General features: G+C 36.9%; 1 long non-coding RNA gene and 1 pseudogene across 1 annotated transcript; one reads left to right on the top strand and one right to left on the bottom strand.

Moving 5' to 3' along the window:
• The first annotated feature begins 13,030 nt into the window (after positions 1-13,030).
• Positions 13,031-151,168, top strand: LOC136794331 (uncharacterized). The gene is made up of 3 exons (XR_010840938.1): positions 13,031-13,340; positions 15,481-15,552; positions 150,984-151,168. It is a non-coding gene; the product is annotated as an uncharacterized lncRNA (long non-coding RNA).
• LOC131756892 (ensconsin-like) lies at positions 26,705-78,533 on the bottom strand (annotated as a pseudogene).
• Positions 151,169-288,358: the final 137,190 nt, after the last annotated feature.

Genomic DNA, 288,358 nt, shown 5'->3' on the forward strand with positions numbered 1-288,358 from the left:
CTGAAAGAAAAATTAAAAAAGAAGGAAGAGAGGAAGGAAGGGAGGGAGGGAGGGAGGGAGAGAAAAAGAAAGAAGGGAAAAGTTGACATATACTTCACTGGGCAATATGCAGTAATCTTCTAGGGAAATTCAATATTGCTTTCCTAACTGAACGAACCCCTATCTGTTCTAATAAATATTGTTTCTGCTATATCTGCTTGCATTTTCAAGTTAAAATGCATTCAAATTTAAATCCTTTTTTAGTTAAGTAGTGATTTAATTTAATCAGGACAACAGAATGATTAGCACATGCATTTATATTAATCTCTAACCTCCTGACCAATACAGATGTCATTCTTTTGTAATTGCTCAAAGTCGATTGTCCCTTGTGTGTACCACAAAATTGTTTTGTATGAAGATCAAAACTCCACACTCTGCCATGTTGACTCATATCTATCCCTCACCAAACTTCATACGATCCTCTAGGATGTAGTTCTGGTCCTTGTTTTGTATTTACTAGCTCCCTCCCCTTCTTTTTGGCTTTTAAAATTCTTGTCACATTACTGTATATCAATTATCTAATGTCTGTTTCCCACAATTAAAATGGTAAGCCTTTGGAATTCAGAGATATGTCTTGTTTATCTTCATTTTCATAGCATCATAGTGCTAGTCACATAGTAGGTGCTGATGAATTGTGTCATATCAACAGAAACCTTTTATTATTTTTGTGTAATGAGGAAAACTACCAAGCCCATTAACTTTAAAGCATTCTACATTTACAAACAATATTTTTGTGGTGTAAAAATATTCGTGCCCTGGCCTACTCTCTGGGATTCCAATTTAGTCATCCTATAAAAGAATTTAATGCCCATATTTATATTAAGCCGTAGGCAATTCTGAGGCACCTCAACTTCGGAGTAAAACTTGGCTATGTGTTCTAAAAGTTTCTCACAATATTATGAATATGTTTTTCTTCAGTGACTTTAAACTTGTACGTAGAATAATGAATCCCTTTTTATTTGTCAACCTCTATAATTTGCTAAGACCATTATGATATTTCAGTATTTGGTTCCTCAAAATACTAATTTTCAGTCTGGGAACATTACCAATTTTAATAAGTATGTTCACTTTTCATAATCATTTTAAAGTAGGCTACTGTGCTAATGTTCTATAAAACAATCAAGATTTACAATTGTTCTCTACTGGAGACAGAACTGTCCCCTTGGGTTGTCATACATTTAGTGGGCAAGGGTCAGTGATGATAAAGTCCTGCTATGCTTGGGGCAGTCCTGTATATTCAAGACTTATCCCACTCAAAATACCAAAGGACTGCTTTGAGAAAAAAACATTAGAATGGGTTCCAATTAAAAAGGAGAAATGATGACTCAAGATGCCAACAGAAGTGGATTAAAGGAATCAAGGGTCTAGTAGAAAAGTCATTGGTCATTTTTTATTAAACTGTACATTATTCCCTCAGGAAAGGACATGTTAAAATAATATGAGTGATATGTTCTGCTTTCTGTATTCACACATGTGAATCTTAGAGTAAATTTATTTCTGAAGTGAGCTTTTTTCTGACCATATCTCAAATCCATTGCAAATGCACAGACACTGTGCTAAGTTTTTATGTGCATTACCTCATTTGACCCTCATAAAAATATTCCCAATATACAGATTAATAAATGAAGACCAGAGAGATTATTATCATCTGTAGTATTTTAGGAGGTAAAATAATTTACCTAAGTTCACTCAGCTTGTACATAGCAGAACTAGAGAATTAAATGCCCAAATCTATCTAAGTGCACAGTTAGGATTTGTAGGATTCTGGGTGGCAAACCACAAAAATTCAATCCTGGCTAAATAAGCAGGAAAGATGATAACTTGATGGATATAGGTAACTTGCAGCATCCATGGGAAAGCTATAGAATTGGACTCAGATTTTGGACTTGAACCAAGGGAGAGTAGGCTGATGAGAAAAGAGCCAAGATCAGGTCTTTAGTAATAAAGCCATTATCACTGCACACATAGCCACCACTGCTGCAGGGCAGACAGATACCAGCTCACAGCTGAATTCTCAACACTGCCACCATCGCTGTGAATTTTTTGTCTTTGTGTCTTTGTTTTTTGTTTTAGGATTCAAAACCCCAGATATGAGTACCAAGTTTGCAGATCCAATGTACCCAAGAGCAAGAGGGGAAGGGCCTGAATAACCCCATTCTTCAACTTTTAATTTCTTTAAGTGTGTGACAGAGATTTACTTGCCACTAATATGGCATTTCCCCCAGAGAAATGTTAGCACTTTTCACATCCTAAATAATGCAGTAGTATTAGGTTAGTTGTGGACACGAATTTCATTTATATTTTTCTGCCATTATTTAACATTGTCCCATTAGTTTTTAAGTGTACTAAATGTCAGCAGACTCCTATGTAAGAACAAGTTGTATTACAAACTTTTATATTGAAATAGATTGTTTAGAACACAAACTATGGAAGAGCTAGTAAATTATATAGGTCAATTCACGGATGTCTTCTTAATTCTAACACAACGATTATTTCAATATCTTTTACATATGTGATGATCACAGATAAAAAGTTTCCATATATTCTTTTAGCCATGTGTTTTTCAAACTTCTTTGCCTCACGACCCCTTTACACTCTTAAACAAATATTGAGGACCTCTAAAGGCTTGTGTATATATAGGTTATATTTATCAAAAGTCACTCTATTAGAAATTAAAATTGAGAAATTAAAAAAATTATAACCTCATTCAAAAGAAACAATAATTAACTCAATACATATTAATATAAATAACACATTTTAGGAAATTTTTGAATAATTCTCCGAAACAAAAAATAAGTGCTGAGGAGAAAGGCATTTAAAAAAATATTTTGGAAAGGCTCTTTACTATTCAGAGTGTCATATCTGCTTCTGCATTTAATCTGTTGCGATATCATATGCCATGCAGCTTATAGAAAAATGCACTATACAGTCATGATAGAATGAGCCTGAAAAAAGCAAATAATTCTTTGTAGTAGTATTATCTGTATAGTTTTGATCTCATGGACTCCTTAAATGATGTGGGGAACTACAAAGTGTTCCTGGATCACACTTTGAAAACTGCTGTTTCCACTGAACAATTATGTCAGGAGGATTATAAGAGTTATTATTTCCAGTTTGTAGAATGAAAGCATAGTGATTTTTAAATGCTCTATGTTTGTAGACTATTGTTTGATTTTCAAATTAATTTCACACAGAGTTTATTTTTAAGCCTCATACTAACACTGTTAAGTAGGCAAGAAATAGTATTATCCCCATTTCATAGTTAAGGCCAATGATAGATATTAAATTAATTAAATATTAAAATGACTAATGGTACTTCAAATTTTTCTAAGAATAATGCTTAACTGATTCTATGGGAAAGTGTAGGTTCCAGTGTAATCCACGTTCCATTTTATGAGAGTGGTATAAAACAAGGAATGTCACTCACCATCTACACAGATTAAGTTATTAGCCACTGCAATCACTGACCTACAGTACATTCTGAAAGGAATTCATGACAAAGAACAGCATGAAGCACTCTGTGCTTTGAGAAACAGGCAAAACAGGCCCTTAGATAGTTAGATATATTTCAGGAAATATGTTTACGAATGTGGATTATTGCATATTCTCATACTTGGAAAAGTATTAAAATTATTAACTGAGATATCTATTACTCATGCCTAGCACAACCTTCCACCAAGATGTATTCTGGATTGCATGTTCCCCTTAGCCCAAATCACCATATACACTGGCCTCTCCCCTACCTCTTTGGAGCAGTTCCCCAGAACTAACTTAGAGGCTGTCTCCCAGGCTATTGTCGTCAGTAAGGTTTCCAAATAAAAATTAAACACTCAGCCCTCAAGTTGTGCACTTTTATTTTAGTTGACAGTGGTAATAGGAAGGTGGTGGTGGTGGTTCCTTCATAGGGGAGTGGAAATCTTGGAATTGGTGATGCAGCTGGGGAATGCGGATGTTTTATTGGTGATGTGGGGCTGGACTTAGGAGGAGTCTGTTAATTCTTCTAGCCTGAGTGAATGTATAGCCCTTTCTCCTTCTAGATGTTCAGAATTAGGAAACAAAGCAGCCTAGGCTTTGAAAGTCTTTAGACTTAGAGTTTTCTGACATATCCTACAATAGATTTCTCTCAGTTGTTGTAAATTTGTAAGTGACAGTGTTTTCTCATAAAGAAAGAATATAAGCTTCATGAGACAATGGCTGCCTCTTTTGTTTACTATGGATTCCTGAAGCCTAAATCAGAGAATCAATAGGTATTTGCTTCATAAATGAAGGAAAGGTATACATAATAGTCCATCCATGTTTTTTTTATGGAAGGAGAGTAAATGTGATTTAACCTCTCTAGCCAACCCAACTGCTGAGTATAAAATTTGTCAATTAGAGGGCTGTTTTAACCTTGCTGTGAGCTAAGCCACACCCCCCTTTTATTCTGAAAGGCTTTACAAAAGGTGGTGACCCCAGGATAATTAACAATTCTGTTGACATCTAATTGGTTTCAAGAGGTTTGCATATACCTAGAGAGAGTGAATAGGCTACCCCTTTTCTTTCCTTTTAAAATACAGGCTTCACACACTCACATGATGAATTAAACAAATAAATGTGCAAATGAATGAAAATTAGAATGACACCCTATCTCCTCCCTCATTCCCAACTCTCAGAAATAGGGCTGAAACTGTCAATGGGTGATGAATAGGCTTTGGCATCTGAAATTCTGGATTGTTTCATCTACCAGTAGTGAGTGGTCTGTGTGTGTGTAAAATACACCATACTATTAGGGACTGTATTTTTCTCTCAAACCTATAAGTATGACCAGCAACTAATAAGCAATAGAGATATTAAAAAAAAAATAAAACATTTAAAATCTATAACAAAGCATATTGATATTAAAGAGGGAAAGCTCTACAGGAAAATAAATCATATTCCTATGAAAATCTGTTAGAAAAGTAAAATATCCCTTAGTAAAAAATACTTGCAGTTATTGTATGAAAGTAATAAAAAAAATCCCATGAGAATTGTTCTTAAGAATTAAAGATTCTACCCGCACTTATTACACCTGAAAAACAGAATTTGTATGTGAAGAATCTTGATCATCAGCTAACATAATTTTCATGTTTTAAATTTTTGAATTAAAAAAATTATTTATTAAAATATACTTCATTTACAATATTGTGTTAGTTTCAGGTGTAAAGTGATTCAGTTATATGTGTATATATATATATATATATATATATACTTTTTTCAGATTATTTTCCATTATAGCTTATTACAAGATATTGAGTATAGTTCCCTGTGCCATGCAATACAGTAAATTCTTGGTGCTTATCCATTTTATGTATAGTAGTTTTTCTCTGTTAATCCCATACTCATAATGTATCCCTCCTTCCTCCCTTTCCCCTTTGGTAGCCATAAGTTTGTTTTCTATGTCTACGAATCCGTTTCTGTTTTGTATATAGATTCATTAGTATTATTTTTTAGATTCTACATATAAGTGATATCACATATCAGTATGACATTCCCTAGGTCCATTCATGTTGCTGCAAATGGCAATATTTCATTCTTTTTATGACTAATATTGCATTGTATATATTTGAATATATATACCGCATTTTCTTAACCCAATCATCTGTTGATTCGTACTTTACTGTTTCCATGTCTTGGCTATTGTAAATAGCACTGCTCTGAACATTGGGGTGCAAATATCTTTTCAAATTAGAGTTTTTGTCTATTTAGGATATATGTCCAGGAGTGGGATTTCAGAATCATATGGTAACTCTATTTTTAGTATTCTGAGGAAACTCCATACTGTTTTCCATAACGGCTGTACCAATTTACATTCCCACCAACAGTATAGGAGGGTTTCCTTTTCTCCACACTGTCTCCAGCATTTACTATTTGTAGACTTTTTGATGATAGCTATTTTTATATATTATTTTAACATCTTTATTGGAGTATAATTGCTTTACATTGTTGAGTTAGTTGCTGCTGTATAAAAAAGTGAATCAGCTATACATATACATATATCCCCATAGCCCTTCCGCTTGCATCTCCCTCCCATCCTCCATATCCCACCCCTCTAGGTGGTTACAAAGCAAGGAGCTGATCTCCCTGGGCTATGTGGCTGTTTCCCACTAGCTATCTATTTTACATTTGGTAGTGTATATATGTCCATGCCATTCCCTGACTTCGTCCTAGCTTACCCATCCCCCACCCCATGTCCTCAAGTCCATTCTCTATGTCTGCATCTGTATTCCTGTCCTGTCCCTAGGTTCTTCAGAACTATCTTCTTTTTTCTTTAGATCCCATATATATTTGTTAGAATATGGTATTTGTTTCTCTCTCTCTGACTCACTTCACTCTGTATAACAGACTCTAGGTCCATCCACCTCAATACAAATAACGCAATTTCATTTCTTTTTATGGCTGAGTAATATTCCATTGTATATATGTGCCACATCTTTTTTATCCATTCATCTGTTAATGGACACCTAGGTTGCTTCCATGTCCTGGCTATTGTAAATAGAGCTGCAATGAACATTGTGACACATGACTCCTTTTGAATTATGGTTTTCTCAGGGTATATGCCCAGTAGTGGGATTGCTGGGTCATATGGTAGTTCTATTTGTAGTTTTCTAAGGAACCTCCATACTGTTCTCCATAGTGGCTATATCAATTTACATTCCCACCAACAGTGCAAGGGGGTTCCCTTTTCTCCACACCCTCTCCAGCATTTATTGTTTGTACATTTTTTGATGATGGCCATTCTCACCAGTGTGAGGTAATACCTCATTGTAGTTTTGATTTGCATTTCTCTAATGATTAGTGATGTTGAGCATCCTTTCGTGTGTTTGTTGGCAATCTGTATATCTTCTTTGGAGAGATGTCTGTTTAGGTCTTCTGCCCATTTTTGGATTGGGTTGTTTGTTTTTTTGATATGGAGCTGCATGAGCTGCTTGTAAATTTTGGAGATCAATCCTTTGTCAGTTGCTTCATTTGCAAATATTTTCTCCCATTCTGAGGGTTGTCTTTTCATCTTGTTTATGTTTTCTTCTGTAGTGCAAAAGTCTTTAAGTTTCATTAGGTCCCATTTGTTTCTTTTTGTTTTTATTTCCATTTCTCTAGGAGGTGGGTCAAAAAGGATCTTGCTGTGATTTATACCATAGAGTGTTCTGCCTATGTTTTCCTCTAAGAGTTTGATAGTGTCTGGCCTTATATTTAGGTCTTTAATCCATTTTGAGTTTATTTTTGTGTATGGTGTTAAGGAGTGTTCTAATTTCATTCTTTTACATGTAGCTGTCCAGTTTTCCCAGCACCACTTATTGTATAAGTGGTGTATATTGTATATTTTTTCTTTTTCTCCATTGTATATTTTTTCTCCATTGTATATTCTTGCCTCCTTTATCAAAAATAAGAAGACCTTATGTGCGTGGGTTTATCTCTGGGCTTTCTATCCTCTTCCATTGATCTATATTTCTAGTTTTGTGCCAGTGCCATACTGTTGTGATTACTGTAGCTTTGTAATATAGTCTGAAGTCACGGAGCCTGATTTCTCCAGCTTCATTTTTCTTTCTCAAGATTACTTTGGCTATTCAGGTTCTTTTGTGTTTCCATACAAATTGTGAAATCTTTTGTTCTAGTTCTGTGAAAAATGCCATTGGTCGTTTGATAGGGATTGCATTGAATGTGTAGATTGCTTTGGGTAGTAGAGTGATTTTCACAATGTTGATTCTTCCAGTCCAAGAACATGGTATATCTCTCCATCTGTTTGAATCATCTTTAATTTCTCTCTTCAGTGTTTTATAGTTTCCTTCATACAGATCTTTTGTCACCTTAGGTAAGTTTATTCCTAGGTATTTTATTCTTTTTGTTGCAGTGATAAATGGGAGTGTTTCTTTAATTACACTTTCAGATTTTTCATCATTGGTGTATAGGAATGCAAGAGATTTCTATGCATTAATTCTGTATCCTACTGCTTTACCAAATTCATTGGTTAGCTCTAGTAGTTTTCTGGTAGCATATTTAGGATCCTCTATGTATAGTATCATATAATCTGCAAACAGTGACAGCTTTACTTCTTTCCTGATTCAGATTCATTTTATTTCTTTTTCTTCTCTGACTGCTGTGGCTAAAACTTCCAAAACTATGTTGAATAATAGTGGTGAGAGTGGACAACCTTGTCTTGTTCCTGATCTTAGAGGGAATGGTTTCAGTTTTTCATCATTGAGAATGATGTTGGCTGTGGGTTTGTCATATATGGCCTTTATCATTTTGAGGTAAGTTCCCTCTATGCCTACTTTCTGGAGGGTTTTTATCATCAATTGTTGTTGAATTCTGTCAAAAGCTTTTTCTGCATCTATTGAGTTGATCATATGGTTTTTTCCTTCAATTTGTTAATATGGTGTATCACATTGATTGATTTGCATATTTTGAAGAATCCTTGCATTCCTGGGATAAACCCCACTGATGTAGGTGTATGATCCTTTTAATGTGCTGTTGGATTCTGTTTGCTAGTTTTTTTGGGTTTTTTTGTTTTTGTTTTTGTTTTCGTTTTTGCGGTACACAGGCCTCTCACTGTTGTGGCCTCTCCTGTTGCGGAGCACAGGCTCTGGATGCGCAGGCTCAGTGGCCATGGCTCACCGTGGCTCACGGGCCTAGCCGCTTTGCGGCATGTGGGATCTTCCCAGACCGGGGCACAAACCCGTGTCCCCTGCATCGGCAGGCGGACTCTCAACCACTGCACCAACGGGGAAGCCCTGTTTGCTAGTATTTTGTTGAGGATTTTTGCATCTGTGTTCATCAGTGACATTGGCCTGTAGTTTTCTTTCTTTGTGACATCCTTGTCTGGTTTTGGTATCAGGGTGATGGTGGCCTCGTAGAATGAGTTTGGGAGTGTTCCATGCTCTGCTATATTTTGGAAAAGTTTGAGAAGGATAGGTGTTAACTCTTTTCTAAGTGTTTGATAGAATTCGCCTGTGAAGCCATCTGGTCCTGGGCTTTTGTTTGTTGGAAGATTTTTGATCACAGTCTCAATTTCATTGCTTGTGATTGGTCTGTTTATATTGTCTATTTCTTCCTGGTTCAGTCTCAGAAGGTTCTGCTTTTCTAAGAATTTGTCCATTTCTTCCAGGTTGCCCATTTTATTGGCATATCGTTGCTTGTAGTAATCTCTCATGATCCTTTTTTTTAAAAATTAATTAATTTATTTATTTATTTTTGCTGTGTTGGGTCTTCGTTTCTGTGAGATGGCTTTCTCCAGTTGCGGCGAGCGGCGGCCACTCTTCATCGCGGTGCGTGGGCCTCTCCCATTGCAGAGCACAGGCTCCGGACGTGCGGGCTCAGTAGTTGTGGCTCACGAACCCAGCCACTCCACGGCATGTGGGATCTTCCCAGACCGGGGCTCGAACCCGTGTCCCTTGCATCCTCAGGTGGACTCTCAACCACTGCGCCACTAGGGAAGCCCTCTCATGATCCTTTGTACTTCTGCAGTGTCAGTTGTTACTTCTCCTTTTTCATTTCTAATTCTATTGATTTGAGTCATCTCCCTTTTCTTCTTGATGAGTCTGGCTAATGGTTTATCAATTTTGTATATCTTCTCAAAGAACCAGCTTTTAGTTTTATTAATCTTTGCTAATGTTTCCTTCATTTCTTTTTCTTTTATTTCTGATCTGATCTTTCTGATTTCTTTCCTTCTGCTAACTTTGGGGGTTTTTTTCTTCTTCTTTCTCTAATTGCTTTAGGTTTAAGGTTAGGTTGTTTATTTGAGATGTTTCTTGTTTCTTGAAGTAGGATTGTATTGCTATAAACTCCCTGCTTAGAACTGCTTTTCTGCATCTCATAGGTTTTGGGTCATCGTGTTTTCATTGTCATTTGTTTCTAGGTATTTTTTGATTTCCTCTTTGATATTTTCAGCGATTTCTTCATTATTTAGTAGTGTATTCTTTAGCCTCCATGTGTTCTTATTTTTTACAGTTTTTTTCTTGTCATTGATATCTAGTCTCATAGCATTGTGGTGCAAAAAGATACTTGATATGATTTCAATTTTCTTAAATTTACCAAGGCTTGATTTGTGAACCAAGGTATGATCTATCCTGGAGAATGTTCCATGAGCACTTGAGAAGAAATTTATTCTGTTGCTTTTGGATGGAATGTCCTATAAATATCAATTAAATCCATCTTGTTTAACGTAGAATTTAAAGCTTGTGTTTCCTTATTTATTTTCATTTTGGATGATCTGTCCATTGGTGAAAATGGGGTGTTAAAGTCCCCTACTATGATTGTGTTAGTGTCGATTTCCCCTTTTATGGCTGTTAGCATTTGCGTTATGTATTGAGGTGCTCCTATGTTGGGTGCATAAATATTTACAGTTGTTATATCTTCTTCTTGGATTGATCCCTTGATCATTATTTAGTGTCCTTCTTTGTCTCTTGTAATAGTCTTTATTTTAAAGTCTATTTTGTCTGATATGAGAATTGCTACTCCAGCTTTCTTTTGATTTCCATTTGCATGGAATATCTTTTTCCATCCCCTCACTTTCAGTCTGTATGTGTCCCTAAGTCTGAAGTGGGTCTCTTGTAGACAGTATATAGATGGGTCTTGTTTTTTATCCTTTCAGCCAGTCTATGTCTTTTGGTTACAGCATTTAATCCATTTACATTTAAGGTAATTATCAATATGTATGCTCCTATTACCATTTTCTTAATTGTTTTGCATTTGTTATTGTAGGTCTTTTTCTTCTCTTGTGTTTCCTGCACAGAGAAGGTCCTTTAGCATTTGTTATAAGCTGGTTTGGTGGTGCTGAATTCTTTTAGCTTTTGCATGGCTGTAAATATTTTAATTTCTCTGTTGAATCTGAATGAGATCCTTGCTGGGTAGAGTAATCTTGGTTGTAGGTTTTCCCCTTTCATCACTTTAAATATGTCCTCCCACTCCCTTCTGGCTTGCAGAGTTTCTGCTGAAAGATCAGCCATTAACCTTATGGGGATTCCCTTGTATGTTATTTGCTGGTTTTCCCTTGCTGCTTTTAATACTTTTTCTTTGTATTTACTTTTGATAGTTTGATTAATATGTGTCTTGGCATGTTCTCCTTGGATTTATCCTGTATGGGACTCTGCGCTTCCTGGAGTTGATTGACTATTTCCTTTCACATATTTGGAAGGTTTTCAACTGTAATCTCTTCAAATATTTTCTCAGACCCTTTCTTTTTCTCTTCTTCTTCTGGGACCCCTATAACTCGAATGTTGGTGCACTTAATGTTGTCCCAGAGGTCTCTGAGACTGTCCTCAATTCTTTTCTTTTTTTTTTTTATTTATTCTGCTCTGAGGTAGTTATTTCCACTATTTTATCTTCCAGGTCACTTATCTGTTCTGCTGCCTCAGTTATTCTGCTATTGATTCCTTCTAGAGAATTTTAAATTTCATTTATTGTGTTGTTCCTCATTGTTTGTTTGCTCTTTAGTTCTTCTAGGTCCTTGTTAAACATTTCTTTTATTTTCTCCATTCTATTTCCAACATTTTGATTCATCTTTACTATCATTACTCTGAATTCTTTTTCAGGTAGACTGCCTATTTTGTCTTCATTTGTTTGGTCTGGTGTTTTTACCTTGCTCCTTCATCTGCATTGTGTTTCTCTGTCTTCTCATTTTGCTTAACTTACTGTGTTTGGGGTCTCCTTTTCGCAGGCTGCAGGTTCATAGTTCCCATTGTTTTTGGTGTCTGCCCCCAGTGGCTAAGGTTGGTTCAGTGGGTTGTGTAGGCTTCCTGGTGGAGGGATCTGTTGCCTGTGTTCTGGTGGATGAGGCTTGATCTTGTCTTTCTGGTGGGCAGGACTGCATCTGTTGGTGTGTTTTGGTGTGTCTGTGACCTTATTATGATTTTAGACAGCCTCTCTGCTAATGGGTGGGGTTGTGTTCCTGTCTTGCTAGTTGTTTGGCATAGGGTGTCCAGCACTGTAGCTTGCTGGTCGTTGAGTGAAGCTGGGTCTTAGCATTGAGACAGAGATCTCTGGGTGAGGTTTCGCCATTTGATAATACGTGGAGCCTGGATTTCTCTGGTGGACCAATGTCCTGAACTTTGCTCTCCCACCTCAGAGACACAGGCCTGACACCTGGCTGGAGCACCAAGACCCTGTCAGTCACACAGCTCAGAAGAAAAGGGAGAAAAAAAGAAAGAAAGAAGAGAGCATCCAAACCAAAAAAAAAAAAAAATCCAGCAATGATAACAAGTGCTAAAAACTATACAAAAAAAAGAAAACCCCAAAATGGGCAGACAGCACCCTAGGACAAATGGTTAAAGCAAAGCTATACAGACAAAAATCACACGAAGAAGCATACATATACACACTCACAAAAAGAATAAAAGGAAAAAAAATATATATTTTTTTTAAAAAAGGAAGAGAGCAACCATATCAATTAACAAATCTACCAACAATAAACACTAAATACTAAACTAAGGTAAACATAAAACCAGAAAAAATTAGATGCAGAAAGCAAACCCGAAGTCTACAGTTGCTCCCAAAGTCTACTGCCTCAATTTGGGGATGATTCATTGTCTATTCAGGTATTCCAGCGATGCAGGGTACGTCAAGTTGATTGTGGAGATTTAATCTGCTGCTCCGGAGGCTGCTGGGAGCAATTTCCCTTTCTCGTCTTTGTTTTCACAGCTCCTGAGTTTCAGCTTTGGATTTGGGCCCGTCTCTGCCTCTAGGTCACCTGAGGGCATCTGTTCCCTGCCCAGTCAGGATGGGGTTAAAGTAGCAGCTGATTAGCGGGCTCTGGCTCACCCAGGCTGGGGGGAGGGAGGGGTATGGAATGTGGGGTGAACCTGTGGTGGCAGAGGTCTGTGTGATGTTGCAACAGCCTGAGATGCGCCAGATGTTGTCCTGGGGAAGTTGTCCCTGGATCATGGGACCCTGGCAGTGGCGGGCTGCACAGGCTTCCGGGAGGGGAGGTGTGGATAGTTACCTGTGCTTGCACACAGGCTTCTTGGTGGCTGCAGCAGCAGCCTTAGCATTTCATGCTGTCCCTGGGGTCCACGCTGTTAGCCGCAGCTCACGCCCATCTTTGGAACTTGTTAAGGTGGTGCTCTGAATCCCCTCTCCTCGTGCACCCCTAAACAATGGTCTCTTGCCTCTTCGGCAGCTCCAGACTTTTTCCCAGACTTCCTTCCGGCTAGCTGTGGCACAGTAGCCCCCCTTCAGGCTGTGTTCACGCATACAACCGCAGTCATCTCCCTGGGATCCGACCTATGAAGCCCGAGCCTCAGCTCTCAGCCCCTGTCCGCCCTGGCAGGTGAGCAGACAAGCCTCTTGGGCTGGTGAGTGCCGGTCAGCACCGATCCTCTGTGTGGGAATCTCTCCGCTTAGCCCTCCGCACCCCTGTTGCTGCATTCTCCTCCATGGCTCCGAAGCGTCCCCCTCTCCACCCCCAGTCTCTGCTAGTGAAGGGGCTTCTAGTGTGTGGAAGCCTTTCCTCCTTCACAACTCCCTCACAGAGGTGCAGGTCCTTTCCCTATTCTTTTGGCTCTGTTTTTTCTTTTTTCTTTTGTCCTACCCAGGTACGTGGGGAGTTTCTTGCCTTTGCGAAGTCTGAGGTCTTCTGCCAGCATTTGGTAGGTGTTCTGTAGGAGTTGTTCCACATGTAGATGTATTTCTGATGTATTTGTGGGGAGGAAGGTGATCTCCATGTCTTCCTCCTCCGCCTTCTTGAAGGTCTCTCCCACATGACTCTTTTTGAATTATGGTTTTCTCAGGGTATATGCCCAGTAGTGGGATTGCTGGGTCCTATGGTAGTTCTATTTTTAATTTTTTAAGGAACCTCCATACTGTTCTCCATAGTGGCTTTATCAATTTACATTCCCACCAACAATGTAGGAGGGTTCGCTTTTCTCCACATCCTCTCCAGCATTTATTTTTTGTAGATTTTTGATGATGGCAATTCTGATGGGTGTGAGGTGATACCTCATTGTAGTTTTGATTTGCATTTCTCTAATATTTAGCGATTTTGAGCATCTTTTCATGTGCCTGTTGGCCATTTGTATGTCTTTTTTAGACAGATGTCTATTTAGGTCTTCTGCCCATTTTTTAATTTTTATTTTATTTTATTTTATTTTTATTTGCGGTACGCGGGCCTCTCACTGTTGTGGCCTCTCCTGTGGCAGAGCACAGGCTCCGGACACGCAGGCTCAGCGGCCATGGCTCACGGGCCCAGCCACTCCACAGCACCTGGGATCTTCCCAGACCGGGGCACGAACCCATGTCCCCTGCATCGGCAGGCGGATTCTCAACCACTGGGCCACCAGGGAAGCCCCAGTTTGTTATTTTGATATTGAGTTGTATAAGCTTTTTGTATATTATGGAAATTATGACCTTGTCAGTTGTATTGTTTGCAGATATTTTCTCCCAGTCCGTAGGTTGTCTTTTTTTTGTTGTTAATGGTTTCCTTTGCTGTGCAAAATCTTTTAAGCTTGATTAAGTCCCATTTGTTTATTTTTGCTTTTATTTCTTTTGTCTTGGGAGACATTTAAGAACGTATTGCTACAGTTTATGTCAGAGAATGTTTTGCCTATGTTCTTTTCTAGTTCTATGGTGTCATGTCTTATATTTAGTTATTTAAACCATTTTGAGTTTATTTTGTATATGATGTGAGGAATTGTTCTAATTTCATTGATTAACATTTAGCTGTCTAGCTTTCCCAACACCACTTTTACCATTGTATATTTTTGCCTCCTTTATTGTAGATTAATTGACCATAGGTGTGCAGGTTTATTTCTGGTCTCTGTATTCTGGTCCATTTATCAATATGTCTGTTTTTGTGCCAATACCATGCTGTTTTGACTACTATAACGTTCTGGTATTGTCTGAAGTCTAGAAGGGTTAATACCTCCAGCTTTGTTCTTTTCCCTCAGGATTGCTTTGGCAATTCTGGGTCTTTTATATTTTCATATGAATTTTAGGATTATTTGTTCTAGTACTGTGAAAAATGTCATGGCCATTTGGATAGGGATCACATTAAATCTATAGATTGCTTTGGGTAGTGTGGCTATTTTCACAATATCAATTATTCCAAATCAAGAGCACAAGATATCTTTCCATTTCTTTGAATAATCTTCAATATCCTTTATCAATGTTTTATAGTTTTCAGTGTACAGGTCTTTAACCTTCTTGGTTAAGTTTATCCTTAGTTTTTTTTAATGCAATTTAAACTAGATTGTTTTTTTTTACTTTCTCTTTCTGGTATTTTATTGTTAGTATAAAGAAATGCAGCAGATTTCTGTAATTAATCTTGTATCCTGCTACCTTGCTGAATTAGTTTATCAGTACTAATAGTTTTTGTGTGACGTCTTTAGGATTCTGTATATAGAGTATCATGTCATCAGCAAAGAGTGATTATTTCACCTATTCTTTTCTAATTTGGATAAATTTTATTTATAATTTTTGTCTGATTGCTATGTCTAGGACTTCCAGTACTATGTTGACTAGAAGTGGTGAGAGTGGATGGACATCCTTGTCTTGTTCCTGAATTTCAAGGTAAGACTTTCAGCTTTTCACCATTGAGTATTATGTTGGCTGTGGGCTTGTCATAAATGATTTTTATTTTGTTGTGATATGTTCCCTCTACACCTACTTTGGCAAGAGTTTTTATCATGCATGGATGTTGAATTTTATCAAATGCTTTTTCTGGGTCTATTGAGATGATCCTGTGGTTTTTGTATTTTCTTTTGTTAATGTGGTGTATTACACTGATTGATTTGCATATGTTGAGCTATGCATTGTGATCCTGGAATGAATCCAACTTGATCATGGTGTATGATCCTTTTTATATATTGTTGGATTTGGTTTGCTAGTATTTTGTTGAGGAGTTTTGCATCTATATTCATCAAAGATATTGGTCTGTAATTTTCTTTTTTTGTAGTGTCCTTGTCTGGCTTTGGTATCAGGGTGATTCATTCTTCATAGAATAAATTTGGGAGTATTTCCTCCTTTTCAGTCATTTGGAATAGTTTGATAAGGATATGTATAAATTTTCTTTGTGTGTTTGACACAATTCTGCAGTGAAGCCATCCTACCCTGGACTTTTATTTGCAGGGAATTTTAAAATTACAGATTCTATTTCACTCCTAGTGTTCGGTCTATTCAAATTTTCTGTTTCTTCTTGATTCAGTTTTGGCAGACTGTATGTTTCTGGAAACTTGTCTGTTTCTTCTAGGTTGTCCATTTTGTTGGCATATAACTGTTCATATTTTCTTTTGGTATTTTGTATTTCTGCAGTATCAGTTATTTCTCCTCTTTCATTTCTTATTTTGTTTATTTGTGTCTTCTTTCTTTCCTTCTTGGTAAGCCTGGCTAGAGGTTTGTTAATTTTGTTTATCCTTTCAAAAACATAGCTCTTGGTTTTATTTATCTTTTCTATTGTTTTTGGTTTTCTCTATCTGATCTTTATTATTTCCTTCCTTTGACTTTGGGTTTTGTTTGTTCTTTTTCTAATTCTTTAGGTGGCAGGTTAGATTGTTTATTTGTGGTTTTTCTTGTTTCTTGAGGAAGGCCTGTATCTCTGTAAACTTTCCTCTTAGAACTGTTCCTGCTGCATCATATAGATTTTGTGAGGTTCATTGACATTTGCCTTAAGGTATTCTCTGATTTCCTCTTTGATTTTCTCATTGATCCGTTGGTTTTTTACTCTCATGTTGTTTAGTCTCCATGTGATAGTTTTTTTCCTATTTGATTTCCAAGTTTTTAGATAGTCACCTTCACATTAAGTCATTTTTCATACACACATAAACTCAAAGAACATCAGTGCTGGATAACAGTCCTTGAATCTACATTCTCTCATTTTTCCACGGTGTATTGGTTGAGAGTGCAACCCTGGTAGTAAACTGTCTGGATTTGAATCCAGACTCCAGTACAAAGTAGTTTTGGACTCAGGACATTTAAAAAAATTCCCAGTGCCAAAAGTCCCTAATCTGTAATATGGAATAATATTACTTGGAAGAAGAAATGACTTAATGGTAAGTGCTCAATACATTTTAGACATTACTACTATCTACACAAAGGATCGCAAAGAAATGCGGAGATTTGCTCTCACGGATTTAGCATCAAAAGCAGAATCAGACCCAGTTCCTCTAACATTTTTGCCTGAGACATTCCATTACTCCAGGGCCAAAAACATCTAGAGCCAAACAATTTTATTAATTTTAATGTCAAGATAAAGAAGTTTTCCCAAAACCAAAATTATTAGTTGTTTTTTTTTTTTTTTGCCTATTCTATTCTCTTTTTGTCTCTCTTCCTCTTATATGTATTATTCTTGAATTAGCCTAATTTGGAAAGACACATACACATGTACACTCTATCTTGAAAAGAGAATTATATGCCCATTCAATAAATATTGTTTATTGAATCCAAATAAGATAATCTCAATCTTTCTGGTATTAACATATGAGACAAAAAATGCAAGACTTTAAAAAAAAATGTGCAGAAAAGCCTCTTCTAGATAATAATTTTCTGTTCACTTATTTTCATATAATCTACAAAACAGATTGGATTCATAAGCAGTTTAGTCAATAATAATTATGTTTTCATTAAGCTATGTCTATAATTTCCTGTTAATCATCCATGGTTTTAGTGTTGTAGAAAATGATAATTATTTGATCCAATAAGTATGTATTATATCTTTCTCTAGTAGAATGGGAAAGTTTAAAACCAATATTTTTGATGTGCCAAAAATTTGATAATGCCAATTCATTTAACCTTCATAATGACTCTTTGAAGTGCCAATAATAACACATACTATTGTGTGTGCATATATCATGTCTTGGCACTGTGCTAAGTACCTAACGCTCATAACAATCTTCATAGCAACACTATGAAGGAGATTCCATTGTCATTTCTAGTTTATAAAGGAGGAACCACAACCCTAACAAGTTACATAATCAGTCCATGGTCTTACAGTGGGTGAACTGGAATTTAAATTCAAGTTTGTCTTGTGGCAAATTGCATACCCTTTTGCATACATTCTACCTCCTTAGCTGTTAGCACCTAGCGTAGTGCCTAGCACCTAATATGATTCCTGATTCGTACTAGACAAACCATAAACATTTGTGGAATAAGTAATTGCAAGAAGCAGTATGGTAGGGAAAGAACAGAGGGTTTGGCTTCAGACAACGTTGGTTAAAAATCCCTGCTTTATGGGCTTCCCTGGTGGCGCAGTGGTTGGGAGTCCGCCTGCCGATGCAGGGGACACGGGTTCATGCCCCGGTCTGGGAAGATCCCACGTGCCGCGGAGCGGCTGGGCCCGTGAGCCATGGCCGCTGAGCCTGCGCGTCCGGAGCCTATGCTCCGCAACGGGAGAGGCCACAACAGTGAGAGGCCCACATACAGAAAAAAAAAGTCCCTGCTTTAGGGCTTCCCTGGTGGTGCAGTGGTTGAGAGTCCGCCTGCCGATGCAGGGGACACGGGTTCGTGTCCCGGTCCAGGAATATCCCACATGCTGCGGAGCGGCTGGGCCTGTGAGCCATGGCTGCTGAGCCTGTGCATAGCCTGTGCTCCACAACGGGAGAGGCCACAACAGTGAGAGGCCCACGTACTGCAAAAAAAAAAAAAAAAAAAAAAAAAAAAGAAGAGCTTAACATTAGATGTGTTAAGTTGTGAGGATTAATGTGCATTTACAGTCCTTAGCCTAGTGCCTCTATATTCTTCATTGGATACTATTGTAGTCACCATTACGTCTGGTATAAGACATCAGTGTAAAATGCATTAAATATATTTCGTATATTATCATAATGACGCAAAGAGTCTAGTAAAATTGTTCAGTAAGAATTTCCTATTATCTTTTATTGTAACTTAACTACTGAGTTTTTGTTTTAAAGTTTCATTATTCCATATATAACCTTTCTTTATTTTTATTCAATCAAAAAATTCTCCTTTGAATTCTAAATTTCCTCTCTAAATTATAGGAAAAGCAAAGTTACAGTTACTTCTACATAAATATTGCCAGTTATATCAAGTATATAAAAAGTATTTTAATCGATTTTTTATGGGAAAGGTATGTGAGGTTTCACAGAAATTAGAAGAAAAATGTATGTATACTGCATATATATAAATTAGATTATAAATTAAGTAAATAAGTTAAAATATATTTATAAATTAGAAGATTGACATATGCTGATTATTGATGATGGAAGTATTTCCTAGAAATAAACTGCCCATTTTGTAGTAAATGTGTTCAATAATCACTAAATTAATCCTTATTAGTGATATTTAAATTGTTAATAACTTGCAAATTTGTAGAGCATATCATACAATCACTATATTTCCTTTACTTGTTTAAACTAGTATTGCTGTTTATTGATTTAGCCAGCTAAGTGATTATTTCAGGCCTTAGATATTTATTGTCATAAATGTTGATCTCACATTGAAATCATTTAAAAGTGAGTCTGTTGAAACAACTAGATGTAAAATAGGTGGATATTTTAAGTCAATTCTGATAAAAGTCTCTTTTAGACAAACATCTTGTTATTCTTCCCCATAACATATGGATCAGAGTTTCCCTTTCTCCCTCTGGCAATTCCGGCAAATGTTCTAAGCACCTACATTTATTTCTTATTATTTTCTGCTTCTCATTAGTGAACAGTTCTCAGTATGTCACAGTACATGGAATATTTTATACTGAGTGGCTCTTGTTACCAAGTCCTTTGAGGATTTTTGGACATTCAAAATGATGTTCTACTACAACAGTGAAATCTTTTTCTTTATGTCAAATTCCCAGTGTATAAACTACACAGTTAAAAATAACATCTCCAGTATGTTGGGGCTTCATTCTCTACAAACATTTTGTAATATTAAAAAAAAAAAAAAGGCTTTCAGGATACAATGTACAATGTCTGATACATATTGTCTTTGAAAAAATAAGCTTAGGAGAAAATCATTTTATTCAGCTCTGCTATGATATTTGATATTTTAAAAAGCCTTTACTATAATTAAACTCTCTTTTCCCATGCTAAGCTTAACTTTCGTTCAATTCTTTGTATATTCATTCATTTATTCACTTGATTCATTTGTCCAAAGTTGTGTGATATCATTAAAAAACAACAAAAAAAATCCCTCCTCTATATCATAGCATTATTTTCCTTATCTATGGAGACATCAAACATTTTCATGGCTTCATTAATATAACTTTTGAAATCACTTGGCAAATGTTTCCATATTTGATCTTAATTAATGAAAAAATTATCCTGAAATTCCTAGAAAAGCTTGTCAGATTTCAGTAGACACTTAAGTAAATCCTTTTGTATGTCTGTACTCTTCATTCAGTAACTTATGCCAGGGTTCTCAGGACAAAGGGATTTCTTCTACTTAAGCTGGAAATTAATAGAAAGATAGACACAAATGGTACCATCACCTGCCAATAACAGGCAAAGAGCAGAGTAGGTGAACTATTGCTCTGAGTGAAAATAGTAAAATTAGAATTAAAGTCAAAGACATACACTTGTGTATTTTGTTGTTTAGATTTTGTTGCTCTTGTTGTGACAAATTTGAATTTGCAAGACTGATCCAGCAGGCAAATTCTTAAATAAAACAATGGCTGACTTAAGTTTTCAAAAGCATAGTTCATCTTTTTTAACTCAATTTGATTTTGTAGTGTCTGGGACCTAGATAAGGTGAGCACTTATCCTGCTTAGGGACTTTTGCTCATTTTGCTTATCCACTACCTTTCTTTTAGAAACCATGCAGATACTATGAGCATGTCTTTTATTATTAAGATATTTTTGAGCTACTTTTAAAATGATGAGGCATGCAGAAAGATATAAACTGAAATTTACTTGAATCCCTCACTAACAAACCCATTGAACTCTGCAAGGACATTCTCAACACTCTCAATTAAAATTTTAAAACCTATTTTAGAGACATGTAAAAAGGTAATAAGTATTAGGGAGTTCATTAATATGCAGTGATTATTTGAAGTGAATTATTTGTTTAAATAAATTTAGTCATAACCCACTAGTGCACCCTTTCAAATGGTGGATTAAAGTCTACTAATACAGAAATTTTAGATAATATGGTGGTTTGTGTCACAAGAGAGTTCATTACAATGTTATTATCAGGAAGAGTTTATTCTATAGGATAAAGTATAAACATTAGTCCAAAGCGAGACAAGGCATTTCAATATTCCAAGTTTATTGCAAATCCCATGAAAAGGAGAAGGTGTAAATAACCTTAATGTAGGAGAAGTGACGGTTGTAACATGCAGGCACCAATTTTGACTATGATTTTTGATAGTCTCCCTGTTATTCAGGTAACATTGATCACTTTTTCTCTTCTAAATGTTTAGAAATTTAGACTCTGGCTCCTTTTTTACTAGACTTTGCTTGTGTCCATTGTGTTCCCAAGAAGGCATTTGGGTGATAGTGGGATAATGGATTTAAAACATATAACTTTACTTAGCTGAGAAACTCTGCCTACCCTTTGTACCAAAATCATACACTGTATGTAGAACCAAAATAAATATAAATCAAATTTCTTCACATATTTTCAAGTAAAATACAAGAAGCCCAATTGACATTACATTTGCTTAAGCATGTATATAATTACTTGAACTCGTATGAAAACCTTTACACTCAAAGCAAAGTCATCCACCATTTAAATTCTGTAGTTGCTACCAGTCATCCTCCCAGGCCTCCTTTCATTTCTATGCTCTGTTCTCCATTGCATAATGAAGTCACCAGAGAATTAGTTTCCATTTCCTCATCTTTGAGAAGAGATCACCATATCTTCAACATAAATTTGCTCTGAGGATTAAATTAGACAATGCATATAAAATACTTAGTGTAATGCCTGGCATATAGTAGAATATGATAAATGGTAGATTTTATCCTCTATTCTCTTACTTCATTTTAAGGCATAATCCTACCAATATTTATTAAGAGTAGGGAGAGACTTTCTTTTTGCAGTCTAAGAATTTCATTCTTTGCCTATAAGAATGAAAACATTGTGTTGTTGTAGAGATGTGTCACAGCTTTTAAATAAAAGTGGGCTTGAAGAAGCAGGACGTTCATATATAGGAGTGAGTATTTCAATAAGGCTTGGTGAAGTAGGACGTTAACTTCTGGGGATATGATCAGCTATTTACATTTAAAAAGCAGCATCATAAATAGCAGCTGTCATTCAGAATTAGACTAAAATCGTGCTTCTTGCATTGTCAATTCAGACATGTGCACTATAGTAGCACAGCTTGTGTTATTTTTGAATTTTCTATAAAAAGACTTTTTCAACAGTAGCATTTCGATAATATTTTAAAATTAGATTCTTGTTTCTTATGAAACTGAATTTTGCATTCCTACAGAGATGGTAATACTGGAAAAACTGAAAATTAAATACAAATTCTGGGAAATCTGTTATATCAGTATGACTAATATCTGGATCTAATGTCAGATGAGATATTATACAAGACAAATCAGGGATTGTATTTTTATCTATAATGGTATCAAGGTGGCTAATCATCATTATTAAATTGAGGGCAGATGAGTCATGTGTGTGAAATGAATGTGTGGACTCATTCCAATTCCTCTGAGAAAGACGCTATAATTGGCATCAATTAGTCCTCTTGTTGGCAGTTTTAGTAAACCATCTGAAATTTAATAAACAAAGACTGAAATGCATTCTCAATGAAAGACAGTCATCTTGGACATTTATGAAAGCTGATTAGCAAATTGGCAGTTGATATTCACCCTCCCCCTTCAAATATTGACTCAGTTGACTTAATGCTTTTCACCCCTTTTATCAGCATAAGACTTCATTTTTACCACCTTCAAAAATAAATTCTCCTAAATAAATATTTATGTGATAGTTTTACTTTAACCCTTTTTCATATATTCTGATATAAATGCATGTGCTTCAGAGAAACGGGGAATCCCCAGGGTATCACTCACTGCATTGTTGTTATGTATGTTAAACAAAACTATGATCTTGAAGAGTTGATGCATTATCTCAAATGCTTAGTTTAGTTATGGGGAGTAGAGCTATTCACTGAGAGATTCTGAGCAGTGTTTTCATTTTAAGCTTACAATTTTGTAAAGGAGGAGATGGCGTTTGTTTCCTAATTTATCTGTGAGGTAATATGAGGTATGAACCCTAAGAGAAATTAGATCAAGAAAACACAGCAAATTATTATTTTGTTTTAAAAACTAATTTTATTTGTTTTTAACCTCACAACCACCAAGTCTATGTTTCCAGACTTGACTCAGGCTCTTGACTGAAGATAAATGCATGTGCGTTCTTTCAAAGAGTCATAATTTGCGGGGGGGCGTGGAGGGAGGAGTCTGTAGAAAAATATGAAGGAAAGTAGTAAGCAACTCATCTTCATGTTTGTCATTTTATAAAGTTGGTTAGATAATTTTTAAATCTCCCTTTCTTCACTGTTAAACAAGCTACTTTTAATAAATGTATTAGTTTATTGTTTTGTGTATGTTTTGTTTGAATTACCTAAAAATTTTATTCTCTCTTCTTCTCTAAGAAATACAGATGCCAATACCAAATCTTTTGAAATTCACATTTAATATTCACTTTTAAAATACCTGCTGAACAATGTAATAAACACTGAAAAAAAAAAGTGTAATATGAACTAGTTTGGGATCCATTTATTTCACACACTTCTCACGAGGCATAATGATGTTCATTAGTGGGTAACATTTACCGAAGTCTATATTAGACATAGTATTTAGATATTTGTATTTAAACTAACCACATTCCAGAAAATTCTTCAGTTCACTCACTAGTCATTGCAATGAGATCCAAGATACAGAACATGTGAGCTGAAGCTGAGTTGAGGAGTTACATTCCTTAAGTGGAGATGAGCCACATAAATACTCATTTGCATTTTTAATGTGTAGTATAGTGACTTCCCCCCACGAAAAAACGGGGGCTACTAGAAAGTAGTATAAAATGTGTAACATATGATATCAATAAGGCACTGATATCCCAACTAAGTTAAAAATTTTTTAGTGATTTAAAACTTCATGAAACTTATAACTTAGAGAAGTAACCTAGATATCACTTGAAGTCATCTTGCCCTATGACACTGGAATAAAATGGGCTGGGTCCACTACCCCAGTTCTGTGGGAAGGCCATCCCCCCAATATATGTGATTTTTAGAGGTTTATAGTCACAAGGCCCCCTCTTACTCCATGTTTCAACTTCTAATTCACTCCATTTTACTTCCATCTCATCCTTCAGGCTGCTCTCACTTTTTTGCTCTGCATTAATGCAAATGTGATTGCTTTTGCGTTGATTCTGCCCAAGTACTTGGCCTCATCCTTAAATCTCCCAAGCCTGTTCTCTGGGATGCATCCCAATTTAACTGTGCAAAGTCTTTTAGTTCTCCTGCTGTGTATAGCCATAGACTCACTGTTTTATTTTGCTAAAACAGGAAGTCTGCTCTAGGGTCGTTGTTTCTCAGAGAAGGAATAAAAATGTTAATCTTTCCTTTCTTCATTTCTCCTGGTGACTGGAAATAGTACAAAAGAGAATTATAAGATAGAGTGACCTTCATCAACTTTGATTTTTAATGTTTTTTCTTTTTTTCCCCAAGATATCACATTGATCTTTAGCAGTTTCATTGCTGTAACACAGAGGTCAGATTTCATAATAAATGGCAAGTTATCATTTCTGTTGAGGACATAGTATTCTTTTAGACAACAAAATCAATGTTTCCTGTATTGTAGATTCAGTGAAGAGAAACACACACACACACACACACACACACACACACACACACACACGGATGACACTTAGTAGTGTCTACACAATAGAAGAAATCCAAAGACAAATATATCCATGACTTCACAGAGGTGGATAAGCTCTGGGAAAAATAATTCTGACCTTAAAAAAAAAAAAAATTCTCAGTGTGTTAACTGTTTATCAAATTGTTCTTAGGTAAGAACCTCAGATTTTCACAGAATGTAAAAGATTTGAAAACCAAAGTAGCCCCCATCGAAATACAGTGCTATTTGTCTATTTTTAGGGTCTGTCCCTCCAAATCCTGTATCAAAGCCCACCTAGTTTCTCTCCCTAGGTACGAGCTCTTTGTTGAAGACAGTAGTCTTCCATTACTCCAGGACTTTGTCCTCAGCTAATAATGCTCAAGGTTTTAGGGGAATTTTAGGGGGAAATTATTTGAATTGAAAAGCTTTTCATAACAGATGAGTGAATTATTAATGGAGGAAATTGGGGTAGTAAGAAAGGCATTTTTGGTGTAAAGCCCTAGAGACAGTTTTATCATGTCAAAGAAGTAACCTAGTAGTCTACGTATTTGTATCAAATCCAAGTCAATGCCTTACCAAATATTCTGAAATATATTACCTAATATCTAATAACACAGAGTAATATATATGTATAAATTATGAATTGTTGTATCCAATAATATTTATTAAAACTTTAATACTGCTTGTCATTGTTACTTGTCTTTTGCCATCTCCCTATCTAGTTTCTCTCAGCATGTATTCCCAACATTTCCACCTTTCCTGACTCCCACCCACCCCTCCTTTAGCTGATGACCTTGCCTTCCATCCCACAGAGAAAACTCAGACATAAGCATGCCTTCCATTAAATTCATGTCCATCACCTGCCTCAGATTTTCTAACAGCCCTTTTTGTCCAGAACCATAGAATGATTCATAGAATCATTCACAGAGTGAGTTCTTTTTCTTTCTATTCAAAGACAGTCTCCCCATGTACCCATATTCTACTTTTTCCTGAGTCTTCCTCAATCTGTTATCTCTTGCTTCTCTTGTAGCTTCTATCTTTCCTTCTCTACTGTCTTCTTGCCTTTAACTTATACACATATGCTAAACCTCTTCTTTTTCTAAAAACCAAGCCAAACCAAAGAAACACAACTCTCCTTTGAGTTTACATCCTCAGTCTAGTATCTCTACCTCCTCCTCTCTCCTTCACATTTTTCAAAGTAATAATCTTATCACAGGTTCCCTTACCATTAGATGAACCCCCAACTAGCTCCTATCCTGTTTCTGTCTCTTAGTTCTGCTGAAACTGCTTTTGTCTAAGTTTCCCATTGGATAATTTCCTGCTGATTTGGCTTGATCTTAAATTTGACAATATCTGAAAGATATTTTTTGTCCACCAGGCAAACCTCATGAAAAGTTTTGTATGCATTTCATTATGATTATAGCCTGGGGAGTACCTGGAACACAGTGACTCTAAGATGGCTCCTGTTTCTCCATCCCCTGGAGTTTGTCTCACATGGAAGTGGAGATGTTGTTCCTCCATTGCCAGCTCCCTTGCCTATATGTCCATTTCTTAGATTGACAGCTTTATCTGTAGCTTCCCTCCCTCTAGTCCTTTTCATAACCTGCTCCAGTTGTTTCTTTGTCTTCATACCCTCCTGTTCTCTCTAGAAATGCTTCTGTCATTCCAGTGGGATCTTCTCTTCTTCTGGAACACAAGCTTCTTCTTTCTGTTTCTGAATGTGTTCCATCTCCCTGCTGCTTCTTTCTCTCTCTTCTGCTTGCCTTTGCAGTTGCTCTTCCTTCTCTTGGCTTCCTTAGCTTCTCAATGCCAGGATTCTTCTTCACTGGGAGTCCGCTCTTCAACCATCTTGGAGCCATTTTCTCTCTCTTTTGTCTTGTGAGTTCTTCCCTCCTCCTCCTCCTCTCTCCTTCTTGACTGCTCCTCTCTTAGCTAGGAACTTTGTGTCCTCTTGCAGAGGGCTTAGTAGAAGCAGAGTCAGTCACACTGGATGACCTGGTGGAGGCCAAGGTTGGGGTTGGAGCTGGGGCTGCGGCTAGTGCAATAGGGGTGGCGTCTAACTTGACAGGTGACCACTCTTCAACTCTGGTTTCTTCTGCCTTCACTAAAGCTGCTCTGCCCTTTGGAGAGGGCTCTCTGGCAACTTTCATTTCTTTCTCTCAGTTTTCTTTCTCAGGCAGCACTCTGCTTCTCTCTTGGCAGAGCAGATGCCTGGAGATAGTGCCAGGGAGGAGGGAAAGGAGAGCCAGAAAAAAGCCAGGAGAAAACTGGTCTGCATGTGCCCGGCAAAGTAGGAAAGGACTTGCATGGGAACCAAAGATGAGAGGGAACTGGTGATCCAGCTTTTGGATTAGGTGGGATTCGATGGAGCCTGCCTGATGCCAGATGTAACATAAAGTAGAAGGGTACATTCGTTCTCTCTCTCTCTCTCTTTTTCTCTGAATCCTCCTCCTTACAGAGCCCTCAGTTGTTACAAAGAATTTATTCACTTTGCAGGACATGATGTGATATTAATACTACTGTGAGATGCTGCATCTCCAGACAAGCCTGCTGTGTGTTTACTTCTTGCCAGGAACCAATGTGTGGGGGTCAGGAGTATATTAACAAAACTGAAGGACAAATATGCAGGGTCATGGAGTCAGAAGTGACCCAAGGAAGGATAGCCAGCATTGAATAGAAGCTGGTGATTTTTTTTCCTAATCCATCCTCTTGAAAATTAGCCTGTGGTATGTTAAATGTTCTCATAAGGTTTTTATAAGAACTGAAACTAATGTGTGTGTCTTAGAAGAGTGCCCAGCATGTAGTAAATGCTCAAAAATGTTAACCATTGATACTTATTAAGAGTTTTCTATTGATTACTAGAGAAAACTAAAAATCACAAATAGCATGAAAAAAATATAGAAGTTTAATAATTTCTTACAGGACTATAATTCTTCTTTTTAAAAATTATTTAATTAATTATATTTGTTTGGTTGCACCAGATCTTGGTTGTGGCAGGTGTGCTTCTTAGTTGAGGCACATGGGCTCTTTAGTTGCGGCTCACCAGCTCCTTTGTTGTGGGATGTGAACTCTTAATTGTGGCATGAGAACTCTTAATTGTGGCATGCATGTGGGAACTAGTTTCCTGACCAGGGATCGAACCGGGCCCCCTGCTTTGGGAGCACAGAGTCTTAATCACTGCACCACCAGGGAAGTCCCAGGGACTATAATTCTTTACTTGCTGGTAGACTTGACTTTACAGATGGTAGCTGGAAGCTTATGGGTTTCTGGTCTACGCTTTTATTGCTGAAGATGAGATTTCTGAATCCACACCCATCACTTTTATGACATCTTTTACTGGAGTCAGAACAATGAATGTGGCTTTGTTTCAAGAGGACAATTTGTATTTCTGAAGCCTTCCATCCCAGCAGTGCCCTATTTATTAAACCTGGGATAAGCTCAGGAATGAATTACACTCAATACTAACTTACTTTAACTGAGTGCTGTGCTTTAAAAAAAAGAAATGAAACAGCTTAAAGATATTTAAAATATTTTCAGCAGATTCACTTTTTACTTCATTCTTACTTTTTCTTTTAAAGTGTGTTGTGTGTGTTTACACTACAGCTAATTTGTGTAAATAGAAAGAAGAATGCATTAGAAGTTTGCTCGAGATTAAGAGATCCTTCAGTGACAAGAAATAAATTATCATTCAAAAAATCTTTCTATGTTTAGTGTTCTCAGCCAATCCAATTCAAAATTGTATGTTTAGGTCCTATGAAATGTCATTCTCTGAACCAGATGCTTTTAAGTCTTTTTACTAAGTACTGTATTAAAGAACTGTTTTGGATGTAACGAGTAACTTGGCAAATGTTAGCTTTTCTGCCTTGTATGTAGCTTAAAATGTAGTCATATTGTTACTGGTAAAATATAGTATGAATTGAGTCCATATGATTTATTTACACTGAAAATAAAATTTATTATTTACCCTTTAAAGACACGGGCAGTGGGCACTTTGTTATAAAACAAATAAATAATCCCATATTAAATATTAAACCATCATTTTTACTTTTTTAATGTATCAGAGCTTTTATGGATCGAATACTCCAAATAGTAAAACATCAACAGTAGAAACCCTTGTTATTGAGATAATAGTGAATAAGATTTACGGTGGAAGGAACTGGCATATTCTATTTATTGTTTTAAAAATTTTATTTATTTCTCCAATCCTTAAGGCCTTCCTTTGGGTTAGAGCTGTAAGTTGAATAAATAAAACTCCAGGTAGCCCTTACTCTCAAAGATTTTGCAGTTCATTTTTCATCTTGTTCGGAGCAGCAGAGCAGATCAACGGCTGAAGCCCAGAAAAGTACATTACACAGACTCCAGCTTCAGAGGAATAAGGCAGAACAACAAAAGATAAGCAACTTTCAGAAATGAGATTCACCTAGAAGCTTAGACTCCCCTTAAAGTTTAGTTGTTGATAACTAAAGCTGAATATGTTTTAAAACTGCATCTGGTTAGAGGAGAAAGCAATGGTCATCACATTTTTTATAAGCACTTAAAACAATGTATTTTTTATTTTAAACCTGTACACAGTTAACACATGTATCATACACCTGTTATTACTAAACTGTGAACTCCAGGCAAAGAGAAAAACTCATCATCAAGTCTTTGGATGCTGATGGCAGTTCTATTGTGAAAACTGCTAATGTCCACTAAATTTCTCAATTTCCATCCTGACTGCAAGTAGAATGCTGACCGAGACCTACAAGATAATTTGCCAGTTTTGAAATTCAAGTTCTTGGACTTTTACCATGGGAAGTAATAACTCTAAATAATCAAGTTGATGTTTCCTTTTTTTCTAGCAGGGTAAACATGACCCTAATTAACAAATTGCTAACAACAGTTCTCATTTTATAGGAGATTAGTTAAGTCTATAAAGGAAAATACACACACACAAACACACACCAACTATAAAGTTTCTTGACCATGTGGATTAGGGAAAATTTAAACAAATTATCTGAATAAACTCTCATCTCTTTTCAGGTTCCAAATCAATAAATAGGTTCTTTGGCTAAGGTCATAGGTGAAAGATACTCGTATTTTTTAAACAAAGTGTGTTATATACTCAAAACTTCACTAGTAATAAAATTGTATTTATCAATTTATTTTTTTTTAATTTTATTTATTTATTTTTTAAACATCTTGATTGGAGTATAACTGTTTTACAATAGTGTGTTAGTTTTTCCTTTACAACAAAGTGAATCAGTTATACATATACATATGTTCCCATATCTCTTCCCTCTTGCATCACCCTTTCTCCCACCCTCCCTATCCCACCCCTCTAGGTGGTCACAAAGCACAGAGGTGATCTCCGTGTGCTATGCGGCAGCTTCCCACTAGCTATCTAATTTACATTTGATAGTGTATATAAGTCCCTTCCACTCTCTCACTTCGTCACAGCTTACCCTTCCCCTCCCCATATCCTCAAGTCCATGCTCTAGTAAGTGTGTTTTATTACCGTCCTACCACTAATCTCTTCATGACATTATTTTTTCCTTAGAGTCCATATATATGTGTTAGCATACGGTATTTGTTTTTCTCCTTCTGACTTACTTCACTCTCTATGACAGACTCCAGGTCCATCCACCTCATTATAAATAACTCAGTTTCATTTCTTTTTATGGCTGAGTAATATTCCATTGTATATATGTGCCACATCTTCTTTATCCATTCATCTGTTGATGACACTTAGGTTGCTTCCATGTCCTGGCTATCGTAAATAGAGCTGCAATGAACATTTTGGTACATGACTCTTTGAATTATGGTTTTCTCAGGGTATATGCCCAGTAGTGGGATTGCTGGGTCGTATGGTAGTTCTATCTGTAGTTTTTTAAGGAACCTCCATACTGTTCTCTATAGTGGCTGTATCAATTTACATTCCCACCAGCAGTGCAAGAGGGTTCCCTTTTCTCCACACCCTCTCCAGCATTTATTGTTTCTAAAGTTTTTGATGATGGCCAATCTGACCGGTGTGAGATGATATCTCACTGTAGTTTTGATTTGCATTTCTCTAATGATTAGTGATGTTGAGCATCCTTTCATGTATTTGCTGGCAATCTGTATATCTTCTTTGGAGAAATGTCTATTTAGTTCTTCTGCCCATTTTTGGATTGGGTTGTTTGTTTTTTTGTTATTGAGCTGCATGAGTTGCTTATAAATTTTGGAGATTAATCCTTTGTCAGTTGCTTCATTTGCAACTATTTTCTCCCATTCTGAGGGTTGTCTTTTGGTCTTGTTTATGGTATCCTTTGCTGTGGAAAAGCTTTTAAGTTTCATTAGGTCCCATTTGTTTATTTTTGATTTTATTTCCATTTCTCTAGGAGATGGGTCAAAAAGGATCTTGCTATGATTTATGTCATAGAGTGTTCTGCCTATGTTTTCCTCTAAGAGTTTGATAGTGTCTGGCCTTACATTTAGGTCTTTAACCCATTTTGAGTTTATTTTTGTGTGTGGTGTTAGGGATTGTTCTAATTTCATACTTTTACATGTAGCTGTCCAGTTTTCCCAGCACCACTTATTGAAGAGGCTCTCTTTTCTCCACTGTATATCCTTCCTTCCTTTATCAAAGATAAGGTGACCATATGTGTGTGGGTTTATCTCTGGGCTTTCTATCCTGTTCCATTGATCTATATTTCTGTTTTTGTGCCAGTACCATACTTTCTTGATTACTGTAGCCTTGTAGTATAGTCTGAAGTCAGGGAGCCTGATTCCTCCAGCTCCATTTTTCGTTCTCAAGATTGCTTTGGCTATTCGGGGTCTTTTGTGTTTCCATACAAATTGTGAAATTTTTTGTTCTAGTTCTGTAAAAAATGCCAGTGGTAATTTGATAGGGATTGCATTGAATCTGTAGATTGCTTTGGGTAGTGGAGTCATTTTCACACTGTTGATTCTTCCAATCCAAGAACATGGTATATTTCTCCACCTATTTGTATCATCTTTAATTTCTTTCATCAGTGTCTTATAGTTTTCTGAATACAAGTCTTTTGTAGCCTTAGGTAGGTTTATTCCTAGATATTTTATTCTTTTTGTTGCAATGGTAAATGGGAGTGTTTTCTTAATTTCACTCTCAGATTTTTCATCATTAGTGTATAAGAATGCCAGAGATTTCTGTGCATTAATTTTGTATCCTGCAACTTTACCAAATTCATTGATTAGCTCTAGTAGTTTTCTGGTAGCATCCTTAGTATTCTCTATGTATAGTATCATGTCATCTGCAAACAGTGACAGCTTTACTTCTTCTTTTCCTATTTGGATTCCTTTTATTTCTTTTTCTTCTCTGATTGCTGTGCCTAGAACTTCCAAAACTATGTTGAATAAGAGTGGTGAGAGTGGGCAACCTTGTCTTCTTCCTGATCTTAGTGGAAATGGTTTCAGTTTTTCACCATTGAGAACGATGCTAGCTGTGGGTTTGTCATATATGGCCTTTATTATGTTGAGGAAAGTTCCCTGTATGCCTACTTTCTGCAGGGTTTTTATCATAAATGAGTGTTGAATTTTGTCAAAAGCTTTCTCTGCATCTATTGAGATGATCATATGGTTTTTCTCCTTCAGTTTGTTGATATGGTGTATTACATTGATTGATTTGCGTATATTGAAGAATCCTTGCATTCCTGGAATAAACCCCACTTGATCATGGTGTATGATCCTTTTAATGTGCTGTTGGATTCTGTTTGCTAATATTTTGTTGAGGATTTTTGCATCTATGTTCATCAGTGATATTGGCCTGTAGTTTTCTTTCTTTGTGACGTCTTTGTCTGGTTTTGGTATCAGGGTGATGGTGGCCTCATAGAATGAGTTTGGGAGTGTTCCTCCCTCTGCTATCTTTTGTATTTATCAATTTATTAATCAAGCATATATTTTCAGAGTCTGCAACATAGTGGTTAAGGTACAGACTCTGGAACCATGCTTTTTAGGCTCAGATCCCACCTCTACCAGGTCTAGTTGTATGACCTTGAACAAATTACTTAACCACTCTGTGCCTTAGGTTTCTCATATCTGAAATGGAGAAGCTAGCTAGTACCGATTTCATTCTAAATTAAGTAAATGAATGATGTTGTGAGCACTCTTTGAGTGTTAGTTATTAGTAGTAACATGTGCCAGGCATTATTTAGATGTAGTTCAAAATGGTTAACCCCATGGAGGAAGCATTCTAATGGAGACACAATAAGCAAATAAATAAGTACTAGTGAAATGTAGGTTGTGATAATTGCTCTAAAGAAAAATAAAAAAAGGATTAGTATATGGTGTGTGTATTATTGGCAGGGGTTAGGGAGAAGGTATGACTCTAGGCTATTTAGAGTGGCAACTGAAGGCCTCTCTGGAAAGATGATATTTGAAAGAGACATAAATGGAGAAAGTAAGACTTATAAATGCCCAGGTAAGGCTATTCTTTTACTTGCTCTTCTCCACCACCTAATCCTTGCCCACCTTGCACAATATTTTAAGAAAAGATTGATGATTGATTGATTTCTTAGTTGATTTATATCACAAATTGAATAAATTGGATAGGCTTCAATCAAATATGCATAAATTATGTTTGAAAATTCAAGGGAGAGGGATAAGAACTTTGTCATCTAGTAATAAAGGGAAGGTCAACACTTTCTTGTTGTCACAGACATATAATGGTTAGGAATGTATTGAGTGAGATCTGTTTACACAATCTCTTCAAAAACTTAGAACTATGCAGACTTATTGATGGAAGTAGAGCAAATTAGAGCTGGAATGGTGATTCATTCCCCTAGGAGGGACATGCATAACAGTTTAGTATAGTGAAGTGTACTTGTCATGAGGACTTGGATTCTGTGTGTCAATGTTCCTATGACTTTGAGTTGTTGTAAAAATTAAGTAAAATAAAAGTTGTGAAAGCACTTTACAAATTATAGTATGTTCTGTGTTAGTGTTTTTTTAATTGATCAATTATTCTTACTTGTAAGATGAAGGGAAAACAAGAGCTAGAAACATTTTCATTTCATGCATTGAGCCTAAGATAAATTATCATAATGCTCTGCAGGTGGAGAAAATGTATAGTTTTTCATGAAACGTAAATATCATCTATTTTCTGTTCCTCCTCTTGGCTCCAACAAAAATTACAAATCAAAGGAGTACAATGCACTCTGTAATCATTCTCCTTCCTCTCTTTTTGTTTTACGTCTATATCCTAGATAAAGCTGTAACTGCGACAGGATATATGAGCCACTGCAGTCTGAACAGAAGGGCAATTCCTAATCAAATTGGCACTAATTTCTTTCAGTACAAATTATCATCATTCACAGCAAATTTGCTTTCAGTGAGCTGTGCCAACTTGAGGTATGGTTCTCAGCACTTTTATCTCTACCCATCAATACAACAGATCAAATCATTCTATAGCAGCCATGTCTTTTTCTCTCATTTTTTACCGTGACCGTTAAGGTGAAATGTCAATTTTTTTTCCGTTTATTCCAACCTTGTTCCACTTAAAAGAAAACTACTGTAAATGGGGCTCTATTTCTTCATAATATTTCTTATTGAAATGAATTTAAGTAAAACATGGAAGTTAAAAAAATACATTGCAGGGCTTCCCTGGTGGCACAGTGGTTGAGAATCCGCCTACTGATGCAGGGGACACGGGTTCGTGCCCCGGCCCGGGAAGATCCCACATGCCGTGGAGCGGCTGGGCCCGTGAGCCATGGCCACTGAGGCTGTGCGTCCGGAGCCTGTGCTCCGCGACAGGAAAGGCCACAACAGTGAGAGGCCTGCGTACCACACACACAAAAAAATACATTGCAAGTATTGTAATATTAAGAAATGTTTGATTACTTATCAATCAAATATGTATAATATTACCTAGCCCAACACTTTATATCTAAGAAGATGCGTGTATGTGTGTGTGTGTGTGTATGTCAGACTACAGATTCATGTTCCCAACTGTTATGCTACTTTATATAAATTTTACAGACTTCCAGGCGTCATCATAATATTTATATATAGTTCTCTGATTCCTCATCATATACACTGTTGTAGTTTGCTGCGCCACCTGCTCAAAAAGATGCATTTTTATAGGTTTAGAATAATGCTATCATCTAAATAGTTTGCCAAATTGCATATATTGTTAAAATATACCAGAAAGATAGAAACACTAGGCAGTGCTCTAGGATTCTGCAATCTTATACCCATCTGCGTTTAATTACCTTTTGTTTTTGCTCAGATTTAGAGCAGTCTTATGTACAAACTTGTGGCTAGGAAATTTTCATAATTATAGATTTATTATTTCAGTTTTGTAGTTTTAAACACAACAAGCTAAAAGACTTCATCTGAAAACAACCGTCTTTCTCAGTAAAAATTGTTAATTACAACATAAATGATGTCAGTGAAAATATTGGAAAATTTCAGGTTTAATTAGGTCTACCGCAGAAATAGAACTGTCACAGACTTGGCATTTTGGCAGTTCTAATTCCTGTATAAGTTTTCTCCTTTAAGAGGACCACACAGAGAGAGTGAAAAAAATGAATGTCGTTTGTTTAAAACATATTGTTGAAGTATGTACCCAACCTGAAGTGTAATATCCATTCACAATACGTTATAGTGACAAAATATTTTCAACCAATGTTTCCACAAAGATACATATTCATTCCTCAGGCATTGCTGCTTTTTCTTTTCTTTTCATAAGATATGATGAGAAACTGAGCCTATTTAGATAAAAACAGTTCCTCAGACATATTTTGAAGAATTTGCCCTCTACATATTACTTATCTAGGTTCAGTAATCTTGAGACTTGGAAATAACCATACACAGAAGAGTAGGATATATTCTAAGTGCGGTGGAATCGCAGAAACAAAGCCTTAAGACTGCAAAGCGGTATTCTTCCTGCCAATAAGAAGATCTTAATTGCTATAATTAAAAATAAGAGTCACTTTTATTAAAAACGGAACCCCCCATTGTGCAGATCATTCTAGTAATGCTTTGCATAACACTCAGGAATTTATAATGCCTAAGGATAATACAAAATGTAACTTTCCCTGACTACTTGCAACTGTAAATACATGGTTTGCCAGTGACGGTTTCAAGTCATCAAATTGAGCTATTAAGAAATTAAATAATAAAAGCCCCAAATAAGGATGAAGAAAAAGAGAATTTGAAATATGATTATATATTTAAAAAATATATGATTTGGCTTTCATTCCTGTCAGGAAAACAAAAGAATTCTAACAGAAAAATGTATGACTTATATGACTGTCACCCTCACAGCTCTAGCATTCAGCAGGAGCCATGCCAACAATTAAATGAGTAACCAGCAGGATTCCCAAAACAAAGCCAATGAAGTGATGAAGAAAGTCTCATCTGTGACATGGAAACCGTGTCTTCATGATGCAAAAGGGAATAAATGTTGCATATGGATTTTGATGATACTCCTTAACTCTAAAATGTCTTTGCTATATTGTATACATAATGAATCAGCCTTGGAAAAATTAGTTGTTCACAAGCCCAAATGAGTAAATACAGATTATTAAGGTGGCATGCTCCTGTCTTCCCCTTGGGTTAGTTGTTGTTTATCCTAATTCTGATGTGAGCCATTGCTTTAGGTAAAAAAATTCAACCTACTCCTTTCTGTTCTCTTCCACTGCCCAAATTATAGCTGCTTCTTTATATTTGTTCTGCATACTAGATTATTCCATTTCCAGGTGAAGAAGTAGCTCAATCACTCCAAAAATGACCAGGTGGAAAAGTCCTCCATATTTTCATCAGAACAAGGCAGAACAGGCCCTGCTCTCCTTACCATCTAAGCCTCCTCTATCATATAAGGAGGTACCTGAGGGTGGGGAAGAGGAGAGGGGAATCAGAATCTGGTATCATCTGCTTTGAAGGAAGTGAACTGTTCAGTGAGAAAATATCTACCCTCTCCTAACCCTACACTTTCACTAGTCAGTGGCACTTATGCTCAGGGAGAATCATTAAGAGAGATTAGAGATGCCAGAAAGAAGGGAAGACTGGATTCTTGGCCCTAGGCTGGATGCTTTCTGTGTTGCCGTCTGCAAGCCTACTCAAATGATAACAGGGAGGAACAGGATGAAGAAGCTCTTGAGCAAGCTTGATAGCTTCCCTTTAGGGATGTGTGTGAATTTAGAGTATGGTTCATGCTTCTTACCCAAAGATTTCAAAGCTGGGAGAGTTAGAGGGAAATTTTTCCCCAGTCATTTGTAACTTGGTGTAGAGTGCCTGGGAAGAAAAGAGTGCCTTTCTCACACCAGGTTTCTTAAAAAGACCTTAGGAGCTGACATGTTTCTACAGGAAGGCACACAGTGGATAAAGGGAAAAGCAAAAGTTTTTGAACTTTCTTGGTGACAGCTGAACAAAGCAACACAACATCCATGGAGGACTTGGGGATTGGACCATTGTCAGGCCATATAGAGGTGTAACTGCCATTCTCTGAGGGAATACTCAGTTTTGAATGGGAGTGAAGTGAAAATATATCCGCTCAAAGAAAACCACACACATTCTGAGACTACCGTGAAACTACATGCCAAGTGTAGATAAAAATAGCTAGGGTGAGACCAGAAATGCCATCCCAATCCAGGCAGATGCCCAGGAATGCAAGCAGACAGCTGTCTTCTGTCTTCCCTCCCCTTAACCACCAACCAACAACAGAAGATTTAGAACTTGGAGAGAGAGACATTGTTTTCATTTCAAAATCAGACCAGGATAGACTCTACTGTAACATAATGGAGTGAGAGGAAGAATGAAATCAGATCATGCCTTCTCCCCACTCCAGATCATTTTCGATCATCAATGGTTCATTTTTACACGTAGTATGAACTTCTAAATAAACTGTTGAACTGGATATATTAATATGTGTACAAGCATATTAGGTGTCATATAAATATAAATCATTTATATTCACTTCATTCTTACAATCTATTGAGTGAGTTACTATTTGTTTGCCCATTGAAGAGTTGAGGAAACTGTATGGACTTGAAGCTGTATTTAAACCCAGGTCTGTTTGATTTGCTCATTTCTGATAACTCTTCTGTGATTTCCCTTTTCTCTTAGAAACAGATCTCAAATCCCCATAAGGGCTTAGAGGGTCCTTTATAATCAGTACCCTGTTTTTCTCTATGACCAAACAAGTATCCTTTTCTTATTTTGCTGTTTTTTTATTCTAAAAATGTGATACAAATGTATAAAGTAAGCCCAGGTACATTTTTTTAGACACGTGTAAAAGAAGAATACAAAATTCATGTCAGTGTAGGAAAAATGATTTCTTTTTAATATTGTGATCATGCAAGAGACTTTAGAGGTCAAAGCATGAGCAGGAACATTTGTATGCTTAAAGTCATCTGCATAGTTGAGAAAGGGACAAAGACAAAGTGTCATTGGAAACCATTAATTCTTTTTTGGATGAGATAATGAGATCCTCTTAGGAATCTAAATGAGTATGCATGAAACATTTTAGGTTATGAAGGGAACGTCATCTGTTTTGAAAAAGTTCTTATCCAAAATACAACCAAGATGAGTATAATCTTTTTAATAATAAGATAAGAGGTTTCTAATTTTACATTCTAATTTTTAAGATATAGGCTCGTTCTTTAACAGCAGGTAAAAAGCATATTTCAGTTCCATTCAAGCATTTTGGTTCATGATCAAATTTCTTCTTATATTTCAAAAGGAAAAATGATTTCTGTGTTTCTGTATTAGTGCTTTTAAAAAAATCGGAACCGTATATCCTCATTTTGAGTGAGTTTATAACCAGTTTTCAAAATAACAGGTATATGACTTATCTACGGCCCTTTGATTTTTTTCATTATAGTCCTTTGATTTTTTTCCATTTTTTTACTATTTACATTAATATTGTTTGTTTTTTTAAAATATTCAACCAGGTGGAAATTGTTGAAGCATAGATAATTCACAAATTAGTGAATATGTTTTGAGGTCTAACCTATGCCAGACACTTTGGCATAAGGAGATGACAGTCCAGTGCAGCAGATGGACATTGATCACATAATTAGAGTACAAACTGGTGAGTGCAGTAATGGGTCATGTGCAGAGAGCTATGGACACACAAATCTCAGCTGAATCCACCTGCCAACATGTTTAACAAAACCTCTCCTCCTTCTATGAATATAATAGTAAACCATTCAGGAAATTAAGCGATTAGCCAAATCAGTTTGTTTTATTGAGTTGAAAGTTTTCCTTTTTTAAAACCCTCAATTTGTTGGAAAAAAATGTTCAAGGAACTTGAAGATGAGCAATTGATTCAAGGTACTGCCTTAAATGACCTAGTGCTTCAGTCAGTGTGAATAACTTCCAGCCTATTATTTGGCCTAAAAAAGCCAGAAAGAAGGAGCTGAAGCTTTGATTGCTCTAAATAATGATGCTTTATCCAAAAGATTCGAGATTACATTGTGTGTATGCATGTGTAAAGATGATGATGTCTATATTTAATCCAAATATTTACTTTTATAGGAATGATATGTTATTGCAGCTTTATCTGAGAAATGTTACTTTAAGTCACTATTAGTTTTAACTTTCTGCACATCTGTAAGTGGTTTAATTTGTAAGAGGATTTTTCTTGTGCTATATCCTCCCAGGTTCTTCCTTAATCCATCACATAGGCTTTGTCAACATGATTTTTATTGGTAATTATTTATCATGCATGTGAGGAAATCAACATTTTCTCCTTTTGAAAGTAACAGCCAGTTGCTTTCATATGATTTGAATTACTAGCTTATGAAAGTGACCTTTCTTGGGATTGGAGGCTTTTGAAGGAGCCCTATGAGAGAATCAGAGGAGACTGATGGATGAAATGGAAAGTCTCCCACTAGACTGGTCTCAGCCAGTTTCTCCTCTGTAAATGACCTGAGAATTGCAGTCAGCTCTCACACTGTAAACAGCAATTCTGCAGGAGATTCAAATGGAATAAAACGTGATGAGATGGCATTTGGGCTGCCCTGCAGGAAAGAAATCATACAACTATGTTGGCTTCCGCTATCAGGACCCCATGACCTCTAAGATAGCTTCTGAAGTTAGCTTAGAACAATAAACAAAGAAGACCGTCGTTATCTAAGGACAAAACTACTAGTGATTGTGCTGAGCAATGAACAGGTCAATGAAAATCAGTGAAAGGAAGAAGTTTTTACTTCCAAGGAACCAGCACTGTCAAGTTTTCTAGGACTGATGGAGTTGACTCTAATAATAGTAATAATAATACTAATATCATTTATTGATTACTCACTATGTGCCAATCCAAGCACTGTGCTAAGAATTTTACATACATTATGTCATTTAATTCTCACAACAAACTTTTGTTGTAGTTACTGTCATTACTATTGTTTTTAATTAATGGTCAGAAAACTAGGTTGCAAAGATTAAGTAACTTGCTCACAGTAATACTACTAATCAAGGTCAAACCTAGGTTTCAAATCCAGGCTGGATTCTAGAACCTGTGATTAATATTACTAATAATATTAGTAATAATATTTAGTAATAATATTACTAAACTATTCTTATTATCTAATATTCCTCAATATTAGATAATAAGAATAGTTTGACTTAAAGTTTAGAGCATAGATATCAGCACCTTCATCAAACAGGAAGCTCAAAAGTGAGAATTAAGTTTCCAGAAACCAAACCAGTGATTTTCAACTGGAACAGTTTTACTCTCCTCCCAGGGAGCATTTGGGTTGCCACAACTCAGAAGGGGGTACTATTGGCATTTAGTGGGTAGAGGCTAGGGATACTTCTATATACTCTGCAACTTAGAGGACAGTAACTTTCAACAAATAATTATCTTGTCCAGAATGTCAAAAGTGCTGAAATATTAGGGCAAATTACATAATTTGTGGAGCCTGGTACAAGATGAAAATGCAGGATACCATGTCCAAAAAGCAAGAAAAAAATGGTTTTTCCTTTTTGCTGTCTCTTACTTTACCTGTCATGGTGGTTTTTATTTGCTAAGGAATGTCACCTTTCCTTGGGCAGGATTAGTGGCTGGGCAACTGCAGGTCCTCACTGATGTCCAGGGTTCCACCCTACAACTGGACTCTGATGTCAACTCTCTCTTTGCCCACATCCAGGCTCTCCCAAGGGAGAAGGATGGTACAAGTGACTAGCCAGGGATGGGGGAGCAGGTGGCAGAGAACCCACGCCAGGGAGGTAGAGAAGCGGCAGGAATCAGCATATCAGTGAGCCAAGGCCCTAAGCCATCAGTACATGCTTCAGTTGCACCATCAGACTTTACTAACAAAATATAAATCTAAAATGGAGTTATTAAAAATTGTAAGATGGCGAACAAACAGCTTTATATCCTTAGCATGCAGGCCCCTTCTGAATGTGAGACCCTGTGTGATTGCTTTGGTCCATCACCCATGAAGTTGGCCCAGAAACTGATAATGACAACTGGAAAGGATTAAAGAGTGCATGGCTGGTGAGGAATCTCAAAAGAGAAAGTTTAGAGAGCTAGGTAAGAATTGCTGTTTTTATTCAAGGGTTTAGAAGCCCATCAGGAAACCAAAATTTGAGTGTCAAGGTTTGTCCCCATTAGGGACATAGAGTATATCATCAGAAAGCAGCAGCCACTTAGAGTGACCAGAGATCAAAAGGAGCAGAAACCAATAATGGAAAGCTAATTTGGAATATTGACAAGATGGTACAGAAGAGGCAGTCCTTGGAATATATTTAGCAGCACACTGTGAGTCTGAGCAGGGACAGTAGAGATTCAGGACAGCTCTAGGCAGGAATGGGGATTCTTGGAAGAGCTAATCTGAAAGACAGTGTGGGATGGCTTCAAAAGTGGATACTCCAGACACTGATAGTTTGAGGCTGAGTTGGGTCATTCCAGGATGTCTTCTGAAACAAAAAAAGCAGAAGAGGGAAGAGGTATCTGATTGCTTTGGCTTCATTTGGTGCTACCAGACATAAAATGCTTCTGTTAGCAAGTGACATGCTGTAGTAAGCAGGATAATGGCCCCCCAAGACGCCCACACCCTGTAAATATGTCACCTTACATGGCAAAAGGGGCATTGCAGAGGTGTTTAAGGTTAATGTCTCCTGACATTGAAATCAGGAGATTGTCTTGAATTGTCAAAGTGTGGCCAATCTGGTCCCTTGAATTCTTGAAAGCTACTCCCCTAGGGTCTCCAGGAAGGAGCACAGCCCAGGCAACACCCTGATACTAGTACAATTAGACCATGTTGGATTTCTGCTCTACAGAACCATGAGATAATGAATTTTTGTCTTGTTTTAGCCATTGCATTTGTGGTGATTTGTTACAGCAGCAATTGGAAACAAATTCACATGAACTGAGCTTGCGTGATCGACTGAGCACTGTGAGAACACACAAAATCCCGGTAAATTAGAGCTGGGATGATCTCTGAGGTAACTGAATCTAACATCCTCATTTTAGAGAGAGAAATCTGCTGTTTAAAGGAGCTAATTGGCATGCCAAAGGTCACACAGCTTGATCTTTCAGCCAGATCCCCCTGTCCTTCTACTACACTACACACTTCTTATTAAAGGAGTTCACAGGCAGGAGATGAGGATAGATGAAAATATAGAGGCAGCACTCACATTATCAAGGGGAAAGCTGTAAGAACCAGGGAGAAAATAAACAGAAATGAGAGGAAGAAACAAACCAGGAGAGAAGTAAATCTTCTTGGTTCAAAGACACATTCCAGTTAGAAGTGAAAACACTTAAAGCATAGCCTGTAGGGGGAAAAAAAGATAAATTGGCGCCTAGAAGCAGAGGTAAAGCATGAAAAATGATCAAATGAGACAGGAGGGAGAAGCCCTTGCCTTTGTTTCAGCACCATCTAAATCAGAGTAGCTCCTTTTTTGTAGTTGTAGTTGCTCCCATAGTAAACTTCGCCTTGATAAACTAGGTGGTGAGCCGAAAAGGTGGCTGGCGCCGCAGACCTGTGTATCTCATTACTCTCGGGAAGGGCAAGAGGGCAAGATGCACCTTCCCTCAGAGAAACAGTGCTGCCCTGGGAGAGTAATTCTACCTGAGTGGCTGATCCGAAAACAGACCTTTTCTTCTAATGCCAAGTCTCAGAGGAGAGCTGCCTTTCTCCCAACATTCTTTATGGGCCTTCTGTTGGTTAGAAATTAAAGAGAAATATGTCAGACACAGAGTCTAAGAACAAAGTATAAAACATGACTCTAATCGGTTACTAATAGTGATAGTGCCATTGGAAATACCCAGAAAAGATCAAATTGTCAGGATTTAAAAGGTCAGTGGGGTCTTCAATCATGTAAGTCTTGCTCTGATTTGCTAATTAATTTCTTTTAGAGGGAAGGACACACCTGAAAAGTCCAGGGGTAGATACTTTTTCAGCACAGGTTCAGTTTGTTCAGAGTGGCATTTGTATACATGCAGTTGGTATTCCACCTCTTATGATTAAACAGTCATAAAAATGGTATGAATGAATGTATAGCAAGAAGGAAAAATAATTCCATGTTAGATTATTTTAGTTACACTTATATAATAATTGCACCTGAAACAAAGCCAGGTATGCAAAACTTTTAAAATAATGTTTGTCTTTGCATGTATCTATCTTGTCTGGTCTTCACTTGGCCACTTCATCTGCCATATGCCCCATGCCTTCCTTTTACTCTTTTCCATAGTTTCTCTATAGGATGTTCCCCCAGATTTCACCCATCTCACCCAACTGTAGTATCAGACGATGTAGGCTAAAACCTTTCCTATAATTGCAGTGCAACATTTAGAAAACTCAGTGCCATCTGCTCCAAAAACAAAAGCTTTCTTCTTAAGGGATTTCCCCCCATTCTCCCCAATGCCAAACATTCCTACTCCCAGCCCTGAGCTGACAAATCTTACCATGGTGTTGTCAACTATCAGTCAGATGACAAGTGAATCATTTATTCTCCATTACACTCTGAGAGTCAGATTTGATATATGAGTAAAAACGTTGGCATTTCTTCCCTTTCTTGGCTTCTCTCCAGATTTTCCCTGATCCCTTCACCTTAAGGATATCTATGATGTAGGTAGATATGTCACAAGTCCTTATTCAGAGCTGTCTTTTTGCTCCTTTTGGTAGTTGATTTTTAGGCCTCCTGTATATTGTTGAACTAGATGAAGATATCTTGGATTATTATTACATTTGAATAGAATAGGCTTTTTAAAAATTATGGTTTTGTTTATGTATGCTAACTTACCTCTGAGATTGTTTTAGGATAGTGTATTCAATGAAGGTAGAAAACTTGTTTAACTGTGTTTTTTTTTTTAACCATCTTTATTGGAGTATAATTGCTCTACAATGTTGTGTTAGTTTCTGCTGTGTAACAAAGTGAATCAGCTATATGCGTACATATATCCCCATATCCCCTCCCTCTTGGGTCTACCTCCCATCCTCCCTATCCCTCCCTTCTAGGTGGTCACAAAGCACCAAGCTGATCTCCCTGTGCTACACGGATGCTTCCCACTAGCTATCTATTTTACATTTCGTAATGTGTATATGTCAATGCTACTCTCTCACTTCATCCCAGTTTAACCTTCTGCCTCCCCATGTCCTCAAGTCCATTCTCTATGTTTGTGTCTTTATTCCTGTCCTGCCCCTAGGTTCATCAGAACCATTAAAAAAAAATAGATTCCATATATATGTGTTAGCATACAGTATTTATTTTTCTCTTTCTGACTTACTTCACTCTGTATGACAGGCTCTAGGTCCATCCACCTCACTACAAATAACTTAATTTCGTTTCCTTTTATGGCTGAGTAATATTCCATTGTACATATGTGCCACATCTTCTTTATCCATTCATCTGTCAATGGACACTTAGGTTGCTTCCATGTCCTGGCTACTGTAAACAGAGCTGCAATAAATATTGTGACACATGACTCATTTTGAATTATGGTTTTCTCAGGGTATATGCCCAGTAGTGGGATTGCTGGGTCCTATGGTAGTTCTATTTTTAGTTTTTTAAGGAACCTCCATACTGCTCTCCATAGTGGCTGTATCAATTTACATTCCCACCAGCAGTGCAAGAGGGTTCCCTTTTCTCCACACCCTCTCCAGCATGTGTTGTTTGTAGATTTTTTTGATGATGGCCATTCTCACCAGTGTGAAGTGATACCTCATTGTAGTTTTGATCTGCATTTCTCTAATGATTAGTGATGTTGAGCATCCTTTCATGTATTTGCTGGCAATCTGTATATCTTCTTTGGAGAAATGTCTGTTTAGGTCTTCTGCTCATTTTTGGATTGGGTTGTTTGTTTTTTTGATATGGAGTTGCATGAGCTGCTTGTAAATTTTGGCAATTAATCCTTTGTCAGTTGCTTCATTTGCAAATATTTTCTCCCATTCTGAGGGTTGTCTTTTCGTCTTGTTTATGGTTTCCTTTGCTATGCAAAAGCTGTTAAGTTTCATTAGGTCCCATTTGTTTATTTTTGATTTTATTTCCATTTCTCTAGGAGATGGGTCAAAAAGGATCTTGCTATGATTTATGTCATAGAGTGTTCTGCCTACGTTTTCCTCTAAGAGTTTGATAGTGTCTGGCCTTACATTTAGGTCTTTAACCCATTTTGAGTTTATTTTTGTGTGTGGTGTTAGGGAGTGTTCTAATTTCATACTTTTACATGTAGCTGTCCAGTTTTCCCAGCACCACTTATTGAAGAGGCTCTCTTTTCTCCACTGTATATCCTTCCTTCCTTTATCAAAGATAAGGTGACCATATGTGTGTGGGTTTATCTCTGGGCTTTCTATCCTGTTCCATTGATCTATATTTCTGTTTCTGTGCCAGTACCATACTGTCTTGATTACTGTAGGCTTGTAGTATAGTCTGAAGTCAGGGAGCCTGATTCCTCCAGCTCCATTTTTCTTTCTCAAGATTGCTTTGGCTATTCAGGGTTTTTTGTGTTTCCATATAAATTGTGAAATTTTTTGTTCTAGTTCTGTGAAAAATGACATTGGTAGTTTGATAGGGATTGCATTGAATTTGTAGATTGCTTTGGGTAGTATAGTCATTTTCACAATATTGATTCTTCCAGTCCAAGAACATGGTATATCTCTCCATCTGTTGGTCTCATCTTTAATTTCTTTCATCAGTGTCTTATAGTTTTCTGCATACAGGTTTTTTGTCTCCCTAGGTAGTTTTATTCCTAAGTATTTTATTCTTTTTGTTGCAGTGTAAATAGGAGTATTTCCTTAATTTCTCTTTTAGATTTTTTATCATTAGTGTATAAAAATGCAAGAGATTTCTGTACATTAATTTTGTATCCTGCTACTCTACCAAATTCACTGGTTAGCTCTAGTAGTTTTCTAGTAGCATCTTTAGGATTCTCTATGTATAGTATCATGTCATCTGCAAACAGTGACATTAACTGTGTTTTTATGGATTAAGTGAATTTTGTTCTCTTTCAATCAATCTTATCCCCAAAATTAATAAGTAACTAAATATTATTTAGTTATGGTGTTTATCTGAAGCCCTTTCTTTGTGTTGGTATAATGTAGAAATGAGAGTCTAAGGCATGAAATTTCAAAGGGAGAAAGGCAACTGAAGTTACATAAGTCACTCATCCCCTCTCCCCACCTTCTGAACACTCTACTAGGGGATATATCTCACCCCTCCTACAATCAGAGAATAACTGGTGTGTAGAATGACCCCATCACCTTTTTTTTTTTTTTTTTTTTTTCGGTATGCGGGCCTCACACTGTTGTGGCCTCTCCCGTTGCAGAGCACAGGCTCCGGAAGCACAGGCTCAGTGGCCATGGCCCACGGGCCCAGCTGCTCCGTGGCATGTGGGATCTTCCCAGACCGGGGCACGAACCCGTGTCCCCTGCATTGGCAGGCGGATTCTCAACCACTGCGCCACCAGGGAAGCCCCCCATCACCTTTTATATCATTGAATGTAGTCTTTGCCACAATTCTGAGGTTAGTAATATTTTTATTCCAATCTTAATTTAGAAACCTAAGTATAGGTTTACCTGTAAAAAAAAAGTAGAATTGTCTTTCAAATACATGTTCATTTGACTAGAAAGCCCTTGTACTTCACCACTCTGCTATGCAGACCACAGTCATCCTTTAGAACCTGGAATCTGACTCTTAACACTTTTAGATGTAACACATAAATTGTGTAACAGGTACCAAAACAATTTAAAGAGCCAAGAGTAAAGAAACAAAAACAAGGTTATAAAAGAAATAGGAGAAAATAAAAATCTTTATGGTTTAAAGACAAATTCAGCTTAGTTTTTTCTTTCCCATTTGTTCATGTCTACTGATGAAAAACTTACTAAGTGAAAGTCTTGCTGCCACTGGCCCCTGTGGGAAGGTCATTGTCTATAAGATGCACACATTTTCGCCAGGTAATTGCAGGCATATTCTACAATTGGCAGGTGCCCAGGTCAATTCAGTAGCAAAATCTTGACTCTCCTCCTTTGCTCATATTCATCAACCGGTCTTCAGGGATTCGGTGTCAAGGAGGGTTCTTCCTACGTATTGCGAATTTGGTGAATTCACTTATTACAGTTACTACAATCAAGCAATCAAATGATTGAATAAAAATGAGAGTGAGGAGAGACTAGGTAATAAGTTATTTCAGCCTCCTACGATGGTTAATTTTATGTATCAGCTTGACTGGCTTCAGGGTGTTCAGATTAAACATTATTTCTGGGTATGTTTGTGAAGGTGTTTCCAGATGAGATTTTAGCTCAGTAAAGTAGATTGCCCTTTTCAGTGTAGGTTGGCATCATTAAATATATTGAGGGCCTGAAAGACACCAAAGGCAGGGAATGAAGGAATTCGTGTCCTTTTCCCCTGCCTCACTGTTTGAGCTAAGACATCTCATCTTATATTCTGCCCTTAGACAGGGATTTACACCGTTGGATCCCCTAGTGCTCAGATCTTCAGACTTGGACTGAATTACACCACTGGGGTCTTCAACTGCAAATGGCAGATGGTGTAACTTCTCAGCCTCTATAATTGCATGAGCTATTCCTCATAATAAGTAAATAATAACCTATTGGTTCTGTTTCTCTAGAGAACCCTGATTAATACAGCCTGTGAATGTGGGCACTCTGTCTAATTTCTCTTTATTTTCTACTATAGACCATAATATGTAAGTAAGGAGGGCTCAGTAACTATTTATTAAACTGTAGTTATCAATCTATAATAATTTAGGTAGGGCATAGAATTAATAAATAACCAATAGCTCCAAAAGCTCTTAAGTACATTAGAGCAAAACTCTATGTTTTTCTTGGGTTAATAGTAAAAACTATTTTTGCAACTCCTGAAGACCCTTGAGTTTGATAGGGAAGAGGAAGAAAAACTGATTGAAGTGGGGTGGCAAGAAGAATCCAATCTTTCAATAAATTTCTACATAGAGATAAATAAATAAACTGTAATTTTTTCTAAACTGGAACATTTTTCCCAAATAAAGATCACATTATTGGACAAAAATAGAAATTAATTAAACTCATAGTTGGGAACAAGGAGCTGTTTTATCTCAAGTTATCTGATGAAAGGAAATTCTTCTGTTTTGTAGCCATGTTTACTTAAATGTGTCTATAACTTACTGTATTAGGCTTCTCCAGAGAAAGAGAACCAATAGGCGATATATATATGGAGAAATATATATTGTATAAATATAAATTATAAGGATTATATTATTATTATATTATTTCTTTAAATTATATGAGGAAATAGATATACATTATAAAATAAAAAAATATTATAAGGTAGTTCACATGATTATGGAAGCTGAGAAGTCCCAAGCTCTGCAGTTAGCAAGCTGGAGACCCAAGACAACTGATAGTGTGGTTCCAGTTTGAGTCCAAAATCTTGAGAACCAGGGAAGCTGATGTTCTAGTCTGAAAGCTGACAGGCTCAAGACCCAGGAAGAGGCGACATTTCAGTTCAAATCTGAAGGTAGGAAGAGACCAGTGTCTCAGCTCATGTAGTCTGGCTGGAGGACTTCCCTCACTTGCAGAAGGGTCAACCTTTTTGTTCTATTCAGACCTTCAGCTGATTTGATACGTACCACCCACACTGGAGAAAACAGTCATCTGCTATTCTCAGGCTACTAATTCAGATGTTAATCTCATCCAAAACACCCTCACAGACACACCCAGAATAACGTTTGATCAACTATCTGGGGACCCTGTGACCTGGTCAAATTGACACATAAAATCACTTTAACTAACAGGAATGAAAGGTGGGGAAGGGTGTTTAGAGATTAAATTGATCATTAGGATATTCTGGCAAAAGCTACTTTTCAGAACTACATAGTAGGCATGATTTGTGGGAGAGGAAACAATACTTTTCTGAGGAAAATGCCCCTAAGTAACAATGGCGTCTCTTTATAACTTCAATTATGTATTATTTCGCTTCAGGCTTCACATCCTTCTGGAAATCAGGAAACCTGAACTATACTGATGTATTGATCCAGGGCTCATCTTAGTAACTATATTTAACATTTCCTTCACAAGGAAGAGACTGTTTCTATTTCTGCAGCATTTTGTGAATATATATGTTGTGAAAAACCTGGCTAAACAACTGCTTCCTGTTTAGAGATAGAAAGTACGCTTAAGGGATTCCCTGGTGGCTCAGTGGTTATGTTAGACCTGAACGGTCTCTGAGGGATCCCAGCTCGCCCAAGAACCGCCAAGAGTCGAGAGTCGCTGCAACACGCAAGAGGTTTATTAGGAGCCGGTGCACCGGGGTTCCTTGGTCCTCACGCAGGAGGCCGAAGAGGAACCCCCCCAAGCGGAATCACATACATTTTATAGCTTTCATTTTTCATTATGCAAAGTGTGGATATATCAAGGGTTTTTTTCTCATTGGTTTGTTTGTTCCTGGACCGGAGTGGGGACTTGGCTCTACTTCCTTGATTGGTTGGCTGTCGGATGCCTACTTTACATTTACCGGAGTGGGGTCTTGGCTCTAGTTCCTTGATTGGTTAGCTGTCGGATGCCTACTTTACATTTTCGTGTTTTTGTGGTGGGGGGTTGAGTCACATGAGTTATGGTTGGCTAGGGTGACCTTTAAACTCTGGCTTAATCATTCTTATCACCCGCCATACTGGTTTGCTCGAGGTTTCATCCCCCGCCATACCTGTTTGCTCGGAACGGTTTCTGCCCGGGGGGGGGGGACATTCCAGTATCTTATTGCCAGCCGAAAAAGCTTAAAGCTCAAAAGTATCGATAGGGAAGTAGGGGTGTAAGTATAGTTAAGGCCCTACAGTTAAGAATCTGCCTGTCAATGCAGGGGACACGGGTTCGAGCCCTGGTCGGGGAAGATCCTACATGCCACGGAGCAACTAAGCCCGTGCGCCACAACTACTGAGCCTGCACTCTAGAGCCCATGAGCCACAACTACTGAAGCCCGCACTCCTAGAGCCCATGCTCCACAACAAGAGAAGCCATCGCAATGAGAAGCCCATGCACCACAACAAAGAGTAGCCCCTGCTCGCCACAACTAGAGAAAGCCCGTGTGCAGCAAGAAGACCCAATGAAGCCAAAATTAAATATAAATAAATAAATAAATTTATTTTTAAAAGGAAAGAAAGTACACTTAACATGGATTCAAAACGCCAAAGAGAAATGCTCTCAATAATGATTTTTCAACAAACTTGTACGTTTCACAGATTTATATCATATTATAGTTTTCCTTGTGCTTAAAGAAACAAGCATTCCTCTTGTAAATTCCTTTGTTCAAAAATTAATATCATAGAATCATAATTCTTTAGGGAATAATTTTTCTTTTTATAAGAAAAATGAAAAATATATGTATCAATTCATCCTCAAATTATTAGACATTTGAATATGATAGACTCAGGGTTAATCTTAATTTGGTCCTAGGTCAGCCCTGTTAACACAGAGACTCTTTGAGAAACAGAAGCTGCTGTTTTAATGCCTATCAGATATTGAAACATACGCTTCACTTATGACTGTTGCCAAGGTAGGAAATGTCAAGTTCTTTGAGATCGCAGTTAGAAAGTGGGAAAGTCGTCAATTGCAGCCCAAACACTAGATAGCTCTTCCTACCACGCCTCACATTCTAACTGATTACTCCAAGATGAACTTGGCGTTTCAAAGGAGTCTCTGACCAGTCTCCTATCTGACCAAGGTTATGGTGAAGAAACTCATTTAGAGATGATTTACCGTTCCTCAAAATCCAATATTCCAGAATATTTGCTGCACAAAGACAGGAGCTTAGACATAGGATTTTCAATTAGGAATTTACTAGCAGTTCAGAGAGGCAGAATTCTGACTCTAATGAATTGAGGGCTGAATAATTTGAGCATATAGGATGGCCTAGAGCTTGAACAGTAATTGGTTAAATTTATTCAGGAGGGGCAGCGTCAGAGCATTTACAAGTATGGAACTTGAAGCCATTCTGCATATGCTGGATGTGCCACTTTCTAGCTCTTGCCTAACCTCCCTTGGAACTTAATATTATGTATTACTTAGAAATACAGTGTTTATTTATGTAAAATATAAAATGTGCTCAACTTTGCTAACTGCAAGTATGGATAGTTCAACGTATCCTCCTGTGCACCTTCAAGTTCAACCCACTTATGTGTGATGTTCAGGACAATTGAACCATAGTACAAAGCACAGTACAAAGAATTATATCTATAAAATTTTTTCTTATCATATATTTAAACTGACTCAATTTTTATGTACTCATTTTCCCATGTTTGAGGTATCTCTGTGTTAGATAATTAAGTATAGTTTTGATAGCTGATGACAAATTCTATACACCTACTAGGCTATGTACTGACAGTCTGCTACATCTAATCCATTAGTCATATGGATTAAAAAAATTGTCTCTCCTTAAGAAAATTGTCTCCCTTGGGTGCATACATCATTTAATAATGAGGCATGGTCAGTTTATTGGAAACTATTGAACTGGTTGTTGTCTGTTCAGACATTTCTTAAGTCTAACAATAGTAAGGTCAAATAAAATCAGTAGGTAATATCATGAGGAATGTCACACTTTACGATTTGAAAATCAGATTTACTTGCAACCATTGCTTGTCTCATTAAATAGTCTTTATTCTATATCACAATGTTATATTTATGGGAGAAATACTGAAGGAGAAACTTAGACATATGTTGATATTTTCATCACAGTCATCCATCACCATAATGAGTAACCAAAGCCCCTTTGAAAATAATATATCTAGCACTGCATAGATTCCAAAGAATTGACTTCTTGTGTAACACACTTTGGGAAGCATTAACATGAATGTTATGCTAATTTGTCTGCCTTTTACCTAGAGTTTATTTAAAATCCTAGAGGATTTTCAAGAGGATATCGCTTCATTAAATTAACTCACAAAGCAAAACTAACTTCAGCCTCTTATTTTATTAGGGCAAATTAATCTAAAAAATTAATTGAAGAATGAGTCAACACAAACTCTTTAAGAAGTGTAGTTCAATTTAAGCTTAGTTGCAGTAGTGGTTTAAAACTAGAGTCAAACACTCTTGAATTTAATTCCCAACTCTACTACTTACTAGCTGTATATTCTGAGGTATGTTATTTACAATATTTTAATCCTTAGTATATTCAACAATAAATTTCAGTAAATGGTATTGCGTATCTCACTGGCTATTGTAAGGATTAAATATAATAATTATATAAGGATTTAAAAATAGTCTCTGGCAGGGCTTCCCTGGTGGCGCAGTGGTTGAGAGTCCGCCTGCCGATGCAGGGGACACGGGTTCGTGCCCCGGTCCGGGAAGATCCCACATGCCGTGGAGCGGCTGGGCCTGTGAGCCATGGCCGCTGAGCCTGTGCATCCGGAGCCTGTGCTCCGCAACGGGAGAGGCCACAACAGTGAGAGGCCCGCGTACCACAAAAACCAAAAAAAAAAAAAATAGTCTCTGGCAGTAAATATACAGTTATTATTAACTGTCTCTTAATCATTATTTTCAGAACCTGAATTCATAACAGGAATTGTGTGGAGCAAAATACAAACTATTATTCAACTCAGAAATTTTCCTCTGGGGGCAATCATCATGTTTCAGCAATTTTTGAGGATATGGTTCCTTTTTGAAATCCTTTACGTATGAAATTATTAAATATGAGATTCAAAATACGAGTGTTTTAAGATAAATATTTATGGTAGCCTTTCATTGAATGAGTACTACAATAAGTCCCGTAGATGAGATGGCATTTCTAACGTCATGGTCCAGTTTTGCAGACAGGCAATGTGTAAGATATGACAAGCACCCCAAATCAAGGGGTAGCAAGTGACAAGTGATAAAGAATTTGAGAAGAAAGAAATCATTATGGACTCATGGAGATAATAAATCTTAAGCTTAAGTTTTAGGAAAGGGTAGAATTTAAATTCATTGCTTTCATAGAAATTCATAAAATTTATGTTCATAAATGTTTGGTTAAATATGAGTAAGACACTCAAAGATAAAAATTTCATGATGTATTTGGGAAACAAAGAATGAACTTTTTATTTAGAATGGAATTCTTATAGGAAGGAAGAGGTTGAACATCTTTGGGAATTCTTGGATAGTAGGAAAGGTATATAACCTGACTTACAGGACAATAGTGTGTCAATTAGCTATGTAAACCTAATAAACCAATGGGAGAAGTAAATGCAAAGATACATATTCAAAGTGTCCTTCTTAAGGACTTTTTTTGACTGGTGTGTCATCTATTTGACATCACTTAAATAAATTATACTGGGCTTCCCTGGTGGTGCAGTGGTTGAGAGTCCACCTGCCTATGCAGGGGACACAGGTTCGTGCCCCGGTTCGGGAAGATCCCACATGCAGTGGAGCGGCTAAGCCCGTGAGCCATGGCCGCTGAGCCCGCGCGTCCGCAGCCTGTGCTCTGTAACGGGAGAGGCCACAGCAGTGAGAGGCCCGCGTACCGCAAAAAAAAAATTAAAAAAAAAAATTATACTGTTTCAATTGATTATCCAGATATCAGCTCCCCTCCCCAATATACATATGGCTATCATTTTTCCCACCCCTCACCAATCCCTTTTCCAGTTTCCATAACAAGATAATCATATAAAGCACATTATGCTATTTTTAGTTTTACTTCACAGGGCCTATGAGTTACTGAAACATTCCATTAGACATGTCTCTCCTTTTTTCTCTGCCACATCTCCACATGCTAGGCAGGTCTTCTCTGTGTACTCCCCCCTCCCAACACACACACGCGCGCGCACACACACACACACGCACCCCTTAGCTCTGCTAGCTCCTCCCTCTTTGAATCTGGCCTTTTTCACTCTTCACCTCTCCAGGACATCCATGTTCTCCTCCCTTCTCAGGGAGGGGAGATGCCCTCTTCCTCTGGACTTCCAGTTGCCAGCCTGATGGCCAGGATGCCGCTCTCCGTCTTACAGTGGGGTTATTGTAGCATTTTCTTAGCGAAGGCTGCCTTCTCTTTCTTCCTAGGATTCTTGCGCTGGTTACAAACAAACACAGAAATTCTTCCTGAATTATGTGATAAACACAAATAAGTACTCAATTGCTATTAGAGATGGCTAAGTGACTAGGAAATTTTTCTTACAAATTAAGTGAAAAACAGTTACAGAATAATACATATAACGTGGCTCCCTTTTTAGCAGAAAATGTACTCATAAAAATATCTGACAGCAATTTTAGCAAATTGCTAATAGTGGTTATCATCTTGAGAATGATATAAACAGACTTTCTTTTATTACTCATATTCACTTCTGAATTCTGTGAAAATTTTATAATATGCATATGTTGATTTTATGAGAGAAAGTGACTATGTTTTCATTTGAAGTATACGTCAGATTGCATACATTGATTTTGTAAATGATTTTACAGTACAAATATAGTATGTACTTATATTTTGAACATTATAAAGACTCTGCTATTTTATTTTGTACATAATAAATACCAATCTCTGTATTAGGTACTTAAAATACACATTTGCTTTGTATCCTCCATCCACCCTAAAAATAAGTATTTTTTCCCTATTTTATCCATAAAGAAAGAGACACAGATCATTTAAGTAACTTGTTCAAGGTCACACAGCTAGTAAATAGTAAAGCCAGGGTTCAAATCAAGTTTCTGTTATTTTTGTTCAGCATTATACGCAGTTGTTCTTTAGAAAGAAAATTCACTCAGTGAGAAATGAAAGATGTTTTTATGGATTTGGTAGCTAAGAAGTATTTATTGTTTTCATTGCAGAAAATAGCATAGCTGAGTAAGGTAGTAATCAATTTTTGGAGTTTTAAAGTTTAGAGTAATTTGACTTTTTCAGTTCATTGTGACTATTGATTGTGTCACATGGAAATCCCATCTTGCTATATATGCTATTGAATCAGCCTGGAGGGAATTAATACAACTAAATGTTACAGTAATTTTCTAATTTGCTGATTTCACATAAACCCAGTGGGCTATATTAAGGATCCATGAAGAGTTCATTGGCATCATCAGGGTCTGCTTTGCTACACATTGTGGCCAAATGGTATCCTTATCAACACTGAAAAGGTTGTTGCTGTGGTGGAAATGATGAGTACATTGAGAAAGCAGAACTTTCCATCATACTGTTTGGAAGACATTTGGCTCTATGACCTTTAGGTTTATAAATTTTTAAGTGTTCAGAGGAAAGATCATTAAGGTGCTAAAGCTGAAGAATTTCTGTTGTGTTAATGTCTGCTGTACAGCTAAGTGATTCAGTTATACCTATATATATTCTTTTTCATATTCTTTTCCATTCTGGTTTATCACAGGATATTGAATAGAGTTCCCTGTGCTATACAGTAGGACCTTGTTGTTTATGCATCCTATATATACTAGTTTGCCTCTGCTAATCCCAAACTCCCAATCCATCCCTCCCCCAGCACACTCCCTGTGGCAACCACAAGTCTGTTCTCTATGCCTGTGAGTCTGTCTCTGTTTTGTAGATGTGTTCATTTGTGTCATATTTTGGATTCCACATATAAGTGATATCATCTGGTATTTGTCTTTGTCTTTCTGACCTACTTCACTTAGTATGATAATCTCTAGGTCCATCATGTTGTGGCAAATGGAATCATTTCATTCTTTTTTATGGCTGAGTAATATTCCATTGTATATATGCACCACATCTTTATCCATTCATCTGTTGATGGACACTTAAGCTGTTTCCATGTCTTGGCTATTGTAAAAAGTGCTGCTATGAATTTAGGGGTGTGTGTATCTTTTTGAATTACAGTTTTGTCTAGGTATATGCCCAGGAGTGGGATTGCTGGATCTTATGACAAATCTATTTTTAGTTTTGTGAGGAACCTCCATACTGTTTTCCATAATGGATGCACCAGTCTACATTCCCCCCAACAGTGTAAGAGGGTTCCCTTTTCTCCACCCACCTCTCCAATATTTGTTATTTGTAGACTTTTAAATGATAGCCATTCTCACCAGTGTGAGGTGATACCTCATAGTAGTTTTGATTTGCATTTCTCTAATAATTAGTGAACATCTTTTCATGTGTCCATTGGCCACCTGTAAGTCTCCTTTGGAGAAATGTCTATTTATATCTTCTGCCCATTTTTTGATTGGGTTGGGGTTTTTTTGTTATTGTGTTGTATGAACAGTTTGTATATTTTGGAAATTAATCCCTGTCTATTGCCACAGTTGCAAATATTTTCTCCCATTCTGTGGGTTGTCTTTTCATTTTGTTTGTGGTTTCCTTTGATGTACAGAAGCTTGTAATTTTGATTAGGTCTCATTTGTTTATTTTTGCTTTTATAACATTATTATCTTCTACGAGCTAAGATAAAACTATCCTAATAGCTCTCCATTCCTCTCCAACTTCTGGCCCTGTGGTCTGAGCTTACATTATGAAGGAAAGGAACTAGCAAAGAAAGAGAGAAACACGATAGGAAAGAAGAAAAAGTGAAATGGCAAGATTCCAGTGGAAATAGGAAGAGATGGAATATAGAACAGAGATGAAAAAATTTGTCTGGTACAAAAGAAGAGCCCAGTTCTTGGAAATGGCTGGAAAACAATGAGTTCAGAGATGCAGTCAGGTCAATGTAATCTTTCATATATGTTCCTAAGAGTCACCAGCCATATTAGTCAGGATTCTCCAGAAAAACAGAGCCAATAGTATATATCTATCTATTTGTTTCTCTCTGTCTCTGTCTCTCTCAGAAGACTGGCAAGTCTAAAATGTGCAGGGCAGGATGGCAGTCCAGAGAACCAGGGAAAAGTTGACATCGCAACTCAAGTTCTAGGACAGTCTGGAGGCCAAATTCTCTCTGGCTCGGGAACCTCAGTCTGTTTTCCTTTAAGGCCTTCAATTGATTGGTTGAAGCCCACCCACATTATGGAGGGTAACCTGCTTTACTAAAGGTCTACTGATATAAATGTTAGCTAAAATATACCTCATAGCAATGTCCAGACTTCTGTTTGACCAACTACCGTGGCCTAACCAAGCTGACACATAAAACTGACCATCCCACAAGACACTACAATAAATATGACAGATTTACCTTGAAAAAAAAAAAGAAATTTACTTGTAGAAGTAGATTTTGGAAGGGTGGCAGCTTGAGAGTTATTGTGAAGTGGTGGAAGGAGGTTTAGCTAACTTTTGCCTAAAAGTAGCAATGCCAGATGTGGATGGGTGTGGCTTAGAACACAATGGGGGGACTGAGCTGATAGATGTTCGAGGTGTGTTCATGGGTGCATTTCATTTATTTCAATGCTGCTCTGTTCAACTTAGTGCAGCTTTCTGTGCTTACCTGGTGTTTCTCATGAATGAAATTGTGCATTAGCAAACAAAATTTGCTATGCTTAAATTGTTTCTTAATGTGTCAATTGTGTTGGAACAAATTCTCATTTTAAAAACAGAAATAACTGTATTTAAATTTATGGTGCTAGGTTGGGGGGAATGGATGGAATTAGCAGGATTCACGCTGCCATCAATGTTCTTTGCAAAGGAAGTCTAAGTCATTTGCTGAAAAAGGAAGTGATGGGCAGGAGAATCCGAGAATCTACAGAGGTCTGCCTCAGGCATGTTAGATACTGAGTAGGTAGTCAGTAAAGATTTATTGAATGAGTGTATAAATGAGTAAACAAAGGAATTTTTATGGTGAATATGGTAATTGAAGCGATTTTTGCATGAGGCAGTAGAATTCTAAATTGGCAGTGATTGCTCACCTGAGTTAAAAAGATTGTTGTATTGATTCAAGGTAGGGAATCACGAATATCCTGGTAAGAGAAAGAATTGGTACACTGAATGTGTCCAGTTTAGCTAAGAAAAGAAGTAAACTTAGGAGCAAGAATAACAGAGAGAGAGAGAGAGAGAGAGAGAGCATGAGAGGTATGAAGGCAACAGACATCCTAATGAGGACAAGAAGCTTCAGTGGAGATAAAAAGGATGTGAGCTAAAAGGTTTTGAACCAAGTGGTCTAGGATATCTAGGACTCATCACAGACTTACTGCACTTCACAGCTATAGCTCCAGCAGTAATGTTCGACTGTTTGTTGGGGACTGTGGCTGTTAATATAATTCCTGCCTTGGTCAGCATTGTCTGGAAAATTGGGTGGGAGTGAGCCTGTGGTGGAAATACTCCAGCCGAGAGGTGATGAGGAAATTCGCGTTTTCTATTTGCCACCAGAGTACCATGAAAATCATAAGCAATCAAATTTAGGTTAATATAACAAAGCACTTCCCTAATAATTTGAACTGTAAAACAGTGGAATGGGCTGCATTGTGAAGTATGATACACACTTTTCATGTAAGACCAGGGTACACGTTAGTGTTACTGTTGCAGTTGGTATTAGCTCTTACTACTTGTAAGATGTTGTCAAAAGTATTCTTCAATTCCTGGGGAAATTGCATTGGATGTTCCTTAAGGAAAAAGTGAAATCATCTCTGTTTTTTACATTTTGTGGTCTTATTAAATAGTTGAATCACAAAAAACATTAAATAGTTTACAGAATTTTATTTTTCCTTAATTACCCATACACATATATGTACACCACAGTTTGGCTCCTTGGGGACAATTTGTTACGTATATGAAATCAAAATAAAGAGAACATTTTCAGATTTCTGCAGGAAGCCTGAAGAGCTGCATTTAATGTCTGAAAGAACATCCAGAATTATTAAACCTTTGGCAAGCTCTACTTCACTCCTCCACGGCTTACGTAGCATCAGTAATTTCCACCTGACTGGATACTAGACCCCCAGGTCTTATTATAATGTTACTTTCCCAAAAAGTGAAGTTCAAGAAATACCTTAATTGCACTTTGCTAACAACTATAATTTTCAAACTTTAGCATCTACAAGAATCATCTGGGATACTTGTTTAAAATGCAGAGTCCTGGGCCCTAGCCCTGGAAATCTTTTTTTTTTTTTTTTTTTTTTTTGTGGTACGCAGGCCTCTCGCTACTGTGGCCTCTCCCTCCAGACGCGCAGACTCAGCGGCCATGGCTCATGGGCCCAGCCGCTCAGCGGCATGTGGGATCTTCCCGGACTGGGGCACGAACCCGCGTCCCCTGCATAAGCCGGCGGACTCCCAACCACTGCGCCACCAGGGAAGCCCGGAAATCTTTTTATTAGTAGATTTGTGGTAAGAAGCAGAATCTGTGCTTTAATCAACATTGTAGAGATTTCAATGCAGACAATTTGTGGGCCACACTTTGAGAAATAGCAGCCTGGAATGGTCAATCCTAACAGTTGATCATTTTGGTCATGTCAGTTTGACTGATTAATTTTTCATTCAGTCAACTCTCATTTGAACTGAAATGACACTCTGGTTATAAGCATAAACATAACCTCATTGTATGGCCTTAGATTAATATTTGAACTTTCCAACAGCTCAATTGCTGGATCTATAAAATAGTATTTCCTCACTATGTTGTTTAAAAGAACTATTACAATATTACAAAACAAGTTTTAAATGTGAAAACTTAATGGCAGAATACTCTCAGTGTTTTATGGAAATTAAATAATTAGTATGAGGGAAAGTGATTTCAGTGTTATGTAGAAGTACATGTTTCTGCACGACAAGGAGTAGCTTGAATTCTGATATGATTTGATCTACTATTTTTATACTGAATATGCATTACTGGAAATAGGTCACAGCAGGAAGACAGATTAAGGCAGTTTAAAGGAAAATAGAAACTGTAGAAACTATAAAAAATAAATTTGCAATTACAATAAGAGAGCAGAGCTGTCTCCTTTTCTTTGTTTACTCAGAGGCCAATATAATCATTCTCGATTTCACATACGTGTTAACCTTTGCATCTCCTGACATCTTCTTCCACATTCTCAAAAGGAAGTGGACATATTCTTTCCATTTTTAATATTGGAACAAAGTGCATTTAACACTCTGAGCAAATACACCATAAATATTAAACTTAATAAAGCATAATCCCCTACTAGGGTTAAAGGTTAAGACCAAAGAGGAAAAGTAAAAGAGAAGGAGACAGAGAAGGTAAAACAGGGACGAGTGAGAGGATATGAGTGAATAAATATGAAAAAACATACAACATTATGACTTTCTAATGGATGAATATTGAAGTGTAATCATGAATCATACTTCATGATGATTGATATTTTGATAGTTCATACTTTATTTTTTTTTTGCGGTACGCCGGCCTCTCACTGTCGTGGCCTCTCCCGTTGCGGAGCACAGGCTCCGGACGCGCAGGCTCCGCGGCATGTGGGATCTTCCCGGACCGGGGCACGAACCCGCGTCCCCTGCATCGGCAGGCGGACTCTCAAACACCGCGCCACCAGGGAAGCCCAGTTCATACTTTAGACGTTGTATTGGAATTAACAATTGCCTACCACACAGCTCCCCCTCCACACCATTCCAGTCCCACCTTCTTTGTTGTTCCTCTGATATACCCTGCAAGCTCTTGCCTCAAGATCCTTGAACTTGCTGTTTTCCTTTCTGGATCACACTTCTCCCAAATACCAACATGGTTCATTTTCATACTTTAATCAGATCCTTCAAAAATATCTCCTCACTGAGGCCTTCCTTGAACTCTTTATCTAAAATCACGTCTCAGGGTTTTGGGCAGGGGGTCTTGTGTGCTCTAAGGGAGCTTTGGTCTTCTTAAGGAGATTGTTCTAAGATAAATAATGCTTTGTCCATAAATGACAGTTTGCTTAGTATTCGGAGACTCCTGGGGAGAATTGTATCAATAATACTGATGAAGGTCACCCACTGGAGAATGAGAAATGACCCAAATACATCTAGATAAGTTCTTGTGGTCAGGGCTGCTACCCTGGAAAACCCCTCCAGTCTGTACATTAAAACCAAGTGGTATTTAAGAGACGCTATCATGACGATGGGAAGCAAATGACCTTAGTTAGGTGCACTCCTTGACAAAAAGTGTAAGTCAAACTTGAGTCAACCCAAAAGAGTAAACACCGTAGTTCTAGCCAAAAGCAGTGTGGCTGTAGTCGTTGAGTCAAGGTGTCCTCAAAACTGACATAGATGGTGACAATAATGATGACCTTGCCTCCTGATGTAAGTCTTTGCGTGAACGGACAGTACTGAACATTCATTTTTTTTCTTTAATTGAACCACCAGCAGTCCCAGTTCAGCTCAAAATCACAAGTAAATGTTTTGTGCTGTCTTAGTCCATTCAGGCTGCTATAACAAAATACCACAAACTGGGTGGCTTATAAGAAATAGAAATTTATTTTTCACAGTTCTGGAGGCTGGAAGTCTGAGATCAGAGTACCACCATGGCCAAGGTAGGGCTTCCTTCCAGGTCCCAGACTTCAGATCATGTACTCACATGGTGAAAGGGGCTAGTGAGCTCAAGAGCACTAATCCAATTCATGAGGGCACCACGTTCGTGACTTAAGCACCTCCCTATCCCATTTAATAACTCCTAACACCTTCACATTGGGCATTAAGATTTCAACATATGAATTTTGAGAGGGCACAAATATTTGGCAATAGTACGTGCTTACTGGCATAAAGCCACTTTCTCCCTCCCTTGCTTTCCAAGCCACATTTAGCTGCTTTATGGAGAAAGATGATTGGCAAGAGGCCAAGATCTCTTTGTCCCCAAGAAGGGACAAAGACAGTAATCACCCATCTGAATATACTGGGGAACTTCCAGCAGGGGAGGGACTCAAACTTTTATGATTCTGTTGGATACAGTGCCAAAGTCACCATCCTACCAGGCCCTGTGGAGAGACAACCCTCTTTCAACTGATGGGGAAAGAGTCTGAAGAGACCTGTGCGTGAAGCCTTTTGGCCCTATTTAGTGTGCTAATGTGGCTTCCACTGCTGAATGTATAATGATTCTCCACTCTTGAAGGAAGTGGTAGTTGGACCTAGACATTGCTCCTCAATCCATCTCTTAGTTTTTCCCTGAGTGGTCCAACAGAAATTATATAAAAGCTCAGGAGAAGAAAACAAAATCAGAGTTTTGATTAAGGACATAAATGTAGCAAGCATAATAAGAGATGCAGTATGTTCACATAGCAGCCCTGCATGACCAGTGCAAGGGAGCTGGAGGATTATGGTCAATTCAATGCAGTTGTTTCTCCTATAGACCTGGCTATTCTAGCCACAGTGATTGTACGCATAGTGTGTTGCACAGACTGATAACACTTGATACTACTTCCTGTCTTGGATGTTGCCAGTGCCTTCTTTTCTGTTTCACTGGCACTAAGGATCAAGATCAGTTGACAGTTATTAGAATGGCTTTCATGCTGAGAGTGGCCATTAGAAAACCACTTAATGGTCTTAAATAGGAGAGAAATATGAACAGATAACTGAGGGGCGAGACTCTCAGTAATGTGGAAAATTCAGTGGAGGTGGGGGGATTGAAACCAAGGTCCTGCAGATCCACCTTATCCAAGACACTAATGAATGTGGCTCAATTATGCACGTGCATATGGGTCCCCATAGTTAATGCCACAAGCCTCAGAATTAATCTAGATCACCTCATATTTACATTCTTCAGAGAATAACTACTGCTTGTTTTCTTCTTTCTTATATCTTTATTTTTTTAACATGTTTATTGGAGTATAATTGTTTTACAATGGTGTGTTAGTTTCTGCTGTATAACAAAGTGAATCAGCTATACATATACATATATCCCCATATCTCCTCCCTCTTGTGTTTCCCTCCCACCCTTCCTATCCCACCCCTCTAGGTGGTCACAAAGCACAGAGCTGATCTCCCTGTGCTATGTGCTGCTTCCCAATAGCTATCTATTTTACATTTGGTAGTGTATATATGTCCATGCCACTCTCTCATTTCATCCCAGCTTACCCTTCCGCCTCCCCATGTCCTCAAGTCCGTTCTCTACATCTGCATCTTTATTCCTGTCCTGCCCCTAGGTTCTTCAGAATCATTTTTGTTTGTTTGTTTAGATTCCATATATATGTGTTAGCATACGGTATTTGTTTTTCTCTTTCTGACTTACTTCACTCTGTATGACAGTCTCTAGGTCCATCCACCTCACTACAAATAACTCAATTTCATTGCTTTTTATGGCTGAGTAATATTGCATTCTAAATATATGCCACATCTTCTTTATCCACTCATCTGTCAATGGACACTTAGGTTGCTTCCATATCTTTAATCCTACATTGCTCTACCCCCTTCTCCATGCTTAAATCCAAACCAAAACATTGCCTCACCTTATTTTTTTTTTTCCAATTTGACCTGGGTGTTTTCTTTCCAAACAGTTGTTTCTGTTATTGTTTGGTTTTGGTTATGTACCCTTGGTCTAGCTCACAAACATCCATGCTTTCTCTTGCAAGCCTTTCTCTCTTGATATGCAGTTAGACAAAGAAGAGAGGTGGTGATGGCAGAATTAAGGCAATAGGAATGGAAAAAAACGGGTTGTGAAGATATTGCTGCTTTCATGTTGATGCATTGAAATGAACAAACTACAGTTAGAAAACAGATATGGGGAAAGAGGGAAATGGGAGGATATAAAATGACTTCCAGTATTCTAGCTCTAGTGCCAAATACACCATGGTGTAATTTGCGAAGATTGAAAATACAGAAGAAAGAACGGGGGGGAAGGTGGTTAGTTTAGTTTTGACCTATGAGAATAGACAGGCTTACATAGTCTTCCCCCTTAGCTATTACAATTCCTGTCACCAGAGTACTAAGAGCTATGTATTTTCTGCAGGGGCACTGTTATTTTTAAGATATATTGAGAAAACTGCAAAAGAAGCCCACTTGGGAGGACTCCTCTTGACCCACTCTATGCCCAGAGTTTTGTTCCTTGAGGTAGTCTGGTTATGTGAATTTTATGAATCTGGCTGTTCCTTGAACTTAGAAATATAGCAAGGTTATCCAAAGATAAATTATTCATTATGCCTTTTATTTTCCCAAAAGCACGTTATATAGGGCAAGAATGGTTTCTGCTAAAACAATAACTCATGATGAGATATTTACTTGACTTTGATGTCTTTGTAGCACATCTCCTTAGCACCTAAGACACTGACCTAAACAACCTTGCTTGAAATTGTGAACAGCACTTGTATGACAGGAGTTGCTTTCTCTATATACTCTCTCTCAGTGAAAACAGTTGAATGATTTTGAAAGAAAACCAGATAATTTCCTCTTAAATCAATTTTTCCAGGTTTTATTTACTAATTCAAAAACTATGAATTCTGCATTTACTGTGTTTCTTTGTGTCTAAACTCTAACTTTTATCCATAGTTCCTCTATTCTAACTTTTATCTATAGTTTCTCTATTTTAAATAATCAATTCTTCTTCTAGTCTCTCAATTCATTTTACATGCTGCTTTGAATAGAACACTGTAGTACGTTGTACAGGTCTTTCTCCTCCATGGTCAGTGGTCTAGAACTTCCTTGAGAGCAGGGGCTCTAGCTTTTGAGGTCCATGCATACTCATCAGGACTCTTTCAGTTGTAAGTGAAAGGCAGAAATACAACTCAAATTATTTTAAGAAAGAAGAAAAATAGAACAAGTAAGCACATTTTGCCTCACATAAGGTGAAGACCAAGGTGTATACATTGGTTCCTGGTATGGATATATTTAAGTGTGTGTGAAATTATATGATTCTATAGCTTCATCTCTTGACTCTGCCTCTACTTGGCCAATCTTAATTATTATGTATAAGATGCCAATAAAAAATTGATCCATGGAATCCAGAGGGAGTTATATATTGTGGGCTAGGAGGTTTTGAGAAGACTTGGGGATCAAAGCATGCTTTAAATGATGCTCTAGATGTCAGTCTTACTTTAAATTATCAATAACAGACTCAGTTAGCTTAAGGGATATTATAGGCTTATATAACAGGGAGATGTCAGGGAGAATGTGATTTCAGACACAGTTGCTTTTAAGGTTCACACAAGATCAACAGGACTGTATCTCATTGTTTCTCAGCTCTGCTTCCTTCTAATTTTTGGTTTCATGTCTCCTTCTGCAAAAAGAATTCCTCTGTGTGGCAGGTGGGGATGGCTATTACCATTAGCTACAAATTCACATTCTACCAACTTAGCAGCCATGTGGGAAAGAATGCCTCATCCTTAGTTTCATATCTCAAGTTTGGGAAAAATTCAAGTTGGCCTTAGTTTAGTCAAGCAGCTATCTCTGAACAAACCATTGTGCCCAAGACAATCCATGACTAGACAAGCCTGAATCACATTCAACCTTGAGTTAAGATGGGGAAAAAACATGCCAGGCAGCCCCAAATCCACCAAAACGTAGCATATTCATAGAGAGAGAATAGTTGAACAGACTGTCCAGATAGAATATTGGCATGCTTGAAGTATTAAATAGTTCAATAAATATTTTTTAAATCTTCTACTTTTGTCACATTTTATGCTAAGTGCTCAGACTACAAAGTTGAATAAGAAACAGTACTTACCCTGAAGTAACAAATTTTCTGTTTACAGCTATAGACATTAAACATATGTTTATAGCACAATGTAGGGAATTACCTGGCCGTCCAGTGGTTAGGACTTGGCGCTTTCACTGCCACAGGCCTGGGTTCAATCCTTGGTCCTGGAACATAGATCCCACAAGCCACCCAGCACGGCTAATATATATTATATATATATATAAATATATATAATATATATATAAATAATATATATTATATATATTATATATATAATATATATTATATATATATTATATATATATATAAATATATATAATATATATATAAATAATATATATTATATATATTATATATATAATATATATTATATATATATATTATATATATTATATATATATAATATATATTATATATATATATTATATAATATATATATGGCACTATAGCACAGTGTGCCAAATACAAAAATAAACATATACTCAGGACACTGAGGATACCACTTGTGCACCTAATCCATGTGGCTGAGACAAAACCATAGAGAAGTCAGGTAAGACTTCTTGGAGAAGGTGATTTCTGAGCTGAGTTAGAAAAGCTGAATCAGAATTTGCTAGAAGAAGGACTGGATATAGGAGAGGGTGTGTGGTTACATAGTATATAATAACACTCCTGGTATATATCTGTATGGTGTGCAAGGTAAGAGCAAGAGAGAAAAAGGTCTGGAAAGTTATTCAGGGGGCAAATATGGTATTAAACTTTACCCCATAGGGAATCTATTAGGAGCAGAAGTGACTTGGCCAGACTGTTCTTTACACATATCATTTTGACCATTCTGAAGAAAGAGAAGACAGGAGAAATAATGATCATATAATAGTTGCCAAGCCAGAGGAGAAGAAAGACTGAGACAGTATGAAGGCAGTAGAAATGGATAAGAAAAAGATTAGGAAAATATGTATAGGAATAATTTGACAGGACTTACTGACTTCTTGAGTATGGGAGGCGAAGGAGAAGAAAGAACCAAAAGTGCCTTTCAGGGTACCAGCCAAAAATATTGAATGGATATTGGAGTAGTAACCAGGTAAAGTGTGATGAGTCTGAGGTATAGCAGACCTTCTAGGTGGAACTAGATATTCAGCATGCTTTTGGGTATACGAGTCTGAATTCACAGTAAAATCTCAGTTGGAAATATAGATCTGTAATTTATCATTATGTAAAAAATGAATGAGTTTACTCAGGGAGAACCTGTATAGTGGGTAGAGCATGGACTGAGGAAGAGAGAAATACTACCATTAAAGGTATGGATAGAAGTCTGCCAAGAAGAGAAGGTAAGAAAAGTTGGAAGACACAAAGAAAATCTGAAGAATGCAATATCAGAAGACCATAGAATAGAAAATCTGAAGAAAGTGGAGATAATCAGTTTAGTTAAAGGAAGCAGAGAGATCCTCGAAATGAGTCATACAATGTTTCTAGGATTAGCAGTTAGAAAACCCTGTTAGAGCCTCCTTGAAATTGGTTTGGAGGCCAAGAATGTATAGAGATCCTTCTATTTAGAGTTGTGTGATTTCCTAGCAGTACTTAACCACCTTGCAGTTTTGCTGGGAGGATGAAAAAAAGGAGATGTAGGAAGGTGTAAAAACAAACAAACAAAAATAGACATACTTCTATATAGCTTGGCTTATTGTTCTTATAATAAAATTGAGATCCAAACTAAATAGAGCTGAAATAGAGGCTAAAATAAAACAGAGATCATAGAGCTTATGAATTGCTCACAAAGAAGAAAATGAAGGGGTCAAAGTATTAAAGGTCCCTATGAGGTCCTTGAGGTTGGGGGGGGATGGGAAAGAACTCAGGAATTGAGCAGGAAGACAAATGAATGGCGGTAAGGGAGTGGACTACTGGAGCTTCAGATTTTGTGTTAGAACAACATCTTAGAGGAAGGTGGACCAGAGGATGGGTGATTGATGTAGAAGATATGTGAGGCCACTGAATTTAAGAAGTTGTAGAAATATCAAGGTGAGTTTATCAGATTGTGTATACATGGAAATATAAATCTCTTTAAGAGACAGCAAAAAAGGTCTACTAGACTGTGAGCTGGCCCCAAAATCTTCAATAAATGAACAGGAGAGAATGGAAGTTTGTTTGATAGTAGCATCAAGAAAGAGTATATATGGAGGGCTTAAACCCCAAAGACATTTTTTTTTCTTTTGTGTACTGCAACTGAAAAAGTAATCAGAAAAAAAAAAAGACTTATGCACAAAACCATTGGGGGAAAAAAAGGTGGAATAATAACATAAAGATCTACTTAGTGTCAAATTCATGTGAGAGACATTGAACCTGACTCTTTGAGTTATACTACATTTGGATTTATTTTCCCACTTCTTAGCATTGCTGTGAGAGGAAAAGAAGCCCTCTCTGCTACCAGTTCAAAGATTTCACAGAGAAAGAGGGTAAAATGAATTCCTAAAATCAGGTTTTTAGACAATTCATTAAGTGTTCAATTAACCTTCATTCAACAAATATTTACTGAGCAACTACTACATGTAAGAAAAGTGTGTGCTTAATGCTGTGCAAATCTAACTTTTGCAATGGGAAAGTCAGGGTTGATTTCATCATAATTTTTCACATCTGAATTACTAAATAACCTTGGGCCTTTCGCAGATGTCAAATGCAAGGAACATTAAAAATTTCTTTTTGTCTAGGAATAGAGATTAATAAGTAAACCCTAATAGAATTATGGTGCCATGGTATTTTAAAATATTTTTATATAAAGTCTTATATTAAACAAAATATTTTCATCATCATTGCGTTGCCATATATAATTTGTAGTTTCAGGAAAATTATGTAATTTTATGTCATTTTTAATTACCTGTTCTACCCCTAATTTGTCTTATTTCCTTTTGATGAGTTATTTGAATAGCTTTTGTTAAATATATATAGTAACAAATTTGACATTTAGGAAAAAATTTCAGCCTTTATCTTCCATTAAAAGAAGATTAAAATAGTATGCTATATATATTCTATTTTATGGATTAAATAAAATAAAAACTGCTAGTATATTTTCATCTCTTGGAATACTTATTGCATACTAATTGAAATTGAGAATTAACAGACTTGCTAGTCATTAAATATATATCTTTAGCAAAGAAATTAACATATGTAGCAGTTTCCCTATTATTTTGGCTATTAACTTTCCCAGCAGGTGTATTCACAGCCACTAGTGTTATGAATACTATGTCAAGAGACTAGTAAACTCAGATGTTTAGGGAATGAGTAATTGTTTCCTCATTATTTGCACTTAGGGAATTTGTAAATTTAACACAGCATGCATTAGTTATGGAGGAATTTCCATCACAAATATTTGAGTGTCTGTCATATGCCAAGCACTGTTTTAGGCCCTGAAAGTTGTGAAAGTGAATTAGATAAGTACCCTGTCTTCCTAAAACTTCTGTTCAAGTTGATGGAGGAAAAACAATAAACAAGTAGATGGATACCTTTGTACTATGAGGGAGATGAAAGAGTGTAATATACCAAAGCATGTCTGGGGAAGGCGTTAGAAAAGGCCTTACTGAGACAGAACTTAATGTTGACCTAGAATGCGCAATGTGAATTTTTGGAGAGAAACACTATACCCAGAAGTACAAGATCCCTGAGGTGGGAATAAATTCAGTGAGTTTGAAGGACAATAAATAAATAAATACAGCCTAGTACATCTTGCCCAGGAAGAAATGTGGGAGAATGGAAAGATTTGTGATCAGAGAGAGGGAGAAGAAAAGATAATGTAGGACTCTCTAGGCTACATAAGAAGTTTCAACTTTATTACAAGTAAAATGCAAAGTCTCTTGTTAACCTGTCTCATGTCAATTTAATACTTAGACCAGACATACGGAACCTTGAAGGGTAGAGGAAAAGTTCTTCCTTCCTCAGCACAGCACAACACATTTCATTGGCCAAGCATATCACATGTCCAAATACATATCAGTAGGGTCAAGATGTTCTTCCACAGGGAGGAAGGCACTAAGTATTTGAAGTCTACTGTGATCTGTCTTTTCAGTTATAAGTATTTATTTTTCTCCCTTCTGCACTCAAAACACACCCAGATCTTACACCCAAAAGAATACCCAAAAGGTTCATCCAATCATGACATCAAATTCTAGTTCTGGGATCTCATGGCATCCTTTATATCAGGTATCATGATCTAGAATCCCATGACCCGAAAAGACATATTATTTACCTCCCCTCAGTCCAACACCCTGCTGGGGAAGAAGAAATTTTCCTCTAACTTCTAGGTTCTTCTGCCTGGCCTAAGGATTAAATTGACATGAGACAGATTAACAGGAGGAAATAAAACAAAGTTTAATAACATGTATACATGGGAGAGACCTAGAAGAACTGAGCAACTCACCAAATCGGCCAAAACTCTCAGCTTATATAGCATTCTTAGCTAAAGAAAAAAGAGGATGTTGAGAGAGAGGAGAGTCAGTTACCAGGAAAAGCACAACAAACAAGGATGATTGTGATGCAGATTTAAGTCAATGCCTTCTGCATTGATAAGGGTTTTTAGAGATTTGGTCATCCTCCTCTTCTAATTATGAGAGGGAGACACCTTTATAAATGGAGATTTCCTTTAGGAATATAAATGTTTCTTACAAAACGACAACTCCTACTTGGTTTTTAGAGCCTTTCTGACGTCTTCTGTTTCTCAGAAAATAACCAGCTTAAAACAATATGGTAGGGACTTCCCTGGCAGTCCAGTGGTTAAGACTCTGCACTTCCACAGCAGGGGGCATGAGTTCTACCCTGGTCAGGGAACTAAGATCCTCACATGCTGTGTAGTGCAGCCAAACAAACAAACAATATGCTAAGGAGCCATATTTTAGGGTGGAAAATTCTGCTTCCTTACAACGCATATCCAATGGCAAAACCAAGAGAGGGTAACTACATCAATTACTTCCTTTCATAGAGGAAGAAATGAAGATGCATAGCAGTCACTGATGCATGGCCATAAAAAAAAAAAAGTCCCTCTGGGAAAACTTGTTTGGAACACTTACCTTGGTCATGGGCAATATTTCTTGAATAGGCCCTGGTGGTTCACTTAGCTGGGAGTAGACTCCTAGTCCATTGATCTCCATTTTCTTGGATCCACCCGCCAGTAGTTTCTAATATTATTTTTCATGGCTACATCATAAGAGGGGTTAGTATAATACACTCTCTTTACAGGTTGAGCACTTGTCTAGTCTAGTTCCTGCCTGAGAAAATTCGGAAACCAAAGGTCATTTTACATTTCAAACAGCCACAGTCTTTCTTTCTTGTGTTTCATTTTATCTATTTGATTCCAATCATCTTCATGTGCCAATGGCCAATCCACAGCCTCTTTGGGACAGTCCTTTTTCTGAAGATAATTATAGGCCACATATTGTGGGGTCCACATACTTTGTCTCTTTTTGCTCAGCCATTCAGTGTAAGTGAAAGGATTTCCTAGGGGCCACCTTAATCCAATCAGAGCCTTTTAAAAGGGGTTTGAAGATTTCACCCTTGATTTGGTCTTTGCCCAAAGACTGAATCTAAACCAACGTTTACTGCTCAAAAGATGAACATTTGCATCTTTCAACAAGTCCTAAAATAACCTAAATTCTCTCTTCTCACTTTTCACTGTTTCCTGAAAAATGATGGATCTGAGAACACCTCTTTTTCGTCATGCTTTGTCAAAAGCAACCAATGGCAACCAAGGGATATTAGTAACATTGAATTTTGCAAATTCTTTGCCTAAAGCCAGATTTATCACACTTATCATTCGCCATCCAAGTTGTTTTGCCATTGCATATTGTGAGATATTATTTTTCCAGACTGCAATAACAATTTTCTCAATACAGACACCTGACCCCAAAGCCAAAGCCACATAGTTTAGAGTTTTGTTATACAGTCCCCTACTTTTAAGTATCAACTTTTGTATTAGTCAGTTTTCCTGAAATAGCAAACAATACCAAAATCTCAGTGGCATACAATACAAACACTTATTCTCATTCACATTAATTATATACTGACTACTGTACTTTGGTTGCTGCTTATCTCTGGTCAGCTCTGCTCTAGGACATAGGCTGAAGTATTCCCCTTATGAGGGACATGGCAGTTCTCGTGACTGAAGGAAAAATCAAGAGAGCTTGTGGTAGCTTTGACGCCTGTTTAAGCTTCTGCTAGAAAGTAGCTTAGTCATCTCTACTCATGTTCATTGGCCTAAGCATGTCAAGTGTCCTAACCCGAATTCAATGGGGTGATGTATTCTCTCACAGAAAAGAGATGGGCCAATTTTTTGCAAGCAATATGCAATCTGATACACAAACTAAGTTTCACCGACCCTGTTTAGTATTACTTAAAATATTTTCATCACAGAGTTGCTCTTCAGAGTTTAGTGGATGTCACACCCAACTGAGGCAAGTTAAAATAAAAAGAGCTGGCATCTATTATTTTTTTAAAATTTTGGGACTAAAAGAAATTTATAAATATTATTTTATTGATAAGTTAAGTAAGATCATACCTATTTATAGAAAAGGAAACAAGCTTGGAGCCCAGCAAGGGCTCGCTGCAAGACATGCACAGAAGTCAATACTATGACACCAGGTTTTGAGAAAAGAAAAAGCTTTATTTCAAGGTCAGCCAACAAGGAGACAGGAGGCACTGCTCAAATCTGTCTCCCTGCTCTGGGGTTCGATCAATTTTTATGAGTTAGGGGAGGAAGGTTGGTATGCAGAAGCACCAGTGAGGCAGGTTTCAACTGAAAGTCTTTGGAACTTGGCCGTTATGGTAAGATAGGGTAAAAAGGGCATGTTAGCACTGCATCTTCCCGAACAACAGACCCTTTGCTTCTGAAAGGGTTCCGGTGTTCAAGTTCTGGTCATGTCCCAGTTCTTTTGTTCCATGGGGGAGGTAGAGAAACTTTGACTCCAGGTGTTATTTGAATTCAAAATTTTCTCATCTGCTCATGCTTCACATGCATGACTTGCAGTTTTGTTTCTGCTGTCTCTGAAAAACAGCTCAGCGTCTTGTTAGAAACAGGACAAGGGCCAGTTAGGGCTGGTTCTGTTGTTACAAAAGTAGTTGAGTAAAAAAAAAAAAAAAAAAAAAAAAAGTAGTTGAGTGACTTACCCTTTGTGGTATAGCTAGTTACGGGGGAGACGTAGGATCTAAACCTAGGTGTGTCTGACAGCAGAAATTATGCTTTTTAGCCTCTATGTAACCATGCCTGTCAAAGTCACTTGTCCAGAATGGGTTCCAGTTGGGAAACCACTGTAGAGATGGCTATGATACAGGTAATGTTGATAAAACATGCCACAATGACGAATATTACAATGTTTGGTTGTGTCCACAAATCCTGAAATAAAATAGAAAGAATGAGTGGAATTTTTTGGTCTGAATTACATATCTATAGAGGTCCTACTATTTGGAAAATTACAAATTTATGGTAAGTAGCCATAGTTGTTGAGTCTAACTCATCTGCAGTTATCAGTATTGTATTTGAACCAAGAAAGAAAGAAAAGAGAGACATTGAATCACTTAACAGCAAAATTATTCAATAAAATTGCCAGTTTAGTATTTCTTTCTGGTCACTTACCGCCTGCAGCATTTGCTTCTACATTTACTGTCTGTATATCCTGATAGAAATTAATTGTTTAATTAATCAAGTAGCTGCTTTAAAGAGACAGCATAATCTGTTTTGATTCTTTTATTCCTGGGGAAAATCTTGGTTAAGTGGCATTTTCACTGCTCTCAATTCCTATATGTATATTTCAGTCTCTTCTAAATGAAAGCAAGCACTTAAATGTACCATCAAATTGAAGATAGATCCTCAGGAAAAGTGGGCTCATTTACATGCAGCTTATAGTGCTTTTTGTAAGAACATGTTTGACTTTGCACTTTTACTTGTTAGCAAATGGGAACAGAATAAGTGTAGTGTGCAGAATTTAATTGACAGCTTAAGAACCTTAATAGCATTTGGTTCTTTTTATGCTATATATTCCTAACAACGCAAATTTTATAGGAGAGTAAAATCTCTGGTATTTTAAAGAAAGACATTTGCATGATTTCAGATTTTAAAAAAAGTTCATGTGACATACCCAAAGTATAGCAAATTTATTAAAAAATAGAGCCCACTTATTTAGTTCTCATTCAATTAAATTTAAGTAGAAATTGATCATTTGCAAATGTGTATGCTAAAGGTGGAAACTAACAGATTTTTCTGAAAAAGGATCATCACTGACTTATTTGATGGACAATTACTTAAGGATCCTATAAGAAAATGAAAAGTGATGACATTTTCTTTGATAAAGAAGGACCCTAAACCATTTCTTTTATAAGTAAAGTCAGAACAAAGAACATTTTGGTTTTTTTGGTACCCTAAGAGAATTTTATTTTCCATTTTGTCATCAAGTAATATTAGTAGGCACCCAGAAGTCAAAGATAGTTAAGAAATATGTGAGGGAGAACAAGGTCTTTGGCTACTTCATAAGGTCCTAGAGACTGTTCCTTTTTAACTTTTTTTAAACTTTTTATTTTATAGTGGAGTATAGGCAATTAACAATGTTGTGATAGTTTCAGGTGCACAGCAGAGGGACTCAGCCATACATATACATATATCCATTCTCCCCCAAACTCCCCTCCCATCCAGGCTGCCACAAAACATTGAGCAGACTTCCCTGTGCTATACAATAGGTCCTTGCTGGTTATCCATTTTAAATATGACAATGTGTACATGTCAATCCCAAACTGCCTAACTATCCCTTCCCCCCACCTTTCCACCCTGGCAAACATAAGTTCATCAAAGAACATTTTTTTAAATGTTAGGTAACAATTACAAATGAACTTCAACTCTCTATCATGAAATAGTTATAAGAGTAAGTCCAAGCATAGTATAAATTCCAGTCCTCATCCACAGTATATGCTCTAAAAACATTGACATGAAGTCCTATATAAAACTACATGTAAATGTGTCTTCATTACCTTCATTGAAACCAGCAGGCATTTTGATCCTCCTATGAATGCACTGAAATCAGTGGAAGTATTGGAGTACCTGGAAAGCCATCCCTGGGTATTGAAACCAAACGCAGTACCCTTGTCAGTCTCACAGTTCGCATCAGAATCTATTTGGGCAATGACCTTTGGATCCTTTTACATGAAAGTTGACTCCCATCACATAAATATGTAATTCTTGGCTTCCTGTGGAAGACATCTGCTCATTTTACGGACAGATGACCGATAGCTTTGGAGCGATCACTGGTACCGTAGTCACAAAAGCAACTTTGTTTTTTGGAGTCACTTTAGTTCCTTTCTGAATTGGAAGTTGGAAAAGAACAGTCTCAGTGACTTGTTTATAACTAATAAAATAGTCTTGACTTTTGGACAGCCCCTAGCAACTTTCATCAATTCTAATTTCTCTTTCATCAACTCCCTTTTACTCTCAGAAGTTGCTGGTAGCACACCTAAATTTGAACACTTTATTGCCTAGGTTTGCACAGATTGTCTTCTCAAAAGAACCACAGTATTCTGCCTCAAGGTTATTTCAAAGTTGTCAGCACAGTCAGATCCTAGCTCTCTTTCACTGAGCGAATTCACAATGATTCTATTACTATACTTGACCCCAATAGAAGTGAGTGATGTAAGGAAGTCTTTTGAACCATCTCAAGTACTTGCCATAATATGTCCCAGTGTTGGCAACTTTCAGTTATGAAAGAAAAATGACTATTTTATAATTATAGCATCAGACATGCTTTTTTAAAAAAACTTTTTGAGATCACTGTAAACTCACATATAAATAATATAGAGAGATTCTGTGTACCTTTTACCCAGTTTCTTTCAATAATACATCTTGCAAATTATAGTACAATACCACAACAAAAATTTTAACATTGATAAAATCTACTGGTCATTTTTGGATTTTCCCAATTTTACTTGTATTTATATGTGTTTGTATGTGTGTATTTAGTTCTATGCAGTTTTATCTCATGTGTAAGTTTCTGTAACCATCACCACAGTCAAAGACACAGAACAGTTCCATCGCAATAGAATCTCTTCTGTTAACTCTTTTAAAACCACACATCCCGGGCTTCCCTGGTGGCGCAGTGGTTGAGAGTCTGCCTGCCGATACAGGGGACACGGGTTCATGCCCCGGTTCGGGAAGATCCCACATGCCGCGGAGCGGCTGGGCCCGTGAGCCATGGCCGCTGAGCCTGCACGACCGGAGCCTGTGCTCCGCAGCGGGAGAGGCTGCAGAGGTGAGAGGCCCGCGTATCGCAAAACAAACAAACAAACAAGCACCACACATCCCTCTCCACCCAGCCTCTCCCTTGTGATGAGCCCTTGGCAATCACTAATCTGTTCTGCAATTCTATAATTTTGTCATTTCAAAACTATAACATAAATGAATTCCTAGAGTATGTAAACTTTGGGGACTGGTTTTATTTTTCACTCAGCATAATCCTCAGAGATAGATCCAAGTTGTTTCACATATCAAATATTTGTTCCTTTTTATTGCTGAGTACTATTCCATGGACTAGATGGATGACAGTTTCTTTAAACATTCACCCATTGGAGGAAATATGTAATCTTTCTAGTTTTTGGCTATTACAGACAGTACAGCTTTTTGTATTTACATAAATTTCCATTTCTCTGGGATAAAAGCCCAAGAGTACAATTGCTGGGTCATATAGTAATTGCATATTATTTTTATAGGAAACTGACATACTGTTTTCTAGAATGACTGTACCATTTTACATTCCCACCAGGATTGTATGGTTGATCCAGTTTCTCTGCATCTTCATAAGCATTTTGTTGTCACTGTTTTTCATTATAGTCATCTGAGAGGTATCTAGTGATATTTCATTGTGGTTTTAATTTGTATTTCTGTAATGGCTAATGATTTTGAACCATTTATCATGTGCTTATTTGCTGTCTGTGTACAGTATTCTCTCTAGCGAAATGTCTGTTCATGTCTTTTTCTTTTGCCCAGTTTGCACTTGAATTGCTTTTAAAATTTTTTTAATGCTGAATTTTGAGAGTTCTTCATATATTAGTCCCTTATTGAACATGTGGCTTGCAGATATTATCTGTTTGTAGCTTGCTTTGTCATTCTTTTTTTTTAAGAGCAAAATTATTTAATTTAATAAAATCTGATTTGTCAGTATTTTCTAGTATTTTCTAGTATTTCTAGTCTCAAAACATTTAAACATTTTGGCTAGCCCTAGATCCTGAAGATTTTCTTTTTTTTCCCTAAAGTTTTATATTTTACATGTTACACTTAAGTCCATAATTAATATTGAGTTAATTTTTGTATAAGGTATAATGTTAAGGTTACTAATTATTTTCTGCATATACAGAAATCCAATTATTATAGTACAATTTGTTAAAAATTGGTCCTTCCACCATTGAATTGTTTCTTGCCCATTTGTCAAAAATCAGTTGGTCATATTTGTGCTAGTCTATTTATAGTTTCTCTATTTTGTTTCACTGATCTATGTGGCTACCCCTGTGCCAGTGTCACACTGTCTTGATTACTGTAGCTTACAGTAAGCCTTAAGATTAGGTATATATAATGATTTCTCTCACTTTATTCTTCTTTATCAAGATGGTTTCTGTTCTTCTAGGGCATGTGTCTTTTCCATATAAATTTTAGAGTAAATATGTCTGTGTCTACAAAAATTTATGTAATATGTTTAAATTATGTAACAGTCTGTTTTAAGGACATAGAATGATGAGATAAATGAAGATTATTCAGGGAGAAACTGATAAAAGAAAAAATAGGAAAAGAGAATAGTGGAGGGAAAGTTGTTTTGTTTATGAATTATTGATGACAAAAGGCTTTTTTGTAACTAAATAATGTGATTCAGTGCTAGAGATATGGCAGGTCTCTCTGGGAAGATCGTTTTACCTGTCACTATTGTAATCCTTCTATTTGATTCTTCATTGTCATCTGCTTTAATTGTCTCAAGAGTCACCCTCTGGAAACAGTCATAGAGATTCCCCATCTATCTGGGATCTATAAGCTTGGAACTTGAACACTTCTTTAAAACAATTTTGTTTCTCTGTTATGTTTTGTTTTGTTTTTCAAGAAACTAGGCAAAGGTCATGTTGCTAGCACCACTAAACTCTAACCATCCTAAATTAAAAGCATACTGTGTATCATAGGGTGAAGTCTGAACCATCAAGCCTTTGCACAAAATAAGCTCGAAATTGTCACATGCCATAAAGTAATCTCTTGCCCTTAGGCCAGTACCTGGATTACCTCTTAACCTTAGCATCAGGCCATTTATTACAAAACACTATACACTTTCCACTGCAGGAAGGTTATATATTGACAGCAAATTTCTGCAGGTAAGACAGTGAATAAACTTTCCACTCCATGTTGATTAGGAATAGTTTTTCTAGTTTTATTTATTTATTTATTTATTTTTTTGTGGTACGCGGGCCTCTCACTGTTGTGGCCTCTCCCGTTGCGGAGCACAGGCTCCTGACGCACAGGCTCAGAGGCCATGGCTCACGGGCCCAGCCGCTCCGCGGCATATGGGATCTTCCCGGACCCGGGCACGAACCCGTGTCTCCTGCATCGGCAGGCGGATTCTCAACCACTGCGCCACCAGGGAAGCCCTCTAGTTTTAAATATTAGCGAGACACAGAAAAAGGTTGGACTGTGAGGCCTGGGTGCACAGTCTTGATGGAACCAGTTAATCATGTGCATTTCACTGATCCTTCATCTGAGGTGGGGATACTTCTTCACTGCCTTCATAATTTTCTTGTGCCCGTTGGCCAGTTCTCTGAGGGTTGTTCATGTGATGTGCTGCTGGGCGTGTATACGGCTGTCCATGCACATGGTTATTCTGCTGATACTGAGATCCAGGTGAATGGGGGTATAATGGGGCGTCTTCAGGTGGAGGCGACTCATGCTCATCTGGGGCATCTTGGTCACCTGGCTCCTCCTCTGGACAGAGTTCACAAGCTTTTGCAAGTGTCATCCTGGCACTCTGTGATCTCTCCAAGAAATAACCATTTGATGTTTCATTGCTTTACACCAGAGGAGACCAATTGTTGTAAGTGTATTGAGGATTGCCAGTGTATGGTCGTCTTTCAAGTTCATCTCCAAGCCATTCCACTGCCCAGGTCCACTTTCTTTTAAGATCTCCATTGCCCTGCAGAATACGTATTCTGCCCCAAACCTAGATTTTTAAAGTAGATACTTTCAAAGGGGAATCCAGCATTAAGAATTGCCAGGGTTTTTAAGTTCTACGATATGTTGATTGAGTCAACACAAAAAACAGTCTAATGAGCTTACCTATATTTATTAAACTACATTACCCTCTAAAAAATGGAAGAGAAACAGGTCATAGTTTGTGAGGTGTTAAAGGAGAGTAACTTTTACCATCTAATAACACTTAATGTAACTGAACTCTTGATAGTCAACAGACTAAAAAGCCTTTCTCATAGTCTAGGAACTGTAAATGGAAGAGAAATAAAAAGTCAAAAGATTGATGCATACAATTCATGAAAATTGTTGACATTTTAATTTTCATAATGAAGAATTTAAGCCAAAGTTATAACCGTTTTCAAGCATTAAGAAAGTATAGAGAATAATACAACAATCATCAATATCATTCACCAGCCTGTTTTGCGGACTCAATATTTTGCCATGCTTGCTTCAGATTTTCTCCCACAAAAATCCTTACAGAGTGATATTCCCTGTGTATCCTTCCCTTTTCTCCCCCTCTCTGTCTCTTCAGGTAACTACTATCCTGAATCATTCCTATGGATGTTCTTACACTATACCAAATGTCTATACTACATACCACGTGCATATTTAGAAAAGAAAATGTAAACTATTTTGTATGTCTAAATGCTTCATATAAATGATCTAATATATTACTGCATATATATAGGCAAGTACTGCATATATATATATATATATATATATATATATAAATGCACCTGATGTTTTTGAGTTTTTACGTTTTTATAAATGTAGCTCCACTTCATGCATTTTAACTGCATGTAATTCCATATAATTCCATTGCATGAATATTTTCATATTAATTTATCCTTTCTAATGTTAGTGGGCATTTAGGATGTTTCCCATTTCACCTTAGAATAATGGTCCTATAAGAAAAATATTTGTATTCACAAATTTTGTGTACATGTGCATGAAATTTTATTAATTAGTGTATACCTAGATGTGGATGTGCTGAGTTATAAGGTCAAATTACTCTCAGATTACTGTCAAAAGAAATTTTAGTCATTTATATTTTAAAATTTCAATTTCTTTACATTCTATTTTTAACTTGAAATTGTCACACTTTAATTTTCCCAGTGTAGTGCGTGTAAATTGTATCTCATTTTAATTTGCATTTTCCTGATTCTTTGACAGTGGTCATTATTGCGACCTTTTCTTTGGCAATAATGATTGTTTGCTTATTCTCTTTCTTTCTGGTTACTTTTAAAATATACTCTTTTTTTCTTTTAGTATTTTGCAGTTTTATTACCATGTGTATAATGTGGAATAAATTTCTCCTATATTTCTCAGGATCCCATCTTCTTTCTTAGTCTGAGGATTTATCTTTACCAATTTTTTGAAAAAGTCAACCATTGTATATTTAGATATTGCTTCTCTTTCATATTTTCTTCCTCTGAAGTACATGTTTTATGTGATTTGGAAATTTTAATACTTCTTGCCTCTCAACCTCACCTCTATGTTTTCCAACTATTCATCTCTCTGTTCTACATACTATTTAATTTCTTTATGTTTATCTACCAAGTTACTAACTCATTTATTCAATGGTGTTTAATCTTCAGTTTAGTCTTTTCTGTTAGATTTTCTTTTTAAAACTTTTGCTCATTAAATTTGTCTCTACTTTTTTCATTTTTACTTGTTCTTTCTGGTACAGTCTCAAAACCTGCATCTCTTCTCATATCTTGTAATTAAAGAACATTTTTTTGGATAGTTCAGTTGGTTCCTTCATTGACTGAATTCATTAAATAGTTATTTAACCATTACAAACTAAGGGCCAGGCATTGTTCTAGTGATTAAGGAAAAATTGTTGAGCAAATCAGACATAACCACGACCCTCATGGACCTTATATTCTAGTCAGGAAGGAGACAATTAACCTCTCATTAATTTCATGTATCTCAACAATCGCATTAATCATTAAGAGTTGCTAGTAAGCTGTTCAATTATCCAAAATTATTGGAGAATCAATCCTAATTTTTTGTTGTGCAGGGTAGGCTGGTTCCTGGGGACAGAGCTGGCCATCTTGCTTTTCCATTCCATGAGTTCATTTGGATCACCCCTTCCTCCACCAAGAGCTAAAGCTCAAGAACTCCACCTTCTCTCCAGTTTCCACATTACCAGAGGAGAAAAGATGACACCCAGAACACTACACACTCCAGGAAGAATTTTCCCTCTCCCCTTCTCCCCCTCAACTCTCGCTAGCTCTTTGAAACCCACAGGAATAATATCACTGTTATCTATAACCTCGCTTGTATCCATCACTACAAGAAACACAGGACTCTAAGGTCATTCCCTGGATTCAAATCTCCATTTTGCTCAAGCCATCCCCTATATTATTAACCTCATCTTACATCTCTTTCAACCCTTTAAACCCTTCCACTTTGATCTCTAGAACTTATGATTTGTCATTCCCCAAATATCCTACATCATCAGATTCTTTGAAGGATCTCTTTACCATCTTGCTCTAATTGAAAATTGGTTCTTAATGTTTACTCACAAATTCATTGTAGTATTGGGCCAGAGAGGGGGAAATTGTCTTCATTGATCCTTAAGACTGCTTACATATCATTCATGCTTTCTCTTCCTTAGAACCCTCAAACTTTGAATTGTACATAAAATTATATCACCCAGTTAAGTTTGCCGGATGAAGACTAAATACAAATACAAGATGCCCAGTTAAATTTGAATTTCAGATAAATGAATAGTTTTAATATAATTATATCCCCCCAAATATATTTTGTTTATTTGAAATTAAAATTAAACTGGGTGTCCTATATTTTTCTGTAAATGGTACACCCAGTGCATTCATTTTTGTTTATATCTACTGCTATCATTTCCCTTTCCTCCACAAAATTTAACTTTTGTGACTCTGTTACTTCCTCCATCATTGTTGCTGTTGCTGTTCTTGATGATTTCATTATTCCCATAGATGATTCTTCCAATATTCTGTACTCTTATTTTTTGACTTCCTCTTCTGCACTAATTTCATACTTCACCCAACCTCAGCTAATGACTATACATCAAATTTCACCATTACTAGTGGCTACAAGAATTTCATAATCTCAATTTCAATCATCCTGTTCTAAATCTATTACCTTCTGAATTTCCAACTCACTGCCTTATTATACTAATTCCTAAAATCATACAATGTCATCAGGACCTAAATAAATTGATTTTATAACTTTTTACTCTTCTTTATCACCCTCATAAATTCATTTTGCTTACCCAGCTTTAAATTATGGTATATCATGATATGATAACCACTTTTCACTCCCTTGTACATACCCTCATCTATCTTGTTTCTTCTTGCTTTTTAGTTACACTTGCCTAGAAAAACCCTAGTTTTGATTAAGTTTACTGTCTACGTATTCCATACTTATGCCACACAGCTAAATATGGCTGGCAACCCCCCCCCAAAAAAAAACCAAAACAAAACACCCCAAAACAGAACAAAACCAACCAAACAAACAAAAAAACCTCAGACACACAACCGTGTTACATGGTCTTTCTATAAATCATGGCCACTAATCTCAAGTGGGTCCAGAGAGATTTCCAACATTTTTCCCACATCCATTCACTCTTCTAGACAACTATTTTATATAGTCTCTTTTCTTTTCAAACTTTCAACAACCCTTGCCCCCCACCAATCTATTTTCAGTTTAGCTAGTGACTTTGCATTCTATTTCACTATAAAAATGTAATTAATCAGACTTTTTTCACAAGCTTCCCCATTATATATGGAAACTTACCTATGTTTGAGTCTACATGCTTTGGCCCTCTCTCCTCACAATATGGTTCAATTGTACATGCTCTTAGTTAAGACCAACCTTTCTACTTGTTCAATCGAGCCCATTTCCTCTGCCTACTTAAGAATATGGTCCTAGTAATTGCTCCATTTCCTATGGATTAATCAGTTTTTCTTTAACTATAAAATCATTTCTATCAACATAGAATATTCTATAATTTATCTCATTATAAGAAAGGGTCTCTGACCCACAATTCTCTTCAACTACTGTCCCATTTCTCTCTTTTTGGTAAAAGTTTTAAAAAATTTGTCTATATTTAATTTCTTATTTTGTCTTCAGTTTTCTTTAGATTATATTATGATAAAGCTTTCTCCCCCAGAAGTCTAAAGGAGCAGCTCTTATGAAGGTCATCAATTACTTTCACATTGCTAAATCCAATGATTTGTTCTCAGTCCTCATTTTTACTTGGCTTACAGCAGGATTAGCTGTAGTTGATCAATTCCTCTTCTCTACAATTCTCCAAAATCTGATCTTTTTCCCACTTTCCTGGCTACTTATCAGGCTGAGTCTTTTATGTACCTTTATTTACTTCCCAGATGGTCGTCTTCAGACTTTAAATATCATTCATACACTGATGACTCCAAATTTCCATCTCCAGCCTGTACCTCTTCACCTAATTCTAAATTTGCATATCCAAATGCTCATTCAACATATTTACTTGCATAACACTCGGCATCTGAAATGTAATACATATTTCTGAAATTCAGTTTTATTACTCTTAAATCTATTTTTCTCCCTTTCCTCCACATCTCAAGTTAATTGTGACTTAATCCTTTGTGACTTTTTGTTCAAGTCAAAAATCTTCACTTCATCTTTAAAGAATTTCTCTCTTTTTCTGATGTCCCATGCTCAACAGAGGAGGGATAACCTACTGTCGCTATATTCAAAATATTTTCTAAAATTTCACTATCTCTAATCTGGTCCTGCCACTGTCTTCTCTTTTGTAGATTATTACAATAGACCCTGATTAATTTCTCCGCTTATTTTGATTCTCTCCAATCTATTTTGGACACAAAATCTAGATTAATTATTTTAAAATAAAAGACCACTATATTCCATGAGGACTGATTTGTGGTCTGCTTTGTTTACTGTACATCCCCAATATCAAGCACAGTGTCTGGGACTAAAAGAATGTGTACTCTTCTTAAGTTGCACTTTATTTATTGGAATTCTTGAAGTTTGCATTGAGGGCATGTTTCTTCAAAGAGTTTTGTCTTTGTTTCTGTTAAGTGCCTTTGAGCTATCACCAGATTGGAACTTTTGTTTGTTTGTTTTGGGTTACTATCTTGGGGGAATTTCTTGACTATGTAGATTACATAAATTCTAAGTCTGAATCCATAGTTTGATTCTTAGGCTGAATCTCTGATTATGGCATCCTAGTTGAGACTTTTTTTTCCTTTATGAACCCAGGCCAAGAATGACAACTTCCTTGTCATCTTCCTTTCTTTTTCTTTCTTTCTTTCTCTTTCTTTCTTTCTTTCTTTCTTTCTTTCTTTCTTTCTTTCTTTCTTTCTTTCTTTCTTTCTTTCTTTCTTTCTTTCTTTCTTCCTTCCTTCCTTCCTTCCTTCCTTCCTTCCTTCCTTCCTTCCTTCCTTTCTTCTTCCTTCCTTCCTTCCTTCCTTCTTTCCTTTTTTATTAATTATAGTTTTTACTGAGAGTGAGCACTTAGAAGAATTGAGGGGGAGGAATTTTTGTAGGGAATCTTGATTCCAAACTTCCATCTTGCATAAGTCCAAAGATGACCCAGACTGACACAGACCATAAGTCTTCCCACCAGATTTAGTGCTGTGATTTTCAACATTTTTTTTCTATTTATAATCCTAGGATATTTCCCTAATTTTCTTATAAGCTTCACTGTTAATTTGAAATGATAGTTATAACATTTGACTTAAAATTTCTAGGTGTTTATATATATCTTATTAACAATATTTCTGGAATTTCTCTCTTAATTTTTCTTAATTCTTATTAAATAACATTGGTGGTAGAAGATCTAAAAATATTTTTTACTTAACCACCTGCTGTTACTGCATGGGTTAAAAACAAACAAACAAACAAACAAATCCAAAGAGGTCTTTCATTAGAATTAGAATAGAGTAGTTAAACTGAATATGACTTAAAGTCTAATCATGTAGACATTAGATTTTGGCTTTTCAAAGAGGACTTAGTTTAGTTCTGTTTTAGAAAAATAATGACAGGGATGATCTAAGGGAGAAAGTTAATAACAACAAAGTTATTTCAAATGCCAATGATCAATGTACTCATTTTCTCTGTTTAGAAAACAGAAATATTTACTTCATGGCTGAGAACTGAGTTATTAGTCAGCACAAACTGTACATTGATTTGAGAAAGTCACCTCAAATTCCTAGTAAAATTTGATGATTCCTAGAGGTTGTGCAGTAAATACTTATTCACTATTACAAACTATGGATTGTTAAAAAGTGGTAATGTTTTGTGGATAAGTAACATTTATTTCATAATTTTTCAGATGAATAACAACTGAAAAGTGATATCTGCTTATGGAAAATTCTTTATATCTTGTTTATGTGATAAAACTCTACACTAAAAAAAGTGTCTTATATATTTATATACTATATATATATACATATATGTATATACACATTATAAAATTGGTCTTGTATATACAAACAATGGAATGGATACAAATTGATATAATTAAAAAATTAGTATATCTCTCTGGGAGATAAATTTGAGTTAAGGGCAGATATCTAAAAATTATCCCTAGGCTGATATATCTTTAAACTTATATTAGTGGAATATAACATATAGGGTATTGAGAAAATAGAATCACATTTCAGAAGGAGACAGGTTTTAACTTAGAATTTTAGGAGATATAAGAATTTTAGGAGATATAATTAAACAATGCAGCACTTGAGAGTCCAGTGCTGTTTCACCTAACTTAATGAAAAGACTTAATGTGGTAGAACTTTTAAGCAACTTACTGGTAAAGCAACTTACTGATAGAAAGGGGGGGAATTAAGTATAAATGCAATTATAATGAGTCTTTTAGATGATGAAGATACATACCCAGATTCAATTATAAAATCATATTCATATTTATATATCATACTGAGGGGTACCGGAATATGCTATTCTATTCCAAAGACACCTGTTTGGCATTTATTTTGAGCTAAAGGCCATTGAGAATCAGCAGATGCAGGAAAAGCTCTAAAAACAGGACACACACACATTTTCTTTTTGTAAAGGGATTTTCCATTTGTCAAGATGTCTTCTCCCATACCAGAAAGAGGAGAACCCTTAACAATTCATCCATGGAGAAGGCAATGACTTAAATCTGCATAACAAATCATACTAAATGACCCTTGTTTATACTTTTTCTGGTCATCTTCTCAGGATTTACAGCCCCCCCACACCCCTCCCCTGAAGCCCAAACTTTTTTCCTTTGTTTAGCCTAAAATGGTATAAAAGTGCAAGGTCTACTCATCACTGAGTGCTCCCATATGTACAGTATGATGCACATGTTAATGTATTTCTGTTTTTCTCTTCTTAATCTGTCATTGCCACTCTAATTTATAAGAACCCAGCCAGAGAACCTAAGAAGGGTAAAGTAAAAAGATTTCTTTTTCCTTTCCTACAATGTCATAGAAAAGTAGAAATTGTAGACCTATACATGCTATAGTGGAAGGGAAAGATTTTTTAATGTCAATTTTAACTTTTTCACTTATTTAATCTTGGTATTCTACATTTAAAATGGAGATGATCAATCTATAATATATATTAAGGCTGTTAAGAAGATTAACCAAGAAAAACTGCATAATAAATTGTCTGCTTGAAAAAACCTAGTACCAAGCTAGAATTGTGGATCTTTGACCAATTTCAACTTTTGAGATTGACAAGGAAGAGTCCTCAAGAGTTTTATGAATTTCAGATGCTGAAGGGCACCAGACTATGCCACACCAAAATATGTCATTTTGGCATAAGGATTATTTTGAGCTAAAGGCAATGGAGAATGAGCAGATGTAGAAAAAGTTTTTTATCTCTCCCTAACTGACTAAAAATATAAAATTTTCCTTTTGTAAAGGAAATTTACATTTGTAAAACTGTCTCTTTGTCAGGAAGAGACCTACTCCTGAAACAATTGTTAACACTTGAAAAACTCCTGTCTGCATTACAAGACATCCCTCATCTACCATACATTTCTTCCTTCACCTTCCCATAATGTTACCAGACCCAAGTTCAGCTAATTGCTGCTCAACAGTCAATACTCAAGAGACAAGTGTTGGTTAGAAAGGAAAGGTTGCTTTACTCAGGAGGCCAGCACCTGGGGAGAAGGTGGGCTCGTGTTCAAGAACCAATTCCAAAGATTCTGCTCAACCTTGAAAAATTTAAAAGGGAAAAAGGGGGAGTTAATTGCAGTTGATCATTTGGGGAAGGTGTCAGCATCTTTGTTATCTTCCACTGTGTGCAGATTTTCTTCTGATTGGTTAGTGGTGAGGTGACAGGTTGGTACTCCAGGACTCTTGTGCTCAGCCTGGAGTTACCTTCCTCGGCCTGGGTGGGGGGCCTTAGTTCCTGCAGAAGAACTCAAAGATATTGTTATGTATATTCATTGAGGAGGAACCGGGACCCTGCTTTATCACGGCACTATTGTTTCTTGATTGCTCTTCCTTTTTTTCTGCATTCCCTCACTTTTCTGATTAGCATTTGTTTGAATCTGCCCTTTGGAATGCAGGGAAGGTCAAGGGGGCTGAATAAAGCCTCTCTCCTACAAACAAGAAACAGCGGACGGAAAGGATTTGTACCCCACAGGGCCCTGCGTGGTTTCAATAACTTGCCTCCCTCATCCAGAAGCCAAAACCTCCTTTTTCTTTGTTTAGCTTAAGATGGTATATAAAACTTAACCATCTGATCATCTCCTTGAGTCTCATTTCTTTGTGAAAGTGTCCTGTATATGCATATAATTAAAACTTTTTCCCCCTCTCTTGTTCATGTGCCTTTTGTCAACGATGAAATAAACTTCATATTTTATAGCAAGACAAGAAAAAGTTAAACATAAAAATATTCTTTGCCAATTTGGGCATCCTCCACCCCCCACCCCCCTTTTAGTGTGTATTGTGCATCTGCATTAACTAGACCTCCTTAGGAGATAACATTCCTTCTTAATCTCATGAAGGATCAAAACTCCTTAGGAGATAACCATCATTCTTAATCTTGTAAGGGGCCATAGTGACCCATGACCACTACTCTTTTGAATGTGTAGATCTGGATTGTATAAACTGCCAATGATACGTCAATTAATGTATAGCCCTCTGTCTCAAAAGCTTATATAATTGTGCTTTGACCTCTAACGGGTGGAACAGTTCTTGGAGTTTTCTGAGAAGCTGTTCCTGGGTTATAATCCTCACTTTCTCTTGAATAAAGTTTTCCATTTCTTTCTTAGATTGACTGATTGATTTTTCATTGAGATCAGTATGATTCATAGGCCAGCCAGGTAACTAGAAATATAGAAGAAAAAGATTTTCTCCCTTTGAGATAGGAAGGGGACAGGGCACAACCTTTAAAAGAATGATAGCCATTGAGGACATGACATAAACTGGTTAGAACAAACTAGGTCCAAGATGGCAAATGATTGACTTCCACTAGACCTTGAGCCTCAGTATACGCTCATTGTAATACATCAGCAAGCTAAATGATACACCCACCAGTGCCAGGGCAGTTCTGAGGCCAACCATAAAAGGCCAAAGAGTGCGTGGTGGCCCAATTCCTCGAAATCTCTGCCCTTCCCCAAATAGTTGGAATAATTCTCCCACTCATTAGCCTATGAAATTACCCACCCCTCTAAAAACAGACAACCCAGTACCATGGGACCTCTCTTTACTTCTGAGATGGCCCGCCTTCTGTCTATGGAGTGTGTATCTCCCTGAATAAACATTCTTTTACTTTACTATGGCTTGCTCTTGAATTTTTTCCTGCACAAAGCCAAGAAGCCATCCCAGGGACTTGCCTGAAACCTGGGATGTGACCATACTCTTGCACCCCACTCTTCCCTGAAACACCCTACAACATGAAGGAAGAGACTATGTGCTCTGCAATGAAAGGATAATGACCTTAGGAAACCTAGGTTCTCAAACTAGCTGGAAACACTTATATGGGCACAGAGTCATCTCAGAATAGATCAATACTATTATAAAGTGAGTCAGAAGAAAGGTGCCAAAGACAACATATTTGTAGCTATAAAAATGCTGTCCAGAATGTACTTGCAAATAGACACACATTTAGATAAGATGCTTTGTTTAGTGACAGAAACTCAATCCAAAATTGCACAAATCAAAAGGGAAATAAACAGCTCTTACATTTGCAAGTCAGGGTTGACTCTGATTTCAAGCATAGCAGAACACAAAGGCTAAAAAAAAAAATCCCCAAACAAAAAGTCAATGTGTTAGCCTTATCTCTTTACTGCTTGTGGGTTACCTCCTGTGACTGGGTACTTAGGGGTGTTAACAGCTCCAAGACTGCAACCCAGGAGGAAAGAACTTCTTTCTTTCAATGTCCAAAGTGAAAGCCCAGGACATATCTGATTGATTCTTCCTGAGTCACATTTGGACTATTGTCATAACCAAGGGAATGTTGCATTGTAACTGAGCAGAACCCTATGGGGCCTTACTGGGACAGGTCCTCTCCCCATATCCTCTGCTTTAGCTCCTCTCTGAGTTAACCTAGGTAACAGTAGCTGATGCACATTTCCTGAGTTGTTTTACAAATAGGAAAACCCCTCACCACCACCAAATGGAAGATGTTAACTACTTGATGACCATGAGCACATAGCCCCAGGCTTCCTGGAGCCTAAGGACTGATAATGTGACACCACTCTCTGACACCACCCTGTTACCTCAGCAACAGCCAATCAGAGAATTGTGCATGAGCTGATCATGTACCCTGCAACCCCCCCTCCCTCAGAACCTGGCTTTTAAAAATGCTTTGCTGAAACCCTCCAGGAGTTTGCAGTTTTTAGGGCATGAGCCACCTGTCACCTTGCATGACCCTGCAATAAACATTTTTTCTGCTCCAAACCCTGACATTTCAGTTTGTTTGGCCTCACTATGGGGGGTAGGATTAGAGGTTAGAAGGAAGGAAGTCATAGAGAATCTTGGAGAACTGACAATAGCTTCCATGGCCTAAGTAAATAACTTCCATTTTTAATAATTAAAGTTCCCGTTTGTCAAAAGGGTCTAAACTATTTAGTTGTTAAGTTCCTTTTTAGATCTGAAATTTTCAGTTTTTGATTATAAACTTTGTTTGTCTTCACAGCAGCAGATACATTTAAAATGTGAAGAAATAAATCAGGTATTTAATATTCTTCCGCCTTTTGAAAACATTTTTATTTATAGACAACTTCTTAATCTTAATCTCAAGATGCCTTTTAAAGGCACATTTTATCCTCGGCTTTTACTGTGTCTTGCTTCCCTGGAAATTCTCACATTTTTTTTTCTTTTATGTTTCCTCTTTGCCCATCTTCTTATTTATTTGCTCCATTGAAAGCTTCAGCTCTGCAAGGTTACTCAGTGATTTCAGAAGTCTGCTAGTAAAGTACTTAATTTTTCAAATGTAAATGGAGCTCAAGACTACCTTTGTAATTGGTTTATTTTGCTTCTGTTCTTTCTAATCACATCCTGACTCCATATGTTCCACACAGTTTTAGGTGTTAGTGATGTCATGAACTACTAACTGAAACTTTGGCAGCAATACAAAGCAAGAACTAATTCTCTAATATACCTTGAATGTATTTTCAATTGCTAAACTAATATTTAGTAGGTGATTTGAAATCTAAAACTATAAAATATATTTACTTAGGAATGGACTCATTTAACCTGTAATTTACCCTTTGTTAAAAAACAAAAAAAAGACTGGACTTCCCTGGTGGCACAGTGGTTAAGAATCTACCTGCCAACACAGGGACATGGGTTCAAGCCCTGGTCCAGGAAGTTCCCACATGCTGCGGAGCAACTAAGCCGTGCGCCACAACTACTGAGCCTGTGCTGTAGAGCCTGTGAACCACAACTACTGAGCTTGCACTCTAGAGATTGCAAGCCACAACTACTGAAGCCTGTGCACCACAACTACTGAAGCCCACGTACCTAGAGCCCATGCTCTGCCACAAGAGCGGTGGCAGATGCCATTGCCACCACAATGAGAAGCCCGTGCACCGCAATGAAGAGTAGCCCCTGCTCACCACAACTAGAGAAAGCCCACGCACAGCAGCAAAGACCCAATGCAGCCAAAAATAAAACAAATAAATTTATTTTTTAAAAAAGCAATGTGCATGTGAATTCAGATATTTCATGGTGGCAGTCAAAGTCAGCAGAATATTTGAACTGAGATCTACCATATTATGCAATTTGAGGTTTAGCTCTATATTTAAGAGGAAAAAAATACTTGGATGATCAAGCATATTATATATTTATGGTAGTATAAGATAGTATAATTGGAAATTTACTTTGAACAATATAAAATGTTGGCTACAGATGTATACAAGTGTTCTTACATCAGAAATATGAGAAGAAATACATATGGAGAGGATGGTAGCAGAAACCAAGAAGTCCCTGTTTGCACAGAGACAATTACAAAGTCACAGCCTGTGTAGCCCACACCCTCATGTGAGCAATACTTTTCATCCAGGATAAATCAATACCATCATAAAAACTTGTCAAATAGGAAGGACAATGACAAAGAATAATACTTGCAGCAATTAAAATGCTGTCCACACTGAACTTCTGAAAGACAGTATTAGGGTCCCCTGACCTGGAATTTTAATTACTGATAATAAATACAATGTCACTGGAAGTCCTACTGTGTCAGGCTTTCAGCTCTACATACCTTAACTAATTTTCCTCTTATATCCATTCTATGATGATAGAATGATGATATGTTGATAGATGAAGAAGCTGCCCACATATATCCACATACGACTTAGAGGTATTAAATTATAAACCTAGGGTAGGACTCTCTGATTTCAAAACGGAGACATTAAATATTAAAGTTTCCATATTTTTAATGACATCTATAAAGTCTCGATTAACAACAAGTTTGGTAATAAGCACAGATATTTCACATTCATAATACTTGAGTTATCCACTGAAATCCTATTTGAAAGTACCTCTTTTTATAGCAAATAATTTGAACACAGCAGCTGTTTCTTCATTCAAACAGGTTACAACTAGCCCAGTATCTTTTTAGGCAAATAGTGGAGGCTCTCAAGAGAAAGATGGCTGATATGTCAAAGAGGATCAAAAGACAGTTCAACAAAAGATCAGACAGCAACTCAGAACTGGCTGTGGTTTACTGTTCAGCACCATTAGAATGTGGATTATCTCCTTCAAACAGTTAATGGGATGGAAATTGCATGTAAGATTTCTTTGCATCAATAAAAAGAAGCTCAACAATGTGGTTTTGTACGAAATATAGACAGTGGGAATGTGATAAAAGAAACACTTTGACAGATCAGCTAAACATCACATACTCCTGAAGGAGCAAGATTTAATGTATATAAAGAGATTTCAGTCCTTGTGTTAACGGACAACAGTTATGAATTAAGAAGCATCTAATCCATATGATATTCTGATCTGTGTTGGTGACATTTATAAAGGAATGAATATTGGACTTCTGTCTTTCAATTTCAGATGAAATTATTTGGTATCTGAATAGACTCAAGTCAGTAAAGAAATGAAGCAAGACTTTTACTATCCAAATGTAGAGAAACAACAATACAAAAGATGTAGACAAGGAGTAGCCTACTGACAATAGATTTGTCCAGTAATGAGTAGCAACCTTCTCATTAGGACATCCAAAAGGTCAGAAGGGGCCACTCCAGCTCCAAACATCTTGATTCATAAATGAGTGAATATAATAGTCTAATAAAAAACCCAAAACTCTTCTATTGCAATATGTAACTGGATGATTATTAGCCTTGTTTTTCTTTCTTTAAAGAATGGGCAAGATAATGATATGTTACAATTTGTGGGAATGTTGTAATTTACATTTATATTCAAGGGTTGCTTTCCAACATGCCTCTCTCTTAAAGCCTCCCTTATCCTTTCACCAACAAAATAAACAAAAGAAAAAAAGTACTTGCTTTAAAATTGGAGCAATCAATGCTCTACCAATTTTCTTTTCATTATGTGAAAATCTCTGGTTAGAGAGAATGAGGTTGCAGATTATACATAATATTCAAAGCACCAATCTGCATTTTACAGATACATATATAGCTTTTTTTTCTCTTTTAAGCCTTTTGCTTATCCGCTATTAGAAGAAACTTACAGTGAAATTTAGTATCAATAATTACATTCTTGGAGGACTGGTCAAGTTAGAGCTTGATCTTGTACTTCCGTTTGTTTGAACAGAGTATTTTTTATTTTTGACCACTATAATGTTAGAAATATTTTATTTTTATGAATAGAAATGAGAAGGTGAGCCAAGATGGAAGACAGAAAAGAAATAAAGCAGAAATAATTTTTGACACTTTTGCAAACCCTTTGAAATATATATTTTTAAAATCCATTTGCTTTAGTCTCATTTACAAAGGGAAAATCATCAAAGAGAAATGACTCCCTTATGTGATAAATCATTGTCTAAGTACTTTATCATTTCATTTTCAGTGTAATTACATTAACTATTTCAACAGTGGCTACCTACTGGAAGAGAAGAAATCCAATTACAGAGCCCAAGATTCCTCCATTAGGAGGTTGCAGAGAAGAGGAGGGATGAATAAATGAGACTGAGGAGTGTCTATTAAGAAAGTAGGAAAGCCAGAAGAATGTAAGTCAAGTGAAGAAAATGTTTGGAGGACGAAAAAAATCAATCAACTCTGTCTAATGCTGCTATCAAGTAGGATGACTATACAATTAACATCAAAATCAGGTTGCTTTGAGGATAAAATTACAAGTTTACCTCAGAGATACTGTGGGTTCGGTTCTACACTACCACAATAAAGCAAATATTGCAATAGAGTCACGCAATATTTTTGGTTTCCTGGTGCATATAAAAGTTGTGTTTACACAACACTAAGTCTATTAAGTGTGAGATAGCGTTATGTCTAAAAAAATACATACCTTAATTTTAAAATACTTAATTTTTAAAAAATTGCTGACCATTTTCTGAGTCTTCAGTAAGTTGTAATCTTTTTGATGGTGGAGGATCTTGTCTTGATGTTGATGCTGCTGACTGATCAGGGTGGTGGTTGCTGAAGCCTGGGGTGACTGTGGTGATTTTTTAAAAATAAGACAACGGGGAAGTTTGTGGAATCAATTGATTTTACCTTTCACAAATAATTTTTCCATAGTACGCAAAGCTGGTTGATTGCATTTTACCTGCATAGACCTTCTTTCAAAACTGGAGTCAATCCACTCAAACCCTGCCACTGCTTTATTAACTAGGCTTATGTATATTACAAATCCTTTGCTGTCATTTCAACTATCTTACAGCATCTTCACCAAGAGTAGATTCCATCTCAAGAAACCACTTTCTTTGCTAATGCAAAAGGAAGTTTTTCAACTTCTCATCCATTAAAGTTTTACCATGAGATTGCAGCAATTTAGCCACATTACTAGGCTCCATTTCTAATTCTAGTTTTCTTGCTATTTCCACCACATCCGTAGTTACTTTCTCCACTGAGGTCTTGAACTCCTCAAAGTTATCTGAGAGGTATAATCAACTCCTATCAAATCCTCTTAATGTTGATATTTTGACATCTCCCCATGAACCACCAATGTTCTTACTAGCATCTAGAATGGTGAATCCTTTCCAGAAGGTTTTTCAATTTACTTTGCCCAGATCCTTCAGAGGAATTACTATGTATGGTAGCTATAGCCTTATGAAGTGTATTTCTTAAATAATAATACTTGAAAGTCGAAATTACCTCTTGATCCATAAGCTAAAGAATGGGTGTTGTGTTAGCAGGCATAAAACAACATTAATTTTCTTGTACATCTCCATCAGAACTCTTGGGTGACCAGGTGCATTGTCAATGAGCAGTCATATTTTTCTGAGCAGTAGGTGTCAACAACGGGCTTAAAAGATTCAGTAAACCATGTTGTAAAGAGGTATACTATCATCCATGCTTTGTTGTTACATCTATAGAGCACAGACAGAGTAGATTTAGCATAATTCTTAAGGGCCCTAGGTCTTTCAGAAAGATAAATGAGCATTGACTTCAACTTAAAGCCACCAGCTGCATTAGTTCCTACCAAGAGCATTAACCTGTCCTTGGAAGCTTGGAAGCCAGGCATTGACTTCTCCTCTCTATCTATGTAAGTCTTAGATGGCATCTTCTTCCAATAGAATCCTGTTTCATCTATGTTGAAAATCTGTTGTTTAGTGTAGCCACCTTTATTAATTATCTTGGCTAGATCTTCTGGATAACTTGCTGCAGCTTCTACATCTGATTTGCTACTTCACCTTGCATTTTTAGGTTATGAACATGTCTTTTCTTAAAACTCGTGAACCAACCTCTGCTAGCTTCAAACTTTTCTTCTGCAGCTTCCTCACTTCTCTCAGCTTTCATAGAATTGAAGAGATTTAGGGCATTGCTCTGGACTTGATTTTGACTTAAGGGAATGTTATGGCTGGTTTGATCTTCTATCTAGACCACTAAAATTTTCTTTTCTTTTCTTTCTCAAAACAGCCAAAACAATAAGGCTGTTTTGCTTTCTTATCATTCAGGTGTTCACTGGAGTAGCACTTTTAATTTCCTTTAAAAATTTTTCCTTTGCGTTCTCAACTTGGCTAACTGTTTGGTGCAAGAGGCCTAGCTTTTAGCCTGTCTTGGCTTTTGACTGTCTTCCTCACCAAGCTTAATTATTTCTAGCTTTTGATTTAAAGTGAGAGATGTAGGACTCTTTCTTTCACTTGAACACTTAGAGACCATTGTAGGGTTATTAATTTTCATAATTTGCTTATTACTGTGTCTCAATGAATAGGGAGGCCTGAGGAGAGGGAAAAAGATGGAGGAACAGCCAATCAGTAGAGCAGTCAGAGCATAACATTCGTTAATTAAGTTTAATGTTTTATATGGGCACCCCAAAATAATTACAATAGTAACATCAAAGATCACTGATTACAGATCACCATAACAAATATAATAATGAAAAACAACTTAAATATTGCAGAATTATCAAAATGTGACACAGAGACACAAAGTGAGCAAATGCTGTTGGAAAAAGGGCTTCTATAGACTTGCTCAACACAAGGTTGCTACAAACCTTCAATCTGCAAAAAACACAGTGTCTATAAAGTGCAATAAAGTGAAAAGCAACAAAATAAGGTGTACCTGTAGTCACTTGATTACACTAAGAAAAATAGTGTAAACAGGGCTCTCCAGTGCACATCAGATTATTCTACTGATAGGACAAGTAGGAAGAGGATTGAGAAATCACTCCTGAATTTAACAGTATGAAGTACACTTGTGATGTTAATGAGCAGTATTGATTGGGTGACAGGATAGAACACATGACCGAAGAGGAGGAGAGAATTTGGAGACAACAAAATTAGACAGCTGTTTAGAGGAGTTATTCTAAAATGGTGACTTAAGAAATCAAACTGCAGCTATTGGGGAAGTAAGAGAAAAGAAATTGTTTGTTGTTTAAGATGGGCGAATTAATAGTATGTTTGCCTGGTGGTAGATGATCCAATAGAAATTGAAAAATTGAGGATTAGAAGAGAGAATTGCTAGAGCAAAGTCCCTGAGTAACCTGAGAGAGGTTGGGACATAGAACACAAGTGAAGCAATTGATTTTAGATAGGAGCATGGATACATGATCCATGGTAGCAGAAGGAGAGACAAATATGTGGGTGTAGCTCCTGCATGGTGAGCAAACATGGTGATACCAATTTGTGGCAGTTCTCTTCTGATGCCTTCTATCAGTATTTTCTGAGTGATATAGGAAGTTATTGACTGACAGTAAGCATGGAGGAGAAGATGTTTAAGTTGGAAGAGGGAGAGCGAGGCATAAAACAATTGTTAGGGAGTAGGAGAATGAATGAACTAGGATCACATAGTTGGTTGATTGTTAGCATTAAGGTCACACAAGGTGTTCATCATTATGAATTTACAGAAACATCAGTCAGTGTTGTGAATTTTTTTATATCCACATTCACACAGGCTTAAAAGAGATGAAAAATTGGTTTGGCCAAGCAAGAATGAAGACAAGGGAAAGGATCAAATAAGTGGGGAGTATATACAAGAAACAGGCCACAGAATTTAAGCTGATTGAGGAGGAGAGTATTATTAAGGGTAAGTGACAGTGAAAACATTATAGGTCAGTAAATTGAAGATCTCTGTGTAGTTGAAAGAGTCTTAGTTTTAGAGTATTAAAGGGAATGAGCTCAAAGAGAAGGGATGATGTTGAAAGAGTAGGAGTCATGAAAATGAGATTATGGAAAGGTTGCAATTATTACTAAAATATGGCTGATACAGAGTGGAAGACAAGGTCATGGAACAAATGAGATTCATAAAACTAAGGAGTCAATGTGTTGGAAAAACTACATATATACATTTTGAATTTGCCAAGATTTAAGATTAGAATAGTACTGGAGAAATGGAAAATAAACTGAAGGTCAGTCGATGTCAGCAAAAATGAAGGGTAGTCACATCACATTCCCTTTGAATGTGATGATTCAAAGAAGACATTTTAGGATAGAAGGAGGGAGAATAATCTAAAAGTAGCAAAGAGGAATAGGAAAGCTATCTATGTCACTTTCAGGCTAGAGGGAAAAATCAGTGACCACTTGAGAAGACTGAGAGAATGCAGTGCTCTTAGTAGATAGCAATGTTTCCATGAGAGCATAAAGGTAAATGGAATGTTCAAAGCAAAGATCAAAGAAAGTGGGCTTCCCTGGTGGCACAGTGGTTGAGAATCCGCCTGCCAATGCAGGGGACACCGGTTCAAGCCCTGGTCCGGGAAGATCCCACATGCCACAGAGCAACTAAGCCCGTGTGCCACAACGACTGAGCCTGCGCTCTAGAGCTCGCAAGCCACAACTACTGAACTCTAGTGCTGCAACTACTGAACCCACGCACCTAGAGCCCGTGCTCCACAACAAGAGAAGGCACCACAATGAGAAGCCTGTGCACTGCAAAGAAGAGTAGCCCCCGCTCGCCACAACTAGAGAAAGCCCGGGTGTAGCAACGAAGACCCAACACAGACAAAAATAAATAAATAAATTTATTTAAAAAAAAAAAAAAAAGGTCAAAGAAAGAGAAGAAATTGCTGACAATGATCTGTGGATTCCAGAAGGCAGTGTGGAAGAGCTGTAAAAGTTGGCGATGATATGTTCCTATTGCATGGGAACACAATAGTTTTCTGGGTAAAAGGGATCAAAATCCCAACTGTCTCTCAATGAGGTTCAAGATTATTAAAACCTCTCAGATGGACTAGGATCTTAGGAAAAAGCAATGAGCACTTTAAGATAAAATTACCAGAGATCAAGATGAAAGGTTTAAGAACTAAATGAGGGTAAAATGTCTTTGGCCTAAGGTATGACTGATTCTGGAAACTCCTCCAGCACAGTGCTTATTCTTATCGTTGGAGAACCTTAGTTGACCATAGACAAATAAATTGACAAACAAACCTGAAAACCCAACAACCTTGACCCCAAGAGAGCAGGAGGGTCTTCCTTCCAAAGACCCTAGGCTGTGCAGAAACCTGAATAAGTGAGGCTCCACTGCAGAAAGAACTGGAACTTCCAGGACTTCCCTGGCAGTCCAGTGGTTGACTCCACACTTCCAGTGCAGGGGGTGTGGGTTTGATCCCTGGTTGGAGAACTACGATCCCACATGCTGCACAGTGTGTGGCCAAAAATCAAACAAACAAACAACAACAACAAAAACTGGGACTTCCAGGTGAGTATTACCATCTGCAGGACAGTGGAGGAGCAACTCAGACTCTTAGGAAGCCCAGAGACCTGCCTGCTTGGGGGTAAAAGTCAAGATCCTGCATCTTTTGGATTATTTAAACCCTAGGACTTTAAAAAATGGTGGGATATGGGAGACTTAGAATACAAATACTTTTTTAGCTTAGAAATAATTGAGTATGTGAGACTCAGGATGCTCAGGTTTTGTTGCTGTTGTTATTTTTAAGTTTAGTTTAGTCACATTATCTCATTTGCACAGTTTGTGGATAACCCATTACCAACACACAAAGGAAGGAGGGGGAGAGAGAGAGAGAGAGAGAGAGAGGCAGAGGCAGACAGAGGCAGAGACAAAAAAGACAGAAAGAAACTACAAATAATTTTCTTTCAAAATTGTGAAGAAAAACATTTTGCACCATCTTTAATATTCATCTAGAGCAGTATAACTCGAACTGTATGTTTGAAGGAAAAAGTTAAATGTTCTTAATTTTCCTTTCTATTTCTGATATGTAACCCTTGAGTTCTTCTTAAATTATAATAAATATGAGTATGGTGAGGAAAGTGTGAGAGCCAGTTGGTTGGTACTTTATTCTAAATTAACTTGCAGTGTTTTTGGTATTGTTACTAATTTTAAAACATAAGTGAGTCTTGCCTCTGTAGATCACAGACTTTTTGAGGGTAGTGGCTTCTTTCACTACAGCTCCTAGCACAGATGTCAATAAATATCTATTAAATGGCAAACTAAAAAAATGACCTTGAATATTTCAATTGGTAGTTTGAAGCTACAATAATTGTTTTGACATGGGCTCAAATAAAATTAGTGCAGTTTGTACCCACAGAACCATGAAACAATGACAGAATGTTATTCTTTGTGTCGTTTTATGGTTAAGTATGTTCTGAGCAATCAGGTCAGTTTCTTTGCTAAACTTTTGAAGTTAGATCAATGTCTTCAATGCACACTGAACTGACAAATACTGTAAATATTTAAATTTGAAATAAAGCCTCCCCTTCATAAAGTATGCATTCATCTTTGACTCCTCTGAATTTAGAATTAAAATGAAATTGATACCAACATCAACCAAGACCATAATGTCAGTATTCCTTGAATGCAAATACAATAAACACACTCAACTTTTACCTAAGAACAGAGTGTTGACATTTCTACATTATAAATGGGGCATCCAATGGAACAGAGCAATTCCCCTAGGCTTGAAATGTTCAGACCTTTGATCTCTTTAGGCCCCTCCTCAGGACTCCTGGAATCTGCCCTCTTCTCCCAGAATCATCTGACTGGGAGCCAAATGAACATCAGATTTGTATAAAAGTCTAACTAGACCCTAGGGTTTATTGCCGATTTCATTTTGTATTTCAACAGCATTGATCTGGCTCCACTGTTGTAACTCTCCCTTGCTTATTTATCTGTATCAGCTGAATGTTGAATGATTGATTTTGGATTCTGCACTTTAGCGTTGTTATTATTTGTCTCTCGATAATCTTAACAACATATTCTCCTGTGCTCACTCCATAGATCCAGTTGCCTAACCATGAAGTATATTGTGTTTTGTATATGTGGTTTCTTTAGAACAAGGAAATTGGAAGATGGGATTATATCCTTGGCAAATTCCTTCATTAGCATCGTCTGTCCTTTCCTCCTGATCTCTTCTTATTTTCTCACTTATTTGTAAGTTCTTCCTAGTACAGACTACTCCAATTGTTGAAGGATGCCAGGGAGATTGGTAGCATCCCAATACTTAAGGAGTTTATGCTACTTTGAGAAAGATTAGAATATCTCCATAAAACTCACAGTTTAAAAACACCGAGGGAAAGAAAAAGGGAGAAAGAAAAATAAGAACAAACTCATGGGGGCTTCCCTGGTGGCACAGTGGTTAAGAATCCACCTGCCAATGCAGGGGACACTGGTTCCAGCCTTGGTCCAGGAAGATTCCACATACCCTGGAGCAACGAAGTCTGTGAGCCACAACTACTGAGGCTGTGCTCTAGAGCCTGCGAGCCACAGCTACTGAAGCCCGCATCCCTAGAGCCCGTGCTCCGCAACAAGAGAAGCCACTGCAATGAGAAGCCTGCACACCGCAACAAAGAGTAGCCTACGCTCACCGCAACTAGAGAAAGCCCGTGTGCAGCAACAAAGACCCAATATATCCAAAAATAAGCAAATAAATAAATAAATTTATAAACAAACAAGAACAAACTCATGATGATGGACAAAGGAGAGAAACTTTTGCTAGTTGGAAGTCAATGGGAGAGTGTAGCCACCTTTGATGTTCCATACAGGGAGAGGTGATCTCAATGCTGATGAACGCTCTCACCTTATGGTTCATTACTTAACGTATAAAAACATTTATGCCAAATTAAGAGAATTAAATAATATGCATGGGCTTAAAATGAAGTGAAAGAATTCCCTGTCTCACCCATCATACCCAGTTTTGCACTCTAGATACAGCTTCTTTTAAATACTGATTTAAATTAAATTAGATTATTTATTATAAATTAATTCACCTTACACATTATTGTAGATTGAATTTTGTCCCAGCAAAATTCATATGTTGAATCCCTAATGTGACTGTATCTGAAGACAGGGCCTTTAAAACTTCTTTACTTATTACTTAATTAGTGTTAAATGAGGTCATAAGAGTGCAGCCCTGATCCAATATGACTAGTGTCCTTATAAAAGAAGAGAAAGGGACATCTGGGATTAGTTTACACGGAGAAAAGCCAAGTGAGGACACAGTGAGAAGACAGCCATCTACAAGCCAAGGAAAGGTCACAGAAGAAACCAGCCCAGCTGGCACCTTGATCTTTACCTCTGGTCTCCAGAACTGTGAGACAATAGATATTTATTATTTGAGCCACCCAACATGTGGTATTTTGTTATGGTAGCCCTCAAAAACTAACACACGTATGAGAAACTATTCAATCACTATAAACGTAGGTATGGAGAAAGGTGAAAGTCTTTCCAACTCCGATCTCCTAGTTTTCTTCCACAGGGACCAATCTTATTAGATAATTATGATTCTGTAGAGGTAACTATCTCTATATATGTCTATATTTGGTCTTTCAGTCATCAAATCCATGTCTCCAAATAGTATGTTTGCTCTGCAGTTTCTTGATTTATCATTTTTAGACTTTTTATATTGTTTTTCTGCTGATTAATTAGAGGCTTAGTTTATTTCTACTGCCCTCCTCTCTCCTCCTTTCTCTCTTACCAAATAATTATATCACTATTCCAAGTTCTTTTACCAGTCCACTCCACAACTTGATACAGCCTGCTTCAATTCTTTATTATTCATCATAGAATTGAAAGCATCAGGAATTCCAATCTTCACCATACCTTTCTTACCCTATTTTACCTCCAAACTCTGAGTGCCATGCCTGTTGCAGTATCATAGTTCAATCTCCTATGATTTTTCCATAAGTTTATTCTAAATTTTGAAAACAAATATTCAATGGTTAGTTTATTACAAGACTGTAAATTATGTTCACTGTAGAGCTATGTAGTATGCTAGACTTACATTTCCTTCCCAGGGAGTCGTATCAATCCAATTTGAATGAGAGAAGCAAATCCACTATGAGTATTATTGAACAAGGGATTCACTACAGAAATTAGGATGTATGAAATTGTGGCAGGAGCTAGGGAAGTAAGTTCTGGAAAGAAAAGTAGGATGATTATAAAAAAGTTTCTAACCACCAACTGGCAAAGGTGGACAAGTTGGACCTTGCAGAGGAATTTAGGAAGCCAAGCATGTGCTGCATCCAAGGCAGGATCATAAAAGTGACTAGTGGAGAAATCTAAGGGGGGCATTGCTTCTGCATCCTGTGGGACTAGGGTGACTGTAGATGCAGGAATTACAATCTGAAAGGACAGAGAGAATGAAACAGAGGAGAGCAAGGACTGAGTGTAAGGGGTTTCCTTCATGACTTCCCTGGGTTTTTAAAATAAATTTTCCTCTATATCTTTTGACTACTTTAATTTGCTTAAGTACCCTTATTTAACTTTGTAAGCAAACTGGTAAATTTTCTCTGACCCAAGAGTCTGAAAAAGTCTTTATTCTGCCTTACTCTTTACTGCTGGCTTGGTTGTATATAGTATTTTAGATCGAAAAACATTTTCTTATAAGTTTGAAGATATTGCTTCATGGTCTTTGAAGGTATTGCATCCTGGAAGTCTGAAGTCTGATGCCAGTCTGATGTTTGTTTCTCTGTGAGTGAAGTCTAGTCGTTTATTCCAAAATCATGTTCATGCTTTAAAGTCTATGTATCCTTTGTTGTTTATTTATATTTAAGAATGAGGTCAGTAGAAAGGTTTATTGGGGTTCTATATACAAAGGCAGACTTTGTCAAATTACTTTAAGGTGAGTAGGTAAGGTGCCAGATGTTATTCTGTGTGATACCTAAATGCCAAGGTAAAGAAGACTTTGCTTCAAGCTGGCCTATTTCTACCGAGAAAGTTTGTTCAATTTATTTAGGGAAGAACACTGCAGTTTTTGGATTGTAGATGAATGCCTATATATTATATGGGAGACAGTAGGGGATGATGATTAGAGGAAATTAATCCCCATAAAGATCTTCAACAATTCCCATGTTTTCTGTCCCCCTTCTGGTTTCTGCGTAATCAGATATGATTGTCTCAGAATCCTCTTGTTCTAGGTATATTATCTGGGTACAGGGTCTCCCTCCTCTGTTATAGCTCTCTCTACCTATATGCAAAGAAAATATTTCCTTTTTTTTTCATCATTACCATTTGTCTTAGTCTTTAAGAAGTGTGTTGAAATTTCTCATCCATTAACGCCTTAACCCCAATCTTTGTTTGGGTTTACTAACATTTATAAGTTTTTTTAGTGTATTTTTACAGAAGTCCTGTGTGGGAAAACGTGTGTATGTGTGTGTGTGTGTGTGTGTGTGTGTGTGCACACTTAATTCTCTATATTGAAGCAGACCAGACTGTGATTTTGAGATTTGTGGAAAAGATATCTTTGGGTCCTGCAAGAGGTGATTAGGAGTTCCAACAGCAGAATAAATTGAATAGTACAGCTGAAATTTAGGAGCATTTACTGAGAACTTATTATATGACATTTCATATAAATGTAAGAGATAAAAATATGAAGAAGATATAGTCTATGTACAGGAGAATTCACCATTCAGGATAGGAAGAAGAAAATGTAAACAAAGTGAAATGCAACAGTACAAATTCTATGACAAAAGTTTCTAGAGTTCAGCCATGTTGTGAAATGGAACCGATCAGTTTTACTTAAAAGAATCAGGACTTCATAGAGGAGGTGACAACTAAGATGAGAATATTTATTGACCCAGATGGGGAAGCACATTTATGGCTGTGATAGAGAAAATCTGTCACTCTGGCAGAGAAATTCCTTAAATCGCTTCTAAAATGCCTCTTCAGCCCTGTCTTCCACAGTTCCCTCCCACACCTGGGCCCCATACCCTAACCAACATAAACTATTTCCCCCCACCAAAGTAGTGAAACAACTTTTATTGAGCATCTAAGAATGATAGCCATATTTTTACCTGCCCCAAACTGAACACTGTCAACTGACTGGTCAAGTTGCTGTATGCTCCATATGGTAGCATTTTTGCAAAACAGTACAAACACCTATCAATATAAATAAAGCTCACATAATTATAGGGTGTGATATCTCTTCAAAACTCAGCATACTCTTGAGGGAGTATTATCGCCATAAGTCATGCCCAATGACATTCCCCCAGCACTATGTGACTGTTAGAAATAAACTCATTTACCAATGTATTATGTTTACTTTTTTAAAGTCCTTGCATGAGGCAGGCTCTTTGACTGAATATTTAATTTTATAAAAGATTATGACATCAATATTTTTTTCATTTTATAGATGAAGAAATTGAGGGACTATATGTATAAGAAGGTAAATTGCAGGTAAGAAGTGGAGACTGACTTCAAAATTTTTATAAAAACTGCCAAGGATTCCTGACTCTTCTCTTCCCAGTTCTCAAGGCTTTGCAAATGCCATTATTGAAAAGAATCCCAAGACTCCATCCTTCAGTCTCACCACCATTCAAAGCCCAACTCATGATGTCACCTCACTCAAGCATTCAGTGGTCACCCAAGTCCAAATCCCTCTAAAAGGATTATCTGGGCAGTATTTTTAAGAAATTTAGAACAAATACTTTTAATTTAGTTTTTCATTTACTATTGCCATCCTCTGGGGCACTTTTTAGCTTCTTTTGAGAAAGGAACATGCTATTCTTGTAGATTTATGTGGCCCCAAAACAATTAAGAGACTCCTTGGAGAGGCCACATTGCGATTGCAGGAAGCATGTAGCACTTCAAGGCCGAAGAGGCAGTGAAAATGCTAATGTAGTGCCTCATATAAAGGTGATGTTCAGTAAGTAGGAGCTGTTATTGGTTTTATTCATTTGGCTTATGCTCCCTGTCAAGACACATATGAAGGCTTTCCCAACAGTGATATTTGACAAGGATTTTCAAGGAAACACAGTAAAACCAGTTTTCAGCTTTTTAAACCTGAGGGTGACTAGCTAATCTTCATATTTATTCTTTCCTAAATCACTGTTTGCATTCAAATTCTCCATGTCTTTCCCTCATTAGACTGGAAATTCCTTAAAAGGGAAGGATCTTGCCTTTTTAAAAAAATGTTTTTATCTCCTACGATGCCTGGCCTGCTTCCTTATGTACTGCAGAAGAGAAGTAAATTTATTTGAACCTATTTTTAAAAGTTTAATGAATGTCTTTAGCATATGCTTCCTTGCACTGTTATTTATCTTATTTTTCCTTGCCTCCCTGACTAGATTATCAGCGAGCTCAGAGCAAAGATGTTTAATGCTTTGCACACAACACGTTCTTGACTTGTTTATGAAGAGAATAGGCTTTTAGAGGTTAAGTTCCTTTGCCATACAAATTGAAGAAGAATATATGAAGTTTTTCGTCCCCCTGAATGAAATCTGTGGGGCCTATATGAAGGGCAGCAAAATCAAAGTCATTTGAAACAATAAAGAAATATAAAGTTCAAATGGAAAATACATTTGCATGGCTCAAATGCTCATTCACCACTGAGTTGAAAGGACGTGATTTTCTTGTCAGATGACATGTCATAAAAATAAAATGGTGGCAATGCTGACACTTTATATTTTGAATAAGCACAATTGCATGAGCCCAATTTCTGTTTCAACATTCCACCTGTACAGCTACTTCTTCACAGTTGACCACTGTGGTTTATCTAGGGCAATCCTAGGGAGACCAACCTATTGCAGACCATTTCTTTGAAGAGTTGTATCTTTGATTCTATCATTTAGAGATGGAAGTACAGTACAAAATTTGAGATGTTTTTAAAAAAGGACAAAAATGAAAAGGAATGAAATATTGTATGTTTAATGTATTCATTTATTTAGAGCTAGCTGTAAGCTTTCCTATTTCCTTCAAAGGTAATCTTTCTTTAGCATGTTTGGGAAGGAGGGAACTTTTGAATGCCCACTTCCGACTTGCCCCATGGCAACTCTTGCTCTATGTGAGGTTCTTCCAGACATTTCCAGGTCCCCTATGGGTTATAGCTGCCTACTCTGCTGGTAATAATCTATGGAAGCTTTCTCTAAATTTCCCCAGGGGATGGGTAGAGGTGGGGTAATCCACACTTCCCTTCACTGTCTCTTCTTTTAATTCTGCATACTGCTACTACACCAGGCTATACTGTGACATGAGACTTTAAAGAATTCGGAGTTGCTGAATGAAATGACCAAATAAAAGGTGGAGACATTTTCATACCAAGTGAGACTGCTATCATAAGACAAGGAAGAATATTTAAACTATTTGGAAGTGATCATTTCAAAGGCACATATCCTAGATCCTAGTCTTGACAAGGTCCACCCACAAGAGAGTGTGCTTTCATCAGACCTCTATGTTATAAATATCCATCCCACCCCTGTAAGCTTTAAAGGAATACACAGCATCTGCTTTCACTCTAGCTTTAATCCTTCTTCCTCCACTTGAAAATCTCTGGACAAAATATCCATCAGTAATATATAATCCAAAGTCCAAGTTATTCATTCTAGAATATATGGGAGAGGGTGAGGGTATTTTTATAATACTGTCTGGGATGAAATTTAGCACTCTGAATCCTGACCTCATTCATTTATTCCAGTTAGTGCATGCTTTGTATAGTCCTCTTTATTCTTTCTAGCCACTTGGGACACACACACACACACACACACACACACACACACACACACACACCCCACATACACACACACCACATACACACACGCGTGCACACGTGCGCACCCCCCCACACACACACCAGAAACACAGTTCTCCCCAAAACAAACAGTAAATCCTAGAGACAGTAAAATATAGATCCAGATTAAACAGAAACCTTTTTTTAAATACAATACAATCTTCATAGGCCTTGCCCATGTGGAGGATAAAATTTTATATATTTTTAAAGAGAATGTTGTAGACATCTTCCCATCTTTTTGTTGTTGTTGTTATTTTCCCATTTCCAAACTATACATGGAAATCTACAGGTTCATAAAAAAGAAAGCCTAATGTCGCACTTTATCTTCAAGCAGCAGGACCATCTGGTTTTTGATGGCCATCCTCTGGCTATACAAAGATAAATCTAGGGCTTTAAAATGACCACTTCTGTACATTTAAAGCAGGGCCAAATTCAAAAAGAATGACTTCCCCACATTATTGTTTTATAAGTAAATGGAAGACAATGTGAGGAATTATTATTCTCCAATTGAGGCAACCCCTGCTGTTGTGTGTCCACTTGTGTGTGTGTGCATGCTGGGGTGTTTGTGCATACGTGTATGTGTGCGTCTTGGGGGAACCTTGCATTTTCAGTTAAAATCACAGTAAGGAAGAAAATAAATTGAAATATCGTTAATAAATTATTGCAAATTATTTCATCTTTGTTTCCATAAAAACTTAAGAATATTTCCCATTAATGCTTTATTCTCCACTTAAAAATAAACAGATTACATAGAAATATGCAAGCCAAGAATGTAAAATATTTCTTCCCCTCCCTCACATATCATCTTTCCTATGAGTTTATATTTAACTAGGCACTGTCGGGGAAAAAAGTAAATTAAACACATGTTCTATGCTGTCGAGAAATCTGTTTTGGTAGAACGATCTATAAATATTGAAAATACTTGAGAACTTAAGTAAATACCAACCGTAAAATTGGTGTAACTGCAGTAATAAAACAGTGAGAGAACAATTATTTTAGATCACTAATAAGGCTTCCTAGAGTAAGAAAACAAAGTACCATAAAGAACATAGTTTTGGAGGAATATATTTTGTATAAAATGAAATGCATATATGTTATGTGTACAGTTTGACAAAAAAGTACCAAATCTGAAGTGTACAGTTTGACACAGTTTGAGAAATGTATGTGACATGTAACCACCATCCCAATCAAAATGCAGAACATTTTGCATTGAAAGGTAGCAGAATATGCCACCCCAGGGTAGCAGAATTTGCTGCTTTGGTATATTGATTATTTTAAACTGTGGGCACCTGAAAAGCAGCAAATGCAGCGAGAGACTTTCTTTGAATGCTACTTACCTGCTTAAAGACAGATCTTCCAAAAGCAAGTCAGTTGTCACAGATCCTCTCCCTGAAAGTTTCATCAACCAGGGAAGATTGAATCTTATCAAAGGAGAGGAGACTAGAAGTCTACACCACACCCAGACAAACTGTTACAAACTATCATATCTCCCACCTATTCTTCTAAAGGCTCATTTACCTTTCCTGAAAATCATTTACTCTCTCCTCAGAGGTCTATGTCCCTTCTCCCCTTCTCCTATTAAGATGGTATTTGAGCCTGAATTCTAAGCCACCTCAGGGAGTTACGCATTTTTCCCTGGGTATCTCCCGTGTATATCTGAGGTTTACATGTTAATAAACTTGTGTTTGTTTTTCTCTTGTTAATCAGTCTTTTATTATAGGCATCTCAGCCAAGAACTCAGAAGAGTAAAGGGAAAACTGTCCCCTCCAACCCCAATCATTTTCCCATTGTTTCCTCTTACTACTACTTTCCAACCAATCCTGTTTCTTCTCTCATCTTTTGTAGGCCGCTGCTGTTCTGATTTCATCAGCAAGCTTAGTTTAAGAGCACTCGTCTTTGAATTGTCAGATCTGTGTTCAAATTTCAGCTTTACACACACTGCATATGTGAACACGATTAAGTTACTTCAAGACTTTGAACGTCCTTTTTTCCTTTCTATAACAGGGTAATATGCCGGCATTATAGGTATTTGCAAAGATTCAATTAGGTCATATATGTAAACTATTAGTAGAGTGTTTGGTAGGCATATACAAACATGCCTACATAGGTAGGCATATATCTATACATAGGTAAGAAGTAAAGCCTTCGCTTTAGACTAATTAAAGAAAAAGGGTTAAGACCAGGAATACAAGGAATACAAAGTGCTACACCAGTGTCTCCATGATTGTATGCTTTTTGGGGAATGGGAATGGGGAGTAGGCTGGGACAGTGCAGAAAAGGAGGTAGCATTGGCATTGCATTATAATAGCAACAATAAATAACATAGCACATGCTGTGTATGGTTCCAAGTGCTTTGCATAATTGAACTCATTTAATCTTCCTAACACTATGCAAAATGTGTTATTATAACAGTTATTCATATTCTGTAGGTAAGAAACCTGAGGCAGAGAATGACTAGGCATGTTGCTCAAAGTTATGCTTCTAGCAAGTGCTTGAGCTATGACTTGAACCTGGTCTGACTCCAGAATCTGTGATGATATGCTTTGAATCACTATGCAATGTTATCACTCAGTTAAAAATAACTACTCAAAAGATTTAGAAAACAGCTTTTCTTTTAAGAATATTTATGTAAATACACTACCTGTGGCTTTTGTTACCAGTGTAAAGCTATTAATTTACTTGGATTAGCAGTTCTTTAACATTTCTGAGTGTCTTGGCCAGTAGATTAAGATGAATTTTGCAATTAAGTAAAGCTAATAGCCTTCACCAATTAAAATGTTCCCTCAGGATATAAACAACTTTCCATTAGGATTTTGAGTACTTTGATTGGTTCCTAAAAAATCTAAGAAATTAATTGCTCTTAATTCATTTTACACACTGATTTACCTGAAAATTTCAAATTATTTATATCAGCTCCAACTTCTTATAAATTAATACTCTTTCCTCTGATACACTGCCAGTTTGCCTTAAAAAAAAACAAACATAATTTTAAACCTTACAACTTTAAAACTCAGAAGAATCTTAAAGGTCATTGTGCTTCCCTGTCTTTTCAGTCAGAGATCTTGTTAAACCAATGAATACAGATGGCTTAGAATATTTTTTTTAATTAAAAAGACACCCATATTACTAGTAGTAAGCTTCATAATAATAACACCTTTCTTTATATTGATTTGTATCTTATAATATGATTATAGAGATATTCTCTAATTCAGTTTTCAAGATAAGTTTGTAAGTAAACATGACATATTTTTCTCTCTAGTCCTCAGATATTTGATTAAAGTTAATTATTTTAATGATTTCTCCACAAGTCATAATATATAGTGGCAAAATAAGACCAAAACTAGGGTTTTCTGATTCTAAATCTGAAAAGTTTGCACCTGCCCAAGCTTCATGAAGACAGGACACATTTCTTTCCACATTTTTTTTTCATTTAAAATACAATTGTGCATTTAGTTGGAACTTAGTTAAGTGTTAAATACATTATATACTACCAAAAAAAATTTTTGTAGGCATTATTATCTAATTAAATGGTATATTAGCCTTCTCAAGTTTTTAATGCCCAAATTCAAGGTTGTCCTGTATAGACAGATAGATAGATATAGACAGATAGATATGGGCTGTGATTGGAGAGTTATTAGGAAGGCATAATGAACTCACAAATTGTTGTTTAATTTGAAATACTATCATTATCAATGTAACCAATTAGGTAAGGTTTATTGTCCCTCACAAAAATAAACGTATTCTGATGGAATAGCAGAAGCTTGGAGGAACATGTGTGTCAGTGAAGGACCCATTAGAAAACAGATGGCACACTCAATTTGGATGCTTTCCTAATAATACTCTGAAACAGATTCTATCATTATTATCACCATAGCCTTTTTTCAGTTGAGGAAACTGAGACCCAGAAAGCTTAAATAATTTTTCTACAATTAGTTACCTCATTTTTCCTGTAATACCTGGTTTAGCTGGGCTTAGTTCCCACATGATCTAGAAGAGTGTTTGTTTGTAGTGTTTGCCCATTTCTGTGGTGTAGATACTCCCACTAGAGCAGAGTTCAAACAATCAATGGTGGTTTAACAACTGACTCATAAATATTCCTCAATATTTAGCAATTGGCTCTTTTAACCACTATGAGCTGGCTTTGGCACACTACTGCCAACACCTCTGCTCTTAATTATTACCTTCTACTGCCTCTAAAAGAAAAGTGAATTGCTTTTCTCACCATCAAGGGATCTTCTGTTTATCCATGTAATACATTTTATTAATTTCTTAAAATTGCAAAAGATGTATCAGGGTATTGTTAACAAAAATGCCTAAAGAAAACAATTTAGGTGAAGTTAAGCTGGTATAAATTAAAATTAGAGTTTTATAACTTTAGAATGTTAAATATAACCACAAAGAAAATAGCTATAGAATATACACCAAAGAAAATAAGAAAATTAAAACATTTTACTATAAAAACTCAAACACAAAAGAGATATAATGCAAAATGGGAAGAAAGTATGTACACCCTTATCAGTAGTTACTTTAAATGTAAATGGATTAAACTCTTCAATCAAAAGGCAGAGAGATTGGCAGAATAGACTAAAAAGAAAAAAGAAGAAAATTTAAGTGATACAAACAAATTTTATTTAATACTTTATTAAGCAGGCAGTCTCCATTCAGAGAACTGAAAGTGGGGTGGAAGACTGGAAGCTTTTACAAGACAAAAAATAAAGAACAAGGAAGAGAAAAATTAAAAAAAAAAATCTGATTGACTGGGGCAACATAGTCAAACTTATTTGGGGTAAGAAGGAACAAGAAAATAAGTTTAGAGCACAGAGTTGGCTTGACATTTGGAGATTTGCTGACTGGCTTTACTGTTTTCTTGGTCAAGCAGAGCATTTATAGAAACTGGAAAGTTCTGTTTGCTGATGTATCACCCCAGGAGGAATGGCTCCATCTTGGGTCTAGAAATTTATGTCAACAGTATTGAATAACATTATTTTTTGGCCAGGAATTCCTGGAAAAACAGTCGTGTTAAGCCGACGTCAGGTGGGTACAGTTGTGTGGAAACACCCAAAGTTATTAGATGCCAAAGTCAGTTTGTTCTCTACATTTACTTTTATTATAAGCCCTGCTCTGATTTAATTCACAAGTCTGGTCTGAGTTCCTCCTTGATTTCCCTAGTTATTGATGAGTTTATCTTAGCACTCCCGACTCTACATCCCTAGCTATGTCACTTGTTCCTAGTTTTATCTACTTTAACCAAATTTAGATGTTGATTTCCCATTTTAATATCAATTCCTTATCTGGTAACCTGAATATCATAACTGTGTAGCAAGTTTTGGAGAAACTTTCTTCAATATATTTTAGTATTGAGCTGCTTTTCTGATTTACAAATCTTGGTATGTTGATTATTTTGAGCTGAAGGCAATCAAGAGCCAGTAGACTCAGAAAATACTTTTAACTCTTCCTTGACTACCTAAAAGAATTTAGATAGGGGGCCTGAAAGGGAGCTATTACCAGAGAGAACTTTTTATTTGTAAAACTTACCTGCATGGCAAGGCAAACATCTAATTACCAAACGCCTGCTCTTTTTGTCTTCCTGTGAATTGCCCTCCTCTCCTTTGAAGCTCCAGGTTCCCATCTCATTCCTTAGCTCAGGATGGTGTACAAGCCTCAGTTGCCTGATTGCCTTTGGATCTCATATTTTTATGGGATTTCCATAAATACAAAATTATTTTTTTCTGTTAATCCGTTTTATGTCAATTTAATTTTTAGACTGGCCTAAAACCTAGAATGTAAGAAAGGTAAAATTTTCCACCCCTACGGGGACGTGAGAACTCAATTCATAAGAGCTCAGGAGGCTAAGGGTCAGTGTCCTATGTTTATAGTTTTGTTTTTTTTGTTTTGTTTTGGACAGTTTCCCTCCCAGTTCTAGTGTGCTTTTTATCAAGCTCTGAGTATCTTCATGCTCTTATTGAAACCACGCACCTCAGAGTGGGATTTGAACCCATGTGCTGGGACTCAAACCCAGACAAAACCCAGATTGAGACTTGAACCCATGATCTTTTTTTTTTTTTTTTTTTTTTTATGCGGTACGCGGGCCTCTCACTGCTGTGGCCTCTCCTGCTGCGGAGCACAGGCTCTGGACGCGCAGGCTCAGCGGCCATGGCTCACGGGCCTAGCTGCTCCGCGGCATGTGGGATCTTCCCAGACTGGGGCACGAACCCGTGTCCCCTGCATCGACAGGCGGACTCTCAACCACTGCGCCACCAGGGAAGCCCAACCCATGATCTCTTAATTAGAATCACTCACCTGTTGTCTGAACTTACTGAGGCTCAGATTCTTTGTGTCCCAGTGCAGAAGGAATTCAGCGAGGGGCAAAGTGATAGGCAAGAAATAGATTTAGTTATATAGGACACTTGTGACGGATAAAAGCAGGCAAGTGAGGGGGCTCTGCCCGAGAACTAAGTGAGCTACATTTTTATAATCAAAGGAAAGTAGGGGGTTGCGGAGGGCGCCTTCTTCCTCATTCTTTGAGTAGACAGCAAGCTTGCATCACTAGCTCCTTCTTTGCATTAGGCAGGAGAGTGTTTGACCCTATGAGGTCAAACTAAGACTGTCATGGCACTTATTCGAATCAGCAGAAGGGCAGTAACATATACTAAAATATGTTAAATCATCTCAGGTTTCAGTCTAAAGAGGGCCTCCTACTTTGGAATGTCAACTTTCCCTTATATTCCTGTCCTTGGTTCTAAGGATCATTATCTTGCTGGACTTGACCAGCAGGATCTAGGCCTCATTTTTTCACGTAATGACCTGGGGCATATCTTGTGCTTTTATTGATACCTTTATAGTTAAGTATGCCTGCCTTGTTCCACGATGTTCCAATAGCTTTCTTGAGCGATCATTAACTTACAGTGGTCTCCCAAAGTTCCCTACATTTCCCTCTCTATGTATAATCCCCTAGTGGTACTTCTAAAAGTACTTGTGTAACTATCCTACTCTATCCCTATCATTATGCAAGAATTTCAGAAAAAAAAAAAAAATCCAAGCTTCTATTTGAAATTTGCATATTTCTGCCTATCAGCTGTCAGCCGTCATCTATTGAGTCCATGGTAGCTATGCATTTAGGGTGTATAATAAAACAAATAGGTATAATCTCTGCTCAGTGGATTCACCCTCTAATGACAAGGAAGAGACATACATAGTTGCAGTAAAAATTATAGTTATTAATATATAAACATCAAATGGAAGGGTGGATCAGAGGTTGCCTTGTTTGCATAGAAAAGGGGTTAGGCAAGTTTGTTAGGCTTTTCAGAAGGAGATGGTCCATAAGTTATAATTTAAAGAAAAGAATAATATTGTGGAATGATGCACACAGCAGGAGGCACATATGGCAGCTGGGAAGCCCCTGACTGTTGTGGTTGTGTATTATACCATTTTGGCATAATAATTATTTTGAGCTAAAGGGAATTATGAACCAGCAGACAGGAAAAGCTCTTTACCACCCTTCTAACTGCTTAAGAATAATGTAAAAATTGTCTTTTTGTAAAGGAAGTTTTACATTTATAAAATAAATTTCCTATGTAAAAGTGTCCCTTTGCCAGGAAAAGAGCTACTATCTGAGACAACTCTCATCACCTGAGAGACTCTTACTTGTATAACAAGACATTCTTTACTTACTATACATTTCTCCCCCTCACTTTCCCAAGACTTGACCACCCTACCCAGAAGTCCCAAACCTCTTATCCTTTGTTTAGGCTAAGATGGCATATAAGCCTCATTTATCTGTTCGCCTCCTTGAGCCACCTTTTCTCTTTTTGAACCTATCTTTTATCAGTTTTATTCACAGACCCTAGCCATTATACCTAGGAGGGTAGAGGAAAAAAAAGTTTTCCTGCCCTACAGGCCAACCTTCTTATTTAGTTAATAATGTTACATCCTAAAACAAAAATATTGCAAAGATATATTTCTGTCTGAGTTGGAAAGTTATATAATTCAATTAGAGGTGAACTTAGGCAGATGTTTAAAGAAATGAGCAATTTATGTTCCTGGAAAATACATAGCAATAAGTCTTGTACTCCTTGAAGTTTTTTTCTTCAAATATTTTTAGCTTCCAAAATCATGCTCCTGATTTATGATCAGTGTTTTGAATGAAAAAAAAAAAAGCACAACCTAAAAGTTGAGAATTATGTTTTAGTTGGTAGACAAAACTGAGGACTTAAGCCTGAGATGCAGCCTCTCAGATAGGTCTGAGGGACAGCTCCCAAGAGGTAAGGGAGAAGCCAGGGTATACAAGAATTTTTGCAACAAAGATCAGGTAGTTGGAACTTCAAAAGATTACTGTTTAGTTTTGTTTTTTTAAATTTATTTATTTAATTTATTTATTTAATTTATTTATTTTTGGCTGCGTTGAGTCTGTTGCTGCGCGCGGGCTTTCTCTAGTTGCAGTGAGCGGGGGCTACTCTTGGTTGCAGTGCATGGGCTTCTCATTGCAGTGGCTTCTCTTGTTGCAGAGCACGGTCTCTAGGCACACGAGCTTCAGTAGTTGTGGCTCGCGGGCTCTAGAGCGCAGGCTCAGTGGTTGTGGCGCACTGGCTTAGTTGCTCTGTGGCATGTGGAATCCTCATGGATCAGGGCTTGAACCCATGTCCCTTGTATTGTCAGGCAGATTCTTAACCACTGCACCACCAGGGAAGTCCCAAGATTACTGTTAATTAAAAAAACAAACAAACATATTTTAAGTGAAGGAATTTAGTACTTTCCTAAGTATGGGAAGATGCAAGAGTCTGGGCTTATTGAAATCATTCTTTTGACAGCCTTAGGTATCTAGGCCAGTATCCTGTTTTTTTTCCCATCTTGAGTCTCCTCAGGGAGCACCACTGGGGGTGATTGCAGTGGCTGAGGGCTTGGCAGTGGGTAGCCTGTGTGTCTTGTCTACTGAAAAAAAAATGCACAACGTGAGAGTTGCAAGTTAAGTTTTATTTGGGGCAAAATCAGGACTATAGCCCAGTAGGCAGCATTTCAGATAGCTCTGAGAAACAGCTCTGAAGAGTTGGGGGGAAGGTTAGTATATATGTGATTTTGGTGAAGGGGGTACATGCAATCAAGCACACATTTTTGCAGAAGGTTGCTGCTAGTCACAAGGAGCAGGTGTCACCATTTATGATTTTAGTGCTTTTCTAGATATGAGGAGATGCAAGAACAGGGCTCATAAAATCTTCTCCTGAAAATATCTAACTATCTGAAGGCCTGTTCTTCCAGTTTTTCTCAAAGCACAGAGTGCCTCATTCCTGATCTCCATCCTAAACTTCTTTCAGGGTGGGTTGAAAGTCAGTGGTCACAGCAGCTTGTGACTTAATTCTTGTAGAGGCAGTTGGCAAGTGCCAATTTTTAGTTGGCAGTGCCCCCCCTTGGTCATAAATTCTACCATGCTTTGGGTGGCATTTCATGACTATTTTGTACCATGGTGCTAGGAATGCTCATTCCTAGATCATGGATTTCACTGATAGACCGCTCAATGTGCTATTACTGGACTAGGCCTGATTACCAGTAGCCAAAATTCTCTGGACCACCTGTGTTACTAGTCTTTATGGTCCAGAAAAAAAAAATTCCTTCTTGTTGCATCTTCCCATATCTAGAGTTACACTATTGCAATCATTGATCTCATATAGAGCTATAGATCTGATCAACTGCTTCAAGTTGCCTAGTCATCAATTTTTTTGTTGGAGGCTCAGTCACACATTTGGTAATACAAGAGACAATAATCTTGTAAAACAGGCAAAATATAAGTTATATAGCTAATAACATTAATAGTCTCATAAGTAAACATTTAAGCCAAGAACTTCCTCCACCAAACCAGTTTTTGAAGAGGTTTCCAACACTAGTGAGTGGGTCATTTAAGGCAGAAATCTGATTTTTCATATGGTTCATTAAATATGTTACATTAGGTGATTCCTCAGGTATGAAAACACAGCATTGAGTTTTAATTATAGCACAGGTGCCTCCCTGAGATGCTGTAAGCATATCAAGGGCCATGCGGTTTTATAGCACTGCTTTTCTCATCACAGAGACCCCAGAATTCAGTAAGCTAAAAGCCTGATTGCTATCACTTAAAGCCTGTTTAGTGAATTTTGTTAAGGCTTCAATATGGCTGATTACATCTTCCAATCCTATTGAAGGCACAAAAATAGCTGCTAAATGGTCATATCAGTGGAATCTCTTGATTCATCAGGCTCATACCAATGGTAAATTGGCTGGGGCCATCTCTAAATTATTACGTGTATGACCTTGAGTCCAAGGGAATCCTAGGGTACATCTTCCTATCCAACCTGGTGGAAGCCAAGGCCATAAATTAGTACCACAAATCCACTGAGATGCAATAGGTGCAACCCAGTGAATCTCTGGTCATCTGACCCAGTCGGTTCCATAGCAATCACTGTGTTTAAGGATAATAATATGTAGGCATTGTTCATAAGGCACCCAGCCTAATTTCCTAACATTACTAAGCTGATTATCCTTAGTATGATTTAATTGTTCCCAGGAGCCTTTGAACTTAAATGATCATAGCCTGGTGTTAACCACATAACTCCATCCCATAATTGTGGGAGGTTTCCTTCTAATAAACAGGAGTTTACATTTTTTTGCTTGGGACTTAACTCGTTGTTCTGATTGAGCTTGAGTGACCCTAAAAGAAAATTCATATTTATGGCCAGGGTGAGAACAGATATTATTAATTGGCCAGGTGAGGGGGATCACACCTAGTAATATGAATAATAACCTGAACAGAATGCAATTTTCTTTCTTCTAAAATAAATTTCCTAAGGGCTATCCAATCAGAGCCTTGGAGAAGAGAAATCCACCAAGGTATCTCAGAAGTACTAGACATAGGTAATTGGTCATAAATCCAACAACTGGATTAATTTTTAAAACTAGCATAAGATTTTGTCCATGATAGAAAAACATGTGATTCATATGCAAAGGTCGAAGAAGTCAAAACACTATAAATGATCATATGGGTCAGGTCCAGCTTCTTGGGTAAGCCATCTACTTCTGATGTCATCTTCTCGCTGTGGTGTGAGTGTCATTTCTCTTCTATTTGAGCATCACTTTAAGGTGCTTTTGAGGTCAGCAGTCCTCTCTGTAGTCCAGTTCAGTGCAGGGACTCTTTTTAAGTGGGAAATGTGAATCCAAGAGTCAATTCCCTTTAGCTTTGCTGCACGTGAGCTAGTTAGGAGTACCTGTGAGGGTCTTCCCATCTGGGTTGTAGTGAGTCTTTTAGATTATGTCTTTTCAATATAAATAATTTCCTGGTTGTAGATCACAGGATAGCTGATCTTCATCCAAAGATAGATACCATGATAAGCTTAGAAACAAGCTTATATTGTCCTTTCTGAAGGGAATCCCCAAACAGAAATCACCCTTTCTAAAATTAATTTGCCTACTGACTGAATAGTGACCCTTCTGCATGGGAATGCCTTAACCCAATGTGAAAACATACAAATCATAACAAGTACATACTGGTAACTTTGAGAGGGAGGCATTTGGATAAAATCAATCTACCAAATTTCAAAAAGGCCTGCAGGTAATGGAAATCTTCCTTGAGAACTATGTAATGGCTTTCCTGGGTTGTATTTTGGACAGGTAGTACATCTAGAATAAACCTTCCAAGCTAGTGAAGGAAGGCTTCAAAAAATACTGTTTGCCCCACAATACCGTCTCATAAGGATTCCAGTGAGTTAACTCATGAATGTATTTTAAAGTGGGGTATTGAGCTCCAAACAGAAGGATAGGTTTTCTGTTTGGACCTATCCAGAGCCCTTTATTGGGGTCAAACCTTTCTCTTTTTTGTTTCCAAGTATCCTTTTGTCCTTTTGGTGCCATTCCCTGAAAATTTAACAGGGCATCAGTAAAGTTACTGGGAGGCAGAAAAGAGAAAACAGCTATTAGTTGACTGTTATTTTTTTGCAAAGCTGCTGTCTTTGGCGGCCTGATCAGCTAATGAGTTCCCTTTTTCTTCTGTGGTGTCAGCCTTTGAATGACCTGATATCTTAATAATAGCTACTGCACATGGTAGCAAAATTGCGTCCAATAATTCTGCAACTTGTCTCTCACTTTTAATACACTGTCCTGAGGACGTTAAAAATCCCCTTTGTTTCCAAAGCATGCCAAAGTCATGAGCTACCCCAAAAGCACAGCGGTTGTCAGTATAAATGTTAGTGGACTTCTCTTTTGCCAATTGGCAGGCTCTTGTTAGTGCTATTAATTCAGCCTGTTGGGCAGAATAGGTGTTAGGTAAGGGACCATTTTCAAGGATTGACATTGGAGGAACGACCGCATAACCAGGCTGGTACTGTCCTTGAGGTCCTCAAAGATATGAACTGTCAGTGAATAATATAAAATCAGGATTATCCATAGGGCTTTCTCAGAGATCAATCCTGGGAGATGAAAGACTGTCAGTTAAAACAATACAATCGGATTAGGAACCAAGATGGCGGAGTAGAAGGACGTGCTCTCACTCCCTCTTGCGAGAACACCAGAATCACAATTAGCTGCTGGACAATCATCGAGAGGAAGACACTGGAATTCACCGAAAAAGGTACCCAAAATCCAAAGACAAAGGAGAAGCCACAATGAGATGGTAGGCGGGGCACAATCACAGTAAAATCAAATCCCACAATTGCTGGGTGGGTGACTCACAGACTGGAGAACACTTATACCACAGAAGTCCATGCACTGGAATGAAGGTTCTGAGCCCCACGTCTGGTTCCCAACCTGGGGGTCCAGCAATGGTGGGAGTAATTCCTAGAGAATCAGACTTTGAAGGCCAATGGGATTTGATTGCAGGACTTCAACAGGACTGGGGGAAACAGAGACTCCACTCTTGGAGGACACACACAAAGTAGTGTGCGCATCGGGACCCAGGGGAAGGAGCAGTGACCCCAAGGGGAGACTGAACCAGACCTACCTGCTAGTGTTGGAGGGTCTCCTGCAGAGGCGGGTGGTGGCTGTGGCTCACTGTGGGGATGAGGACACTGGCAGCGGAAGTTTTGGGAAGTACTCCTTAGTGTGAGACCTCCCAGAGTCTGCCTTTACCCCACCAAAGAGCCCAGGTAGGCTCCAGTGTTGGGTTGCCTCAGGCCGAACAACCAAGAGGGAGGGAACACAGCCCCACCCATCAGCAGTAAGTCCGATTAAAGTTTTACTGAGCTCTGCTCACCAGAGCAACAGTCAGCTCTTCCCACCACTAGTCCCTCCCATCAGGAAACCTACACAAGTCTCTTAGATAGCCTCATCCACCAGAGAGCAGACAGCAGAAGCAAGAAGAGCTACAATCCTGCAGCCTGTGGAAAAAAAAAAAACACACACACAGAAAGATAGACAAGATGAAAAGGCAGAGGGCTATGTACCAGATGAAGGAACAAGATAAAACCCCAGAAAAAAAAAAAAAAAAAAAAACTAAATGAAGTGGAGATAGGCAACCTTCCAGAAAAAGAATTCAGAATAATGATAGTGAAGATGATCCAGGACCTTGGAAAAAGCATGGAGAAAAAGATTGAGAAGATTCAAGACACGTTTAACAAAAATCTAGAAAAATTAAAGAACAAACAAGCAGAGATGAACAATACAATAACTAAAATGAAAACTACACTAGAAGGAATCAATAGCAGAATAACTGAGGCAGAAGAACAGATAAGTGACCTGGAAGACAGAATGGTGGAATTCACTGCTGTAGAACACAATAAAGAAAAAAGAATGAAAAGAAATGAAGACAACCTGAGAGACCTCTGGGACAACATTAAACAAAACAACATTTGCATTATAGGGGTCCCAGAAGGAGAAGAGAGAGAGAGAAAGGACCTGAGAAAATATTGGAAGAGATTATAGTTGAAGACTTCTCTAACATGGGAAAGAAAAGAGCCACCCCAGTCCAGGAAGCACAGAGAGTCCCATAGAGGATAAACCCAAGGAGAAACACGCTGAGACATATAGTACTCAAACTGGCAAAAATTAAAGACAAGAAAAATTATTGAAAGCAGCAAGGGAAAAATGACAAATAACATACAAGGGAACTCCCATAAGGTTAAGAGCTGATTTCTCAGCAGAAACTCTACAAGCCAGAAGGGAGTGACATGATATACTTAAAGTGATGAAAGGGAAGAACCTACAACCAAGATTACTTTACCTGGCAGGGATCTCATTCAGATTTGATGGAGAAATCAAAAGCTTTACAGACAAGCAAAAGCTAAGAGAATTCAGCACCACCACACCAGCTCTACAACAAATGCTAAAGGAACTTCTCTAAGTGGGCAACACAAGAGAAGAAAAGGACCTACAAAAACAGACCCAAAACAATTAAGACAACGGTCATAGGAGCATACATATTGATAATTACCTTAATCGTGAATGGATTAAATGCTCTAACCAAAAGACACAGGCTTGCTGAAAGGATACGAAAGCAAGACCCATCTATATGTTGTCTACAAGAGACCCACTTCAGACCTAGGGACACATACAGACTGAAAGTGAGGGGATGGAAAAAGATATTCAGTGCAAATGGAAATCAAAAGAAAGCTGGAGTAACAATACTCAGATAAAATAGACTTTGTAATAAAGAATATTACAAGAGACAAGGAAGGACACTATATAATGATCAAGGGATCAATCCAAGAAGAAGATATAACAATTATAAATATATATGCACCCAACATAGGAGCACCACAATACATAAGGCAACTGCTAACAGCTGTAAAAGAGGAAATTGACAGTAACACAATCATAGTAGGGGACTTTAACACTCCACTTTCACAAATGGACAGATCATCCAAAATGAAAATAAATAAGGAAACAAACTTTAAATGACACAAAAGACCAGATAGATTTAATTGATATTTATAGGACATTCCATCCAAAAACAGCAGATTACACTTTGTTCTCAAGTGCTCACAGAACATTCTCCAGGATAGATCACATCTTGGATTACAAATCAAGCCTAAGTAAATTTAAGAAAATTGAAATCATATCAAGCATCTTTTATGACCACAATGCTATGACATTAGAAATGAATTACAGGGAAAAAACGTAAAAAAACACAAACACATGGAGGCTAAACAATACGTTACTAAATAACCAAGAGCTCAGTGAAGAAATGAATGAGGAAATAAAAAAATACCTAGAGACAAATGACAATGAAAACACTACGATCCAAAACCTGTGGGATTCAGCAAAAGCAGTTCTAAGAGGGAAGTTTATAGCAATACAAGCCTACCTCAAGAAAGAAGAAAAAATCTCAAATGAACAATCTAACCTTACACCTAAAGGAACTAGAGAAAGAACAACAAACAAAACCCAAAGCTAGCAGAAGGAAATAAATCATAAAGATCCGAGCAGAAATAAATGAAATAGAAACAAAGAAAACAATAGCAAAGACCAAAAAAACTAAAAGCTGGTTCTTTGAGAAGATAAACAAAATTGATAAACCATTAGCCAGACTCATCAAGAAAAAGAAGGAGAGGACTCAAGTCAATAAAATTAGAAATGAAAAAGGAGAAGTTACAACAGACACCACAGAAATACAAAGGATCCTAAGAGACTACTACAAGCAACTTTATGCCAATAAAGTGGAAAACCTGGAAGAAATGGACAAATTCTTAGAAAGGTATAACCTTCCAAGACTGAACCAGGAAGAAAAACAAAATATGAACAGACCAATCACAAGTAATGAAATTGAAACTGTGATTAAAATTTTTCCAACAAACAAAAGTCCAGGATCAGATGGCTTCACAGGTTAATTCTATCAAACATTTAGAGAAGAGCTAACACCCATCCTTCTCAAACTCTTCCAAAAAATTGCAGAGGAAGGAACACTCCCAAACTAATTCTCTGAGGCCACTATCACCCTGATACCAAAACCAGACCAAGATACTTCAAAAAAAGAAAATTACAGACCAATATGACTGATGAATATAGATGCAAAAATCCTCAACAAAATACTAGCAAAGAGAATCGAACAACACTTTAAAAGGATCATACACCATGATCAAGTGGGATTTATCCCAGGGATGCAAGGATTCTTCAATATATGCAAATCAATCAATGTGATATACCATATTAACAAATTGAAAAATAAAAACCATATGATCATCTCAAGAGATGCAGAAAAAGCTTTTGACAAAATTCAACACCCATTTATGATAAAACTCTCCAGAAAGTGGACATCGAGGGAATCTACCCCAACATAATGAAGGCCATATATGACAAACCCACAGCAAACATAATTCTCAATGGTGAAAAACTGAAAGCATTTCCTCTAAGATCAGGAGCAAGACAAGGATGTCCACTCTCACCACTATTATTCAACATAGTTTGGAAGTTAGCCACGGCAATCAGAGAAGAAAAAGAAATAAAAGGAATACAAATTGGAAAAGAAGTACAACTGTCACTGTTTGCAGATGACATGATACTATACATAGAGAATCCTAAAGATGCCACCAGAAAACTACTAGAGGTAATCAATGAATTTGGTAAAGTTGCAGGATATAAAATTAATGCACAGAAATCTCTTGCATCCCTATACACTAATGGTGAAAAATCTGAAAGAGAAATAAAGGAAACACTCCCATTTACCATTGCAACAAAATGAATAAAATACCTAGGAATAAACCTACCTAGGGAGACAAAAGACCTGTATGCAGAAAACTATAAGACACTGATGAAAGAAATTAAAGATGATAGCAACAGATGGAGAGATATGCCATGTTCTTGGATTGGAGGAATCAACATTTTGAAAATGACTATATTACCCAAAGCAATCTACAGATTCAATGCAATCCCTATCAAATTACCAATGGCATTTTTTACGGAACTAGAACAAAACATTTGTATGGAGACACAAAAGACCTGGAACAGCCAAAGCAGTCTTGAGAGAAAAAAACGGAGCTGGAGGAATCAGCCTCTCTTACTTCAGACTATACTACAAAGCTACATAATCAAGACAATATGGTACTGGCACAAAAGCAGAAACACAGATCAATGGAACAAGATAGAAAGCCCAGAGATAAACCCACGCACCTATGGTCAACAAATGTATGACAAAAGAGGCAAGGATATACAAGGGAGAAAAGACAGTCTCTTCAATAAGTGGTGCTGGGAAAACTGGACAGCTACATTTCAAAGAATGAAATTAGAACACTCCCTAACCCCATACACAAAAATAAACTCAAAGTGGATTCAAGACCTAAATGTAAGACTGGACACTATAAAACTCCTAGAGGAAAATCTAGGAAGAACACTCTGACATAAATCACAGCAAGATCTTTTTTGATCCACCTCCTAGAGAAATGGAAATAAAACAAAAATAAACAAATGGGACCTAATGAAACTTCAAAGCTTTTGCACAGCAAAGAGAACCATAAATGAGATGAAAAGACAACCCTCAGAATGGGAGAAAATATTTGCAAATGAACCAATGGACAAAGGATTAATCTCCGAAATATATAAACAGTCATGCAGCTCAATATTAGCACAACAAATAACCCAATCCAAAAGTGGGTAGAAGACCTAAATAGAGATTTCTCCAAAGAAGACATACAGATGGCCAAGCAACACATGAAAAGCTGCTCAACATCACTAAGTATTAGAGAAATGCAGATCAAAACTACAGTGAGAGGGCTTCCCTGGTGGCGCAGTGGTTGAGAGTCCACCTGCCGATGCAGGAGACACGGGTTCGTGCCCTGGTCCGGGAAGATCCCACATGCCGCGGAGCAGCTAAGCCCGTGAGCCATGGCCGCTAGGCCTGCGCGTCCGGAGCCTGTGCTCCGCAACGGGAGAGGCCACAACAGTGAGAGGCCCACATACCGCAAAAAACAAACAAACAAACAAACAAAAAACTACAGTGAGGTATCACCTCACACCAGTTAGAATGGGCATCATCAGAAAATCTACAAACAATAAATGCTGTAGAGCGTGTGGTGAAAAGGGGACTTTCTTGCACTGTTGGTGGGAATGTAAATTGATACAGCCACTCTGGAGAACAGTATGGAGGTTCCTTAAAAAACTAAAAATAGAATTACCATATGACCCAGCAATCCCACTACTGGGCATATACCCAGAGAAAACCATAATTCAAAAAGACACATATGCCCCAATGTTCATTGCAGCACTATTTACAATAGCCAGGTCATGAAGCAACCTAAATACCCATTGACAGACGAATGCATAAAGAAGATGTGGTACATATATACAATGAATATTACTCAGTCATATAAAGAAACGAAATTGGGTCATTTGTAGAGACGTGGATGGATCTAGAGACTGTCACACAGAGTGAAGTAAGTCAGAAAGAGAAAAACAAATATTGTATATTAACGCATGTATGTGGAACCTAGAAAAATGGTACAGATGAACCTGTTTGCAGGGCAGAAATTGAGACACAGATGTAGAGAACAAACATATGGACACCAAGGGGGGAAGTGGTTGGGTGGTTGGTGGTGGTGGGATGAATTGGGAGATTGGGATTGACATGTATACACTGATGTGTATAAAATGGATGACTGGGGCTTCCCTGGTGGCGCAGTGGTTGACAATCCGCCTGCCGATGCAGGGGACACGGGTTCGTGCCCTGATCCGGGAAGATCCGACATGCCGCAGAGCGGCTGGGCCCCTGAGCCATGGCCACTGAGCCTGCGCGTCCGGAGCTTGTGCTCCGCAATGGGAGAGGCCGCAACAGTGAGAGGCCCGCGTACCAAAAAAAAAAAAAAAAAAAAAAAATTAAAATTGATGACTAATAAGAACCTGCTGTATAAAAAAATAAATAAAATTCAAAAATTAAACAGCAAAAAAATACAATCATGTTTTTCACTATTTACATCTGATTCCTCAGGTACCAAGATGGCTGGATTAAGGTTATGTCTGCAAAGAGTCATATTCGGTGAGAGCAGGATAATTTCATGGGAGGTTAATTGACTTGCTGAATAATGTTTAGTGTGATGAGATTTTAGTAAGGCTTCCACAGAGTGAGGAACAAAGATAGTGAGAGGGTGACTCATGACTATCTCTTCTGTGGTCGGACATAGGACAGCTCTCACTATGAGAGGCTGGAGGCAAAGGGGTAGGCAACTGGCTACCAAATCTAGCTGTTGGCTATGATATCTTACTGGCTGGTAGTAACCACTTTGTTGCTGGGTTAGTACTCCTAGTGCAGTCCCCTTGCTTTCATGAACAAAGAGGGAGAAGGGTAGATCATAATTTGGATGTCCCTGGGCCAGGGCCTTGGCCAGAAATTTTTTTTAGGTCTCCCATGGCATCAGAATGTTCTACAACACAGCAAACAGGTTCAGGTTGGTTTTGTTAGAGTAGATTATGTAGTGGCTGAGCCATTAAAGAAAAATTTGGAATCCAATTCCTACAGTATACTGCAAGACCTAAAAATCCCCTTAACTGCTTTTTTGTATTTGGGGTGGGGAAGGCTAGAATGCCTTTCACTCTATCCAGGTCAATTAAAAGTTCTTTAGATATCCTATGCCCTAAATATTTTACACTAGTCTTACAGAATTATAATTTCTCTTTGGACACTTATGTCCTTTTAAGGCTAGCTTCTGAAGTAAATAAATACAGGGTGCCTGGCTGGCTGTTTATCAAAGAATTTGAACATAGCAGCAAATTGTCTACATATTGTATCAAAACTGATTTATGAGGAAAATCCGAATCATCTAGATCTGCTTTTAATATCTGGGAGAAGTGGGGCTTTCAATATAGCCCTGTGGCATTACAGTCCACGTATATTGTCATTCATTCCAAGTGAAAGCAAAAAGATACTGATCATCAGGATGTACTGGGATACTAAAAAATGCACTACAGAAATCTATCACAGAAAAGAAGTCACTGTTTTTAGGAATATAAGACAGTAAGGTATGGCAATACAGAATGATGAGGGATAATAATATTGATAGATCTCAAGTCCTGCACAAATCTCTAACCCTTGCCATTAGGTTTTTTTTTTTTTTTTTTTTTTTTTGCAGTTCACGGGGCCACTGTTGTGGCCTCTCCCTTCGCGGAGCACAGGCTCTGGACGCACAGGCTCAGCGGCCATGGCTCACAGAACGGCATGTGGGATCTTCCCGGACTGGGGCACGAACCCCTGTCCCCTGCATCAGCAGGCAGACTCTCAACCACGGTGCCATAAGGGAAGCCCCTGCCATTAGGTTTTTTAACTGGTAAAATGGGAGTGTTACAAGGGCTGGTGCAAGGCACAATAAGATCTTTCTCAATGTAAGCTGATGTTAAAGGTTTTATTCCTTCTATGGCCTCTTGCTTTAATAGATATTGATGAATATTGGGTAGGGGCTTATTCTTATCTATACTTATTTTAGTGGGTGATGCAGAATGTATTCTTCCAATGTCAGTAGAATTAAGTGCCCATAATTCTTTAGGTAATAAGATAGCAATTTGTCTTGTTCAGCATCATCCTCATCATGAGTCACAAACATTATATGAAAAGGAAGTCTGATTGATTCTTCAGATCTAGAAACATTTCTCGCTTAGGAGTAAAGGAAATATGGACTTCTTAAGCTTCTAATAGGCCTCTACCTATCTGGTGAACAGGAACACTTTCTATTAGAAAAAATGAGTGCCTTCCTCTAATTTAGCCTAAGTAGAATTCTAAAGGCAATGATTAAAGATCCTTAATAGGTGCTTTAACAACCCCTACCATCTGTACTGAGGCATTACTCCAAGAGAGAGAGCCTTTACTTTTGGAAGCGTTCAAAACTGAAATGGTGGCCTCTGTATCTATTAGGGCTTTAATTGTTTCTCCTTGTATAATCATTTCTGCTTCCCCCAGGGTGTTAGAGAGGAGAAGGGGAAAGACTCCCCACGTTCCCTGGGAGCAGTCCTATTCTTGTTTAGCTTGAAATTCCAGTCTAAAATCCAGTTTTCCTTCTAGGTTTCTCCTTCTTAACTTACAGTTCATTTTCTGATACCTGGTTTTCTTCAGTAAAAGCAAACTTTGGGTTACTTTACAGGTTGGGGATTAAATGGGGTATGGTTAACCTTTGACTGTCATCAACTACTTAATTGCTGCAATTGAAGCTTAATAATTTTTGTAGATATTCCCTTTTCTTTCTTTTTAATGGTTTTGAAAAGTTGGTCAGCCGGTGTAACAGGGCATTTGTATGAAATGGGGAGCAACCTGGATTGTGTCTTTTTTTTTTTTTTTTTTTTTTTTTTGCGGTACGCGGGCCTCTCACTGTTGTGGCCTCTCGCGTTGCGGAGCACAGGCTCCGGACGCGCAGGCTCAGCGGCCATGGCTCACGGGCCCAGCTGCTCCGCGGCACGTGGGATCTTCCCGGACCGGGGCACGAACCCGTGTCCCCTGCATCAGCAGGCGGATTCTCAACCACTGCGCCACCAGGGAAGCCCGGATTGTGTCTTTTGACTAGAGTAGGCAAATCCCCATCTAAGCCTTCTAAAAAGGCAGAGTTAAGCAAAGGATCATTTTGGTGGTTAGAGAATGATTCAGGCGTCAAGCCATAATTTCTCTTGAAAGTTTTTTCAAACCTTTCATAATAGTCTGGAATTGATTCATCCAGTTGTGCTTGCACTGCTGAATCTTTGTCCAGTCTATGGTTTTTGGAAAAAGCTCTAGAATAAGTTTGAGGAATCTCTGAGCTAATTCCTTGCATTCAGTGCAGGCCTGTAGAGTATGTAATTCAAAGTCCATTAATGGATGTTTCTGTTCTGCTTTCTTCATCCATTCCTTTGCTTTGCTTTCAGAAATTAATAACTGTATTAATTGATATCGATCTGAAAACCCAGGCTCACAGATCTGGATGGCTAACTCAAATTCCTTAACAAATCCCAGTGGATCCTGACTTGGATTGGGAAATTCCTTAGCCAGGGCTCTCAGTTCTGCTCTGGTCCAAGGTGTTTATGAAAGCACTGAAGATGGTTCACCTCTCCCTATAATAGGTTTCTCCTTAAGGGGAACTATAAAAATCACTTCTGATTTTTTTATCCTCCTTTACTGAGGAAGAGGGAGCAGCAGGAGATGGCAGAGTCAGAAGAGGAAAAGAGATAACATCTGGGCCAGGCAATTCAGATAGAAGATAGGTGGGAGGAACAAGGAAGAGGCAGTGTCAGCGCTAGTGGCCATCTTTGTTTTGATATCGTTTCAAGCAATTTCTGGTTGGTTTCCTGCAAAGAAGTTACTCTATCGTTTCCTCTTTTAGAAACCTCTAAATACCAATCAAAGTAAGCATTCTGTTCAGTTGGTTTGATCTCACAGCCAGCTTTTTCTAACTGTGTGGGCAAAAATATCAATTATGGAATATCAAAAGACCCCCAATTTGGCCATTTTAGGTTGAGACTCCCTTTAGTATAATTTCCCCACTAAGTGGGTACTTGCAAGTATGAGCTCCGTAGGTATTGTACATGAATCCAGCTGGAGTGTTAATCAGAGGTTGGTTTTCTGATGCCCCTCATTTCTCTGTTTGAGAGGCTCTATTTCCCATTTTAAGTTGAATTTATCGGGGGTAAAATTTACTAATGAAATTTTGTGGTGGGCCAGTGTGCTGCTTGTGAGCTTAACTTCTCTAGGCATCACTCTAGAGTCGTTTCAGCCCTCTTACATGTCTCAGTTTCTCCCTTCAGTAGTCTAAGACCACCATGGGTGCTCAGGTCACTGAATGGCTAATTCTTATAAGTGACCCCCGGATGAGCAAGTCTTTAATTAATGAGTGGGTTTCCCTATGGGGCCCATTGCTCAGTGTGAGGGCTATGCCTCCATCACTCCCATAAATTTCTCAGTTGCCTGAGAAAGTTGTAACCGAGCGGGAGTCTAGTCCCTTTTCTTTGAAGCAAAAGCTCTCATGTAATATCTTCACTCTTATCTCAACAAATTCTATTAAGGCAGCTGAATTGAGACCAGCCTCTTACCTAACCACTCAGCCCAGGCCACTCAGCCTTTTTCAACTGAGCAAACCCCAATATCTTTCAAGCAGCAGCCTCCCACCACCCCTCCCCCCAGTGTGTTTCAACGAGGCCTCCCCAGTACCTTTTGACTGGGGGATCGGGCACCTGTTACATACTTCCAAATAAAACTCAGGATCATCAACAAATACAGGAGATCCAAGAACCAGGAGAGACTCACCCAAATTTGTCTGAACTCCCTGAGGAGGTGGACAGGCACAAAGGGTCTCTGCTGGTACCAAGATTCTGGTTCTTCGTAGGGTTCAGTTGAAGGAAAGAAGTCTACTCTGGAACCCTTTCGTTGGCCACCAAAACTGTCAACTGAAGAAAAATGCACAACATGAGAGCTGTGAGTTAAGTTTTATTGGGGCCAAAATCAGGACCATAGCCTGGGAGACAGCATTTCAGATAGCTCTGAGGAACTGCTCCAAAGATGTAGTGGGGAAGGTCAGTATATATGTGATTTTGGTGAAAGGGGGTTTGTGCAATCAAGCACACAGTTTTGCAGAAGGATACTGGTAGTCACCAGGAGCAGAAGTCACCATTTATGATTTTAGTGCTTTTCTAGATATGAGGAGATGCAAGAATTGGGTTCATAAAATTTTCTGAAAATATCCAACTATCTGAAGGCCTTTTCCTCTAGTTTTTCTCAAAGCACAGAGTACCTCATTCCTGACCTCCACCCTGAACTCCTTTCAGGGCAAGTTGAAGTTCAGTTGCAGCAGCTTGTGACTTAAACCTTGTAGAGGCAAATGGCAAGTGCCAGTTTTTAGCTGGCATTCTCCATCCTGAGTCCCCTCAGGGCTCACCATAGGGGTTGGCTGTAGTGGTTTGGTGGCTGCAACATCTTTTGTTTCCTGATATGGCAGACAACATTTTTTCATTCACAGTGTGAAAAATCTGAGGTGATACGCTTTGACTATAGTAATTTTTATTATAAATTTTATTTTTAAAATTTTTGATGGTTTCTTCAATTTTAAATATATACATAACTATATATATATACATGTATTAAACATTTAAAAAATCATTATTTTTGAACAGTCTTATTGAGGTATAACTGGTATACAAAAAAATATGGACATATTTCATGTGTACAGATTAATGAATTTGGAAATATGCATATCCCCTTGAAGCCATCACCCTAACCAAGTAATAAACATATCTATCACCTCCTAAAGCTTTCTTCTGTCCCGTTGGTTTTGTTTTTCTTTTGTTTCATAATAACACAAGAGATCTACTCTTTTTCTTTTTTTTAATTGAAGTATATTTGATTTACAATGCTGTGTTAGTTTCAGGTGTATAGCAAAATGATTTATTTTGTGCTGTATAGTAGGTCCTAATTGTTTATCTATATATAGTGGTGTGTATCTATTAATCACAAACTCCTGATTTATCCCCCCACCTTTGGTAACCAAAAGTTTGTTTTCTATGTCTGTGAGTCTGTTTCTGTTTTGTAAATAAGTTCATTTGTATCCGTTTTTTAGAGTCCATATATGTGACATCATACAATATTTGTCTTTCTCTGTCTGACTTGTCACAAATTTTTAACTATACAATAATAAATTGTTAACTACAGGCACTATACTATACAACAGGTCTTTAGAATTCACTCATCTTGCATAATTGTAACTTTTTACCCATTAAACAACTTCCCATTTCTCCTCTCCCCAGCCCTGGCAACCATCATTCTACTCTGTTTTTATGAATTTGACTATTTTCAATACCTCATATAAGTGGAATCATGCAATATTTGTCCTTCTGGGACTGGCTTATTTCACTTAGCATAATGTCTTCCAGATTCATCCATGCTGTCACATATGGAAGAATTTCCTTTATTTATTTATATTTTTAAATTGAAATATAGTTGGTTTACAATGTTGTGTTAATTTTTGCTGTACAGCAAGCGATTCAGTTATACATATATATACACATTCTTTTTTTATATATTTTCCATTATTGTTTATCATAGATATTGAATATAGTTCACTGTGCTATACAATAGGACCTTACTGTTTATCCATTCTATATATAATAGCTTACATCTGCTAACCCCAGCCTCCTACTCCATCCCGCTCTCACTTGTCTCTCTCTTTTCAGTTAGTATGATAATCTCTAGTTGCATTCATGTTGCTTCAAATGGCATCAGGCTTTTTAATGGCTAAGTAGTACTCCGTTGTACATATGTACCACTTCTTTATCCATTCATCTGTTGATGACATTTAGGTTGTGTCCATGTTTTGGCTATTGTAAATAGTGCTGCTAAGAACATAGGGGTGTATGTGTCTTTTTGAATTATACTTTTGTCTGGATATATGCACAGGAGTGAGATTTTTGGATTATATGGTATTCTATTTTTAATTTTCTGAGGAACCTCCATACTGTTTTCCATAGTGGCTGCAGCAACTTACATTCATACCAACAGTGTAGGAGGGTTCCCTTTTCTCCACACCCTCTTCAGAATTTGTTATTTGTAGAGACTTTTTAATGATGGTCATTCTGACTGGTGTGAGGTAGTTTTGAGTTGCATTTCTCTAATTATTAACTATGTTGAGCAACTTTTCACATGCCTACTGGCCATCTGTATTTCTTCTTTGGCAAAATGTCCATGTAGGTCCTCTGTCCGTTTTAAAATATTGTTGTTGTTGTTGTTATTGAGTTGTATAAGTTGTTTGTATATTTTAGAAATTAAAAACCTTGCTGATCACATCATTTGCAGATATTCTCTCCCATTCTGTAGGATGTCTTTTTGTTTTGTTTATGGTTTCCTTTGCTGTGCAAAATCTTGTAAGTTTGATTAGGTCCCATTTGTTTATTTTTGTTTTTATTTCTATTGCCTTGGAAGACTGACCTAAGAAAACATTGGTATGATTTATGTCAAAGACTGTTTTGCCTGTGATCTCTTGTAGGATTTTTATGGTGTCACATCTTATGTTTAAGTCTTTGAGCCATTTTTGAGTTTATTTTTGTGTATGGTGTGAGGGTGTGTTCTGACTTCATCGATTTACATATGGCTCTCCAACTTTCCCAACAGTGCTTGCTAAAGAGACTGACTTTTTCCCATTGTATATTCTTGCCTCCTTTGCTGAAGATTAATTGCCTATAGGTGTGTGTGTTTATTTCTGGGCTCTCTATTCTGTTCCATTGATCCATATGTCTGTTTTTGTGCCAATACCACACCATTTGATTACTGTAGCTTTATAGTATTGTCTGAAGTCTGGGAGGGTTATGCCTCCTGCTTTTTTTTTTTTTTTTTTTGGCTGCACCACATGGCATGTGAAATCATAGTTTCCTGACCAGGGATCCAACTCATGCCCCCTGAAGTGAAAGCATGGAGTCTTAACCACTGGACCACCAGGGGAGTCCCCTTGCTTTGTTCTTTTCCTTCCAGATTGTTTTGGCACTTCTTGGTTTTTATGGTTCCATATGAATTTTAGAATTATTTGTTCTAGTTCTGTGAAAAGTGTCATGGGTAATTTGATAGGGATCACATTAAATCTGTAGATTGCTTTGGGTAGTAGAGCCATTTTAACAATATTAATTCTTTCAATCCAAGGGCATGGGATATCATTCCATTTCTTTGAATCATCTTCAATTTCCTTTATTAATGTTTTATAGTTCTCAGTGTATAAATCTTTCACCTCCTTCCAGGTTTATTCCTAAGTATTTTATTTTTGAGGGTGTGATTTTATTTTATTTTATTTTTAAATGGCCTTTGATTTATTAATTAATTTATTTATTTTGGCTGCATTGGGTCTTCGTTGTTGTGTGTGGGCTTTGTCTAGTTGCCGCGAGCAGGGATTGCTCTTCGTTGTGGTGTGCATGCTTCTCATTGCAGTAGCTTCTCTTGTTGTGGAGCATGGGCTCTAGGCACTCAGGCTTCAGTAGTTGTGGCTTGTGGGCTCTAGATTGCAGGCTCAGTAGTTGTGGCGCATGGGCTTCGTTGCTCCATGGAACGTGGGATCTTCCCGGGCCAGGACTCGAACCCGTGTCCCCTGCATTGACAGGTGGATTCTTAACCACCGCACCACCAGGGAAGTCCTGGGTGCGATTTTAAAATGTACTTTTTTTTTTACATTCCCTTTCTAATATTTCATTGTTAGTGTAAAGAGATGCAACTGATTCCTGTATGTTAATATTATATCCTGCAACCTTGCTCAATTCATTTATTTTTAAGGCTTAATAATATTCCATTGTATGCATATACCACATTGTCTTTATTCATTCATCTGTCAGTGGACATTTAGGTTGTTTCTATATCTTGGCTACTGTGAATAATGCTGCACTAAATATAGGAGTGCAGCTATCTCTTTGAGATCCTGATATTAAGTTTTTTGGATATATATCTGGAAGTAGGATTGCTGGATGATAGAGTTGTTCTATTTTTAATTTTTTGAGGAATCTCCATACTGTTTTCCATAGTTATTAAACAATTTTACATTGCCACCAACAGTGTACAAGGATTCCAATTTCTCCACATCCTCATCAACATTTATTATCTTTTTCTCTTGAAAATAGTCATTTACCAAGTGTGAGGTAATAAAAGTATTGTGATTTTGGATTTGAATTTCTCTGAGGATTAGTGATGTTGAGCACTGTAGGGGAGATAAATTTTTCCTTCTTTCCTTCTAGGTTCTTTGTTTGGTCTAATTAAATTGACATAGAGAGATTAACAAATTTGTTAATCTGGAGTAAAACAAATTTAAGTTTATATATTTACAAGCGTTTATATATACAAGAGTCTCAAAGTTACAAGATTCAAGGACAAATTGGGCAATTGAGGCTTATAGGCCATCCTAAGTTAAGGAAGGGGATATGGACCTGGGGATTCAAAGAAGAGGAGAACAATTCACAAGATGATAAGAAGAACAGATGTTTATAATTAGAAGTTTGCCTTGCATGCAGGCAGGTCTTTAATTAAAAAGTTATCTTTGGTGGTAATTATTTTTCTGGTACAGATCCGCTATCTAAATTCTTTTAGATAGGTAAGGAGAGGTAAAATATTTTCTGAGTTTGCTGGGTCTTGATTTCATTCAGCTTAAAATAATCTACATGTCGAAGTAGTATATTTGGGAATGGCATACTCTGCCCCCCTTCAGCATATGTTAATATACCTGTTTGTCATTTGTATGTTTTTGGAGAAATATCTATTCAAGACCTTTGCCTATTTTGTAATGAGGTTATTTTATTAAAATAATTTTTTTGTTGAGTTGTATGAGTTCTTTACATATTTTGTATATTAATCCCTTATTAGATATGTGGTTTGCAAATATTTTCTCCCAATCCATAAGTTGCCTTTTCATTCTGATGATTTTTAACGTTTGCTGTGCAGAAGATTTTTAGTTTGATATAGTCCCACTTGTCTATTTTTGCTTTTGTTTCCTCTGCTTTTGGTGTCATATCCAAGAAATCATTGCCAAAGTCAATGTCAGTAAGCTTTTCTTCTGTTTCTTCTAAGAGTTTTACAGTTTCAGATCTTGTCTTTAAATCTTGAATCCATTTTGAGTTGATCTTCGTCTATGGTGTAAGATAATGGTCCCATTTCATTCTTTTGCATGTAAATATCCAGTTTTCCCAACACCATTTGTTGAAGAGACTAGCCTTTCCCCATGTGTATTTCTGGAACCCCTGTAAAATAGTCAGTCAACCATATAGGTATGTTTTTATTTCTGAACTCTCTTATTCTTTTCTCTCTTTATGCCAGTACCATACTAAAGCAAAGATTTTTTAAAAAAATAGCTTTAACCTGTCATGTTACAGTCCTACAATTAGGAATGTAATACACTGAATACAGGTTTTACTTTACTTTGTATAAATACTGCATAATTCTATTAGACAGCAGTCAGTTCCTATAAGGAAAAATAAAAACAAATTTACAGGAAAGTAATTTAAAATTGTGGACCCTGCTAAAAAGAGCAAAGCACAAAAAACGTCTTTTCCTTTGCTTTAAAAAAATTTTTTTAGCACTGAGTCTACTAAGATTTGACTAAATAAAACTATGCAGTAGAATAAAATAAACTGAACCTCACATCAAATTATTAGTTAGTAGACATTTCCCATCAGAACTTAAAAAGTGTTTAATAGTAGCATAATCAATCACAGATATTCTCTTTAGGTTAAAAGATTGATAAATCCAAAGGGAAAAAGAGCAGTTAATTAAAAAGAAGAGAAGGAAGGAAGGAAGGAAGGAGGGAGGGAGGGAGGGAGGGAGGGAGGGAGGGAGGAAAGAAAGAAAAAAGAAAGAAATTTTATCTCAGTCATAGATCCTGCTGGGTTGAGTGATATGAATGAAACTGAATTATGAACCATTTACACAATTCTTGATTTCATCATGCCAGTTTTGGATTTTTGCACTCTCTTTTGTGGTTGTAAATGTTATTTTCTTTTTGTTAGTACAACCCAAATCAACTTTGCCTACCCCTGTGAAAACCACACTGAGACTCTATTCACATGACTTATTTTCTTAGACCAGAAAAGAACTTTCACTTTAATCCAACTGGCTCACTGGCTCCCAAAGCATTCTGCACCCCCAGAATGGTGTCCTCGATAAATAGCTCTGTGGGATGACTGTTCCCACTTCTTCATATCTCGTTCTTTTCCAAATTTTTCAGTAATTTTCTAAAACAAGTTTGATTCTTTTCTTTGATCAAAAGATCACTAGTTACACATGATCTTGTCTACTTGCCCTTTCCATGTCTGTAACTCCATCCAAGCTTAATGTGCCTAGAATAGAGTCATGCCTGTATTGCTAGCAGCTTCTATGACTACTAATGTTTCATAACTGCTCAACATTTATTGAATGCTCTTCCTGTACTAGTTCACTTAATTTTACCATACTCTTTGAAAAAAGTTGTACTATTATCCTTGCTTGATGGATGAAGAAAAAGAGATTGAGAGGGGGAATTTCCTGGTATGGTCCACTGGTTAGGACTCTACGCTTTCACTGCACAGGGCCTGGGTTCAGTTCTTGGTCAGGGCACTGTGATCCCACAAGCTGTGCAGCACTGACAAAAGAAAAAGAAAAAAAGAGATTGAGAGAAGTAAAATAACTTGCCCAAGTCAATACCACCAGGAAAGGATGGAGCCAGAATTTCACCCTGAGTAGTCTGATTAAAGAGACTTTGTTTTCAACTACCACGATATTTTTCTTATAGAAAAGTATATGGAAATTATAGAGAAATGATAATAACAACAATAATAATAAGGCAAAAACATATTTTTACTTATAAAGAACAAAATCATTTGCACACGTTGCTCCTTGAAGGACTCCTGTAATTATCTGGAGAATGTGTTTTTAATCATCATTTTACAGATTAGGAAAATAAGACCCTCAAAGTGATGCTGTGAAGTGTGTACATTCTAAGGACAAGTTTCAGGGGAATGACTTTGTATCTTTGAAAATTATTGTAAAGAATGTAAGAGAAGCAAAAAGCCCCTACCTATCTTAGATTCTTTGGCAAGGGCCTTGTAAATTAGCCTAAAGAAAGACAATTAACAAGAGAAAAACAAACAGAAGTTTATAACCTTATATATACACAGGAGTATCCAATGATGAGTAGCTCTACTGGCTGCTTCGAATTTGTAGTCTACATATCCAACTTAGTAGGGAAAAGGGAGAGGTCAAAAGTGCATTATGAAAAAGCAAGTGATTTTTTTAAAAAGGTAAATAGACCCTTAGTAGAATATATGGGAAATATTATCTTCTATGGCAATGTCTGGGTGTGGTTCTTCTGATAAAAGAAGATTAAAGTTTCTCCTGGGAGTGAGATTTATGACAATTGAGTTTTTGGGGGGAAGCTCTGTTTTTAGACGGATAAGGGATTCCAGGAATTCACATGCCTTCAGTTCAAAATAATTCTTATATTAAAGTGGTATATTTTAGGATGGCATGTCCTGACCCCCTTCAAGAGCCTTGAAACTTCCTTTCGGATTTGTACAGCCTGGAATAAGGATGTGTATGTGTGTGTGTGTATACACACACACACACACACACACACACACATTTGTTAACAGTGGGTACCTCAAAATATAAAGCATTTATTATGCTATCATGCTTGATGAGGGTATACTGTAATTCCCAATAAGAGAATATTGGACCAAAACAATCTTAAGAAAAAGGAACAAGGCTGGAGGTATCAGATGCCCTGTCTTCAAATTGTACTACAGATCTACAGTATGGTACTGGCACAAAAACAGACACATAGATCAATGGAACAGAATTGACTTATGGTCAATTAATCTATGACAAAGGAGGCAAGAATATACAATGGAGAAGACAGTTTCTTTAATGAGTGATTCTGGGATAATTGGACAGCTACATGACATTAGGACATTTCCTCACACCATATACAAAAATAAACTCAAAATGGATTAAAGACCTAAATGTAAGACCAAAACTATAAAACTCCTAGATAAGAAGATAGGAAGATCACTCTTTGACATATATCGTGGCAATATTTTTTTTGGATCTGTCTACTAAGTCACAAGAATTAAAAGCAAAAATAAACAAATGGGACCTAATTAATCTCAAAAGCTTTTGCACAGAAAAGGAAACTATGGGCAAACCCAAAAGACAACCTAATGAATAGGAGAAAATATTTGCAAATGATATGACCAATAAAGGGTTAATATCCAAAATATATAAGCAGTTCATACAACTCAATATCAAAGAACAAACAATTTGATAAAAAATGGGCAGAAGACCTGAATAGACATTTTTCCACAGAAGATAGAGGCAGATGGCCAACAGGCACTTGAAAAGATGCTCAACATTGCTAACCATCAGAGAAATGCAAATCAAAACCACAACAAGATATTACCTCACACCTGTCAGAGTGGCTATCATCAAAAAGACCACAAATAACAAATATTGGCAAAGGTGCAGAGGAAAACGAACTCTCATACACTGTTGGTGGGAATGTAAATTGGTGTAGCCACTGTGGAAAACAGTATGGAGATTTCTCAAAAAACTGAAAATAGAACTACCATGACCCAACAACCTGGGTATATACATGAAGAAAATGAAAACACTAATTCAAAAAGATACACACATCCCAATGTTCATAGCAGCATTATTTACAATAGCCAAGATATGGAAGCAGCCTAAGTATCCATCAACAGATGAATGGATAAAGAAGATGTGGCATATGTATATCACTCAGCCATGAAAAAGAATGAAATTCTGCCATTTGCAAAGATGTGGATGGACCTAGAGTATTATACTTAGTGAAACAAGTCAGAGAAAAAGACAAATACTCTATGTTATCACTTATATGTGGAATCTAAAAAATGAAACCAAAAAATGTATATACCAAAACAGAAACAGACTCACAGATACAGAGAGAATGCACTAGCAGTTACCAGTGGGGAGAGGGGAAGGGGTAGGGACAAGATAGAAATATAGGATTAAGAGATACAAACTATGATGTATAAAATAGATAAGCAACAAGGATATATTGTACAGCAGAGGGAAATATAGCCATTATTTTGTAATAACTTTAAATAGAGTATAATCTGAAAAAATATTGAATCACTATGTGTACAACTAAAACTAATATATGATAAATCAACTATACTTCAATAAAAAAATTATAACACGAAAAATAAAATTCTGAATTAATGCTTTAAAAAAAAAAGAATATTGGAGAAAACCACTTCCCATTCTAGGTATTTCTATGTAGTGGGTATTCAATTTATATATTAAATATTACATAGATATAATATTCATTTTTATATATTTTTATATTTAGTTTACAGTCCATATAAATCTCAAGAACATTTACTAAAATTTTAGCATTTCTGACAATTTGTTTGAACTATGCTATATAATTATGATGCTCCATACTTTGAATTTGTTTTCTATAAAATTGATGGTGTAAATGGATGTGAAAATATTTTTAAATGCCAGGTTTCCTTTGAATATAACAATTCCAAAGTAGAGGAAATGTACTCAACTAAAAAGTGTGTTAATTTAGATTTGAAAGGTTCTTGTTAATAACCTCTTCTCACTCATCAGTAGATTCATTTACCTTCTCTGAACCCAGATGTAAATGGCCATGACACTTAACCTGCGTACATTAAGGAATTGTTATAAAGCTGAAATGAGATACTTTATGTGAAATTTATTTGCTCTAAACTATAAAGCATCTTAAAAATGTAATCCTTTATATTATATAGGATTATTTTAAGAAATAACCTAAATATTATTTAAAAAATTATAGTAATGGGGAGATGGCTCAAAACAGTTGGTAAACAATGGATCAATTTTCTAAGTGCATGTACTTTAAAAATTATATTTTCCTTACAATTATACATAAGTTCAGTGCAGACAACTTAGAATATACATGGAAACATAATGAATAAATCAGTGTTATTATAAATATTCTATTTATTTAACAAAAAGCCATATTATTTTAACTTTGTAGAAGAGGAAAAATCATTTTCCCTCTACTCTTCTAGGTTCAAAAGCTGGGACCTGCCAATCAAACCAATAAAAGGAGATTAACAAGAGAAAAAACAGTTTTAATTATATATAAAAACCCACAAGAGTTTCACAAAGAATCAAGACTCAAAGAGGTGGCCAAATGATTGAGGCTTATATACCATCTTAGGATAAACAAAGGAAAACGGGTTTGGGGCTTCTGGGTGGAGAAAGCAAGTTATGGAAAGGTGAGAGGTAGAAATATATGGCAAATAAGGGATGTCTTGTTAGGCAGTTAAGAGTCTCTCAGGTGAAGAGACAGTTCTCTCAGGAAGCAGCTCTTTTCCTGATAAGGGGACATATTTACAAATGGAAATATCTTTTACAAATGTAAACTTTCTCTACCAAAGGAGAAATTTTATATTCTATTTTTAAGCAGTTCTGGGGAGGTAAAGAGATTTTCTTATGTCTACTTGTTCCGAATTGCCTTTAGCTCAAAATAATCCATATGCCAAAGAGGTGTATTTGGGAGTGGCAAATTCTAGTATCCTTCAACTTGCTTTTCTATAATAATATACCCTGAAAAACTTTCCATGCCCTCACATAATTTTCCTCTACATTATAGTAAATGTGATATAATATTTTATTGAGTACCATTGGACAAGTGCAGTTAGTGTAATAATAAAAATGCAGTTTTGGGGCTTCCCTGGTGGTGCAGTGGTTGGGAGTCCGCCTGCCGATGCAGGGGACACGGGTTTGTGCCCCGGTCCGGGAGGATCCCACATGCTGCGGAGCGGCTGGGCCCGTGAGCCATGGCCGCTGAGCCTGCGCGTCCGGAGCCTGTGCTCCGCAACGGGAGAGGCCACAGCAGTGAGAGGCCTGCGTACCACAAAAAAAAAAAAAAAAAAATGCAGTTTTATGTTTGCTCTCAGCATCCTTTTAACCTTGATTTGGTGAGGGTGACCTTCCCCTGGCCCAAGATGAAAATTCTGGCAGGACATTTAGCTTATCTTCTCACTCTTAAGAAATGGCCGACCCGGATTCTACTCTCACTTTAAACTGCAAACAGTCTAAACTCTTAAGTTACAATTTCCGTTTAAAATTTTAATAAAAATTCTGGACTTGATTTAAAATCAGATTTTCTCTCCTTCAGCTTAGGGCTGCCTCAGTCCAAAAGACTACACAGAATGAGCAGGTGGGTTGGATAGAATGGTGTCCTTTCTATGCCTCCTATTTTCCATTTAGATGAAGTAGATAAAACAGTCATGAAAATCCTTTCTTGGAAGTGTACTGCAGTAAGTTGGCTTCGTTTGCTTTGAGCCTGGTCTATGCTTAAATTTGACCAATTTCTTAGAAAGTGTCAGGAAGGAAGAAATTTTCCTCTACCCTTCTAAGATCCTCTGGCTGGTCTATGAATTAAATAGATATGAAACAGTTTTACAGGAGGAAAACCAAAACAAAGTTTAATAACATGTATACATGGGAGAGTTCCCGAAAAACTAAGTAACATCAAATGGCCAAAGCCCTCACCTTAAACACCATCCTCAGTTAAAGACAAAAGAGGATGTTGAGGGCAGGGAGTCAGTTTTGAGAGGTACCAGGAAAAACACAGTAAACACGGGTGATTGTGAGACAGATTTAAGTCTTTGCCTTCTCCACTGATAAGAATTTCTAGAGATTTGCGCATCCTCTTCCAGGTACAGAGGGGGAAACACCCTTACAAATGGACAGAAATGGACAGAAATGGGAAGTGACTGGGTACAGGGTTTCTTTTTTCAGGTAATGGAAATGTTCTAAAATTGACTGTAGAGATGGTTACACAACTCTGAATATGTTGAAAACCATTGAATTGTTTACTTCAAATAGCTTTTGAATTCTATCTCAGTAAAGCTGTTTTATATATATATATATATATATATATATATATATTTAAGTAATGAAAACCAGTAAATTCTGTGACCACAGATTTATATATCTAGTTCTAATCTTTCAACTGAACACTAGATTAGCAACTGTCTGTTAGATATCTCCATATGCATGTCTCACTAGAATCCAAAATTAAATTTACCGATTAAGACTCCTGAATTATTCCTTGATTGATACTGTCGTCATTCTAGCCACTAAAGGTTTGAAGCTTTTTGAAGCAACATTGCCTCTGCCATGTCAACTTCCAAATAAAATCAACCAACTACTCACAAAATACTTATTAAGAAATCTCGTTGTTAGTCATGACAGTGTTGGAATATTCAAGCCAATAGGAAAACTTATAGTGATAGTAATTTTTACTAGAGACACTTATCAGGCTTATTTACATTTCACCATAGAGATTTTTCTTTCTCCCTGAAGAAGATATGTTAATAACTACTAGTATTTTTGTAAGCAAAAGCCCTTGAGACAGAGCAACTGGTCTCTACTACTAACAGCAGTGTGAACCTTAACACCTCTGTGATGATTAATTTTATGTGTCAACTTGACTTGGCCACACAGTGCCCAGAGATTTGGTTAAGCATTATTCTGAGTTTTTCTGTGAGGGTGTTTTTGGATGAAATTAAACTTTATATATGTAGGCTGAGTAAAGCAGATTGCCCTCCATAATGTGAGTGGACCTCATGCAGTCAACTGAAGTCTTGATAGAACAAAAAGACTCATTCTTCCTCAAATAAGAGAGAATTCTTCCTGCCTGACAGCTTCAGAAGTGGGACATTGGCTTTTTTCCTACCCTCAGACTCAAACTGAAACATGAACTCTTCCTGGGTCTCCAGTATGCTGACCTTCAGACTGGAACTACATCATAGCTCTCCTGGTTCTCAGGTCTTTCGACTCAGACTGAAACTAAACTATCAGCTCTCCTGGGTCTGCAAGCTTTCTGGTTCAGCCTGCAGACCTTGAGACTTGGCCAGCATCCATAATTTCATGAGCCAACTCCTTATAATAAGTCTATATCTGTACATCTTTATATCTATCATCTATCTATCTATTTATCTAATCCTATTAGGTCTGTTTTTTGGAGAACCCTGAGTAATACAAAAACCTCTGTTTCAGTTAGAACATTTTTGGTTACAAGTACTCAAAATGACTTAGACAAGTACTCAACTTAGACAAGTACTCAAACTTCATTAGACAATAGTGTAGCTGTTAAGACTAGTTTATTCAGTGTCTAACACATATTATCAAGGATGCAGTGTGTTTTTTTTTTCATCATCTCTGTAATCTATCAGGATCATAGTTAGTTTCATCATCACTGCAGTTGATGGCTACAGATAATCCTGTTGTTACAAAGACACAATCATACTCAGAGGTAGAAGCTAAATAGTTCTTTCCTGTGTTCTCTATTAGCAAGTAAATGTTTCCCAGAAGTTTGTTAGACAATTTCCCTTTATGACTTAAGAATTAAGGAATTTGTTCATATAGAATTACTGGTATCATTCCTATTCAAAAATGAGTATGGGATGGACTCATGGATGAAGATTAGATAACGATCAAAATTGTTACTCTTTTAAGAAGGGATAAGTAGGTTGCAATAACCACTACATTTTCTAATCCTCAGTTTCTTTTTTATGTAAGATAGGCAGAAAAATAGCATCTACCATAAAGAGTAGTTGTGAAAACTAAGTTAGATTCTGCATTTAATAAAAAATACCATTGTGATTGATGCATCACACCCACTTGATAAATGCTAGTTATCATTTATTAAAATATCCATATTTTCTTTTTCATTATCTGCTGCTCAACTGTTTATCTGTGGAGAAGGGAAAGACAGGGAGAGAAGAGAGAAAGTGAAGGTAATTTCTTTCTGTTACATTTATTTGTTATTGTTCCCAATTCTGAAACTAAATGTGGATTGACAGTGTTATACAGATCAGAATAGAGATATTTTCACTGAACAGATTATTTCTGAAACTCAGGTTTCTTGAGGCAGGCATTTCATGATGTTTCTATTATTGAATGACTTGTTCCATAAGGTGTATTTTTAAATTCCCAAAGTAATTTTGTATTCACTTGTGATAAACAGATGTCATTCCCATGCCCCACCTATCTCTTATTTGAAGTACACAGGTAAATATTCCTGTGTGTTTCAATTATAAATGAGGTCAGTCAGGGTGAAGAGTATAAAATGTACTTCATAAATTAATGGTAGGTCATAAAGAAATACTTATGCACATAACAATCTGCTAATTTTGAAAAACCAAAAGGGAATTGGTTTATTCAACCTATAGTCACTGTATTAAAATATCAGAAAACTCATTACATATTAGTTCAGTTAGCATTAAGTTCAATCAAATTACATAGAGGAATACAAAGGTACTATATGTTTGTAATAATTATCTCATAATAGGCTTTAACTTGAATGTAAAGAGTGATCCTCAGATATTGTGCATTTTGATCATTTACATGTTTATTTATTAAGCTTGAGTGACTTAGAGACTGGCTTTTATTAAGAGCAGTATAAATTTAGTTCTTAGCAACAATAACAACATAAGCATTAAAATAACTCCTTGGGATTATGTATTATTTCTGCTTCTTCCATTAGATAAACCTTTTTAAAATGTCTAAATGTCTGGCTATATATATGTATTTGTATGGGTTATTCTTTAAATTACTTCAGGACCATCCATGAATCATAGGATTCAGACAATGACAATCAATGGGTAATAAAACTATTGGGTGAAAGTTTGCTGAAAGAGAGATTATTCACTTAGTCACAATCTCCAGAGACTACTTAGTTATTACAAAAGAAAAGAATATTCCTTTAAAATGATGAGATCTGGGGTCAACACTTAGAAAAAATGTCAAATTTAACATCTTCAATTGTGGAATAATCTGACATTATTTGAATTATACATATATAATAAGAGATTCACAAAATTACTGTGTAAAATTGCTGGGAAAAAAACACAAGAGATAACCAGAAAATATCGAGAATATGTGACATTCTATAAAACTACTGGTTTAGACTCTACAAAATTAATGTCATAAAAAGTAGGCAAAAAATGAAAGGAAAATTTTCTAGATTAAAATCGACTAAAAAAGAGAAACTAAATGCATTGTGTGAGCCTTATTAGATACTAGATTAAAGAAAAATAAGAAACAAAAACAAGCAATACAGATATATAGGGCATTTGGGAGTCAGTTGTAAAATTTAAATATGGACCCATATTAGGTAATTTTGTTGCATCTATTTTTATTTTCTTAGGTATGATAATGACTTTATGGTTATGTGAGGAAATTTATCTTAGGACATGCACACTGATGTATTTAAGAGTGAAGTTTAATGATGTCTGCAATTTTCTTTTCAGCACGACTTGTGTACACACATACAAAGAGAGACAGAAAAAGAAAAGCAGCAAAAAGTTAAAAATTGGCAAATCTAGATGAAGGGTTCATTACCCCTAATATTTCATTTATCTTTTAGGTTTGATATTTTTCAGGATAAAAACTTGGAAATAAATCATTTGACTGGTAATAAAAATCAGAATATTGGATGTTCTGATATTTTATTTCTTTGCTTCTCAAGATTCTAGTAGCAATCCTAGGAAGGTATAAATATAATATTGCTGTAGTCCTGGAACAGTGTCAATAGTAATCCTAGAACAACCTCAAGAAGGTAAAAGTATGACTATAATGATAAAGAACCACATTTATATTCTGCATGGTTTTTTTTTTTTTTTGCTTTTTTTTTTTTTTTTTTTTGTGGTACGCGGGCCTCTCACTGTTGTGGCCTCTCTCGTTGCGGAGCACAGGCTCCAGACACCCAGGCTCAGCGGCCGTGGCTCAAGGGCCCAGCCATTCCACAGCATGTAGGATCTTCCCGGACCGGGGCACGAACCCGTGTCCCCTGAATTGGCAGGCGGCCTCTCAACCACTGTGCCACCAGGGAAGCCCTATTCTGCATGTTTATATGCAGTGTTTATGTGAAAGTGTTTTGTAATGAGTCTGTAATCTGTGTGATATTTTACACATTTTTATCTATTCTTTAAGATAGCTAAACTATTTAAGAGAATTTGATACATTAAATGTAATTTTAATTATGCTTTTAAAAATTATGGATATTTAAATATCTTGAAGTTTTTGATAATTACTATGATGTATGTAAATACTGAGCCCGCATGCCACAGCTACTGAAGCCCGTGCGCCTAGAGCCCGTGCTCTGCAACAAGAGCAGCCACCGCAATGAGAAAGCCCGCGCACTGCAACGAGTAGTAGTCCCCGCTTGCCACAACTAGAGAAAGCCCATGTGCAGCAGTGAAGACCCAACACAGCCAAACATAAATAAATACATATTTTTTAAAAACAAAGAAACAATAACAATAGGATACATAAAGGTAGTAAGAGCACTATGATGATATCTAATTGAGGTAAATCAAGATATAGTCAAGATATAAATAGCTTATAACCTAGTTGTTAGTCTTCTAATTTTATTATTTTAAAAACCTTTCTGGAATTTTGCACTGAATATTTAGGTCAATTTGAGGGAAATTGACATCTTTTCAATACTCATTTTTCCAAACAATAAACGTCATATAACTTACTGTTTTATTAGTTCATCTTTAATACAATTTGAGTCCTCTTTAATTTCTGTCAGCAATATTTGATGTTTTCTTGGGAGAAGTCTTGCACATCTTTGTTAGATTTATTTCTGAACATTTGGTGAATACTGGTGCCATTAAAATTATATAAATTTAATAATTTGCTTTGCTAATTGTTTGTTGCTGCTTTAGAGAAATATAGCTGAGTTCAATCATTTTGAATCTAGGAATATTGATAAATTTACTTATTAATTCTTATTGTTTGACTTCTTTTGGCCAGTCTATGTCCTTAGTCATATTACTTGCAAATACGAACAGCTTTTTGTCTTTGCAGTTCTGATGTGTTTCATTTGTTTGTTTGTTTTGAGTTATTATACAATCTATGTACATTTGCTGTACAATGTAAATACATTCTTATCATGTTCTCAATATCCAAGAGTGAGTTTGAAATATTTTATCATTAAGAGCATGTTTGCTGTGGTCTTTGTGGTAACTCTTAACAGATTCATAAAAATTTCGAAGAGTTGTTGTTGTTTTTAAATCATGAATGGATGTTGAGTTTTATTTACTACTTTCTTGGCATGTTTTGAGATAAGATTTTTTTTTCTCCTTTATTCTTTTAATGTAGTGAATTAAATGGGTAAAACTAACCTTACATACTTTGAATAAATTCAGTTTGGTTTCAACACTATTCATATGATATGTCAATTTTTGACTAGAATTTTTGCATCTGTATTTATGATAAAAATTGCCCTTTAACTTTACTTTTTCTGAACTTATTCTCAGGTTTTGGGATAAGGTTGTCCTGGCTTTATAAAAGAGTACAGAAGAGTTACATAACATTTGTGTTATTTCTTCATTAAATATTTGGTAGAATTTACAAGTAAATCTAGATTTGAAGATCTCTTTGTGGGAAGATTTTTTAACTTATTTTAAAATAGATTTTGTAGTATGCAAATTTTTAAATTTCTTTTCACATTTAGTGTAATGGAATTTTTAAAAAATTTGTTGACTTTATCTAAATTTGCAAAACTAATTAATGTAAAGATGTTTCAAATATCCTTCTTATTTTAAAATGTGTAATTTCTTTAGTTATGTTGCTCTTTTTATTTCTGATGTTGATAGTTTATTCTCTCCTGCTCTCTCTCTCTCTGTTTATTCCCTTGATCAATCTTGCTAATAAATATAATTTATGTTTTTCAAATAACTAAGCATTGTATTTAGTATATTTTCTGTTGTACACTTTTATATTTAATTTCTGCTGTTACGTTTTTTATTATTTCCTTTTTTCCTTCCTTTGGGTTTAATTTACTATTCTTTTCCTAACTTCTTGGGATAAGAACTTAAAACATTTGACTTTTCATTCTTTCTCTTCCTCTAAGCATTTAAGGCTACAAATTTTCTTTTTAATCATAATTTTAGCTATATTCCATAAGTTTTGGGTATGTCTAATTTTTATTATTATCCAGTTTAAAATGCTTTCTATCTTGTATTTTGGTTTCTTCTTTGAGTCAAGATTATTTAGAAGTATATTATTTCATGATGCAAATTTGGGGATTTTCTAGTTATCTTTGATTTATTGACCCAATATGTGGTCCATTTTGATAAACATTGTATGTGAATATGAAAAGAAGTTGAATTCTTTTATGAATTGGGTGTGTTATTCTATATTTTAATTGTCAGATCTTTGTCTTTATTGATATTTTTGTGTGTGTTCTAACGAATATTGAATGATGCATGTTAAAATTTCCCACTATGATTATAGGAGCATTATGGATCTGTCTATTCTTTTTCATTCTGCTGACTTTTAGTTTATATATTTCAAGGTTATGCTATTCATTTTTTATATCTTTTTGGTTTTTTAACTCATTTATTATTGCAATATAACCATTTTTATCTCTTGTTTATTCTTATTCCCCTAAAGTCTGCTTTTTCTGATATTAGCACAGCTATACCATCTTCTTTGCTTAATATTTTAATACCTATTTATCTTTTTACTTTTAATTTTTCTTCACCATTTTATTTACAGTGTGTCTTCTGCAAGCAACTCATATTTTTAACTCAGTCTGTTCTTCTTTGTGTTTTAACTGGAAAAATAATATTTTTATACTTAACGTAATTACTGAATATTTAGGTTTAAATGTTATTTTTTGTTTTTTATTTGTCCCACATTCTCTGTAATCTTTTTACCTTATATTTTCTGTATTTTTATTGATTAATTAAGTGTTCTATTATTTCATTTTTTCCTCCTGTATTAGATGCTGTGGTGCTCTACCCAGTTATCTTATTCTAGTGTATCAAACCCCCACCTGCATGGAGTGTAGGTTTCTAATGGCTTAGAGCTGCACACTTCTAAGAATAATTTATTTCTGCAAATGGGAATTTCATGGCTGGAAGTGCCTGGGACCTAATGCTCTCAAGGCAGTGGCAACCAATGACTGAAATGGCAGGGTACAAAAACCTGCTTAGGAATACCAAGTAGAATCAAGTTGAGGCTAGAATTCTCCCTAAATTAATATTTGCTTTACTTTCTCCTGCTTCCCTTATTTCTTCACAGGTTTCCTTGAATTAATTCTTTCATAAATCAGTTACAAAAAATACTCATCTCATATTCTGTTTCTAGAGACTTCAACCTAATCAACCTAAGTCCTCTCTTAGGGTACATGATAGTTATATAGTCTTTTACTCTTTTCTAAATGATTACCTAGAGATTTTTAGATAAATTAATAATTTTAGACATTTAAAACATAATTTTAAATTAATTTTACTAAATATTTATTTTAAAAGCCCAGGACCAGACAGCTTCACTGGCAAGTACTACAAAACATTTAAAGAATATTTAATAACTATTTTCTTAAACACTTCCAAAATATTGAAGAAGAAGGAAACCTTCCAAACACATTCTATGAAGCCAGCATTACCCTGACACTGAAACCAGACAAGGACTCCACAAAAAAAGAAAAAATACAGGCCAATATCTTTGATGAACATAGATGCAAAAATGCTCAACAAAATATTAGCAAACCAAAGCCAAAGATACATTAAAAAGATCATACAGCATGATCAAGTGGGATTTATTTCTGAAATGCAACGATGGTTCAACATCTGCAAATCAATGTGATGCACTACATTAATAAAATGAAGGATAAAAATCATATAATCATCTCAATAAGTGCAGAAAAAAGCATAGCATCTGAAAAAATTTAACATCCATTTATGATAAAAACTCTTAACAAAGTGGGTATAAAGGGAAAATACCTCAACATATTAAAGGCTATGTATGACAAGCCCACAGCTAGCTTTATACTCAATAGTGAAAAACTGAAAGCATTTCTTCTAAGATCAGGAATAAGACAAGGATGCCCACTGTCATCATTTTTATTAGACATAGCATTGGAAGTCCTAGCCACAGTAATTAGGCAAGAAAAAGAAATAAAAGTCATCCAAATTTGAAAGGAATAAGTAAAACTGTCACTATTTGCAGATAACATGATACTATATATAGAAAACGCTAAAGACTCCACCAAAAATCTATTAGAACTAGTAAATGAATTCAGTAAAGTTTCAGGAAACAAAATCAGTATACAGAAATCTGTGGCATTTTTATACACTAATAACAAAGTACTGGAAATAGAAATTAAGTAAACAATCCCCTTTACAATTGCATCAAAAAGAATTAAATATGCAGGAGTAAATCTACCCAAAGTGGTGAAAGACTGTACACTAAAATCAATAAAACACTGATGAAAGAAATTGATGAAGACACAAGTAAATGGAAAGATATTCCATGTTCATGTGTTAAAAGAATTAATATTGTTAAAATGTCCATATCACCCAAAGAAATCTACAGATTCATTACAATCCCTATCAAAATTCTAATATCATATTTCACAGTATTAGAATGAATAATTCTAAAATTTGTGTGGAATCACCAAAGATCCCAAATAATCAAAACAATTTTGAGAAAGAAGAACAAAGCTGGAGGTATCATGCTTCCTGATTTCAAACTGTACTACAAAGCTATAGTAATCAAAACAGTATGGTACTGACACATAAACAGACACAGACAATGGAACAGAATTGAGAGCCCAGATAATGCCCCACACATACCTAGATAATTAATTTACAATAAAGTAGAAAAGAACATACAATGGAGAAAGGATAATCCCCTCAATAAAAAACTGGACAGCCACATGCAAAAAATGAAACTAGATGACTATCTTATGCCTTACACAAAAATTAACTCAAATGGATTAAATATTTGAATAAAAGACCTAAAACCATAAAATTACTAAAAGGAAACCTATATAGTAACCTCGTTAACATTGGTCTTATCAATGTTTTTACAGATCTGATTCCAAAGGTATAAAAACCAAAAATAAACAAATGGGACTACATTAGACAAAAATCTTCTGAACAGCAATGGAAGCCATCATCAAAAGAAAAAAGCAACCTACTGAATTGGAGAAGATATTTGCAAATGATGTATCCAATAAGGCATTAATCCTCAAAATGTGTAAAGAATGTATACAAATCAACAATAAAAAAATAAACAACTTGTTTGGGTAGATCTGAATTGACATTTTTCTAACAGATGACCAACAGGCACATTAAAAAATGTTCAATATCTCTAAGAACTAGGGAAATGTAAATCAAAACCACAATGAGATACCACCTCACATCTGTTAGAATGGATATTATCAAAAAGACAAGAAATGAAAAAAGTTGGGGAGGATGTGGAGAAAAGGAAAAACTTGTACACTGTTGGTGGGATTGTAAATTTGTGCAGCCACTATGGAAAACAGTGTGGAGATTCCTCAAAAAAATGAAGAATAGAACTACCATATGACCCAACTATTCCACTTCTGGGTATTTATCCTGAACACAAAATCACTAATTCAATAAGATATATGCACCTCTTTATTCATAGAAGTATTATTTACTATAGCCAAGATATGCAAGCAACCTAGGTGTTCATCCATGGATGAATGGGTAAATAAGATGTGGTGTATATACACAATGGACTACTACTCAGCGATAAAAATGAATGAAATCCTGCCACTTGTGACAACATGGAAGGATCTTGAATTTCTTATGCTAAGTGAAATGTCAGAGGAAAACAAATGTGTATCATTTCACTCATATATGAAATCTAAAAATATAAAACAAATAAACAAACAAAAACAAGCTCATAGATACAGAGATTAGATTCATGGTTACCAAAAGGGAGTGGGCAAATAGGTGAAAGGGATCAAATGTATGATGATGGATGATAACTAGACTGGTGGTGGTAATTACTTTACAGGGCATACAGATGTCAAATTATAATGCATGTACCCATAAGAGCACAAATAAATACAACCAGCAAAAGAGCTACTAGATGCAAATATTCTCATTGTGTCCCTACCCTGCTTCAAGGGCTTGCAAGAGCCTTCCAAGAGGGAGAGGGCAGTGGTGGAAATAGCTCTTCAGAAAAAGCCACCTACGAAAGGAGTTCATGACAGGAAATTGTGTATGTCATGGTCCTTGACACTATGGGATGGTAGAGACAGCAAATACAACTAGGCAGGGATTCTAGGACAGACCACATTAATTCTCACCAGCAGACACTCTTCCACTGTGAGTCTGAATGAAAACAAAATATGAAATACATGTTTAATTATCAGGATGTGAGAGTTAAGGGGCAAAGGTACCTAGTGATAATTCACTTAAAGTGAGGAAGTGAGGTACCCTGGTGAAGCAAGAGGGAAAATGATATTTCACTTGATTCTAACACATTTAATTTGTCTTTCCACTACTACACAAAAATAATCATTTCAGACAATAGAACAGTATGTTTCAGTCTCTGATTAAGCCTTGCCATTGGATTCCCCCCCACCCCCCGGGGTTAACAAGAATCAGTCATAACAGTAATTTCCTATGAAAAAGAAATCCTATCATGTCCATGTCTGGGTCTGTGAAGCTGATTATTGCATTTTTCTTCTTTTTAAAAAGAGCAAAATTATTTTTGAAGAAATCAGCTTTCAAGTGTAGAAATTTCAGTTGGGAAATTATCACAATATCAGCTTTCAAGTGTACAAATTTCAGTTGGGAAATTATCACAATATTTGTTTTCAGTAATTTTTTTTTACCATTAATTAGTAGAATAAATCCACCAAGGGACACAAAATGCTTCTGAAAAATAATATAATTTTTGTTGAAAATGTGATTGAATTCTTGGGAAGAAATTTTAAAAAACAACAAAAGAATTAAAAAAAAAAAAGGAAGGAGGAATATTGAAGTCTTCTTCAATAAATTAATTAGGTAAGAATCTCCATCTCGGACTCTACTTCTATAAAATTTGACCTAAGATGCTCTATGTTAGCGTATGTACATGGTATTCTTATTTCTTTAATGCAGTCAACATTCAATTCATTTTGGCTTAGTTTTCTATTTACTCTTTCCAGTAAGGAACCATAGGCCCTCAAACTTGCAGTTAGAACACCCAAAAGTAGGATGCACTAATTTAGCTATCTGATTGATGGGCACTGTTGCAGCCACAGGTTTGTTTTTCAGAGGATAACTTTTCCATGCTCATTCAAAGTCACAGGTGGATGTGCACTAAGGAAGAGGATAATGAATATTCTTATTTGTTCTGGCTCCAACATTCCCTGTTCATGCCTTCAAGTAACCATGTCCCGTTGGTTGCAGCAGCTTTCAATTAGGCATGAGGTAGACTGGGACTTTTCTCCTCACTTTGCTGGAATGACCAGCTGTGGGCATGGGAATAAAGACAGAGGTCAAAGGTTTGTCTTCATGGCAATTCATTTCTGAGAGGTCGCAAGTATTTCTGGGCATTGATGCGCCATTTAATTTTTTGTTAGAGGAATCAGTGTTCTCTTCTTTGCAGCAGGAGCATTCTATTTTGGAAAAATTGGAAGCATCTACCTAGGGCCTTTAGGATAACCTACATCTTTCACAATTTACCAGAGTTGAAGAGGGCAGCAATGAGCTACCAACCCAAGAAATATTGTTAACATGTCCTGGCCTCATGGAAGTTCGCTGAGCCGCTTTTATTGGGGTCATCCTAGTCTGCATTTACGTTTCATCAGCTCACTCCTCCAGACACGCAGAACTATGGAAAAGGAAAATGGTGCCCTGACCTTGGCGCACAAGATACAGGTTTCTGTCCCATGCCTTGTTACAAAGAATTCACTAAGAGTAGAAGACTTATAAACATCATACTGTTATCAAGAAACCAAGTAAATATGAGCATTTCTGAAAGCTATGTCAGTGTTAATAGTCCATAAGGCACTAACTAGGGACAATGCATATTGTAAAAAAATAAGATTAAAAATACTGAGGCAGTATGAATTTGGAGTTTTCATAGGAATATAAACATATGTTAAATGTATGGAGTAGAGGGAAGAAATGAGGCAAGAAATCCTATGAAAAATAAGTGATTCCCAGATTGACTAATACTTGCACCTACTTTAGGTGTTGAGAGAGTTACTAAACGTTAATGTGCATGCGATATACGTTGAAATTCTTTTACTGTTTTCCCAATTGTTTTGCTTCCAAACTTGACGATATGTAATTTTGATTAAAAAGGAGAAATAATCAGGTTGCTTTCTATGCCAAATTTGTTCTTATCTGGTTGCTATGACAATCTCCTTCAACCGTTTTTTTTTTTCCTCTTTTGTGGATTTATCTTTTTTTGACATTATAAAAAGAGTTTTCCTAGGTAAGGAATTTGATTTCTTTATGCTTAAAGGATTTTTAAGAAATAAAAAAAAAACTTACAGTTAAAACCTTTGCATGTGTGTCATGTCTTATTTAAGATTTAGAATGAAAAAGTTGGTATCTCTTGTAAAAAAAAGAATAGAGCAGGTCTTTTGTGGAGAATCTAAATTTTTATTTCTTCCACATTGCATGAACTAATTGCTTCCTCTGCCATTGTTCTGTGCACATAAAGGTTTATTTCTCTCCTGAGTTTTCATGTTATTATTTTGTCATAGATGGTGTTAAACAATAAAATACTTCCCTAGATATCAAATTCATCTGGAGGTGTGGATTTTAAACAAGAGAATACTGGACTTTCAGTTAGAAACCTAAATTGCTATCATGATTTTGTCACTAAATATTGGTCTAACTTTGGAAAAATCACCTATGATACCCTGTGAGTTGTGACGTCTTTCTTTTTAAAAAGAGCTTGCTCAATAACACCATGTGATTCTCCTCACTTTGAAAACAATGTAGCTCTTTGTGTGGAGCCTTTTTCGTTGGAATACTTAAGTTATCCTCTTAATGCATTTTTTAAGAATTCCCTTTGTGTCTGGTGTGAAATTATAATAAATAAAGTCAACAAATATTTGTCGGGTTCCTTTTACATACAAAGCATATGCCCGCGTTCTCCTTATGAAGCAAAGTCACCCGAATTCTTCCAGAGAAACTTAATATGTACAGACACATCATTCATGTAGAAAATGGAGGTAACTTTTGGTGATCTATTTAAAGCAGAAAAGGGTAGTAATTAGATATAAGGATAATGAGTTTTTTCTATCCAGACATCTCTAAATTTCCTCCCTAGATTATTTACTAAGTAATGTTGGCTGGAACAGTGGTTCTGAAATCTTAGTGTACGTTAACATCAGCAGTAGGGCTTGTTAAAATACCAGAATCCTCTCAGTGTTTCTGATTCCATGTGTCTGCGGTGTGGCTGTAGGATTATCATTCAGACGAGTTATTAGGCAATGCTTATGCTGCAGGTCCTGGTCCTATGACCACATTTTGATAACCACGGGGCTGGTCAATCTACAGAGTTCTTGAAAATTTTGAACCATTGCCCAAACTGTAGTTAGTTATGTGGATATGAATATGAGTTTGGAAACCATATTCCAATGACAGCATCACTGTTGAGTTACTGTCATCTTTGTGGATTATATAACACATTGTGTGTGTTATACAACACTTCTTAATTTCTTAAGAAATTACTTTTCATTCTAGTGTCTGTTTGAAGAAGCATAAATTAGTGTTTGATTCCTAGGGCCACACGGTAGAGGGGAAAAAATAGATGTTATCTACGTTTATATATCCTGCAAATATGAATACATAAGAAGATCATATGTAGAACTCCATTATTTGTTTTTATTACAAATTCACTTAAGATTTATATCATGCTTTTCTAGATATGTGTTCACATTTTAATTATAATTATTATGGGATTATTTGCCATACTTAAATCAATAATTTAAAAAAATAATAATAATATTGGTCTCTTCTGATGAAGAAAATGTTTCTGTAGTCGGCTTGCAAACAGATAAATTTATCAGTTTTGGCTCCTACATAATTTAGATAAGTATCTAGATGTTTCCAAATATCTTGACATTTGGCACTAAGTAACCTAATCGTTTGTATTTCCCCTTTTGTTCCTGTATTCATAGTCTTGTAGTCACTTAAAAGAACAAGTCTCTTTTCATCATTCTTAGTGACTCATAGATAACTAGTCAAAACAGGAAGGAATATTGGATTTAATTTGGTCCAACCTTTAAAAATTACACAAAGAAACGTGAACTCAAATTCATGAACAAACTTATGAAAATCACTTGTGAGTCCCAGCTTGAACTAGAACTCAGCTCTTCTGATACCCAAACCAATTTTCCACCACTGCTTTGTAATATTTACCTGATTTATTTTGTCCTGAGATGATATAATTTTTTTCTCTCCCCTCTCCCAAATTACTAGAGAGTTAACAGCCATCAAAACAGAGATCAACTACCCCCTAAACACATGGCTTGAAGGTACACTGTAGTAGGTCTAAATCTGATTTAAACATCATGCACACTTGTGCATGTGTTCATAACTATGTGTGACTCAGGGACCTAACATTTGTATCTACTCCCTTCAATAGCTTGATCTGTCTCAAATTAATATCACGTATTTCACAATAAAGTTGCTCTCATATTTATACTATAGTAAATTTATGAATAGTAACTCCAATTTTATTACCCTCTGTGATAGATTTCAAAAATGGCAACAATTTCTTCCCCTCCCTATATTGTGACTTTCAGCTCCTCCCCATCAAGAGATGGAATGTGTTTCCCTACCTTTTAAATCAGTGCTGGCCTGGCGACTTTCTTTGGCCAATAGAATGTAGCAGAAGTGACCCAGCAAATTATGAGGCTGGATCTTAAAAGGACTTGCACAGTCACCAGGCAAATAGGCTAAGTCTACCCTGCTGAAAGACAAGAGGAGGGTACCCCTTGAACCTTGCAGCTGACCTATGCCACATGAGTGAGCCCCACTAAGACCGGTTAAAACCACCCAGCAAAGCCCAGTCTTTTTTTTTTTTTTTCTTTAACATCTTTATTGGAGTATAACTGTTTTACAATGGTGTGTTAGTTTCTGCTTTACAACAAAGTGAAACAGTCATACATATACATATGTTCCCATATCTCTTCCCTCTTGCATCACCCTCCCTCCCATCCTCCCTATCCCACCTCAGAGCCCAGTCTTAATTTTCAATTCTTAGGATCACAAGCTAAACAAATATGGTTTTAGGCTGCTAAGTGGTGGGATCGTTTTTACACAGCAGTGGATAACTGATGCATGCACCTTCTGAAATAAATTCATAATTGTCTTCCAAAGTGTTTTAGTAATTGACTTTCTAAGTTTTGCCTGGACATACTGTAGTGGGCTATAGACATCATTTCCCAGTTGCTTTTGTGGCTAGGTGTGCTTATGTAATCTGGCTGATACGATGTAAGCAGAGCAAAGTGAAAAATTTCCAGGTAATATACTTTAAGAAAAGCAGCTTGGCCTCTACTTCCTCTTCTCACCTCTCTAAAGGCAAGTACACAGACAGGAAGATGCTAATTCCTTCCATTGTATGGATGAGGGTGATACTCTAGGTACAATAGGATCAAAGGAGTCTGTACTCCTGCACAACCTCATAGAGCAGAGACACTTTCACTCTCTGGACACCAACTTAGAGTTTTGTGCAAGAGAGAGGCTTCTATCTTGTTCGTCATTGCTATATGTGTCTCTTTTAAAGTAAATTAACAAGTTCAAGTTACTCTGCTTACTGACAAAAAACAAAATATTCATCTTAGGATGAAAAATCATTTGTGTAAAAGCATTTCATATGAATGAAAACGGTAAAAATGCATTGATAGATCTTAGGATTTCTTTATACCCTACACCCACAGCAGAGCAGAATTCCCTGAAAATATTTCATAGTCACAATTTGTCATTTACTATGCTCTGGGCACGGTGATAAGCACAAATATATATTTTCTCACTTTATTCTCAAAACAAAACAGATAAGTAACTTATCTGATGTCACATATGTACCAAATGGTGAAATAATGATTTGAACCCAGATCTTTCTGGTTCTAAATCCATAAGCTAGTTCGTCAGTGAGATCCAAACTTTGCAAAACTTTCTTTGCTACAGATATTTAAAACTGTGATGCTGAAAAAAAAAAAAAAAATCCTAGGCTGGGGGACAGCTAAAGCAATTTTCTAGAAGATAAAGTAATCAGTTAAATTGCTAGTTTTATATTTTTTATTTGCGTATTGGTTTTGAAAGTCTTTACTTGCCCTAAATTCTAATTGTCTTCATTCTCCATTTTACCTAGACTGTGCCTATCTAATATGACCTACGTTTTTGCAGTAGTATTTTCTGCCATCTTGATGAGCAGCTTGATATTGTGTTTCAAGATGGCAATAATGAGAGCAAAAAAGCGGAATATACAATTGTTTATATAGTTAACTCAATTGTACAAAAATAGCTCTGAATATTGACAAAGATTAAAATCAAGTAGTCTTGGATCTTGGATGAGTTAGGTACTTCACAGTCCGGGGCTAACTCAGAAAATTCCCATCAAATTGTTTTTTTTTGTTTGTTTGTTTGTTTGTTTTTTTTGTGGTACGCGGGCCTCTCACTGCTGTGGCCTCTCCCGTTGCGGAGCACAGGCTCCGGACGCGCAAGCTCAGCGGCCATGGCTCACGGGCCCAGCCGCTCTGCGGCACATGGGATCTTCCCGGACCGGGGCACAAACCCGTGTCCCCTGCATCGGCAGGCGGACTCTCAACCACTGCGCCACCAGGGAAGCCCTTCCCATCAAATTGTACTGCAATCGTGTGAAAACATGTTAAGAGTCACTGCATTTAGACATGGGATTCCAAGCCCAGCATTATTATGGGGATTACATGTGTGTTTACGTATATGTGGAGATATATATACCTACACATACGCATGCATACACATGCACACACACATACCCAAACACATCCATTTATCAGTATAAAATCAAACCATAAGAATCTGTTGTCCTTGGCTATTAAGCATCATGATGGAATTGCACAATCTGGCACAATTAACTGTTTTGCTCAGGGCTTTTCTATTGTGGGAATAACAGGGCTGTGGTAGGTCAGGTTTCTGGAACATTGTCAGAGCTAGGACAGGAGGCTTTCACAACACCTGCCGGTGCTGTGAACAAAGGCTTATTGCATTTATACAGTGGTTTTCATCACAGGGTTTCGGTTAGCCTCAAAGGGCAATGCAGGGCTCCTATTCATAGCCCAGGAGAATGCTTCTCTTTTCAAAGCTCAGCATGTGACTCACCTATATTCAGTATCGTATGGACCACCCTCCTATTTCAAACCCAGAAGGGCCAGAAAAAGTGATTTTCTACATAACATCTCCAAACCCCCTTTGCCTGTTGTAAATGGGAGAGATAGTTCTACATAATCACATCTGGAAGGGATGTCAAATGTGCGATGTGACTGAGTCCTAAAATTACTTTCATTTAGAGCGATATTAGACAGTTCTTATTCAGTTAAGATAAGGACAAGCAGCGATGCAAGCCAAAGGGAGCTATTTAAAGAGAGCATGTAGCTGCTTCTCTGGAGGAGCTATATTTTTAGCAGGACAGCCCGTAGAAAACATGATTATTATTTTGACAAAATAGCCTCATTTTCTTTACAAAGATCTGCATGGAAGACTGACTGAGTTATTAATTGATTTTTTTTTTTTTTTTTTTTAAGATTTCTGCTCTCTGTAAGGGTAGTTCTTCCAGGCAGCTGGTGATTCTGTTTCTGATTCCTCATCCATTACATCCATTTCCCTCACCTTGGAAATGTCTAAATGTATTCCCTGTATTGTGGTAGTGTGTAAAATGCGACCCGACAGGAATATTTAAAATTGTTCAGAGTTGCACAGTAGGAACTGATGTGACTTGTGTGGGCTGCTGACTGTGTGGTGTGCGTAACTTGGCTTTCTTATACTCACGTGGAGAATGAAGTTGAGGGCTCAGGCATGGTAGGTGGACTCCTGGTAGGTCCCTTCTGGCCATTTCGGTACAAACAACAAACAAACAAGGGCCCGGCAATGAGAAGAACAACAGCATCGGCTGTTTGGCATTGCTGGGGCATCGACACAGCTGCCTAGGCTTTGTTTCATAGCACAGAGCAAATCTCAGGACATTTTCTTATAAAAGATGAAGAAACGAGCACAGGGGAGTCTTAAATAAGACGAATAGGACTCTGAAAGGTGTCAGTATAAATGTTTTTGAACAAATGAAAATGAAACAATGTTCACCTTAAGAATCTAAATTACCTCTTTTTTTTTTTTTTTTTTTCCGGTACTCAGGCCTCTCACTGCTGTGGCCTCTCCCGTCGTTTGCAGAGCACAGGCTCTGGACGCGCAGGCTCAGTGGCCATGGCTCACGGGCCCAGCCGCTCCGCGGCATGTGGGATCTTCCCAGACCGGGGCACAAACCCGTGTCCCCTGCATCGGTAGGCGGACTCTCAACCACTGCGCCACCAGGGAAGCCCAAGAATCTGAATTACCTCTTGTTTTTCCAATTGAGTAAATGGCAAAAAAAGAGAGAGACAAGAATTTTTTTAGAAGTTCTTTAGTTTAAAGAAAAGATGAAGTTATGAGACTATGAACACTCGGAAAGAGGAGAATGAAAAGAGAAATTTTGATCTGGTGTTTTTTCTTTATTAATTGAAATATAGTGTACTTACAATATTATATTAGTTTCAGGTGTACAATGTAGTGATCCAATATTTTTATAGTATTTACTTCATATAATTCTATTAAAAAATGTTGGCTATATTCCCTGAGCTGTACATTTACATCCTTGTAACTTTTTAATTTATACCTAGTAATTTGTCCCTATTAATCACTTTCACCTGTCTTGCCCCTCCCCCTCCCCCTTCTTGCATTGGTAAATAATCTGAACTTATATATATCCATAAAATGCTACCATTTTCAGTAATGAATGCTATTTTTTCTTTCATTTTATGAAGAGTTTTCATAAAACTAATATTTAGTGCATGCATTTTATGCATATGTGTCTAATATGCACAAGATACTTCATTGCCATGCTACATATTGTTAAGGCCTCTCTTGTAATTCAAACAGAACCTTAGAATTTGTGTAATAAGAGATATAGACTTGATTGTATCAAGAGTTACTATGAACTTGAAATGAATTACCTAACTTATCCCCATCTCGATTTTCTCATGTTAGAGGAAAAGATGGACAAAATTATCTTGCATGTCCTTTCCAGCTTTAGGGGTTGATAATTCATTAGAGTAAATAGTGGTATTATAGCAGATCCAGATTCTGCACTTTGCCAGCATATCTGTTTTCACTCTTCTGTTTCACAACCTAATCTATTCATCTTTTCTGTGTCTTCTGATACTTCTAAGACAAATAATATTACCTGTTTTTTATTCTCTGTATCCTCTCATATGATGAATTTCTAATGTATCTGCAGTGAAAAGACTTGCAAAATTAGTGCATGGCCAATACTGAAAGTGGGAAGAAAGTAATGATGTGAATGTTCCATCAATAGCAGGTCAGTTGCATCCTATTCATTCATACTCCTTTTTTTTATAAATACATATGCAGATGAGAATATTTTATGAACCATGTATATTTGGGATACATATGTGTTATATATTACATAATATGTTTCTTAATATAAAATACATTGGATTTTATATAGTAGCTGATTTTCAATTTGTATACCTATGACACAAACTGATTTGGATTAAGTTTCTTTTGAAATTTAAACAACTTAACTCCAAAAGATTAAATGACAGAAACAGCCAACCAGATTTAACAGGCTTTCTCTATACTCTCTCTTTTTTTTTCTTTCCACTTTATGTATTAAGATATGGAATATAAACATAAGATGAATTTTCACAAGAGAAATTCAACTCCTTAAAAATGTCATTACCTTACAAAATGTATAAGTAAATCAAGAACAACCAAAATCCATATATTATGAGTGAGAATACCATAACATCAATACTATCCTCCATTACAGTAAAAATGCTCTATGTTCACCACTGGATTCAGGCTGTCAAGATACCACACACTACTCAATTACAACCCAGTGGATTTTTACACATTGTTTCAAACTATTCCTCAATTTTTACAGCCGTCCACCTTTAAAAATACATGGTTATTTTTGAAAAATCTTATAGAATAATTCCATTGTTTAGATGCTTCTGGGTAGGCTTCGGGACAAATATTTGCCCTTATCATTAATATCTGTATTTTACTTCAACTACATTGCTTAGAGCATGAATAAGTTTTTCTCAACATTTTTACTTTAGGACTTTATACAAAATGGATTCAAATAAATGTTTTTGGTGAAAATATATATTTTCCAAAATACTGTTGTTTGATACTGTAAAGCTTTTGTTTTCTCCTTTCCTTCTCAATTTTTGTCTCAATTGTACTTAGATAAGGCATCAAATGAAAAATAACTAGTCCACTTTGACCTACAGAGAGTAAGTCCAGAAATTGAACTTATCCAAAGTTTTAATAATTGATCTGAGGAGAAAAATATGCTGTGAATATTCAGTATACATTATGTGTATGTTTGAAAGACTCATTCTATTTGTAAAATGATTCATATACAAAGTTCTTTTAGAGAAACTAAAGCTCCTGATGAAATTGTAGAGTATATCTAAAGTCAAGAAATGTTATTACCTACGTGAGAAACAGAAAATGGTGATCTCCAACATTTTATTCTGTGCTCATCCCCTTTTTAAAAAAAAAATTTTATTGGAGTATATTTGATTTACAATGTTGTGTTAGGTTCAGGTGTACAATAAAGTGAATCAGTTATATATATACATATATCCATTCTTTTTTTGTTTTAGATTCTTTTCCCACATAAGCCATTGCAGAATATTGAGTAGAGTTCCCTGTGCTATACAGCAGATTCTTATTAGTTATCTATTTTTTATATAGTAGTGTATATATGTCAATCTCATTCTCCCAATTTATCCCTCTTCCCGTGACTCTACTTGTGTTTTGTAAATAAGTTAATCTGTATGCCTTTTATTAGATTCCACATATAAGCAATATCATATGATATTTGTTTTTCTGTGTCTGACTTACTTCACTCAGTATGACAATCTCTAGGTCCATCTATATTGCTGCAAATCACATTATTTTGTTCTTTTTATGGCTAAGTAATATTCCATTGTATATATGTACCACATCTTCTTTATCCATTCCTCAGTTGATGGACATTTAGGTTGCTTTCATGTCCTGGCTATTGTAAATAGTGCTGCAATGAACATTGGGATGCATCTATCTTTTCAAATCATGGTTTTCTCCAGGTATATGCCCAGGAGTGGGATTGATGGGTCAAATGATAGTTCTATTTTTAGTTTTTTAAGGAACCTCCATACTGTTTGCCATAGTGGCTGTACCAATTCACATTCCCACCAATAGTGTAGGAAGGTTCCCTTTTCTCCACACCCTCACCAGCATCTATTGTTGTTAGCTTTTTTTTTTTCTTTTTTTTTTTTTTTTTTGTTGTTAGCTTTTTGATGATGGCCATTCTGACTAGTGTGAGGTGATACCTCACTGTAGTTTTGATTTGCATTTCTCTAATAATTAGTGATGTTGCGCATCTTTTCATGTGCTTTTTGGCCATCTGTATGTCGTCTTTGGAGAAATGTCTATTTAGATCTTCTGCCCTTTTTTTGATTGGGTTATTTGTTTTTTGTTTTTGTTTTGTTTTTTGATATTGAGCTGCATGAGCTGTCTGTATAATTTGGAGATTAATCCCTTGTTGGTTTCTTTTTTTATGGTTTTTATTCTTCAATTTGTTAATACGGTGTATCACATTGATTGATTTGCATATACTGCAGAATCCTTGCATCCCTGGGATAAATCCTACTTGATCATGGGGTATAATCCTTTTAATGTGTTGTTCGATTCTGTTTGCTGGTGTTTTGTTGAGGATTTTTGCATCTATATTCATCAGAGATATTGGTCTGTAATTTTTTTTTTTTTTTGGTAGTATCTTTGTCTGGTTTTGGTATCAGGATGATGGTGGCCTCCTAGAATGAGTTTGGGAGTATTCCTTCCTCTGCAATTTTTTGGAAGAGTTTGAGAAGGATGGGTGTTAGCTCTTCTCTAAATGTTTGGTAGAATTCACCTGTGAAGCCATCTGGTCTAGACATTTGTTTGTTGGAAAATTTTTAATCACAGTTTCAATTTCATTACTTGTGATTGGTCTCTTCATATATTCTATTTCTTCCTGGTTCAGTCTCAGAAGCTTATACCTTTCTAAGAATTTGTCTATTTCTTCCAGGTTGTCCATTTTATTGGCATAGAGTTGCTTGTAGTAGTCTCTTAACATACTGTGTATTTCTGTGGTGTCCATTGTAAGTTCTCCTTTTTCATTTCTAACTTTATTGATTTGAGTCCTCTGCCTCTTTTTCTTGATGAGTCTGGCTAACGGTTTATCAATTTTGTTTGTCTTCTCAAAGAACTAGCTTTTAGTTTTATTGATCTTTGCTATTGTTTTCTTTTTTTTTCTATTTCATTTATTTCTGCTTTGATCTTTATGATTTCTTCTACTATGGGTTTTGTTTGTTCTCCTTTCTCTAGTGCCTTTAGGTGTAAGGTTAGATTGTTTATTTGAGATTTTTCTTGTTTCTTGAGGTAGTCTTGTATTGCTATAAACTTCCCTCTTAGAACTGCTTTTGCTGCATCCCATAGGTTTTGGATCATCATGTCTTCATTGTCATTTGTCTCTAGATATTTTTTGATTTCCTCTTTGATTTCTTCACTGATCTCTTTGTTATTTAATAACGTATTGTTTAGCCTCCATATGTTTGTGTTTTTTACATTTTTTTCCCTGTAATTGATATCTAGTCTCGTAGCATTGTGGTCACAAAAGATGCTTGATATGATTTCAATTTTCTTAAATTTACTGAGGCTTGATTTGTGATCCAAGATGTGATCTATTATGGAGAATGTTCCATGCGCACTTGAAAAGAAAGTGTAATCTGCTGTTTTTGGATGGAATGTCCTATAAATATCAATTAAATCTATCTGGTCTATTGTGTCATTTAAAGCATCTGTTTCCATATTAATTTTCTGTTTGGAAGATCAGTCCATTGGTGTAAGTGAGGTGTTAAAGTCCCCCAGTATGATTGTGTTACTGTCCATTTCATCTTTTATAGCTGTTAACAGTTGCCTTATGTATTGAGGTGCTCCTATGTTGGGTGCATATATATTTATAATTGTTATATCTTCTTCTTGGATTGATCCCTTGATCATTATGTAATGTCCTTCCTTGTCTCTTGTAACATTCTTTATTTTAAAGTCTATTTTATCTGATATGAGTATTGATACTCCAGCTTTCTTTTGATTTCCATTTGCATGGAATATCTTTTTCCATTCCCTCATTTTCAGTCCGTATGTGTCCCTAGGTCTGAAGTGGGTCTCTTGTAGACAGCATATAGATGGGTCTTGTGTTTGTATCCATTCAGCAAGCCTTTGTCTTTTAGTTGGAGCATTTAATCCATTCACGTTTAAGGTAATTATCGAAATGTATGTTCCTATGACCATTTTCTTAATTGTTATGCGTTTGTTTTTGTAGGTCCTTTTCTTCTCTTGTGTTGCCCATTTAGAGAAGTTCCTTTAGCATTTGTTGTAGAGCTGGTTTGGTGGTGCTGAATTCTCTTAGCTTTTGCTTGTCTGTAAAGCTTTTGATTTTTCCTTTGAATCTGAATGAGATCATTGCCAGGTAGAGTAATCTTGTCTGTAGGTTCTTCCCTTTCATCACTTTAAATATATCATGCCACTCCCTTCTGGCTTGTAGAGTTTCTGCTGAGAAATCAGCTGTTAACCTTATGGAAGTTCCCTTGTATGTTATTTGTCATTTTTCCCTTATTGCTTTCAGTAATTTTTCTTTGTCTTTAATTCTTGTCAGTTTGATTACTATATGTCTCGGTGTGTTTCTCCTTGGGTTTATCCTGCCTGGGACTGTCTATGCTTCCTGGACTTGGGTGGCTATTTCCTTTCCCATGTTAGGGAATTTTTTGATTATAATCTCTTCAAATATTTTCTTGGGTCCTCTCTCTCTCTCTCTTCACCTTCTGGGACCCCTATAATGCAAATGTTGTTGCGTTTAATGTTGTCCCAAAGGTCTCTTAGGCTGTCTTCATTTCTTTTAATTCTTTTTTCTTTATTCTGTTCCACAGCAGTGAATTCCACCATTCTGTCTCCCAGGTCACTTATCCGTTCTTCTGCCTCAGTTATTCTTCTATTGATTCCTTCTACTGTAGTTTTCATTTCAGTTATTGTATTGTTCATCTCTGTTTGTTTGCTCTTTAATTCTTCTAGGTGTTTGTTATTTAATTCTTCTAGGTCTTTGTTAAACATTTCTTGCATCTTCTCAATCTTTGCCTCCATTCTTTCTCCAAAGTCCTGGATCATCTTCACTGTCATTATTCTGAATTCCTTTTCTGGAATGTTACTTATCTCCACTTCATTTAGTTGTTTTTCTGGGGTTTAATCTTGTTCCCTCATCTGGTACATAGCCCTCTGCCTTTTCATCTTGTGTGTCTTTCTGTGAATGTTGTTTTTGTTCCACAGGCTGCAGGATTGTAGTTCTTCTTGCTTCTGCTGTCTGGCCTCTGGTGGATGAGGCTATCTAAGAGGCTTGTGCAAGTTTCCTCCCTTGTTGGTTTCTTCATTTGCAAGTATTTTCTCCCATTCTGAGTGTTGTCTTTTTGTAGAGAAGACTATTATCCCAGAAATTCTTCATCAAATTAGAGAAGTGTTTCTTGTTTAACAGTTTTAGAGAAGAGTAGACATAAATGCTAGATCCTGTACAAAGGGAACTACTAAGTCCTTTTCCTACCCCCAAACCTCAGAGAATAAATACCAAAAACTGATTTATTATCACATAAACACTGACATGGATATCCCCATATTGGCTATATAGATGGCAGAGAGAAACATCAGGAGAAAGATGAATGGACAGAATGATATTACATTCTTCACAGGGAAATAACATGTACTAATTAGAGGCAAATGGCCTACAATAGTTTGGTGAAGACTTCATTCTTGAGATGTTAGTTTATATTTTGTTTTAATGTATTTTTTTTTCCTTCTTCAAGGAAGTAACAAGTCATGGAAGGCTTGATGCAGAACAGAAGAAAAAAGGAAATTGCTTGAAATTAACTGTTCTTTCTTTTGAAGAGATCATGCCAGGTGTCCTGGAGTGGAAGGAAATTGTGAACAGTAAAAGGAGAGACTTCTTTAAACTGTAAAGAAACTACTGGTCAGACTGGTTTCACTAATAAAAGAGATTCATGCCCAAATTGATGACAGTCTCTAAGTGAGATGGCAAATCTGCAGGTGCCTGCATGGGTGTCATTATGAGCATGGTGCATTAAGAGGCAGAACCCTAGGATAAGGCATTACCAGCATCAAAAAAAAAAAGGGGTCATGACATAAGCATGGAAGCAGCAGAGTCACCAAAAGAAATCAGAAATGACAGAGGACATTGTAATCACACCAGTGCAGACCAATGAGTCACCTCAATGGTGGTGGGTGGTTGTTTGAATGCTTTAATGCTTTAATGCTGTGTGAGGCCAAGGAAACGTTGCATACCCATGAGAGGGAACTTGGACTTTATGTCAGCCTTACATTCATATAAAAAAATAAGGTACATATATCATGTAATAAACACTTGAATATATAGTCTAAGAGTTACATCTGCTATCATACCAATTTGGAATAAAAATCAAGGAATTACATAACTTTCCTATTTCAGAGTGGACTCGATGAGTTAAAACTAAGCATCTAGAAAAGCTTCATGGAGAAGGTGATGTCTCTCAAATTGGAATGTGCATACTCATGGAGATTCTTGACAGTGGTGGTATTCAAATTATAGGTAAATTTCCTCTTTAAAGAATATTAAACTCATGTCTCATGGAAGCTCAAACTGAAGATCATTTCAGTTTGTATAAACCAAAGATACTATACAGCTATTATTTCTATGAAGACAAAACAGTTCACATACTCATCTGTATTGTGTAGCCACAGTCTTAATGTGCTTTTAAATGAAATATCCATTATTTAGAGGAAAGTCATAAGAAAGTTATAGGCCCCTGAAGTTTTAAAAGAACTTGAAAGATGTCTAAATTCCACTCACAACCAGTGCAGAAATCCTCTTGACAACATCCCAAATAGATAGTCACCTAGCATCTCGGTGACCACTTTCAGGGATGGGAAGCTAGGGAATAAGTCCAGCAAGTAATTGGGAAAAGGCTAGAAGATCCTAGTAGCACTACTGTTACACACACAGAGGCAGTCAGGGCCTCTGGTGCATGGTGAAATTGAATGGCATCACTTGCAAACATCAGATCACAGACATATTTTCCATTCTAGTGATTCCCTATCTCTACAGGACTTTTTGTTTTGTTTGGGTCTTTACAATTCCCAGTAGAATTTTGCTATGCTCTATACACATGTGCTGCAGCTTAAAAATTCTTTATTTCTTGATCTCAATTTCTATAAGATGAAGTACTGCATTACTTTATAAACTCTAAAAGTAGATATTCTATACAAAAATAATTCAGTGAAAGGGTCTTCATGTTTGACTTTCAGGTTTTTCATTCCATGCTTTTCTCATTTATTTGGGCCATTTGATTAAGCGGTTCACAAATATGTCAATGAATTCCATGAATTTTTATGTCACTTTTAGGTTATCCTCATATTCACTACCTGTAAGAGAAAATATCCTAATAGAATTTTTTTTTTCTTAATTATATTCTCTAGTGGTCATGGAAGAACATTATTTTCCTGTTACTGCACATGCATATAATTGGCTTAAGTACTATGATAATTATGTGGCTAAGGCATTATTATGCTGTGGTCTAAAAGTAAAGGGGTTCCCCCCAAATATAGTTATTGTTATATATGGGAGGTGAGCCATACTTGACAAGTGAAATAAATTATTAGGTATCACACTTCCTATACAACCCATGGCATTTGATTAAGATTGGACATTTATGTTAAAGAGTGGAACCAAAAGGAGACTTGAAATGGGTCTTTTGGGCTTGGTGTAGTTACAAATGAAATGGAGAAACCAAAGAATAGCTCAGAATGGTGAGAAAACACTTCCCACTCTCTGCCAGTAGGCAGGCATCCACAGGGGAAGAAAACCAAGAAAGGTGTCTCTGAAGTTGCAAAGACTTTTAGTTAGGGCCAGGAGTAACTAATGTTAGAGCTTGTTCTTTGAAAAGACTAAGTTTTTAGCAAGTCTGTGACCAGCTGCTATTTGCTCTTTGTTCACTGAGTTTCTAGAATTCCTTTCTATTAACTGTAACATTAAGATACTTTCTTATAAACATCTATAATTATCAACAGAAAGTTTAGTGCTTCAACATTTGAATAATTTTTAGTATTTATTTTTAGCCATGGAGAATTTACCATTTTTTATTATTGAGAATTGTTATTTTTCAGCCTTCAAGATCTGTTTCTTGATGTAGAATTGTATGTCCATCAAACTGATAACAGATGTAAAAGTTTATTGTGGTACCTGTCAAAAGGTTATATCCATGTGTCAGAAGATTGTAAGCTGATAATGTCATTTTTCAGGGTTCAAATAGTTTAAGGAAATCTTGATTACTGAATAAAATCATTCAATGACAGTTTAATAACATTGAGTAAAGTAGAACATGTAACATACTTTTAGCACAGTACTTGACACGTGTTAAATATTGTCACTGTTATTTTTTTATTATTATCATATTAATCAAAAGAGAAGAGACCTGAGGAGAATACTCACATATTTAATCAGAAAGCAACAACATATTATTGGTATTTCAGGAAATTTTGAGTCATTTAAGAATAATGACAAGGAATGTTCATTGCTCGATTGAAGATGGCTATATTAGAGTGTAAGTAAATTGGCTAAGTTTGCCATCACGGGCTTTGGGTTCAAAAGTTAATACCATTACCATTAACTAGCTATGGGGAGTCTTTGAAGTGCATCCCCAAACTTCCCTGAGCGCGTTTACTCACATATATGATGTGGTGAATACCTCTCAGGGCCATTGTGAAATGGAACTGAGAAAATGCAGCAGTTCAGTAAATATAACATGATTCCATCTGGTTCTACATATTGCCTTAAATTTTAGAGTTGCCAATGATGAGGAAAAAAGCACCGATTGAACTCGTGTCAGAAGATCATTAAGCACCTTTATTGTTAGTCACCTTAGAGAACTAATCTTTATTAGAAATTGAGATTTGAGTTTTAATTCACAGTATATAATAAATAAACTTAGACCTAAGGAAATATTCAGGATAAAGTAGTGGTCCTGGGAAAAGCCCTATTGTCCTCTCAGGAGAAATCTGGGAGGACATGATGGAGAAGGCTAGATCTCCAATGCAGCCTTATTTGCAGTTCACAACAAAAATAAGGCTTCCTTGCACAAAATGCTACTTCATCCAACCTATTGATTGCTATGATTCTTTTTCATTTCTTTGCATATACCATTTACCTGTCTTAGATTTCCAGAAACACTCATTTCTGCTTATTTTAATTCTACCTTTCTTTCAAGGCCACACTTGCCTATTTGCTCCTGTGGTATAATGAACACATAATTATCATTTAAGTCAAAGAACTTTAAAAAAAAAAAACTTATTTATTTATTTATTTATGGCTGTGTTGGGTCTTTGTTGCTGTGTGCAGGCTTTCTCTAGTTGCTACGAGTGGGGCTACTCTTTGTTGTGGTTCACGGGCTTCTCATTTTGGTGGCTTCTCTTGTTGCGGAGCACAGACTCTGGGTGCATGGGCTTCAGTAGTTGTGGCACGTGGGCTCAGTATCTGTGGCTCGCGAGCTCTAGAGTGCAGGCTCAGTCGTTGTGGTGCACGGGCTTAGTTGTGCCGCGGCATGTGAGATCTTCCCAGACCAGGGCACGAATCCGTGTCCCCTGTATTGGCAGGCAGATTCTTAACCACTGAGCCACCAGGGAAGTCCTTAAGTCAAAGAACTTTTGAGAGGAAAAGTCATATTAATTATTACACCAGGCATATAGGCATAAATTAGAATTCTTCCATTCAAATAAATTAGAATTCTTCCATTCAAATCAGGGCATGTGGTCACTCTATCTTATGGACACTTCCCCAACCTCTTCCTTGCCTGGCTCTCTCACTCCGCCATTATTTGGAGCAAGCATTTGGTATACATTTCCGTATATTCCTGATTCTATTTTTTTATGTGAATAATGTCTCATTCCCCGTTTCAAAATAGAGCGAAAAATTTGAAATCAGAGACTATCTTATATTCTTTGTAACTGAACCTTTCCCAGAGAACCTCATACAAAGGAGACACACAATGACTATTTGTTGACTAAAATATTTTTTAAGCCCCAAACCTACTGATGTATTGTAGTAAGTATAACAAAATTCATCATAACACAGCTATGACTGTATGGTGGGTTTGATCATGTTACATAATTTGCTATGGTAAAAGTTTGATATATGTGGTTATATGCTATGACATTTAGAGGCCCAATTTTTATTGTCAGCTTTTTAATGTATCACATAATGCAGTAAAACAGTTTTTATTATTTCCTTTTTTTTTCCATTTAAGCATGTGTAGGGCTGCAATTAAGACACATAAGGTTTATGTCATACATACCATTAGTAAGCAGTAACTTGAAGCTTAGAGTTGATAACTTAGAGTGTAGATTCTATTCTAAGGAAAGATTAACTAAATTATCCTCTTTTTATAAGTTATTTTGACTTTTAAATGCTAAGATTGTCTTAATGTGTGCCTTTTGGGATTTGTGTATCTGTGTGTATTTGTATATTTCTATTATTTCAGTAATAAAGTTGAGAAAATGAATATAAAAGCTGATGAGAAATTTAGAATGTCCTTTTTGTATAGTTAGTATAATTGCCATGAACTTGGCCAGGTGTAGCTAAATGGTATTTCAGGCAAAGAAGTAATAGCAAAGCTTTTTACACAGTAATTTCCTGGGTAAGTTTAAACAAAATGAAAACTCATCAGAAGCCCTGCTGGGATTCTATCAGCAAGCATTTATTTGTAGTTGCATGTACACCTGCTTACATAGTAATAACACACTAGTGAGTTAAGTCACTATGCCAATGCAATTTAGTTTCATTTTGAATCTAACACTGGAATCTAACAGATAATGCTAACCAAACAAATGAATTGCCACTAGATGGTTAGGAAAAATATTCTACAGCATTTGCCTGTTTCTCTTATTTCTTTTGATTGCAGATAACCTTTTATGAAAAACCTTTCCTTCCCTCGCTCCTACCACTTAGATGAAGAATTTGCAGCATATGCCTTCCTCCATTGGTGCAGCAGTATTGAGCAATACACGCATGCCATCTGCAATGTGATTTTTCAGCCCAAGAGATCCTGTACTGCTTAATTCAAACTTAAAATCAATTCAGCAAACATTTATAGAGGACCAACTCTCTGTAAGGCATTATGCTAGGTGCTAGAGGTAGGGGCAGAACCTAAAAGATGAGCAGAAATACCTCCTGATCCGAGAGATTTCTTAAACAGTAGTGGATATACGATAAATACTCATAATAATAATATACGGCAAAGCACAAAACTGGAAAAGCCACAAGAGAGCCACAAATTGCTAGAGAAGAATAACAAACCCAAAGTCACTGTAATCAGTAAAGGATTGACACAGGAGATGTCTTGTCAGATAGTTTTAATGCCTAGTAGGATTTAAATATGTTGAGGTTAGTGAAGAGGAAAAGAAAGTCAGTTCTTTAATACAGTGGCCCCTGCGTGAGTAAAGGAAAGATACTGGATGAGAGGAAGGCATGTCTGGGTAAACAGCCGGGAGTTCCATTTAGCTGGAGTGTTTTGGGGCAGCTCCAAATGGAAGTAGGGCAAGATAAGTATAGAAAAGAAGGAGAATCATATGTCTAATTATTAGACATCTTTTAAGAGATTATGCCATGCAGGGCACTGCTAGGTTGAGAAGTTAGGAATTCATTCTACAGTTCACAGGGTCTCCCTTATTGAGATTTTCTTTCAGTAAGGGAGTTATGTGGTCAGAATCTTTAGAATATAACTCAAAATAAAACTTTGTAAGGGACCCTTTCTAGCCCAGATACACATCTTTTCCTGCTGGAAATATTCTAGCTGTGTTTACCTAAAGAAACATAAAAGATATTTATAACAGCATCCTCCAAATTTGCTTACTATTCAAAATTAACCTACTCACTGTTATTTTTTCTCTCTTCTTTTGGCTGATATATTAGTTTCCTAGGGCTGCCATAACAAAGTACTACAAACTAGGTGGCGTAAAACAATAGAAATTTATTATCTCACAGTATGGAGCCTAGAAGTCCAAAATCAACGTGTTGGCAGGGTTGGTTTCTCCTGAGAGAGAATCTGTTCCATCCCTCTTCTAGCTTCTGGTGAGGGCCAGCAGTCCTTGCTGTTCCTTGGCTTGTACATGTATCGCTCCAGTCTCTGCCTCCATCTTCACATGGCATCCTCCCCAGATCTCTATGTCTGTGTCCAAATTTTCCTCTTCTTATAAGGACATCAATTATATTGGATTAAGACCCATTCCAATGACGTTATCCTAACTTGATTAAACCTGCAAAGGCCCTATTTTCAAATAAGGTCACACTCACATGTATCAAGGGCTAGTACATCAGAATATCTTTTCGGGGGAGACACAATTCAACCTATAACAGGTAGTTAGGCTTTTTAAAAATATATATATACCCCAAAGAATTAATATTCTTATAAATAAGCCTCAGTTTCTTTATCTATACAATAGACATAATAATACTGCCCTAATATGATTTCTGTCAAGGTGAAATTTAATATCATGAGAAAGAACCTAGCATGGGGTAGGCTTAGCTGTGTGGTTGGTGCTTGTATTAGTACACTTAATTCAGGTACCTATTCTCAGAAGTAGCTTCAGAAAAAGACTTTCATTGTGTTCTACACAACTATCTGATTCTAAGTACCACATCTCAACAGTTTAAAACTAAGCTATAAGCACCCTGGACATGGCCAAAAGAAGTACATGATTCAGAAAGGATATTAGGTTGTCCTAGCACTTTCTTTAACCTTGGAGTATTCCACTAGAAAACAAATATATAGAACATCTGCAAAGTTAGTGTCCAGCAATTCTGCTTTCCTACTCTATAATAGTCCTAACTATATTTATACCACAGGGCAGCTTTAGATTTTGGCTAAATGCTGAATTAGATAAATCTGATTATTTATAGCTTTCTTCTGTTTTTTTCTCTCTCACTAGTGGATGGCTGGGTTTTAATGCTCTGGATAATTACCCGTACTTCCCACTTTTCTTTGCCCTTTGGCACCAGCACATACAAAGTTAAATTTAATGCAAGGACATCATCTGGCAGATTTTTCCAATCTCAAAAAGGTAAATTCCCAAACCTCACTTGAAGTATTTCTATTTTAGCCTGAATTTTCAAGATAATTGCCTCCTCATGTCTCCACTTAATTTGGTTTGTGCAGATACAATCACATGAACAAATATGTGTTAGTGGAAAGCCTTCTTCTCTGTCAGTGAGTTGGACATCCATAAGGAACGGTATATGGGAATGCTGGAATTTATAATCTTTTTCACTCTGCCATTAATTAAAAGTGCCCCAGAGACAGATTGGGAGTGACCCAGGGTGAAGGGGCTGGAGGTTAAGCCTTTTAGCTTTGAGCCTCCAGTTTGAATCTGATCTAAGCTAGTAATAAGTAAGAGCTACTGCTATTTGATATGAGTTTGGCGACCCATGTGAAATCAATTAGTAATCTAAGCCTTGTTCTGGTGGACAGGTGTCCTTACACAGTTGGAGCTGATAGCCTCTGCAGAAGAACCCACAACCTAAAATAATGGAAATAAAATGGCTTCACAAATGCTCTCTTACCTTGCTCGGATCGTTGTTCAGTAACATGGACAAGTATGAACCCTTAGGATTCCATATGGCCAGCTTGTAAAAGACTATGGGAATAAAAGAGATCTGGGCTTAATAAGACCCAGGCAGTAGGTCAAATCAGAATCAGATGGTGGGTCTAAGAGAAATTTAATATCCCTGGCTTCTCATTGTTTTTTTTCCCCTTTCTGTTTGGTTGTCATGGGAGCCTGTGTTTGTGGAAGAAACATTGACTGTATTTGCCCAGGGCAGATGTGTATACCCTCTGGCCTTCAAATTCGGCTTTAGCAGAAGGACAGAGGATGCATGGCTAGATTTTTAGAAAGAAAGGGAGTTTTACTGGTAACTCTGGTAGGCAAAAGAAAACATTTCGAGCATTAAACAAAATTTTTTTAAGACCTCATGTGCCTAATTGAAATAGAGCAAAACTTTTATTACTAAACTGAGGAAGGCTATTCAGAACTAGGTTTACTGTAATTTTGTTGTTATGATTAATTTGAATCCAGTAGTACTTTCACTCACTTTTTAAATGATGTGTATTAAGGAAATTCTGTTTGTTTTTTTAATAACCAGAATGGGGAAGCCCTGGGGAATGAAATGGAGAAAAGAAACATCCAAGCTCCATTGTACTTAAATTTATTATTTTTTTGTGAAAATATGAATCATTAATATTAACTATAGCTTGCTGCTTTTAGTAAGCTTCAATAGGCAAAAGTTACTATTTCTTTCTAAATCAGGTTTGTGAGGTTATTTGGATATGTGTGAGCGTGTGTGTGTGTGTGTGTGTGAAGTACCAGCTTTATGCATATACCCTAATGCTGAAGAAATCTTGGTGTTCTCTTTATCATTTTTTTATCGGATAGATTCTTCAAAGGTAAATTGATCAGCTTGTGGTGAATAACACCAGGAATGTCATGCCTGGCTAAGACCTAATCACCACAAATATATGAAGAACTTCTGAGTCTGTTTTCTTGATTAACTTTTTTTTTTTCATAAGTGTATTTATTTATTTTTGGCGACATTGGGTCTTCGTTGCTGCTCGCGGGCTTTTCTCTAGTTGCGGCGAGCGGGGGCAACTCTGTTGCAGTGCATGGGTGTCTCATTGAGGTGGTTTCTCTTGTTGCAGAGCATGGGCTCTAGGCACGTGAGCTTCAGTAGTTGTGGCTCGTGGGCTCTAGAGAGCCGGCTCAGTAGTTGTGGCTCAGGGGCTTAGTTGCTTCACAGCATGTGGGATCACATGATAAATGTTTTCATGTAAAAAGTTAATGCTTGATTATGGATTAAATATAAAAGTTGAACCATATTAAATTGTCTATATTTGTTTGTTTTTAGCATAGAACAATAGTTTCAAGTGGTTCAGACTTAGAACTCCTTAATTTGCAATCAACAACAAAACTCCAATGCTCTCTCATGGTAATATTAGGGGACTGGAGTCACAGCAGTCAATGACAATGATATTTTGGGGGATGGAAACCTTTTACTGAAATCTTCAAGATCCCATCATGTGAGTTATTATGCACACAAGTGGCATCTATTTTTGTTTCCTAGGAATGACATAAGTGTGGTATCAAAACTTTAGAAAATGATCACAATATGCAGTTATTTATTGGTTCACTTGGGAGTTTGAAATTTTTTACATGAACTAGTACTTGCTAAGGTGTTATTTCCATTCCATTTTAATAAAATGTTAGTTTTAAAATTAGCAACTATTTGTCATAAAGTTACTATTCATTAATTCTCTCATTAAACTGCCAATTCCTTTAGTGTGTAGATCTTGACAATATTCCCCATGTCACTAGCCTTAAGATCCTAGGGAGCCATCAAGGAGCTACTGAGATATTGAAGCCATTTCAGATAATCAGATAAATCAGGTGTCGTATCATCCCGTTTGAAAGTGAACAAATTCTGGCTTAGAGGCTCAATGTAGTTGCCCAGGGACCCAGCCAATCGCCAGAACTGGGTTTTAAACTAATTCAGTTGGACTTAATACACCTCTTTTAACACAGAGGAAACTTTCTTTTGATGACATTGCATCATGTTTTTTGCTTTAAGTGTACTTTATTTAAACCAGCATAACTAAGACATCGCTGAAAATCACAATACTACTTCTATTTACAATGTATTTTGAGACTGAAGTAGTGAAATGCATTTTCCAAATGATTAAGTTATTCAGAAATAACTTTTGCTTCAATCCTTGTGATCAGAAATTTTTCTGAAATTGTCTTGTTTCCCAGCTTAAAATTTTAGAATTAATTATTAAGTACATGCATTCAGGAAATATTTACTGAGCATCTACTATGCATCAAGTACTTCACAACAGGCATGATCAATACTACCTGTAATGTGATGTGTTTACATGACGTGTGGGAGGTGAGGATGCAATGGTATATTGATTATAATTAATCTTCTTGTTTTTGTCTGAACATCTTGTATATCTCAAGTTTATAATCATAGGGATCAGTTTTCATTATATTAAAGATAACATGTGTACATTGTGGGAATATGAGCTGAACCACGCACTTCTTGGGCATGGCCATTATGTAGCATTTGTGGCTACTTCTATTTATTTATTTAAAATGATTTGATTTTTCCTTCAAAATTCCACTACTGCCTCCCCACTGCCCCCCAAAAAGGTCTTAAGCAATCCAAGTCCTTAAATGTATAAATACTTATAAATCACCAACTATGTATCAAATATGGTACTGGTCCCTGGATGGCTAAAAAGGAGGTATGGAGAATAACATACAATAACACACAAATAAATAAATCAGTATCAACTGTGAGGAGTCATCAAGGAAAAAAAAAAAGATTTGATGATAGAGTTAATGACAATGTGACAACAACTAGTAAAAGTTGAGTGGTCTAAACTAATGAGGAGCTAACATTTAATCTAAGACCTGAAGAGAGAGAAGGGAATCAACTGTTCAAAGCATTGGTGAAGAAATTCCAGGCAGAAGGAGTGGCTTGTGCTGAAATTCTGAGGTAGAGCAGAGAACAGCACAATGCAGGAATAAAAAGAATGTCACTTGAGCTGGAGCGGAATTCAGGAGAATAAGAAAGGGATTCAATAGAGTGACTGAACTGAAGCAGAAATGAACAGGTACATTCATTCCAGTTATGTAAGATTTTACTGTATTTTTGCAACTAGATGCAGGGAGAAGTGTTTCACTGAAGCTTGAGAAGAATGCCCTGGAGCCTGTAATTCCCATTTGTCACTATAGAAGGGACACAGCAAACTAGCTCACTTCTGCCTGTATTTTTTTAAGGCAAAAATTGAATTCCTTATGGCTCTACAAGCAAATATATCTGTTTCTTAACTTCTGTTATGAAAATACAACATAAGAGAGCTGATGTAGTATTGTTACATCACCTATAGCAGTATTTCGTACCAAACAAATTGCAAGAATGAACTCTATTTTATCCATCCATTAATACAAATCACTTTCATTAAATCCTTAGTTTTAGCCAAGGAAGTAGATTAGCATACGTCCCTTTGGACGAGCTTTTAATGCCGTTCCATGGACCATTTAAGAGGAGTTTTAAATTTAATCTCTTCAGTGTTCCCTGAACACAACTTTGAAACAAATAATTATTTTCTGATCTCATGGACACAAACTACTTTTAGGTCAATAAAATTACTTTTTCTAGGCTTTACTTACTGGGAAAAATATATGTTGGCATACACTGGATTGCCATTTTAGCGATGCAGATACTTAAGTGTTATATTTTGCAATGGGTTTCCAAGTACAATCTCCAAGGACCTTTATTTGTAACTGCATTTTCAATTGCCAATTAGATAAATATTGTGTCATGTGAATCCACAGAAATGTGCTTACAGCTACACTGGTATCCCCTTGTAAATATGGTATTCAAGGGGATTTTGTAAGCTAAATTCAGGTTCAATTGTAGTTGGCCTATTTCAGAGTTATGATTTGACTGTGATAAACACTAACATCTATATTATAATGAATATATTTTAATGTTATTTTCCAATATATAAAATATTTGTAATAATTTTTTACCCAAGAAGTACAGGTGAAAACACAAAATGAAGATAAAATCACAATGAAATATGAAATAAAACTTTCAATAGTAAATCAAGCAAAATCTTTTGAGAAACGTACGTTTTAGGTTTCTCTTTATAAAGCATGTAATTTGAAGATTAGACATAATATAATTCACTGTGCCTTTAGTTTCTTGTTTGTAATAACGTTAAGGTCTGAGGCATCTATTTAATTATTTAACAAACAACTTTTGAGCATATAATACACACCAGAGTGTAATCTAGAGAATAGAGAAAAGAAAAAGATTAAGATGAAGTAACCCCTGCCCTCACAGAGCTGACATTAAAAACAAATAAATTTAAGAAAATGTTATAGGTTTTATGATGGGAGTAGAGTCATGGCACAATGGAGTCACAAGCTGTAGTGGTAAAAATGAAAGAAAAAGAAAAACAACTTCTTGTATTTATTTCTGACTATTAAAGACCTTAGATAATTATTTCATACTGACATTTAAAACTTTCATGTTGACAATACAAAGAAAAGATCTACCAACACCAATCTGATTATACAGTGTGTAACTAATCTTCCAAATATTTTATCATTCATTAAAATGAAGAGTAGTCAGTTTCCAGGAATACAGATAAAATTTTAATTAAATATCTGTAAGTACATGTGTGATACTTAATTTAAAGATCTAGGTTAAAATTATAGCCTTAACACTTACCAGGCTGTGAAATTAAGTAAAACACTCAAACTGTCTGAAATACAGTTTTCTGATTGATAAATATAAGTATTATTTTCCTACCTACTGGTCAGTATCATCATCAGAAGTGAGATATGTGTGAAATGCACATATGAAGTATAGGTAAGTCTATTTGAGCATCTTTTCCCATTGCAGCATAGTGTGTAATATAAGTCTGGACCTTCTTACTGCTAATTATGCAATGTTCATCTTTGTATTCTTCACACCTAGAAGAGCACCTGGTGTCTGATAGATAAATAAAAAAACTAGTCTTTGATGAAAAAAGCTAGTCTACTGGTTACTGTTTCTATCTAAGCTTGCATTTAAAAGTAAAAATTTCACAATGTACCTGAATATTTAGTCTTTATCTAAATCTTTAGAGAAAAGAGAAAGCTTGATATTTGAAAATATTTGTATTTTTAGTGGTAATATTTAATCCATATAGATAGGTCTCCCAGTGTAGTCTAAATATTCAATTAATTTTAACCAACATTAAGGCTTTGCTTTTTATATTTGAATTCTTAAAGTTAGAATACAATATTCCATGGCAACAGTGTATGTCAACCAAGCAGAGGAATTCAATTTTAGTCCTGGTAACCTTTACATTCTTCTAGAGGTTAGTCTAAACAAATAGACACACATACACCCACTTCATAAGGGTACTCATATTCTGCATGCTATTTTAAATTTTGATATTTTTAGTAAACAGGAAATAGTAAACAACATTCTATACCAATAATTATAATCATTTATAAAAGCTGTATAGGATTCCACTTTGTAGGCATACCATAATAACAGACAATTTTGTTTCTTGTAAGTCATAATTTAAAATAATATTACATTGTCCGCCTTTCATTAGATTATTCCTACTAGTAAACAAATATGTCCTAATGTGTCCCATATTTAAAAAAGAAATCTCTCTTGACCATACATCTTCCTGAATCTGATTTATGTTTCTCATTATAATTCAATATCTCAATAAACTTGTCTACATAAATGTTCTTAAAACATTTTTAAAACTAATTTTGAAAAACTACATATCCCCTGTATGTTTCAATTGACTTCCATTTTTTTCATCGTTAAGTATAAATAGTTGCAAAAAATATAATATTTTCATATGGATAGTTTAAATCACCAATAATTAGATAAATCAACATCATGTGCTTCCTGACATGATGCCCTGAGGACACATCATTTCTGTTGTATTTTGGCCCAAAATGCATAACCTGAATTTAATCACAAATAAATACCATACAAACCTAAATTGAGAGACACTTTACAAAATAATCGTCCATTGCTCATCAACCATCTCAAGATTATGAAAGACAAAGAAAGATTGAGGAACTCTCTCAAGTTAAAGGTAATTAGGGAAAACAATAACTGAATGCAGTGTGTGATCAGGAATTGGATCCTGGACCAGAAAAAGGACATGAGTCAGACAGCTGGAGCTACTTGATGAAGATCTGTTAATTAAAATTGAATCAATGTTAATTTCTTACTTTTTACTATAATTATTTGTGGTTATGTATGAGGTTGACATTTAAGGAAGCTGAAAGAAAGATATAGAGGATTTATATTTACTACTTTTAGTGTTATTGTAATGTTTAAACTTATTTCAAATTAAAAAGTTAAAAAATTTAAATTCTGAATTGTTTTCATTTCAATTGGCATTTGTATATAATTGACTAAAAAACTGTAAATATGTTAGTAATTTTGATAAATATATACTAAAAATTTTTTTTGTTTTTTAAAAATGTATTTTATTGAAGTATAATTGATTTACAATGTTGTGTTAGTTTCTGGTGTACAGCAAAGTGATTCAGTTATAAATATACATAATAGTTTGCATTTGCTAATCCCAAACTCCCAATTCATCCCTCCTCAACCCTCCGTCCCCCTTGGCAATCACAAGTATGTTCGCTATATCTGTGAGTCTATTTCTGTTTCATAGAAAAGTTCATTCGTGTCATATTTTAGATTCCACATAAAAGTGATACCATATGGTACTTGTCTCTCCCTTTCTGACTTACTTCACTTGGTATGATAATCTCTAAGTCCCTTCATGTTGCTGTAAATGGCATTATTTCATTCTTTTTTAAGGCTGAGTAGTATCCCATTGTATATATATATATATATATATATATATATATATATATATATATATATATATATATATACCACATCTTTTTTTTCCATTCATCTGTTGATGGATATATAGGTTGCTTCCATGTCTTGGCTATTGTAAACAGTGCTACAATGAACATAGGGGTGCATGTATCTTTTTGAATTAAGTTTTATCCAGATAAATGCCCAGGAGTGGGATTGCTGGATCATAGGGCAATTCTATTTTTAGTTTTTTGAGGAACCTCCACACTATTTTCCATAGTTATTAACAATTTTACATTTCACCAACAATGTACAAGGATTTCAATTTCTCCACATCCTCATCAATATTTATTATCTTTTTTTTCTTTTGATAATAGTCATTTTACCAGGTGTGAGGTAATAAAAGTATTGTGATTTGGATTTGAATTTCTCTGAAGATCAGTGATGTTGAGCACTTTCAGGGACAGAAAATTTTTTCCTTCTTTCCTTCTAGGTTCTATGGTTGGTCTAATAATTAAATTGACATAAGACAGATTTACAGGAGAAAAACACATTTAAGTTCATATGTACAGGAGATTCAAAGATATGAGACTCAAGGGCAAGTTGGGCAATTAAGGCTTATAGGCCATCCTAAGCTATGGAAGGGGAAAGGGACCTGGGGCTTCAAAGAAGAGGAGGGCAATTCACAGGATGATAAGAAGAACAGATGTTTGTAATTAGAAGTTTGCCTTGCATTCAGGCAGGTCTTTCATTTAAAAAGTTATCTCTGGTGGGAGTTATTTTTCTGGTACATATCCTCTATCTAAATTCTTTTAGGTAGGAAAGGGAGAGGTAGAATGTTTTCTCAGTTTGCTGGGTCTTGATTGCATTCAGCTTAAAATAATCTACATGTCAAAGCAGTGTATTTGGGAATGGCATATTCTGCTCCCCTTCAGCATCTGTTAATATACCTGTTGCCATGTGTATGCCTTCTTTGGAGAAATGTCTATTCAAGACCTTTGCCTGTTTTGTAATGAGGTTATTTTTACTTAATTAAAAAAAAAAGTTTGCTATTGAGTTGTATGAGTTCTTTATGTATTCTGAACATTAATCCCTTTGTGGTTTGCAAATATTTTCTCCCAATCCGTAGTTGACTTTTCATTCTGTTGATTTTTAACCTTTGCTGTGTAGAAGCTTGATACAGTTTCATATAGTCCCACCTGTCTATTTTTGCTTTTGTTTCCTCTGCTTTTGGTGTCATATCCAAGAAATCATTGCCAAAGCCAATGTCAGGAAGATTTTTTTCTCCAGTTTCAGATCTTGCATTTCAGTCTTGAATCCATTTTGAGTTGATCTTCCTGTATGGTGTAAGATAAGGGTCCAATTCATTCATTCTTTTACATGTAAATATCCAGTTTTCCCAACACCATTTGCTGCAGAGACTAACCTTTTCCCATTGTGTATTCCTAGCACCCTTATCTGATATTCAGTTGACTATATATATATATATATATATATATATATATATATATATATGTGTGTGTGTGTGTGTGTGTGTGTGTGTGTTTATTTCTGAGCTTTCTATTCTTTTCTGTCTTTATGTCAGTACCATACTAAAGCAAAGATTTTTTTAAAAAACAGCTTCAGCCTGTCATGTTACAGACCTACAATTATAGTGCAATACATTGAATTAATTTTTTTACTTTACTTAGTATAAATGCTGCATAATTCTATTAAACAGCAGTCATTTCCTATAGGGAAAAAAAGAAAAAAAACCAATTTACAACAAGGTAATTTAAAATGTGGACACTGTTTAAAAGAGCAAAGCACAAAAAATATTTTTTCCTTTCTTTGAAAAAAAATTCTACCACTGAATATACTAAGATTTGATTAAATAAAACTATGCAGTAAGAATAAAATAAACTGGGCCTCACATCAAATTATTAGTAAGTAGAAAATTCCCATCAGATCTTAAACAAAAAGTGTCCAGCAGTAGCATAATCAATCACAGATATGTTACTTAGGGAATCCAAAGGAAAAAACAACAGTAAATTTAAAAAGAAGGAAAGAAAGAAGAAAAGAGAAAGAAAGAAAAAGAAAGAAAGAAAGAGAGAGAGAAAGAAAGAAAGAAAGAAAAAGAGGAAGAAAGGAAGAAAGGAACATCCTACTGGGTTGAGTGATATGAGTGAAACTGAATTATGAACCATTTACACAATTCTTGATTTCATCATGCCAGTTTTGGATTTTTGCACTCTCTTTTGTGGTTGCAAATGTCTTTTTCTTTATGTTAGTACAACCCAAATCAACTTTGCCCACCCCTGTGAAAACCACAGTGAGACTCTATTCAGATGACTTATTTTCTTAGACCAGAAAAGAACTTCCACTTTAATCCAGCTGGCTCTCTGGCTCCCAAAGCATTCTGCACCCCCAGAATGGTGTCCTCGGTAAATAACTCTGTGGGATGAGTGTTCCCATTTCTTCATCTCTCTTTCCTTTCCAAATTTTTCAGTAATTTTCTAAAACAAGTTTGATTCTTTTCTTTGATCAAAAGATCACTAGTGGGCTTCCCTGGTGGCGCAGTGGTTGGGAGTCCACCTGCCGATGCAGGGGACACGGGTTCGTGCCCCGGTCCGGGAAGATCCCACATGCCGCAGAGCGGCTGGGTCCGCGAGCCATGGCCGCTGAGCCTGCGCGTCCGGAGCCTGTGCTCCGCAACGGGAGAGGCCACAGCAGTGAGAGGCCCGCGTACCGCAAAAAAAAAAAAAAAAAAAAAAAAGATCACTAGTTACACATGATCTTGGCTACTTGCCTTTTCCATGTTTGTAATTCTATCCAGGCATAATGGGCCTAGAATAGAGAATCATGCCTGTATTGCTAGCAGCTTCTGTGAATACTAATGTTTTCATAACTGCTCAACATTTATGATTCCATATAAATTTTAGGATTATTTAAACAAAGATTTTTTTAGCTGTATCTCTCAGTAAGACAGAAGGATTTTTTTCAATTACAGTGCTTGGGAGCAAGAAGTGAATGCGGTTGAAGCTCCAGGGGCTGAAGAAATTGATAAACTGATGACAAAGTATTTGAAGGATTGGCATAAGGAGGATATCATGAGCAGCTCCAACTTTCAGGAAGAGCACTAATGAAAAAATTCAAAGTCAAGAATTCAATTTTCTGATTGATAGCTCTTAACTGTGAGGGAAAAAATGAATCACATGATTTAAAACTAAGACAATAAGGCAAGTGAAAGATGGAAATTTGAACTAAGTTGTAAGAACTCTTGAGCTAGAGGCTCACTGAAGTATTAAATACCAGCATTCAAACATTTTCTCATGAATCTACTCCTCTAATTCATATGCCGACATGCTTATATGAGCCTTATAAGAATCATTCTCACGAAGAGGGAAGGTTTCACCATTTTTTACAAAACTGAAGAAAGAATGGTTGGACCTACCTCTTCATCAGGTGTCATTGGATATTGTGTGCTCATATCCCGCCTTCCAAGATAGAAACACAGCCAAGGAGAAACATTCCATAAGAGTCTCAAATCATACTAAATAGATCATTGGAAATTGTTTCTTTGCCTCACACTTTCGATACCACCTTTATATTTTTATCATTCTGATCAAAATTAGATCAAAGTGTGAGATATATGTGTTTGCTTTTTTGTCATGGTTTATTTTCCTAAGAATAACAAAAACCAAACATGCTATTTCTCTAAAAGCTTTATAGAGTAGTCTGAAGTGTTGAAAGAAACAGGCTAACATAGGTGGGTTGTTGGTGTCATCTAACTCTTATGAGTTTTAAATGGCTAATGTTTTTATGGTAGTGTCAGTACTGTGGGGAGGGGAGGCAAGCCATTTTCTTTTTATCTATTTATTCATTTTTAGCACTTTAGCAAACAACTGTAACAAATTGCCATGGGGGAAGAGGAAATGAAATGAGAAAACAGGATGATTTTTTAGATTCTATCTTGTTTGTCATACTAAAACCACGAAAAAAAAAATGGTTTAAGGAGTCGTTGAGGGAGAACAAGTATGGAATTCCATGGTGGAAATTTTATAATCACTTCCCTAAAAATAACTACATTTCAATTGCCAAAGAAAAAATCTACATACATAAGAACCATGGTGGAAAACGAACCATTGTGATGAAAGAAACAAAGAGAAATTAAATTCAAATCAGAGTATTTGCTTAATAGCTTAAGCAGTTGCTAATGTTTATATATTATAATATGAATTATAATGCTTGGAAAATGAATTTGTTGCTTTTTGAAAAGTCATGAACATTTCAACTCACAACTTCTCATACTAAACAGATATGCAAATATTGTTAGGATGATTGTCTATTTTACAATAAGGTTAATTTTGGTAAAAGGCACATTAACTCTATAATCATAATAGGGCTAATCAAGACTGGGCTTGATAAAGAAAGCAACAAAGGTAAATGCTAAAGAAAAAAAATAGCCAATTTGGATAATTTAGGCTGATACAATAATTTTTGTTTTTAAATAGAAGGGTTGGATTCTGTTGGCCTGATGTAAAATGAAAAACAGATGATTTCTTTTCACTTACCTTCTTTTGCAGAACTTATTAAATGTATTCTGATTGTGTATTATTGTGGGCATGAAGATGGTAAGGAAATCTTGAAAGTAGATAGTTGCCATCTAACTAATGCTGAATATACATTTTGCTAAAAAATGTAGTAAAACTCCCATGGATTATACTTATTTCAATCCTGACTTTTTTCCATATAATAGTGATTATATTAAAATATTTGAAGATACATGAATACTATATTCAGTGCACTAATTAGAAACTAAATTATGTGTTCATTTTAACATTAGAAATCTTTTTAATGCTTAACTATTTTGAAATATTCTTTTAAAATAGAACTTCATTCTATGTAATTCTGAATATATGCCATAGACACAGAATTTTGAAACAGGAAGGGACCTAACACCCATAGGGTGTTATCTGTTCATGTTTCATGGGAGGGAATTGAGGCTCAGAGACTTAATGAGATTTGACCAAAGACACATAATTAATTGAATAATAATTCTCTGGAGACATTATATACCTTACATTTCACAAATGTAAAATCATACATGTATTTACAACTGACAAAACAAAGGCTTAAAGTGATAACATGGCTTGCCTCAGAAGACACAACTATTTGATGGAAGGTCTGGGGCTCAAAGCTAAATATAATTTTATTTATTACTGCATATCTTCTAGAGTGTTTGGTTATATCTAAACTTCATTAATTTTGTGTGATTAAATATTCAGCCCAATCTTTTCCTTTAGCTCTAGACTTTTATTTCCAAATGCCTATTTGACATCTTCACTTAAGGTCTTGCAGATATCTAAACTTTTACATATCCAAAATTAAAATTATCATTTTTTCCCATGCATATTGATTTCTTATTCCCACTCCACAGTCTGTTCATCTCAGTTAATGGTACAATCATGCCTGCCCCCCCAGCCTTGTCTTAAAGTCAGAAACTTAGCAATAATTAAATTCTCTCTTTTTCCCATTCTCCACATTTAAGCCATGTCAGTTCTATTTCCAAAACACATCTTGAATGTGTTGTCTATTCTCTATTACCATTGTCACCACCTTAATCCAGAACACTCTCAATTATCTTGCCTCTATTATCATTTGGTCAACACCAGTACTATGACATCTTTTCCATTCTCCACACAACAGGCTCAGTTGTCTGCTTAGAGAGTAAAGGAAATCATGTGACTCACCTGCTAAAGAATCATCAGTATATTTCCTTACACTTAGAATAAAATTAAACTACTTGGCGTAGCCTATGAGGACTTACCTGACCTAACTGCCGTTCATCTTTTAACACTCTCCCCACCATTCATAATTTTCTAGCTATTCTGTTTTCTTGCAGTTTCTTGAACACTTAAAGGTTTCTCCACTTTGGGCATTTAGCATTTCCTTTCAGCTGGGTCACTCCTCCCCTTATCTTTCTCACGGTTAGACTGAGGTGACATCTTCTGTGGTAGGTAATATCTACTACAGCCCCAAATGAACCCTGTCTCGTGATATCTCCTCCCCTTTAGTACCTTTCTTCTAACCAATAGGATATCTCAACCTAGAGGGGATTTCACTTCCATCATTAGATTACAGAGATTCTGACTTCCATCTTGCAAGAACACTCTCACTCTTACTGGCTTTGATGAAGCAAGTTGCCATGTTGGCAAGTTCATGTGGTAAGAACCTGAGGCAGCCCCTGACCAAAAGACATCTACTCAAGTGCTTAGTCCAGTAACCTACACAGAACTGAATCTTGCCAGGAACTACATAACTGAGCTTGGAAGAGGAGTCAAGCCTCCACATGAGACCTTAGCCCTGGCGGATACTTTGATTATAGTCTTATCAAAAACCTCAAAGCAGAGGATCAAGCTGAGCCAATACAAGACTCTAGATGTAGAGAAACTGTGAGATAATAAATGTGTGTTGCTTTAAGCCACTAATGCAGAAATAAGTATCTAATACATCTTCTCAGGGAAGATTTCACTGACTACCTAAGTAGATCACCCTTCATCTCAACCAGTCATATAGTTTTTTGTTTTTTTTTTTAACTGAAGTATAGTTGATTTACAAAGTTTTAGGTGTACAGCAAAGTGATTCAGATATATACATATATATAATATATATATTATATATATATTCTTTTTCAGATTCTTTTCCATTATAAGTTATTATAAGATATTGAATATAGTTCCCTGTGCTATATAGTAGGTCCTTGTTGGTTATCTATTTTATATATAGTAGTGTGTATCTGTTAATCATAAATTATCTCCCCTTCCCCCTTTGGTAAGCATAAATTTGCTTTTTATGTCTGTGAGTCTATTTCTGTTTTGTAAATAGGTTCATTTGTACTATGTTTTTAGATTCAACATATAAGAGATATCATATGATATCTGTCTTTCTCTGTCTGACTTACTTCACTTAGTATGATAATCTCTAGGTCTATTCATGTTGCTGCAAATGGCACTATTTCATTCTTTTTTATGGCTGAGCAATATATATATATATATATATATATATATATACACATATATATATATGTGTATATATATATATGCCACATCTTCTTATCCATTCGTCTGTTGATGGACATTTAGGTTAATTCCATGTCTTAGCCATTATAAATAGTGCTGCTATGAACAGTGGGGCACATGTTATCTTTTTGAATTAGAGTTTTCATATGTCTAGATATGTGCCCAGGAGTGGGATTGCTGGATCACATGGTAACTCTATTTTTAGTTTTTTAAGGAAACTTCGTACTATTTTCCATAGTGGCTGGACCAATTTACATTACCACCAGCAGCATAGGAAGGTTCCCTTTTCTCTGCATACTCTCCCACATTTGTTATTTGTAGACTTTTTGATGATGGTCATTTTGACCAGTGTGAGGTGATACCTTGTGGTAGTTTTGATTTGCAGTTCTCTAATAATTAGCAGTGTTGAGCATCTTTTCATGTGCCTGTTGGCCATCAGTATGTCTTCTTTGGAGAAATGTCTATTTAGGTCTTCTGCCCATTTTCTTGATTGGGTTATTTGGTTTTTTGACCATTTAATTTTAATGTCACCTATTAAAAGCTCAAGTTGATTTATCTACTCATTTCTCTGCGTACTTTTTTGGTCAGGCTTCCCTACACAAGTGTGAGGTCTCTGAGTTTGAAATGAGATCTGCATCACTGGATTATGTATGATGCAGCCTTCCTTTTTGTTTCTTTCTGGCCCAGGGTGCTTATGAAAACTATTTGGTCATTAGGGTCACAGCCTTCTCATTTCAAGATAGTGGAATTTTTCCTCATTTTCATTGTATTCCAATACGTGTTTGGTTTCCTAGAATAAACCTTTTTATTTTGAAGGGAGATGAAGGCACAGTTAGAGTTGAAGTTAGATGTTCTTCATGATATTACTATTTTTTGGTTGTCTGTATAAACAAGATAAGGTAGAATAGTTTTATTTGGTGAATTCAATCAGCATAGATAGTATAGTCAATCTGTATAATTCATGCCTTAACAGTTGCTCATTTCTGACATGCAGAGAATTATTTTTTGCTTGGTTAATCAAGATCATAGCTTTACTTCTCCACTTCACCTTGCTTTTGTACGCACAGAGACCAGAAAGGCTTAATCCAACTTGAACCCTTCAGGTAGTTCAGAGGGCTTCCACCTTGCATGCAACTCCACAGTATATCAATTCCCCTTCTTTTGGGAATACTTGGAACTTAAGTGTCTCAATAGCTCACGTGAAGCAGCTGTCAAGATGGTCTGATTCTACATATTTTTTTATTCTACATTTTTAAAGCACATTCTAATTGTCATAATGTATTCAAGTCTTTGCTCACAATTATTTTAAATGATTATGAGCAGATTTATAGCCCTAAAGTTTAATGGAAGATATTGAATTATTTGATTTATTTTTCTTTGTTTATCGTTTTTCCCAAAAGTTGACTTTCCAGTGTGGTCTAATGACTGATAATTCCCGCGGCCCTCTGTTTGACCTGCCTGTTGATATATATATTTTCCCAAAGGACAATCTCAACAGCTTAAGTTAAAAGCTGAACTTAATAAAAGCTGGATATTAGCACATTGGTATCTCATTGAAATTATTACCATCCTTCATATTGTCACATTTTCTTTTCTTTTATTCAATGCACCGACAAACTGTAGCAGGTGGAGTGAGTTGAATATAGACCCTAATTTTGCACCAAGAACTGAAAGGTAGAAAAAGCACATTTACCAAAATTGTAGATATTATATTTCCAGGCCCAAACCATTTATTCTAGGCTTCCATCATAAGAGAAAATGTATGATTGTATTTGCATTTTGAGTTTCTGAAAAACTGTAACTGTAAAGTATTTTTAACTACTCCATGGTCATTGTCATTGGTATTCCATGTAACTAAATTATAAGTCTAAATTTCTCTATTGTCAGAATTCACCTAAAACGTTAAAAGAAAACAGGTAAGAACTTCACATAATTCATTTTAGCCACATTTTTCTTTCTAGCATTGTAATGAAGCAAATCTATTCAAAGTTTGGTTGAGCATATTTAAAGAAATAATTTCCATTTATTAAGAAAATTTTGTATATAGCTTTCAGGTCAAATTATCAATTATATTAAATATAATTGATATTTGATAGAGTTACCTTCCACTAATGAGTGAAAAGGAAATTTCAGACAATTGAATGACTCTGTGGTGCAATCTTCTGTGTGTAATAGAATCTCTGGTGTATACAGCACCAAGAGATGTCCCAAAGACACAATTACAGAGGCCTCTCTGATATGTGGATGTTGGGATCATGATCAAACCTTCCCCAGGACATTCAAAAACTCTGTCACCAATTGAAAAATGTAGCAGAGAATTGAAACCTAACATTTAGTCAATTGGGTTAAAATAATAGTAAAAAATCAATTTTGCTTGATATAGACATTTAATAGTCCTGAGAATTTGGGGTTTTGGGGGGTATTTATTTTGCTATTTGGATCATAGTAACTTTTATATACCTTACTTAGGTTAAGACATAAGCAAACTAGGGACATGAGATATGACTTTCAGGAAGTTCCTGGGGGCAGAGATTTCATAATACCCCTTGTTATGGCAAATGTGGTAGGAAACAATGTTTTTAATCTCTGCAGCTGGGATATTACTCCTCTAAGATAAAACATTAATAAAAATTAATCGTTCAGCTCACATCTTCTAACATATTAAAAATAACTACTCTTCAAGTAGCTTATAGCATGACCTCTCAAGAGTGAATTAGAAATTTAGTACACAGAATTGTCAAACTACTTGTGATATATTAAGATATACCAACATTTCACAATATCCTGAACCCAATATATATTCTAAAACTCACTATAATTCCCCATAGAGATCATATCTGAAAAGGGTGGCATGCCTAAGTGTTTATAATGTTTTTTTTCCTGAAATTTTAGGATGAATTACATATATAATTCATCCTTCTGTGCACTATACCATACTGTGAAACCAGTGTTTTTCCTTTCTTTTTGGTATTGAGACTGAGGGATATGTGAGGCATGAGTGAGCAAGTTCAAAGTAACCAATGTCTGATAAAAGTATAATATTTTATTTCCCCTTTTTAAAACTACCATTTTTCTCATTTCATTGAAATAGGAATTGAAATCAATACTCTCTATATCAAACACTTCCCTGTACCTATTGTAATGGGTACATTGTTTAGTGTGATGTCTTGTCCAGTCTTTCCAAGATACTTTCCTCCCATTTTTCATCCTGAAGTGTTTGGAAGTTAATGAAGCCCTCTGCATGGCCCCCATGGGTCTTTTTTATTGTAATTTTTTTAAAAGTTTGTATTGAGGTTCTTTCTGTCTTTGTCACAGTCATCTGGAATGCCTTAAGCTTTCCCCTGTTTCAGTGTTGAGACATGATACTTCACTTCTAATACTATCAGCCTTGGGTTTTTAATTGTAATTTTGTTTCTAAATTGCCAGTATCTTTTCCCAGAAGTAACAATTATTTTACAAATAAATACATACATCCACACAGACAAAGAAGCACTGAAGTGATATGCATAAGAAAGCAAAAAAAAAAAAAAAAAAAAATGGAATTCTGTTTAAATTGTGAGACTATAGTCTCATCAGAATTAAGTGGAAACACGTAGAAATAGGCGTTTGTGTGTGCGTGCTCTCTCTCTTACACCCCCTACCCCACTCCCCAATCCCATTACCTGCAATATCTATTTGCAAGGATTTCTTCTCTTTGGGCCAGGCTTCCTTAGGAACTGTCCTCTTACTGTGGATCTCCTCTTTCTGTTTAATGGCTTTAGTGTCTGGTAGACTATCAATCTTCGTGTCTTGTAGTTGAGCTGACTGCTCTGAAGCAGCAGCAGCACTGGAACCTAAGAGAGGGAAATCAAGATTCAGGCAGGAAGCTGTCAAAAATTATTTTACAATACCTCTCAAGCATCTACTAGTGTGAGAAGACAGTTACGCTGGACAAACAGTGAGATGGATGCAGGACAGACTTGAGGACATGGGGAGGGGGAAGGGTAAGCTGGGACGAAGTGAGAGAGTGGCATGGACATATATACACTACCAAATGTAAAACAGATAGCTAGTGGGAAGCAGCCGCATAGCACAGGGAGATCAGCTCAGTGCTGTGTGACCGCCTAGACGGGTGGGATAGGGAGGGTGGGAGGGAGACACAAGAGGGAGGAGATATGGGGATATATGTATATGTATAGCTGATACACTTTGTTATAAAGCAGAAACTAACACACCATTGTAAAGCAATTATACTCCAATAAAGATGTTTAAAACAAAACAGAACAAGTCAAAAAATAAAACACTTCTATAGAACAGATCTTAACCCTGTGTTCTAATCTTTGGTACAAATGGTCTGCAGGACATATATTTTTGCCCTATTGCTTTATTTTTTGAAACAGTTTTATATAGCTGGAAAAGGCTAGACCCCCATGGAATCTTATCAAAACACTGCAGAGTGCTCGAATGCATCATATTATTGGTATTAATAAGATGAAAAATTAGCCACTGCAATAGACACTAGGAAATGTTTCAAATCACAGAGAGAGGCTTTCTTCAGGGTAGCGCTGAAAGGAAATAGGACAGCAGGGAAATAGCTTTTAGGAGGTTTTTTAAAGTATGGAAATCAAACAAAGCTTTTGGCGAATAACAGTTTCCTATTGCACTAAATTAAAGTGTGTGGACGTGTGTGTGTGTGTGTGTGTGTGTGTGTGTGTGTGTGTGCGTGTGCGTGTGTGTGTGCGTGTGCGTGTGTGTGTGTGTGTGGTGTATGTAAAGACAATAAAAGGATAGAAGGATAGGTCTCTATGGGACAATTAAGTTGAGCACTGAAGTAAGTTTTGGCTAGGAATATAATTAATAAATCCAAGTGGGTTTTTTTTTTTCTTTGACTTCTTCATGAATTCCCTCAGTTATTCATTTGTGTATGAATTGGCATTCTGAACATAAGAAGCTATATGAGTAGATTTTTACTTAACTACAAATTAGGTTGACAAACATCTTAAATTTGACTGCTTCCTAAACAAAACCAAGTAAAGATTTAAGGAAATTATCTGGAATTTTTTTTATTTAAAAATTGCTATTAAAAAGTACTTCACTAAAATCTTATTTATTTTTATATTGACTCTTTACATAGCCCAAATGTATTAGGCAGTTGGCAGATTTATTTAATCTGTAGGTAAAAGCAAAAAAGAATTAAAATATTTTAGAATAAACTAAAATGGTTAATAGATATATTCCTTCCTTTTCAATGTGATTATAAATTCATTAAGAGTAATTTGATATATTTTGTCTCTCCCTGTATGTTTCCTATAGTGTGGATATTTAGTAAATAAAGTATAATTGTTGGACAAATGAATGAAGAAACCCCTGGAATATAGCTTGAGCATTTTTCTTTTTCTTGAGAAAATACAAATCCTATCTAAATGCTAATTAAAATGTTACTTCACAAAGTGACAAAATCAAAATATTAATAGACTATGGACTATGTATTGCTCAAACTTCAAGGTGGGCAAGATTGATAGCCACTGTGACAGCTGAAGTAGAAAAAAAAAGGACAACCATACATCTGACAAACCTAGCACCAATAGACACAAACTGATAACTAGCTCAAGGGGGTATTTTCTCCTGAAGTCAAGAATAAATATAAAAATAGCAATCTGGGGGACCTTCAGGATGGCAGAGGAGTAAGACATGGACATCACCTTCCTCCCCACAAATACATCAGAAATACATCTACATGTGGAACAACTCCTACAGAACACCTACTGAATGCTGGCAGAAGACCTCAGACTTCCCAAAAGGCAAGAAAATCCCCACGTACCTGGGTAGGGAAAAAGAAAAAAGAAAAAGCAGAGACAAAAGAATAAGGACAGGACATGCACCTCTGGGAGGTAGCTGTGAAGAAGGAAAAGTTTCCACACACTAGGAAGCCCCTTCACTGGCAGAGATGGGGGGTGGGCAGGCGGGAAGCATTGGAGCCACGGAGGAGAGCGCAGAAGGCAAAGTGGAGAGATTCCCACACAGAGGATCGGTGCCAGCCAGCACTCACCAGCCTGAGAGGTGAGTGAGTGTCTGCTCACCAGCTGGGACGGGTGGGGGTTGGGAGCTGAGGCTCCAGCTTCAGAGGTCAGATCCCAGGGAGAGGACTTGGGTTGGCTGCGTAAACACAGCCTGAAGGGGGCTAGTGCACCACAGCTCGCCTGGAGAGAGTCCATGAAAAACTCTGGACCCGCCTAAGACGCAAAAGATCATTGTCTCAGGGTGTGCAAGGAGAGGGGATTCTTTCCCTGCTGTCCACAGAAAGCAGAGCACCACCTAAACAAACTTCAGAGACGGGTGCAAGCCGTGGCTATCAACTCGGACACCAGAGATGGGCATGAGACGCTAACGCTGCTGCTGCAGCCACCAAGAAGCCTGTGTGCAAGCACAGGTCACTATTCACACCTCCCCTCCCAGGAGCCTCTGCAGCCCACCACTGCCAGGGTCCTTTGATCCAGGGACAACTTCTCCAGGAAACACATGGTGCACCTCAGGCTGTTGCAATGTCACACCCACCTCTGCTGCCACAGGCTTGCCCCGCATTCCAATTATAACTACCGTACCCCTCTCTCCCCTGGGCCTGAGTGACCCAGAGTCCCTTAATCAGCCGCTGTTTTAACCCCATCCTGTCTGGGCGGGAACAGAAGCCTGAGGGCAACCTACAAGCAGAGATGGGACCAAGACCAAGCTAAACCCTGGGAGCTGTGCAAACAAAGAAGAGAAAGGGAAATTTCTCCCAGAAGGCTCAGGAGCAGCGGATTAAATCTCCACAATCAACTTGTACCCTGCATCTTTGGAAAACCTGAATAGACAAAATTGAGGCGATGGACTTTGGGAGCAACTGTAGACTTGGAATTTGCTTTAACTGACTTGTTTCTGATATTTTATGTTTATCTTAGTATAGTTTTTAGTGCTTGTTATCATCAGTGAATTTGTTTACTGGTTTGGTTGCACTCTTCTTTTTTTATTACTTTTTAATATTAATAATTAAAATTTTTTAAATTTTAATTATTTTATTTTATTATTTTATTTATTTTCTTTCTTTTTTTCTCTCTCTTCTTCTGAGCCATGTGGCTGACAGGGTCTTGGTGCTCCAGCCTGATGACAGGCCTGAACCTCTGAGGTGGCGGAGCCAAGTTCAGGACACTGGACCAACAGAGACCTCCCAGCCCCACATAATTTCAATTGGAGAGAGCTCTCCCAGAGGTCTCCATCTCAATGCTAAGACCCAGCTCCACCCAGCGGCCAGCAATCTCCAGTGCTGAACTCCCTATGCCAAACAAGTAGCAAGACAGGAATACAATTCCACCCACTATCAAAGAGGCTGCCTAAAATCATACTAAGTTCACAGACATCCCAAAACACACCACTGGATGCAGCCCTGCCCAGCAGAAACACAAGATCCAGCTCCAAGCACCAGAACACAGGCACCAGTCCCCTCCACTAGCAAGCCTACAAAAGTCACTAAACCAACCTTACCCACTGGGTGCAGACACAAAAATCAATGGGAATTATGAATCTGCAGCCTGCAAAAAGAAGACCCAAACACAATAAGTTAAGCAAAAGGGAAAGACAGAGAAATACACAGTAGATGAAGGAGCAAGACAAAAACCCACCAGACCAAATAAAAGAAGAGGAAATAGGCAGTCTACCTGAAAAAGAATTCATAGTAATGATAGTAAAGATGATCCAAAATCTTAGAAGTATAATGGAGAAAATACAAGACATGTTTAATAAGAACCTAGAAGAGCTAAACAACAAACAAACAATGGTGAACAATACAATAAGTGCAATTAAAAATTCTCTAGAAGAAATCAATAGTGGTATAACTGAGACCAAAAAAACCGGATAAGTGACCTGGAAGATAAAACAGTGGAAATAACTACCACAGAGCAGAATAAAGAAAAAAAGGAAAGAAAAGAATTGAGGATAGTCTCAGAGACCTCTGGGACAACATCAAACTTACCAACATTTGAATTATAGGGGTCTCAGAAGAAGAAGAGAAAAAGAAAGGGTCTGAGAAAATATTTGAAGAGATTAATAGTTGAAAACTTCCCTAACATGGGAAAGGAAATAGTCAATCAAGCCCAGGAAGCGAGAGTCCCATAGAGGATAAATCCAAGGAGAAAAATGCCAAGACACATACTAATCAAACTATCAAAAATTAAATACAAAGAAAAAATATTAAAAGGAGCATGAGAAAAGCAACAAGTAACATACAAGGGAATCCCTATAAGGTTAACAGCTGATTTTTCAGCAGAAAGTCTGCAAGCCAGAAGGGAGTGGCAGGATGTATTTAAAGTGATGAAAGGGAAAAATCTACAACCAAGATTACCCAGCAAGGATCTCATTCAGATTCTATGGAGAAGTTAAAACCTTTATAGACAAGCAAAAGCTAAGAGAATTTAGCATCACCAAACCAACTTTACAACAAATGCTAAAGGAACTTCTTTAGGCAGAAAACACAAGAGAAGAAAAAGAACTACAAAAACAAACCCAAAACAATTAAGAAAATGGTAATAGGAACATCCAAATTGATAATTACCTTAAATGTAAATGGATTAAATGCTCCAACCAAAAGACATAGACTGGCTGAATGGATACAAAAACAAGACCCATATATATGCTGTCTATAAGAGACCCACTTCAGACTTAGGACACATGCAGACTTAAAGTGAGGGGATAGAAAAAGATATTCCATGCAAATGGAAATCAAAAGAAAGCTGGAGTAGCAACTCTCATATCAGACAAAATAGACTTTAAATAAAGACTATTACAAGAGACAAAGAAGGACACTACATAATAACCAGGGGATCAATCCAAGAAGAAGATATAACACTTGTAAATATTTATGCACTCAACATAGGAGCAACTCAATACATAAGGCAAAGGCTGACAACAATAAAAGGGGAAATCAATGATAACACAATTATAGTAGGGGACTATAAGTTTATAGGACTATAAGTTTATAGCAGTACAATCCTACCTCAAGAAACAAGACACATCTGAAATAAACAGCCTAACCTTACACCTAAAGCAATTAGAGAAAGAAGAACAAAAAAACCCAAAGTTAGCAGAAGGAAAGAAATCATAAAGATCAGATCAGAAATCAATGAAAAAGAAGGAAACAATAGCAAAGATCAATAAAACTAAAAGCTGGTTCTTTGAGAAGATAAACAAAATTGATAACCCGTTAACCAGACTCATCAAGAAAAAAAGGGAAGACTGAAATCACCAGAATTAGAAATGAAAAAGGAGAAGTAACAACTGACAGTGTAGAAATACAAAGAATCATCCATTTATGATAAAAACTCTCCAGAAAGTCGGCATAGAGGGAACTTACCTCAACATAATGAAGGCCATATATGACAAACCCACAGCCAATGTTGTTCTCAATGGTGAAACACTGAAAGAATTTCCTCTAAAATCAGGAACAAGACAAGGATCCCCAATCTCACCACTATTATTCAACATAGTTTTGGAATTTTTAGCCACAGCCATCAAAGAAGAAAACGAGGTAAAAAGAATCCAAATCTGAAAAAAAGTAAAGCTGTCACTGTTTGCAGATCACATGATACTATACATGGAGAATCCTAAAGATGCTACCAGAAAACTACTAGAGCTAATCAATGAATTTGGTAAAGTAGCAGGATACAAAATTAATGCACAGAAATCTCTTGCCTTCCTATACACTAATGATGAAAAATCTGAAAGAGAAATTAAGGAAACACTCCCATTTACCATTGCAACAAAAAGAATAAAATACCTAGGAATAAACCTACCTAAGCAACCAAAAGACCTGTATGCAGAAAACTGTACGACACTGATGAAAGAAATTAAAGATGACACAAACCAATGAGAGATATACCATGTTCTTGGATTGGAAGAATCAACATTGTGAAAATGACTATACTACCCAAAGCAATCTATGGATTCGATGCAATCTCTATCAAACTACCAATGGCATTTTTTATAGAACTAGAACCAAAAAAATTCACAATTTTGTATGGAAACACAGAAGACCCCGAATAGCCAAAGCAATCTTGAGAAAGAAAAATGGAGCTAGAGGAATCAGTTCCCTGACTTCAGACTACACTACAAAGCTACAGTCATTAAAACAGTATGGTACTGGCACAAAACCAGAAATATAGATCAGTGGAACATAATAGAAAGTCCAGAGATAAACCCACACACTTATGTTCACCTACTCTATGACAAAGGAGTTGAGGATATATAGTGGAGAAAAGGCATCCTCTTCAATAAGTGGTGCTGGGAAAACTGGACAGCTACATGTCAAAGAATGAAATTAGAACACTTCCTAACACCATACACAAAAATAAACTCAAAATGGATGAAAGACCTAAATGTAAGGCCAGGCACTATAAAACTCTTAGAGGAAAACATAGGAAGAACACTCTTTGACATAAATCACAGCAAGATCCTTTTTGACCCACCTCCTAGAGAAATGGAAATAAAAACAAAAATAAACAAATGGGACCTAATGAAACTTAAAAGCTTTTGCACAACAAAGGAAACCATAAACAAGATGAAAAGACAACCCTCATAATGGGAGAAAATATTGGCAAATGAAGCAGCTGACAAAGGATTAATCTCCAAAATATACAAGCAGCTCAATCAGCTCAATATCAAAAAAACAAAGAACCCAATCCAAAAATGGGCAGATCTAAATAGACATTTCTCCAAGAAGATATACAGATTACCAACAAACACATGAAGGATGAACAACATCACTAATCATCAGAGAAATGCAAATCAAAACTGCAATGAGGTATCACCTCACACTGGTCACAACGGCCATCATCAAAAAATCTACAAACAATAAATGCTGGAGAGGGTATGGAGAAAAGCTAACCCTCTTGCACTGTTGGTGGGAAGGTACATTGATATAGCCACTATGGAGAAGAGTATGGAGGTTCCTTAAAAACTAAAAATAGAACTACCATATGACCCAGCAATCCCACTACTGGGTATATACCCTGAGAAAACCATAATTCAAAAAGAGTCATGTACCACAATGTTCGTTGCAGCACTATTTACAATAGCCAGGACACGGAAGCAACCTAGGTGTCTATCGACAGATTAATGGATAAAGAAGATGTGGCACATATATATAATGGAATATTACTCAGCCCTAAAAAGAAACAAAATTGAGTTATTTGTAGTGAGGTGGATGGACCTAGAGACTGTCATACAGAGTGAAGTAAGTCAGAAAGAGAAAAACAAATACCGTATGCTAACACATATATATGGAGTCTTAAAAAAAATTGTTCTGATGAACCTAGGGGCAGGACAGCAATAAAGATGCAGATTTAAGGAATGGACTTGAGGACACCGGGAGGGGGAAGGCTAAGCTGGGACGAAGTGAGAGATTAGCATTGACTTATATACACTACCAAATGTAAAACAGATAGCTAGGGGGAAGTAGCTGCATAGCACAGGGAGATCAGCTTGGTGCTTTGTGACCACCTAGAGGGTTGGGATAGGGAGGCAGGGGTGGAGACACAAGAGGGAGGGATTATGGGGATATATATATGTATGTATAGCTGATTCACTTTGTTAATACAGCAGAAACTAACACACCACTGTAAAGCAATTATACTCCAATAAAGATGTTTAAAAAAAAAGGAATCTAATAGTATCAATAGGAAGAAAAAAAAGGACAGTAAAACAGATGTCAATGCAGAATTCTACATACTTGCTATACAACCTTGGAAGAGATAAAGAAATGTGAGGCACAATATATTGGGTCCTGGGAATTAAACTCCAACATCTCTTGACAAGAGGGAAAGCAGTGAGTAATTATAACGAATTATAATACAAAGAATTGTTTAGGTTAGGAGAGAGTATTTTATTACATTCAGATGTGCATGAAGTTAATATCAGTATTTATATATTGGGGAAGGAAAGGAGATTAGATCCTAATGTGCAAATGGGAAATTTCATTCCTAACATCAGTGTGGAGGAATTTAAGAAAAAGATATTCACATTTTTCTAAGTTAATCATGCAAGTCACTCTATTCTCTGAGACAACAGAAGGACACAAACCTTCTCCTCCTTCCGTGATCTCTACTTCAGCTCATGGCAGTAGCATTTATGTGGAAAGCTACGGACCATCCCTGACCGTGCCTTGGCTTTACCACTTTTCAAATGCTACTAGTCATTTAGCGGTTTTATATTAAAAGAAAATTTTTTTTAATTTCCAAAGAAAATGTCAAATCTACTGCTTCTCATAATTATCATTCATCTGTAAAATAGTTTTTCTTTTATTTTATCTCATGTGTTCTTCATAACCTTCAGTTGGGTTGACATTATTGGCCTTATTTAAAGATAAGGGAATGGAAACTCAAAGAGGATGGTTTGCTTCCTATCTGTAAATAACATAGCCAAGATTACAATCCTGACCAGTAATTCCAGGTTTGATGTCCTTTTCTGTTATTTATACCTTGCTGATTATTAATGAAATAAATCTTTAGGTATAGTCATTCAGGGACCAAAGCTGATGGAGCAGCCACCATCTTGGACAATGATAGTCATTGTACCAGATGGAAAAGAGAGCTCTGGAAGTATCTTCAATGTGCACAAATGTCTAAAATGTGGATTAAGTTCCAGGTATGGCCATGGCATCAAAATATGAATTTTGCCTTATTTGATTGTCTGTAAAAATCTACCACCAAATGGATGAGGTTGAAAAGCCAGTATGTACATGAACTATGTCTAGGCTCAACATATACATTACCTAGGTTGCATATAGCCAATCATAGTAAGGGAATAAACAACACCAATCCTAGGGGAACCAATCTCAGAAATGGAAGCTCTTATTACAGACATATAAACCGTGACCTTTCATAGCTTGAGTGTTCTTGCTCCTGCTGCAGAGGTAAATGCTGTCCCCTCATTCTTCTGTCATTTCAGAGACTAAATTTCTGGACATCACTCAGATAAGACCCCCTCATATTGAATACAGTCCACAATGACAGTGTAGGCAGCTGCCAGAGAAAGAACCTCTATACCTATGAGGAAATTATGTACCACTGGTTGAGGTTTGGGGGTGGTAACAAAACCTAGAGGTTAAGGCAATTTATCTCTAACCAAATGGATTATAATGTGACTCAGTTTATTGTAGGTCTTAGATCCCACATACCATTGACTGTCTTGCACTGCTAAAAGAACACTCTAGCTGAGAAGGCATTTATATCACTTCCAGAAGTGAGTTTTTGAATATAATTAATAGCATGTTCCCATTGAACCACATGATTTCCAGGAAGTAAAATTCTATTACGTGATAGGAAGTAGAGAGAGCTGGGAATATTTCACTGCCTAAAATTCAGATTGAGTCTTGAGCATGTGTGAACCCAATTTTTACACTGGCAGAAAGAGTTTTAAAAGCCAAGTTATCTACCTTTCTTTTTTTTCCCTCATTTTATGTTGCAATTTGTTGGATTTCTGATTCTTCCTCTCCTACTAATTCCTGGTACCTACATGCTCCTTAAACTATAACTTGTTCTTTCTAGATAAAACTCCTTCATAACTTCTCTAGCCCAAAATAATACTGCCCAGACATTCCTGCTGTTACCCATTCTCCAGCATCCTAATTTCTTCCTATTTTATTTGTTTCCTTGCCCCACAGTGCACAGAATTCCAAGTGAATTTTCTCACTACTGCTATTTATCATGAGGACACACCTCTCCAATAGTATTCTTAAAATTTCTAGCAGCAGTGTTGGCTGAGGGGAAGGCATTTCCACTCAGGAAGCACACACTGGGTCATCATCATACCACTTTTACTGGGAGATCTCAAAACTCTTTGACTAGCAGCCAAAGTGAAACTCAAATTTTCCTATTTTCTGTGATTGTACAATTTTACTGCATCCAGGAAGTAGAACTTATACATGGAAATTGATTCCATGTATAAGCTGGAGCAGTAGGTCAAATCTGAATGCCTGCTCGAGAAACTATTGAAAGTGTCTTACTTTTCTTCCACTCAGCAAGGAGTCCTAAGCTTTGTGGAGGATCAAGATTGGTTTTCTCTGTCTGCACACAAATCATCAAACATTGAATTAAGTTACTGTCTAGAGCTGAGTACAGTCTTTCTTAATTGCATAATGCACTAAAAGTCACTCAGATTATTTATCAAAGTCATTCTTAGCTTATGTAATCAAAATTAATATAATCTGAGAGATAAATATAAAGAGGTTTTGCAACTCATACCCTGAAAATTAGATAATAGTTCTATCCCTAATTTTCTAGCAAAGCAGTTCAGTAGAAATATAAAGTGAGCTGCATATAAGTAATTTTACATTTTTTGTAACCACCTCAATAGACTGTGAAAAGAAATGTGATTTAATTTTAACGATACATTTTATTTAACATGATATATTTATTTTTGCACGTTTCAACGTGCAATCAATACAAACATTTTCAATGACATGTTTTTGCATTATTTTTAGTTTGTTCCAAGCCTTTGAAATCTAGAGGGTATTTTAGACGTATAGCACTTTTCAAGTTAGTCTAGACACATTTCAGCTGCTCAAAAGCCACATGTGGTTAGTAGCTACCATAATTGAACATTGCTGTTCTAGTAGATTTCCCAGTAATTTGAGAAAGTTTGTTGCTCAACAATAGGAGTTATAACTTGTCTATAACTTAATCTTTTGGGGAAAAAAGACAACCTGCCTAACATATTTTGTCACAGTGCTAACACACAGCAGGTGTTCAATAAATGTTTACTGAATGGCTTTAAGCTTCAACATACAAATATTTACATGCTTATTTATCAGCTACTATTTGCCACATACTTTTCTAATCACTGGGAATTGAACAGTGACAAAATTATACAAAATGCTTTCATGGCATTTTGGGTTAATCTTTTTTAAGTTCATGCCAAATAAAATTATAAAAATACAGAAACATAATATATGGTGAGACAAGAGTTTGCCCACAAGCTGTTACTATCTGGCTGCCCAGGATCTTTTATTGCAGCACTGCACATGAGCTTGTCTTCTTCAGAGGCCTAAAGTTGCTTACTGTTTTTCAAGTAGAAGAGTTTTTTGATGTTCCTAGGCCCCTACTCCTAATTCAATGCCAAGCTTAATCGATCCCTCATCCATGAAGTTTCTCCTGACTCCCCTTGTTTGTTCTGTATTCTTTATTTCTTGCTCAACAAGATTTTGTGTGGGTCTCTGTTGTGTCCTTTATTTTGGACTGTCATTATATGCTAATTCTTCCCCATAGATCTTTACTTACTTGCTTTAGTTCTTGTTCTGAACAGAGGGAGTGTCACATGACATTACTCAGAGAAGGTATGTAAGATGGATAGTTTATCTATCCCATATTTTAGTCCCTTATAATCCCTCTTGATCCAAAGGAACCTGCATTCGTGAGTTTATGTGCCACCTACCTACCTATATTTTTGACTCTTATCAGTGTTCCTACGGGTAGGTTGAAAAAGTTTGCTAAAATGGAGAGTTAGTGTCAAACTATGGGGAAACACCAGGAGAAAAACTGAGCCTATTGTACTATATTCACAGTTCTCTCCTCTTCCCGCAAGAAAACCAGTCCTGACCTTGTATCTAAGTCATAGTCTATTATTCTATTTCTCCCGGCTGCATTGTTTTCTGGGCATCAGTGTTTCTTAGGCTTTGTGGTTTTCCAATGCCGATTCAGGAAGGGTATTTATGAACTACTGACTACAATTTGAATAAAAATAATGAACCATGTCCCAGCCAGCTTTGAATGCAGCATTACTCAACACCTTGATGAGGCATTAAACACATTGACTGCTTTTAGAAAGGTTCATTGTAATCCAGCTTTGTATCTACACACTTGGGAACCTGTCTGAGTGCAATTAGACCACAGGATTCTAAGAGAAGTTGTAGCCTGTGGCATTGTTTATCATTGTTTATGATTGGTTGCATTTTCTGGGCTCCCAGATTAGCTCCTCTCCAGGACTCAGGGAGTTTGTGTCTGTAATTCTAAGATTTTACCACTAGATGGTAACATAAGTTTACCTACCAAAATGTCGGCCTCTGTTCACCAAAGTACGGTACAGCTATAGTTGGCATAAATCACGATTCTGTCATTCTTTAGAAAATTACTTCCAAATTACTGAAATATAAATTTTAATATTATTTAACTGATCTAGAGACAAAGAACATAAATAAAGGAAAAGCATATAATCTGATCCAACAAAGGACTAACAGTGTATTTTCACCATATTATAATCTCAGTTTGTCTTTATTTGCTTTCCTTTTTTGGTTTGATTTAAATAAAGAGGTTTCTCATTAAATTTACAGTATTTTCAGAAGTCATACTCTATATTTTCTGTGGTTAGCTAGTTCTCAACACTAAGATTTGAATTTCCTGGATACAGATGGAAGGTATAGACATTAGTAAAATTTATTATGTAGTAGGAACAACAGAAACAAGAAATCTATATTATGTATTCTGTTTCTAGCCAAGTGAACTTAAGAAGATGCAATTTCTTTTCTGTAAATTGAGGATAATAATAACTTTCTTTTAGAAAGGTCATTGATATTGAAATTAGATAGTGCATGTATAAAAAATTAATCCAATGGTGAGAATGCAGACAATTGCCTCTTCAACTAGCTTATAAATTCATAGAGAGAATGGGTCATATCGTGTCTTTTTGTTCAGCACTAACCACTCAGTAGAACACCCAGAATGCTCTCCCTAAAGTGAATAATGAATGAGAACAATATCAATGCTCTTTACTGAATTCAGTAAAAAGGAAAATATTTAGAAATATGAATCATTCCAGGGAGATAAACAGATTCAAGAAACTGGAAAGGAAAAAGTTCTCCTCTGATCATCTTAGGGTCCCAGGCTAGGTCTGAAAATTAAAATGACAAAATCAGATTAATAGTATAAAAGCATGCACATTTATTTAATATAAAAAATTTTACATAACACGGGATACTTCATAAGGAAATGAAGACTTAAACAGTTAGACCTTAGTATATTCACGCTAGGTTTGACGAAGAGTATGCAGTTATGCAGAAATATAATAGGTTAAGGAGTATGATATACGTGTAGGAAACTAGGGAAATCTTGGTAAGTCTGGTTTGTTCCCATTTTTCTCATCATGTCTTTGTCTTCAGAGATGAGGATGCTTCTTTCCTCTACGTGTAGGGAGAGTACCTCTCATGAGGATTGTGTGACCTGTTGCAGGGCAGAAAACAGCTTCTGCTGTTTCCTTATATTCCTCTAGCTTAAAATATTCAATATGACAAGATGTCATATTTGGGGATAATGTGCCCTGAACCCCATCATAATACTTCATGATATAGATTTTGCATTACCAGAGGAGTTAGGCTCATATAGTATTTAAATCTGTTTTAAGTAAAATTCTTTGTTCTGAACTGCAAGGAGGAGTTTCAGACTGTAACATTGAACTAGAATTTTAAAATAAAATTAATGATGTATAATTTACCAAGTTTCTTTATGTTGACCTATATTATTTCTACCCATGTTTATTCTGGACTCTGTGTTAATTAGCCTTCCTCATTTTTTTAAAATGTCACTTGCAAAACACACACATACGCACAAAATTGTATCATTTTACATCTTTACCAGCAATGTTTAAGAGTGCTGGTGTTTTACCTCTTTTTAAAAATTTTGGCATTTATAGTCTTTTTTTTTTTAATCTTAATCATTTTAGTGTGTCATTGTGCTACTCATTGTAGTCTTAATCTGCATTTCCCTAATGACTAATGATGCTGAACATTTTTTCATGTTCTCATTGGCCACTTAATGTAAGGGAGGAAAAAAGGTTTTCTCAGTCTTCTTAGGGTCTCTGGTTGGGCCTGAGAATTAACAGAAGAAAAGCATACAATTTTGTTGAACTTTTCCATATACATGGAAGGCTTGACAAGATAATAAAGACCCTGAAGAAGTGACCAGAACAGGAAGCTTTCTACCTTTTAGACAAAGAAGTAATACATACGTGAAGAATTGGCAAGACAGAGGAGCTTGAGCTAGGGGTAGTAAATGGTGAAGAAGCAATAAGGATGATAAGGATTAGTTTAACAAGGTTTGTTTGTAAGATTTCTCAGCCCCAAATTCGTTGTCGACCCTGGTCATAAAAAGTCTTTTTTTCCTGGTACAGGGATGGTACCTGACATATGGGAATTTTTATGACCTGTTTCAGGGAAGAAGGGCAATGGGAGGGGAGATCAGTGAGACATTCCTGCTTCTGTCATTTTCTCAAATACCTTCAGCTTACGATATTTAATATGCCAAGGTACCACATTTGGGGATCATATATCCTGAATCCCATTAATAATTTAAACAGTATCCAAGAAACATTTTATAAAAAATTAGCTGCTTAACTTTTGTGTGTTTTCCCTCAAGAAATAATTTAAACATTGTGTGTGTGTGTGTGCAGTCCCGTCGTCTCCTGCCTTCTCTCTCTCTTTTTTTTAACATCTTTATTGGAGTATAATTGCTTTACAATGGTATGTTAGTTTCTACTTTATAACAAAGTGAATCAGTTATACATATACATATGTTCCCATATCTCTTCCCTCTTGCGTCTCCCTCCCACCCTCCCTATCCCACCCCTCTAGGTGGTCACAAAGCACCCAACTGATCTCCCTGTGCTGTGCAGCTGCTTCCCACTAGCTATCTATTTTACATTTGGTAGTGTATATATGTCCATGCCACTCTCTCACTTCATCTCAGCTTAGCCTTCCCCCTCTGCGTGTCTTCAAGTCCATTCTCTACATCTGTGTCTTTATTCCTGTCCTGCCCCTAGGTTCTTCAGAACCATTTTTGTTTGTTTGTTTTTGTTTTAGATTCCATATATATGTGTTAGCATATGGTATTTGTTTTCTTTCTGACTTACTTCACTCTGTATGACAGTCTCTAGGTCCATCCACCTCACTACAAATAACTCAATTTTGTTTCTTTTTATGGCTGAGTAATATTCCATTATATATATGTGCCACATCTTCCTTATCCATTCATCTGTCAATGGACACCTAGGTTGCTTCTGTGTCCTGGCTATTGTAAATAGTGCTGCAATGACCATTGTGGTACATGACTCTTTTTGAATTATGGTTTTCTCAGGGTATATACCCAGTAGTGGGATTGCTGGGTCATATGGTAGTTCTATTTTTAGTTTTTAAGGAACCTCCATATTATTCTCCACAGTGGCTGTATCAGTTTACATTCCTACCAACAGTGCAAGAGGGTTCCCTTTTCTCCACACCCTCTCCAGCACTTATTGTTTCTAGATTTTTTGATGACAGCCATTCTGACTGGTGTGAGGTGATACCTCATTGTAGTTTTGATTTGCATTTCTCTAATGATTAGTGATGTTGAGCATCCTTTCATGTGTTTGTTGGCAATCTGTATATCTTCTTTGGAGAAATGTCTGCTTAGGTCTTCTGTCCATTTTTGGATTGGGTTGTTTGTTTTTTTGATATTGAGCTGCATGAGCTGCTTGTAAATTTTGGTGATTAATCCTTTGTCAGTTGCTTCATTTGCAAATATTTTCTCCCATTCTGAGGGTTGTGTTTTCGTTCTGTTTATGGTTTCCTTTTGCTCTGCAAAACCTTTTAAGTTTCATTAGGTCCCATTTATTTATTTTTGTTTTTATTTCCATTTCTCTAGGAGATGGGTCAAAAAGGATCTTGCTGTGATTTATGTCATAGAGTGTTCTGCCTATGTTTTCCACTAAGAGTTTGATAGTGTCTGGCCTTACATTTAGGTCTTTAACCCATTTTTTAGTTTATTTTTGTGTATGGTGTTAGGGAGTGTTCTAATTTCGTTCTTTGACATGTAGCTGTCCAGTTTTCCCAGCATCACTTATTGAAGAGGCTCTCTTTTCTCCATTGTATATTCTTGCCTCCTTTATCAAAAATAAGTTGACCATATGTGCGTGGTTTTATCTCTGGGCTTTCTATCCTGTTCCTTTGATCTATATTTCTGTTTTTATGCCAGTACCATACTGTCTTGATTACTGTAGCTTTGTAGCATAGTGTGAAGTCAGGGAACCTGATTCCTCCAGCTCCGTTTTTCTTTCTCAAGATTGCTTTGGCTATTCGGGATCTTTTTTGTCTCCATACAAATTGTGAAACGTTTTGTTCTAGTGTTGTGAAAAATGCAATTGGTAGATTGATAGGGATTGCATTGAATCTGTAGATTGCTTTGGGTAGTATAGTCATTTTCACAGTGTTGATTCTGCCTTCTCTCTTGAGGGATTTCTGTCTCTTACTAAAAAGCAGTGAGGTCTCTCCGTTTACCCTTCCACTTTCCTGATCTGCCCTTAGCGGCAGTAATGCAAAAGGTTGCATTCCATTCTGACTTTCACTCCTGTTTATCAGTTTCGTGGTTGAATTAGGTCTGAGTGGTCTGTCTTAGCAATGGCCACTTGACTTGATGAAGCTGTCCATATCTCACTTTCAAACTCCCTTCTCTGGGGTGGAAATTCCTATTCACATAACTTATACTTTGTTCTCATAGCCCACAAGTATAGTTATAATTCTATGTTCCTCTAAACACATTTATGAGGAACCTTAAAAATCAGAGTGGTGTTATTTTTACTTATTTATGGCAAGTGCCTTGTGTCACTGGACCAATTTTAAAATTGACCAGACTCAAAATATGTGAACGGATTAGAATCAGGTCTGCAGATAAGCACATGGCCCCATTTGTTAAGAACCTCAACTTAGTATACTCATTGTGCTTCTTCCCATAAGATGTATGCAATGCTGCTAAATTATGGCCACAAGCTTTGTGGGAGAGGGTATGAAGAAAAGTATAACACTCCCAAGTGCTTCTCCACAGTGCCTCAAAAATTTCCAGTTCTATTTCTGATTCAGGTCAGGCTGGAAAGATATTATAGCTGAGATGGGAGGTGGATAAACATTTTGTTTCTCCTGCTTCATTGCTTTAACCATCTTAACTGTGAACCTTAAGGTCATTGGCACTGCTCCAAAGTATGACATAAAATCCTGAGTGACATTCACCTAAATCCTATTGAAATATCACCTATCATATTAAAAACAAGATTGCCATTGTTGGGAGTACAACAGAGAGAGAAAAATTCCCCCAATAGTTAATATATACAGGACAATTTTTAAAATTTCAAAAAAAGAATGAGAATTTTTTGATCACTATTATGGAACAATTAAAGCCAGACCAGCTTGAGAGAAGATCAGCATGAGTACAGAACAACTGGGAATGATGTAATTTTGGAGCATATAACTAGAGTCAACACAGAATAATTTGAATTAGCCAACTACTGAAAGAATCTATAGGAATAAACACTTGTACTTACAGTAATCAAGGAGCCTAATGTACATGCTCAGGGCTTAATTATTGAATGCTTTCAATGTGAAAAGCACATGATGAGGTTTAGAACATGCTACTCCAAAATATGGCACCTTGGCATATTGACTGTTTCAAGCTAAACAAATTTGAAAAATGGAAGGGGAAAAAAGAACTCTCTGACTTTGACTTGAAGCAGGTCATAAGACACTCGTGTGAGCGGTGCCCTCCATACACCCAAAGGAAAGGCACGTCCTTATCTCTGCAGACTAAGGGCCACAGAGAGGAATGTGAAGGAACAGCCCTTGCTAAGTTTCCCCTAGTTTACTACACTTACCTCATACCCTTTGTCCTGTCATATCTTTTCTCATCTTTCCACTCTTCGTCAGACCCAGCATAAAAACACTCAGGTTTAACCATTTCTTTGGGTCTTCCTCCTTATGAAGCTTCCTGTGTCACACAAATATATTAAATATTATATCCTTATATATTAAATAAATTCATATGTTTTTTGTGGTTTTGTTGGTGTGCTTTGCTTTTGCTAATCTGTCTTCTGTTACAGGGGCCCCAGTCACAAAATTTAAAAAGTAAAGGAAAAAGATGTTTTTCCTTCCTACACTTAAATACCTTCATAGGCAGTCTCATTTAATCCACTCATACTTATCATATGAGGTAATCACTCTCTTTTATAGGGGAGACTTCAGGAACCTGTGTAACATGTCCAATGGCTCTTGGCCCTTATAAGCTGACCCAGGATTTGAACTCAGGTATGCATGGTCTCCAGAGTCCTCATTCTTAAATAGCCCATTTCATATCTTGAAATTGTCCTTTACCAAATTTGGGAGATAAGATGTTTCTTAAATTCTCTGGGCCTAAGTTTCTTGATTATGATATAAGGATAATAGATTTCCACTGTTGCTTTAAAACTGAGTTGATGAGAGTGTAAAATGGTGTAGCTGCTATGGCAAACAAAAAGTTCAAAATTGTATTATTGTATCATCCAGCAATTCCTTTTCTGAGTATATAACAAAGAGATATTTGTACACCTATGTTCATTGTCCTCCTGTATTCTCAGCTGGGGCCCCTTAGCATAGGCAGATTAATAAGAGAAAAACAAATAGAAGTTTATTAATATGTATACCTCATTCATATAATGGAGATACCTAGGAAAAAATGAATGTCTCATTTAGCATTCAACTTAAATATCATCTTCACCTAAGACAAAAGGGAGCAGGGTGTCGGGGAGACTAGTTATAGGGAGATGACCAGGAAAAGTATGGTAAACAAGAGTAAGGTTTGTTACACAGATTTAAGTCTGTACCTTCTCCATTCAGAGTTTCTTGTGATTTAGTCATCTTTCTCTTCTTGATACAGAGAGGGTGACACCCTCATAAATGAAGGTTACCTTTATAAATGTAAATTTCTCTTCACCCATTCTCTCTCTGACACCCCCATCCTCTGGCAACCACATATCTGCTCTCTGTATCTGTGAGTTCAGTTTTTGTGTTTTTTTTCCCCCTAGATTTCACATGTGAGATCATATGGTATTTGTCTTTCTCTGTCTGATTTATTTCATTTAGCACCATGTCCTCAAAGTCCATCCATGTTTTTGTAAATGGCAAGATTTCATTTTTCTATATATGTATAAAGCAATCATATCTTCTTTATCCATTCGTCCAGTGATGGGCACTTAGGTTGTTTCCATATCTTAGCTATTGTAAATAATGCTGCGGTGATCAAGGGGGTACATATATCTTTTTGAGTTCATGTTTTCATCTTCTTCGGATAAATATACAAAATCCAAAACTGAAATTGCTAGATCATAGGGTAGTTCTACTTTAATCTTTTGAGAAATCTCCATACTTTTTCCATAGTGGCTACATCATACATTCTGACTGTCAATGAAAAAAATGTTACCTGCCATATCACTAAACAAAGGATGTTGCAGCCATCAAGCCATCACCTTACAGCCACCCTGATGATGAGCCCTGAGGAAACTCAGGATAGAACAGGATGCCTGCCATCTAGTAGTCAGCTGCTGTAGCCACAGAGTCACCCCTGACTGTGTACCCAGAGAGAGCACAGGATACTAACCCCAGAGAGCCGAGGTGCATATCAAAGGAATAATTTCAGTGAGCTCAGACTCTTCCATCTTTCCATACATAGAAAAGCATTAAATTCCTTAACTTGAAATATCTGATTATCTTTCATTAACAATAATCTTTTGAAGTTCTGACTACCTGGTCTTTGTTGCAAAAACTCTTGTATATCCTGGCCCCCTCCTTACTTTCTTGGAGCAGTCCCTCAAAGCTATCTGAGATTTTGTGTCCCTGGCTTAAGTCCTCAGTTTTGTCCCCTTAAATAAAATGTAATTATCAACTTTTAGATTGTGCATTTTTTTAGTCAACACCACCAACAGTGCGTGAGGGTTTCCTTTTCTCCACATCCTTACCAACACTTATAATTTATTGTCATTTTGATGATAGCCATTCTGACAGGTGTGAGGTAATATCTCATTGTGCTTTTGATTTGCATTTCCCTGATGATTAGTGATATTGAGCATTTTTTTCAATGTGCCTGTTGGCCATCTGTATGTCTTCTTTGGAAAAATGTCTATTCAAATCCTCTGTCCATTTTTTAATCAGATTGTTTGGGTTCTTTTGCTATTGAGTTGTATGTGTTCTTTGTATATTTTGGATATTAACCTTGTATCAGACATATGATTTGCAAATATTTTCTCCCATTCTGTAGGTTGCTTTTTCATCTTTTTGGTGGTTTTCTTTGCTGTATAGAAGCTTTTTATTTTGATGTAGTCCCATTTGTTTATTTTTGCTTCTGTTGTCAAATCCAAAAAATTATTGCCAAGACTGATGTCAAGGAGCTTACTGCAGATGTATTATTCTTCAAGGACTCTTTTGGTCTCAGGTCTTACATTCAAGTCTTTAATTCACTTTGAGTTAATTTTTGTGTGTGGTGTTAAAATAGTGATCTAGTTTCATTCTTTTGCATGTGGCTCTCCAGTTTTTCCAACACCCATTTATTGAAGAGACTATTTTATCCCCATTGTATATTCTTGGATTCTTTGTCATAAAATCCCTCACTTTTGATATCACCTTTTTAACTCTCTCAGCAATTACTTACATTAAAAATCAATTTTCAGCTTACACTGGCAAATGAATATAGTTTCCTATAAATAAATTGCAGATAACAACTAGTGACAAAAAAAGAAGGATAAAAACTAAAGTTGAGAGTAGTGTTTTTAATGTAAAACATCTAAAACATACTAGACTGTATTTAACATATATTTAGGCCTTTATGTGGGCAGCTGGGCCAAATCTACCATGAGGACCTGTTTGGTTTGGCAGGCACAATGTTTTAAAATTTTTCAAATTAAAAATATCTTTGAGTGGGACAGGTAATTTCCAGATTTATTTTAAAAACTCTCCCCCAGCACCTCCCAAGCTCAGCCTCAGCCCCAGACTTTGTCTTGTCTTGGATTACATATTTCTGTTATCTACATGGTTCCTCTGGATACCTCTGATTAACAGACTATCTTAAGAAACTGTATTTAAAACTACTGAGACTGTCTCTAAGTATAAATAATTTTGAAGTATCTAAACTTTACAAAAACTTTAATAAAACCTTAAAATTAGTCGAGTGTTTAGATATTTGAATCAGACATTAACAACTATGCCCATGGGCTACCATATAATTTTATATATATTGTGCCTTATGTATATTGTGCTTCATATATGTGTGTGTGTGTGTGTGTGTGTGTGTGTGTGTGTGTGTGTGTGTGTGTGTTTAACAAGCACTTACTGAGGTACTTATATGTACCAGGCATTAAGGTTTGTTTTACAAATATTGGTTCATTCACCTATCTCCTCCACCAATAAGAACTGTCTTTTACTCAAATTTTAGTACCAATGTCTAAGATATACAAGACCTTAAATGTTTTGTTGTTTGTATACATGAAGAGCCAATATGCACTTAGCAAGAAAAGCTTTTTCAGCAAATTAGATGAAAGGTATCTAAAAGACTCAAATGGCTTTAGGTGTACAGTGGCTTACATAGACTCTTATATGCTATAGCACAATGACATAAAGAACTAAACTCTGAGAATATAAAAAAATTAATTACTGAATTTAGATCATTTTTTATACAGTACTGCCACTGCCAAGTCATGCTTAAAAAAATTCCCATGCAATTAAAAAATGTTTTATTCAAGCATATTGGTTACTTTGTGAAGATATATTGTTATCAGAAAACACTGCGGTACGATTGTTCTTTTTTCAATTTCTTAGAAGCAATTTCTCAAAGGCTGACGTCTTCAACATGTAGTTCAATATAGAGCAAATGTTTATAGCTGAGATATAAACCGCTTGAAGCATGGAAGTGGTGGCAAAGTGTTAACTGTGAACAGTACCATGGTAATCAATTACAGGAATGTGTGATGGACTTAATACTTAGAACTATTCAGTAACCTACATTTGGAATAAAGATTTGCTCATTACATTGTGTCTTCCATTCACAACCTTAATTATTTATATGGATAAAAAAATTAGATGTATAAAACTATAAGAACTTATGAGCAGAATATATTTGCATGGATATAAATGGGTGAGTGGAAATTTTAACTCTATTTGCTTTAAAAATCATTTATGATAATATTTTAAAAGCATGCATTAGAATTAACATAAACAACATTAAGAAAAACACTGCTTAGTTTGCTGTAGGGAAACATTTTCCCATTGAAAATCTGTGACGTAATTGACATGTTTCAGAAAATTTTTCAGAGAAATAGTGAGAGAATTAGAAACTATTCTATCCATAGTGATAGGTATTCTCATTCTCTGTGAAGGAAATATTAGTTTCACAATTTTGGGGGATATTTTTGGGAAAGATTGTGAAGAAAAACCCTTTGAAACTTCAGGGTTTTTTAAAATTGATATTTAGGTTGTTCTTTGGATTGAACCATAACATATGTAAATTATCAATTCATTACAAGCAATTTTTCCCCTCTTCAAGAGGCATAAATGAGACTTTAAAGATTCCTCATCCTCAGCCTAACATACTGTTATTGGTCCTGCTCCAAAGTATAAATGGTGTGTACTGCTGAACAGTTGACCTTACTCATTGGATCTTGGAAGATAGCTCCAATCTAGAGGCATCTGACGAATACAATTCTAAATTATTCTGGAGCTCTTGTCTCTAATGAGTTTCTGTTATTTCTTCACCAAAAGTATATATGATGGAATGAGGTCTGGATGAGAGAAGAAAATATGGCTTTTACTTTAAATTATATTGAGAAGGTAATGTCTCTATTTTTATTTAGTGTTCATGGTCAGTACTTACATTATTATTTTTATTTTTATTTTTTTTTGTGGTACGCGGGCCTCTCACTGTTGTGGCCTCTCGCGTTGCGGAGCACAGGCTCCGGACGCGCAGGCTCAGCGGCCATGGCTCACGGGCCCAGCAGCTCCGCGACATGTGGGATCTTCCCGGACCGGGGCACGAATCCGTATCCCCTGCATCGGCAGGCGGATTCTCAACCACTGCGCCACCAGGGAAGACCAGTACTTACATTATTGATGCAAATATGTGCAGGTATATGCAGGACTTTTTGTAATTAACTTGGCATAGTCAGGTTTTTCCCCTTGAGGTTTTCAACTCTGGTAAACAATCACACAATTTTTTAATATCTTGAAACTGTACCATACAGTAATGAATAGTTAGATATTTGAATGAATATGAATGTGAGCTCTATAAAACACATCACTGTATAAATAAGCTTTCTTTCTAATTCAACATCCTATACCATCTCTATTCTTCCATGTATATTTTTATCATAAAGATAGGACTATTCATTTCATATCGCTCTCTATATAAATCAATTGCATATTTTAAATAAAATTGGTATTATATTTTCTTGTGTTCATTGATACTAGAGTTCAGGAGATTAGATACATTAAGTAGATTAGATGTTTATTCATTTATTAACTAAGTAGTAAGTAGACTAGATATTTATTCAATGAGCTAAAGATGAGAGAAAGTAAAAATGTGTGAAGAATCAAGGAACAATATTTGGGGTTTTGGGGGTAAAAATTGATCTTCCAGTATTCTATAAAAATGAAAGCTTGATATGACTAAGAATTAAGGGGTAAACAAAGGCAGCATTTCATGGAAGGATAAAAACTTTGCCTCATCATAGAACTTTGTCAAGGTACCAAACAATTGTACTTAAAGCAAAAGAGTGACAAAGTACATATGGATGTATATATGGAATAAAATATTTTATACAGAAGTAGTGACTGCAATTTAAATATCGCTGGCTTATTTTGTGTTCATTTTCATGCTTTTAATGTAACTTTCTATTTAATGGGAGATAATAGAGAATAATGAACCTCCTTATATCGAGATTAACAGCAATTCACTTTTTGTCACTTTCTTTTCTAATACCTTTTAGCTAAAATGTTTAAAAAATCGCTAACATATTATTTACATCACCAAATATTTCAGTATGTTTGTCAAAAAACACAAGGATATTTCTTGTGTAATGACAGTATTAACTTTAAACTCAAATATTGTTACCGAACTCTGGTTTGGCGGTTCTCTAATCAAAAACCAATAATGGAGAAGCAAGTGTCATTAGAAAGGAAAGATGTTTTGATCAGAAAAAGTGGCAATCTGGGAAGGATGTCCTGAGACCAACTCTGAAGATTCTGCTCAGCCACGACAGTTTTTAAAGAAGAAAAAGGGGGAAGAATCTCAGTGACTCATTAAGGCAGGAGGCTGGGTTCTGCATCATTCTCCATTGCGTGCAGACTGGCTGACTCTCTCTTCAGATATTATCTTGCCTGCATGATCTGCCTGTAGGATTGCTAAGGGGGCCACTGGGGGTAGAGAGCTAGTCACTCTTTAACTATTTAATTCTTGGAGGGCATAAGTCAGAAATTAGTTTAAATTGACTAGTGATCTCATTCCTATAGTTAGGTTGATTCAAAGTTAAAAGGGGACAGAAATGGGCAAACAAGAAAAGGGCAAACGAGCTGCTTTGAATATCTGTAATAGTCACAAAAAATGTCCTGATTTGTTGATTTGTTTAAATGGGATGGATCTCTGCTGGTTTTTCTCTCTCCGCAAGGCAACAGGAAATAGCGCACTGACCTCTCTACCTTCAGCCTTCCCCTATCTCCTGGACTAGGCAGGGAGAACAGTGCAGAGGCACCGCCATGGAGAACCTCAGTGACATAGTTTACTCTGTCCACTGACTCTATCCTGCCTAGTGCCTAACCTATGGAAGTTTTACTAAATCTGCGAAGAAGGAAAATTGTTTATTATAAAATCAATTTTTTGCCAACTAATAGCCTATGACTTCAAATTTTGTTTGGTAGACTCTGGTACCCTAAAATATTCTTAGTCTCAAAAGGGCTTCCTTTCTATTGAGTTCCAAAGTCATTATTGAAACAAAAGGTAAATATTAAGCCAGTTTATGTTTCTCCTTGCATTTCTGCTATAACCTATCTGAAAGTACTAAGTTCAGAATATCAGAGGAGTGTCAACCACAGAAACAAATAGCATAAGCCCCACTCCTAGTCTATCCTTAATCTATTTCATTCTTATATTTGAAATGATCTAGACTAAGAAAAGAGAACGATTGAATAACTAGATATTGACTTTGGACTTTTTGAGAAAAATTTGATTTCTTTTGGATTAACACATTTATAAAGAATAAAAGAAAAGAAAAAAAATCTACTTTCTTTTTGTAATATGAATAGGCCTTAACCCTCAAATACTGGTGTAAACAGAAACGATCACAAGTGGGTAAATTTCTCTTGATAGACACACTGTGTTATGTGGACATTTGTTAATTTATCTGCAATGTATACCACGTTAGTTGATTTATGGTTATTGGGAAGAAAGGTCAATTAATAAGTGAGAATGTGGGATGGGATTAAGAAGTTTTTTCTTTACTCTTGTTTCTTTTCAAACTAGAATACAGTTCCGAATGCTGAAAGACACCATCTATTACAATGCCATCTATTAGAGTTAGGTAATTAACTCTGAAGGAAACACACAACAAAATATCTTTGCTACAGGCAGAGGTACATGGAAAATCAGGTAGAAACGAGAAGAATTGAGTGTCACAATTATAATGAAGATTATCATGAGCCCGTTTCTTTGTTGATTCAAGATAAGAGAATTATTCTCTTTGAATGGAATGCTTCACATCTGACTAGTATTAGCTCTTCATAGGCACCAGGAACCAAGTAACCTTTTCTGCAGCCAGTGAGTTGACGTTTTCCATAGTGCTCATAAATAGAAGTTTTAAAGAAACAATTGTTTTTATATAACAGCTTTGGCATAGATCTTACTTTTAAAGGCCAAATCTTCATATCCCCTGAGGATGAATACAAGCTGAGTTTTTGTAGTATGTTTTGCAAATTGCTGTTCCACTTTAAACTCTCCCCTGGGAAGAATGCACACTGGAAATGTAGACCAGACCCATTTTCTTTAACTCAGCATGTTAACTATAATGAAGAATTTTCTCTCCACTCTGCATTTACAGAAGTCACCCAGTTTGAATCACTATTGAACCTACAGCATCTTCTTAAAGAACTGTGTTAAAATCAAAGGGGTGCTGGTTAAAAATGCAAATGAAATACTGACTGAAGCACACTCTATGGGGACAGAGTTAGGCAACCTGTGTTTTTAACAAGCAGTGATTCTTTTCCTCATAAACATTTGAAAAACACTGATCTGTAGATGTTTGAGGATTGTAGAACTCTTCCTAAGCTATTTGAGTGATAGATTTCCATATGGAAGACTAAAGGAATAAAACGGATCTCTTGCCTTGCTTTTCAATGGCTTCCTCAAACAAAAGTCAGGTACCATCTTAACATTTGCTATTCACTCTGTCATTCAATAGGGCATTCATCAAATAGCTACTGAGTAACTCCACTATGCTTCTAGGTGAGGGGGCTAAGATAGCCAACACAACACACACAAATTCCTGCCCTGCTGGAATCTTTTATTTCTGGTGGGGAAGATAGACAGGAAGCACAATGAGTAGGTAAGTACATAGAGTATGTTAGATAGTAGTGAGTGCTTAGGAGAGAAAGTAAGTAGAGAATTGGACTGTGGAGAGGAAGAGGAAAGTGTCAAAAATTTAAATGGGAGGACTAAATAAGGGTATATTAGAAAGTAATTTATAAATAGGGATGTGATGAAAATGAGGAAACTAGTATGCCAACATTTGGAGGATGCCCTCAATAAGGAGACAGCAAATGTGAAGATCTAGAGGTAAAAGGGAGTTCGGCAAGTTCAAGGAGAGGAGGCCAGTGTGGCTAGAGGGAGGTGAGTGAGAAAAGCAGGGGAGGAGAGGAGTGGGTGGTGGAGATGGGTTCTTGCCGATGAAGATCAACAATTTACCTTTTACTCTCGAGTGGACTGGAAATTAGTCGAGTATTTTCAGCAGGTTGCATTGAGACTGTTCCGAAAGCAGCAAGAGAAGAAACAAGGAGACAATTTAGGAGGCTTTTGCTAAAGTGTAAGCAAGAGATAGTGAGTTTGGGGAAGCTGAAGGGAGTGATAAGAAGAAGATGGGGAGAAATGGCTCTCCTCTGGGTATATGGGGAATTTTCATAAAAGATGGAAACTAAGGATGATGCTGTTTCTGGCCTGAGCACCCGAAAGAGTAATGCTGCCAGTAACTAAGGAAAAACTCTAGGGTCTGGCTATGCAGAGCATGTTCAGTACAGCAGTAGGTGCAGAAACTTATTAGAGTAGATTTAAGAGAGAATGGGAGGAGAGTAATTGGAGACAGTGATTAACAAATTTGGCTCTGAAGAACAAAAATGGTGAGAAATTTCAAATACTGAAGTGAAAATGGGGTTAAAAGAGTTTAGTTGGTTTTATTATTTTAAGAAAGAAATAAGCATACATTTAAATGAGGATGAGAATGATCCACTTTAGAGAGGAAAGACATGACTGAGAAAAAAGCAGAGAACATTGCCAAAGCAGTGCCTTTTAGAACGCAAGGGTAGATGTGATTTATTGTACAATTGCAAGGTTTTGCCTTAGCTTATAGCACACACAGCATCCAAATATGACAGGAATAAAGGCAGAGTTTTCTGGGACAAAGTCTTGTTGGTGAGTGAATGTTGTGGTAGCCACTGTAGGGATTTTTTTTTTTTTCTGATTGCTTCTGTTTTCTCAATAAAAGAGGAAACACAGTATGATGGTTTATTTTATGTGTCATCTTGACTGGGCCACGGGGTTGTCAGAAATGGGTTAAACATTATTTCTGCATGTGTCTGTGAGGGTGTTTCTAGATGAGATTAACATTTGAATTGGTAGACTGAGTAAAGCACATTGCCCTCCCCAATGTTGGTGGCCCTCATCTAATCCACTGAAGGCCCGAATCAAATAAAAGGCTGAGTAACAAAGAATTCTTTCTTTTTGCCTGACTGTCCTCCAACTGAGACATTAGTCTTCTCCTGTCTTTGGACTTAGACTCAGACTGAGACTAGGACTTTAACACCATCCACTCCCCTGGGTCTCCAGTTGGCTGACTACGGATCTTGGGACTTCACAGCTTCCATAATTGCATGAGCCAATTCCTTACAATAAATATGCTCACATGTATGCTATTGGTTCTGTTCTATGGAGAACTCAAACTAGTACACAGTGTCAGTCTGTACGAGTGAGAATTGTTGGGGACTTGAGTGGAGAAGCTCTAATATAGTTAACAGAGAAGGTGAGGAAATGGACTAAAAATATGTTCAATGACTTCCTGTAAGTATTGGAGGTCAGTGGCTATATAAACTAACATAATTCTGCACAATTTGTGCATGCTTTTGATTTTGTTTTGTTTTACTTTTCTCCACTACGTATACCAGCATGGGTTCACACATTATACATGGAGAGTTAGATTGAACCAGGGCTATGGCTCAGCCATACTGGTACTCAAAAGGACAGGGAAAGGGAAATTGAGAATATATTCCAAAGAGTAAGTACAATGATTGGCCATCTAATTAAAGCTGGGAAAGAGAGGACAAGATGAAGATGAGGAAATGTTGGCGGTATCCAAAGATTGACAGTAGGGTAAAAGGAATGTTGGAGTTGGTGTTTGGCATATAAAATGGTGAGTTTAAAAGACTGAGTGTATTATCAATCTCTATCTGAGATTGATATTATGGGACAATTACAATTATTATAATGACAGGTTCAAAAAAATAACTATATGATTGTGATTAAGTGGCTATGACAAGATGGAGACACTAGAGGGAAAAATGTCAAGGAACTGAGAATTCAGGACACTGAAAGGATAAGTTCATGAATTTGAATTCACTAAGAATTATGAGAAGAATGAGTGACAATGGCCAAGAATCTGCAATTTTCAAAGTATAAAGTGAGGGTGTGGTGGGGTTGGTGTAGTAAATCATGCTACAAAGTGGGATGGTAAAAGGTGAAATTTAATGACATGAAATTCAAAACCCAGGATTATAAAGGGTAGTAAGGGGGAGACCCAATCCTGTGTCTAGTAGTACCAAGAGCATTGGAGAAAAACAGCCACCACTTGAGGGCTGCAGGGGAATCTGTGTCCTCAATAAAGATAAATGTTTTCCCTAGAACATGAAGGAAAAGAGATGGTATTGAGACGAATTTGAATTTAGAGGAGATTTTGCTGAGATTCGATCTTGAGTTCCAGCAGGCATCCTGAAAGGGTTTTAATAACTGGGAGGAGTAGAGATGGAATTAGAAAAGATGAACAGAATCCTATGTTGATGAGAATCTAGTGGATCAGGGTTAAGCTGGGAGTCTTGTTCTATGTGTTGTGAATGTCATGGTTACAGATGAGGGCTCAGTGAGATGAGTTCTGATGATCTCTGGCAGGGAATTAAGGAGAGGCTATGAGGAAGGGAAGGAGGGTTGCAGACATGTCCCGTCAGTCATACAAGGGACCTGGCACTCCCCTCATCTCCTACTGATGGAAGCATAAAGTTTTGCCAAGGAGTAATCTTAGTCCAAATTCTAAAGAAAGGTGGGTTTATTCAGGTACAATAGCCATCCTTTGTCACTTGCTGAATAGTGATCTGCAAAGGAGTATTACATTGAATGAATAAATAAATAAATAAACAAATAAATGAAAAATACCCTCCCTGCTACAGTTTTAGCATTATATCTTAAATCCATCCTGAATAAATAGGTCATACAGGCCTATGTTACATTGACCTGCACAATTCAATTTTTCTAAACATATTAATGTGATTCATAGACTGAATTAACATTTTTATAGTATCCCTATGGAAATTGGCAGGAGACAAATAATATATGTATAAGACCTTGTGCTAGGATAACCAAAGTGTGAGTCTTACTGTTTAGGTTAGTGTGAGTAAATCTAGGTAGTCTATGTTTCAACTTATACCTTGGCTTATTTAATGCAAAACATTACATTTGAAAAACCATAACAGGCTATTATGGTTTGCTTAAACATAAATGTCTAATTACACTATATGAGTAATAGTGAACAGAAGGAGAATACAATTAAACCTCTACGTACACAAATGTATGTAGAAATGCACCAGCATTTAAAAATACAGTGAAACTCAGGACATTGTATTAGATTATACAACTGAGAAGTATCCTTTACAATCTTTTCTTTATAAAGATATTTTCCAAGAATCACCATAAACAAAACTCAAATAGTATACTGAAAACGCTATTATATAAATGACCCCTAAAATGTTCTAAATAATGAAACATTTGAGGCAAAGATTTTAAGCACAACTGTTTTCCTTGGCTTCATATCAAGACAAACTGTTCACTGAAAGGGCAGCTTCTTGAGAGTGTTGAGAACAACTGTTAGTCTCATGTGAACTGAGTGTGCTTTGTTCAATTCATTTAAAAAGTGTTGTTTTTCTTGGAAAACAAAGCATACAACTTTTTTTTGAGTTAGCTCCCTAACACTTAGGAGGCACAAATTATGTTTTGGTTTTCAGACAAAATTTCAGACAAAGGAAATTTTCATTCTTACTATATAGGTATTGTTGTTTGGAGAGAGTTGCTTGGGGGATTTAATAAACAGAAACTAAGATGTACTGTAGATCTCTTTTACTAGCATTTTCAATCGCCCCATTTATTAAAAAGATAGTATTTAAAACAGCTCTATATAAAGTTAACATCTCATTTATTTCTCCTGGAAAATTGGTTCCACTAGTAATGGTAATATAACACATATTAGTTGTTTGACAGCCTATGCTTTGAGTTAAAATCTTAATTGACACATTAAAAAAATCATAAATTGGCAGAAAGTGATATGAAATCAAACATTTTTCTCTTATTACTTCTCTAATATTTCTCTCATTAAACAATTATATTGTATGTCCCTCGTGGTTCATTATGCATTGGGAAAACAACAGTGAGTGCAATCAATATGGTCCCTGTTTCAGTGTATTTAGATGAGATAAAGAAAAACAAAGAGGCAATTACAATACTGAGTCATAATAAGAATTACAGAAATGGTACAGGATTTGGCATATAGAAAATAAAATTGACCCACACTTAACAGTTTGGGAAAGACTTCCTAGATAAATGGTGGTCAAAGCTGAGATTTTGAGGATAAACAGGAATTACACTGACAAAAGAGCAAAGGAAATGTTTCCAAGAAGGACTACCATTGTCTTTTCTGATTTTTTGATTGTAAATAATAGAAAGGCATCTTGAATGAATTTTGGTAAAGGAAGAATTTATTTCCTGATGGAATCCAAGAAAGAGTTAAACAACTAACTTTAGAACATGAAGGGTTGCAGCTGAGACTAAATAAATCTTTTTTCTTCTTTTTTTTTCTCTTCGTACATTGGCTTCATTCTCTGTTACTGCAAACTGACTTTTAGTTCAAATGGGAGAAAAAAAGGCCACTTGATGTTGACTCTCTGAATTTAAAGTTCTAGAATCTGGGGATAGATTAATTGGTTCAGCCTGTGTCTGGTTCCCATTCCTAAATGAATAGATTGTGGCCAGAGTGGTGGGATCATGTGAAAATTTAAAAACTCCTCAGATATATATGTATACATATATATATATATATATAAACACAGACATATATATTATATATGTATAATACAATATATAAATATAAAGGACAAAGATATAAAGACGTAAAGAGAAATAATGTATTAAGGCCTATTTGCACAGAATGTATTTAAAATATAATGCTAAACTAGAGCAGAGAAGTTTTTTTCTGCTAGTTTTTTACTTTGCTTTTTTAAAAAATAATTGTAATAATAATGCTGTTTTACAGGTTACCATTCAGCAATTGACAAATTAACATACATACCCACACACATATGTGTACATCTTTCTAGCCATCTATTTATCTAATTGATTTCTATATAACTGGATATGTGGATTGGAGATTTAGTACTGGATTTGGTAGGTGTAGGTCTTAATTATAGGAAGTCAGATAGCTTGGGGGATGCACAATACATCACAGAACATACTGCACTGAATGCCAAGACAGGAGCATTCCTGGTCACCCACACCACTGGCATTTTGCCCTCGTCAAATTATAGGAATTTGATGTAGGAATCATTCTTTTTTTCTTGCCTTAATTCTTCTCTTAAACTGTTTGTTACCAGTATATAGTGACTCATGATTGACTTTGTGCTTTAATCTTTATGTTGATGACATATAATTCAGGGAAAAGATGAATTTGGAACCAAATCAGGCAAAAATTATAATGTTATCCAAGTCCCTAGATATTTATACATTATTAGTCAGTGTCAAAGTATTCTACTACATTAGGAAGATAACTGTACATAAAGCTAACATAGTAGATAGAACTCTACTACATTAAAAAGATAGTTGTGCAGAAAGTTATTACTAACTTTAAACAACTTTAGTTCATAACTTCAGAATATTGAATTCAGGTTCAGGTTAAAGGTTTTTTCTCAGAAGCGTTTGCCACATATGTTCTGAGATTTTCCTATGAGGATAATGAACAAGAGCTATAAATTAAACCAGATGCTCATGTAGCTTCTGTCTTCTTTCAAGTGGCTGTTTCTTAGATCCTTTTATCATCGAACAATAAAATAAAATATTCAGATTTAACATAGAATTCAGAGCTGAGTTGCTAAAAGAATTTGAAGCAACATGAATTAAAAACACATTACATCAAAATTTTGGCTTTAAACAAATAAATGTTAAAAATGCAAGGGCACTCTGATTTTTTTGTTCCTCACATATTTCATTCTTATGTTTTTTTAGTATTATTTTCTTAGGATCTCAGATATTTCAAAGAACTCCTTCATTCTGAAAAAAAGTATAATCGTTAAACTAATAACATTTGTGTAGTATTTCATATATGTTATTTTATATAAACTGGTGGGTGGGAAAGACAGTTGGAATTTAGTATTAAGAGCCAATTCTTCATTTTAAACCTTAGGACTTAAAGATCTGCTGTCAGAAGTATATATAATAAGGAGTAGAAAAATGAATTAAAAATTTATCTGAAATTAGATAAGGCAAGTCTTCATAAAATATGGAGAACACATTTTTTGAAGCAAGAATAGGTGCATTACTATACCAAAGTCATTTTATTTTTATGATTTATGGTTTTATTTATGAAAAAGGCTTTAAATGAGCAAAAATTAAGTTAAAGTTGTTTTCATTTAAATAACCATATTTTTGGAAAAAAATTCACTTATCTAAAGGATTCTTCAAGAATCTCTAAGAAGTAAAAATATACAACCTTCTCTAAGTTCAGACAAACTCTAGCTATTTAAATAACCTTAGAAAAAATGTGTGCCTTAGCAGTAGAAGTGGACCCAAAGAAAAGTGTCCCTAACATAGAAAATACTAATTTTTCCTAAGAGGGTGAGCACTCTTACACTTAATTCCATATACATGATAAGTTACATATGCTTCTTGGTTTGTGATTATGACCTCTATATGATTAAGAAAGTTGGTACCTCCCTATGATTTTTTTTAAAAAAATATTTATTTATTTTTGGCTGCGTTGGGTCTTCATTGCTGCTCGTGGGCTTTCTCTAGTTGTGGCGAGCAGGGACTGCTCTTTGTTGTGGTGTGGTGGCTTCTCTTGTTGTGCAGCATGGGTGCCAGTAGTTGTGGCACACAGGCTCAGTAGTTGTGGCTCTCAGGCTCTGGAGTGCAGGCTCAGTAGTTGTGGCTCTCAGGCTTTGTTGCCCCACAGCATGTGGGATCTTCCTGGACCAGGGCTCAAACACGTGTCCCCAGCATTGGCAGGAGGATTCTTCACCACTGTGCCACCAGGGAAGCCCCCTATGATGTTCTTAAATCTATCCTCATCCCTAACTCCACTCCTTACTATACACGCAGTAATAAATAAAATGGTAAAGTAATTAAATGAAACTATCAAATATTCATGAATAGCTCGAACTGATCCCAAATGCCACAATCTCCCTCTGTTACTCAGTTCTTAAAATTACCATGTTAATTCTGCCAAAATATGACCATTTCTAGTGGAGGGATAGAGATCCAAAATACCTTTAAGATAGGAAGTCTCTCCTGTAAGAAGAGAATAAATCTCAATGGGCTCAGAGGCAAGGTTTACTATGAATATAGACTTCCTTACTGTAAGTCACTAGTTTCTCTGCTGTTCTGTGATTCCCAGTCTTCCCAGAACTGTTGTGTATAATTTGGTAGAGAGCTCTGAGTTTGTTTTCAGCTCACACTTTCACTAGAGATGAATGGATCCTTATATTTCAGTGATATGCCTTTGTGGACTTATAGACTCTAGGAAGCCCTCCATGGGCTCCACCTCCTGATCTTCATTCTCCTTTATAGTTCTCTGACTTACTTCTCTGCTGTGGCTTGCTTATAAACAATAGAACGTGGCAAAGTTGACAGGATACACATGATTTCATGTGTGTAATTACATGATACATTATATAAGATTCTAGCATCCATCTTGCTGGAGTCTCTTACGCCCTTGCTGGCTTTGAAGAAATAAGCAGCCTTGTTATGGGCTGCCACATTGGGAGGCCCAGGTGACAAAAAACTGAGGGCAGCCTCTAGGGAGATGAGGACAGCTTCTGGTTGATGGCAGCAAGAAACTGAAGCCCTCAGTCATGAGGCCACAAGGAATTGAATTCTGCTAACCATAGCATATCCTTCCCCAGTCAAGCCTCAGATGAGATTGCATACCCAGCTGACACGTTGAATGAAGACTTGCGAGACCCCATCAGAGAACCCAGCTAAGTCATGCCCAGATTCCTGACTCACAGAAACTGTGAGTTAATGAATGTGTTTTGTTTTGAGCTCCCCATTCATGGTAAATTTGTTGCACAGTAACAGATCACAAATACATGCCTGTTCTTTAGTATTAAAAAAGAGAAAAATAAATAAACTTGGACAGGAACTGTGCCAAATCAGCAGGAACACAGTGCAGTTATACCTCCTCTTCATCCTCAGAGCTTTGTTTGAATGTCTCCACACTTGGACAGCAGGCTGGTCAGAGCAGGGAGGGTATTCCTAAATTTGGCTGTAAAAGTAAGTCTTATAAATATTGATGTGGCGATAGAGGGACTGCAAGGTCATGGTCTGCAAGGGATATATTGAGACTTCAAACTGACCAGACTAAATTTACTGGACATTTTTGTAGCTGTGAGTCTAATGGTACTCCCTGAGTACAATTAAGGGAGGAGAGAGGGAGCTTTGATGAATGTTTAAAGGTAGTGGATGGAGAAAACCACAACAATGTCAGGTTTATGTCCCACTGAGCCCAGCCTGCTCGATGAACCAGTTATCCTTGCTATAGTGCAAGGATCATAGACTGTGAGCCAGAGACTGGAGCTCTCAGCTCTGCCACTTACAAGAACCATAAATCGGATAAAGTTGAGTTCCTCCTACCTACCAGGCATTTGATGGGATACTTCACACCTATTATACTATGTATTTCTTGTAATAACTCTATCACTGTTGGCTTCATTTTATAAGTGAGGAAAAACTTCAATTAGTTGTCCAAGGCCATGGAGCTAGGATTCATTGTCAGATTTATTGGATGTCAAAATCCTTCTTAGTTCTATCATTTACACTACCATTTTAAGAGGCATGTCTCTGTCCTTTCAAATTGCAGTGTGAGGTTGGGAGAAAATACATGAAAAAACTGGTTTGCACATAGTATGTACTCAGGAACTTAGCTTAGTTATCAATGACCTCCTATTCCCACTCATATCATAATTAGTATCCAGTAAAATTAGGCTGCAGTGAATACCTTGAGCATTCTTCAAAGTGAAAAGAAAGAAAAGAACAGCATTCTATTTTCTCAAGGTTCAAAAGTTAAATTTGAGTATCTCTAGATGCGTCTTAGGTTTTTAAAACTTTTGTATTTTTAGTACTGACAGACTGAGCTTTTCCTTTAAACCTGTTGAATCACAGTTGAACAGTAGAGACAGAATGAGAATCCAAAATGTGAACCTAGGGCTAATGCCTCAAATCTCCAAACCTTCCAGGTAGCTCAGAAGTTTTCTTTCTTCAGGTATAAACATTGCAGCCTCATTGGTGTAGTGGGAGATCCCAGAGGTTTCGTCCCTCTTGCACACCTTGAAACAGTGCTCACCGCATTTGATTTCAAGCATCAGTGAAATTTCAAAAGTAAGTCTGGGACCTGATATAAGTTTGCCAAGCAAAGAACATAAAATAAACAATATATATATAATCTACCATTTATTATCACTATCATTGCATAAGAGAAAGGACATTTTCATTTTAAAAAGTAGAAAAAAAAACAAAGTAAAAGACAGTGCTCCACATGAATAAATTGAGTTTTATGGAAGACACACTCTTCCTTTTGTGTAGCTTTTTTGTGTCTTGCCCCAGACTCATGAAAACTTTGACATTGATGGACAAGAATCCTCAGACTGGCCTTGGGGAGCCACAGAGGATTCCTGAGCCCACCCTGGAGTGAGGAGTGAGGTTAGAATTTCCAAAGACCATGCTGGCTGTGCTCTACCATGCAGGAGTTTTGGTCAGTCAACTTCTGGCCAGCCACACTGCGATGAAAGGCTTCATGTGGACACCATGTTGTGGTTTGCTGTTTTATAACCCCAGAGTTCTGTGCGGTCCAAATCGGCAATCTCTAGTGGCCCCCAAAGGCCAGAAAATTGCCCAATTCCACTGTTACATTATTTATTTATGCAGTTTCCCCCTCCCTCCTCTTCCTGAGGTATAGGCCAGAGTGGCCACTCATGCTGTTTTTGTAACACCCTGTCCTTGGGGATCTGAGGGGTTGAATCAAACGAATACCAACTGCGAAGGAAAACTGAAGTCAGGAAGGGATCACGTTTATGGTTTTCCGCAATCTGCCCCCCTGAGTTTTCACCTTTCTTTTACTCCCAGCTTCCCCAACTTCTCAAGGTCCTGAGACAGAACACTCTCAAGAACACCAGCATAAGAAATATCACAGACTGCCGAGATCTCCAGGTCAACCCCATGCACACATACATGAGCAATCTGGCCTCCCAAAGACATATTGTGCAAAAGGCACACAGCAAGTTAGCACACTCCGCTGTCTTTATTGAGAAAGAAAATTCTTTCCCCCTTTATTTAGCTGAAACAAAGCTATAGCTTTTTAAAAGGTGCCTTGAAAATAAGTGACAGGAAAAAAAAAAAGCCCAATAAATTCTCAAATAAAGAAAAAAAATGAGTTTTCAGAAAGCACATATTTCATTGACATTCCTGGACCTTGAAAGGCAGAAGTGTTTGCTTAAAACAATATAGACTTTGGAAATAGGCCCAAATCCTACCTTTACCATTTGTAAGTTTTGAGACTCAGGGCAAAATAACAAACATCTTTTTGTCTCTCTATTGTCAAACAAAAAATGCGGATGAGAAAACCAACATTGTAGGACTATAGTAAGGATAAAACTGGACAGTGTGTCTGAAACTCTAAGTCTAGTGGCTAGCCCATAATAAATGCTATCATGGAAGAAGTCATAATGGATGGTGGTTACTGCTTCCATTGCTTCTACTGATACAGCTAATATCAACTCTATCAGCTCAGCATTTAGAGAGGTCCATGGTCTTGCATTTCCAGACATACTGCTCTAGAGACCCCCTCCAAGTCTCTATTTTCAATCTTAGGATGTTTTCTTCTTTCACCTTTAAAAAAAAATTATCACTTTGTCCTATAGCTCATGATCAAGCTATAATTATGGAATGAAATATAGCCTCCTTCATCAGCCAAATAAAGAAATACACTCAGTGACTAATGTTATACTCATAGAGAAAGAAATCTCCATAGTTTTCCAGTATTTATTAAAATGTTTTGGAGAAAATGGTTAAATTCTTGAATATCTCCCTTCTGTGGGAAATAAAACAGAATTCTATGCATTCCAGGGATATTCAGATCCTTGAACTTCTTGAGAATCAGCTGTATGAAAAAAACACAGGTTTGCAGAGGATAATTTAAGTCACAGTGTTCTTGAAGGATTCAAGAACATTTCTTATTTATTTTCTTATAAAAGATAATCATCATCAGAGGGTCAAAAATCAGCTTCCAATTTAGTTGTCTAGCAACGTATTTTACTCTGTTGTGTTGGATATGGGTTACACATTTTCTAGTATTTTAGGGTCTCAGGCCTGAGTTTCCCAGGCAGGTCTCTGGCAGGGCTGAGATTGATGCTGGATGTTAAAACTGGCAACAGAGGCACTTTGGACTTGAGAGGGTGGACAAGAGGTTTGGGGAGAAGCACTCCCTCTTAAGGGCTTCTAAGCCCAGGACTCATCCCTGCTGACCTTCCCTCTTCAACTGGACTCAAGAGTTGGTATGTCTGTTTCAATTTCCTGTAGCTTGTACCAGAGATTATTTTCTTCCTGATCCATGGCCTATAAATATAATCAAGTTCTTCCAACACTTGCTTATCTTTAAATGTAAACATAAAAATCCTATTTAAAATTTTTGGAAGATTGGACCACGATGAAAAGATAAATCCATTTGTAAAAGTCACTCTTATAGCCAGTTAATCTTTTTGCCTTTCCCACCACTGACCCACTCCCCTGCGATCTGTTAACGACTCAGACACAGACACGATTCATAGGCACCACTTATCAGCCAGGGAGTGAATACACTATAAACAGGAACAGTTTTGTCTAGGATTGTGTAGGAAAACAAGACCCAGCTCTTGAAAGAACTGCCTATGACCACTCAGGTAGGGGCCTCATTGCAAGTAGGGGTGGGACAGGGCCTAGGCTTGGGAGATTATACACAGCTGAAGACTGAGAGAAGAACATGTGCATAGTTAACAGACTATGGCAAAGGTATGGGAAAAAGAGGGGAAATCTACAAACCAACTATAAAGAGTAGGAAGTTCCCAGGTCTACTGGGCCTCTTAGCTGTGATAGCTATTCCTACGTTGTCAATTTATGTCAGCAGAGACTGCCTATATTATTATTATCATCTGTGTTTCTGTGCGTGTGTGTGTGTGTGTGTGTGTGTGTGTGTGTGTGTGTGTGTGTGTGTGCTGGGGGTGGTGGCATTGAGGGAGTGGGAGTTAAGGGAGAATCATTACAATTACACAGACACCAAAGCTACCAATTATCACCACCTATGTCGTTGAGAGAAAGAGAAGAACATTTTCTGTTTGAATGGAGCAAACATTAGAAGATATGCAGATTCTGAATGTTGTCCTTTGCTGAAAGAATCTTTGTAAGCAAAAAAAAAAATCTTTTGGTTATAAACCATGATTCCATGTGTATAAACATGAAAAAATAGCCAAAGGTGTTTCTTAAAATTCATTCCATGGTTTGGAGAAGGCTCTGTAGAACTTCTGTGTATAAATATCTTTGAATGATTGTTACCAACGTCTTACTAAAGTTAATAATGACTCTGAGTCTCCTGTGAGACAAGGGGAGTCATAAATTATGAGATTTTTCACCTAAAATAATTTAAACAATCACTGAAATCTAGGGTTAGAGCTGATTAGAAAAAGGGTAGAATACATGGTTAAAAATCTAATTATTAATATTTTGATATTTTTAAAAAGGAAGCAAATTAAGAATGATGCTATTGAAATTTCTTTCCTATTGTAGAACTTAGTTCTGGTTTTCACAGCATGAGTTCACAATAACCGTATATCTTTACTGACAATACTGTTTCCTAAGATAATGGATTGTGCTTAGGAGAAACCATATACTTTCTTGTGAAAAATGTCTAGGGCTTTTATTCATAGGCAGATCACAAAATAAGTATATACTGGAGAGCTACATTCCTATCCTTAGTGACCCTTCAGACTTTTGTCATAGTGTTTCTAAAGTGTGAATCTTGTGTTTATGTTACAATAAAGTAGCAAACAAAATAAGAGGGCAGAAGTCTAACAATAATATAAGTGTTAGGGCAGACTATCTAGGGCACAGGTGAATATTATTTTTGTGGAGTGCTAAGTAAGGGCTTAATCCGAAAGTAACACTGAGATGGTATATTTACAATTAATTATGGGGAAATGTTTTTCAGTAAAGGCTATTCTTTTTATTTCATAGGATTTGGGTAAAGTCATTTAGCTATTCATGTGCAAGGAAAGTAATGGTCATAGAACTAGGCCTCCATGAGACCCCAAAATGGTCAGCTCTTAGGAAAAAAAGGGATTTGGTAGGTGAATAAGAGAACCTATGCATCTTAATTGCAAAGAGATTTAATCTATGGGTGATGAGTAAAAAAATGTGATACGGTATCTTAGAGCTAAAGTGTAGACAGGTCATATGAAGAATGTTGATTAGAGATAATTTTTTATGGCACTGGTGAGCTTGACTCCATAGCCACAAAAGAATTCAGTCCAGTAGGAAAAATAGGCAAAGAAATCAATTTAGTTCACAAACCAAGCCTTTCCTGAGTGCCTACATAAGCACAATGTTTTATACATGTCATCTAAGAGAGGAGCACATTTTACCCAGTATTTCAGAGCCAGCTGATCTTTCCTCAAGAAAGAATCGACATTTAAAAATGTATAGACTACAGCTGTGCAGAAAAGACCACACCAAAGAAGCTGTTTCCAGATGCCGAGAGTCAGCGGATAATTGAGGAGTAAAGTGATGCATTGTTTGCTCAACTCACAGCCAATGGGAAGAATACTTTGGAAGCATATTAGTAAAGAAACTAGCATCAGGCAACCAGAGTAGATCCCAAGAGGAAAATGTGGCAGCTATAGGGTGAAGTGGATCCTGACCCAAAGCACAAAAGATCGGCCTGGGGATGAACAGAGAGAGGGATTGGCTTGAAATCCATGTGAAAGTTTGCCTTAAAACAGTGGCTCTCAGCTCTGAATGCTCATTAAAATCACCTGGAGAGCTTTAAAAACCAACATTGCCCCCAAGGCTCCACCAGGGACCAATTAAACCAAAAATTACTGAGGGGAGGGCCCAGACAGAAGTCTACTTAAAACTCACCAGGTGGTGATACTGTGCATCTAGGGTTGAAAAGTATTGCCTTGAAGCTACTGATCTTGGAAACTTCCAGAAAGGCCAAGGTGAAAAAACTTTTGCTTCCAAAGACAGGAAGAGTTTCTAGCCTTGCAGGCCAAGAAGGTTTCACAATCAAATTTTGCCCAGAGATGTGTCTTGATATTCTTAATTCTGTAATCTTCTCTGTTGTTCTCTCAGTTTATTTTCCTTTGCTTTCTGGACTAGGAAGTAACTTTCTGAAAAGCTAAAGTATTCTGTTGTTTATCTAACCTAGAGAGAAGGTAGGCCTAACAGACATCAAGGATAGGAAAGCGCCCCGCTTGCAGTACGTTTGGGATGTTAGCCTCTGTGCGGGGGCTTTTAGATTGTCTGGAATGACTGTATTTTAGGCCAATAATTTTATGGAACTACAATAGGATTAAATGTCTAGAAAAAAACTTTCCAGGTTAAACATCTTTTGTTCTATTTCTCTTCATTTCTACATTACTGTAATTTTTCACTACTCCTAATAATAGCAGCTATCATTTATCAAGTGACTACTTTTGCTAGACAGATGTTACACTAGTTTTTATACATATAATCTTTAACACTCATAATAACCCTGCTAAATAAATACTGCTACCTTTTTTGTGGGGTCAAAGCTAAGACTTGGTGAAAGTAGGTGTTACTTTTTAAGGTCAAACATGTGATTAGAGGCGGAGCAAAGAGTTAAATTCAGGTGTGTTTGAATCAAAGCCGGCTCCATTTCAGCGAAGCTCCCTGTTGAACTCTTCCTGTGAAATAACTTCTCTGACGCCTAATACAGTACGTACAATCTTAATACCATTTAAGTAAAAATCTCTTGTCTTTTACTGAGGAAGAAAGTGATAGATAGAGATTAAAGTAGTAAGGGACTCTACCTAAAACCCATGGAAAGAATGGGAACAGTTTAATGATCTCTTTAACGTATTTTTCTTTAATCTTCTGCAATTTTGAATGTGATAGGCCTATGTGTAGTTTGTTTGGCATTTATCCTGCTTGGTGTTCTCTTAGGATCCTGAATTTGTGGTTTCACGTCTAACATTAATTTTGGGGAAATTATCAGTCATTATTTCTTCAAATATTGCTTCTGTTCCTTTCTTTTTTCTCTGTCTGATATTTCCATTACATGTATGTTACACCTTTTATAGTTGTCACACAGTTCTTGGATATTCTGACGTAGTTTGTTTGTTTTGCAGTCTTTTTTTCTCTTTGATTTTCAGTTTTAGAAGTTTTTATTAACATCCTCAAGCTCTGATTCTTGGCCATATCCAGTCTCCTAATGAGCCCATCAGAGGCATTTTCCATTTCTGTTAGTGTTATTTTTTCCTATCATTTCTTTTAAATTCTTCCTTAGAATTCCCATCTCTCTGCCTACGTTCCATCTATTCTAGAATATTGTCTACTTTTTCCATCACAGCCCTATGATTAACATATTAAGCATAGTTGTTTTAAATTCGTGGCCTGATAATGCCAACATCCCTGCAATATCTGGGTCTGGTTCTGATTCTTTCTGTGTTTCAGACTGTGGTTTTTTTGCCTCACTATCCCTTGTAATTTTTTGTTAAAAGGTGGAAGTGATGTACTGTGTAAAGGGAACTGTGGTATGGTAAATAGGCCTTCACTAATGTGGTGGTAAGATGGGAGAGGAGAGAAAGCATGCCATGGTCCTGTGAGCAGTGATTGGTGAGCCTGTGCCCTGGACTGTGAACTTCACAAGTGCTTCTCATTTCCCACCCTCTGCCCCTCCCCCTCAAGTGGGTAAGGATGGGCTAGAGTGGATCAGAGGTGGGTATTTCCCTCCCCCCAGGTGTAGGTTAGGCTCATATAAAATCCTAGCAAGTTAGGTGCTGGTAAAATAGTTTCTCATGAGGACAGGCCTTCTTAAGAGGAACAGAGAGCTCTGGCATATTTCACAATGGTTTCTTCCTCCCCTCCCCCTGCCAGAAGCCCGAGGGAATTTTTTTCCAGTTTTCACTGTGAAAACCTGGTAGTGTCTAGGAGGTAAAACTCAAAGTGTGGGGCTCCCCAGTGACTGGGTCCCTTGGAGTTTTTAACTCTCAGACTTGTTCACACTGAGCCTCTAGCAATTTATCAATTACGGTTTGGGTTTTCCTCCCCCGGCACCGGTTTCCACAGAGGTTTCTGCTCAAGTAAGCTGTGATTCTCTGCATCTACCTGTCTCTCCAGTTTGAGAGGCAGCAGTTTGCTCTGTGACCTTACTTCTATAACGAACCTCAGAAAAGTTGATTTTTTTCAGTTTGTTCAGCTTTTTACTTATTAAGATGCAATGGTGACTTCTAAGCTCTTTACATGTCACACCAGAAACCGAAGTCTCTTTAATGTAATTTTATTCCTCATGTTTTTTTCAGCCAAAAATGCAAAATAACATAGAAAACAGTAGCCCAACTAAAATATAATCTTCAGGGACAAGCTACTTATTTCCTTGTTATTTCTGAGTTTGAGAGAAATGTTACTTCATATCATTTGTGTTTGCATTTGTCTCATTCTTGCTTCTGGCATAAGTCCTGCAGTTTACAGGTCACAGATAATCTCACTTATCTAATTTCACCCTCACATCCCAGGTTAGAAGCACTTCAGAATAAGTTTTTAAAGTATGTATTGAATTACAATTGACCCTTGAACAACAAGAGTTTGAACTGCGTTGTTCCACTTATACATGGATATTTATTGCATAGTTCAAATTTGTGTTGTTCAAGGGTCAAGGTACATGATCTGTGGTTGGTTGAAAATGTGGATGCAGACCTCATGGATGGGGAGGATTAATTGTGGGCCTTGAGCATTGTCAGATTTTGATATCCTAAATAGGTCCTGGAACGAATCTCCCATGGATACAGAGGAACAGCTGTACATGTATGAAGTAGTTTGTGTGCCAGGCACTCGACTAGGAGAGAGGTTAATGTCTATTACAAAGATTTGTCCCTGGGTTCATTAATATCATGTCTCCTTATTGATTATTGAATCCGTTGGATTAAACTCTCCTGTTCTCTAATATTTATAGCTTACAGTTCTTAAAGATTATTTACTTACTCATTATTTGTAGAGTATTTGTAATTCTCTTTAATTTTTTAAACCTGCCTAGATTGTGACTTTATTATGACAGATCACTATTATATTCTGATCATCAATAATCTAATTGTTGACCACACCTAACTTAGACTCCAAGCATCTACACTCTTATCGTATTGGTCATAATTTTAATTCCTTTTTTAAATACATCAGTGGACCAGGTGCTGATAAGTACTTGCTCTATGTAATGAGGTGACAATTGTAATAATGCTCCATTCCACTCCAGTTGATAAACTAACTTTAATTGTCTTAGGTATATCTCCTTTGCCAGTGATTAGTTCAAGTTGGGCAGGCCTCGCCAATTTGAACTAGTGAGCTCAGAATTGGTTTGCTGGGAAATTTAGGACAGTTTCCCACACTTAAGAGAGAGGCATTGGAAGCCAGTTATTGCTCACCTTTTAATTGACAACTGGGAAGCATGTACTCTGGATTGCTACTGGAAGCCCTGCTAACAATGAGTGGCTAAGGATGAGGTGGGCAAGAGACCGGATGAGGGAAACTTGAATCCCCGGCACTCTTGAACCACTGAATCAACCAAGCCAAGGCCCCCTTAATCTGGATTTTCTTCTTTTATGTAAACTTCTTTCTAATTGCATAAGAATATTTGAACTAGATAATCACCAGAGTGAGATGGTATGGTAGACATAATAATGGTTCCCCAAAGATGTCCATATCGTACTCCTCAGAACTGTGAATGTACTACATTACGAGATAATAGAGACTTTGCAGATATGATTACATTTAAGGACCCTGAGGTGGGAAGGTTATCCTGGATTGTCTGGGTGTGCCCAGTGTCATCCGAAGGGTCCTTAAAAGTAGAAAAATGAGGTCAGAGTGATGTGATATGTGGAGTTGACCTGCTGGTTTTAGAGATGGAAGAAGGGAACCATGAGCCCAGACATGCAGCTGGAAAAGGCCAGGAAACAGATTCTCTCTGAGCCTCCAGAAGGGAACACAGCTCTGCCAATGTCTTTATTTTAACTTGTGTTAGACTTCTGAGCTACAGGAATGTAAGATCATTTCGTGTTATAGCAGGAAGCCTCTGAAGACTTGTTGTGGCAGCAATAGTAAACCAATACAGAAGGACCAAAACCACTGCAGAAATCAAGAGGCCAGCCTGATGCTCACAATAGGGCTTAAAGTCCTGTTGAACTTAATTTCTCAAAACATCAACCAAACAAGGCTACACTTTATTTATTTATTTATTTATTTATTTATTTTTTGTGGTATGCGGGCCTCACTGTTGTGGCCTCTCCCGTTGCGGAGCACAGGCTCCAGACGCGCAGGCTCAGCGGCCATGGCTCACGGGCCCAGCCGCTCCGCGGCACGTGGGATCCTCCCGGACCGGGGCACAAACCCGTGTCCCCTGCATCGCCAGGCGGACTCTCAACCACTGCGCCACCAGGGAAGCCCAAGGCTACACTTTAAATGTGATGGCTTGATTGAAAAAACAAGATCACTTTATTATATCTGAACACACACAAAAGCATGAACCAGGTACCTTAAACTATAAAAATGAACAACCATCCCCCCAGCCTGGTTAATGAGTAACTACTTACTTCTTTACCAATTATTGATTTAGCTTTGCTTAGTGTTTGCTCCTTGATAAGACCTATTAAGACACCCAAATATAAAGTTACCCTCACTTCATGACAGCATCTAATCCAGAGTAAAGCCCCACATCCTTGAAATATCCCTCAAATTGCCTCAAATCCAACAGGTCCTCTCCGATACCCTCTTGCTGAGATGCCTCACAGATTCCCTTGATGTTTGTCCTCCCTTTCTGCAATGAGTGATGTGTGAGACTTGTTAAACTACAGGTGTGGTACTGGAGGTGTTTGCCTGGACAACAGGGACAGGAAGTATATCCAAATACGTTTTTAAAGCAGGTGCATATTTTGTGCAATTTATTTTCCTCTGTAATTAGAGGTCCAAAAAATAAATTATGTTAATCAAAATAGAGAGAGAATAGGGCTTCCCTGGTGGCGCAGTGGTTGAGAGTCCGCCTGCCGATGCAGGGGACACGGGTTCGTGACCCGGTCCGGGAAGATCCCACATGCGGCGGAGCAGCTGGGCCTGTGAGCCATGGCTGCTGAGCCTGCACGTCCGGAGCCTGTGCTCCGCAACGGGAGGGGCCGCAGCAGTGAGAGGCCCGCATAACGGGGGAAAAAAAAAAAAAAAAATATATATATATATATATATATATATATATAGAGAGAGAGAGAGAGAGAGAGAGAGAGAGAGAGAGAGAGAGAATAGTGACAGTTTTCTTGTACTTACTTTTTCCATTCATACAAAGGCCAGTTTTCTATCACACGTGGTGAGTGCAGAGGGAGTGCACTAATCTAGTCTGTGAACGTGTCCTTGTCAGGGAGAACAACTACACTCAGGAGAAGCCAAGATTGTAACTCAGAAAAGGGAAGATATGTTCACTCACAGGGTTGATGCAAAGGTATTAAATATCAAGTCAAACATCAAGATTATTTGTCAAGAAAATAAAGTTCTATGGATGAGATTTGATTTGGGTGTTGGCTTTGCTTTATTGGGTCATATGAGAAATGATATACAAAGTGCTATATTTAAAATGCATAACCGGGCTTCCCTGGTGGCGCAGTGGTTGAGAGTCCACCTGCCGATGCAGGGGACGCGGGTTCGTGCCCCGGTATGGGAAGATCCCACATGCCGCTGTGGAGCGGCTGGTTCCGTGAGCCATGGCTGCTGAGCCTGCGCGTCCGGAGCCTGTGCTCCGCAATGGGAGAGGCCACAACAGTGAGAGGCCCGCGTACCGGGAAAAAAAAAAAAAAATGCATAACCAACAAGGACCTTCTGTATAGCACAGGGAACTCTGCTCAATATTCTATAACAACCTAATTGGGAAAATAATTTTAAAAAGAATAGATCCATGTATATGCATAACTGAATCACTTTGTTGTACATATGAAACTAACACAGCATTGGTAATCAACTATACTCCAATATAAACTAAAAAGGTAAAAACAACAACAACAAAGAGAAATGACATAACTGTAATAACCCCTGATATGGCACCCTACAAGTGCTGCTGGGGTGACCTCTACTGCTCAACGATGTCAGGATGACGGCCGAAAATACTGTTACATAATACACGTCTCTCTACTTCCAAATATAAAGTAATCTCTAAATTCCTATGAAAGTGTTAATTCCATAAAGCTGATTCTGGCTATGTAATATAAAAAGTGGGTAATAGACTACTTGATTTAATTAATTAGAGTTCATAACTCAAATGTTTAAGAATATGCCTATAACTTTAATTGACTTATTTGTCAGTAATACTAAATGTTGGCACAATATATGCATAATTTTAAGAATGTATGTAATAATATAAGAATGCTCATCTATTTTTTTAATTGAAGTATACTTGATTTACAATATTGTTTCAGGTGTACAGCAAAGTGATTCCGTTATATGTATCTGTTTTTTTTTTCAGATTCTTTTCCATTATAGGTTATCACAAGATATTGAATATAGTTCCCTGTGTTATATAGTAGGTCCTTTTTCTACTTTATATGTAGTAGTGTGTATCTGTTAATCCCATACTCCTAATTTATCCCTCCCCCCTTTCCCCTTTGGTTACCATAAGTCTGTTTCAAGAATGGAGATCTTAAATACACATATTTTTGAGAAAAAGATTAAGAGCAGGTAAGTATTAAAAATCTTCAGTGGCTTGAGCAAGAAAGTCATTTATTCCAGTGGCACACTAAGCATGGGGCATATGAGTGGTCCACCCTGGTGTGCAGGAGTATCCAATGTCACTATCACTGACATTGTTCTTAAATACAATATATGGTGACAAAAACAGAATGAATTTTAGGTGATTTATATCATTGTTTAAAAATTTTCTACAAAAAAGTACTGTCTTGGTGCCTGCACTGGGTAGACTGAACCCATTGTTACACCTCCTTGGTGCATCATTGTTTATCACACACTGGTGGGATAGAGCCAGAGAAAGTGGTCCAAGGTTGTGGGGAATTATTGTTAGATTCAAGGACGAAGAAGTCTCCCACATAATTGTTTTCCCGTTCCTTACGGTATTGTCCTCCTCCGCTTGGTGAACACCTGGTTCTATATATATTGCTGGTGGGAATGTGAAACAGTACAAACGCTTTGGAAATTGTTCTGACAGTTTCTGTAATACAAGTTACACATGAACTTTCCTTATAACCTAGTAATCCATTCTAGGTATTAATTTGAGAAAAGTGAAAACATACAATCGCACAAAAATTTTAGCAAGAATATTCATTGTAGTTCTCTTCATAGTAGTCCCAAACTGGACACAACCCATATTCCCATCAACAGGAGACTTTATAAAATATTATGGATAAATGTATTATGATATAGTCACACAAGAGACTGTTACTTAGCAATGAAAAGAAATGAACTATGGTACGTGCAACAACATGATTAGAAAAGTGACATGAGGAAACTTTAGGGGTAATAGAAATGTTCTGTGTCTTAATTTGAGTGTTCAATGGATGTATACATTTTGTTAAAATTCTCCTCGTAAAATCTATGCATGTTACACTATGAAAAATTTACATCAAAAAATAAAAGCTGGGTCATAGGCACATCACTGTTCTTTCTCATGGCAATGGGAAAGAATGCAGGAAAGAAAGGACTTTTACAAATTTTCATCTTATTTGAGGAAATTAAGTCAAGAGGGACCCCACCTAGCCATAAGGAAATGTGATTTTTTTTCTAGTTGGAGATCATATGTCCAAAGCGAAATTTGTTACCTTAAAAAAAAAAAAATAACAACAGAAAAAGATATTTGGACAACTACAAAATTTAATAACTATATATAGATACATGAAATCCTCTATAAACATTATTTTATTAATACTGAATGCTAAAACTACAAATGCAACTTGTTTTTAGAAAACTATAGAGATTCATTTTATCCCCCCCAAAACTTTGATGTACTGACCATGACCTATTTAAACAAAGAAATAAAAATGCCTCATAAGCTAACAACCTAAGCCCAGAGATCTTGCTAAAACAATGCCTATTTTACATTTTGGTTCTTTTCAACAGCTTTAATATAATTGTTTTGCTGTATCTACCTTTCTTCACTTTGTAGTGTCAGTACTGATATTTGCTACGTTTCCAAAGACTATGGAAATATTAATTGTAGTGCTTTTGGTTTATTTTTCCCACTTGTCCTGAATTAACTAAGTTTAATCTTCAAAACTGGCAAGCTAATTATCTGTACTTAGGTATAGATTTATTTTTCTCTGCAGGGTAGGGGTTTCTTTTACAAACCTAGCCTCCATTGATTTCATACTATTACTTATAGAAAGTATAAAGTAAAAGAATCAGAATGCCTTGGTAATTACAATAGCTTTTATTTTGTACTTTTATTCTTCAAATAACTTTATTTTTATACTATAGCAAAGAATATTCATCCCTTTGTTGCCTTTTGGGTTAACTTCTTGAAAGATTAGTTTCCTATGAGCTGTCTCTACTTCTTCCTTCCATTCATTCCCCAGTGCCCTGTAATATGACTTCCGCTTCTATCCCTCTAAGTAAACCACTCTCTTTAAATTGCCTGGAAAAAGTTTTTTAAATTCAAAGCATGCTTTTTTTTTTTTTTTAATTAAAATGTGTTTTATTATTTTCTTGGCTTTTTAACATCTTTATTAGAGTATAATTGCTTTACAATGGTGTGTTAGTTTCTGCTTTACAACAAAGTGAATCAGTTATACATATACATATGTTCCCATATCTTTTCCCTCTTTCGTCTCCCTCCCTCCCACACTCCCTATCCAACCCCTCTAGGTGGTCACAAACCACCTAGTTGATCTCCCTGTGCGATGCAACTGCTTCCCACTAGCTATCCACCCTACGTTTAGTAGTGTATATATGTCTATGCCACTCTCTCACTTCGTCACAGCTTACCCTTCCCCCTCCCCATATCCTCAAGTCCATGCTCTAGTAGGTCTGTGTTTTATTCCCATCCTACCCCTAGTCTCTTCAAGACATTTTTTTTTTCTTAGATTCCATATATATGTGTTAGAATATGGTATTTGTTTTTCTCCTTCTGACTTACTTCACTCTGTATGACAGACTCTAGGTCCATCTACCTCACTACAAATAACTCAGTTTCATTTCTTTTTATCGCTGAGTAATATTCCATTGTATATATGTGCCACATCTTCTTTATCCATTCATCTGTTGAGGGACACTTAGGTTGCTTCCATGTCCTGACCATTGTAAATAGAGCTGCAATGAACATTTTGGTACATGACTCTTTTTGAATTATGGTTTTCTCAGGGTATATGCCCAGTAGTGGGATTGCTGGGTCGTATGGTAGTTCTATTTATAGTTTTTTAAGGAACCTCCATACTGTTCTCCATAGTGGCTGTATCAATTTACATTCCCACCAGCAGTGCAAGAGTGTTCCTTTTTCTCCACACCCTCTCCAGCATTTATTGTTTCTAGATTTTTTGATGATGGCCATTCTGACCACTGTGAGATGATATCTCATTGTAGTTTTGATTTGCATTTCTCTAATGATTAATGACGTTGAGCATTCTTTCATGTGTTTGTTGGCAATATGTATATCTTCTTTGGAGAAACGTCTATTTAGGTCTGCCCATTTTTGGATTGGTTTGTTTGTTTTTTTGTTATTGAGCTGCATGAGTTGCTTATAAATTTTGGAGATTAATCCTTTGTCAGTTGCTTCATTTGCAACTATTTTCTCCCATTCTGAGGGTTGTCTTTTGGTCTTGTTTATGGTATCCTTTGCTGTGTAAAAGGTTTTAAGTTTCATTAGGTCCCATTTGTTTATTTTTGTTTTTATTTCCATTTGTCTAGGAGGTGGGTCAAAAAGGAACTTGCTGTGATTTATGTCATACAGTGTTCTGCCTATGTTTTCCTCTAAGAGTTTGATAGTGTCTGGCCTTACATTTAGGCTTTTAACCCATTTTGAGTTTATTTTTGTGTATGGTGTTAGGGAGTGTTCTAATTTCATACTTTTACATGTCCCTGTCCTGTTTTGCCAGCACCACTTAATAAAGAGGCTGTCTTTTCTCCACTGTATATTCTTGCCTCCTTTATCAAAGGTAAGGTGACCATATGTGTGTGGGTTTATCGCTGGGCTTTCTATCCTGTTCCATTGATCTATATTTCTGTTTTTGTGCCAGTACCATACTGTCTTGATTACTGTAGCTTTGCAGTATAGTCTGAAGTCAGGGAGCCTGATTCCTCCAGTTCTGTTTTTCCTTCTCAACACTGCATTGGCTGTTCAGGGTCTTTTGTGTTTCCATGCAAATTGTGAAATATTTTGTTCTAGTTCTGTAAAAAAATGCCAGTGGTAGTTTGATAGGGATTGCAATGAATCTGTAGATTGCTTTGGGTAGTAGAGTCATTGTCACAATGTTGATTCTTCCAATCCAAGAACATGGTATATCTCTCCATCTATTTATATCATCTTTAATTTCTTTCATCAGTGTCTTATAATTTACTGCATACAGGTCTTTGTCTCCTTAGGTAGGTTTATTCCTAGATATTTTATTCTTTTTCTTGCAGTGGTAAATGGGAGTGTTTTCTTAGTTTCACTCTCAGATTTTTCATCATTAGTTTATAAGAATGCCAGAGATTTCTGTGCATTAATTTTGTATCCTGCTACTTTACCAAATTCATTGATTAGCTCTAGTAGTTTTCTGGTAGCATCTTTAGGATACTCTATGTATAGTATTATGTCATCTGCAAACAGTGACAGCTTTACTTCTTTTCTGATTTGGATTCCTTTTATTTCTTTTTCTTCTCTGATTGCTGTGGCTAGAAATTCCAAATCTATGTTGAATAAGATTGGTGAGAGTGGGCAACCTTGTCTTGTCCCTGATCTTAGTGAAAATGGTTTCAGATTTTCACCATTGAGGATGATGTTGGCTGTGGGTTTGTCATATATGGCCTTTATTATGTTGAGGAAAGTTCCCTCTATGCCTACTTTCTGCAGGGTTTTTATCAAAAATGGGTGTTGGGCTTCCCTGGTGGCACAGTGGTTGAGAGTCCGCCTGCCGATGCAGGGGACACGGGTTCGTGCCCCGGTCCGGGAAGATCCCACATGCTGCGGAGCGGCTGGGCCCGTGGGCCATGGCCGCGTGTCCAGAGCCTGTGCTCCACAACAGGAGAGGCCACAACAGTGAGAGGCTCACATACCGCAAAATAAATAAATAAATAAATAAAAGTAAAAAATGGGTGTTGAATTTTGTCGAAAGTTTATTGAGATGATCATATGGTGTTTCTCCTTCAGTTTGTTGATATGGTGTATCACATTGCTTGATTTGCGTATATTGAAGAATCCTTGCATTCCTGGGATAAAACCCACTTGATCACGGTGTATGATCCTTTTAATGTGCTGTTGGATTCTGTTTGCTAGTATTTTGTTGAGGATTTTTGCATGTATGTTCATCAGTGATATTGGCCTGTAGTTTTCTCTCTTTGTGATGTCTTTGTTTGGTTTTGGTATCAGGGTTATGGTGGCCTCATAGAATGAGTTTGGGAGTGTTCCTCCCTCTGCTATCTTTTGGAAGAGTTTGAGAAGGATAGGTGTTAGCTCTTCTCCAAATGTTGGAAAGAATTCACCTGTGAAGCAATCTGGTCCTGGGCTTTGGTTTGTTGGAAGATTTTTAATCACAGTTTGAATTTCAGTGCTTGTGATTGGTCTGTTCATATTTTCTATTTCTTCCTGGTTCAGTCTCAGAAGGTTGTGCATTTCTAAGAATTTTTCCATTTCTTCCAGGTTGTCCATTTTATTGGCATAAAGTTGCTTGTAGTAAGCTCTAATCTTTTGTATTTCTGCACTGTCAGTAGTTATTTCTCCTTTTTCATTTCTAATTCTATTGGTTTGTGTCTTTTTCCTTTTTTTCTTGATGACTCTGGCTAATGGTTTATCAGTTTTATTTATCTTCTCAAAGAACCAGCTTTTAGTTTTATTGATCTTTGCTATTGTTTCCTTCATTTCTTTTTCATTTATTTCTGATCTGATCTTTACGATTTCTTTCCTTCAGCTAAGTTTGGGGTATTTTTGTTCTTCTTTGTCTAATTGCTTTAGGTGCAAGGTTAGGTTGTTTATTTGATGTTTCCTGTTTCTTAAGGTAGGATTGTATTGCTATAAACTTCCCTCTTAGAATTGCTTTTGCTGCATCCCATAGGTTTTGGGTCGTCGTGTCTTTCATTGTCATTTATTTCTAAGTATATTTTATTTCCTCTTTGATTTCTTCAGTGATCACTTCGTTATTAAGTAGTGTATTGTTTAGCCTCCACGTGTTTGTATTTTTTACAGATCTTTTCCTATAATTGATATCTAGTCTCATAGCATTGTGGTCAGAAAAGGTACTTGATACGATTTCAATTTTCTTAAATTTGCCAAGGCTAGATTTGTGACCCAGGATATGACTATCCTGGAGAGTGTTCCATGAGCACTTGAGAAAAATGTGTATTCTGTTGTTTTTGGATGGAATGCCCTATAAATATCAAGTCCATCTTGTTTAATGTATCATTTAAAGCTTGTGTTTCCTTATTTATTTTCACTTTGGATGATCTGTCCATTGGTGAAAGTGGGTTGTTAAAGTCCCCTACTATGATTGTGTTACTGTTGATTTCCCCTTTTATGGCTGTTAGTATTTGCCTTATGTATTGAGGTGCTCCTATGTTGGGTGCATAAATGTTTACTATTGTTATATCTTCTTCATGGAGCAATCCCTTGATCATTATGTAGTGTCCTTCTTTGTCTCTTGTAATAGTCTTTATTTTATTTTATTTTATTTTATTTATTTTTGTTTTTGCGGTACGCGGTCCTCTCACTGCTGCGGCCTCTCCCGTTGCGGAGCACTGGCTCCGGACGCGCAGGCTCAGCGGCCATGGCTGCCCATGGGCCCAGCCGCTCCACGGCACGTGGGATTCTCCCAGACCGGGGCCCGAACCCATATCCCCTGCATCAGCAGGCGGACTCCCAACCTCTGTGCCACCAGGGAAGCCCTAATCTTTATTTTAAAGTCTATTTTGTCTGATATGAGAATTGCTACTCCAGCTTTTTTCTGATTTCCATTTGCATGGAATATCTTTTTCCATCCCCTCACTTTCAGTCTGTAGGTGTCCCTAGGTCTGAAGTGGGTCTCTTGTAGAGAGCATATATATGGGGCTTGTTTTTGTATCCATTCAGCCAGTCTGTGTCTTTTGGTGGGAACATTTAATCCATTTACATTTAAGGTAATTATCGATATGTATGTTTCTATTCCCATTTTCTTAATTGTTTTGGGTTTGTTATTGAAGGTCTTTTCCTTCTCTTGTGTTTTCTGCCTAGAGAAGTTCCTTTAGCATTTGTTATAAAGCTGGTTTGGTGGTGCTGAATTCTCTTACTTAGCTTTTGCTTGTCTGTAAAGGTTTTAATTTCTCCGTCAAATCTGAATGAGATCCTTGCTGGGTAGAGTAATCTTGGTTGTAGGTTTTTCTCCTTCATCACTTTAAATATGTCTTGCCACTCCCTTCTGGCTTGCAGAGTTTCTGCTGAAAGATCAGCTGTTAACCTTATGGGGATTCCCTTGTGTGTTATTTGTTGTTTTTCCCTTGCTGCTTTTAATATGTTTTCTTTGTATTTAATTTTTGATAGTTTGATTAATATGTGTCTTGGCATGTTTCTCCTTGGATTTATCCTATATGGGACTCTCTGTGCTTCCTGGACTTGATTGACTATTTCCTTTCCTATATTAGGGAAGTTTTCAAGTATAATCTCTTCAAATATTTTCTCAGTCCCTTTCTTTTTCTCTTCTTCTTCTGGGACCCCTATAATTCGAATGTTGGTACGTTTAATGTTGTCCCAGAGGTCTCTGAGACTGTTCTCAGTTCTTTTCATTCTTTTTTCTTTATTCTGCTCTGCAGTAGTTATTTCCACTATTTTATCTTCCAGGTCACTTATCCATCCTTCTGCCTCAGTTATTCTGCTATTGATCCCATCTAGAGCATTCTTAAGTTCATTTATTGTGTTGGTCATTGTTGCTTGCTTCCTCTTTATTTCTTCTAGGTCCTTGTTAAATGTTTCTTGCATTTTGTCTATTCTAGTTCCAAGATTTTGAATGATCTTTACTATCATTCTGAATTCTTTTTCAGGTAGACTGCCTATTTCCTCTTCATTTTTTAGGTGTGGTGGGTTTTTAACCTTGCTCCTTCATCTGCTGTGTGTTTTTCTATCTTTTCATTTTGCTTATCTTACTGTGTTTGGGGTCTTCTTTTTGCAGGCTTCAGGTTCGTAGTTCCCGTTGTTTTTGGTGTCTGTCCCCAGTGGCTAAGGTTGGTTCAGTGGGTTGAATAGGTTTCCTGGTTGAGGGGACTAGTGCCTGTGTTCTGGTGGATGAGGCTGGTTCTTTTCTTTCTGCTGGGCAGGTCCACGTCTGGTGATGTGTTTTGAGGTATCTGTAGCCTTATTATGATTTTAGGCAGCCTCTCTGCTAATGGATGGGGCTGTGGTCCTATCTTGCTAGTTGTGGGGCATAGCGTGTCCAGCACTTACGTTGCTGGTCATTGAGTGAAGCTGGGTCTTGGTGTTGACATGGAGCTCTCTGGGAGATTTTCGCTGTTTGATATTACGTGGAGCTCGGAGGTCTCTTGTGGACCAGTGTCCTGAAGTTCGTTCTCCCACCTGAGACACAGCCCTGATGTCTGGCTGGAGCACCAAGAGCCTTTAATCCACATGGCTCAGAATAAAGGGGAGAAAAAATAGAAAGGAAAGAAAGGAAGGAAGAAAGGAAGGAAGGGAGGAAGCAAGAAAGGAAGCAAGAAATGAAGGAAGAAACAAGATAAAATAAAGTAGGATAAAATAAAGTTATTAAAATAAAAAATAATTATTAAGAAGAAAAAAATTTCTAAGTTAAAAAAAAAAAAAAAGGGACATACAGAACCCTAGGACAAATGGTGAAAGAAAAGCTATACAGACAAAATCTCACACATCAGCACACACATATACACTCATGAAAAGAGGAAAATAATAGTATATCTTGCTCCCAAAGTCCACCTCCTCAACTTGGGATGATTCGCTGTCTATTCAGGTATTCCACAGATGCAGGGCACTACAAGTTGATTGTAGAGCTTTAATCCGCTGCTTCTGAGGCTGCTGGGAGAGACCTCCCCCTCTCCTCTTTGTTCGCACAGCTCCTGGGGTTCAGCTTTGAACTTGGCCCCGCCTCTGCACGTAGGTCGCCCGAGGGCATCTGCTCTTCGCTCAGACAGGACGGGGTTAAAGGAGCAGCTGATTCGGGGGCTCTGGCTCACTCAGCCCGGTGGGAGAGAGGGGTACGGAGTGCGGGGCGAACCTGTGGTGGTAGAGGCCAGTGTAACATTGCACCATCCCGAGTCGCGCCGTGCGTTTTCCCAGGGAAGTTGTCCCTGGATCACGGGACCCTGGCAGTGGTGGGCTGCACAGGCTCCCGGGAGGGGAGGTGTGGAGAGTGACCTGTGCTTGCACACAGGCTTCTTGGTGGCGGCAGCAGCAGCCTTAGCATCTCATGCCCGTCTCTGGGGTCCGCGCTGATAGCCACAGCTCACGCCTGTCTCTGGAGCTCCTTTAAGCGGCGCACTTAATCCCCTCTCCTCACACCCCAGGAAGCAAAGAGGGAAGAAAGTCTCTTGCCTCTTCAGCAGCTCCAGACTTCTGTCGGACTCCCTCCTGGCTAGCCATGGCACACTAGTCCCCTTCAGGCTGTGTTCGAGCCACCCGCCCTCTCCCTGGTATCCGACTGAAGCCCGAGTGTCAGCTCCCAGCCCCCGCCCATCTCAGCAGGTGAGCAGACAAGCCTCTTGGGCTGGTGAGCGCTGGTCGGCACCGATCTTCTGTGTGGGCGTCTCGCCGCTTTACGCTCATCACCCCTGTTGCTGCGCTCTCCTCCGCGGCTCTGAAGCTTCCCCCACCTCCACCACCCGCAGTCTCCACTGGCGAAGGGGCTTCTAGTGTGTGGAAACCTTTCCTCCTTCACGGCTCCCTTCCACTGTTGCAGGTCCCATCCCTATTCTTTTTTCTCTGTTTATTCTTTTTTCTTTTGCCCTACCCAGATACGTGGGGTGTTTCTTGCCTTTTAGGAGGCCTGAGGTCTTCTGCCTGCATTCAGTGGGTGTTTTGTAGGAGTTGTTCCACGTGTAGATGTATTTCTGATATATCTGTGGGGAGGAAGGTGATCTCCGCATCTTACTCTTCCGCCATCTTCTTCATTTTCTCCAAAGCATGCTTTTTAATGATTTTTCTTAATTGAATTTGGCAGCATTTAACATTAAAAAAAATTCTCTTTTCAGCTTGTTTTGCTATCACACTTTCTTTCCAATACGTATCAGAATAATTCTTCAGGTCTTTTCCTGTTTCTCTCTTCTCTCTTTAAAAGCTGTGTCTTCAAGCTTCTTTGGCCCACAGTCTTCTCTTATCCCTCCACATGTTCATGACTTTGATTCTAGGTTAAACATTGCTGACCCCCAAATCCTCATCCTTGAGCTTTCTTGAGCACTTGTTCCGCACCACCACCACCCAATACAAATATTTCAATGTGACCCCAAACTAATCTTTCTAGAATCTAAACATATGTTCCTTATGAACTGACATTCATGTATTTGTTATCTATGCTAGGAACATTATTTTCATTGTCTCTCAACTAGAAACCTTGAAATATCTTTACATATTTAACCCCTCTCATATCTAAGAATTCTACTGAAGTTTTTGGCTACTCTGTATTTCCATTGCTTCTATAGTTTTTCAGGTCTTATTTTTCTTTCCTTTAGATTATTTCTTTAGATTATTTAGATTATTTCTTTTGATTATTTCTTTAGATTATTTCCTTTAGATTTCTATTTTCCCCAGCTTATCCACACTATTAGAGTTATCCTCTGAAAACACAAAACAATCCGTCACAATCCTAAAGATACTACTCAAAGATTGTACATTTTTTCCTTAATATATAAGCATGTAGGCATATCTGTTTTATCAAGATTATCAAGAGAAAAAGGTCAAGATAACTCTCAAGGCATGACTCTTGTATCTGTATTGTACTGGCGACATTGGAAGCTTTTTTTTTTTTTGTGGTACATGGGCCTCTCACTGTTGTGGCCTCTCCTGTTGTGGAGCACAGGCTGCGGACGTGCAGGCTCAGTGGCCATGGCTCACGGGCCCAGCCGCTCTGCGGCATGGGGGATCTTCCCGGACCAGGGCATGTGGGATCCTCCTGGACCAGGGCACAAACCCGCATCCCCTGCATCGGCAGGCAGACTCGCAACCACTGCGCCACCAGGGAAGCCCACCTATTTCTTTTTGAACGACAGGCTGCATCATCAACCATGCAGGCACCGAGAGGCAATGTGCTTCTCCACCTCACATGCCAGAGTGCTCATGATCTCTGTGGCTTGCCAGATGAGAGAGGAATAAAAAGCTCAACAGCAAAACTTCTGAACTGTATTTATTGGATTTACAAAGCATTCAACATCAGTAAACCTGAACTTCAGCAAGTGTTAAGCAAGTTTCTCTTTTGGAAAAAAAGAGCAAAACCCCGAGGCTAGGTGAGTGGAGTTTGAGGCCAGCAGAACTGATGTGGTATCAAGTATTCTCTTTAATAGGCATTTCTAAGAACTGCAGCCCAGGATCTGACACATAGTAGGCTGTCAGAAAATACTTGTGGATCTGAATCTGAACAAGAGAATAAAGAATGGTGAGCTCATATTTCCATTTTACTGCATGCAGCCATGCATAAAAAGGATCTGGGTAACTCATTTCAGAAAAGAATACCAGCTCTGGGAAACTCTTGAGTCATTAAGCTATAATTGTGTTCAGCAGCCTGTGTGAAGAGAAGCCAGAAACCACTGTTTGTTGGCAAGTAACTTCTCCCTTAAGGGGTGCAGAGGAAGATTTGCCTAAAGTTATGAACTAATGTGTAGGGTCAGATAATGCTATGAATTTAACAACATCTGAAGATCAAAGTATTGAATAGCTCTGATAGGCAGTATCACATGTTAGAAATAGCATTTTACCAGGGTAGGAAAGCCTGTATCCTCCTGGCTCTGACGCTTACTAGCTTTGAAAGCAAAGGCAAAGTTTTGTTTCTTCACTGCATTTCAATTTTCACATCCATGAAGTAGGGATAAAAATAGAATTGCTTTGAAGACTAAATGAGTTAGGAGTGTTGAAACATGCTTTGTAAAAGTATGGGTTATTATAAACTGTCTAGTCCCATATTTAACAGCAAAGTTTACATGCCCTCAATGTAATTATTTAGTAATGCAGAGATGAAAGTTGCTACAGAATTCTCCTCTTTAAACAGAAGATACCCTGGGTAATAAAAAATTAATGAACTCAAAAGTGTTGGTATATCCACCTGCAGGGCAGCATCTTCAATGTACCAACATTAGGATTAAAATAATGGCCGTATGGCAATGCCTGCATTTTAGAACTTACCACGGTAGCTAATTTGTTTCATAATTATATTGTATTAATTTTTGTCCTTCAAATGCTACATTAGTAGCTACAGCTACAATGCATTGAAATTCTGAAACACAGCCAGATCATGGTGAGTAAAGAAAGGAACACTGAAGTTCCTCCAGGCAAGCTACCCTGTACATGTTCAGTCTTAAGAATAAGGAGAATGGTGAGTGCATTTCAAAGGCCAGGAAAAAAGTCACAGCATGGTGAGAGGCATTGCAGCATGCAGATAAACCTCGTGAGAAGCAAATGGCGCTAGATCTTCTCTTCAACAAGAAACGCATGCCTTACGATGTGAATTCATGGGAAATTTGAAAGAGATCCATTATATGTTCTGTTGAGTGCGTATAAGATACACAGCACTCCTCTTGCCCACATTATTTAGTTTTCAACATGGTTGTAACATTATGGATGCAGTCTGTCGCAAATAAAGCTATATTTTATAAATGGATGCCAGAGGTCCCAAACAAAGAAATCTTTTTATATACACAAATAGAATGGCTCTGTTTTTGTATTTTTTTCCATTTATATCCCCATGTGGTATCAAGTATCCATCATCTAACATAAATATCTTCTAATTTTACATGTTGAAATGAGTGAGTAATCTTAAATCTTGCTCTACAGAGAACTGGATCAGGGTCCTGAGTGCAGTAAAAATTGGATTGAGATTTTGGCTGTGCTAATGTTTATGCAAATGACATCTTAGTTGCATGGAATGCATAGAAACCTAGCGTCAAAATATATTACATAAAAATATGCCACAGGATACGTGCAAAGGATATTTGAAGAATTTGGAACCCACACTGGAAACCACACTGGAAACCTTTGCAAAGTTAAGGATCAGTTGTTCTATTTTGGGCAAGAACTAATGTGGTTGCAGAATTCTGTACCATTCTATAAAAATGTATCAACCCAGTACTAAGATTCTGCTAAATCATCTGTTCCAGATTGAATTTAAACCTCATAGACCTTTAAGCTACTTCTCATGATGTAAATGGATATTTTAAAACTTTTCCCTCAGCTATTTAGTAGTAAGCATCCTGAGGGAGAAGTAGCATGTTGTGAAAATACTGGATTCCCTGTGGTCCATACTTCCTAACTGATGTCAATTATGTTTGTTTCACTAATGTAAGTCATTTCCTGTTCTGTAGATCATCTAACCTCCCTCTGTAGAATTACAGCATCGCCCTAAACTGCATTATACCACTCTAAATTAAACTTTTCATGTCATGAACCTTTTTATTAATAGCGTTTCACTTTGAATTGCATTTAAAAATGAAGTGCTACAGCAATTTCCTGAGCAATAATTAGAATTTACTGCTGCTTTTCTTCATCTGGTCACCTTTCACCACATGCAGTAGGTGGATGGCAAATCTAGCCAATTAAAATCCAGACAGTATATATATATATATATATATATATATTTTTTTTTTTTTTTTTTTTTTTTTTTCTTAACTGGAGTTGAGTTTGCTTGAAGGAGGCAGGCTAGCCTTAATTATTGTCACTGTTTACTTAGGACACAGTAGCAAGTCAAATTTCAAAGGAAAATTCTAGATTATAGTGAAGGTTTCAAGTTTTCTATATGGACTAATACCTTCTACATGCAGGTGTGGGGCTTCCTGCAGCAGGCGGTGTGTTTCTGCAGCTGCCCATCTCACACCTGTCAAAATGCTCGGACTTTGCTGAATTTTGTACTTAAAGAATAAAAGAATACAATGATCAAATATCATCCCCCGCACAAATCTTTCTGTATTCATTCTCAGTGTGGTAATAACTGAAAAACTCTTTAGGAGAGTTAATTACCAAGCAGAAAATCTCAGGTGTGTGTGAGAATTTCTTGTTTCAAAACTATTATTTTTTAGAATCGCCATCTTTTTGGTCAAAATTAAGAAAATTTGTAGAACCAGTTTGCGAGATTATTTATACATGTATTATGGAAAGGGTGTAATATACACATCCCCTAACTCAAAATTATCCTCTTCCCATATGTAAAGAATCACAGGATATTTACTCTTCTTAGAACCTGTAAAAATTCTCGAATTCAAACTTGTCTTTTAAAAGATGAGTGAGTCCTGGTGAGAATGAACGACGTGGTCAGCTGAGATGTAAACTAAGTCCTATATGCCAGCTGCTTCTCTGATGAGTGTAATTTAGGTTAATAATCTCCTTGTTTTAAAATAAAAATAATTATGGGGGTAGTTGAGCCTATCAGCCAGTCATTCTTTAATGTGAATGAATTTAAATTATTTTCTTCTTAAATGATATCAGTTGCAGAAATGAGGGGGCTAATAAGCCTTTGAGGGAAGTGAAAGTGGGTTATTGGCATTTTTGACAGAGAAAGCAACTTCCTGTTAAAAGTTGAAGGAAGGAGGAAAGAGGTCGGAGTCTTGAAAATTAAAAAAAAAAATAGTAAAGGTATGAATTGATCCTAAAAAGATAAAAATATAAGTAGATTCGAACAGGAAGGTGGGGACAAAGGGCACCAAACATAAACTCAACATATTTTGCAATTTTACCAAAGGCTCTAATGGCAAAATTATTTTCTATTGAAATTCATCTTACGTACCAAGTTGCTTTAAACATACGCTTGTCTTAAGAGACTACAATACCACCTAAACAAATATTTTTTTTTTTTTTTCCTTTTAGAAAAGGATTTGGTGGGTGAGTAGTGTTGTGGAAAGAGGGAGATTGAGAAGATAGTTGCCAGGGTTGGGAAGGATCACCAATTACAGTATAGTAGTACTATGTACAAATAGCACCGAGCCCTGTGAATTTTGTCTGATGAATTATCTCCTAAATGTCTTTATTCAAAGATCTGAACAGAACAGTTCTGAATGGTGTTTTTCCTTCCATGGCTGCATTTATCAATTTATATTAACCACAAGCCCATTAATAAGTAACACTGAATTATCTATAAAAGTTACAGAAATTTCATAAAACAGATTTGGTCCAAATATTCCTGTAAGAGAGGAAAACTTTTTGGGGAACTCCAGGTGTTTTCCAAAGCTCTGCTCTAACTGCCTTTTAATTTTTTTTTAATTTTCAAAAATTTAGACTCCATTACAAATGTAAGCACAGATAATAATTAGTTTAAAGCTTTGTTTATGACTACTTGTATTTTGGTGTCTAAGGAAATGTCTTTTCATCTGTAGCAACTAACATGTGTTTGTAAGTAGCAGAAAATCTGATAATAGTAGCTTATGTAATAAAAACTTTTTACTTATTCAAAGCAAACATTTAATTACTTCTTGAATAAGACCAAGAAAGGCAATCCAAAGCAAATTTTTTAATCTCTCTATTCTACCCTTCTGGTCATGTAGGCTTTTTGTATTTGTGCTTCTCTATCTCCCTATAGCTGTAAGATGGATGCTGTGGCTCCTGGCATCAAAATTTCATCAAAAGACAAAAAGTAGGATGGAAAACTGTTCTCTTGGAAATAGGGGTCCCCTAAAATATTTCTTCTTGGGTCTCTTTTGCCACAAATAGGTATATATCAACACTAGACTCACCACTGGCAAAAAGGATAGAGCCATAATAATGGTAGTTTTAGTCCAGTTATGAATCTTTCTCTGAAACTGGCAAAGGGTTCCACTTGTTTCAAAATTGGGGAATTTGTGGAGAAGATGACAGGTAGATGTGAATATTTTAAAGTAATGACAGTATCTGCCACATTACTACTGGAAGAAAAACAACAATATTTATGTTAGGAAGTTTACCATGTTATACCAACTACACTTTAAAACAGTACAATTAAAACAAACTTATTAACACATCAACAAGCATGCACACTTTAAACAATTATAGGATGGATTTATTTGAGCAATATTAATTTACCAACAGGTTGGTTTTGATATAGGTACATTATTAGAATATATAAATATATAAAATAGTTTGAATGTTGGCTAAATATTGTTGAATTGTCTAAATATGTATCTTCAGGTGTGGTTGGTTGTAGCATTGTATATAAATAATTGAAATTAAAAATGCCCAACGGGCTTCCCTGGTGGCGCAGTGGTTGAGAATCCGCCTGCCGATGCGGGAGACACGGGTTCGTGCCCTGGTCCGGGAAGATCCCACATGCCGCGGAGCAACTAAGCCCGTGAGCCATGGCCGCTGGGCCTGTGCGTCCGGAGCCTGTGCTCCGCAACGGGAGAGGCCACAACAGTGAGAGGCCCGCATACCGCAAAAAAAAAAAAAAAAAAAATGCCCAACATTCAGTGGTCTAAGAATTACAAGTTTATTACATTCCAGTTTTGTAGGTCAGAAGTCCAAACATGGGTCTCCTGGACTAAAATCAAGATGTTGAAAGGGCTGTGTTCTGTTCTGGAGGCTCTAGGGGAGAATACATTGTCTTGCCCTTCTCAGCTTCTAGAGGCTGCCTGCATCCCTTGGGTTATGTCCTTTGTCCTCTGCCTTCAAAACCAGCAATAGCAGTTTGACTTATCTTCATATCACATCTCTGACTTTTCTTCCATAGTCATATCCCCCTCTTTGGAATGGTTCTCCAATTTTAAGGACTCATGTAATTAGACTGGGCCCACCCAGATAATTCAGGATATAGTCTTCCCTATCTCATGATCCTTAACTTTAATCCCTTTGCAAAGTTTTGCTTATGGTGTAAAGTAACATGTGCACAGGTTCCAGCGATTAAGGCATGAACATCTTTGGTGGGACAGGGCACTTTTTTTTGCCTACCACAGTTGACAATGTTTTTTTTTTTTCCTGAGATAATAATTTTGAAAGTGTACTTTATTATTTTGTGTTTAGAATGAAATAAACCATGATCAATTTCAAGTAACTTTTATTAGACACATAGCTTTTGAATATATATTTGCATATATATATATATATATGTATAGATCGGGTCGATTTTATTTCTAAAAGTTTAAATGCGTACTTTATATCTTCTAAGCATTTCTGCATAAGAAGTCTAAAATCTGATTGTTGCCCAAATAGAGATGGATATATTATTGTAAAAGGGATGGAACCAAATAAAACATAAGCCATAAATCACCTCTGCCTGGTCAGATCAGGCCAATCGAAATTCTGCAACAGATGATATAACATGCCCTGTGAGTGTTCTTTGCCATTTGGAGACACGGGAATATCTTCCTTCTCTTATCAGGTAGTCTGTCTTTGGGATTTGTAGCTCTGAGTGATTCCAGGCTTGTCTTACTTCATGGAGAAAAATTAAAAAAACAAAAAACATTGTTTTCAAATAACACAGCATTGGAGAATAAGAAAGCTCTTCATGAGTTTTATTTTTTGAATTCTTTTTTTAAAGTAGAATCTTCTTGAGATACTGGCTGTTTTTGTTATGAATTTTTCAGAATTAAGACTTGTTTGATTAGGTTTTATATAAGATAGGACGGATATTAAGTTATTAGGATCTATAGTTAATGATTATTTGCTGTATATAATTTTGGGTTAGGAGAAATCTGCATAGATTGAATTCAATGATATTTTAATTAATTACTAAGTTTGGATACACTTTTTTTTTATAGCTGGTTTTCTTAGTTAAATCTCTACTAAATAGAGAAAAGTTATACATTTTTTGCTTTTGTGTTTTAGTGAAAACGTCTTTGCTAAGAACAGACGTTTTTCAAGAAATGAGAAATTGGGGAAATGCCTAAAGCACCAAACTAAGCTGGTGACTTGAAGATTTACTTCAAGCTCTAGAGAAGATAATTTGGAGTAACTTTTATTAAACAATTTATATCAGGATTACTAGGAGGAAATGTTGTTAAGAATTCAATACATTCTTTGCCTCCCTGATTTCAACATACATAGTTGTACAGCCTTCGTCCTTTCCTTCCAATGACAACTTCATGTTAGAAGTTATCTCTAAAGACAACTGTAAAAAAAAAACAACGTTATGTCCATTCCTACATACATACACCTCTCTTTTCACTAAATGTTGAAGATTATTTCCATTCCCCTAGAGTCTGGGTTAGTCCCATGACTTGCTTTGATCAACGGGACATGGTGAGAATGAATCTAGGCTTTAAGAGGTCTATTAGCTTCTGCTTTCATTCTGTTGGAATCCAATTACCGTAATGTGAGGAAGCAAGTATTGACTACTGGAGAGAGAAAGCCACATTGAGACCAAACAATTGCTCCACTGACAGCCAAGATCAACTGCTAGCTATGGGAATGAGGTCTTCCTGGGCATCCAGCCGCAGCTGTGCTACCACAGGCCCAGATGAATAACTCTACCCACTCTCACACATGGTGAGAAACATTTAGCTGAGCCCAGCCAAACACAGAATCATGAAGAAAAACAAAAACAAACATTGTTTAAACTAAGTTTTGAGGTGGTGAGTTACAAAGTAATAGATAACTGAAGTAACTAAAGTATATAGTGACACCAACCTCTATCCCTATAATTGAAACACCTGCCCAAAAGTAGATGCAAACATTTGAAAAAAGCAAAGCCTTTAAGACTGTTATGTTTTATAGGCAAAATGTCTATTAGTATTATGTCATTTTCTTTGCCTCTATTTATGTCAATCTCGATTTTCTTGGCTACTGAGTTAGTAAACTTAATTTTCTATGAAGGGCTTATATTAGTCAAAGACAGAATATTGTCAAAATATTGAAATCATTTTTTTTCCTACAACTGCATTTGGAACATAGTGGTTCCAAATGAAGAAGGCCTCAGAATTTGGGAATAAAGTCTCACTCTGATACTGAAACAAAAAAAGATCAAGCAGCTTATAGTAATAGAGGCAAGGGGAGCTGAAGTTAGCAGCCAGTACCCTGAGAGATGATTTATAAATGGGTTTATGGGGCTTCCCTGGTGGCACAGTGGTTGAGAGCCTGCCTGCCGATGCAGGGGATGTGGGTTTGTGCCCCGGTCCAGGAAGATCCCATATGCCGCAGAGCGGCTGGGCCCGTGAGCCATGGCCGCTGAGCCTGCACGTCTGGAGCCTGTGCTCCGCAACGGGAGAGGCCACAGCAGTGAGAGGCCCGCGTACCGCAAAAAATTAAAATAAATAAATAAATAAATAAAAATAAATAAATTAAAAAAATTTTTAATGGGTTTATGGTAGGGACCTGGGATACGCCTGTGTCTGATCAAGGTGACCAGGGTGTAGCCTCAAGTAGACATGTCTGAAATGTGATTGATATAAAAGAAAATTGCAGGCTAGTCAATCGTGTCATACTTTGCTTAACTTGACATAATGGTGTTTGCAGGCATTCAAAGAGAAAAAGAACATGGCAGAGCATGAATTCTCAGTGTTTATCCAATACCATGCAGGGAAAGCAGAACTCTGATTTGAAGGGCCAAAGTTCTTTGGATAAATTCCTAGAGTGGAGGATAATCCATCAGTTGACATAGCTTCACATTACCCTGTGAAAACATCCAATTTTCCCTCTCCAAATTTTAGTTTCTCTAAACAGACATACTTTTGGATTTGAATGGATTTGTCTACTAGAAGGGGGTTGCTTATGCACACAGGACTCTGATTCTTTTTTTTTTTTTTGGCTGTGTTGGGTCTTCGTTGCTGCACGCAGGCTTTCTCTAGTTGCAGTGAGCAGGGGCGACTCTTCATTGCAGTGCACAGGCTTCTCATTGCAGTAGCTTCTCTTGTTGCAGAGCATAGGCTCTAGGCGCATAGGCTTCAGTAGTTGCAGCCCGTGGGCTCAGTAGTTGCTGCACATGGGCTCTAGGGCACGTGGGCTTCAGCAGTTGTGGTGCATGGGCTTAGTTGGTCCGTGGCATGTGAGATCTTCCCAGACCAGGGCTTGAACCCATGTCCCCTCCATTGGCAGGCAGATTCTTAACCACTGTGCCACCAGGGAAGTCCTTGACTTTGATTCTTGGGAAAGGAAATTTTTTCATTATAGGGAATACTAAGCCATCAAATCATTGGATATTATCATAGCATATAATTTCCCCTGTAAAATGCATGATAATGAGTGAAGAGCCAATTTAAAGGTGTGAATGTGGTGACCATAATCCACTAAGATCACATGCTAGAAGAGTGTTTTACTCCCATTCTCAGATTATAAGTAAAATTGGTGACTCAGGAAAATCACAAATGAATATAAGTCATAGATTCTTGGGTCTCAAACCAGTAGTTGAAAACATAAATTTTGGACTTCCCTGGTGGCACAGTGGGTAAGAATCTGCTTGCCATTTCAGGGGACACAGGTTTGAGCCCTGGTCCAGGAAGATACCACATGCTGTGGAGCAACTAAGCCCATGCACCACAACTACTGAGCCTGAGCTCTAGAGCCCATGAGACACAACTACTGATCCCGTGTGCCACAACTACTGAAGTCTGCATGCCCAGAGCCCTGCTCTGCAGCAAGAGAAGCCTTCACATTAAGAAGCCCGCACACCGCAACAAAGAGTAGCCCTTGCTCGCTGCAACTAGAGAAAGCTGATGTGCAGCAACGAAGACCAAGCACAGCCAAAAATAAATAAATAAATTTATTTTTTAAAAAAAGAACATAAATGCTAAATTTATAAATATCAAAATTCTCGAGTGTACATTGACATTGGTTGATATATAGGTATTCTTCAAAATTGGTTAGTGGTTTTCAATAAATCTGAGCCTCATTAAGTCTAGGTATGTTTATAAAATCACTGAACTCGGCATTCATAGGTATTAATGCTACAATTTTTATCACCCTAATCGTCTGCCCAGACATCTAGTTGACATCTTTCTTCTTCCTCTTCCTTTCTCCCCTCTCCCTTCCTCCCCCTTTTCCCTTTCACATCTTTCAAAACTGGTATAAGCATGGTAAAGTGGAAGTTTCACTTTTCTAAGCTTTTATTTTCTATTTACCTGTCTGAGAAATGAGAGGGGGTGAGCTGAAAATCATTTATACATGCATGTGGTTGAGTCACAGGAAATAAATCAAAATGCACAGGGTTGCACCTGGATCAATTAGCTAATGTTATCAGCTTTTTTTTTTTTTTTAAACATCTTTATTGGAGTATAATTGCTTTACAATGGTGTGTTAGTTTCTGCTTTATAACAAAGTGAATCAGTTATACATATACATATGTTCCCATTTCTCTTCCCTCTTGCATCTCCCTCCCTCCCACCCTCCCTATCCCACCCCTCTAGGTGGTCACAAAGCACCGAGCTGATCTCCCTGTGCTATGCGGCTGCTTCCCACTAGCCATCTATTTTACATTTCGTGGTGTGTATATATGTCCATGTCACTCTCTCACTTTGTCCCAGCTTATCCTTCCCCCTCCCCATATCCTCAAGTCTGTTCTCTGGTAGGTCTGTGTCTTTATTCCCATCTTGCCCCTAGGTTCTTCATGACCTTTTTTTTTTCTTAGATTCCATATATATGTGTTAGCATACAGTATTTGTTTTTCTCCTTCTGACTTACTTCACTCTGTATGACAGACTCTAGGTCCATCCATCTCACTACAAATAACTCAATTTCATTTCTTTTTATGGCTGAATAATATTCCATTGTATATATTGCCACATCTTCTTTATCCATTAATCTGTTGATGGACACTTAGGTTGCTTCCATGTCCTGGCTATTGTAAATAGAGCTGCAATGAACATTTTGGTACATGACTCTTTTTTTAAATTTTTATTTTATTTTTCTTTCACATCTTTACTTGAGTATAACTGTTTTACACTAGTGTGTTAGTTTCTCCTTTACAACAAAGTGAATCAGTTATACATATACATATGTTCCCATATCTTTTCCCTCTTGCATCACCCTCCCTCCCACCCTCCCTAGCCCACCCCTCTAGGTGGTCACAAAGCACAGAGGTGAACTCCCTGTGCTATGTGGCAGCTTCCCACTAGCTATCTAATTTATTTTTGGTAGTGTGTATATGTCCCTGCCACTCTGTCACATCGTCACAGCTTACCCTCCCCCTTCCCCATATCCTCAAGTCCATGCTCTAGTAGGTCTGTGTTTTATTCCAGTCCTACCACTAATCTCTTCATGACATTTTTTTTTCTTAGATTCCATATATATGTGTTAGCATACGGTATTTGTTTTTCTCCTTCTGACTTACTTCACTCTGTATGACAGACTCCAGGTCTATCCACCTCATTACAAATAACTCAGTATCATTTCTTTTTATGGCTGAGTAATATTCCATTGTATATATGTGCCACATCTTCTTTATCCATTCATCTGTTGATGGGCACTTAGGTTGCTTCCATGTCCTGGCTATCGTAAATAGAGCCGCAATAAACATTTTGGTACATGACTCTTTTTGAATTATGGTTTTCTCTGGGTATATGCCTAGTAGTGGGATTGCGGGGTCATATGGTAGTTCTATTTGTAGTTTTTTAAGGAACCTCCATGCTGTTCTCCATAGTGGCTGTATCAATTTACATTCCCACCAGCAGTGCAAGAGAGTTCCCTTTTCTCCACACCCTCTCCAGCATTTATTGTTTCTAGAGTTTCTAGAGTTTTTGATGATGGCCAATCTGACCGGTGTTAGGTGATATCTCATTGTAGTTTTGATTTGCATTTCTCTAATGATTAATGATGTTGAGCATTCTTTCATGTGTTTGTTGGCAATCTGTATATCTTCTTTGGAGAAATGTTTATTTAGGTCTTCTGTCCATTTTTGGACTGGGTTGTTTGTTTTTTTGATATTGAGCTGCACGAGCTGATTGTAAATTTTGGAGATTAATCCTTCGTCAGTTTCTTTATTTGCAAATATTTTCTCTCATTCGGAGGGTTGTCTTTTGGTCTAGTTTATGGTATCCCTTGCTGTGCAAAAGCCTTTAAGTTTCATTAGGCCCCATTTGTTTATTTTTGTCTTTATTTCCATTTCTCTTGGAGGTGGGTCAGAAAGGATCTTGCTGTGATTTATGTCATAGAATGTTCTGCCTATGTTTTCCTCTAAGAGTTTGATAGTGTCTGGCCTTACATTTAGGTCTTTAACCCATTTTGAGTTTATTTTTGTGTATGGTGTTAGGGAGTGTTCTAATTTCATACTTTTACATGTAGCTGTCCAGTTTTCCCAGCACCACTTATTGAAGAGGCTGTCTTTTCTCCACTGTATATTCTTGCCTCCTTTATCAAAGATAAGGTGACCATATGTATGTGGTTTTATCTCTGGGCTTTCTATCCTGTTCCATTGATCTATATTTCTGTTTTTGGGCCAGTACCATACTGTCTTGATTACTGTAACTTTGCAGTATAGTCTGAAGTCAGGGAGCCTGATTCCACCAGTTCTGTTTTTCCTTCTCAACATTGCATTGGCTGTTCAGGGTCTTTTGTGTTTCCATGCAAATTGTGACAATTTTGTTCTAGTTCTGTGAAAAATGCCAGTGGTAGTTTGATAGGGATTGCAATGAATCTGTAGATTGCTTTGGATAGTAGAGTCATTTTCACAATGTTGATTTTCCAATCCAAGAAAATGGTATCTCTCTCCATCTTTTTGTATCATCATTATTTCTTTCATCAGTGTCTTATAATTTTCTGCATACTGGTCTTTTGTCTCCTTAGGTAGGTTTATTCCTAGATATTTTATTCTCTTTGTTGCAGTGGTAAATGGGAGTGTTTTAATTTCACTCCCAGATTTTTCATTATTAGTGTATAGGAATGCCAGAGATTTCTGTGCATTAATTTTGTATCCTGCTACTTTACTAAATTCATTGATTAGCTCTAGTAGTTTTCTGGTAGCATCTTTAGGATTCTCTATGTATAGTATTATGTCATCTGCAAACAGTGACATATTTACTTCTCTTTTCAGATTTGGATTCCTCTTATTTCTTTTTGTTCTCTGATTGCTGTGGCTAAAACTTCCAAAACTATGTTGAATAATAGTGGTGAGAGTGGGCAGCCTTGTCTTGTTCCTGATCTTAGTGAAAATGGTTTCAGTTTTTCACCATTGAGGGCGATGTTGGCTGTGTGTTTGTCATATATGGCCTTTATTATGTTGAGGAAAGTTCCCTCTATGCCTACTTTCTGCAGGGTTTTTATCATAAAAGGGTGTTGAATTTTGTTGAAAGCTTTCTCTGCCTCTATTGAGATGATCATATGGTTTTTCTCCTTCAGTTTGTTAATATGGTGTATCACATTGATTGATTTGCGTATATTGAAGAATCCTTGTATTCCTTGGATAAACCCCACTTGATCATGGTGTATGATCCTTTTAATGTGCTGTTTGATTCTGTTTGCTAGTATTTTGTTGAGGATTTTTGCATCTATGTTCATCAGTGATATTGGCCTATAGTTTTCTTTCTTTGTGACATCTTTGTCTGGTTTTGGTATCAGGGTGATGGTGGCCTCGTAGAATGAGTTTGGGAGTATTCCTCCCTCTGCTATATTTTGGAAGAGTTTGAGAAGGATAGGTGTTAGCTCTTCTCTAAATGTATGATAGAATTCGCCTCTGAAGCCATCTGGTTCTCTGCTTTTGTTTGTTGGAAGATTTTAAATCACAGTTTGAATTTCAGTGCTTGTGATTGGTCTGTTCATATTTTCTATTCCTTCCTGGTTCAGTCTCGGCACGTTGTGCATTTCTAAGAATTTGTCCATTTCTTCCAGGTTGTCCATTTTATTGGCATATAGTTGCTTGTAGTAATCTCTCATGATCTTTTGTATTTCTGCAGTGTCAGTTATTACATCTCCTTTTTCATTTCTAATTCTATTGATTTGAGTCTTCTCCCTTTTTTTCTTGATGAGTGTGGCTAATGGTTTATCAGTTTTGTTTTTCTTCTCAAAGAACCAGCTTTTAGTTTTATTGATCTTTGTTATCATTTCTTTCATTTCTTTTTCATTTATTTCTGATCTGATCTTTATGATTTCTGGTCACTTTGGGTTTTTTTTGTTCTTCTTTCTCTAATTGCTTTAGGTGTAAAGTTAGGTTGTTTATTCGAGATGTTTCCTGTTTCTTAAGGTAGGATTGTATTGCTATAAACTTCCCTCTTAGAATTGCTTTTGCTGCATCCCATAGGTTTTGGGTCATCGTGTCTTCATTGTCATTTGTTTCTAGGTATTTTTTGATTTCCTCTTTGATTTCTTCAGTGATCTCTTGGTTATTAAGTAGTGTATTGTTTAGCCTCCATGTGTTTGTATATTTTACATATTTTTTCCTGTAATTGATATTTACTCTAATAGCATTGTGGTCAGAAAAGATACTCGACATGATTTCAATATGCTTAAATTTACCAAGGCTTGATTTGTGACCCACGATATGATCTGTCCTGGAGAATGTTCCATGAGCACTTGAGAAAAATGTGTATTCTGTTGTTTTTGGATGGAATGTCCTATAAATATCAATTAAGTCCATCTTGTTTAATGTATCATTTAAAGCTTGTGTTTCCTTATTTATTTTCATTTTGGATGATCTGTCCATTGTTGAAAGTGGGTTGTTAAAGTCCCCTACTATGATTGTGTTACTGTTGATTTCCCCTTTTATGGCTGTTAGTATTTGCCTTATGTATTGAGGTGCTCCTATGTTGGGTGCATAAATGTTTACTATTGTTATATCTTCTTCTTGGGTCAATCCCTTCATCATTATGTAGTGTCCTTCATTTTCTCTTGTAACAGTCTTTATTTTAGAGTCTATTTTGTCTGATTTGAGAATTGCTACTCCGGCTTTCTTCTGATTTCCATTTGCATGGGATATCTTTTTCCATCCCCTCACTTTCAGTCTGTAAGTGTCCCTAGGTCTGAAGTGGGTCTCTTGTAGACAGCATATATACGGGTCTTGTTTTTGTATCCATTCAGCCAGTCTGTGTCTTTTGGTGGGAGCATTTACATTTAAGGTAATTATCGATATGTATGTTCCTATTCCCATTTTCTGAATTGTTTTGCATTTGTTACCGTAGGTCTTTTCATTCTCTTGTGTTTCCTGCCTAGAGAAGTTCCTTTAGCATTTGTTATAAAGCTGGTTTGGTGGTGCTGAATTCTCTTACTTAGCTTTTGCATGTCTGTAAAGGTTTTAATTTCTCCGTCAAATCTGAATGAGATCCTTGCTGGGTAGAGTAATCTTGGCTGTAGGTTTTTCTCCTTCATCACTTTAAATACGTCTTGCCACTCCCTTCTGGCTTGCAGAGTTTCTGCTGAAAGATCAGCTGTTAACCTTATGGGGATTCCCTTGTGTGTTATTTGTTGTTTTTCCCTTGCTGCTTTTAATATGTTTTCTTTGTATTTAATTTTTGATAGTTTGATTAATATGTGTCTTGGCATGTTTCTCCTTGGATTTATCCTGTATGGGACTCTCTGTGCTTCCTGGACTTGATTAACTATTTCCTTTCCCATATTAGGGAAGTTTTCATGTATAATCTCTTCAAATATTTTCTCAGTCCCTTTCTTTTTCTCTTCTGGGACCCCTATAATTCGAATGTTGGTGCAATTAATGTCCCAGAGGTCTCTGAGACTGTCCTCAGTTCTTTTCATTCTTTTTTCTTTATTCTGTTCTGCAGTAGTTATTTCCACTATTTTATCTTCCAGGTCACTTATGCGTTCTTCTGCCTCAGTTATTCTGCTATTGATCCCTTCTAGAGAATTTTTTATTTCATTTATTGTGTTGTTCATCATTTTTTTGTTTGCTCTTTAGTTCTTCTAGGTCCTTGTTAAACGTTTCTTGTATTTTCTCCATTATACTTCCAAGACTTTGGATCATCTTTACTGTCATTATTCTGAATTCTTTTTCAGGTAGACTGCCTATTTCCTCTTCATTTTTTAGGTGTGGTGGGTTTTTACCTTGCTCCTTCATCTGCTGTGTGTTTTTCTGTCTTCTCATTTTGCTTAACTTACTGTGTTTGGTGTGTCCTTTTCACAGGCTGCAGGTTTGTAGTTCCCGTTGGTTTTGTTGTCTGTCCCAGTGGCTAAGGTTGGTTCAGTGGGTTATGTAGGCTTCCTGGTGGAGGGGACTAGTGCCTAGTGTTCTGGTGGATGAGGAACTAGTGTTCTGGTGGATGAGGCTTGATCTTGTCTTCCTGGTGGGCAGGTCCACATCTGGTTGTGTGTTTTGGGGTGTCTGTGGCCTTATTATGATTTTAGTAAGCCTCTCTGCTAGTGGATGGGATTGTGTTCCTGTCTTGCTAGTTATTTGGCATAGGGTGCCCAGCATTGTAGCTTGCTAGTTGTTGAGTGCCGCTGGGTCTTGGTGTTGAGATGGAGATCTCTGGGAGTTTTTTGTTGTTTGATATTACGTGGAGCTGGGAGGTCTCTTGTGGAGCAGTGTCCTGAAGTTGGCTCTCCCACCTGAGAGGCACAGCACTGACTCCTGACTGGAGCACCAAGAGCCTTTCATCCACACCGATCAGGAGAAAAATGGAGAAATAATAGAAAGAGGGAGAGGGAGAGGGAGAAATAAAATAAAGTTATTAAAATAAAAAATAATTATCATGAAAAAAATTTTAAAAGTAAATAAGTCAAAAAAAATATGGACGGACAGAACCCTAGGGCAAATGGTAAAATCACACACAGAAGCATACACATGCACACTCACAAAAAGAGAAAAAGGGGAAAAAATAAAATATCTTTGCTCCCAAAGTCCACCTCCTCAATTTGGGATGGTTTGTTGTCTATTCAGGCATTCCACAGACGGGTTATGAACAATTGGTTAAGGTAAAGCTGGATTAGATTGGATTGGTTATAAATTGAGTGATACGCCCTAGTTGCCTTGGTTAATCTTGGCATACCTGTCATCCCAGCATAATTTTTAGTATAGCTTTCTTATATTTCCCAAAAGTGTTCCACGTTTTGGAAAATAGATTTTATAATCACCTTAGTTTTAGAAAAGTTTGAAAATAAGTAAAGAGTGAATTAGAGTAGGTATTAATAGTAAGTTATTGCTTTTTCTTTCATACATGTTAGAAAATTATACATGTGTGTTGAGTTGAATTCTGCAAAAACTAATATCAGACTATCCTCTAGAGGCCTGACTGCTCATCAGCTCAAGTCTCCTCCCCATCAGTGACTTTCCATCATTACTTCCCCCACCATGGCCAAATACTTCCAACCCCTTGAAAAATACAAGCTGTAGAGATCTCTGGTTTAAGAGATTTCCAGTACGGCACAAAATACTGGATAATAAAACAATAGTTCCTTAATTTTTCAGTGTATTAGGCACGGGGCTGGGAGGTGGCAAAAAGTCGAGCAGTCAATTAAAAAATTCAAGAAGATCCCCTCCCACTCTTCCCCAAAGACATGTAAAATCAGAATTTACACATTAGATGAGAGCTTACTGATTTAAACTTCAAATTGTGGATAGTTACAGGAATTCAGATTAAAGATGGTACATATTTATAATACTAAATTACCTCAATATTTTCTGTACAAAATTTACCCAGTGTTTTACTGTTTATCTTTTGGGTACTTTCAATAATTATTCATAATTTTGTTCGTTGTATTTGAGTATTTCTTTAAAAATGTTTTTATATACATCAAATAATCATTTTCCCTAGAATTTTAAAATTATGTAACACTTCAGTCTATTTCTGCTTCTGTTTGTGAGGAAGTGGTAGTGTATTGAGAAAACAGCACAGTGTATTATGTAAGAACGTGAACTCTGGAGCCAGAAGGCCCTGGCTCAAGTTTTTGGCTTTGCTACTTCTTGCTTTTTAACCTTGAGCAGATCATTAACCTCTGTGTGTCTTGATTTTCTTACTGGTGAAATGGGAAAAATAGTCCTGCCTCATAGGTGTTTTAAATGAGCAGTCAGTCAGTTACTATTTATAAAGCGTTTAGAATAGTGCCTAGCACATAACTTGCACTAGACAATGCTTGGTGAAAAATAAATAAAATACCAAGAGGTTCACTTTAGACTAGCAGTGTGAATCCTTCCAAATTGTTTTCCAATGCCAATTCATGTTTCAATTTTTTGTCCCATTTTTTATAAACTATTAACCTTAGGACTAAATATCTAACATAATAGGGAAGAATAGGCCAATAGTGAGATTTTTTTAAACAATTTTACTCTTCTCAACTTTCTTATTTTTTTCTAATATTTTTATCTCTGTTGACAGACAGTAAATATGTCAGGAGTTCTATCGAAGAAGATATATTAGGACTAATTATGATTTTATCAAGCACATACAAATTGAGGAAACCTGATTGTGCCCCATTAGAATTGCAAGTGCATTTTTATATGCATAAGAGGACACAGATGGACCCTTGAAATCTCTTCTCCTAGTAATCATGACAGTAAAAGAGGTAGAACACTTGATTCTTACACCAGAGCTGGCTTCATAGGTGTAAAATCAATGTAGTTGCACAGGGCTCATTGCTTAGAAGATCCCTGGGCTTGGTTAAATGCTCTGCTGTTGCCATCTTGAAACCCTTAATATTTGAACCAGGGACCCCATATGTTCATTTTGCACTGGGCCCTGTAAATTATGTAGCTGGTCTTGCCTTGTGCCTCACAATGATTTGAAAATTCCCTTACAGAATTATATATAAACAGGCTGTGTAATTTTTTTCTATACTAGCAACAGGGAATATGTGTTTCAAAAATAATAATAATCAGATATAAATCCTTGACTTAACATACAAAAGACAGTCTGAAATTTTCAGTTTCCTACTATGAACATTACTTGAATGGTGTATCATAATGTTCTTCAAATCCAATATGGGTGAAGCTGGACATACTGTGCTCCTTCTCCAGTATGTCTTAAGTATTAATTGTACTATCTTCTTCCTAGTCATTATGCTAAAATCCTCTGTCATCTTTGCCTCTCATAGCCAGTCACTTGTTGAGAACTACTGACTTTCCTTCATCATAACTCTCAGTTTGATTCCTTCCTACTCATTCTCACAGCCACTACCATACTGGAAGCTCTCATTACTTTTCTTCTAATTTACTGCAATAGCTTCTTTATTGGTTTCCTAATCCAGTCTTGCACACTCCACCCACTTAATTTTTCCTGTTGCTCTAAGCTTTCCTTTCCTAAACTACAGCACTGATCAAGTTTCTCCTTGGCTCAAAAACCTTGAAGCCTTTCTATTTCCTTCAGAATTAAATCCATGTTCCTTAGTATGTCATTTTTATCCCTGTATGAATTAATCACAATCTACCAGTCCAACTGTATCTCTCAAAACCTCTTCATGTGAAAGAATGTGTCTTTTATTCTGAATATGTGAGGATCCATTAATGAATTTAAATCGAAAAGTAAGATGATCGGATTTTCTTTATTTAACCAGATCAGTGGTTACCTGGTAAAGAACAGATTGAGGAAGACGTGAAATAGTGGGGACGGTAGTTAGGAAAGTATCTGTGGGAATGGAGTTAAACTGTCAAATTCAAGAAATACGTAGAAGGTAAAATCAATCAATAAAATATAAAGATTGATTGGATTTTGAATCACTCAGTGACCGAAAAGTCTACCTTATTAACATAGGGAACACAGGAAGAGTAGCCGGTGGTGGCAGAGGTGAGAATTGGGGCTTGGGTGTGAACAAAGATTTACTGACCAGTTTGATGATGAATTGTTAAAAAAAAAAAAAAAAAATTCAACTGAGTAAATTTTAAAGATCTTACTGGTTTCATTCCATGATTCATTAGCTGGGTAGCATCCCATCCAGCAGATAAAAAGCTCTGAGGATCTGTACAAAACTAAAGACTTTATAGGCAGAAGGGAGTGGGAACAAGGAAGTTTAACTAGCAAAAAGTAGATTGGGTGTGGCAGGTCCCTTTCCTGTAGGGGATGGCAGGGTTCTATCAGGCCAGTGACCTCACTAGTGCGGACCAGATGATCCCTGACTGACTGGTTTAACATTCCATTTCTGGGAGAGACGGAAACTGTGTCTCAGTTTGGTGACATAGGGTTTCACATAAAAGACTCCGTTTTGGACCTGTTGTTTTGTTTTTCACAGAGTTGGTAAAAGACCATGTCATGGAAGCAGTGGGAAGGGGCACTAAAAGAAGAGAACCCCAAGAAAAATGTCATTTATTTAACAATTCTGCATGGGATCAATCTTAATTAATTGGGTTGAGCAAATTTTGGTCATGTATAAGATTTCAAAAGTAAAGGAAAAGTAGTATCTTTTAGCAGAATGAAGACTATACAGCCCAGAAACAAAACTGTTCAAAAAAGGATTTAATTTTGATTGTAGGTACTTGTATTTTTTATGTTCCAATTTGTCTTTCCTACCTTTTAGATTAATTTTTATCTCTTTAAGGGAAGTGCAAAAAGAAAATCTACTGATCAAGGTGTTTTATTGTTTTGGAGGGTTTACTCAGTTTTTGGAGAAGAAGCTTGTGTGAAGTATTCAAATCTAACAAACTTTACAATTTAGGGAAATGATGATAATGAAGGAAAGTGAGAGGTCTTCTCATTTTAACAGAAAGATGTCAACATTCTATGAAGGCAATCTTCAGACTGAAATGATTGCCACATTTTTGTTGATCAAAGGTAATTCTGCCTTTAAGTTTCTGCCTGGTACTTAGCTCTTGGATAATGGTAAAAGACATTACACATCCTCCCACCTGGTATTACGTCCTGCTTAGCAATAATGAAGACAGATTAGTGCTATTTACCTACTGACACTGACAAGAGTAGCTTGTCTTTGTTCCTCTATTTTATCATTAAAGTGTTGTTTTTCAGCAGTACATTGCCTGAAGATAGCATGCTGCAGTCTTGAATACCAAAGGAGAGGTTTTTAAATAGCATTAATGGCTTGGATCACCTCTTGACTAAAACCAAGGATATTCAAACTTAATGTTTTCCTCTGTCCTTAATTTATACTTCTATGGAAACATAATGAACTTGAAGAAAAAAATCATTTTTTTAATGATACAGATAGTAATAGAAATGGGAAAGGGGTCAGATAATTCCCTGTATTATAAATAATATATGCTATTTTGGTTTATTAGATGATATTTGATAAGAAACTTACCAAAATCCTTATGTTTACCCTAACATTATAGACTGTCACAGATGCCAGATAGGAAGGAGATAAAGTTGATTGACAAGTTCAAATTTTTGAGAAACTACATTGAGAGGAATATTGGAAAGATCAGTTTGAATATCACTTAAAATTTTTCTTTTGCATTCTGCCAATTTGTATTGATTCATCTCTGAATCCTCTTGGCCACCAAGAAAACTGATAACCTTTCTTTTTGTTATTGTTTCCTCCCCACATGAGAGTACCTATTTATTTCAAACACAAGTCTTTGATGCAGAATATGAAGATTTTTGATAAAGTTTAAATGTATTGTATCATCCTGCCCTATTCCTGTTGGCTGTCGCTGTCATTTCCTTAAGGCAGTTTATCAGATTTGTTCAGCTTCACCTCCACTTCAACCTCAGGTTGATAGCAGAAGCAATGTCAGGTTTCTTAACTGTAATTTAGGTACAACTTAGTTGAAACTATTTTCAAGTATCATAGCCTGCGGTGGGGAATTGTGTTGACATTATTTAGGTTCTTTCTGACAGCCAAGTGCTTCACTTTGACACTAGTACCCAATCCATTTTCCCTCCCCACTAATGATCACAGAACCATCATTTCCCCTTGATATCAGTTTAAAGTTGAATTTTTGTTAGTTGCATATTCTTAGCTTGCTTTTATTCTCTTCTTGAAAATCTTGAAGCAGAGACTGTATTTATGAACATAAATCTTAGCATTTTAGAATCAGAAAGGACTTTTAACAGAGTTTCTGAGTGCAGATCTATATCGTACCACAGGGATGAGTATGCTACATTCATACAAATGTATGAATTTATTCCCTTCTTAGGGGAATGAACAGACGGGAATGGGAATGGGAACAGTGTCAGAATGGCTTCTGAACTGGAGCTAGCTCTAGGAGAATTGTTAGTTTATCCAGAGATCATGTCATTTCGTAAGAGAGTAATATGTGTTCCTTCCTCTACAGTGGCCCTGGAAGATAAAGCTGTGTTTAAAACTTCAGGCTCTAGAGACAAACTCTTGCTTTTGAATCCAGTATTTTATTTCCTTGCTAATGATGAGCTAATTTTTTTTTTTTTTTAAATTTTTTAAACATCTTTATTTGAGTATAACTGTTTTACAATAGTGTGTTAGTTTCTCCTTTACAACAAAGTGAATCAGTTATACATATACATATGTTCCCATATCTCTTCCCTCTTGCGTCACCCTCCCTCCCACCCTCCCTATCCCACCCCTCTAGGTGGTCACAAAGCACAGAGGTGAACTCCCTGTGCTATGCGGCAGCTTCCCACTAGCTATCTAATTTACTTTTGGTAGTGTGTATATGTCCCTGCCACTCTCTCACATCGTCACAGCTTACCCTCCCCCCTCCCCATATCCTCAAGTCCATGCTCTAGTAGGTCTGTGTTTTATTCCAGTCCTACCACTAATCTCTTCATGACATTTTTTTTTTCTTAGATTCCATATATATGTGTTAGCATACGGTATTTGTTTTTCTCCTTCTGACTTACATCACTCTGTATGACAGACTCCAGGTCTATCCACCTCATTACAAATAACTCAGTTTCATTTCTTTTTATGGCTGAGTAATATTCCATTGTATATATGTGCCACATCTTCTTTATCCATTCATCTGTTGATGGGCACTTAGGTTGCTTCCATGTCCTGGCTATCGTAAATAGAGCCGCAATAAACATTTTGGTACATGACTCTTTTTGAATTATGGTTTTCTCTGGGTATATGCCTAGTAGTGGGATTGCGGGATCATATGGTAGTTCTATTTGTAGTTTTTTAAGGAACCTCCATACTGTTCTCCATAGTGGCTGTATCAATTTACATTCCCACCAGCAGTGCAAGAGAGTTCCCTTTTCTCCACACTCTCTCCAGCATTTATGGTTTCTAGAGTTTTTGATGATGGCCAATCTGACCGGTGTTAGGTGATATCTCATTGTACTTTTGATTTGCATTTCTCTAATGATTAATGATGTTGAGCATTCTTTCATGTGTTTGTTGGTGATCTGTATATCTTCTTTGGAGAAATGTCTATTTAGTTCTTCTGCCCATTTTTGGATTGGGTTGTTTGTTTTTTTCTTATTGAGCTGCATGAGTTGCTTATAAATTTTGGATATTAATCCTTTGTCAGTTGCTTCATTTGAAAATATTTTCTCTCATTCTGAGGGTTGTCTTTTAGTCTTGTTTATGGTATCCTTTGCTGTGCAAAAGCTTTTAAGTTTCATTAGATCCCATTTGTTTATTTTTGTTTTTATTTCCATTTCTCTAGGAGATGGGTCAAAAAGGATCTTGCTGTGATTTATGTCATAGAGTGTTCTGCCTATGTTTTCCTCTAAGAGTTTGATAGTGTCTGGCCTTACATTTAGGTCTTTAACCCATTTTGAGTTTATTTTTGTGTGTGGTGTTAGGGAGTGTTCTAATTTCATACTTCTACAGGTAACTGTCCAGTTTTCCCAGCACCACATATTGAAGAGGCTGTCTTTTCTCCACTGTATATCCTTCCCTCCTTTATCAAAGATAAGGTGACCATATGTGTGTGGGTTTATCTCTGGGCTTTCTATCCCGTTCCATTGATCTATATTTCTGTTTTTGTGCCAGTACCATACTGTCTTGATTACTGTGGCCTTGTAGTATAGTCTGAAGTCAGGGAGCCTGATTCCTCCAGCTCCATTTTTCGTTCTCAAGATTGCTTTGGCTATCCGGGGTCTTTTGTGTTTCCATACAAATTGTCAAATTTTTTGTTCTATTCTGTAAAAAATGCCAGTGGTAATTTGATAGGGATTGCAATGAATCTGTAGATTGCTTTGGGTAGTAGAGTCATTTTCACACTGTTGATTCTTCCAATCCAAGAACATGGTATATTTCTCCACCTATTTGTATCATCTTTAATTTCTTTCATCAGTGTCTTATAGTTTTCTGCATACAAGTCTTTTGTCTCCTTAGGTAGGTTTATTCCTAGATATTTTATTCTTTTTGTTGCAATGGTAAATGGGAGTGTTTTCTTAATTTCCCTCTCGGATTTTTCATCGTTAGTGTATAAGAATGCAAGAATTTCTGTGCATTAATTTTGTATCCTGCTACTTTACCAAATTCATTGATTAGTTCTAGTAGTTTTCTGGTAGCATCCTTAGTATTCTCTATGTATAGTATCATGTCATCTGCAAACAATGACAGCTTTACTTCTTCTTTTCCTGTTTTGATTCCTTTTATTTCTTTATTTTCTCTGATTGCTGTGGCTAGAACTTCCAAAACTAGGTTGAATAAGAGTGGTGAGAGTGGGCAACCTTGTCTTGTTCCTGATCTTAGTGGAAATGGTTTCAGTTTTTCACCATTGAGAACAATGTTGGCTGTGGGTTTGTCATATATGGCCTTTATTATATTCAGGAAAGTTCCCTCTATGCCTACTTTCTGCAGGGTTTTTATCATAAATGGGTGTTGAATTTTGTCAAAAGCTTTCTCTGCATCTATTGAGATGATCATATGGTTTTTCTCCTTCAGTTTGTTGATATGGTGTATCACGTTGATTGATTTGTGTATATTGAAGAATCCTTGCATTCCTGGAATACACCCCACTTGATCATGGTGTATAATCCTTTTAATGTGCTGTTGGATTCTGTTTGCTAGTATTTTGTTGAGGATTTTTGCATCTATGTTCATCAGTGATATTGGCCTGTAGTTTTCTTTCTTTGTGACGTCTTTGTCTGGTTTTGGTGTCAGGGTGATGGTGGCCTCATAGAATGAGTTTGGGAGTGTTCCTCCCTCTGCTATCTTTTGGAAGAGTTTGAGAAGGATAGCTGTTAGCTCTTCTCTAAATGTTTGATAGAATTCGCCTTTGAAGCCATTTGGTCCTGGGCTTTTGTTTGTTGGAAGATTTTGAATCACAGTCTCAATTTCAGTGCTTATGATTGGTCTGTTCATATTTTCTATATCTTCCTGGTTCAGTCTTGGCAGGTTGTGCATTTCTAAGAATTTTTCCATTTCTTCCAGGTTGTCCATTTTATTGGCATAAAGTTGCTTGTAGTAATCTCTCATGATCTTTTGTATTTCTGCAGTGTCAGTTATTACGTCTCCTTTTTCATTTCTAATTCTATTGATTTGAGTCTTCTCCCTTTTTTTCTTGATGATTCTGGCTAATGGTTTATCAATTTTATTTATCTTCTCAAAGAACCAGCTTTTACTTTTATTGATCTTTGCTATTGTTTCCTTCATTTTTTTTTCATTTATTTCTGATCTTTATGATTTCTTTCCTTCTGCTAAATTGGGTTTTTTTTTGTTCTTCCATCTCTAATTGCTTTAGGTGCAAAGTTAGGTTGTTTATTTGAGATGCTTCCTGTTTCTTAAGATATGATTGTATTGCTATAAACTTCCCTCTTAGAACTGCTTTTGCTGTATCCCATAGGTTTTGGGTCGTCGTGTCTCCATTGTCATTTGTTTCTAAGTACTTTTTGATTTCCTCTTTGATTTCTTCAGTGATCACTTCGTTATTAAATAGTGTATTGTTTAGCCTCCATGTGTTTGTATTTTTTACAGATCTTTTCCTGTAATTGATATCTAGTCTCATAGCGTTGTGGTCAGTAAAGATACTTGATACGATTTCAATTTTCTTAAATTTGCCAAGGCTAGATATGTGACCCAAGATATGATCTATCCTGGAGAATGTTCCATGGGCACTTGAGAAAATTGTGTATTCTGTTGTTTTTGGATGGAATGTCCTATAAATATCAAGTAAATCCATCTTGTATAATGTATCATTTAAAGCTTGTGTTTCCTTATTTATTTTCATTTTGGATGATCTGTCCATTGGTGACAGTGGGGTGTTAAAGTCCCCTACTATGATTGTGTTACTGTTGATTTCCCCTTTTATGGCTGTTAGTATTTGCCTTATGTATTGAGGTGCTCCTATGTTGGGTGTATAAATGTTTACTATTGTTATATCTTCTTCATGGATCTATCCCTTGATCATTATGTAGTGTCCTTCTTTGTCTCTTGTAATAGTTTTTATTTTAAAGTCTATTTTGTCTGATATGAGAATTGCTACTCCAGCTTTCTTCTGATTTCCATTTGCATGGAATATCTTTTTCCATCCCCTCACTTTCAGCCTGTAAGTATCCCTAGGTTTGAAGTGGGTCTCTTGTAGACAGCATATATATGGGTCCTGTTTTTGTATCCATTCAGCCAGTCTGTGTCTTTTGGTGGGAGCCTTTAATCCATTTACATTTAAGGTAATTATTGATATGTGCATTCCTATTACCATTTACTTGATTGTTTTGGGTTGTTCTTGTAGGTCTTTTCTTTCTCTTATGTTTCTTGCTTAGAGAAGTTCCTTTAGCATTTGCTGTAAAGCTGGTTTGGTGGTGCTGAACTCTCTCAGCTTTTGCTTGTCTGTAAAGGTTTTAATTTCTCCATCAAAGCTGAATGAGATCCTTGCCTGGTAGAGTAATCTTGGTTGTAGGTTTTTTTCCTTCATCACTTTAAATATGTCCTGCCACTCCCTTCTGGCTTGTAGAGTTTCTGCTGCAAGATCAGATGTTAACCTTATGGGGATTCCCTTGTGTGTTATTTGTAGTTTTTCCCTTGCTGCTTTTAATATGTTTTCTTTGTATTTAATTTTTGACAGTTTGATTATTATGTTTCTTGGCGTGTTTATCCTTGGGTTTATCCTGTATGGGACTCTCTGTGCTTCTTGGACTTGATTGACTATTTCCTTTCCTATATTAGGGAAGTTTGCAACTGTAATCTCTTCAAATATTTTCTCAGTCCCTTTCTTTTTCTCTTCTTCTTCTGGGACCCCTATAATTCCAATGTTGGTGCGTTTAATGTTGTCCCAGAGGTGTCTGAGACTGTCCTCAGTTCTTTTCATTCTTTTTTCTTTCTTCTGCTCTGCAGTAGTTATTTCCACTATTTTATCTTCCAGGTCACTTATCCGTCCTTCTGCCTCAGTTATTCTGCTACTGATCCCATCTAGAGTATTTTTCATTCCATTTATTGTGTTGCTCATCATTACTTGCCTCCTCTTTATTTCTTCTAGGTCCTTGTTAACTGTTTCTTGCAATTTGTCTATTCTATTTCCAAGATTTTGAATCATCTTTACTATCATTATTCTGAATTCTCTTTCAGGTAGACTGGCTATTACCTCTTCATTTGTTAGGTCTGGTGTGTTTTTATCTTCCTCCTTCATCTGCTGTGTGTTTTTCTGTCTTTTCATTTTGCTTATCTTACTGTGTTTGGGGTCTCCTTTTTGTAGGCTGCAGGTTCGTAGTTCTATCTGTTTATGGTGGCTGTCCCCAGTGGCTGAGGTTGGTTCAGTGGGTTGAGTAGGTTTCCTGGTTGGGGGGACTAGTGCCTCTGTTCAGGTGGATGAGGCTGGATCTTGTCTTTCTGGTGGGCAGGTCCACGTCTGGTGGTGTGTATGGGGATGTTGGTAGCCTTATTATGATTTTAGGCAGCCTCTCTGCTAATGGATGGGGCTGTAGACCTGTCTTGCTCTTTGTTGGGTATAGGGTGTCCAGCACTGTTCGTTGGTGGTCCTTGAGTGAAGCTGGGTCTTGGTGTTGAGATGGAGATCTCTGGGAGATTTTCGCCGTTTGATATTACGTGGAGCTGAGAGGTCTCTTGTGGACCAGTGTCCTGAGGTTGGTTCTCCCACCTCAGAGACACAGCCTTGACACCTGGCTGGAGTGCCAAGAGCCTTTAATCCACACAGCTCAAAATAAAAGGGAGAAAAAAATAGAAAGGCAAGAAAGGAAGGAAGGAAGGAGGAAGGGAGGGAAGGAAGGAAGAAAAGAAGGGAGGGAGGAAGGAAGAAAGGAAGGGAGGAAGGAAGGAGGGAATAAAGGAAGGAAGGAAGGAGGGAAATAGGAAAGAAAGGAGGGAAGAAAGTAAGAAAGAAAGGGGAGAAGACAAAATAAAGTAGGGTAAAATATAGTTACTAAAATAAAAAAATAATTTTTAAGAAGAAAAATTTCTATTAAAGAAAAAAAAAAAAAAAAGGGTCGGTCTAACCCTAGGACAAATGGTGAAAATAAAGCTCTACAGACAAAATCTCACACAGCAGCACTCACATACACGCTCACAAAAAGAAAAAAGGGGAAAATAATAGTATATCTTGCTCCCAAAGTCCACCTCCTCAACTTGGGATATTTCGCTGTCTATTCAGGTTTTCCACAGATGCAGGGCACTTCAAGTTGACTGTGGAGCTTTCACCCGCTGCTTCTGAGGCTGCTGGGAGAGACCTCCCCCTCTCTTTGTTTGCACAGCTCCTGGGGTTCAGCTTTGGACTTGGCCCCGCCTCTGTGCGTAGGTTGTCGAGGGCGTCTGCCCTTCACTCAGACAGGGCGGGGTTAACGGAGCAGCTGATTCGTGGTCTCTGGCTCACTCCGGCGGGGGGGCGGGGGGGGGCACGGATGTGGGGCGAGTCCGCGGCGGCAGAGGCCGGCGTGACGCTGCACCGGCCCGAGCCGCACCGTGCGTTTTCCCGGGGAAGCAGTCCCTGGATCCCGGGACCCTGATGGTGGCGGGCTGCACAGGCTCCCGGGAGGGGCGGTGTGGAGAGTGACCTGCGCTTGCACACAGGCCTCTTGGTGGCGGCAGTAGCAACCCTAGCGTCCCACACCCATCTCTGCTGTCTGTGCCGACAGCCGCAGCTCTCGCCTGTTTCTGGAGCTCCTTTATGTGGTGCCCTTAATCCCCTTTCCTCGCGCCCCAGGAAGCAAAGAGGCAAGAAAAAGTCTCTTGTCTCTTCGGCAGCTCCGCGCCCGTGTCTGGAGCTCCTTTAAGCGGCGCGCTTAAACCCCTCTCCTCGCGCACCAGGAAGCAAGGGGGGACGAAAAGGTCTCTTGCCTCTTCGGCAGCTCCAGACTTCTCCTGAACTCCCTCCCAGCCAGCCGTGGTGCACTAACCCCTTCAGGCTGTTTTCACTCTGCCAACTCCAGACCTTTCCCTGGGATCCAACCGAGGCTCAGTTCCCAGCCCCGCCCGCCCCAGCGGCTGAGCAGACAAGGCTCTCGGGCTGGTGAGTACTGATCGGCACCGATCCTCTGCGGGAATCTCTCCGCTTTGCCCTCCGCACCCTGTGGCCGAGCTGTCCTCCGCGGCTCCGGAGCTTCCCCCTCCGCCACCCGCAGTCTCCGCCCGCGAAGGGGCTTCTAGTGTGTGGGAACCTTTCCTCCTTGACGGCTCCCTCCCACAGGTGCAGGTCCTGTCCCTATTCTTTTGTCTCTGTTTTTTCTTTTTTCTTTTGCCCTACCCAGGTACGTGGGGAGTTTCTTGCCTTTTGGGAGGTCTGAGGTCTTCTGCCAGCGTTCGGTGGGTGTTCTATAGGAGAAGTTCCACGTGTAGATGTATTTCTGATGTCTCTGTGAGGAGGAAGGAGATCTCCGCGTCTTACTCTTCCGCCATCTTCTCGCTCCCCCGAGCTAATTGTTAACTAATCTATGCCCCAGTTTTTTCATCTGTAAAGCTTGAGATAAAATATTATTCACTTGACAGAGTTACTTTGCAGATAAAATGAGCTGTACCTGTAGAGCACGTAGCACATTGCATAACACATAATTATTTATATTTGAGAAATTGTTAGTTGTTCAACAATTATTTGAACATCACCAAAATTTTTCTTTTAAACAGAAAACTATTGTAGAAATACTATAATCAAACACAGAAGGCCAGTTTATTCACAAAGTTACAAGCCACATAGACTTTTTGGACTTGCTATTGGAGAGAAAAATTATGTGTTTTAACCTGACAGGTTTCAATCACATGTGTAGGACAAAAAAACACTCTGAGTTATTCTTCTGCCTTCAGTATAACCTATAACCAGCCCTGCATACCCACATTGTCCAATACACACATCTCACCTTCCGAAAAGAGTCAAGAAAAAGTTATAAAAGCTACTTACTCTAATTTTTTTTTTTAAGAATGCCAGCAGGTAAACTGCATTTCTAGGAGGGGCACGGAAGTGAGGTTATGTGACTGGTCAGTTTCCCATTATTTAAAACATCACAAAGTGTGGAAAAGACTATGACTTAGGGCATAAGGTGGTAGGCATGAGATCTGTTGAAGTTGAAGATTTGCTTTTTTGTAACGTAGGTGATGAGAGGTTTCTGGAACTTGGGTGCTCTAGAATGGCTAAAGAAATACATAAATAAGAGTTGCCAAGGGCCATGTTAAACTCAGTCCTCCTTGCAGTTTCAAAGAGATGTCTGTAAAGAATTTCTTTTTGAACAGAGTCACTTAAATATGAGATCCTTTTTACACTACACTATGTGGGACACATTTTTACATGAAATACACTATCAGTAACAATATTTGAGAGAAACATCTCTCACTGCAGAAATTTATGGGATAGGAATTCGTGTCTGCAGAGCTTCTCAGAAAGTCAAGCCAATAGTAAGAAAAGTAAAATCATATCTATAGAGAGGGGTCAAGAAATAATTTACAAAGTGTGAGAAAAGATCTTTCCATATGGGAAAATAATTTTGCAATTTAATATGATGATGTTAATAGTGTATTTATGAAATCCCTTTCTCAAAGGTGTTCAGCTCTTCAGCTTGCTTTGAAAGTTACATGGAATTAATCACTGCTCCAGGGTAATGTATATTCCCTTTCCACATTTTGAGAGTCTGCTGTGGAGGAGGCAATGACTGGGTGGGCAACAGCTATACATGTATTTTTCATCTGTCCACTCATACCCTTTTTGTTTCCTGATCTTTTTGAGATATTTTTTAGTTTGTCAATGTCATACGATTTGTGAGAGATTGTTCTTTTTTTCAGTGTTTTCTAGATTAGTGAATTTGGGAAAGATATGGTAACCTTTAAATTATCAATAAGACTGCCGAATAGAAGTGAGTACTTTTGTAAATTTCTCTCTTGCATCATTCTTTAGGAAAATTTAAATCATAAAGAAATACTGATGATATTCTCGCAGCAGAATTCATTGATTCAATCTCCTAATCCCTTCTTTGCATAAAACATATCTACTTTCTTTCAGAATCCTGAATATTACTAGTAGAAGCAAATCATTGAAGCAAATTAGGGAAACAGGCACATTTTGAGACAGTATATTCAGGAAGTTTTTTGAAGACACTGAAGCAATATCTGTTCCTTTTCTAAACAGTTTCTTTAGTAAGACTGTTTGCAAGCAAACAGCCTTACTACAAGTAATGAGAAGCCAGATATGGGATCTTGCACCTCCAGGTCAGCAGTTCAAATCTGGCCTAGATCAGTGATGACTGAAAATCGTTACCAGTGGATGGCTTCATAATGTTCTCAATAAATGAGTCAATGGACTTGGTTGCACTCTGTTAGTAGACAGTTGCTCAGGTGACAAATCATGTCACAACCTGGGTGACACACCCTTGATCACACTGGCACTAAATGACACTTTCATTGGTTATTTCATTAAATTGGTTCTGTATTTACTGAAGTGAAAACCATGTATCCATGGTGCCTTCACAGATCATATCTGTTAAGATATACTCTGATTTTACTTAAAATAAACTATAAATATTTTATATTTGAGTGAGCCTACTTAGAAGCATGACCTAAATTTTATGTTTCACATGGTATAATCAAGAAAGAGCTTGGAATATTTCAGACATACATTATTTTTAACACTGAGGTGTTTATTTTAACTTATAGATTTATTCCAATGCATGGCATCAGTCTATAAATTAGAAAACTGCTCTTTTGTTCATTGCCTTACTATAATACAACAAAAAAGGAAATGAAATTATTTTAAAATCTTTCACTCATTTTTCCAATGATATTCCAAAGAAAACACTTATACCATTGTTGGGGAGGAAGAAATTTTTCTCTACCTTTCTAAGTTCTTCTGGCTGGTGTAGGAATTAAGTTGACATGACACAGATTAACAGGAGAAAATCACACAAAAGTTTAATAATGTGGAAGAGACCCAGGATAACTGAGTAACTTGCCCAAATGGCTAAAACTCTCACCTCAGACAAAAGAGGGTGTTGGCAGTGAGGGGTTGGGACTTCAAAGGGGGAGGAAGGCAATTCACTTGGAGATGGAAAAGCAAATGTTTAGTAAACGATTGTTTGCTGGACCACGCAGAGTAGATTTTTAATAGTCTTTGCTGCGTTCTTTCCAGTCTACACACCTAGTTCATACTATAGATATTTATAGTGATAGCATCCTTCCTGGAGCAGGTCCTCTATCTCATTCTTTTAGGCAGTCAGGGAGAGGGTCAAATGTTCTTTCTGAGTCTTTGGGCCTTAAAAAAAATCAGCCTAAATTAACCCTCACAGCAAAGAGATACGTTTTGTGGTGGCAAATTTTGCTTCCCTGGACTGTTGAGAACTGTGCTGTGCTTTCATGTAGGGAAAATGAGTTTCGGTGAAAAACCTGGGTAAGAATGATTCTTGGAAGTGATGGAATTCAGGACACACTATCTCAAAACAGGATACTTGGCACATTAAGTATTTCAGGCTAAAGGAAATTGAGGAATGACAGATACAGGAAGGACTGTCTCACCTTCCCTAAAGAAGATCTTAAACCGTCATGTGAGAGGTGCCCTCCCTAAACCCAGAGGAAAGGAGCATCTTTATCTTGGAAGGCACAGAGAGGACCCTTAAGGGACAGGCCTTGCTAAGTGTCCCCCAGTTAATTACAGTTAGCTTATACTCTTTGTCCTGTCATTCCAGAACTTTCCATTCCTCATCCGACCTAGCATGAAAATATTCATTTTTACCCATTTGTTCAGGTCTTCATTTCCTTATGAAGGTTGCTGTGTCACATAAAATTTATATTAAATAAACTTGTATCCATCTGTCTCTTGTTACAGGGGTCCCAGTCAAGAACTTAGAGAAGAGTAGAGGAAAGAGATTTTTTCCTCCCCCGCAGAAGGCATTAAAAATGGCACATTATTAAATGTGGGAAGGAAGGACTGTGATAAATTGAGAGGGACTGTCCCAGCAAGAAGAAAGTTTGGGTTAGGACAGAGGAATACAGAATGTATGTTCTGCTCTCCATAAAATACTTCCACAATGGTATTTCTCCAAAGGGGCCTCTAGAAATTTGTAGCCCTCTTTATCACTTCATGAGCAATTCTCACGCAGGCCTTTTCCACTTGTCCTTTGAGATAATGATAGTTTGCATGTATATCCTGTTTGATGGTGCATAGCAGGCTTTTATATGCATGATCGATTTAGTTTGAAGCCTCACAAAACTCAAGGACCTAGGGGACTAAGTGATTTGCCCTAAATTATACAGCCAAGGGGGAACATATAATCCAGGTCTCATTTCTCCAATTGGTTTCCAAGTTGTGGCTGTCAAATCTGAAGGTTGAATGAGGAGAAGAGCTAAATCACTATTGCAGGGGTTATAAGACTCTAGATACACAGAAGGTATATCCTGTTGACAGAGTATGCAATCTATCCTTCCCACATGTGTACAGATTGTCAAAAGTGTACAGACGCTACTGTCTAACGGAATACAATTCTATTTCAAAATTGTGTTTATATAATAATGTTTATTATGTAGTTCTTTATAAATGCATCTTAAATGTATAAATATGTGGGAACTCATTTTGTTCATATTGTGAGAGTGTCCTCATGTATTAAATGGTTGGGCACACCAGCACTGTAACTTGGTGCCTCCCAGACATATCTTATACATTGCCTGAAATTTGCAATATCACAAAGACATTCTCAAACTAAGAGTATATCTCTGGAAACTGTGTTGCCATTGGATCTCCCTTCTCATCCGCCTCCTGAGTTTTACACACCAGGTAGTAGGAAGGGGCAAGCACATCCTAAATATCTAAGAAAAATCTTCTGTGCCAGAGATAAGGGATGAGAAATATTTTGGTTTCTGAAAGCAGTAGAATAATAGCACCTGAGGAGCAAGAACAAATGATAAAAACAATCTCTACTGTTTTTATGGATTGGCATTTGGATTCTTATCTATAGAAGAATGGATTAATAGACTTTCTTCTACAAAGGCAAAGATCAAAAATGGCATTTTAAAAGATGTAGAATTAGAGCTGGGATGACAGTCAAATTAGAATGGTAAAACAATCATTCCCAAGTTAGGGAATACTTCTTTCTTCAAAGATGTGAAAGTGGTGGTGTTACAGAGGCTAAAACATAAATCATATGTTCACAAGTACTTAACAACCATGTAAAAAATGAATCTGAAGCAGGGTTATAGGTGGAAGGTGGATTTGCAAAATAACAACTTGTTTGATAAGAAGAAGAAAAAGATAGAATTATTTATATGCTTGTGTTGCAAAATGAGCTATTTGTATTCAGAGCAGAGAACTGAAATGGATATGATTAAGGCTAAGATGTCTAGGAGTGAGGATTGGAAATTCAACCAGGAGAACACTAGGGGAATATAAAATATGGGTGTAGGGATAGAAATCTGTTATTGTAATATTCCATTAAGTAAATAAATAACCATTAAATTTTGATGGGATGTATAGACTAGTTATCAGGAGATTTGAAAGCAGCAGTTAATAAAGAAACACGTTTAACTTTTAAAAATATGAAATCACTGTGAAAATTTTACATAAAAATGTGCCTATAATTTTAACTAGAAATGTTGGTGTTTTATAGGAGGTGAATGGCAACCACAATGTTAAACTTAGCTCTAACATTGGTTACTTTGTCAGCTTTCACACTATTTACCCAAGAGGACAGCAGAGCTCCAAGGGTCAAAAGAGGATGACAGGAAGAAAAAAAATGACAAACACAGTTTGTGTGGCCCTAGGGGTTAGTCTGCACGCAGGAACGGTAATGATTATTTACAACGTTGATCTGCTGGATTTCTTAAAAAAATAAGCTTATATTAGCAGAAACCCAGGTATAATAACAATGAGGGAAGTTTATCATCATCCTTGCACAACCACAAAAAATGAATTCTACTGGGTCTTCTAAACACTATAGGAGTAAATATCATATACTTATTGAAACTGACAGCATAGTTTTGCTATTCAGGTGGATTTTTTTCTATTTGTGGTAATAATTGGTGATATAAGAAAATTTGAACTTCTTTTGTAGACTGAATTGTGTCTCCCCAAATTCACATGTTGAAGCTGTAGCCAACAATGGGACTGTATTTAGAGATAAGACCTTTAAAAAGATGGGATAGGGAGAGTGGGAGGGAGAAGCAACAGGGAGGCGATATGGGGATATATGTATACGTATAGCTGATTCACTGTGATACAGCAGAAACTAACACACCATTGTAAAGTAATTATATGCCAATAAAGATGTTAATAAAATAAAATAATTATTCACCCACATTAAAAAAAAAGATGATTAAGGTTAAATGAGGTCATGAGGATGGGGCCCTAATTCAGTATGACTGGTGTCCTTATAAAGGAGAGGAAGAGACACCAGGTACTTGCATGCACAGAGAAAATGCCACATGAGGACACAGTGAGAAAGCAGCCATCTGCAAGCCAAGGAGAGAGATCTCAGGAGAAACCCAATTTGCCAAAACCTTGATCTTGGACTTGCAGCCTCACTATTCAATCTATAATATTTTGTTTTATATATATATATATACACACACACACACACACATATATACATACATATATATTTGATTTAATTTACCTTTATCTTCAGACAAAGTATTTTACTGTGTGTTATAGAGACTTTAATAAATATCGCATTCCATTTATGTTGAAATGAATATATAATATTTGGGAATAGATGAATATATCTAGTTTTATTAAATCTGTCTTTTATTTTATAGTGGGATGTGTTTAGGTAACTGATTGGTTGTTCTAGTACTAGGTTATTCCAGCTTTTGTAAATAAGTACATATTGTTTTCTTCATGGACCATTCTGAAGAAACTGATACAATACCAATACATAAATAAGTTGCTTTTGACTTCCACATATCTTTTTAGTGTTTCATTCAATAATCAGGTAGTTTTGAGCATTTGCTCTCTGCTGTGAACTGAACTAGGTGGGGAAACATAGCAGGAAGGAAGACCTGGATCTGAAACTGATGGAACTCAGAGCGGGTTATGCAAAGCTGATATAACACAGAACAGATATATAAGAAATGAAATGATGGCAAGAATCTTGGCCTAAATGGAGGGTGGGAAAGGGAACCAAAAACACTTCTACAATTAAATTTGAAACAGAAAAGTCATTATGCAGACAGATAGTGGCTTGGGATACAGGGTTTCCAGAAAGAGGTAATAGCATTTTCTAGGCTGTCAAGAGAAGGTCCCTGATGCCCTGGAGGAACTAACAGAAGGGCATAGTGGCTGGAGTGGAGATGATAACAGGAGAGGGGCTGTGGTAAAGATGTGGACGTCATCTGACAGCAAAGGGAAGTCACTGAGCAGTGTTAAGCAAGGAATATACATGGTCAGATTTGCATTTGAAAACATCATTCTGCCTCTCTATATGGTGGGATCGGAAGGGAATTTGAGCAGATGTAGGGAGACTAGTGAGGAGTCATTAGAATAATTCACATGTGAGATATTGGATGTTTGAATTGGAATGTTGGGATGACTTTGTTAAAAACTGAATAAACTCAGTACTTTTTACAGTGGAAATGATAGGACTTTATGGGAAGAAAACACACATACAGGCAGCCAGGGAAATTCCTGAGAATATAATTTTCAGTTAGAGCCAAGTGGGTAAAGGATATACATGGAAAAGTTGTAAAAATGTCATAATAGTTAACATCTATTGATCTCTTAGTATATCAGACACAGAACTAAGAATTTTATAATGTCATTTAATCATCCCAGCTACCTACACAGTGGATGTTTGGTGGGGATACCGAGAATATTTTTTTCTGGGGGTTCTGAGATCTCCTTTCATCAACACTTTTGTGAGACTTTCTTCCTTTGTCACCAGACTGTCCCATGTGTTAGATGAATTCTCTAGCCAGAAGTTAAAAACAGGCTGTAAAACAATAGATGACTTTAGGCCACTATGTTTGGAATGTGACCATGTGATTAGTTATTTGAATATATGACTTAAAAGGATTGCCCATGGGTGCTCTCAAAAAGAGCTATGGCTTTTTCTCAGGGATGGCCCAGGTAGTAGTGGATAAATTGCAGGCCAGCCTATGGGATTGCACTTGCTGAGACCTGTCTGGAATTCCTGACCAGAGCATTCAGGCCAGCTCTGCAGGGACCCACAGGCTGCCAGAGCAAGGGCACCAGGAGGTTTGCAGTCAGCTCGGAGAGATGAGAAGTTGTTACTGTATTTTTCTTGGAGCTACAGATCCTACTGTTTTCTATGTACTGTGCCAAAGGATATTAAAATGTGGCACTAAGGAGGTGATTGCATGAACCTCATAGAGATATTTTATATTGCAGAGTTGTTTATGGAAGCACTCCCCTGCCCCCCTCAAAAAAAGGAAAAAAATGGCATAATGTCTGTCACTAAGGAGC

This window comes from Kogia breviceps, chromosome 5 (assembly GCF_026419965.1).
Source record: "Kogia breviceps isolate mKogBre1 chromosome 5, mKogBre1 haplotype 1, whole genome shotgun sequence".
Classification (NCBI taxonomy): domain Eukaryota; kingdom Metazoa; phylum Chordata; class Mammalia; order Artiodactyla; family Physeteridae; genus Kogia; species Kogia breviceps.